Source organism: Streptopelia decaocto, assembly GCF_964273445.1.
Source record: "Streptopelia decaocto genome assembly, chromosome: 2".
Lineage (NCBI taxonomy): Eukaryota > Metazoa > Chordata > Aves > Columbiformes > Columbidae > Streptopelia > Streptopelia decaocto.
Genome location: NC_138655.1, coordinates 35007843 through 35296200, shown reverse-complemented (window position 1 = coordinate 35296200; position 288358 = coordinate 35007843). Strand labels below are relative to the sequence as shown.

Genomic DNA, 288358 nt, shown 5'->3' with positions numbered 1-288358 from the left:
CAGAAGGTATTCACTTGAGCTGTGATAATAAAGGACACAAATAAGCCAGGGACTACATTACCCTGAACCTGCTCTAAAGACACAGAGCACCAAAGTACAAAATAATTCACAGATGTAAGTAACACAGATACAACTGGCAAGTTTCAAATTGTGCGTTTTCTCTGTAACTGAATGTCCTGATAATAGAGACAAAGTAGGTCTGAGAGAGGTTTGCCTGATCAGGTTTGTCTGATTAATTGTGCCCTCTTTTCTGTATGTGATTAAACTCTACAAAATGGGATTTACATTGTGTGGCCATGAGACCTCATGCCCTGCAAGGGCCTGTGTCTACCTCCCATGCTTACTGTTTCTCATCCCTGCTCTGCCAGTTGCTGATTTAGCTTTTCCCCATGCAGACTCCTGTTTCACACCTGTGGATACTCAGCCAGAGTTTCTGTCTCTAACAAACCTGGGGCCCAGGGGCTCGCAGATGCATTTGTGGGGGACATTTTCTGCAAGTCACCCAACTTTATCCTCTTTTTTCTGTGGTCAGGTAACGTAAGTCTTCACTATTATAAAGGAATAGTTCTGCATTTTTAATTATTTGTTAATGTAGTAATCTACCACTCTAGTATCAGTGAAAGTTGTTCCTTAGAACTCTGAGCAGAGTTAGCCCCAATGTATATTCCAAGTCATGTAGCAGCCTTTTGTGGTGCTCTGCCATGTTTCATCAGCTACATTACACAGGGTTGTCTCACTGAAATGGATAAAGCAGGCTGAAATGGGGCATGTTAATAGATCTGCTACAACACTAAAATTCATAGGTTTGCCCTGAGCAATGTAATGCTGCCTAGGGATGCTCAAACCAGATATGGCATCAAATGGTCTTTAAATCCATAGCAAGGCTTTCTACCTGTGCTTGTTTCCTGGTACTCAGAGGAAAAATAACACCCAAATTCCCTCTGAAGTAATATGTGAGGAAGAAAGAGATTCGGGAGGTATTTGTTCAGATTTGGGGAGGCCAGCATGTTACAGCAGTAACAGTTAATACTCCTAGCAGAGACTCCTTAAGGATCACTTATAGGAATAAGACGATGAAGTATCTGAACCTTTGGGCCAGATCTAGCATCATCAGCGCCAACAGAAAGCTCCTGCTCACCTCAATGAACTCTAAATTAAGCCCTCAGGCCCTGAGAGGCAGCTGCTCAGAGAATTATGCTAGGTCATGGCTAGAGACCAAGCACTGCAGTCCTGGGGCTTACTGAATATTTTATAAGTCAGTTATTAGAAAACATGTGTATCAGACATCTATCAGTTTGGGTATGCATAACCTTGGCTGCCCCTGGGGAACTGAGGGAGGACATTAGCAAAAGAGGTATTTCAGGACTGTGGGAGTCTAACTCTGTGCTGGTTTGACTGAAAGTGAGTTAATTTTCTTCATGCAGTTAGAAATCTTTCTTTTTCACAGCTAGCATAGTCATTGTTTATACTTAGTTTGAGACCAAGAAAATAACACCTCGGGACAGAGTTAATGTTCTTAATTGCTCTACTCTGAGAGCCAAGGATGTTCTGAGCACTCTGCCCACAGATGTGAGGCAGCTAGGAAGGGGGGCATGAATGACTGACATCCAGACTGATCAATAAGAATATTCTATGCTATTAGCATCGTGCTTCGTAGTAGAGTTGGGATCTTCTAGCTAGCTTCTCTTTTCAGAGCCAGGATGGAGACCTGTCCAGGGGAGTTCTCTTTGGGACTTTCTTTAGTTCAGCTTTTTGCCATCCTGCTGTTTGTAGAGGCCTCTGGGCCTTTCTGTCTTTTTCTTTCTTTACCCCCAGGGATCAGCTGTTCAGGGCCAGGTGCTGCTTCCTGGGACTGGCTGCTTGGTGAGAACAGAGTTAATGAGGAATTACATTGAGTATCTTTTCTATTCTATTCCTATTTTATATATATTTTTACTACTAGGATATTAGTATTTTGTTATTTTATTAAACCGTGTTTATCTTGAACCACAAGTTTCTCCCTTCCCTTTTGATTCTCACCCATATTTGGGGGTGGAAGGGGAGGGAACAAGCAAGTGGCCATCGTGGTTATATTGATGACTCGGGTTAAACCACGATGACCTCCAATACTTTAGTGTAGCGGGGGACTTAGCTGGATACTCTTGTTGCTGTCAGTCAGGAGTGTGGCTTCCTCATGCTCTGCTGCAGTAAATAGCCATGACAGATTATTCGGGGGTGAGCAGCCCTGTGGACGTCCCTGGCCTCCTGAGGACAGACAAGGGCAGGGCCAGGGCAGGCACCCAAGAACAACTGCCTTCTCCCAGGCTTGTATGTACATGGGGTCGGGGGCTTCTGCATGTGAAGCACAAGGAAAAGCTTCTGGAGAGAGACTGGCTGCAGGGAGGTGGGCACAGTGAGGACAGGTTTTAACAGGCAGCTCAGGGTGCAGCTGTGATTTCAGCAGTCAGTTCATCCAAACTGAATCAAGCTGTTCCAAACACATCCTTGGAGGTATTACCATTAAAGAGCAGCTGGATAACAATCCACTTTAAAATTAGCAGCAACAAGACCACAGTTTCATAACATTTCTTCAAAACAATAGGCAAACAAGCCAAATCACTGTTGATTATTTTTGAATGATTGTTAAAGTCTGCTATGAAATGAAATGCCAATCACTTCATTGTTTCTCAGATTCTTGATGATAATAGCAGTGCCAGCTTGATTAATTCTAGTCGTAACCTAGCTGATCCAAGATGAATAGCAAAGATGATGTGGGAACTGAAGTCTTGCATTTACCAAAAACAGACAAAAAACCCCACGCACATACACACACACACACACATACACACAAAATTACAACAACGACAACAACAAAACAGATGAAAAAAACAACAACAAAACCAAACACACACACAAAACAACCTTTAATTACAACTGCTGGTAATTTTTTACTGTTTCAGTCTTTGTACCCCTTATATCAATGTTCTGTAAGACAATTAAAGATTTCACATGTAGATGGATGTGGTCAAGGACCTTATTTATACAGGACCTGAAAGTATACAAGAGCAGCAGAGTGCCTCTAATTTCTTTCCCAAGCTGACTCACCGAAAATAGAAATCTTTGGGATAAATATCACAAGAACAGCTATGAACTCCACCTTGAGATGGTCTGTAGGAAAACCCACTGTTTCAGAGAAAGGTAATTTAGACCGTAACACAATGGTCTGCAATGTCCACTAAAATAAAAGTGATGGTGACAGTGTTAAAAAGACTTTTTTTATCTGGTAGCATTAGTCTATCCTCTGATTTCCACTTTTTCTCAGGGACAGTTAGAGCAAGCACTGATGCTTTGGACACTGTGGCTAGGACTCAATCAGATTGAGGAGCACTATACCAACAGAAGGAGACGTGGTTTTCTTCAAGTAGTGCTACAAAAGAGAGGAATCTGACACGGTATCTTTACTATAAAACAAATAGTAGCAATGCTATGTACTCTGATTAACACATATCACCACAGCATTGCAGACATCCTTATAACTGCATTGTACTGTCTGCCTGAAGGACAAAAGGCAGAGAAGGAAAATGGGATCGGATTCTGCTTCCAAGTGCCCTATATTGGAATCAGGCTTGGTTCATTATAACTATCAAACTCCAGCCATGCCAGGACTGAGTGCTTTTAACTACAAAAGAAAGTGTTCAGACGACCCCTGTGGTGCCATTGCAGATGTCTGTCCTGTCCACCTTCCATAGAGTCATAGAATGGTTTGGTTTGGAAGGGACCTTAAAGATCATCTAGTTCCAACACCCCTGCTGTGGGCAGGGACACCTTCCACTAAATCAAGTTGCTCAAAGCCCCATCCAACCTGGCCTTGAACTCTTCTGGGGATGGGCCATCCACAACTTCTCTAGGTAACCTGTTACAGTCCCTCACCATCAGCACGGTGAAGAATTTCTTTGTTTTATCTAATCTAAATCTACCTTTTTCAGTTTAAAACCGTTAGCCCATGTTCTGTTACTACGTGGCCTTGTAAAAAGTAACTCTCCAGCTGTCTTGTAGGTCCCCCTTAGGTACTGGAAGGCTGCTAAAAGGTTTTCTCAAAGCCTCATCTTCTCCAGGTTGAACAACCCCTACTCTCTCTTCCTGTCTTCATAAGAGAGGTACTCCAGTCTTCTGACCATCTTTGTGTTCCTCCTCTGGACTCAACTCAACAAACAAGACAAAATAATCTGAAGAGAAACAATGGCAGTCTTAAGTCTTTCTGTACGCAGGTATGTAGGTGGGAGAGAAAATGAAACATCCTTCCTTGTGCATATACCAAACAAGACAGTCCCACATTGCCACCAGACACCATGCTGGCTTCAGACAAGGGCCTTCCCCTGCCACCCCACCATACAGGGTGCTGAGAGCCTCCCTACTTGACCCAACACATGGGAAAAGGGCCTCAGCAAGGGCAGGAAAATCTAAAGGCAGGACCCCGTTAGATCCAGATATGGGAGTGCTGCAGAGGACCAAGGGCTAGTTTCACACCCACCAGCCCAGGGTGAGAACTGATACAGCCGTGGTTGTGTAGTGGTGTGTTTCAGTAACTAAACCTATGGATACAGATATACTGAGTGTCCATCTTAATTAAACTATATTTTAAAGGTCAGACTCTACAGTTCCTATGTGCATGCCCTGGATGTCAAAGCTCATCCCCTAGAAAGCAATCCCTTAATGACCTCCCTTGGTACCGGTTACTGCCCTCACACAAGTTCCCCAGCTGTTCTTGCTGGCTGAGACGAGGCAGATAGCTTATCCATCTGGACACCATCTGCCTCGCAGGAGTACTGAGTCATGCTAGTGAGGGCTGAGGTGACCCCGTACAAGCTGTGATGTGAAGAACCCACACAGGCAAAGAAAATCCCTCTGCAACCCCTGCAAGGACAACACAGACCTTGTCCTAAATCTCTACTGCAACCGGCAGAGTTACACTGACTCAGAGCACCTGTGGGGTCTTGCCCCATGTTTGCAGTGATACAAGGAACTCTGGTTTTTTTGTGTGATTCACTGTGTGCATCTCTGATGGATGGCAGGCTGGTCACTTTGAAGCAGGCCCTGGTCTGCCTCACAGCTGACAGGCAGAAAGGAGATTAGTTCACTTGTCAGATGGAAAAAGCACCGGTGAGCCTCTCTTGTGGTCCCTAAGGAGATAAGGAGGTAGTACATGCTCCTCATTATGGCCTCCAGACTGGATTCATTGCCTGGGAAGCAGAGAGCAGGAGCATGCATATACATCTACTTGTAAGTGACTCTTAAAGTGATTCTGTGTGGGCCTTTGTGGAGACAAAAAACAAGCAAAAAGAATAAACTTGGAAGCATAGAAACCCTGCACATTTTAGTCACTGTAGCCTGCATTTCATTGTGCATCATATATGCAAGAGCCACGTGGAAAGTGTTCCCAGCAAAACATCTCTCAACTGGCATTTGACATCTCATCACTGCGATGCCTCTCACCATATCACATAGGAGGAGGACAGCCCTGGCCACCTTGCCCAACACAAGTACTGTCCTAAAGTGTCAACCTGACCCAGTAAGGGGAGGAGAGGATAAGAGGGAAATCAGAAATTAATGCATCTGGGAAGTCTGGGTATAACTAGTCAATGACTGCAATGACGAAATGTAGTCTTTGTAAATGCTACCAATCATTTAAATCAACATTTAAAAATAACATTATATAATAGCGACACTTCCTACTTCTGGAAATATTAATGAGGAAGGAATTTAAAGTGCAGTTAACTGTCTGCTGGACTATAATCAGAGACCCAGTTCTCCTAGCACAGGAACTGATTGAACTATTGCCAGTAATTTTTGCAAGATTTGCAATCCCTGCAGAAACGATCTGTGCACCACAGTCACTCCTTGGCCTTATTGTACAAAGTGGAGAGGATCCAACTCACCTAATTTAGTCCATCTATGAGTTAGGGCTGCAGTCTGAACTGGTTTTGTGAACTTCTTTGTCAGTCAGTGGAAAGAAATAGGCACTTGAGGAAGGCAGATTAGCTTACTTTAGGGACTCAGTTTAAGAGAGGAAAACAAATCCTGTGGAGATGCTTACCTGCTTTTGACTGTAGGATGTAGATGCTCCATCTGACTTTTAAGGGAAGAGATGAACTAGGTGAGACATGACCCTTCCCTTGATAATCTTGTAAAGTGGAGGGAATCACAGGCAAAACCAAAAAACAACAGTGCCCAGCTAGACATGTTGTACTTCAGCCTTGCTCTGGTCTCTCATGCCAGTTCCAGGGCAAGTACCAAAACTGACTCACCAGCAGTGTTAACCTATGGTGCCTACAGAGCCTTTTCTCCTATGGTTTCTGTCTTCTTGGCTTGCCTCCAACCTTTTTATGAGGGCAATTGTTCTGAAAGCCCCTCACTGATATAGTACCTTGCAGAAGGAAAACTGAGTAGCTGGTTGATTTACTGGTTCTCTTGCCTAAGCCAAAACCTAAATGATTGTTTTGGTGTTTAAAAAGTGCTGGTATATTTTTATTAACAAACTGATTTGCTTTGAATTTGGATCTTACGTGTGAATAACTTTAAATGTAAAAGATGTGAGTGGTGACTGAAGCATCTTCTCATCTTCAACCACCCAGAAGTTCTTTCTGCTTATGGGTTCTCCATGTGAGTACACCGCGTAACTTTCTAATCTTCAGGCTTCCCTAGACAACACCTCTCTTCATAACCTCTGAAATGACTACCTGGCCAAAATTGGGATGGGATGCAAAAGTTGCTAGGGAGAACATGAGGGAAATATGGATATACACCCATATATGTATACATCATTGTTTAAGCCTTGTTTGATCAATTGTAACAGGGTAAAATTTTATTTCAGAAGGCCTAAATGAATTCTGTCTTAACAGAAAAAAATCTGAAATCCTGCTCTGTAAACATGCATTTGAAAAAAATTACTGTTTGTTTAGTTTTTCTGACACCATTGCTTAATGCTCTAAAAAATGTAAATAAAAGTTTGACATGATTTTGTGAGTTGAAATGTGTATTTTCCAGAATGAAAAAAAAAAGGGGGGGAAATATCTGAACAGTCTTCTTCCAGTTCAAGTTTCTATCCTAGTGTTTTGTCTGTATTTCTTTTCCAGATTGAATGCTGTGTTCCTGCACAAGCCACCCAACCCACTCCAAGCAAAAAGGCCACATCCCACAGAGTCATCTCTACAATTATTCTCTAGCTGTTGTCAGTCAAATGCCAACATGGCACAGCAGGGACACAGAAACATGTTTCACCCAGGACTTGTTGTCCAGATTTACAGCAGAACAGACTTATGTTCATGAGCAAAGGCAGCAAGTTAGAAAAAGGATCCTGAACATGCCCCAAGGAACCATGTCTCTTTACAGTGTATTGGTTGCATATATTAATATATCTGATCTCAGAACTGAATGGATATGTCTGCCTCACAGTCGTCATCTTTTGCTGGCTCATACATAGATCCAAAACCCATGACAATGCTTCCATTATACCTACATTACATATGAATGGGCAAATAATTCAATATCATGGTTGTTTATAACTTAAGTTTGTAGCTAGATTGGAAAAATGTTTTTTCCTCATAAAACTTTCCCCTTCCTGCACTTTGACAGTGGATGACTTTCATTATTCTGATCTATAACCAAATCTTAATTACTTTGACACCTGTTTCCTATCAACATATTCTATTATTGTGCCATTATTTCATTTGCTTTAAATCTATACCTCACTGGGTATAGCATGAGCACTTCTGCATGTTTGAATGTGCACTGTGGAGCAGGGCAGGATAAGAGGAGGAGAACAACCCCAATTTTCTGCTCTATTTCAGAAAGTGCTGATGTCCTTTCATCCCCTCTTCCTGCTGACTGGTAAGAAACAATGGTAACCCTCTTTAAATACATTGGAAGGTTGATTGCACTGCATTAAATATGCCCTTCCTAGCCAGCTGCAGTTGTACCTGCAGCTAAATGCTTGAACAAACTGTCCTACGTTGACTAAGAAAATGAAGACATGAAAAGACATGTTGACAAAATCAGCAACTGCTCTTAGTGAGGCCATTTGTTTGCAATTGCTGACTTTTCTTGAAAGATGTGCAAATCCTGGCATTTTCACTAGTTCAAAGGCCACTCAGGAATAAGTACCAGACACATTTCTAGCTATTATTATATTTTGCTATTTATTAGATCTAGAGTGTTGGGCATTTGGTGCAGAATCTGATCTCAGAAGTCTGTAAGTGAAAGAAAAAAAAAAAAAAAGAAAACCCACCCCAATTTTTTTTAGGAAAGATACTGGAAATATTTAATCAAGGAGATTTTGGAGTAATAACTCAAAATCATAATAGCTACATGTTGATCTGGTGTTTGAAGAGCATGAACATTTTTGTGTAGATCTGCTGTCTTACCTAGATCTGCTACCTATACCAGTGACTCAGGCCAAATTTCTGTTGAAGTCGTGCACCAAAGTTGTCCTTGGATCCACACTGCACTGACTGGCTGGAGTGGGAAAATCTTCAGCTGGTTCTGGGGAGAGGATTAGATTCCTAAACTTCAGAAAAAAAAAAAAAAAAAAGAGAACATATAGAGATTTTCAGTGACTCTATCTCACCTGCACAGAGGAGGAGACCATCTGTGATTAATCCATCTTGCAGTCAGCAATAGTTAGTTTGAAACTCTCAGTTTTTGAGACTTTGATGAAACAGATCTTGCAAATAGTAGAACATTTTATGCTATGCCAAATAGGCCAGCTAAGGCTGGATTTTTTTTTTTAAGTGTACACTCTATGAGAATGTCATACATTAAGTTCCTGCTTACAGACTATAGACCCTTAACAGCAAATTTTCACAGCGCTACCAGGCTCTCAGCTATCTTAAAAATGGTATGGTTACTACCAGGTATGGAACACAAGGTGTTCCATGGTTTCAGGATAAACTGAAACTTTTTAAGAAGGAGGGTATTACATACCATTAGTCTTATGATTCTGAGAAAGTTCACAGAATCACAGAATGGTTGAGGTGGGAAGGCACCTCTGGAGGTCATCTGGTCCAACCCCTGTGCTTGAGCAGGGCCATCTAGAGCCAGTTACCCAGGACTGTGTCTAGACAGCTTTTGCTACATCTAAGGATGGAGACTCCACAACCTCACAGTGTCAGTGACCCTCACAGTGAAAAAGTGTTTCCTGATGTCCAGAGGGAACCTTCTGTATCTAAGTTTGTGCCCATTGCCTCTGCTCCTGTCACTGGGCACCGCTGAAAAGAACCTGGCTCCGTCCTCTTTATACCCAGCCTTCAGGTGTGTATATGCATTGATGAGATTCCCCTGAGCCTTCTCTGCTCCAGGCTGAACAGTCCCAGCTCTCTCAGCCTTTCCTCGTAGGAGAGATGCTCCAGTCACTTAATCATCTTCTTGGCCCTTTGTCGGACTCTCCCCAGTATGTCCGTGTCTCTCTTTTACTTTTTAGCCAGTATTCTATGTGTGGTCTCACCAGTGCTGAGTAGAGGGCAGGATCACCTCCCTCCACAACTGGTAACACTGCTCCTAATGCAGCCCAGGATACTGCTAGCCTTCTTTGCTGCTAGGGCACATTTCTGGTTCACATTGAAGACCAGGACCCTCCAGGTCTTTTTCTGCAAAGCTGCTTTCCACATAGGTGGGCCCTAGCCTGTATTAGTGCATGAAGTTGTGCAGGACTTTGCAGTTTACCTTGTTGAACTTCATGAGGATCCTGTGAGCCCATTTCTGCATTCTGTCAAGGTCCATCTGAATGGCAGCATGACCCTCTGATGCTACTGGTTTTCCTTCCATCATAAAGAAGGAGAACTCCATCTCTGTCACCACGTCACTGCACATAGCAGACACCTCTTTAACCTGTATATCCAAGTGTGTGGTAGAATATCTGTGTTCACATGGAGCCTCACAATTGCTGCCAGACTTGGTGCAAAGGTCTTCCCAGACATAGGATTTTAAGATGTGATTCTGTGGGACTTCACCACCCCAGAAAACCTGTGAATATCAGTAGGAATTCTGCCTGCTGTGAGCTTGGATGTCCAGATTCATATAAATAAATATGAGCAAAACGAACGACCTGCATACAGGCCAAGTGTTTTTCTTCTGTACTCTGGTTAGGAGGAGATGGCTAGATGAGTCCTAGCTCTTGCTCTGTTTTGATCCCATGGAAAACAGAATTTGAGAGGAAAGATGTCCAAGTCTTGTCCTAGCTTAATAACAAAAGTGGATATCTGGGCTACAAGTAGATGTTCCTTCAGGTCTTGCTGTTTAGATGTACCTATAGCAACCTCCACACAAACACTGTGATTTAAACCACCAAATAACTTACTAGTTCTGCATTTGGATTACATGCTTGACTCCAATGATGAGAGCTTTATATCTTCTGCCAGCTAATAAGTGAAGCTCCACTACATTTAACTCATTGAGTGGCTCTGAACAAGCAGTTCAGAGCCCCAAAGGATTTGAAAGCTGGCTGGAAGAATGTCCTACCCTGCATGACACAGCCCAGCTTCTGAATTGACACAATGCATGTTTGGCTCCTGCTCCCAACTGCATTATAAATGCCTACAAAAAATCTATCTGTTTGGGGGAAAAATTATTAATAGAATCATGAAGGATGAAACAAGAATACCTCAAAATCTCCTCTTTTTCTCCTGTGTTTTTCTGACTCCAGAGACAACTCTCCCAATCTGTTTCTGTGTTGACATGGAAACCCTACACATGCCTGGGTCACAGCAGCTTCTTCTGGATGAAGGTCTTGCCAGGCCAAAGCCCAGAGGCCCCTCAGCTCTGTCTGCAGGCAGCCCCAATGCTGCCTCCATGGGGTGAGTTTGCAGAGAGGTTCAGGAATGCAGCCTGTCCAGCAGCAGCCACCACCTCTGGGAGACCGGCTTTGTTGGTACCACCCATAGGCCTCCTTCTGGCTGTGGAAATCTCTGCCTGTAAGGCTTCTGTCACTTCTGAGACAGATGCAAGTTTCCTTTTAAAATTATTATCAGCTCTATGTTTCTTCTGGTGTTCATTTTCTTTTCCTAAACAGCATGTTGAACTGTTGATTTCCTTTGCTCCTGAAAAATCAAATGTAATTTGTCATTGACAGACTGCTTGAAGAAATAGTTTCAGATTCATTTTCTGTTTAACAGGGCCTCTGACACATTCTGAACTCTTTAACGGGGATACTCCAGCCTATTGTGTTTTCCAAGACCTGAGCTTTTTTCATTACCTGCAAATAATGTCAGTATATGAGTACACAAGATTTTGAGGGGTGGGTGATATGGCAAGCCAGCACTACCCAGTAGCACACAACAGCTGCAGATCAAGAAATCTGAGTGTATGCAACAATATTATTTGTCATTAACAGTCATCCCAGCACTTCCAAGAACAATGACTTCTGGAGTGTAGGAGGACCTAAGCAGAAGGCAAAGGGATGAGCTATTTGGTTGACACAGCAGTGGCAGGCGACCAGGTAAATCACCAAAGCACTGGCTTCATCACACACATCAGTAGACCTATTACTTGCCTGGTGCATTTGTTGAATCTGTTTTTGTCTATCCGAAACAAACAAACAAACAAACCACACACAAACAAGGACAGCTCTTCTCCTCAAGAGCTAAAACCTGGAAGAACAGTTCAAGAGAGCGTTCCTGAAACCAGAGCCAGAGGAGACCTGGTAGCTAGGGGAGCTGTGGTATATGTAATTACTATGTATTTCTACAAAGCAATCCCTGTTCCAGATGCCATTTATCTGGTGTTTATGATTAAATGAGCAGGTACAGTTGCATAACAATCAGTGAAGAAATCCAAAAAGGGCTGGATTTAAACCCTGTGGGATTTTAGCTGCCACTCACTGGAAGTCATTACTTGTGCAGGACCTGCAGCCCACCTCAGCTGGGTGGTGAAAGTCTTTGCCACTCCATCCTCTGAGCCAAGGAGCTTGTGAAAGGCCTTGGCAACAGCTGGACACCAGCCCTCTGTGAGAGATGGGAGCCTCAGCATGTCTTGGCAGTATCTTCGTGGTGCTGGCTGTCTGCAATACTGGAAGAAAACCTAGACTGGGTCCCTTGCTAGGAGAGGACTGACTCCTTCAGCTACTTGTAGAATGGCTCCAGTCAAATGTCTCTGCTGCACCTGAGCTCTGTTTCCAAGTTTCCTCTGCTACTGGAGAGACAACAACTGGCCTTTTTGTTATCAAACATTTAAATTATGCTATATACCCCAAAAGTGAGACACAAATCAGAAAATCATCTTCTGGACCAGCAGGATCTATAGTATGCAATGGCAAGTATTTTCCATATAATGTTTTCCCATAAACTCAAAAAAAAAAAACCAAAAACCAACAACCAAACAAAAAACAAAAACAAAAAACCCAAACAAACAAACAAAAAAAGAGTAATTTAGTTATGAGCTATAATGGGCTCCACTGCATTTTAGAAATAGCCTCTGTATGGGTTATGCATATTAAATGTAATCATAATCTCGAAAAAGAGAGCACATTTAGCATTCTGCAGTCCAGGGCTAGAGGACAGACAAGGGAATAACCAGGGACAAACCGACCTCAAGTGTAAATGAATAGTTTAGGCTTTTTAATAATGCAGATGATGCTTCAATTTTCCCAATTTTAATGCAAGTCTCAAGATTTTATTTTATTCATAAAGACCCATCTCTTGAAAGCAATTCTAAGCTTCTTTCATTCTTATGGAAGTGGAAGGTCTTTTCCCATAAAAAGTTTAGAAGATTTTTTAATAGATGAGTACCCGAGAAAATTCACTTAAAAAAACAAAAGACACAGGAAGGAAAAAAACGCTCAGTTTAGAACTGTCACTGTCCTGATTTTGTGGAGCTTAACTTAGAATTCGCAGCACTTAGGTCTAGCAATCGTAATTTGTGGTTATTTGCAAGATGTACTTGCCTTTATGCATGGGAAAAGCATTTTGCACTGCATTTGTAGTTATCTAAATCCTGGATTTGCGTGGCTGAAGAAAATCAGCGCCTGGGCTGAGAAGGCACCAGTGCTTGATTCTTTCAGCTGTGGCGAGACGTGGTGACCCGCACTGTTCACCTTTGCAGCCCTGCGACAGGCAGGGTTACAGAGCTCTGGGTGCTGCACTCTGCAGTTACCACAGAGGCGTCTCAAGCCCAGTTTAACATGATTTGCGTTTTGTAGTTACTGTCACACAAGCCGTTCCGTTTTCTCGTGCAGCAAGACTTCACTGTGCTCTTTAACCGCAACCACAAAAAAAAAAAAAAAGAGTTATTTCCATATTTAACCAGAAGAGGGCAATATTATGTCACCTAAACCACCTGAAGGTCATGCTAGCCCCTTACAGGACAAATTCATGCTATAAAATAGAGGTGGGGTGGGGGAATAACGTTTTATATCAATATAACACAGCATTTCTGCTTCATTTTATAACTATATTGTATTCCACTGCTTTATATAGTTCAGGAGCATGTCCTGTTAGAGCACTGCTCACAAGGCATCTCAACCTCCCAACCGCAAGCCTGCTGAAGCCTTCACCTCGAAGTCTGAAGTGCAGTGATTTATCCTCAGAAAGCAGGGGTTAATTTAAAGCAAATGTGCAAATATACTTGAAGAAAGGCAGAATCAAGCAAATATATTTAGTTTAGGTTTTTGGAAGTTCAGAGAAGAGGAAACAGCTGGGTAGGGAAGTTCAGCTCTCCCAGTGCTGCACCGACGTGACAGAGCTGCATGTGTGTGTGTGTGAGGCAGTGGCTGTGTGCGTGCAGTCAGCACAGCATCCCCTTGGATCCTTCCTACTTCTTCTTTCTGCCCCCTCCTCTTTCTGCCCTCCATTTCCAACCAGTGTGTCCTGCTGGTCTTGCCAGCACCGACCCGTGCACACTCCAGGTACGTCTGCAACTGTGTTCCCCTCTGCATCCAGTCTGAGCAGTTTTAGCAGTGCCACTCTCTACTTTTCCACTTTTCCTATGAAATTTAAACCTGCAGACATGGGGGGAGTTTATTGCTCCATGCTTCTCCCTGCACCTTCTTCTGCTTCCCTGCTTCAAATTTTTGGGGGAAATATCTCTCTTATCCACTCAGGACTCAGGCAGTATGCGCTGTGTATAAACCACAGTAACACAAGTAGTGTTACCACTGGCAAGGTTTGCACTACCAGAAAGCTCAAAGTAATCTTGACAAAGCCGAGTCTTATCATCTGCATGTAAGGAGGGGATGAAAGCTCCCAACAGGAACTTGACCGCATTCACAAGGCAACACATCTGCACAGACAGCCCGAGAGGACACCTCACCTGGAAATGGTGTTGGCAGCAGCAGCACAATGGTGTCAAGTGCTGGAGATCACTATTGAAGGTTGAACAGTCGTTCTAGCAGACAAGACCACACAGTTTATATACATTTCATTGTTTCCACTGTACCAAGAGTTGAGGTTTCCTGGATTCATGCTGTTGCTACACAGCCATATAAAAATGTTCAGTCTGCTGGTGAGGAAAAAAAAAAAACACAATCAACAGGCAGAGCTAGTAAGTGGTTCTCTCATTTAGTTTTTTACTTCCTTTTTCTTAGGAGCAGGAGGCATAATACACCTGCAGTGTCTGTCTGTCTGTCAGTTGTCTCACTTCTAGTGATGTTCGAACAACTTGGTCTCATAGACTGAGAGAGGTAAAGGCCTCAAAGATTTTATGTTGCTGCAGTTTGCACAAGAACTGCAGTGTGGTTAGAGAGAGAAGACCCCAGGCAATGCTCAGGCAGAGAAAAGGCAGCACCCAGCAGCTCCCACCAGGCAGAGGCCCTGCTCTTGCCCAGCAAGCATGGACTCAGTGCAGCAACAATGTGGGAGGTGAACAGTAGTGGATATCCATGGAAGACGGACATCACACTTCTATTGGAAAGCAAGCAAGATTAGGGTTATTTATAAAACTTCACTATACTTAAAGGAACTGCCTTTGACTAATATAATTTACAAATTTTTATTGGTTTCTTGGATTTTACTTTCCTTATGTTGACACCCAGCACCTGAAATCTACTATACTGTGTTTTATCTCCTGGTGCAATAAACCTGTATTAAATTTACTGGAGACATTAAAGTTAAGTTTGCCTAAAATATCTGAAGTCGATCTTTCTTAATCTTTTGAGGCTGGTTTGTATAATGAGCTAACCAGCCATATTATCACAACCATGTGTGACTCAGAGGTACACTATTTCCAGGGCTTTGAAAGACAAAGACAGCTTTTTGTATACAGCGCAAATGACTCCTTACCACTGCTAACTGCTGTTCTTCTAGTTGGAGACACCTACATATTCCTATCTGTGTATTTAGAACTGGAAAATCATTAGTTTTCCTCAAGTGGTTCTACAATTTTGAGTCAGTCAAAGCAAACACAAAAACCTGGAATCCTGACCATAGTTCACTGGATGGTGTACGGCCTTGGCTGTAGTTTATTGTGTGGCAATGGGGACCTCCTGTGATTCCCTCTTCTGTACATCATGATTGTTCCTTAAGCCTACGCAGTGTCCACTTGAGGGACCTGCCAAATACTAAATAAGAATGTGAGACAGGGAAGCTACAGTCAGAATCACCATAAAGGGGTGTAGCTGAAATCAAATTGGTTGACAGATAATAGATGGATTATTATACTATAAAATATTCAGGACAAAAAAATATGAAAGGAAAAAAAATTAAAATTCAAGTAGTTTTCTGCAAAGCTGAGATAATATTGCAACTTTAGCAAGTATAGGATTAAATCTTCAAACTAAATTGGCCAAAGTCCTTGTTTTCCTTTTTTTTTTAATATTTTCTGCATATGTATGAATAAAAATGTAAAATTGCTGGTTTATCATGGTATAATAGCCATTACGGCTAATAAATTATTTCACAGATTGAAAAAAAAAAAAAAATTCTGTAAGGTCTTGGTGTAGTGGTTTGCGGGAACCAGGCAAGTGCTAATTCCAATCACACAGACCCATTGACCAATGCTTGCGGTCAGATCACTTGACCTTCTTGTTCTTCAGTCATCCTAGCTGGAAAGTGTATTAAATGCATCACCCCTGGAAAATGACAGTGTGCATTCATGCGTTAATGTGTGTTTTACCGCATATAGGATATTGTACTTCTCCTCCCCCTTCAGTTTGTAGTTTCTGGTTTCCTAAAGTGTTATGCAGAATCCTGTGCAAGTGATGTTTTACATTTCCTGAACCTTTTACATCCTTTAAGTTTGAGAAATTAGATAGTATTAGCTTTCCTCTCTTGGATTTCTAAAGACATTTCAGGCTTGTCTTTTATCCAAATCATTTTATGGTCCATTAATTGAATAGATAATGTTTCTCTGCAAACTCTGAAGGGTCATTTAGTATTTTCAGCATGACTACAACATGAACACAGTGTATTTTCAGCCAGAAGGCTGATATTTTTTTACAGTTTTAATGACCAACAAGTGAGCCATCCTTTGATGTCCGCTCTTCTTCACAAATGTAAATTTTCAACTTAAATTTAGTCAGAAGATATAGGCTTTTTTGTTAGAATGGCATGGCCTCTAGTATCATGCTTGAAAATTCTGACAGGGCAAGGGATGCATGAGCTATTGGTTTTAATAAAGATAGTAAAATCCACCAAAGGCCTAGACATTAGCTCCCATAAAGCTCAGTGAAAGTTTTAATATGCTAAGTAGTAAAATATGTTTTTGAAAATAAAAATCTAGTGCCCAGATACAGTTCAACTGAAAACAGTTTTGTAAGCCAGTTTAATCTCTGCTAAATTGCTAATCATCCAGTTGAAAGTGCTACTCAAGGAATCACCACCAGTAGTGGTTTGGTGGCACAAGAAGCCCCATTGACTTTTGTTACATAGAGTCATAGCAAGTCAAACAGATAAGTCAAACTTCTTATAGTTATTTGTAGTATCCTAAATAAGCTATGTTGAGTTTGCTGAGCCACTATGCTGTATCATGTGCCAAGGAAAAGGGAACATGCATCCTCCTTGGAGTTACTCCTCCACTGCAAACTGGGACACAGTCCTGTAAGGTCTTAGAAGCATGCTGAGTTGCACACACCCCTTCCAGACATGCATGGACAAGAAGGTAAAATCCTATTCACAGATGTTGGATGTTTGTGTTTGGAGTTTGTAAGACTTCTTGGCTTTTGAGAAAACAGAAGGAAAACTAGGCTTAGGGGTCCAAAAAGGTCTGCAGGTCTAGTATTTGACTAATAATCATTCTTTCTAAAGTTAATGAGACTATTTACATTCTATAGTATTGCTTTGGATTACAACCTTTGCACCTGAGTTGGCATAATTTGCAGTGGGTCTTTAACTTCTTACTTGTGTGGAGGATATTTTTTAATGAGGTTGCACTGAGGAGGGAGAAAGGGAGTTGCTCATTCATATATAAATACTGTGACCAAGAGTTAATGCGTACTTTCAGTCTTTAGTGGCCACATTCAACAACTACACCCTAAGATCATGGCAGATTATAGTCCATCATACAATTTTAAGTTGCAAGAACTTCAAGGTGTGTTTTGAAAGACTGTATGTTCTCTTGGTGAATAGTAAGTAACTACACTTCACTTCTAACTAGTGCTTATTGTTGCAATCCAAGTAGAAGAAATCATAATTGTGTACTCGCATTACTCCTCTTTATGGTACAGTTCCTCCAGTGACTACTTCTGAATTCACACTGTTTATTAAACAGATGACTAAGAGCATGCAACTTCTGTTTCAGTTCCTGCCTTACACAAAGAAACAACAGGACAAAACAGGGAAGATGCATAATAACACATGTAATGTTATTTTCTCATTCATGAGTTACAGGTACTAACATACGTTTTAGATTCTCTGTGAAATGAGAACAATAAATCACTGAATTATGCCAAGATTTGCCTGACCTGCCAAAGGAAAATTCTGTAGACTTATGATCTTGTAGAGAGGATGAGGGCACTTAAAAGAACTAATCCGCTTTTAAAGTAATCTCTGATCATCTTCAAGCTACTGCAGACCCAAAAAGGAATTAAAAACAGCATCTCCTGCACATTTGTCTTTGAGAAGCACTGACACAAAAGGAGAACCTCAAAGGAGTATTATTTGCCCCATATGATCAGTGTGTAGTGTATTACTACACATTAGCGTAGTAAAATGGTTTTGAACTGGTACAAAATACTTAGAAGACTACATGTGAATTTGGGCCTTATGTAGTACTTTCTACTCTGAAAATATTACCAAAGAGACTGGAAAGTCTTGTGGTTTCAAAATATTAGTTATACGACTGCCTGCTCAAATTGGAGTCTGTGCAGTCCATCCTCGAACCATGAGCCCACCAAAGGAACTATCTCCTCCTCAGTTCTCACTCCAAGCATAAGAGATTGTCACGGTTTAACTCCAGCTGGCAGCTAGGGACCACACAACCTCTCGCTTATCCCCAAACCCTCCATGGGATGTGGAAGAGAATGAAAATTAAAAAAAAAAGATGTAGTTTGAGATAAAGGCAGTTTAATAGAACAGCAAAGGAAGATTATGATGATTATAATAATAATAATATATAAAACAAGTGAGGCACAATACAATGGCTTACCAGCTGCTGAGCCATGCCCAGTCTGTTCCAGAGCAGTTATCATGGCCCCCTGGCCAATTGCCGCCAGTTTATACACTCAGCATGATGTCATATGATGTGGAATATCCCTTTGGCCAGTTTGGGTCAGCTATCCTGGCTATAATCCCTCCCAGCTTCTTGTGTACCTCCTCACTGGCAAAGCATGAGAAGCTGAAAAGTCTACTACTTTGCAACAACTAAAATCATCAGTGCGTTATCAACGTTACTTTCATACAAGGTCCAAAACACAGCACTATACCAGCTACTAAGAAGAAAAGGAACTATATGCCAGCTAAAATCAGGACAGTGAGCCAAAATCAGGACAGTGAGCCAAAATCAGGACAGAGACCTTAAGTAACAAGTTATAAAAGCGCAATTTGAGTTATTGCAGCCAACAACTGCCTGAGCATGACATGGGACAGATTATTTACAAATGAATGCTCACTAGCCACCTGATTTCACGTAGGATTACTCAGGGAGTGTAAAATTCAGCATGCAACACAAAGTTAGTGCCTATGATAGTTCTTTTAGAAATGTGATTTCAACAGTGTAATCATTGAGAGAACTGAAAGACTGAATATGTCACAGCATTGTAAAACTATCAAATGCTGCAATTTTCTTGCTAAGAATTCCCTGAGCAACTAAACAAACACTGGGCAATAAATAATAGAGACTTCACTTATGATATAACTTGATATAAGAAGAAGAAGAAGTAGCAAAGGTCTCACAAAGATAACACAGGGTGCTGCCTGCATGAGAAGGCATGGCTTTCTGAACACAGGCTGTGAACAAATACCAAGCAGATACATACTCCCTGGGGGGAATATAAAAAGTCAAAAGAAAGACTATTATGGTGGTAGAAGAAGGGTTAAAAAAAGAGCATTCATGGACTCCTACATCCATTGTATAAGCACTAGAAGATGTGGTGCATCTTCCATTACATTGCATGATTTGGGGTGAAACTAAGATTCAGTCAGTAGAAGGAAACACAAAAGCAGCCAAATCAGGAGTCACTGAACATCCAAAGACATCTTAACAGCTGTGCGCATATTTTCACCTCTTTCTGGTCATTTGCTGTCTGTTATAATCCTCTTTCTTTCTCTCTGTTTTGCTTCCCCCAAGCCACTGCAAATAACAATGTTTGCTGTCGTTCCACAGCTCACTGCACTGTCTCATGATTTCCTCTTCCTCCGTGTGCACTTATCTCATCCATTTGCATTGAAAGGTCTCTGGGACAAGGGACGTTCGAATATTGTGTTTTCCCAGCACCTTTAGGCCAACTCTGGTTCCTGAACTGATTTATAAGGTGCTAATCTACTCACTATAAGAAGCCATGGAGTATCTTAACCGATAGCACTTCTAAAATAGATTATAGCCACTCACTGCTGAGTTTGAGACCAAAGTAATGCAATATATCTACTTCTTGTGACATTCATGAGAATACTCGCAATTTACTTTTGAATGCCAAAATAAAACAGATTCTTTCTCATAATTTCTTATGTCCATATGTCTATATCTCAATGGATTTTTTTTCAATGGTCATAGAGGATAGAAGCCCTTGCAGGGGAATGATATTTCTGTTGTGAGATGAAACTCCTCTCTATTTTTCATCAAACACATTAGTAATGTGTCCATGTGCACTTTCTCAAAAATTAAATATATAAATGATTTTTTGGTAATGGGGCGAAGACTTACAACTCAACGTTAAAGGTTTTAGCATGAGAAAAGCTGTGACACAAGTCAAAATCAACCTACTGAGAACTTGCAGGGAGCTTGTGGCCTTCTGGTGAACACCCAGTGAGCTCTTGGTCTGCGTGGAAGCAAGAAGATCCTACTGTAAGTAGGTAGAATTAAATTAGAGATGAGCAACAGATAAAATAGATGAGAGACACAATCTGAGATGATTAAAGAAGAAAACCCAACCCATTAAGAATGTGAAGTAAAAAAATATGAGCTCAAATACATCTTCCTTTCTAAGCATAAGTCTATGCTGCAGTCAGGATTGTGGCTGCAGCATGTGTAGAGCTTCACCTTTAAATGAGCCAGAGCAGATGTTGATATCCATGGAGTCCAGCAGGAGCCACCAAACACCCAGGACAACACTGATTTCACCATTCGTTCATTACACCAGTGGTCTAAGCTAACACAACACTGAGTTCTTCATTGACTTGTTACACAGCAGCCTGAGCTAACACAGTTATCTATAGCCAAGAGATCTGACAAACCGTGGTGACATCCTAGAGACTCCACAGGTTTTTCCATACTGGAAATTCTTCCCCACAAGGCAGAAGGTGACAGCTGAGAAAGAATGGATGGGGAGAGCAGTTGCACAATTTACATGAAACTGTCAATGCAGTTATATTGCCTTTTTTTCTGGGGACAGAAAGGTCTTGAGAAGTTCCTGGTTCTCATTTTTTCACCCCTCTTGCCTTCACACAATTCACTTCCCATGCTGCAAGTTAGAGCCCATTACACACTGTGCTCCTACAGCTCTGTGGGGCGATGCTGCAAACAAAATCCCCATGAGGAGGAATTCCAAAATCAGACAAGAAGAAAACTTATCAAATTGGCTTTGCCAGCAGGGAAACCAGAGTATCTATAGAGAGAAAGCAGAGTACATCTACTGTACATCTAATTTCTCCTACCAGAATTGTTTCATTCATATGAATGTGACTTTGAAGTTAGCTTCTATAGTCTTATTTGTACTTATCTTAACCAAGCTAGCAAGCTCAGGTTTGCCTGTCTCATTTTCCCCAACCTGTAAATGGTAAACATTTACTAGAGAACAGTGTATTAGGATAAATCAGTTAAGACCTTGTGAAGTGCAGTATGCTAGTAAGGCTGCAAAATCCTGGTACAGAATTTTGCATCCTTACTAGCATACTTTTGGTTTATCAGGAAAATGCTAAATAAACAAGATGTCTGTATACACTCTCACCCTCTCCCCTTTATATTTCAAATACATTCCAGTTATTTATAGTTGTATTTCTGCATTATTGTTCGACCATGTCTTCTAACTCCTCGCAGCTAGAATTGCATAAGCTTGTGTGACCAAAAATTTGTCTCACTGATATTTATGTAGCTTTGATAACAAAGATTTTTTAATGCCTGTAAAAAAGTATATTGTGTAAACCTGGACCATACACAAACTTTATGATTAAATCATTTGTGTTTTGTCCTTATTTGAATTTCCAAATTTACTTAACAAAAGGTTTCACTGGGGCTTTTCAGCCCATATTTACATAGATCCATCAAAGATGGCATAGTTAGACGCAGGATGTAGTTGAAACTAGACAATAGCCCAGCGGGGTTAAGGCATTGGGCTGCAGCTAAAGTGTTTTGTTAGGAAGATCTGATAAGTGCTTAGACTTTTTGCTAAAATAAAGACCCTAACAACAGTGGGAATTCAACAGGGTAATCACACTTAATGCAGACTGTTTAGAGCAATTAGAGGTGATTGGCAGTGTCTTAAAGCCCTTAAACAGAAACAACATATAAAAAGAAGTTACCTCAATTGGATTTCAGCTTCTTTGCCAGTTTCAGTCTAATGCATTATATCAACTGGTTTAATGCACATGAGAGTATTTTTTTATTGGTCCTGTGGCTGTAAAGTGTTGTTATCGAGCCTTTCTCTATCACGGAAATATGAAAACGCCTCATGTGATACTCAGCCCTATCAGTAGACAGTGTAAGTAGAGTTTGTACTTGCCAAGGAATAAATCCCTCTTCCGTGATGTCCATGAGGTATTTATCAATTAATGGATCAGGAATGCAGCGAGGAAGGCAGGGAGACAGTGACAGATGATCCAATAGTAGAGTGGACTTTAGAGTATGTTTTCCATGCAAAACCAAACTGCAAAAGCAAATTTTAAAACAACTGGATTTATGCCTATAAATAACACACAGAGAGATATTTAAACTACAGTAGATGCAATACTCTGATTTAAATCTATGCAGACATACTGAAGTCACTGAAATAAGGCTGACTTTTCATTTCCCAAGGATTTAGCTCATAGCTCTAAGTGGAACTAGCTAATGAAATCAGTCATGAGGGCAGTTACACACACCTTGGGAACCTTGCAAGGTGTATTTCAGTAAGAGTGTCTTTGGGCCCAAATTAGTTAGGACACAACATTCACTGAAATTACCAAATGTTGAGTAATAGTCTGTCCCGGGTAGAAGAGCTGTTTGAAATAGTGAGGTCATGCTTATCCAGATAAATTACAGCGATTCAGGTAAAAATTGCCATACTCTCACCTGAAATGCAGGGCTAGAAAAGTTGTGTGCTTCTAAGCTGTCACAGTGCAGAACCTGGGTGGTTTAAAAGTTAAAACCTTCATTTAGGAGGCAGTAACTTCTTAAAACATGCTGTTCTGGTCACTTTTGAATCACTAATGCTACCCAAATTTTGTATGCACTTTTAATAAATATTTCTATTTCTATTATTTTTATTATTTCTATTATTTGTATTTTTCTATATTATTTCTATTATTTCTATTTCTATTTCTACAATGCTTTTGTGTTGGTATTAAGACATTTTGTGTTGTTTTGACTTAATCTGTTCTCAAAAACAATGATCTATATTAGTGTAATATTACTGTTGAAGCAACATATCTGTAACTACAGATATTTTGGTATGGTTGTGAAGAGGTGTGGAGAGGGAACACAGCCACAACCAAGCTGCCACGACAGTCACCCCATCCAGTGCTTTTTTGGCTCCAGGGGGGAGGAGGTAATGCTGAAATCCACAGCTGGATACACTGCTTTGGCAGCAGAATTTATGCAATATAATTAATGTATTTCTACAAGTTCAAAATAATTATGAAAGTGAATAATAATCTCCCACCAGTTTGAATGCACGGTGGGGTGGATGTAGGGCCTAGACCAAGAGCCATTCTCTGGATAAAACCTACATAAAATGAAGTTTTGTTCACAGAGTTTGCATTACGACAGACGGCAAAGAAAGGTGCTGGTTTAGCTTTCTTTATCAGACCCCTAGGTTTATCAGCAGTTGTAATAATCCCATCTACACAAGGGTGGGAATTGTCTCGGTTCAGCCACCCAAGAGATAAAGCTTCTGGTTGACCCACTCACCTGGGCTCCCTCCATGGCCAGTGGAGACAGAATAGACACCTTCACAGAGATATTCCTCCCACCCCAAGAAGGTATGTGAAGCAGATGGGAAAAGAAGTTGTCCATAGTGACTATCTACAAGAAGCATGTACACGATTAACTCATCCCACACACTTAGCTTTCAGTGATTAAAGTCTAGATGGATGTTTGCACAAGGTGTCTAGCACAGTCCAGAGGTCACTACAAGTGTGCTCATCTAAATAAATCCTTAGTGAAAGGATTTGCCTGCCCTTAAGGGCTAGTCAACATCTCACCACACAGATCCCTCTTTCTTCCACTTCAGCTACAGATGCTGAAGAGCCTTTTCTCTGCTTTCAGATCCAATAGGACCAGAGTTTTCTTTCACAGTTATACACAAACCTCCCTGCACACATGGGTAACTCCTCAGCCATTTGCCTGTTCCACTTTGCTCCTTACTGGTCAGAAGTCAGAGGTCTCAAATCTCTGCTTATGTATACTTTTCACCAATAATAGAACAGGTAAACGACATTTTGTATGATTTCTATGTTAGGATAAATAATGTTCCATTATTTTAATACATCAGAAACCAGAAAAAGTGAAATTTAAAAAATTTCCCAAAGGCAAACTCTCAAAAATGAAGAAACATAATAATTTTGGTTGTTTGGCTGGTAGCATAATTTTGAGGCTTTTTGCTACATAAACAACTTTTCTCTAAGTTTTGTTTTAATCTTTTTAAACATTAGCTGGAGGCAGAGGTTTATGGTTACTTAGAATGTTAGTTAATTTAAAAAAAAAACACCTTTAAATTAACATTCTTTCCTTTGTCATGGGGAGAAAACAGCCAGAGGATAATGAGTTTTATTAACTCTCATATTGTCAGTGTTGATTGCATCCAAATATTGAATCAGTTATTTGTCAGTCCCCAAAGAACCGCCAAGAGAAGCAAACGGGTCAAGGATTAATTGATTTTTGCAAGGTTCCCTCCTTCAGGTCATGGTTTTGCTTCTGTGCCTGCATGTATACATGCAGCATAAGAGAGTCAAGGTGTTTTGAGACCAGGTCATTTCTGCACAGCACCTACCAACATGTCACCATCCTTTTGCCTGGTTTCTTGAGTTGCTGCTGTATAGTCAAGTGACATGCCTGCAGCTTTTCAGCAGCTGCCAAATCATAGAATCATAGAATGTCTTGAGTTGGAAGGAACCCACAAGGATCATCGACTTCAACTCGTGTCCCTGCATAGAAAACCCCCACAATTCACATAACCTGTCTGAGGGCATTGTCTAGTCTCTTCTCGAACACTGTCAGACTTGGGGCCATGACTGCCGCCCTGGGGAGCCTGTTCCAGTGCTCCACTACCTGCTGGGTGAAGAAGCTTTACCTGATGTCCAAATGCTGTTACAAAAAGCACTTGTCTCAAGTGGGAACTATTGAGGAATTTTCTAACAAAAGTTTGGGATTTTTTGTTTTGTTTTGTTTTTTAAACCTCATGCTAATTTGTGGAGATGTTACCTGAGAATGTAGCCCCCTCCAGGAAATTCTCACCAGAAAAGGACTCTCTAGCATAGGAATTTGGAGAGACATCCCCACCTCAGACTAAAGAATTAGGACAGTGATTAGGACACTTGGCTGAGACAGTGAAGACCTATTCTTCCTCTGTCCCAGCTTTGCACTAGCCCCGGGCTACTGCAGGAGGAAGAGCATTTTCCTCCAATCTCCTCCAACTTTTGATAAATAAACCATTGCCTGCTGGGTGACAGAAAGTGGTGTTGTTTCATAATATGGCTGAATTTATCAAACATCTGGTTTCTATCCCTATAGCTCCTAGGCAGACTTTTCCACAAATTCCCTCTTGTCTGCATCATCAACTACATTTATCTGGCTCCATGTTCAAGGGTGAGACAGGCAGAATACTAAATTTACAAAAAGGGAGAAAAAAATGAACCAACATAAAAAAAAAACCCTCTGCTTCCTAATTTGCCTCTTTGTGGGGGGATCAAAAAGCACCTGTAGCAGAGAAAAGGGAGCAGAGCACAACCAGGAATGAAGGAACAAAACTGCTGTGTTTGGTAGCAGGTAGCCATTAGTTCCCACTCATTAAGGGATGAAATCACATCTTCATATCTCTCCTGCCCTTGTATGCCTCTTTTATGGGAAAAGGTGGTCAGGTTATAATTTATTTTATTCTTTTAAAAATATTTGGATCCGGCTCACTGAGGAAAAGAAGGTTGGGAATAAATATTGTTTAGCAGTTTTCCAGACAAGAGATTTTGGGGAGTTTTATCCAGTCTTTACTACAGGCAGTCCTGAGCTGGAAAGCAGAGATGAAAATCCCCCTGAAGATCCCATTGGTTTGGTGTCAGAGATATTTTCTAACCTGCAAAGATAAGATAACCCTGCAAACTCTAAAAGTGCCACAAATTTAGAGGAAGCAGGTGAAATCAATTTCATCCACCCTGCATTTCTGTCAGATATGGGTGAATTTTCAAGGAATTTGCTTCATTCCCCACATCAGGCACAGCCATCTCCATTGTTTACATGTTGACTCATCCTTTGACTGGTGAGCCAGCCAGCTCTGCAGCCAGGACATGTAGGTTCACAAAGGGTCTGTCTCACCTTTCTGAAACTAAACAGAAATGTAGTATTTCCTACCCTTTAAACTGCCCATAAAGTGGATTTTGGTTTTGTTTTAGTTCATGTTCAAAGGAAATTTGAGAAGCAGAACTAGTTGAGGGGGGAAGATGGTATTTTTTTTAGATGGTTTAGATGGTATTTTTCAATTACAAACTCACTTATCAGTCAGTCTTTCCTAGTTCTTATACAGAATGCTGGTAAAAATGATGTTGAAGCAGTTCAATGCTTTAGATACAAAGAAATTAGATGCTCAGTTTCAAAATATACTGTGATACTAAAATTAGCAAATAAATGTATGACTATAAAGTATATTTTTAAAATTATGCACAAAATCCCTCAGAGTAAGTTATAGTGCCTTGCACTATGTTCCAATAAAATTAAAGTCTCAGCTCCTGCAAAATTCTGGCAACAAAGAAAAGCGTCTTCCCATGTTTTAAGAACTGAACAACTTGATAATTATATTCCTGAAGTATCTTAAAGGTAAATCTTTGAGGAGCTCATTTCCAAATGTCATTTTTGCCATTTCACCAAACAACTAAAGTTCAATGTTGACAATGTACATGGAACATATACTATGCCAGCTTTGACTTTGAGCTTACTGATCTGACAAAGTAAAACCCTGATAGCAATGGTAAGTTGTGACCTAACAGTGATCAGCACAAACATTCATGGCTACACATCACTGAAAGGCAGGTGATGTGCCAGTATAAGATATTCCCCTCTTCTCCATTCACTCCAACTCCTGCACAATGGTGCACTGCTTCTTTAGCTATATCATGCAGCTGCTTGTAGGCACATCCTCTGCACCACACTGGAAAAATGACCCAACTTAAAAACAAGCAAAGAAACAAAAGCTAAACAAATTTTAAAATGCTTGAAAAAATAATCAAAAAGCACCCATAAAGCAGCACCATGACTTTTATCAGCAACAAGAACACTGTAGAAGGCAAGACAAAGGGGTTTAATGCAGTCAGTACAACAAACTTTGTGCTTGTTTATTCTCAAGAGGCTCAGCAAAGCTTACACTTAGTGCAACAAGTCAAACTCTCCTTAAAATAGGTGATGTTGCTGGATATTAACACTCAGAGCCATCTGCAACTTGGAAAGCTGCATGTATTTTAGACCAAGCAAATCCTCCAGGGTAGCCTTGTTTTGTTAAAATGGATAGAGAAGCAGGTTAAAGGGTCTGAAGATAAATAATAAATGAGTGACAACTCAAGACCACAATTAGGCCAAGGTTAATAAGCATCAACTCCGAAGGATACGGGATTTCTCTTTAGAAGTAACCACCACATGATAAAAGTCCTACTACAGACTTAATGGATAAATTCACTTGGTATTACAGTTGATTACAAAACAGGAAAAAGGTTATACATAGCAAAAGTATAAGTAAAAGTCAGATGGCTAGCTTAACCTTTCATAAAGGCAGGCAGTAGGATTTTGTTTACCTTCTCCACTGTATGCTCTTCCTGTGCACCCAGTGAATGCTAAAAGCAATTGCAAGACACATCTGCAAACATTTTTCTCCCTTACTTTTTCTCCCCCTTGCACTGCCTTAGCAACAGTCTTACAGTCATATCCACGGAGAAAAAATACCATAGCATTTGTCTGTCCTGTCACACACTCCTAATGTTCAAAAAGGGATTTTTCAGGCCTAAGTAGCTTTGATCTGTGTACTAGTACCCTATTCACAACTAACAGGGGAACCTTTCTCTGTGACAATTTAAAATTTGCTAACTAATGCAAACTGTACCAATTTCTGCTGAGTTGTGTGTCATCTGTTCCAGCTAGACCAGTAGGTCTTCTCGAGGTAGCTGAAGCAACCAGAAAAAAATAACATTTCCAAAGCATTTGAGGTTTTTTGGGGGTGGGGTTCGGGTTTGGTTTTGTTTTGCTTTTTTCCCTGTCTTTCTTCTATTCTCACTGTTCATTTGATCAAAATGTACTGAATGGCAAAACATCCCTCTGCTACGTCTGGCTCCTTCTGAGTATATTAGCTTATCTGTCTCTTAATCCCATCTTTTATAAAATTGAGTGCTGTGAGAAATGGCAGCATTTCATATTGTTTTAGGTTCTTCAACTCCAAATGTCTTATTGATATTTTACTTTTCTTACAGGACACAAGTCTTAGAGACAAGATAATGACAATGTGCAAATTTATTACGAGATCAACATAGGACAAATAACTTGTCCTAAGTTCCATAAGTGATTGTAAGACAAAGTCAACATGCTATCAGGAGAGGGAGAAATTGAAACAATGAAATTAAGATGTGGATCACTTGATTAGTCAGGTCTGACTTTATGACTTGTTGAACTTACAGAGGTGGAGGTGTAACTTCTAAGGCTTTAGAGCACTTCAGCCAAGCACAGGTTTTCATTATGCTGACTCCAAAAAAGTCAGTTCCAAGGTCCTGCCACAACCCTGGTTTGCCATAAGTTGATAGAGCTATCCCGCAAAGTCATTCCCTGGGTATAGCAAGTATCAAGCCAAACTTTTGACATGAAGCATTGGAGTTGGGAAGAATGGGAAGTTGGGAAGAATAAGGTGTGAATGACATGGTATCATTTACCTGAGGATCTAGTAGCAGAAGTACCCTCTTTTTCTGATGGAAAATAGCACTTAAGCAACATACATGCTTAAGTAACATACATGTTTTTTCACCTATCAGATAGACAGTAAAAGAGCTGGTATCTAGCCACAAAGATGTATTTGCCTAGGACAGTTAAAGTAAAGAGATAAATAAGAGACTATGTCGTTGTTCTCCAAAGGAAGAGTAGTGTTAGGAGTAACACATATATGTGAGCAGGCACTTTAACAGAAGGATATGATCCCACTATCAAGAATTTAAAAAGAGATGAACATTTTTCTTATGAAAAAAACTCAACATTTACTTCATGAAACTGCATGCTCCATATCACCCCCAGAATATAATACTAATACTAGTTCTAACACTAATCACAATGACAACAAAAATAACTACTTTTCTGCAAGTCATTTAGGCAACCACTCTTACTGCAGTCATTGTTTCTGTTGCTGAAGCAATGAAAGAGATAGTGGAGGAGCTAATACATCTCTTTGAGTGAAAACAGCCTTGTCAAAGACCCAGCACAAAGCTGTTACTCTACTGGCACCTCCAGCCAAGTACCTGGTGATACCAGCTCAGGTAACCAACATACCTCAACTGAGTGATTAAATGGATTATGGCCTCATCTCACAAACAAGAGAGACATTTACCCAGCACTCAATGACTGAAAGATTTAAGTTTCCACCCTGTTAGAAGCCCAGTGACTCTAAAATTCAAATTTAGAAATCTTCCCAAGGCAGTAAGTAATTACAGCATTTGCAGCTGCCCTTTTAAAACGGGGTATGATATTTAATGTATCACTTAAATAATAGCTCTTCCTGTGCAGAAAACTGGGATGAAGAAGCATATACCATCACTAAACTAGGCATGAACAGACAAAAAAAAAAAAAAAACACTATTGCCATGCTATGAGCACTGAATATTCCCAAAGCAAGGCAGATAGCAGTAACTGGATACAATTTTGAAAGGCTAACTAACTCTCAAACTGCTTTGGCAGTGAACGATGGACATGGTCTATTAAAAGTTTGCTTGTCATCAAGCAGCTCTGCTTCCCACTGTTGTTCCAAGTTTCCCGTTTTCCTAGCTCACACCACTGTGCCCTGCCTGGCTGAGACAGAAGACTGCAGTCATTATTGGTGATTACTGTGATAAACTCAGCATTAATGATGTACAAATGTGTCAGCACTTATGTTCATCTATCACCTACCTATAGACCCTGCACACTTCCAGCCATAGTGATTACATTAATGATTGATACCTTCACTTTATAGCCTTTTAGATCAATTCAAAAGGCAAACACCCACTGGCCATCTTTATTTTAAACCTGGCTAATTATAATCTTACTGGTGTTCTCAAAGCTAAATATTTCCTCATGTCATTTTTATTTTCTCAAGGTCTTTGAGCAATGGTTTTGTATTAGGCCATATATCTTACATACCAGGAAGAAAGAATGTGTGGACATTGCTGCTTGGATATATTAACAGCAGGCTGAAATTCAAAACTCCTTCACTCAGTCTCTGTTCAGCTTTTATACTACTGAAATCCTCATTAGATCAGTTGGAGTGTTGCCTCAATGAGGATATGAGCGTGCATGCAAGAATGATTTGGGCCCACTTGAGAGGCCGTTTGGATGAAGATTGTCTATATTAGGGTTACTCATCAATAGGTGAAATAACTGAATAGTTAAGGGATCACTAATGTTTTGTTAAGATTTTCAGTTCTGGATTACTGCTGTCTAGAATATGATTCATGGTGGCATCAGGTGACAGCTGTTCTGCGGCCCATAAACAATGAACTGGCAGTAGATGTTTAAAGTCTCTGGGGGCCAGACGTCCAAGCAGGAAACATGAGTGGTGACAGTAGCAAACCCATCAGAGTCCTGCTGAGTGTGAACTCCCAAAGTGATCACTTCACGAGGCCAGGAGGGCCCTTGCACACCACAAAGAAACTGCCCTACTTGCAGTTAAAACCTTTTCTTTTCCAGTGCTGGTGGAAACCTGTGCTGTTAATTAACCTCTCATTTCTAGCTGATAAAAGGGCCGCTTTGTCACTGTGAGGACATAGGTACAGGCACACTGTCACTTCCTGATATGAAACCTGGTGAAGTAAAGCCAGCCACATAAACCTTGGGCTTACCTCCCTGTAACACACGTGACCTGAAGCAGATTCTTCTGTGTCTTTTAAAATGACATTGTCAGGGACCAGGTTTAAAAAGTAGTAGGGTGTAATTACGCTCCTTGCCGTGTTTTTTGAAGGGTTGACAGCAGTAAAAGTGGCTCTAAAAGAACTTGATAAACTTGTAGTAAAATGTTACTTCAAGGACTGCATCAGCAAAAAGATCTAAATGCAAACTCAGCTCATGAAATCTCTAAAATGCAAGCAGCAGGAAACTTTAAAAGCCTATCAGGAGTAATAGTTTTCTATACCTATCTTATTTTCTATACTATTATTTTCTTTTTTTTTTCTTTTTTTTTTCTTTTTTTCCTAAAAATCACCATTCAGATATAATGTTTTCAACCTTAGATCAGAATCGATACTTATATTCTTTGTATTATGTTTCAAGAAACACAGTCATGGTCTTCTGTCCTGTTTCTGCTTTTGTGTAATGGAGGCCTGAATTATTTCTGTACCTTGCATTTGTTTGAACTTTGAAATCTTCTAAAAATACACATTTTTCTTTCTTTACTTTTCCTGACTTTGCAGGGTATCAAGGACGTTTCATAAAAGATGTAGCATTTCACATAAAAGAGGTATTGATATGTTTCCTGTATTTATTCCAAAATGTTAGCCAGTAGATTTGATGTATTTATTATGGACTTTTTCCAAAATATTTATCACCAGAGCTGGTGTATTTTCCATAGGCTTTCTCCAAAGTGTTAGCTTTGTTATCAATGTTTTACTACATTGTTGTGGAACTTTTTTTGCTAGACACTTGTGAAATCAAAATCCCCTCAGGTAAGAACATAAGATGAGAATGTCAGCTCATGAAAATTCAAATGCTTCGCCTACTCCTTTACTATACTTCGTTCCTTCAGTGACAGTTTCTTTAAATACTTATCTTATTTTTTCTCCAAAAGATTATTTTATTTATTTTTATGATAAAAAATATTAAAATGTGGAAATTTTAGTTTTGAAAAATGTAAATTACTGAACAAAAATCTTCATTTTCTTCTGAAATTTCCAGTAAAATAGCACATAGTTTGACACTGGATGTAAGTAAACTGCTACTTCAGCTCACTGTGGCTAGTTTACATCTAAACATTGGATTCATCGGTGACTATAAATGTGCAAGACAGGTATTAAATGCTGCTTTTAGGCCATCAGTGGTTATTTCTTGGATGGTCTTTGCCAAACAAAACTCACCTGTATTATGTTAATGTGACAGCAATGAGCTGCAAATGACAATCAGATAGACTATAAAATTGCTTCTTAACGAAAGCACTAAGGTTTTTTGCGGTACTTTGATTACTTTCAGGAAAGCAAAATTGAGTAAAAAAGAGTTTGAGATTCAGCCTTCTATAGTAAGCACTCAATAGGCCACTAAATAATGCTTTCACATTTTTGCAATTTTACCTTAACAAACATGTTGGGGTTTTTTTTTAAATTATATTTGTAAGTCATGTTGTTTCATTCTATGTCCAGCAACCTTGGGATAACAGTCCCAGGCTGTAAGAGATGTGCTGTAGGGCTTGGTATTGGAACAAACAAACAAAAAACTCTATGAAGCAAACATAGATTTCTTGGCAATCAGATTAGCTGGACTAAATTTCTCTCTGACGTGATTTATAAATTCATCCAACTTAATTTGCTGATAGGAAGCTGAGCACTGTACCTGGGTCATTTGGTCTGATTTATATCAGAGAAGCATACAAAACAAAATGGAGCTTCTCTATCTTGCTCTTGTCCTCTCCTGGATTACTGTTACTATATAACAGGCTTCCTTTTCCTTTAATTACCTTCTTCATGGCTTGAGAGCTTTGATGACTTGATTAAGCCTTGCAGTGCAGTTCCAGTCCCTACCCACCTGATTAATTAGCCCAAACCTTATTAACTTCCTAATTCCAATCAATAATGCACTGATGCTGAACTGTGCAAGGGCAAACTAAGGATAGCAATTTTATCTGAAGATACAAAGACACTTACATTTTGTTCTTTTACCTATACTTCTTCATAGCAGCAAAATTAAAACTACCTGTTAAGAATGTATTTGTACGGAGATGCATTTTGTCACCAGCTGTTTCCCCTTAACTGCATCTGCAATAAAACTTACAGTGACAGAGGCATATTGATGGCATCTCTGTGTTGAGGTGTCTTTTTTCTGAATATTTAGCTATTGCTGATGGAGGATTGTACCCAGCATGCTGGGATTTTAGTCTCCTACACAAAATGCTAACAGCACTGGGAAGGCATGACAGAGCCCTGCATTCTCCTGCACCCTGTCTGAGGGCAGCAGAGCCAGCTGGTGTATTTCACTTCATTTTAGTGATGCCAACAGAAATATTTTAACATTGAAGTGATATTTCAGTGTCTCCCAGCACAGCCAAAACAGCACCCAGTGAAGTCAATGCAAGTTTAACTACAGGTGGCTAAAACAGGGCAGGGAAGCTGTGCACATCTCCCATGGCCCTCACCTCCTCTGTCTCTAACTCTGTCACTGCACTGGTGCTGGAGGTCTAAAAGCTACCAAATCCTGGCAAAAGGAAATCATCCTTTTTTTTTTTTCTTTTTCTTTTTTTTTTTTCTCCTTCCCTGGCATCACCTGAATTTGCCAGCAGAGAATTCAGCACACCTTGAGCAGCTGCAAAATATGTCAGGCAACTCTGTTTCTCAGGCTGCCACCTTCCCAGTCAATGATGGACCTTTGCCACTATTTCATGTATTTTCATTATGAGTATGTGTTAGACCTAACTTCCACAGTCAGCAGTTGTTTTTTAGTGGTGGTGGTGATTGTGTTGGGTTTTGCTGTGGTTTGGTTGGTTTTTGTTTGTTTGTTTGTTTGTTTTTATTTTCTCACAACAGCAGCAACAGTAGAATGGGATTCAAAGGTCTCCAAAAGTCACAGAATCACAGAATGTTAGGGATTGGAAGGGACCTCAAAAGATCATCTAGTCCAATCACCCTGCCAGAGCAGGAACACCTAGATGAGGTTACACAGGAAGGTGTCCAGGCGGGTTTTGAATGTCTCCAGAATAGGAGACTGCACAACTCCCCTGGGCAGCCTGTTCCAGTGATTTGTTACCCTCACTGAGAAGTTTCTTCTCAAATTTAAGTGGAACCTCTTGTGTTCCAGTTTGAATCCACTACCCCTTGTCTTACTGTTGGTTGTCATCGAGAAGAGCCTGGCTCCATCCTCCTGACACTCACCCTTTATATATTTGTAAACATTAATAAGGTCACCCCTCAGTCTCCTCCAAGCTAAAGAGACCCAGCTCCCTCAGCCTTTCCTCATAAGGGAGATGCTCCACTCCCTTAATCATCTTTGTTGCCCTGTGCTGGACTGTCTCCAGCAGTTCCCTGTCCTTCTTGAACTGAGGGGCCCAGAACTGGACACAATATTCCAGATGTGGTCTCACCAGAGCAGATTAGAGGGGAAGGAGAACCTCCCTTGACCTACTAACCACAGCCCTTCTAATACACCCCAGGATGCCATTGACCTTCTTGGCCACAAGGGCACAGTGCTGGCTCATGGTCATCCTGCTGTCCACCAGGAGCCCCAGGTCCCTTTCCCCTATGCTGCTCTCTAATAGGTCATTCCCCAATTTATACTGGAACCTGGGGTTGTTCCTGCCCAGATGCAAGACTCTACACTTTCCCTTGTTATATTTCATTATTTTTTTCCCCACCCAACTCTCCAGCCTGTCCAGGTCTCACTGAATGGCAGCTCAGCCTTCTGGTGTGTCAGACACTCCTCCCAACTTGCTGATAGTACACTCTGTTCCCTCATCCAAATAACTGATGAATATATTGGACAATACTGGCCCCAGTACTGACCTTTGAGGGACTCCACTAGATACAGGCCTCCAACAAGGCTCTGCCCCATTGACCACAACTCTCTGGCTTCTTTCGTTCAGCCAGTTCACAGTCCACCTTGCTACCCAATTGTCCAGACCGCACTCCCTCAGTTAGCTGTAAGGATGCTGTGGGAGACTGTGTCAAATGCTTTACTGAAGTCAAGGTAGACCACATCCACCACTCTGCCATCATCTATCCACCTTGTCATGTCCTCATAAAAGTCAATGAGATTGGTCAAGCACGACTTCCCCTTGGTGAAGCCATGTTGACTGCCCCTAATGACCCTCTTATCCTTAATATGCCTTGAGATGGCACCAAGGATAAGTTGTTCCATCATTTTCCCGGGGATGGAGGTGAAGCTGAGTTACCCGGGTCCTCCTTCTTGCCCTTTTTGAAGACTGCAGTGACATTTGCTTTCCTCCAGTCCTCAGACACCTCTCCCGTTTCCCAAGACTTGGCAAAGAAGATGAAGAGTGGTCTAGCAATTACCTCAGCCAGCTCCCTCAGTGCCCACAGGTGCATCCCATCCAGACCCATGGATTTATGGATGTCCAGATTGCCTAACTGCTCCCTAACGCAGTCCTCATCAACTGAGACAAACTCCCCCGTTGTCCTGACTTCCTCTGATTCAGCAGAGACTGCACATTAACGTAGCCGTACATGTTGTTATGAAAAGCTTTGCTCCTGTCTTAATTCAGTTCATTTGAGCTGGTCAATCCTTCTTCAACTACTAGGAGGGGAAAAGAGGACCTCTTTTCCATTCTTCAACCTGTGACAGATGGTTGTCCTGGCAATAGCGAAGACAGTAAATGGTACAGCTTACAGTGCACTTCTCAGCAATGCAAACTGCTTCTGGTTTGCATCGCTGGAGTTTAGGATAAGAGTCAATACCTAAGACTGACGTTTGCTGTTAATTATCCACCATTTATTCTCCACACAGAAACACACAACTTCCAGACCAGAAAGGGCCAGAATAACAGACCTCAAAAGCACTGTATTGTGTTAAGAATGTCTGCAAGAGGGGAGCTGCACTGGTAGGATAGCCAGTGGGAGGATACAAGGGCTTGTAATTAAATGCCATTGTTATTTTCACTGGGTTTTCATTTTCTGATCATGAGCAGCTTTTTTCTTCTCATTAATGTCTGCCTTTCTAAACAATCTATAGGACCAAGTACCTCCATTACGCTTTCTGCAGGCCACTGACAACAAACCACAATTCTCTGTACAATACATTGTCTCTGAGGTAGTGGGTATCAAGGACTCTTAATAGTGCTGTGGCCAGGATCAATTGTTCAGCTCTTTAGTGCAGGAGTGTCTCCTGAGTCTTTCAGTTGCCTGCCTTTGTGTACAGTATCACTGATGAGGAGTGACATTTCTTTCTTAGGGAACCTTCCATTAGAGAGGCTGCTTCCAGGCAAACCCCGTGGCTGAGTGTTTGGAAAACAAAGCATGGGCAGAAGTGGGCTTTTATCACATTTAGTCTTGTGACTGATAAGGAATCAGACACTTTTCCCAGTATAGGAAACTCTACAAAAGCATTTTCATTCCTGAAGTATTAATATTTCTCTGAAGTATTAAAACTAAGTACCTGACATCTCACTATCAAGGTAAATTTCCTAATACAGAATTTAAGAAAAATTCCGATAATTCCTTTGTGTCTCTGCATTTGTAATAAGCTTTGCATTAGCAACTGATATTTGGGTATCAATGGCTTCGAGTTAGCTCCTACAGCTTCTTAAAGGTATGAAATCACATTCTCTGTGTGTCTGAGCCAAGTTTTATACAGTAGACAGAGTAAAGCCAGAGCAGTTATTGTGTGAGGGTTATCCTGAAACAAAGCTGCAGATGAAGTTTCAGCCCCATGAAAAGCATATCTAGGCTGCAAGCGGATCTAGTTTTGAACAACTTCTATCATACCTATGTAAAATCCTTCTGAATGTGTGAGTTTTGAGTCCGGCATTATGCTAGGGGTGTGAAGTAAATCATTAAGATTACATCTTTACTGATGATAGGTCTTTACTGAAGAAGTGGAATGTGTTTTTTGTCTTGCATTAACATAGCCCTCCAATGCCATCCCACAAATCCTTGGTTGCTAGCTCCTCTTAGGATATTAGGAGAAATCAAGCTGTAGCTGGGGGCACCAATGGACATGTGAGATACAAACCTGCCCATTTATTAGTATTTTGAGTTACATTGCCCTGGAAGTAACTTATGAGGAGTTTAATATCACAGTCTTGGTGGCTAAGCACCAGGAGTTAGGAGGAAGTATCTGTGTGAGACAACACACAACCTCACCGTACCTCAGCTCCCTGTCTGCAGGCTGGAAAGGAGCAGTAATGTTGATAAACCCTAACAGAGGACTATGAACTCCAAGAAGGAGGTGATCAACATAACCTGTCTTCACCAGCAGAAAGTTCTGCATAGCTAGAGAAGGTGGGAGGCAATTATATTGCAGCAGATTTAAGGTGCAAGTGAAATTCCACATTAGCCCAGGCTGTGAACACTTTCTCCTCCCTGCTAAGGGTTTCCAATCCACCTCACCTGATCATCTCCACCACACTGTCTCCCTTTCTGTTCTCTCAGACACAGTCTTCACTTATCTCTTGCCTCCTCCTCTCCTCTCCTCTCCTCTCCTCTCCTCTCCTCTCCTCTCCTCTCCTCTCCTCTCCTCTCCTCTCCTCTCCTCTCCTCTCCTCTCCTCTCCTCTCCTCTCCTCTCCTCTCCTCTCCTCTCCTCTCCTCTCCTCTCCTCTCCTCTCCTCTCCTCTCCTCTCCTCTCCTCTCCTCTCTCTCCTCTCCTTCTTACATTGTTTCCTCTCCGCTCTCCATTACTTCCCTGACCATTACCTTAGCCTGATAAGATGACTAAAAACCCAGCCCCATTTTCACAGGTATTCAGGTAGGAACTGATACCTTCTACCTGTTCTTTTTTTCTTTACCTGTTCTTCTCCCTTTCCTATTACCCATCACCCCACTCAGAAACATGCAAGCCAGATAACCATCACAGGACACAGACAGCAATCCTCCTGGCAGACAGCACTGAAAGAGCAATCAGCTCCTGCTGCCAAGCCCTTACATACGCTACAAAGTGCTCTGAAGCTGAGCACAACTGGCTACAGCAAGGGAAGAGCTGTGTGTTCAGCACAGGTTTCGCTAGGAGTACAGGGACTGCCATTCCTTCCCCAGAGTCACTCAGTTTCATCATCTCCTTCCCTTCTGAGCAGGCACCAATTTGAGGGGTTCTATCTTTGTCCCAATACTGCCCTGAACATGGTGGCCACCACTTTCTGACATTGGGCCATATTGCTTCTTACTCTCATGGGAGCCATGCCCTCAAGGACTGCGAGACTCTTCCTAATCATTGTCTGAACATACCTCCTGACACCATGAATGGCATTGTCTCATCTGGTATGCATTTCCCTGCAATGCAACCAGACCTACCAGCATCAAGTGATCACAGAAAGCTTAATATGCTAGGTCATGTGGAAGATTTTTATCTAGTGAAATGGGAAAGGAATAGCTCAGCAGAAGCCTTCAAGGACAGGCCATTGCTCCCCAGGCCAGAGGAGCGAGGATGGCAGGAACCACAACATAGGGCTGACTCAGCCAGCCCAGACCTTCCTCCACGCATTCCTAGACTGTACAACAATCTAAACAACTACCAATGGTAAATACCTAGTAGTTACTTAGTAAAATGTGGTGTCACTGTATTACATTTGTTTTCTCAATATTCTTACCACAGACTATATATCCCATTCTAACCCATGTCATCCTGTTTCAATAGTAGCTACTAAAACTCTTTCCTCATATTCCTTCGGACTGTAACAAGATCCTGGTTAAAACCTACCTGGATTTCTTAATACTAAAGCTCCTCCTGGAACTATACATTCTCATATCAGGTGGTTAGTTACCTGCCGAAGCATTCATAGCTTAAACGGGGTGAACCTGCTTATCAAGTGTGGTAGCTCCAACATGTGATAAAATCTTTTCCATTCTTCAGGTTTGCCTGGAGGTGGGGAAACCAACACAACAAAAATCCAGGAAAGTAAGAAAACAGCTGATTATATACAAAAGGAAGCGGGGCAGGGTGGGAAGTCTTCTGATGATTTTCCCTCTATTCTTTCCTTCAAATATGTGGAAATGTTATTTTAAATTACATATAAGGGATGAGATTAAAAAAAAATGCAACAAGAAGAAAAGATTGGGAAAACATGGTATCACCCTAAAGACAAATGTAATATTTCAAGTTAGAATCCATCTTACTCAGCATGTATTTTAACAAATGGATTGCGGTGTATAGAGGACAGTGAAATTCCTTTGTTCCAAATATCCCAAGGGTCCGAGCTAAAGCTTTCATTTTAGGACATTAATGGAAGATTCCTAACCAGGCTGGGTTTACTAAAACAAAAACAACTCAAGGTCACACTTCTTAGGATGAAATATGTTCAATAGAACCACTGAAAAGGGCACATATGCACCATGCAGATGTATTTACAGATGTCAATCACATATGTTCTTACTTTTTGAAACCTGAAATGTAATGGGGGTATATTTATGCTAAAAGGCATTAAAAAAAAAAATCAAGAAATCAATTTCTGGTAAGAGGCCTTCATATTAGGAAAAGCAAATGCTCTTTCCAGCTCTTTGGGTTCCCTTTTGTTTTGTTTTGCTTTTTTAGCTTACAGACATCATAGTAGAGTACTACAAGGGATTTGTAACTGTTTATCGACAAGGAGTAGCCAAGGACATTTATGGTCTTGAAAACCCACTACCAAGGAAAAAAAAAAAAAAAAGGAAAAAAATAAAACAAAATGAAAAAAACCCCACACAACCTCAAAACCATGAAATTAATTTTAATAAGACCACAAAAAGCTTCAGTTCAATACTCCTGAGGTGTTCCATGGGAATCTTTCTAAACGTTGCCCTTTTTTTCCTGTTGAGATTTTCAGTGTCAGTAGGAAACCAGTTGCTCCCCTGGAGTCCCGAAGAATTCTTCCTCAGGTAAAACACGCTGTGATCGGAGGAAGTAAAAACACTCAAGTGCTGTACCTGGAGCACCATACTTTTTCATAAGAAGAGTAATTTTTTTCAGACTTTTTTTCAGTTCTGTTCTAATCCATGAAACTCCCAAAGCAAACTTCACAGACATTGGAAGTCTGATTGGGGAGGACCAGTTTTAGGATTTATTCCATGAAGCTGTGTTTTTCTCCAAAAGAAACGTGCTTTGTCCCGACCGATGCCAGACAGAGACAGTTTTCTTGACTTACTAATTAAAAAAAAAGAAAAAAATCAGAAACTAAAATATTCAGTTAAAATGACAAAGCTTAATAAAGGTCAGAATGGCAATCTGACCTCTGGCTAAAACATAAGACACTTTGATCTCCAAGACTAGCAAAACAGTGATAAAAAAATTAAAATGTATACACATATACACACTCACCCTTCCAGTCTTGTAACTACAGACTCATTATAATGGTGTCACAATAGCTTAAAAAGGCACTGGTATTACAGTTTTGTTAGACTTTATTTCCTACTTCATTAGCAATATAAAATGATGAAAATTAAGTGTTGATATTATCTTTAGTCCTGTGAGTTCACATATATCAAAATATTTATTAAAAGCTGTCAATGTACCTATTTAACAAAGTAAATCCTGTGTACTGCAAAATAGGAAGGAAAGTATGATATCCATTTTACTTCAGATTTCGCCTCAGATTTCAGGCATGTGATTTGTTATTTTGTTATTGCAAGTTTAGGCTTTTAAATCTGGTAACACAAACGTTGTGTATTTTGTGCAGCTCTGGTGAGCTGCAAACATGAAAACCTATTACATTCCCATGGTAGCTTATACATTTTTACTGTCCTTACTTCAACATGCCTTTCTAAATGCACATACATTAATTTACACACAAGAAAATTAAGAAGCGAAATGGTCAGAAGCAAGAACAAAACAATAATTTTAGACTTTACATTCTAGTGTGCAAATATCTAATACAGAAATAAAGCTATGAGATAATGCAGCTTTCTTATTTTAAGGAATGCTGTCTTTTTACCTTATGTCACTGTCCTTAGGCAGGAAAAGAGTACTAACAAGGTTGTTGTGTCACACTACCCCATCCCTAGTTATCATTTTAACCCAATCTCATACTCAAAACATGGCTAAAACTTTGATGATTCATTGGAATGAGAATTATTTGTTTAACTATTCTGTTTAATCTATTTGGATTCTCACAGCACATCCACTGTGATACAACCTCTGCATCCTCTACCATATTTTTTTTCATTTTTAGGAACCTCTCTCCACACCTGTGGAAAGTATTCTTCAAGTGCATTTGTTCAGCACTAAACACCATAGTGAGAAGGTTGAAAGAAATGCCAAATATTAGTTGGAATATCTGAATTCATCTTGGGTTTTCAGGCTTGTGCTGAATTTGTCACTCATCCAAAGGCCCCACCTTATCTTAAATTACTCATGTCCTACTTGTCATCTTTTTATATCTGAAACATATAAAGTAATATGTATAAAACAATAGCAACCAGTTATTATGGTGCGTGCTGGAGCTAAATATTTTAATATTAGCACTCAAAGAAGAGTCTGAATCCCTCTACCCCAGAGCAGCTGAGGCACAAACAACACTTGTGACAGAAGCAAGTGGTTTTGCAATGGATGTTGTTCACCTGTCTGCCTTGCCACCAGGCTCTAGACTGTGAGTAGCATATGAAGACAGTAGCTACTTAATATTATTGAGGAGATAAGAGGTGTAACAGGCTATCAGTATTTCAACATAAATATTACTCTTTTTTTTTTCTTTTTTTTTTAAGAATTGACTAGTAGTGAGCAAATTCTAAGCAGCATAATTGGTGTAGCTGACAGTAGGGTTTTAATCAAGCAATTCAGACATCTGTCCTTCTTTTGAAGACCATGTATGTCTTAGATTTTTTTTCCCACATATGTGCTAATTATAATCTTGAAAGTTTAAATAGGTACAAAGTTCTGACAATTTGTTCATTATTTAAAATAACAAAAGGGCTTCATGTCCAAGTAGAAAGCCTGCACAAAAAGAAATTCAGCCATGCAGGAGAAGGAAATTCCAAGTATACCTAACAGCCTATAACAAATAACTACATAGAAAAGGTGGAGAAATGCAACTGAAAGCAAGCTGCCTGGGATATTCTGAACAGCAACTAGAGTCTCAGCTGCAATGGGGATAGATGCACTCTGATGACCAGTTCCAATGGAGGGTGAATTATTAGCTTAGCAGACTATTAGATGGGCTCCTAAGCAAGGTTATGGAGGCACATATACAGTGATCTATCTGGGCAAAAAGAACTGAACAAATGGGATTAGGAAAAAATAGGCAATAGGACCAAGACGAGGACTTGACCAGATTCGCAGACCAAGATGTTCAAGAGATAGATTTCCCTTGCTTTGGATTTTAACGAAGAGATAATGAACAGTGGTTACAAATGTGTTGATCTGCTGCTTATGACAGTGAGATTTAGAATAGCTCACTTGAACCTTTATTGCTCTTTCTCCCCCATACACTGGGAGAAGCAATGTGTTGTAGAGCACACAAAGCAAAGGCTGGTTCCAGCAGCCCAGAGAGCTAACACATGCTGCAGATCCCTTCTAGGCCATGCACTGAGGCTCCTTCCCTTGGAGAATATGCCTTCAATGGAGAAGGAGGCAAAGCTGGCTGTGAGAAGTACATGCTTTGTGTCTCACTTCTGCATAGTATTTTTTCTGAGCTCCATTAACATGGATTTGGGCTCTATTTTTGGCATCAGTTTCTGTAGTGCAAGGAAAATAGTGTAGCTGATCTGTGATTCTTTTTTTTCCCATTTGCAAAAATAAGAATTGCTATCCTCATCTGTCTTTGCAAAAACCTCTGAAGACCTAAGGGCAAAAAGTATGAACTTTGGGGCATTAAAATATACCTATTCTAGCTCTTCCAAGTTTCTGTGTCCATCAGCTCTGCTCCCACTTTTTGTGCCCTGAGAAGACCCCCTTACAGCAGAGAAATCACTAAGCAACAGAAGGTCACTAAAATAGCCCCAACACCTCCCTCTGTTGCAGAATTCCAACTGGATGCTGTAACAGGGCCTTGGAGAAGGTGGCAGACAGAAGTCAGCAAGAAAAAGGCTTGGAAGAAACCAGCCTGCGCCGGAGCCTGCCCTACACAGCTGGGAGCCAGAGGCGCTGCCAAGACAAGCCCAGCCCCACCAGAAGCTCCAGGATTGTGGTCATTGTGCTGCAAAGGAGCCATTGTAGTGAAATCAATAGGGACGTTTTAAAATACCTTTACATGTCAATTCTAGTGTCAGAACACAACAGGTCAAAGAGGGTTGACCCTCATAGCAGGTTAAACACCTGAGGGTGGAGATAATCTCCCAGCAGGAAGGGAGGAAAGTGCTGTGCCAAACTGGGCCAAGATGCTTTCACACTCCCCATGGCCAGCTTTAGGCTATGGAGCCGGCCATTATCAGAGTCATTGTCATGATTATGTTTAAATCCGCTGCCTTGCATTCAGGCATCTATCAGGAAAAGACCCAAGACCCGATTAGTGCAGGTAATAAGCCCCCAGAAGGAGGGCAGGAGACTTGTTCATAGATAAATTAAGGTTCCTGCTGGCTACATTCCTATCAGCTTTGTTAATTCTGATGTGACATTTATTGATAAATCATATTTTAAAACCCTTACCCATCAATCAGCTGGACAAGTCTCCTACCAGAGGTTTTTTTTTATTGCCATGCACAATAATTTGCCAGGAACAAACACTTGCCACCTGCTGGCCTGGAGAGAGCTGGGCATCAACTGGTAGATGAAGTTACTAAGCCAATATCCATCATATTTGAGAAATCATGGTAATCCAGTGAAGCTCCCACTGGCTGAAAAAGTGGAACATAAACCCCATTTTCCAAAAGGGAAAAAAGGAGAACACAGGGAACAAGAGGCCAGTCAGTCTCGCCTCTGTGCTCAGCAAGATCGTGGAGGTGATCTGCCTGGAAACTGTGCAAAGGCTAAATAAGGATGTGATTGCTGATGGCCAACGTGGCTTCACTAGGGATAAATTGTGCCTGAAAAATTTAGTGGCCTTCTGTGATGGGGTTACAGCGCTAGTGGATGAGGAAAGAGCAGCTGGTGTTATCTACCTGGGCTTGTGCGAAGCAATTGACACTGTCCTGCAGGACATCCTTGTCTCTAACGTGGAGAGACAATTTGACAGATGGACCACCTGGTGGATAAGGAATTGTTTGGATGTCACACTCAAAGAGTTGCGGTCAATGGCTCAGTGTCAGAGTGGAGACCAGTGATGAGTGGCATTAGTCAGGGGTCATGGACAATGGGATTGAGTGCATCCTCAGCACGTTTGCTGATGACATCAAGCTGTGTGGTGCAGTTGACACATTGGAGGGAAGGGATGCCATTCAGAAGCACCTTGACAGGCTTGAGAGCTGGGCTCATGTGGACCTCATGAAGTTCAATAAGGCCAAAGGGAAGGTCCTGCAGGTAGACTGGGGCAATCGCAAGCACAAATACAAGCTGGGCAGAAAATGGATTGAGAGCAGCCCTAAGTAGAAGGACTTGGGATGTTGGTTGATGTGAAGCTCAACATGAGCCAGCAATGTGTGTTTGTAGCCCAGAAAGTCAACCATATCCCAGGCTGCAACAGAAGAAGAGTGGGCATCAGGTTGAGTGAAGTGATTCTACCCCTCTACTCTGCTCTTGCAAGATCCAATTTGTAGTACTGCATCCAGCTCTGGGGTCTCCAACATGGATCTGTTGGAGCAGGTCCAGGGGAAGGCCAAGAGGGTGATCAGAAGGCTGCAGCACCTCTCCTGTAAAGAAAGGGTGAGAGAGTTGGGGTTGTTCAGCCTGGAGAAGGCTCTGGGGAGACTACATAGCAGCCTTCCAGTACCTAAAGGGGACCTACAAGAAAGCTAGACAGGGACTTTTTACAAAGGTATTTAGGGGCAATGGCTTTAAACTGAAAGAGGATAGATTTATATTAGATATAAGGAAGAAATTCTTTACTGTGAGGGTGGTGGTAAGGCACTGGAACAGGCTGTCCAGAGAAGCTGAGATGACCCATCAGTGGAAGGGCTCAAGACCAGGCTGGATGGGGCTTTGAGCAACCTGTTCTAGTGGAAGGTGTCCCTGCCCATGGCAGGGGAGTTGGAACTAAGCGATCTTTAAGGTCCCTTTCAACCCAAACCATTCTATTGTTCTAGAATAATTTTCCTGTTTAACATATTAATAATTTGTGAAAGAATGTCACTTTCCCTCTCAAAATGATGCTTCCAAATAAGCATCATCCAAAAAACTAAGTGCCTAAACAATAGAAAAATCCTTTAAATGGAGGAGAAGCTTCCATTGCAAATGCATGTTAGATATCTGAGAACAGTGATTGGGAAAACTTATGTATTTTACTGACATAAAGACACGTTAGAAAAAACTTATGTGTTTATCCCTCACCTCAGCAAGTAGAGGAGTCAAATTCCTCAAGCTGATTCAGAAATGTTTTGCCCTAGTCTAGATGGTCATTCATAAAAGACAATATCGGACAGGTTTCCTTTCACCCCCTCAGCTATTCTTTTTGGGAAATACTTGATTATGATAGAATCTTTGAAGATCTGGATAGAAAAAGCAATTAATTTATTCATATATCGCCATCCAAGTGAATGGCAATGGGTGGAAGCTTCCAAATAATTCTATAGATTGTTAGAAAGAAAAAATAAGTAATCTAAATCAGATGCAGGTTTAAGCAAAACAATCCAAACTCATGAAATTGAGGGTGAAGAGCACGGTCTTTAAGGTGATTAATAGTACTAAAAGACCTCTTTACCCTTCTGAAGGTAGTTAACTGAGCTGACTGCCTCCAGCTCTGACACTTTGAAATGCCCTGTTTAGCTAGGGAAAGATGGATTTAATTTATAAGGTCTTTGCCCTTTTTCTCCAGACATACATTAATCCATTATTTATTTTTCTTTTATTCTATGCCCCTACAAATGATGATGAAATAAGAGCAGTGAAGAGTCCGATGTTGAAGTATATTAAGTTTAACTCTGTCCCCAGCCAGGTGGGAAGGTGGGGGAGGAAGGGGGCTGATGAATGGCAGCCTGGTATCAGAATAGTTACAAGGTGGGTTAATGTATGTAGCTACATGTAATGCTTCTGAATCCCACTGAATCGCTGGCTGAGGAAGTGGTCTGCCCCCCAAAAAAGGAGAGGTGAGCAACTGCACCATGTTGGACTTTATGTGCAGAATGGTTGAGGAGAGGCAGAGTTGTTGGTCTGGTCTTGCCAATGGCTGTGCTGACCTCAACATGGTGCTTGGGCTCTCGTGGGGCCACCTGGCTGTGGTGGGACTCAACCATGCTGCAGCTACTGTACCTCAGATTAAACACTGGTAGGTTAAACTTCCGATGAGTTTCTAATTACTATAAAAGCTCCCTTTTGGCCTTTGGTGTTATAACTATTTATGAGGTTGACCTTTAATTACACTCTCATGTAGAAATCTTTGAAAATATGTCTTTGAAAGCTTGACAAATACGGACCTACACAGCCAGATCAATACCAATATAGTAATGCTACGAAGTAGAGCGGTTTCCGCAAAAGAAGATGCTAAAATCTATTGCCAGCAAAACTGCTTTGAAGGACTTACTCCTTCAGTTGGGCTCTTGCGCCTCTTTCATATTACAGAAGGGTCTAGGAAATGTAAAGAGAAGTGCAAGGGATGCCAAATATCAATGCAATGTGAAGACTGGAAAGGGCATGAACCACTATCCCACTGGGGCCCATGGGAACCACGGCTGTGATCATCAGTAGGAAAAGAAGAGTAGCTGCCATCTGCTGTGGCTGTAAAGTCTTCTGTTCATCCTCTGTTCAGACTGGGCTGGGAAATAAATAGACGGTGTTGGGTACCTAGTTTGAAAGTCACGGCATTTCTTGCAAAGAAGCTCTAGCAAATTCATTATGTTTTTCAACAGGAATGCCATCCCAAACAGTAATGAAACCGAGAGTGGATAGTTATTAGTTCTATATTCAGTTTACTTTAATATTCAGTGTTGCTTTATTTTTTCAAATTGACATTTTTAGTAGACATTATGCCATTTAATAGACAGTATAGGCATGGCCATACCTACATGCACACAAATACAAATATATGTGCATATGCATACACAGAAATACAAAACAAAGAGATGGTAATGTTCTGTTAAGAATGGTAAATACTGTTGGAAGATACCTATACAGTGTGGAGGAGGGAATTATCAGTACAAACATACAGTTAGATAAAATAGAAGCAAATGGGAATCTCATAATCCAGAATATTTTAATTTTAACTGACCTAGTACTACTCTATTATTATCCTGCAAGTTTAATACTTTGTGTCATAAGTATTATGGAAATAAGTGGTTTTTTTCCTGTGACAATGACTAAAAGCACAAATGTATAAACATGATATACATCATCTTTGGCCATTGCTATACATTATACAGAACTACCATTTGTTCTAACGTAATGAAACTGCTACGAGGAGGATGAGTTCCAAAGGCATAGACTGAGGAAGAAGTAAAGATAAAATTTAAAGGATTTTATAATAATCTTGATTCCTACATTGCTGCTAGAAAAATAAGTGATTCATCTACCAGATAGATTTAATTAAAGTGTCATGGAACAAAAACTTCCATGGATTTTTGAGGAAGTTTTAAAAGCTAGCAGTCACTTTAGTTTTCCTTTTCTTCTGAATTTCCGCCAAACTAAATTATTTTATCTTATTCAGAAGAACAACTGTTCTCCTTTAGCCCCCTCATAGAACCTTTTTTGTCATAACAACATCCCAGCCAGAACAGCTCCCAGGAGACAAAACCAATCAAAGCCATAAAAGAAGAATGTTTTTGTCATGCCAGGCCCTACTGCTCATGTCTTATAATTACAAAATCAACGGCAATTAAACTGGGTTAGGCAGACCATCTGAATAGATTTGGCCAGTTACTCAAACCAAAATCCACATAACTTTTTAATTTTAATATCATACAGTTTAAAAAATACATAGCATATAGAAACGAGCTGTGTTCACATGGTGATGACAGTGTCACAACAGTGCAGAAACATAAAAGGAGCTTAAAAGCCCTAAATCCAGGTGCATTCCCCACACGGAGTGCAGCTTAGAGGGGTTTTCTCTGAGTCTGTCTCCCTGCTAGTCTGCAGATCTGGCACCTGAATATTCTTCTTGATGGAAAGAACCCCCCAAAAAAACAACCTACCTGAAGGGCTGCCTCTCCATCCCTCCTTTCTCAAACCTCACAAATATTAGGCTGAGCACACCCTTGGGAAGGGGTCAGCTGGGGTCAGTTAAAGGACCCTGATGCTTGGACAAACAACCAAATGTCTCTTTCCCAGAAATTTTCCCTTCTGCTGACATGTTTTTTCATGCTGAATTTTGTTTTGCGTAGAGTGACTGCCTGTGGGACCCCTCTAGTTCTGAAACTAAGACGAAAAGGCTTTGAAGAAAAGGCATGAGTTAAATAGAAGCCTACTGTGACAGAGTGATATAGTAATATCTATGCAAGGTTTCACACCACCTTTAACCATGTGTAGACATGTCACAGTCAAGAGAAAATCTCATTTTGACTAGCAAAGGTCTGGATCCACCTTGTTACACTGACAGTCAGCAGAGGTGTCTCAGCTCCACTGGCTTCAGAGTGTGATGCCTTCTTTGCCAGTATGGGGAAGGCAGGTCTAGACACACCAGGAAAACAAGATCCAAGCATTTCTGCCCTCCATGGCAGGACCATCTCTCTTTCAGCATTGCATATGGCTTACAGAGGGAACAAATCCCATCCCACCAGCATCCTTCAGCACTGCCGTCTCCAGCACTCGCTGTTCATGTCTTGCCCATCCCCAGCAGCAGCAAGAGCAGGGTGCTGCCAGCCTGCCTTCCAGCTCACTGATGGGTGCATCACTGGGAAACAGCCACACATCAGGCTGCAGCGGGAGGTTCAAGACAATTAATGGACTCCCCTTTGGTTGTTTCCTTGGGGTTTTCACAGCCCTGGAAAAAAAAAAAAAATCCATTTTTCATTAAAAGAGTCTGTCGGTGAAACTGATACTGCAGAAATACATGCTCCTGTGCGCTGCCTTCCTGCTCTGTAATGGCTCTTGCATTAGGGACTGGGGGCAGGGGCTGTGGGGGTGCAGTTTTCCATTTACTTTAGTAAAGATTGCTATTGAATGAAGCCTTTAATGGGGTGTTTGTGCTCCCACTCAGCTAAGAGCCCTGAGCTTGTGGCAGAGTAGTCTTTCCCTCCACCTTGACAGCTATTAGAGGATCAATATAGGTAATTCCTCAGCTGGTCGTCAGCACCCGCCAGCCCTGCCCGCTGCGGTGGGGTCACCTGTGGGAAAGTTAGACTTCCCCAGGAAGCAGCCTGCCACCACATCCCCACTGCCACTGCACTGGGTCAGCAACCTCCGAACCACACAGAGCCCTGCAGCTCCTGAAGGAACATCACTGGCTTTACTTGGATTAAAGCAAAGGATGGACTCAAGCCTTTCTCTCTAGGGAGGGAGGACTCCACAGCTTGATTTCACTTCAGGGGTCATCTGTGAATTCAATTTTTGGCCAGTATAACCCAAGAATTCATCCTTTTCCCCTTCTTTGATAGATAGAGGACCTTTTCTCTGCTACTTCATTTCTGCTAATGACCAAGATGTCTCCTGCTGGCTCTGCTCAAGCGCCTGCAGTCAAAAGGGGAAATATTGCATTTTCTCCCTGCTACTTTGCAGACTGATGATACCATAGTTTGCAGGACTGTGTGGCATTCTCACACTAAGGCATGCAGCAGTCCTCTCTACACTACTAAATTGCTGGGCTAGGCAGAGGTTAGTCCTGTGGATTTAAACCTGGTTTGCCACTGCTGCAATACATCTAAACTGGGGTTTCCAGGGAGGTCCCTACAGCAAGAGGTGCTGCAGAGTGACCACCTGGGGGTGGAGATGGAGTAAAGCTGCTTGGATCCTGCTGTAGGACAGACAGAGGTTCTGTGATACCGTGCTCCAGTGCTCCCACATACCCCCCATTGCCGACACCCAACCCCAGGCACCTTTGAGGGACTGGCTTTTCAGAAAAGGCATTCACTGCTGGAGACTCTTCCTTTTTAAAGCTTGAGTCAAACACCATAAAAACATAGTTGCTGGTCCAAATGAAAATCTGGACATGTTTTACATGAGGTCAAGAAAGAAGGAAAGCAGAGAGCAAAGCCCGAGTTGCCTGATACCCCTCATGTGCCCTGCACTGTGTATTTTAAGGAGAGCCAGAAGGTAGAAGGTGCAAGGGCACATGTGTGTGCATGAGTGAGAAGAGAAAAGGAAATTAAGGTGACAGTGACTGTGTCCATAGGGGTGAACCAAACTAGTGCTTGCTACAGAAGCATGCAGGAGACGGAGGACCCCAAGAAACGGCTTTCTGAAAGGGGGGATAGCCAGTCAGAGCTCCCTTCGTGAATGATCTCTCATGTTTAATGGGTAGTTTGGCTCTAATCAATATTTGTTTGTGGCATTATCTTCAATTTACTAAGCTCCTTGCTGCTTTTTGCCTTCCCTCGGTGGTTAATCACCTCCCTCTTCTCTGAGTCCCTCAGGGAGTGCAGGGAGACAGTGGCTGGGGTGGCTGGGGGATGGGGACCAGGACTTTTAAGAGCAGGGAGATGCTGGAGGCAGCAGATGTCAGTGGCCAGGCCTTTTGTTCTCTGGCACTCCTCAGCCTGAGCTTTGGGACCACCTTTTTGTTTTTGTCTCATCATTGTCATTCACCAAGGAGAAGCTTTTCAGGAGTTAGCCTCACACATGCTCATCTCTCTCCCCAGCTCCCCAACAAAACAGCCAAGATTGCCCATCCTCTTGTTTCTGTTTAGATCGCTTTGCATTTGACATTTAAAAAATCCTGACACAGTTAATGCAAAGCACTTAAAATCCACAAGTGTCTTAACAGGGTTGATTCATCCCAAAGATGTGACTTGCTGGTCCCCTTGACAGGACCATTTTTAATCCCACTTAGGAGAAAGAAGAGTCAGGGTACATATGTTAGATACAGTTTCTGTAATCCTTTGCCTTGGACAATGCAGTGAGAACGAGCCCCAGCCAGGGAAACCACAGCCATTGCTTGAGCCAAACTGAGTGAAAAACATGGGTACTTATTGCACATGGTGTATCTACTATAGTCACTGCCGTGGAAAATGCTGCTGCCATCCTGTATTCACAGAATCATAGAATCACAGAATCGACTGGGTTGGAAAAGACCTCAGAGATCATCGAGTCCAACCCTTGGTCCAACTCTAGTCCGTTTATTAGATCATGGCACTAAGTGCCATGTCCAATCTCAGTTTAAAAACCTCCAGGGACGGCGAGTCCACCACCTCCCTGGGCAGGCCATTCCAATGCCTGACCACTCTCTCTGTAAAGAATTTCTTTCTAATATCCAGCCTAAATTTCCCCTGGCAGAGTTTAAGCCCATGCCCCCTTGTCCTATTGCTAACTGCCTGGGAGAAGAGACCAATCCCCACCTGGCTATAACTTCCCTTCAGGTAGTTATAGAGAGTGATGAGGTCACCTCTAAGCCTCCTCTTCTCTAGACTAAACAACCCCAGCTCCCTCAGCCTCTCCCCATAGGTCTTATGCTCAAGTCCCTTCACCAGTCTTGTTGCTCTTCTCTGGACTCGCTCCAGCACTTCAATGTCTTTCCTGAACTGAGGGGCCCAGAACTGAACACAATACTCCAGGTGTGGCCTCACCAATGCAGAGTACAGGGGAAGGATCACTTCCCTTGTCCTGCTGACCACGCTATTTTTGATACAGGACAGGATACCATTGGCCTTCTTGGCCACCCGGGCACACTGATGGCTCATGTTGAGCTTCCTGTCAATTAGTACCCCCAGGTCCCTTTCTGTCTGACTGCTCTCCAGCCACTCTGCGCCCAGCCTGTAGCGCTGCAGGGGGTTGTTGTGACCAAAGTGCAGCACCCGGCACTTGGCCTTATTGAACTTCATCCCATTGGAATCAGCCCATTTTTCCAGTCTGTCCAGATCCCTCTGCAGAGCCCTCCTGCCTTCCAGCAGGTCAACACTCCCTCCCAACTTGGTGTCATCAGCAAATTTGCTGATGATGGTCTCAATCCCTTCATCTAAATCGTCAATAAAGATGTTAAATAGGACTGGACCCAACACCGACCCCTGGGGAACACCACTAGTGACTGGCCGCCAGCTAGATGCAGCCCCATTCACCAGCACTCTCTGGGCCCGGCCCTCCAGCCAGTTCTTAACCCAGCGTAGAGTACACTTGTCCAAGCCATGGGCTACCAGCTTTTGCAGGAGTATATTATGGGAGACAGTGTCAAAGGCCTTGCTGAAGTCCAGATAGACCACATCCACAGCTTTCCCCTCATCCACCAGGTGAGTTACCTGATCATAAAAGGAGATCAGGTTGGTCAGACAGGACCTGCCTAGCCTAAACCCAACAATGGCAAGGAGATAACAGGAGAGGTGGATCTAGTACAGAATGCAGAACCACAGCCTGGTCCCTTGGAGAGATGCAGGGATGTTCTGCTTTGTGCATTCTCAGCTCAGAAATGGCCAGCAAGAACACCAAGTACTATGGTGTCTCCTCAGGAGGGACCTAGCAACTGGGGATTCCCAGAGAAAGGATGGAGCCTTGGTCACAAATATTCCCCCTTTAATTGAATTTGCAGTGCAGCCTCCTTCATGTATGTGGCTTTCCTTGCCACATAGTTGTCCTGGAAACATGTCAGATGAAAAAGTGCAGTGTGTACACATGCTTCCCCCTTTTTTATCTGTGTGTATCAATATCTGAAACCCTGCTCTTTGCTGAGCTGACCAGAGCTGCTCATTTACTGGCCTGCTGGCAGCATAGCAACAGAAGGTGCAAGTAAATGTGCAAATCCCTGGGAGGAAAACCTCAGTGGATGCAAACAGGGCACACTTACACTACAGGGGCACTCCCTAATCCAAATTTAATGTCCCAAACCCTGTCTGGCAAGAACAGCAAAATTTGCACTGACAGTCGCTGTGTTTTTCCTTGCAGAAGGATATATGCTGCTGGCTGCCAGTGCAGCTCAGCCTGCCCTCCTGCTGCTTTATTTCTCCCCACCCTGCTGTGAAGTGTGCTGCTGGCCAAGTGCCACCCCCACTGCCCCCAGCCCCAGCACAGCTGGGACTCGCTATTCAGAAAGCAGAGGACATGCTGTAGGGTAGTTAAATGCCTTTTTTAGTGCTCAATCCGGATCCATCATCTTGCTTGCAAGTGGGAGTGAACTCAATCCAGAAGTGAATGGCCTCGGCTTCGATGATTATTGGGACACTTAATGCCCAATCCATCAAGACAGTGGGTGCCTTTGACTTCTAATGCAGTCAGCTGCTACCCAGCAGGACAAGCACAGAAATTCCCAGTAAGACAGTTTGACTCTGTAATGACTCACAAATGACACAGAAAACACCCTTCATCCATTTCCTAGTGTCTCAAATACACAATTCCAATGTATCGGGCAGAAAACCACCTATAGCCCACTAGTGTACACTGCAGCCTCGAATAATTTTCATCCTTTCTATGAATCTCATTGTAATAATCTTAATAATTAACATCCAAATTTACATATACAGGTTTAATGTGCAAGACAACCAATAACTTCAGTCACAAGTTCAAGCAAAACCCTTCACATACTCTTTTACAGACAACTCGTCACAATACTGTGGAAGAGTGCTAATATTTTAGTGCAACATATTTGGGGGCTTCTCAAGCAAAAGAAAACGCACACAGCTAAAAACACTACAGAAGATGCACCACTTACATACCATTCCATTCCCTAACCTGTACTTCAGCAGTTTGGACACTGTGTTTGGATACTGGATACTGTGATAATTTTCTGCACAGGAGTGAATTTTACCTGTTTAGAGCTCACCAGTTCAGCCTTCAATATGTACAAAATTCAGCCTGTTGTATTATAGGAATCCTTCATATTAAAATAAGAAAAAAAAAGAACAAAATGTGATCTTCATTCTAGCGTAAACCCTATGTATATTATGTATAATACTAATGGCTTGCTTATTTCAGATACTGCTTAGTGCTGGGCCTCAATATTTTACTTACAAGTAAGTGGTTTTATAAATATTTTTAAAATATTTTTACAATGAAAACGATGAGGACAGAGCAACTTAAGGTACAATAAACCACATAAAATTAGTGCAAATCAATATAGATATTTGCAGATACAGTATCATCATGTTATAATTAAATGTGCAGGTAGCACTTTTTCTGGTTTTACTCTGTGTTTGAATATTGTTAAGGTTAGCACAAAATAAAAACTTCTATTCTCAACACTTCTGTGCAAAGTCCTTGTTAATCCCAGCTGATCTAGGATTTTAAGAGAATCTCATCACATCCCAGGAACATCAAACTGTGTTAATCAACCAGCTCCAGCAAGGGCTCTTGGATGTGACCCACAGTCCCACTGACACAGGGAGCCCCCGCTTAGTTGCACAGTCCACCTGCCCATGGCACTGGCCACTCCCTGATAAGAGGCTTCTGCACCAGTTACAGCACTCCTTATGCTCAGTGGTCCTTCATGAAGGACTTTTTGCTAAGTGTCCACTGAGCTGAGATTTTACGTTGCCAGAGAATGCTGTTCACTAGGGCTTTTATGACTTTGAAAACAGTTTGCAAAAATCAGGGTCTAAATCACCTAGGATTTTACCCTGAAATTACTTTATCCATTATAATATGCAGTTGAAACCATTTTGATCTGGGCCTAGACAGGCTGTCTAAGATGCTATTCTGAGTCCTTCTCCAACTCGGAGTGCAAAAGAAACAAAACCAGAGCTTTCAAGTAAAAAGGATCCTAGAGTACATCTTTTCACTCATAACTGAAGTAGTAGCTCTTTCTATAGAAAAGAAACCCAAGCATTTTGAGAAAATACTTCCCTTTTGCTAAGAAGAAATAAACAGAAATCCTACACAAATCGTTCCTGACTTGCTTGCAGGGTCAGGGAAAAATGGAGGGTAAAACCTTTCAGTCCTCCCGTGGAGGTTTAGGCATTCCCATAGGCTGCAGAGGGAATTTCACATGCATAGCTTTAGGGGCTGAAAAATCCTGGCATTGTTTCTCCTACACATCAAATCTTAAATTTAGGGTAAGAGAAGGTTCCCCCACTTCCTAAACAGCACAGAGCTCATTTTAAAAGCTTTGTGCCTTGACATATGGTAGAATACTATAAGTATTCAGGAGCGACACTACAGCAGCCATCCTGCACAGAGCCAGCAGGAGGAAGCAAGGGAGCCTCAGCTTTCATGTCAGGACTCACTGCAGATGCTCACCTGGACAGAAGTCCCAATAGTGGCAAGTTTCTAGACAAGAGATGGTCACAGGAGACAACAGCCCAGTGGTGGCATCAGGCCTGCTCCTGGCCTGTGCCAGGACCACAGTGCAACATCTCTATGAGGCCACTTGACTGTTAGCAACCCCTTAAGAGCTCACTGGTGCTTTGGAATATCTTCACATTTGGTTCTCTAAATTGTGAGAAGGCAGGACTAAGCTCCACTGACATCTTGTCTTCACCCTGCCCCACTCCCCCTGGGCTACCTGGGCTCCAGCATCCTCTGGAAGAGTCGGTCTCACTGTCCTGAAGCTCGTCATGTCGCAGCAGCTGAATTGCTTAAGTGCCCCTGTACTGTTCCAGTAGTCAGTATCTCTGAGGCAGTTCACATTTAAATAGTGCATCATTAAAAGGCTTACACATTGAAGGGAAGTAGACCCCATACCTGGTCATGCACCCAAACAAAACACAACAGGTTAAATGGCTTTTGGAAATGCACTTGACAAAAATGTCCTTCACAAGCTTTGGTATGAACTGTTCCAGGCAGTCCATAGATGTGCTGCATTATAGGCACATAAACACTCCTCACAGTGATTTTCATGCACAACAGGTTCATGGGAGGTGAAATTCCCTCCTGCCTGTATTTTCCTTTTCTGGAAATTAGGGTATGGGAGGAGAGGAAGGGAAAGATGAGGTAGCACATGTTGGACTTCACCCCAGTGTGGTATCAGGTTACCTGGGCAAGATAAAACTCCTGTCCCCTGCACTCAGAAATATGCCCAGTGTCCAGGGACTGGCCATTCCCAGAGTCGTTGCAAGGGTAAATCTCACCTCCTGTGGTGTGCACACAACTAAACACAAACACATGCACATAGACCAACACACACATGAGTGAGTCCAGGACACGTCCGTGAGGTTCTTGACTAATGAGCAGCATGAATCTTCAGGTGGAACTGGTAATCCTCCTGCTCAGGGAAGTGCTGGCCACACACCGAGCAGGTGCAGCCCTTCTCCTTGCTGTGCGTGCGGCGCACGTGGCTGTCGTGGGCTGCGTGCGAGGCGAAGGCTTTGCCACAGTGCTTGCACTTGAAGGGCTTCTCCCCTGAGTGCTGGCGGATGTGAGTGCGCAGGATGCTGGATGCTGTGAATGCCTGAAAGGGCAGGGATCAGAAAGTGGGGAGAAGGAGTTGAAAGTAATTATTTTCACACAGACAGGCCCCAAGTTCAGCTAACCCAGACCCCGGCAGTAGCACCGTACCCTGAAAATAAATCCTCAAATAGCTCAAATCCTCACATAGTTGGAGGGAAAAAAACTCAAACCAAACCAAAATAAAACCAAAACAACCCAACCAACCAACCAAAGAAACTCAAACCAAACCAACCAAACAAAAAACCACAAAAACCAACCCCAAAAAAACAGCTCTCAGCAAACCAGAAGCCAACAGCTATCACTATACAGATGTGGCTGAGTCCACAGAGTTAGATAAAGCTGGGAAAGAATTCTAACCAGAGACATCAGTAAATATCTTCTATATGTCAAAGGATAAAAAGTCAATATTGGACTAACTACCTTTACAGCTTCTTTATGTTTGGGAAACATAATGCGGATTTTCCTTTCCATTTTTTATTTCAGAGTTAAACCCTTTTATGTTCAGATAGAGTGGCTTGGGATTCATCCATGCAGTCTAGTATCCATCTTTTGGGGTTTCATTTTTCTCACTCCATCATACTGTGCTCTTCCTTCAGTCAGACCTTCCAGCCTGTTTCCCTCCACACACACACACCTGAGCAGTAAAATGTGCACAATCATGCTTTGCTTTGTCTTCCTCATAAAAACTCCTCCTGCATTTGGGGAGAAAACCCTCTCACCAAGATTTGAGCAGGATTGTTACAAAGTTCCCTGTGTTTTCCCCATTCTTTCTTTTCCAAAGACACTTTCAGGCCCTTGACTATTTGCAGACCATACAAAATAAATCCTCTTTAGTACTGTTATGTACTTATATCACAAGTAATTTTTCACTATTGCAAAGAGCAATACATCTCAGATACCTTTTCACTAGGGACCTTAAAGCACAAACAGCTCTGAGATTCCTACAGGAATGTTCCTGGAGGGGTATATCAAGAGGGCCAGAGTGTGTTTGAGGGCCAGAATGGTGATCTTGGCCCAACACTTTTTCTTTAATCTCATGATGTCACCAAGCTGATAGTGAGCAAAGGAGCGGGGAAAGAAAAGCTGGCCTGGAGTATAGCCATGGTTAAAGGTAGAAGAGGCAAAGAGGAATCATGAAGCATAACTGCGTAGGAAGAACAGGTGAGGATGATTTAAAATAACCCCTGGTTTCCCAGCTGCAGAAATGGCTATGTCACAGGATAGCTGCATCCTGAGGACTGATGGTTTTATCTGATCCAATCTGCAGCAGTCCTACCAAAACGGCTGGGGGCTGGTCAAAGGTCCCATGCATCCTAGAGATCTGTTCACAGAGCAACCTGTGAAGCTCTGTCATCTCTTCCTTTGACTGGAAGATTAAAGGATGGCATTTCATCCTAAGCACTGCCTACAGGTGTTTGGGATATATGGGAGAGAAAAAGAAAATAATAGCTGAAACGAGCTACTTCTAAGGTTCTTTACTACAGGGTACTCAGCTCTGTGTTAGTCCAGCCAGTCATAAGCAAAACATCTCTCTTCAAAATTAGGAGCACTTTAGTACTTGCTGACAGTGCTTCTGCCTTAGATGGACACTCCATAGCACCTGGAGCCCTACTGATATTCAACCAACAGCATCCTGCATATCCACCCTTTGTCTGCTGGGAGACCTGTCGTTTTTCTCACAGGGAGAGCTCACCTGAATCATCGCTCCTGTGGAGAGCAGTAACAGCTGAGCACATTTTTTATCAGCATCACATTATTTATCGGCCATTTTGGTAGCTTTATTTATGTTATTTCTCAAATGCAACCTCCATGCCCAGTTGCACATCAATGGCCCCGTCACTTCAAGGTAGGCACATGCAAAATCAGAACTTGCAGGTTCAGCTTATGGGCCAAATCTGTTCACTGCACTCCAGAAGCAGTGTCAGGAAGATCAAAATCTAAGTATCTGACTAAAAAGGAGAATATTTGATCTAGCTGAGTGCCTTGGATGGTATTTGAAATGCTCTCAAGCTTTCCTAGACCTTATCCCTGCAACAGCTCTTCAAGCTGGAATGGAACACAAATTCCACATCAGATGGGGAGCAGAAGCACCGAGTCCAGACCCTGTTTGCCCTGTCACTTCAATGCACAATGGCACCCAGAATAGATACTCATCTGGATATCCATTTAAACAGTGGATATTTTCTTCAAATAAAATAGACCCACCCTCTCTGAGTGCAGTGAGATGCTGGGCACAGCAGAGGACAGACAGAGGGACGGGTTGGGGTGCAGGCATGAGCCAGAGCTTTGCCTCACCTTGTTGCAGTAGACACATTTGTAGGGGCGCTCCCCAGAGTGAACCCTCATGTGTTTGTTCAGGCTGGAGGACTGAGAAAAGCTCTTCCCACATACCGAGCACTGAGGAAAAAAAGATGGGGGAGAATCAAGTCAAAAAAGCTCAAAACAGCATAGCTAAAAACCCCCTACATATGTGGCTGACACATGCATGCATTTTCCTAATATACACATATTTATGTATTTATGTATATACAAACATGGTAGTAATCCAGGCACTAAGAATTTAAAATGCAGTCAGAACTCTAATCTGGTTTAAAGAACAGATTTTTTTTTTTTTTTTAAAGGTAAATAATGCAAAATTTCAAAGCTTTTTTTGTGTGCATGGTTAAAAATATTTCATTAAAGCTTTTTAAAACATCCTTATTCAGAACATTAATAGAAAATATCTACTTTCAGTAATCCACACCTGAAAGTTTATCTAAAATATTTTTTTTCTTAAAAATGTAAATGAAGCTCTAGTTGTTATTTGGATTTTTTTCTTCAACAAAGAAAAAAAAATTCCTAAAATAATATTTAAAGGGACCTTTTAAAATAGCAATCATTTTTTAGAAATGCTGGGTCAGTCACAAGCAGCATCCTCTGACCCAAGGGCCTGTCATGGTATGTGCTCTGCAGGCAGCAGCAACTGGACAAAACGCAGATCAGAGGGGGCTGAAGTCATTTAACAGGCTTAAACTGATTCAGTGCAATTTGTATGAGCCCCAAAATAATTTTCCACATAAAAATAATTTGAAATAAGTTGTTCATAAGTTCAAAATAAATTAAGCTGTGACCAATCTTGAAAAAAGGTCTTTTTGGTTGTTTTTGTTGTTGTTGTTGTTGTTTGCTTTTGGTTTTGTTTGTTTTTTCCTGACACATTTTCCATCTTTGTTTTTTGAGTTGATCCATTCTCACATAAATGCAATATATCCAGAACAAGTTTATCTTCCTGCTGTTCTAAAGTAATTTTTTTTGTATGCATTTCAAAAGAAATGCTCTAGGAAAGGAAAGAAAATGCAGAAGATATGATAATGATAAGCCTCATATTTAATAGAATATTTTTCATCCATAACTTAAACAATATAATATTCTGACATTGTAATATTGCTGATTTAGTTATGTAAGTTTTTCCTGAAAAAATCACATTATTGCAGGACAATCTGTAAAATAGGTATTTGGAGGATTTTTTAGGACTGATTTAACTGCCATACTGAGCACTGGAACTTGCCCCTTCCAGAACCTTTAGGAAAAGCCTGATTTTCCACTCCTAGTGCTCCTGGTACAGACAGGTATTTGGAGATGAGGCAAGATCTCAGCAAGGATTTGCTTCCATCAGTTGAAAATCTGTTCCATGTTGAATGTAAAACTTTTAACTCTTGTTATATCCAACACAGATGTCTGTGGGTTCTCAGACTGAAGGCGGGGAGTAAGGGACATCAGACATCGTCTCTCATGATCATGGACAAGTGGAACAGCTTTAAACAAATTTAGTCCCACTCTGTGTAATGAAAGTAGCAAAACCTACATGCAAACATTCAAAAAAGCCTAAGGGAAATGTTTCTTTTCAAACTCTTGCTGAGACTGTGGGGTTTATTTTCCCAATGTAAATCTGTTAAATTTCTTCAACTAAGCTCTGCTGCACAAGACAAACTCTTCCTATGCAGACAGAACAGTTCAACCAGAGAAATGCAGGAGGAACATTAACATCCTACCTTAGCCAAAAGACTCCTTAAATTATTCCCCCCAGAAGAGCCAGTAACCGCAGAGAGACCCAGGAGCAGGCTCACCTTGTGAGGTCTATGCTTTTCATGAACGTGGAGAATATGGATCCTCAGCCTGTCTCTTTTTTCAAAGGATCGGCTACAAAGGTGACAAGGAAATTTGCGGTCCCCCTGGTCCACGCAGCGAGTGTACTTGAGGTGCTTGTCTCGGTAGTACTTGTAGGCAAAAACCTTGCCGCAGCGCTCACACTTAAAGCTCTCCCCGGCTTCTGTACAGCAGAAGGGAAAGTGCCACCTCCCGTTACACCACAGCAAAAGGGGCTCATTTCAGATCTGCCTCCTTGTCAGACCCGGTACCCGATGGAGAATTTTAGGTCTCCGGGAAGATAATAATGGTAAATGGATTCTGGCAATATTAACAAAATACATGTCAAATCTCTTAAGCATACACACCGTGCCTTTCTAACGCAGGCGCTCAACCTAGAGTCCGCAACCTGATAAAATGATTGTTTTTAACTACTGACTTCGGCAAAGACAGGATTTTATCTTTGTATCCCCATACAGAGCGAGCGAATGTGAAAAAAAAAAACAAAAACAACAAACAATAAGAGTCCCACATAAAAGCATCTGTGGACAAGGAAACATTGCCGGGTATTTATTATCTATATTGTCCGTAAATTTTACCTCCCATACCTCCCCTCTCCCCCAAAAAATTGCACATATTTTCTATCGTTTTCAGAATACTGCAAAACAAAAACATATTTATTTGGTTTTCTTTTGTATTTCGAACTGTTCTTAAATGCTGAATTTGCGAACACAGGACATTTTTCAAACGTTTACACATCCTTTTCTGCTTTTAATAACAGGAACTTTGACTTAAGCCTTTAAATGAAACGAACAATTCAACAGCTATCATCTGAACCAGGCACCTCAAGGCAACAACTACAAAATTTTCCATGCCAAATTTCCATGCCAATTTGCCAAATGCTTCTCTCTCTTACTGCTGCATCCAGTCCACCCATCCCCTCAACCTCTCCAGCCTTCCCTGCATTGCCACATATCTGTTTTCTTCATATGTAAGCTTTGCTTATAAGAAGATCATACTTTCTGCACATTACAAGCAGAACTACTCGCGGCGTAAGTGCATTTGGCATTTCTTCTGCAACCAATATCAGCATTATCGAATCGCAACGACTTCAGCCTGCCCCATTTACTGAGAGAGTGTTAATTGCAGGGAAAATAATAATTAAGTCAAGAGGATAAAACAGGACCAAAACAAGGAATTCCCCCCCGAAAGTCCCTCCCCTTCCAAAACCAGACCCCCCTTGGAAGAACGGTGCCGCGGAGCCGAAGCAAGCTCAACCCCGCACCGCCAGATGTTTTGCGATCGTCAGCTGAACCCTTTGAATTCCCGGAGGAAAGGCGAGCTGAGAGCAAGCTGCCGGGGTGGAAAGGGGTGCAAGGGGTGCCTCTTGCTCAGACCTGGCAGCAGCCCTCGCTGCAATCCCCAGGCTCCCCGGTGCCGAGGGGAAGTTGCTGCTTTGAGGTGCTACGAGGGAAGGGGAGGACGGCTCCCTATATGGGCGGGAAGACAGACCCCTTGGAGCAGGGCTGTGGGGCCACCGCCACCCTAAAGCATCCCCGCGGGCAGCGCCGCTCACCCTGCCACCGGCTCACCGAGGGTGGTGGGAAGCGTTCAAAGTAAAATATAGCCGTAAAAAAGGTGATACCCGAGTTCTTTTACCCCCTTAACGCGAATCTAATCCCGGCCAGACACGGGTCCATTGGAAGAAGGGGCAGTGGCCCTCGAGGGGTCTCCGGCAGGCTCACCTTCGGGGTGCTGCGGGGGTCTCTTCCCCTCCGGTATGCCCTTCAGGCTGATGGGGATGCCCAGGAACTGCACATAGCAGTCGCCGTACCACACCAGCAGCTCTTGCTTCGGCAAGATTTCCTTGCAGCTCTCGTAGAAGATCTGCCCCTGACACTGGATAGCCGTCAGATTCTGCTCCTCGGGGAACCTGGCACAGTTCACCAGGGACATCCAGTTGCCAGCGGCACCCTTGCCGTCGATGAAGTGGCTCAAGCGCCCGTATTCAAAGATCTGGAAAGTATCCAGAACTGGATCAGGTTTTACCGATCCTTCCCGCGCACGTCCCATTTGCACCAACCCCACCACCCACATCTGGCCGAGCCCCTCTTGCAGGCTACGGGAGAGGGGCAGCCGAAAGCCTCTGCTCGGCCCCGTTAAGGGGTGCAGGCGGAGCCCGCCGGTGCCTTCACTACCTCCCACATCAACGAGTTGTCGTCGTAAGTCTTGATCTCGCTGGTGTTGACCACTTTGCCTTGGAAAGGGCCGAAGCGGACTCCTTTGGGAATGGGGTCCGTGCAGAAGACTCCGAGCTGAGACACGTCCCCGTACACCACCCGCAGCACCGAGAGCCCTGCGGGGGACAGGGCGGGCTAAGCGCGGCGCGGCCGCGGCTGGGCACGGCGCGGGGCGCAGGCAGCGCCGGGCCCCTACCTTCGGGTAGCTGCAGGGAGTCCCTGTCGAGCAGCGGGGCAGAGGAAGAGTCCGCAGCACCTGCAGAAGAGGGACCCCTTCTTCAGCCCGGCGCCGTGCAGTTGCAGGGCAGAGGGAGTGGGTCCTGCCACCCCCGACACTGGCTACAGCCGGAGTACCCCCTGGATCTTCCCCGATGTGGGCTCATAACGCAAGAAAGACGCTGGGAAGGAAAGCCCGACGTGCCCCTGGCGGCGCCTGGTGAGCCTGACTGCCGCGGGACCGCCTGCACCCCATTGAGGACCGTTCCCAAACCCCACCGCACACCCGGCCGCAAGGAGCGACCTTCCGCCCGGTGTCACCCCGTGACCCTCCCGCCGCTGGCAGCAGCCGCTTGCGCACACGCCGGAGATCCCCTTACCCGGGCTGGCGGGGGTCACCCGTAGCCCTGAGATGGCGTGCAGGGTCCCGGCCACCTGGCTGCTCCGGAGCGCCCCGTACAGCACCGCGTTGAGCTCCTCCTCGGTGAAGTGGTACCTGTAGCTCTGCCCCGCCGGCCCGCCAGCCCCGGGGCTGCCGGCAGCCCTGCGCGGCGGGCTCGGGTAGGGCGGCGGGGACGAGCCCGGGGCCCCCGCCTCGAGGGGTGAGACCTCCTTGGGAGGGAAGGGGGCCGGCGGCTTGGCATACAGGGGTAGGGGGAGGCCGGGGAAGGGATCGGCGGGTAAGGGGGGCGGCTGGCTCAGGAAAGCGGGGACCCTGCTGAAGCTGAAGGGGGGCAGAGACGGGGAGGCGGGGACCAGCCCGCCCAGGGATTTCAGGGGCTGGAAGAAGTCGGGAGCCGCCTCGAAGTACTGGGCGGGAGGGAGGAAAGGGGAGTAGTAGGCAGCGAGGCTGGCGGGGCTCATCCCGATCGCGTCTCCGCCGTCTCCGGGGACCGACTCGCTGGCCAGCGACAGAGCCATGCCGGGCCGGGAAGGGAAGGAGGTGCCGGGAAGTGAAGAGGCAGCCACCTGGGTGCCGCCGGCGCGGGGTCCCGCTGCAGAGCAGGATGGAGGCTCGAGAGCCGCCGCTCGTTGCTCTCCGCCGCCCGGCGCCGTCGGGGCAAGCGGGCCTGCCCCCGTCGGCCCCCCGCGGCTATATGCGCCCGGGGAGGGCAGGGAAGGAGCCCGGGCGGAGGCGGCTCGCCCCAGGGATCGCGCAGCCTCGGGGGCGGGCTAGGGGGGCTGCCTCGACGGGCACCCTTACCCTGGGGCGGAGCCGCGGCTACTCCTGGAGGGACTGGGCCGCGCCTCTCCACGTCGAGGCTGGCGGTGTCGGGGGGGAGGTGGGGGCCTAGGCCTCCCAGACCCACCTACCCTGCTGCCGACTCTGCCCTCCGCCTCTCTTAAGGCGCGCCCGATGGGCCGGACCGCAGCCCTGGTGGGCTCTGCCTCTTCCCCGAACAGGAGGCCGGGGTGCAGGAGCAATGCTCCTCACAGATGAGCACCTACTGCAGTGGGCAAGCACCCTGACTGCGTGCCTCCGTGCTCCCCAGCACGACCCACAGCCCCTGAAGAGTGCCTCGGGGGTTGCAGGTGTGCATTTTGGATTTGGAAAGTCTAAAAACACCCCTGACACTCTGATGACCTGAACACACAGCAGCATGCTGTCAGCCACTGTTGTTTCATGGGCATCGCTGAGGTGATTTTGCTTTAGGTTGCCTGTTGTGTGCCTGGCAGGAAACTGGGCTCCTGCTGGGTTTTCACAGGCTCCATGACTGGGCCTATGCCAAGACCTGCCCAGAATGGGACCAGGGGAAAACAGCTGGCCCTTACAGAAGTCATGGGTGATTCCCTTCTGCAAGGTTTAATCCTGTTTTTTGTAGACGTTCTCCTTCTAATATCCTTTCCTCCCTGGTGGCTACATGTTGCAATTGCCACCAAAAAGGAACCTGGAAGGGGCTGCAGGATCCCAGGGGCCCAGGTATGCACCTTGCCATTGCAGGATGTCATACCTGCTCATGCAGGGAGATGGAGAAATCTTAAGTCCAGGACAAAACCTTATGGAAGGCAGGGCATGAGCAGGATGGATTACTGCAGAGCCCTCCCTTGAGTGGGTGACACCGTGCAGTCAGGTGTGGAGGGAGAAGGTGGAGTGAGGGAGCTTGGGGGCTTGCACCCATGGTTCTCTTGCAGAGCACGGCAGCATAGGGCTTCCTGGGGCACAGCACAGCGCGAGCCAGACCGCACACAGACATAGCTGGAGTGGGGAACAAACACAGCCAGGTCTGACTCCTGGAGGTTTAGATGCCCTTTGAGTGGTTATGGTGTGCTAAAAAAAAATCATTAGCATAGCTCCATGTGATCTGTTGTAAAGTATTGCCTTCATCCCAAAGAAGGGATGTATCAGGAATCACTCTAAACAGTCTCAGACAGAGGGACTGTGGCTCCAGACACAGTTGCTGACTGCACTTGACCTGAGGTGAAGTCCTCCTTCCGGTCCTTATTACTTACCTGGCCTGAGTGAAGTGCTCTGAAACAGAGTTTGAGAAAGAATCGCCAGTTGCCTGAGGGAATGAGGGTATTCAGAGCACAGGACCTCAGGCACTGTAATTCCTCCCTACCAAAAGCTTTTATTTGGGACTTCCCCTTATTTTTTTGACTCAGGACAAAAACAATAAGACAGCAAACACAAGCACACATCACTCCCAAGAGAGACCCAGAACTGATCCACGCTGTCCCACCTCGCAAGACTCCTTCCACAGTTAGCCCAGCACAGCTTTAACCCCAAACTTGAGTTTGAACATTTACTTACTTTGTATTAAATGTATTTGGCTAATTCTCCTGCCTACAGCCTCATTCTCCATCCTAACCTCCATTTGCAATACAAAAGTACTGAATACACCAGAGACATCCAATATGCACAGGAGGCTTAGGGAGAAGGTAGGAATGCAGCCTTCTGAAGCTTGCTTGAGAGAGTCCCTTAGCTTAAATGATTTTTTTTTTTTTTTTACTTTCTCAGGGTTGTTCGAAACCTCTGTCATTTGTAAGACAGAACTGATGCTGCATTGCTTTAGGAAACAGTTTCAGGTAGGCAGCTTAACATGGTTTTATTGATGCAGCATCAGTAGCATAAAAGTAGTACCAGATTTACAGGAATAAGCCTTGAAGCCTGAATTGTGTGGAAAAATTTGACTTACCCTTAGAAAGTAAGTGTTGCCAGATAACCAGGAATCTTCTGGCTACCCTGTGCCCAGGTATCACAGCACAGGAAAATGGCTTGTGGAGGAGACATGTTCACATAGGAGGTTTTGGAAAAATGAAGAGAAACAAAAGGTGAGATTTTAAAATTCTCATCATTAGTTAAATTGTAAACATGCCCAGAATAAAAATATCATTTTTTCTAGAAGCCAAATGACACACGGCCCAGGAGAAGCAAAGGGCTTTGAGGAACCGTTGTCATTATATTGCAGATAATCTTTAGAGGCTTTTATGCCCTTAGAGGTTAGAGGCATTTATTACATTAAAAAAATCCTGACCTCGAGGAGAGATGTTGAGGGGAGCAGCCCTTTATTGGGAATGACTGGAAATTCAGCCACCAAAAGAAGCTGGGGGTTGGTTTTGCTCACCATGGCACCTCGGGGAGCTGCTCCATAAAAAATAACCCAGTTTTTACGTGCTAGTCCTGACATATGTTTTCAGCCTGGCCAGGGAAATAGCTTGCTTCTGCTGCCTGGGAAAAAGAAGGGCAAACAGAAATGCTGATTCACTTGGAGAGGAAATCTCTGGCTCACACACACTCGGTTCAGCTGGGCACCCCTTGGTGTGGAGCATCCCTGCTGCCAGCAGTGGGGCAAGTCTTCATGTGAAGTGAAAATTGACTCTGAAATTATGGCTACAAAAAGCAAAGGCTTAAAATGAGCCCTGGGGACTCTGTCACTGCCCAGCAGCCCCTGGGTGCCAGACCAGAAGCAGCTCCCATGGCTGCTGGTATTTAGCACCTTGCTCAGTGGCACCTTACAGATGTCCCCCAGGCCAGAGCCAGCCACCCAGAGTACAGGGCTCTCGACAGCCTCCTGCCTTCATCTCCCCATAAGAGCAGGTAGCCATGACCAGCAGCAATGTTCATGTGCCTATAGCATTCGGCTTTTTGGCTGCTGAAGTACTGCTCTCCTTTTCCTTTGGGATTTTGTTATGATTTTATGGCTTGTTATAAAGTAATCAGCAGTCTATCAGCTTCCCTCCCTCACTGAAGGATTGTAGGGGGTATTCCTTCTCCACAGGGACGTGAGGATGCACATTAAAGGCAAGCAGGGAGGGACATCCCTGCAGCTCGCTGTGTAGCATTCAGTCACCTAAGTGGCCTCAGGTGTCATCTCCTTGGATCAATCTAGATTTTTTGATTTAAAAAACTGCATCCCAAGCCCTCCAATCTGCCTCTTCATCATCACTCTTACTCCCACTCTACATCGTCCTTACTCCAGACTTAAAGTGCTCTGCCTCCTGCACCTTCTCAAACACACAGGTTACACCTACGAGCAGTCCCCTGATCCTCTGAAGACCGCAGTGCCACAGCAGACCCTGATGCTCAGCTTCCCACCTGTGGGCTCTCTGTGCCCGAGCACTTGCACTGACAAACACAGACGTGGGAATCCCAGTCACAGCACCAGATGCTGTTGTCGAAATAATCCAAGTTACAACTTTTATCAGGTCAGAGCAGAAGCAGTTTGTTGCTGTGGCTATAGGAGAGGACAGGGAGCAGTAGAGTAACAGCCTCTGCTAAGGTGGACTACTAAGAAAAGGGAAATCACACACCAAAGTGCTTCAACTTTCTTTTTCCAGCATTAGCCATATCTTTAGATATAGCAGCATTTTAATGATGTCATCATTAGCTCAGTGACCTCACTAAAGCAATCTGTTGCTTTCATTCTATTCCAAATAGATTGAGAATACACAACTTAAGAATATATATGCATGCAAGAAAAAGTTGTAGCGAGCTAATTAAAATTTGGAGCCAACAAATCCTGTTATACAGTCACAATCCTGCTTTGCTGGGGTGGGCCACTGAGTGGGCACATGAACAAGAGCAGGAATATCTGTTCTTCTTCTTGTCTCTCGAAGCCTCTTGCCCTGCAGTTTGCAGGGAGCTAAGTAAATTACTCTGATCAGGTTCACTGTGGGTCATTCCAGCTTCCTGAGTAGCTGTAGTACAATTCACGTGAAGTGACAAAGTGAACTATAGCCTGAAACTGGGGTGGGAGAGACATTGCTGAGAGCAATAGGAGAGTTTCTCCACCTCTCCTGCACTATCTTCTCAGGAACATCCCTAGGGACAAATCCCTGGGTGCATCAGAGGAGCTGGAGCAACTCCACCTCCTCAGCAGCTGTATGGGGATGGGGGTTGTCTCAGTTTTCCCACCTTCTTCATTTTTAAATACTTCAGTGAGTGGTGGCTGAGTAGTTTAGTGTATTCAGTATGAACTGAAGTATTTAAAGCAAAGTTCCTGCAGCCCTAGTGAATAAGCCTGATCCCTGTCTCTCTCTCCAGAGGGTCTGAATGTTATCTCAGCCCTGCACAGACCCCCCTTCACCAGTGAGTGCTGCTGCTCAGTGAGGTGGGGGGAACACCGTGTTGGTTGGCATTGAAGCTGTCACCTGGCCTGTCCCCTGTGCCCAAAATGCTGTTCTTAAAGCTAGAATCTTTTAATGATCCCCAGAAGGGTTCTAGCTCCTCAGGGGAGGAGGAAGTAAAAAACCCACGTATCTATTGGACCAGGGAGTTATCCAAGCATCCTTAGACACATGGACCTCTTGTGCTGCTGACAGTCATACTGGTTGACCCTGGGTTGTCCTGCCCAACCACCTCTTGTGCACAAACAGGATGGTACGCATTTGCCTAATGGCAGGAGCCACAGGAGGTTCACATTTCCTCTAGCTACATTATTTGCAGAGTTAGATGACACTTTTCCCCCATAATTCACTGATTTCCCCTGTACTACTCGGTTCTGCTACTCGGCTTTATCAGGTTTAAATCTCTGTAAGCTCAGGCTGTTCCTTTGCAACTGTGCATTTCCTTTTGTACCCAATTTTTCCCAACTTTGTAAATTCAAATTGTAGAGAGCTCAGCCTTAGCCTGATTCTCTCAGTTTCCCTCCTCCTTTATAGCAAACACCATTTATCTAGTTCATGGTTGGAAGTGATCTGTTACTTACAGGAGGTCTTGTTCATACTCTGGTAGACCTCTTGTTTCATCCCCCACACTACAAATTTGGATCACTAGGCCTTTAGCTTCAGCCATTTACAACTCTTATTGTTCTATAAACATCTATTTTCCAATCCACTTGTTCCAATTAACCTCAGGATTGGCTGTAATAGCACTGGTCCTGTTTGGGTGCCCTCATAATGCTCTAGAAGTTGGCTTATAAACTTAACACTAAAGGCATATTAACGTCAGATTGGTGTCCCATCAAATAAGGATTATATACATTTAATCTCAGGAATACTTACAGCTCATCCAGATCCTGCTGGCTACAAAACGACTAAGGGATGCGCCTCTTCCAGCAGCCCCAGCCCAGGACCCTCCTGCCTGGCTGCTGGAGCTCAGCCCCCAGGGACCTGGGGTTCGTGCCCAGGCTGGGGGATGTGGCCACCTCTTTCCTGTTTGCAGGTTCACCCAGTAGCAAAGCTGAGCACAAATCCCAGAGACACACACAGACACAAGATACCCGCAGAGGACACTGACACTGCTGGGCTTTCGGAGAGGACAGTGTGTGCACAAAACAAGCTGGAGCTGCCTTTGGCGGCAGTGGACCTTCCTCTGACTGGGTCCCATTTTCACTCTTTTGGGGGAAACAAAGTCAAGTCAGAGGGAGCCTGTGTTGTCTGGAGTGCAAAGCTGAGACCTACCTGTGGCAAATGGGTAGGAGAAGAGGTTCAGGCATCCCCAAGAAGACTTAATCCCCTCAAAACAATCACCTGTATATTTTTCACCCCCAAGGCAACAATCCAGAACCAGAGACTAAAGAGAAGGAAACAAAACATGTGAGGGGTCTCTCCAGGTGACAACATCTAGAATGAGCCTACCATGCTGGCCAAGGTTGGGGTCATGAGCAGTGGTACCAAAGGCAGCTCAGATTTGAAACAGAGACAGGGAAGGGTTAATGGAGCTGGTCACACCACCTAAGTCTTTAACTGCTTGGGCAATTTCTTTTGCAGCTGAGAGATGTCCCAAGAGTCTGTCCCTAAGTGACACAGCCTTCAACACCCAGCTCTCAAGCACCACCATTCATACAGGTTCATTCACACTGTAACTCCAACCTGGATGTTTCCTGACCTCCCTCTCCGAAGGACTTGATCAGTTTGTGATCTTTCTTCCCTCTTTTAGCCGGCTAAAGAGTGGGAACTTTTAGTGAACAACCTGCATTAAAACCTGGGACTGAGCCATCCCCACATGCCACAGGAGCCTACCGATGACCATCAGCCGAAGTCCCAGCAGGGATTTTCAAATAGCACCAGGGATTTGGCAGGGAGCAGCTGATGGTCCTCCCGAGCGAAGCAGGACATGTAAATCCCAGTCATGGCAGCAGATGCTGTTGTGGAAATAACCCTAACTGCAATTTAAATCAGGTCAGAGCAGAAGCGGTTTATTGCTGTGGCTATAAGAAAGGACAAGGAGCAGCAGAGCTGCTCTGCTGATGTGGACTGTGTCCCTGTAGAGACAGTGTACATGCACCTAGAAACACTGTAGCACAGACAGACACAAGGACACAAGTTGTATGTACCTGTTACATACCCAAGGCCACAGAACCACCCAAGGCTGCTCGGGGTTCCGCTTTCTTCAGCACAAGAATTCATTTATTGTGAAGGTTTCACCACAACTTTTCTTTCAGGAGATAGGGAGAATTTGGTCAAGAGGCTCACTCAGGCTGTGCTTAGCATCTCTACTTCCACTCGTCGGAGCCCAAGAGGCCAAGGCAGAGGGCAGATCCCCCCAGCTGATCTCTTCCCTTGCCATAGCCTGACCCCAAGCACAGCGTGACATGCAGCCCTCCTCTCGTACTGTGCACAACACATGGAGAATGGGGATATACAGGGAGCAACAAAGCTGGGGAATAATTCAAAGCCTCTGGGCATCCCTGTGAGTGGTCTCTGTCAACAAAGCCTGATCCAGAAAGCTAAAGGCAGCACTTTTCTTTCCTAAAGTCAGGTCATCATTAGCTCATCATTTTTAGGTTGACACCAGGAGTCTTAGCTAAACCAGTTGTCAAGACTTTTAATTTTTAATATTAATAAATAATAAAGGAATACTTGTGCCTAAAGGCAAGGTTCCAATAGGAAACATTTTTCCTTATACTATACTCAGATGTTTTCTCTACTTTTTTCTGAACTTGCATTGGGAAGAAACATTCTCCCTTCCTTGCTTTCCTTAATGGGGCTGTATTATCCTTATATCCAACGATCACCATCATTCTGCTGAAGCCAAGAGAACTGCAGGAGAAGCCTTGTTGTTTTGCTAGAAATGGTGAAAGGGTAAGAGTATTTGGAAGTCTTAAATAAATCCTCTTTGGAGTACTCTTCTAAAATTTTTAACATAAATAGCTTTTCTCCCTCATTCTTTTCCCAGAGGGAGCAGCAGATGATTCTGATAAAAAAACATTGTGGTAGCTGCTTTTATGTTTGTTTGTTTTAAATTGACCAAGCAAACATTTCAAGGTGTTTTAAATGAAAACACTTGGCACAGCAAGGAGAACCAGCCCTTAACTCTACTCCACTTTGCACCATTCAGGGTCTGCGCCTCTGCTGAAACCATCATGGAAGATATCTATTTTGTCCTGATCGCGATATAAAAAGTACTCATAGTGAACTGTTTTCACATTAAGCTATGCAATAAATATGTCTCCATTAATATAGCACTATAAAGATAAAAGGATTTGAGAGCAACAACTAGCTGGAATATATAAGCAGCTTCAACATGGAAAGCCTGCTGTCTTTTTAAAACCTGCTGATTTATCTACCCTCTAATGCTTTAGTACCAGATCTTATACCCTTCTGTGAATAAATGAAGACACAACAGAAACACGTTGAAATCTCTAAAGCCATGTAAAACCCGAAGGCATTAAAATTTATTAAATGATGCAATAACAACAGAATTCTTTATTTACAATAGCATTATTTAACATCAAATAAGCAAATAGCATCAGCAAAGCAATATTAACTTGCATAAATGTATTTAAAATTTCTCTGAATATATCTACCTTTGCATAAACTGCTCACACTAGAAATACAAACATCAATGCAGGTGAACAAAGTGATGTTCAGAGTCAACTCCGTTTTGAAAATAAATCACAACCTGAAACACTGTAAGCTTTCTCCTGAAGAACCATAGTTTATATATTGCTTAATTTTACCCTTGTATAATCTTTTCATATACACACATCTCAGATGCAATTTCATGATGAACTGTACAAATAAAACCCACAAATGACATAAAGGGAAAAAACTGAATGACAGTAAATGCTTGAAGAAATGTGTCCATCATCTCTATTGAACAACATAAAGATTAAGTGATGACGCACTTATTCCAAAATTGTACACAATTCACTATACAAATATAATACATCAGACAGCTATGTAGGAATATACAAGACTTAAAAACAGATCTAAGGCATTATGCTAGATTTTAGCATTTTGAGGTTCTTGCACATAGCTTTTACCTGTAGTAAGAAACTTAAAAGGTTTTGTTTTAGTCTACAAAGAAACACCAGGGAGAAAATTCTAATTAAAATCAAAGCCACTACAGTAAATTTTCTTCTGTGCAGAGAATGCTTTTGCTCTTAGGCAGCATACTACCATACAAATACTAGAAAACTTTTAAATTCACACCAACAATTAATGGCTTAAGTTGCATTTCAAAACTGATTGTGTATCTTTGGGTTCTGCAAGTGGAGCTGTGCCACCCATTTCATCTGTTAAGCTCATATGAATTCCACTTTTAAACAAAGATTAAAAAATGTATTGTATAAACTGCAAAAACATTGCTTTTAATTAATACAGGCCCAAAGGGATACCGGTGTGGGACAATATTTTAAAGATCGAGTACAAATTAATTCATTGTAGCAAAACAGCTCACTTCACTTTTTAAACTTACCACATTACATGAACACTTAACGGGTCGCATGACCATGTATATATGCTTATTTTTCACATTATGCGCCTTTCACATTTAGTAAGTAGAACACTGATTAATTGTTCCGTTAAACAAAATCCAAGTACTTTCTCTGACAAATTTACTGTATACAGGATGAAAAATACTGATAATGAAGGGAATTGATTTGGCTTTTTTTTTTGTTTCCATAGTGATCAATATGATCAGAAGATTCCTTCACTCACTTTTCTCTTTCATTAGTTAGAAGATGACTAAAGTCACAATGAACCCAAATGGAGCCAAAGTGATAGGTACAATCTCCTTCCTTTCCAAATGGCAATGGATGATGAAGTATCATAATCACTACAGATGATAAGGGTTCGCAGGTCTGTCGTGAAATGGGACAAATTTAAACTATTTTGTCCACTGTGAAAAAGAATAATCTATCTGAAGAGGTTACCGTTAAGAACCAAGAGAATGAATAGAAACAAAATTATTTTAAAACTCATTTACGCTTTGAGGTGCATGAAGTTAATTCCTTCAAATTTATATATATCTTATATAAGCCACTTTTTGTCAGATATATAATGCAAGTTTAACAAAAATCTTGCTGTAGGAATGAGGCTGCAGATCTCAGGGCTGATGGTTATTTTGGTTTCCCATCAGCAGGTAAAGAGGATGGCTCAGCTGAATAAATATTCTGTTTGAATTGGTAACAGAACAGTGACAGCTGAAAAATGTTGTTTCTCTAGAATGGTGGCGCTGCCCTCCTTAGGGACAAACACAACTGTACATTTCCTGGGCTTTCATCAAAAGCCTTCTACAGAAACAGCCTATTTGGAACCATCTTTATCATAGTTTCCTCAGCCTTAATATAGCAAGGCTGCTATTTTAGTTGAACTCCTACCTGAAAACCAAAGCACATTAAATGGCAACAGAATAAACCTTTCACTCCTAAAAGGCATGGCTGATGAGATATTACAAAATGCATTGCATTTTACATGACATCAAAAAGAGTTTGTGGATCAGGGGTCAGCGGAAAGAAAACAGAGGTCAAAACCATCAACTTCTTAGTATTTAAAGTCCTCAAAAACTGGTGTCAGTTTACTAAAAGATTATTCCAACCACAGTGGGCAAGGAAAAACCCTGCCCCCTAACAGTGGCCTGCTTAGTAACAGTTTTTCTAAGATTTGTTACGAAAGGATATAAACATACAAAAATCAAGAACTGGTTCCTACAGTGGCTGCATATAATATAGGTTAGTTAAATGACATTATGAGCAGAATCACAACGTTTAGAAAATGAGAAGTCTCAAGCCTACAAATTAGGTCTAATCAAGGCTTTGTGATCCTCTACAAAACACTTTTCCAGGAGACACACACGGCTAAGAAGATATCTAATTTAATACTGAAGTACCTCATTTGGAATCAACTTCACAACATGTATATCTCACAAAAATTATACAAGTAAAACACTTAAGTTTCCAACTTAAATTATTGCTTGTTTACATATAAACTGCATTGTGTGTACCTTACAAAACGTCCTTGTAGTTCACACTGCTTTAAAATAATCAGAAACACACGATAGTGGTGAAGTCTGTAGTGATATCTGCTATAGGTATTACAGGAACTGTTATTTTTCCAGTCAAGGGGATGGGACCCATAAATTATCATGCTTTAAAGCAGGTATCTTGAGCTATTTGATATTATGCACCAATTCTGCCACTACCATAATCAGTACATGCATTACCATTGAACTTTGCTGTTCAGCACCCAGTAACTGGCCATCCAGATTGCTGGAAACACATCCAGGGAAATAAAGGGGTAACCTTTTTTTCTTTTTTTTTTTTTTTTTTTTTTTAAATTCTATTAGAAAGAAGAGGAAGATGACAGATGTCAGGAGGGCCAGATTACAAAAATCAGGTTCTGCTGATTGCCAGGAATTTAATCAGAAACGAATGTAACCAACTTGTATTTTTGGATTCATGACTTGCATTATAAACATTACCACAAAACCCAACCAAAACACCCCTTATAAACAGCCCTCTCACAGGGTAATTTTCATCTGTTTTACAACTTTAACCCCATTCAAAATTGGTCTGTGTAGTTTTCTACATTGGTTCATCTTCTCTGACTTGTTGTCAGTGGAACGTGCTCGTTGGAGGTCTCTAGGTGCACCAGACGTTGCTTCTACACCCTCCTCCACGCCTCCTCTCCGCCCCAAAATGCAGGCCTTAGTCTAAAACACCAGTTTTCAGACGGAACTGAATCCTTTGCACCAGACTGAGTAAGCCAGGGAAAACAAAGCAAAAAAAAAAAAAAACAAAAACAAAACCCAACCAAACCAAAGTCTAGAACTAAACAGAAACAGAACGAGAGCATGGTTGTTTTTCCTTAAATACATACATTTAAATACATTCAATCTGACATGGTTTATGAAAACTGCCTGTCAACATTTACTTCGCAGGAGAGATCTAAGTTGCACTAAGGTGAATGCAGTGAACAGACTGAGCAACTGTCTGTCCGCGAGCTTCAGACTGTCAAAGAAGAGGCTGCTCTTGGGCCAGGACCGCCCGGCTCCCTGGGGCAGGCGGGGCCGAGTCCTGCGGCAGCAGCGGCTGCCACCAGCGCTGGCAGCTCGGCTGGGTCACGACAAACAGACACAGCTCTTCAAACCGGTAAGGATTTGGGGCTGTAAGCCCAGTCAGCTGAAGAAAGGAGCAATCAAACCATCCTCAGGGTCAGCAATATTTCTGAAAAAGAAAAAAGAAAAAAAAAAAAAAAAGGAGAAATTGGAGAAAAGCAAATGAATTGCTCCTTCTGGGACAGTGAAGATGGATAGGTCAACAACAGCTGGATGCAGCATCCACCGTTGATCATCTGTTAGTGTATTTATTTTAAACCTGAAAATTAAGTTGAATTTATAAAGCTAGGCTTTTCTTTATGTACACTGATACAACTGACCTGCAATTTCATTCCAAGCTAGACATGAGGAAGAAATTTTCTACAATGAGGGTGGTCAAACACTGGCCCAGGTTGCCCAGAGAGCTGGTAGATGCCCCATCCCTGGAGACATTCCAGGCCAGGTTGCAACCTGATCTAGCTGAAGATGTCCCTGCTCATTGCAGGGGGGTTGGACTGGATGAGCTGTGAAAGTTCCTTCCAACCCAAACTATTCTATGATTCTTTATCAGCAGGGGTTTAATTTCACTGCCTCTTAGGTCCTTAATTCATTCCAATTATCATGGACATTTTAACAACTCAGGATCATCTGCCTCCTGTAGACACCAGCTAAAGGTACAGCAATATGGTTTAAGAGGAGTCTCATACTTCAGGTATGTGCAAAATCTCCCTGTCTTACTGCTGTATCAATCTCAAAGGAAACAACTGCCTTATTCACTTTCCCCTCCAAGAATCATAAAAAAGGAATAAAGAAGAAGATGTTCTTTATTTCTTACTTAGTACCTTTGCAGTATCTTTAGACATAGTACAAACTAGTTTCAGCTGAGCTGATTAGCTTGAACTTTCTTATTTAGGAAAACCTCAGGATGTGGCTTTCACAGTTGTTTTAAGACTGTCCCTTCCAGTGACTGCAGCCTGCACCTCTCTGCCTTCCTCCCCTTGCAAACCCCTGGTCCCATGGGGTGCTGTGGTCAGTCAGGGCAGAGAGTCAGTCCAGCCAAAACCCATTTTTCTTCTCCCACGGGGTTGCTTTTCACTCGTATCCTGTGGCTCTGGCAGTGGAGCAGCTCTTTGCTCGCAGCCTCCTGCCAGGACACGGAAGGCCCTGTTTGCTCGAGGGCGGTATGGGCAGCAGGAGCTTCCTCACCGGACCACGTGCATGCTGCTAGGCTGCCTTCTGGAAGCTGTCTGCACTATGGTCTGGACTTTACCACACCTTCCGCTGCAATCACAGAAGGCCTAGAAATGTATCTCTATTGTTAAATAAAGCCAGCGTCAGTTTGAGGAAGCAACGTCCTCTGTTCTGTACACCTGCTATTCCCAGTGCAGCTCTTTAGGGGTGAGCAGCCATAAGCACAGTCTGGAGGCCAACACAGTGAGTCCTGCTCCTGCTCTTCCTCTGTTTATCACAGTGCAGAGACAACACACTTGCGTCCATCAAAATCCCAACTAATATGGACAAGCTAAACTTTGGCTCTTCTCCCAGACACGTTAGGAGGCAGTTTGGGGACCCTGCTAGTGGTTTTTTGACCATAAAATGTGGAACAGAAGTAAAAATCCAAATATGTCCTTATCTTCAGAGTGGATATTTAGCAAACAGTATCTCTACAGAGATGCTAAATAAATGCCTCCACTATACCAGTGACTTGAAAAAAATAATTTAACAAATATTTGAGTTGCAGGGTGATAAAATATGTAAAGGAGGGAAGAAGACAAAGAAGGCACAAGCGTACTCCTACAAAAACATTCCTCCACCTCTTTTTATCTCGATGCAACCAAAGCAAACAGGACTTTAAAGAAATACGTCAAATTACTATTTCCAGACTGATAGAGAATGTGGGAAAAACTGCTCAGAATAACTTCCATGGCCAATGTATGCAACTTCAGAGTAGAGAAGTAACCTGAAAATCCCAGAGATCATTGACTGTAAGATTACTGCTATACTGTAGTAAGTTAAACTGGATGCCCCTCAAAAACCTCAGCTACAAGCAGTATTCTTCAGACATTTACTTTTAAGTAGGAGCAGGTTCAAAATTTGCTTTTACCATGTGAAATTAGTTAATACAAATTTTTTTCCAATAATTGCAAAATAATATATTAAACTGTTGCAGCTGCATCTATTTTCAGCTCCACAAATGAAGGGTGCCTTGAAACAGACAGAAAATTCTGTGTCCTCTGGTTAACTGCAAAACAGCTTCTCTGTTAAACACTAGTATCCTTGCAAGTCTTATGCTGTAGAAGCTCCTTAACATGTTAAAGTGAAACAGTATTAAGCAAACAAACTAAAACAGTAACTGTAGAGATCTGACATCCATAGTTGTACTGATTTCAGCAACAGCATATTATTTCCTGGTTACTCGAGTCTAAACAGAACTGATCCCTCTAAACGATACAGATGTTGAGATCAACTTTGCAAAACATTGAAAAAACCCTCAAATTTGTCAGATGAGTTTCTCAGTTTCTTATTTGTCAGATGAATTTCTCAGCTTTCATATGTTAAAGCCACAACTGCCAAGGGACGAAGCACATTAATCCTCTCCTCAGCTTTCTAATTACACAGCTTGAGCTTTAAAAAAAACTTGTTACATAGCAGTAGTTTATATCACAGACACATGAAAATAGTACCTACTTAACCTCTACTGCAGTTCAAAGTTCAGTAAAAAGTATTTATAGTGCATATAAACCATCTACATTTTCCCTGATGGTCAGAGCTACATTAGTAGAGTATAAAATCACAAAGTGCAGGCTGATGTACTCTTACAAAATAATTCAAGAGATTTTAAGGAGTCACTTTTCTCCAGGTGAGACAAAACTGCTCTCCTGCATGGCCACTGTCTGTCTCACTGCCATGGCACTGACTCCACTACTTTAATTCGAAACCCCACAGATCCCCTGCCCAAAGCCCTGCCACTCATTTCCTTCTACCTGCACCCTCTTCCCTGACTTCTCTCCACCCTCTTGCCTACCCTTTCTGTCACATCCACTCTCTTTTCCTTATCTCTTCAACCATTCTTTAAAATCTATCTCCTCCTTCCTCCTCTTTAGCCAGCTTCCCCCTCATAAGCCTCAATTTCCCTTTCTTTCCTCAGTGATACCTGGTATTTTGTTCTCTGACAGTCTGGCTTCTCTTAGCACATGAAATGTAACTGGTTAGGGAATGTGCTAAGTAGCAATATAACACCTTAGTATCTGACAACTTCTACTAAAGCAGAACATACTGCACCTTTTTATTAAAGTGATCAAGAAATGGCTGCAGAAGAGACTCTCTATGCAGATTCTCCACTCGCAAAGACAGGCACCTGTATTTTGATATGAACCATGAGGTGTGAAAAGAATTGGCCTCCAGGAACTTTTGAACACACACACACACACACACACACACACACACAGGGATACAATAAAGTGGATGTACAGTTACTTCTTCCTCAATACTTTCACATTCTTCATTTTCACTACTCTTGCTACACTTGCAGTCAACTTATTTTAGTTTCTCCTATTATTGAATTTTTTTTCTCTAACAGTAGAAAACGTTAAATTTTGCTATTGGATTCAGCATAAGAGGGAAATTCATTTATTTAATTCCATCTTTCTGATGTCAACACCGCACCCAAGGAGATCACAGGAAACACTGGTGCAAGGGAGGGACCTCCAGCAGGTTACACAAAAATGACTCCTGCGGGAACGACGGCCCCGACCTGTCTGTCCCGGTCGCCACACGGAGCTCAGGAAATGGCCAATTTTAAAGCCTTCCCGCCCAAAACTCGGCACCGGGAGCGCTGGGCGGGAGCGGCGGGCGGTAGCCGCTAGGTGGCGCCCCCGGCACGGCGGGAGCGGGGAGCGGGGGCAGGGGCGGACACGGGTGTCGGTGCGCGGCCGCCTCGCTCTGCGGAGAGGTTTTGGGGGGTCTGCACAGCCGCGATGCTCGGGTCACGCGGGGAAAATACCACGCTCCACTTGCAAGCCGCATCAGGGCTCGGAATGCCGCGTTTGCTGTAACAAACCTATGTTAAATGCCGGTTGTTTCTATAAAAACTCCTTCCGCTGAGGATGGGGCACGTTACCTCATTGACTTGGTCCCACGCCAAGAAGTCCACAATGTCTTTCCTTTAGTACTGTTACCGTCCGGAATACAAATCGGTTTTGACCTAAGCAAACGCTAATTACCCTGTCAGCTGGAAATTTGTGTGAAAATTAGTTCAGTTCTCCTACTCTTCTCAGATGAAGCACTGTATAGAAAGTAATAAATTAAATAATTCATGAGATTTTTGCCCTAAGTATATATAATGCAATGAGCAGTGGAAAAAAACACTTAGGCAGGATGAAACATGAAGTGGGTTAAGCGTGCAGCAGTGCAAATATAAATCAACAGTAAGTCTTTCCCATCATCAGCAAAGAGTCATGTAATTGCTCTGTAAAAAGCAAATACAACTATACATAAGTCTGCTGAATGTGACTGTGTGTTAATTCAATAATGTACTGTATTCTGTTAATGTAAATGTATTCTGTATTATTCACTTTGGTAATGCTAGTGGGATCTAAACAAGGAACTTAATATAGATGTCACCCAAAGTGGAATTAAAAAAAATTAATTGCAAAAAGCTTAATTACTGTTACCCTGGGGACTTTCAACTTTGTAAGTAAGTAAAAAGATACTGCATCCATTCCAGACCACAGTGTGTTTACAGTGCCGCTGCCTCCGCACGCCTATGTTTGCCATTTCTTACCCGTGTTGCATCTCCGTCCTGCTTTATCATATCCATTCCAGGCAGCTGGTTTGGAAAAAGATTGCCTCCTCTCATAGCAGGATCATTAACCTATTGGTAACAAGATATTAAGGAGAATTAATTAAAAAATACGTTGGGAAGAGGGCTGGGAATGATAAACCACTATGCTACTTGCATATACCAACATCCACTTTAGAGATGATGTTGCAGTTGGGGAAGTGACTATAGAGCTAGAGCACCCTTCTTGCACAGCATGTGTTTGACTCATATTATTCTGCTTCACAGTCAACAACAAAGATTTCATTCTTGATACTATGACCCTTGTGCACATTTTACAAAGCAGGCTCCACAAATTAGGTCAGTATTATTTGAAGAGGACATGCCTGCTACGAAAGTTCTGAAAGCAGAAACACATAACTACTTTTCTAACCTCAATAACACACAACTTTTCTGCTTGCAAACCACCACACTTTTTTTCGAAGCCTGATGAGACAACATGCAGGCTGAATTATACCAACTATTGAGCTAGTTTTAATGACACTTATTTTTCTGCTCATAAACAGCAGAAGAAAGATAGCATTAAATGGGAAAACCTGCAGCTGCATGCTTTCCTAAAGGGATAGTCTCAACCGTTTTCTGAACACAGCCACAGGAAAAGTATCGAAACTGTGTGTTTGTGCACAACCAAGGGGTCTGTCATGCTTAGTTATGTGGAAAGAGTAGCTTGCTAAATTTACAGCATTGCTTTCTCAATCAAAGGATTAATCTCACTTTGTAGGAAATACAAAACACAACTTTTGGCACAGTTCTGAAATACTAGAAAATCCAGTTTTCCTTAGAAGTTTTACAGGGAGAGAAACCTCTTCCTAGGGAGTCTTTCTTGGATTGGTTCTCTCTGTTACTTCCCTCAGACTAGACGGATGTGATAATAGCAAAGATATGCCCCTCCAGATTTTGCTGGAAGGAAAAAAGATGTTTTCTGTGTCACCTGCCCTTTAGAAGACTTGTGTTGCCAAGGAGAGGAGATTCTGCTGCTGCATCACCTCACTTCAGCTACAGCAACCTGCTGCAGCAATGGGGTAAGACTGTCTTGAATTTACCACACTAAAATCTCATTTCAGGTCCTCCTGACTCTTGTTTCTGTTGCTATTCACCGATTTTGCAAAACATCGCAAAGATAAATGCAGTCCCATCCAAGCACCAAAAGAGGCAATTTCAAACACTGCCAGAGACAAGACTACAGTTCAACAGGAAAGATTAAAAACTTAAATATCTTTGCCATATGAATTTCAGCTCTGAAGAAATTGGTTGTTTGGTGCCGCAAGCCTTCAGGTGATGCTTTCTATTTCTTAATACAAAAGCGCAGACTGTTAAACCCGAATCTGAAAATTTAAGTCAGAAAGGAAAAGAGCAACACTGTTTTGTTTGGAAAGAAAGCAGACAGCTTTGCAGCTTTATCTATACGCATTTGACTCAGTAACACAATCCACGTTTGAAAAGTGTTTACAGCCATTGATCAACATTCATCAGAATGCACAGGCTTCTTTTCTGAAGATAGGTGAAGTGGTGTTATACCTGATATGAAATCTGACTAAAACAAGATAAAAGATGTTTTACAATTCCTTTGCAATTATGCACATTAATACAGCCTCCTGCTAATAAAGCAGAATTATATACAAGGTGTCTAATCAGAAAAGTTTTCTAGAACTCCAGAGCTCCTTTCATCCAGTATGCTGAACAAAACCAAAATACTGTTTCAAGATAACAGTTCATAGATGCCATGATAATCCTGGTCTGGGGAGTACTGCACCTGTGCAGATTAATAAATATCTGCTCCAAGTGGATGTCTAAATAGTGGTTTATTTCATATACTGAAAAGTCTCTTCTCTTGCATAGGTTTCATATTGCTCCTCTGACAACTCAGTAAATAACATGGATCTGTGATGCAAAGTAAGTAACAGGCAAAACCATACCAACAGTCCACTGTGCAAGCAAGGTGACATTGATTACCAGGAGACAGCAAGTTGTGTGAACAGGGCAACACTGTGAAGGTTGAGACTTTGTCTGTGCCTAGGCAAGCTGTTTTGGGCAGAAGGAACCTGCAGAGCTGGCAGCCAGCATTTCAGCATTCCTGCTATCAGCCTCCTAGAAGACACTAGTAAGAATAGCCTAGAGAGCTTTAAGGTAATTATAAGGGAGAAGACGATAATGAGACAAGGCTTGATCCCTCAAGTACATGAAATAGTCTCTAAGCATCAGAAACAGCAAGCCCAGGGGAACACAACATTTGGGGCAAAATCTTCATCTTCTGCTTGGTGATGCTGGGAGCCTAGGTTGTAAACAAGAGAAGCTGGAGATACACCAGTATGAGCAGATAAAACACCAAACTTAGCTTTTCTGAGCTCTGGATATGCCTGTATGATAGAATATAGTGTCACAAAGAGGGACAGGAGACAGAGCCAAACAAACTTGTTTGGTACCAGAAGTACTATATGTGCTTCTCACCAGGTAAATAAGCACAGGCACGGCTTTTTACTAACAAGTAAAAAAATATTACTTCCAAAACCATCCAATAACATATGAAGTGTTTTTTTTTTTTTTTTCTTTCAGCAGCCTGAACACATGCGTAGCATAACCGCTGTTATTCACTGTGGTTAGAAAGAGATGAATGTGTGAAGTTAAAATTATGTATTCTAGAACAACAAAAAAAGCAATGAATAAGTAAGTAAAAGTGTAGGTGATATTGTTAAAAAAGCCAAAAGAATGAATGAAATGGCAACTGTCAGCAGAATTACAGAAAATATAGTCATTTTGAAAACCACCAGTTACAAGAAAAAGTTTAGCACAGCCTAGGTCAACTGCTAAATAAAGACGCCAAATCGTAAAACACTATGCCCTGAACACAGAAAAAAATAAACCAATTCAATATTAATATTTTTATTTATTCCTGACTCTCAGCAAAGAAAATGTGAAGCAGCACAGCAAACATTCCCGAGGACTAAAAAGTACTGTCTTGTGGCCCAGAAATGGCCCCTCAGCTGCCAGTTGGCCACCTCTGACCTAGATGAAACATAAAACATTTGCTTGCAGAGTTTGCAGATGACACAGTGCTGGGGTGATAAATCAGGAGGAAAACAGGTTACTGTTACAGAATGAGGCAGAGCACTTAAGGCAGGCAATACATTTGGGAACAAAGAATGCAGGTTTCATCTATGCAGAACATGCTGTGGAAAATTTGGGGACCATCGTAAGGGTTTTAGTATGTGCTCTCTAGTGTGACATTGTCACCAACAGAGCAAGACAACCCATGGATTGAAAGAGAAATTACAAGAACTTGACTCTACCCAGCTTTGGTGCAGTCGCTGTTAAATCACCATCTCCGGTTACTCTGTTCATACTTGGAGGTTACAACAACAGGGTTTAAAGCAGACCCGCAAAAGGGACTATGGGCTGAAAAACAAATGTTGAGATGGATAAAGAACCTCAGCCTATTCAGCTTGCTGGAAGTTAGATGCATGCTATCTTGAAACAAGATCTTGCAGTCTAAGAGGAAGAAAAGCAGTGCAACAACTGTGCTAGTGGAAACAGTAGTCTGCATGGAAATCTTTGAAATAAACCCAGATCTCTTTCTGTAATGCTGGTTTCTCAATTCAGGTTCCTGGGGAAAGTTATGTAGCTGAGAAATCAGACTAGGCTGTTGTGTTCAAATCCCCACTCTCTTCTTTTTTGCTTTTACTATTGTTTTATTACATTAAATATGTGCAACAGTATGCTGTTGGGAACTAATAACAAAAAAAAGTCTGCTATAGCTGGGTGTAGCAACTAGGAATATCAGAGAAGGTGACACATTTGGGAGTATCCAGATTACTTCAGGTCACTAGTATGTGGCAGCTGTAGAAGACAAATGTGATCTGGGGCTATATCTGTCAAGAGTATTCCAAGAAAAATGGGGAAGAACTAGTGTTACACACATGGCTCTGGTGCTTAGGAAATACTGATTCAAACTGGAACAGGTGCAGAAAAGGAAAGGGAATTTAAAGCCTACAAGAACAGACTGAAATGCTGCGGCTTGTTGAACTTGCAAGAAAAAGCCTGAGAAACCCAAACCAAAGCAATCCAACAACATCAAAACAACAACAACAAAACATATTGATAGAATATTGATAGAATGGCTCTTTTAGAAACGTGATAAAATAGCTATTTAAGCTGAAAGACAGTATGAAAAAAGTAAATAGTCTGTTACTCAGTTTAGGCTAGAAAATAGGGTATTATGAATATTTTTTTCACTGGAAAGGTTATCAAGCACTGGGACAGGCTACCCAGGGAAGTGGTTGAGTCACCATCACTGAACTTGTTTAAAAGACATGTAGACGTGGTACCTGGGCACACAGGTTAGTGGTGGACTTGACAGTGTTAGGTTAACAGTTGGACTTGATCTTAAAGGTCTTTCCCAACCGAAATGATTCTATCACTTCATGGTGTCAGAAGTAAGGTTTATGATATTGTCTACCACAGGAGATACTGTCTGAAGACACAAGAGGTACTTTTCTGCCAATATTTCTAAGAAAAGCTATAATTTCAAGTCTATGTGTTGAACAACAGGAGCACAGCTTTGGAACAAACATATGAACCTGTCAATTAAGAGAACTTGTTTGTGTGGACCTTGTGAAGGTGCCAGACTCATAGTTCTTGAAGCTGACTGCTTATTGTCTGATACTACAAACACAGGGGCAGTAGCATCTTCCACACTGTCCACGCCAGCATCTGTCACTCTTACCTCTAGGAAACAGCTGCCTGCCATTCAGTCCTGGCCTCCCCTGCTGAGAAAATCGGCAAGGAACCTGGTGACCTGCAACTGTGCTATGGAAACTTACCTGCTGAGAACAGGAGCTAGATCCACACGTGCTTCCACGGGAGTTCAGGACCAACTACACATGCTAGCTACAGTGGTGCTAGGCCACAACAGGAAATTTAGATGCAAAAGGTGCTCTCTACCTCATCAGTCACCTTGGTTATCTGAGTGCAGAGCTAAAAACAAAGCCTTTTTAAGATTATCATTTCTCAAGAAAACTAGTAAAAGAAACATAATGGCTTAGAGCAGTTACAAGCCCAACACAGCGGACCTGAAGAACTACTGAAAGTCAAAGAAAATCCTCTAGCTGTCATCTCAAGTCCTTAAATTCTCACCTGCTCAGGACCCATGGAGGACAACCCTGATGTAGGCACAGAGGTCGCTGAGGTCATGCTGATCTGCCCTGTCATCTGGTTCATGTTGTTCATACCACTTGTGTTGGTTGCCATGGATACACTGATGTTCATGTTATTATTGTACATGCTGGTGCTTGCTTGCTGCCCAAAATGTGGTGGGGACTGTTGTGAAAACATGCTACAGCAAGGAATGGAAAAAGCAATGTGTCAGACTTAGAATGCTGAAGCCACTAAGAAGCTACTCTCTTTTTAATATACCTTAAACTAGAATTTGTACATACTGTCATTTATGAAAACTTCAAAGGAAATACTAGTTTTCAGCTACATTAATGCCTAAGGAATAGATTTTCAACATTTAAGGTCCCACGTCTGTGCACAAAAATACATGCCTTTGCGTGTGAAACTATGGCAGAGTACAAATCTGCTATGTGTGTGCAGTAACAGCCAATTAGGTGTCTAAAAGGATTCTGTATATATTTTAAATATGTTTGGGAAAGTTAATTTTTGGAAGGAAAGGAAAACCACTTTTTCTCCTTTCAGTGTTAGCACAGCACAGGACTGTTGAGTTGGTATTGGATCTGGTCTAACACACCTTTTTGCAAAAGAGGCTATTTGCACATATGAATACCAGATTTGCACATTCAAATATGGCAAGTGGGCTCACAAATATAGACATGCAATTGTGCAGAAGTTCATTTACTAAATCTTAGCATCAGGTTTTGAAAATGTGGCACTGTAAGAACCAACATAAAGTCTAAGACAATTACCCTTTATGTTCCCTTAAGGCCAGAACAACTTAAGGAGGACTAACTGTGGAAGATCTCATCCCGGATTTTATTCCATGTCCAGAGCTTTCTGGATAGTATCTTCCTACTCGTTATTTTGAAAGTCACATGACAGACTTTTTTATATTTCCCGAAAGGCACATCACTGTTTACATATCAGTCTTTTTGACTCTTGGAGTGTAATCCAACAGTCAATGAGGGAATTATTGCTGACAACGTGTCTGTTCGGAGGATCTGCACTAGACTGAAATCCCATGGAAGGGCTGCTGCGTGTCAGGTGGCACACAGTAATCGCCTCCGTATCAGTGGCTGACTTCCCTGCAAAGCGCTGCTCCCACAGCTGAGGAAATCTCTCAGGGTTAGCGCTCAACCTTGCACTTGGGTACTCTTCTATGCGACTGCTGCGCACTGTAAGACTTGGTGGAGTGCAACAGCACTCTGGGCACAGGACCAAACTCAGAAAATCCCACCATTCTCTTCCTTCCAACTCCACGTCTTTTCAGGCCACCTAACCCCATTTTTCAGTTGTTATTTGGATGACTGAAACAGTACACTACAGATCATTGTGAATATTCAGTGGCTTGTGTAAATGCATTTGACATGTCTCCATGTCCATCGAGCTGCAGTTTAGCAAGCCAACCATTAATCTTATCGAGCTACCCTTGCTGCCATCCCAGCAGAAGCCACGTCAGCAGTAGCTATGGCTCCTGAAGGTGCTTCAGGAAGACCGTGAGGAAGAGGCATGGGCAAGGACGAGGATGAGAGACAAATCAGTTGCTTTAAGGGGAACTTGGGTCAGCTTCATCACAGAAATACTGTTTTTCTGGGTTTATTAAATCTTCGTCAACCAGTTGATGTGTTGCTGGGCTGGGATAGTAGGAACAGCCTGAGAACTTCAGAATGACAAAAGCACTGTGCTAGTGACAACTGTGTGCATCCCAGCATCAAGTGTTACAGGCTGTAGGCCAACCTGATAGTTCTTCCTGTCTTCCACTGAAAAGCACAGATCATTGCCATCTGGAAGCTCGTTGCTGCCTGACAAATGTTCAATACCCAACCTATTCAATGTGGACAATATTTTGATAGTGGAGCTCTACTGACTGGGAGATGGGCCTTAGCTGAAAAGGTGACAGCATGCATGAGGCATGCTACAATGCTCTCGGAGAATGACAGGTATATGCTGACCACCAGAATGTGCAAGCACTAATGGACTGAACCTGGCTGCACTCCAGCCTTTAAAGTGGGAGGTGATATCCAGTCACTGCAATCCCAGAACAGTAGGGAATGCACAGGCTCTGGTTCAGCTGATCCAGCCACGTGGAAAGCAGTGTGGGAGCACATGGAAATTGTATGCAGAAGAAGTGCATCCACACAAATGTTATGGGCTAGAGCTCACTGTGCAGCAGAGGTGCTTCTTAAGGACATATAGTGTTTTATCAGTTATCACAGACAAAGCAATGCATTGTGTGGATGCAGGTCTTTTAGCTATGCACTCACTTTGCCTTGTATGAAGTCAGAATTTAAACCAACTCGTCAAGCCAAATTGAAAAGAAATCTCTTTTAGGATAGAGAGTTACCAACAAAAAAAAACAAGCAAAGAATTACACATAAACAACTCCATAAATAAGTGTAGACCATAAACAACCCCATTACTTTGCACGTTCATTTTGGTTTTGTTCTGGATTTACCTGTTTCCACCCATATTCCCTTGTGCCCACCCGTTCATTTCCGTAGAGGACTGATAGGCAGGATTAGCCTGAGACTGCTGAATCATGGGGCTTTGCGTATGAGCCAGTCTTGGGGACATCAGTGGACTCTGAGGAGTGGTGGCCCCTGTGAAGCCTGGATCGGGCTGCTGACTAATACCTGAAGAAGAAAACCAGCAATTTAGCCACTGTACATTCGAAGTTAAAACAAATCAAGAGCTCATACCTGCAGACAAGTCTTTACACAGTCCTACTTATGGCATGTGGAACCTATAACTTTGTGTCTTAGTGTGGGATCTAGATTAAAAGCAAGACATCATCAACTAATACTTATGTATAACCTTCAAAAAATCATTTTGCTAAGTATGTTGGCTACCTGTGTGTCCTAATCACACAAGCAGTCTCTCCTCTCTACAGACCAAAAGAAAAACACTGTTAAGTGAATTTATTTTTTTTCGTCCAGAAACTGCATTCAAAACAACAAATAAAACATTTTGCTTCTGTCTATAAATCCTTTCCGGTGAAAGTTACGCATGACCCATTTACTGCATAGCACCACCTTTCTAACTTTTACGCTATAATTTTCAATTTTTTCTGAAGTTCCTAGAACCTTAGTATCTCTATTTCTGTGTCCCTGCAAAAACAGACAACATTTTGTGCAAGCACTTAACGACTTTGTAAAACCAAAAAAATATCTAGATGCAAAGAAAATGTAATTTAAGTTGATATACGCCAATTGTGTGCAGAAATTTTGTTTTAAACCAAGTAATTTTGGTCTTGTTTAAGTTCATCACAAACAGCATATTCAACAGAAACAAGCCACCCCTAATGCTGGTATAAGACTTAGGTGGTATGAAATATATTGCTATATTCACTGTCTGCATGACTTCTTACTGATGTGAAGGATAACAGATCAATAAGAGTAGACAGCAAATTTTGAATTAGATGGACATAATCTGTCATATCAGCAGAACCGCACATTACATATTATTTAATATGATTGTAATATAACTTATACAATACTTATAAAGAAGCTGTATTACAAAAACTGCATGGAGGTAACTGCACCATGTATCCCCAGAACAAAGCAGTATACAGCTTCGTAAAATATATTAAAAAATAGCTATAATATTACACATACGTTTAAGGACAGGGAAGGAAATACCTAATCTGAAATGAATTTGTATTATTTGAACTCAATAGTTAGTTGCTAATTTTACATTATAATGCACACAGGAAGAATCACCTTTTTGGGGAAAGAATCTACCTGATACTTACAACAATATCTCATTACCAAAACGCGAAAAATCCCCATCAATATAAAAATAATTTTAAAGGACTATGTACAGCTTTTCTTCTGATGAAGCTTCTTGTCACCTTATGCCATTGGCCAGCATTAATATATATCTTCTTCTTCACTGGCACTCTTTACTATATATATTGGTTTGCTGAGTGTAGTCAAAATTCAGAGTCTGTCAAGGTGATACATACACATATACATGTTTATGTGTGCATACATATTTGTATGTGTTTATATATATAGATATATGCAAACACACACATCACACTTCTGCTCAAAAAAAAACAGAGCCGTGCTCAGAGAATACACCGTACTAGAGCCAGGAAAGTGGAAGGTACCATGTTGCCCATGGGCCTGAAGCTCCATGTTTCCCATTGTTCCCAGAGAGGTAAGCAAGGGGCTGTGGGAGAAGGGATTGGACCCAGCACAGGGGAGGATACTGGGGAGTTAGGATTGCCAGAACACACTGCAAGGGTGGGTGGAACCAGTACCGTAGTTTGGAGGAAACGGAAACTGCTGTGCGTTCGCTTGCGGGATCCGTGGATTGCTCATGGTTGCTGGAATGCCACCAGCAGCCACCATGCTGGGGGTCATGTTCAAGCCCTGTCCTCGCATCATCAGCGTGCGCTGCTGCACCTGCTGCTGCTGTTGCTGCATCTGTCGCTGCCGCAGGTGCTGGCTCAGGATCTCCCGCTGCCTCTGCGCCAGCATCTGCGCGTTGATAGGGCCCTGCAGGGAGAACCACCGCCACATATCAACAACCCCTTCTAAGGCAACCTGACCAGTGGAGGCATCTTCACCAGGGCAATCAGGAAGATTCTAGCTCTTTTCTTCCCCCCAACACACAATTAACAATAATATTAAATGGGAGAAAATAATCTAATTAATGCTTCTGCTGGGAAAGACTTCCAACAGTGCAAGAGTCAGTAACTGAAATAATAGCAGTGTTTAATGTTGCAGTGATTTGTAATGGCAAATAGAGCAGCTCATTAAAAAAATGCATCTTTTGGAAATGAGAAGCTTGGTTAAAAATGCAGTTACATCATATCTCTGGTAAACAACCATCCACCACATGTAAATATAGGGAAGACTCTCAGGAATAAAACAGTAAAATACTTCTTATCATACAGACTGCATTATTTGTATTCAAGCTTTAGAATGTAATGTATGTATTTACCACATAGCACTACTACTGTATTTAACTGGAGGGAGAAACAAAAAAACAAAATTATTTTTTTTTAAAGTACTGCTTTGCTCACCTGTGTTGGCACGCCAGGTCTCAAAGACAGATTCATATTGGAGACACTGCTGATCTGATTTATCAGTGGCTGCCGATTCTAAAGGAAAAAAAACCAACAACCCAACACCAAAACACGGAAGTGTTAGGAAGGAAAAACAGAAAAGGGTAATTCTATATATACAGAGGTATATATTAATACATCTACTTCCTGATCACATGGTTTGAGGACCTAGTTTTACATATTCAATCAGAGACCAGTTTTTCTGCTCAAGTCCTATTATCATTTGTAGAATCCTGTTTCTTAAGGAGATAATATACCATAAAATAACAACACAGGCCTGTTTATCAAATATGCTGCCTTTATAGTCCCTGTTCTTTTTGAGTTTGGGACTAGACTGCTGATGTTTCCTCTGCATTAGACCCTAGCCCTGTGTTTTAAGACAGAAATGATCCTAGAATCATAGAATAGTTTCAGTTGGAATGGATCTTCCAAGGACATCTAGTCCAAGCCCCCTGCAATGGGCAGGGACGTCTTCAACTAGATGAGATTGCTCAGAGCCCCATCCAGCCTGGCCTTGAATGTCTCCAGGGATGGGGCATCTACCACCTCTCTGGGCAACCTGTGTTAGTGTTAAGGTATCACAGCTTCAAAGTAGAAGCTCATGGTTCCTAATCCTATGATGTTTCCTCCTCCACTAGAAAAGCATTAGTATCTTACTTATAGTACTATGAACCTATATATTTAAAAATGAATAAAAACCAACAAATTAAAATGATCCTCAAAAGTAGACCTAAGCCAAGGGAAATAAAAGGATGTAAGTAACAAGCAGGAGAAGACTTCGGGGAGACCTTATTGCAGCCTTTCAGTACTTAAAAAGGGCCTATAAGAAAGATCGGGACAGGCTTTAGCAGGGCCTGTTGCAACAGGACAAGGGGTAATGGTTTTAAACTAAAAGAGTGGAGTTCAGGCCAGACATGAGGAAGAAATTTTTTACAATGAGGGTGGTGAAACACTGGCCCAGGTTGCCCAGAGAGGTGGTAGATGCCCCATCCCTGGAGACATTCCAGGCCAGGCTGGATGGGGCTCTGAGCAACCTGATCTAGTTGAAGATGTCCCTGCTCATTGCAGGGGGGTTGGACTAGATGACCTTTGGAGATCTCTTCTAACCCATACTTCTCTATGATTCTACAAAACCATTTAGACTACTGTAAGGGTCAAGATATTATAAACAGAAAAAGACTTATATAACAAAAAGGACCACTGCAGCCTTGCCCAGAGAAGTATTGCCTAGGCTTAAAGTATTGCCTAGGCTTAAATACCAGGCACACTCTTGCACAGTATTATAGAAAGAATAGTACAAAGATGCCAAAAAGAAAAACAAAGAGAATGCACAAGTTGCTGTCTCAGCAACACTCACTGCGGTTAGTGTTTCTGGTTTAAAAATGGAATTAGACTATGATAAAGCACGGTACACAATTAAGACTGGGTCCATTTGGAGCAAGCTGGCAGTCAGTGGGCGCCGCTGGGGCTGTACCTGCTGTGCCTGGAGCCTGTGCTGCAGCTGGAGCCGCAGCTGGTTGGGCTGGTTCTGGACGATGCCGGTGGGGCGCAGGCCGGGCCGGGGCTGCATGCGCAGGGCCGCGTAGCCCGGGCGCTGCCCCAGCGGGTGGAAGTTGGGGTCCTGCATGGGCGCGTAGCTGCCCTGTGCCATCTGAGCCTGCGCCGCGTACTGCTGCGAGAAGACCGGAGCCTTCTGCTCCATCAGGATGCTCGAGTCCTGGCTGGAGAAGGTCTCTGGGTCGACAGCTTGGCTCTGCAGAGAGAAGTGAAACAACAGAAATAGTTGGCGGGATGCGGCTTTTCACAGGATTATGCGAGACTAATACAGCCACCCTGCAAAACCATCCTTCTAAGATGTGAACATTTTTCAAAAGAAAATGACATAAATTTTCTTAATTATATACAAAACTGAAAAAAGAAGATGTGTATTCTGAGGGTAGAAACAATCATCGAGACAAATTCCTCCTTTCCTTTTTCCTTTCCTCTCTCCTTCTCCCCCTTTTTCAAGACCCACAATCTTTGTCATGTTCTTAACATAGCCATTGTATCATTCTGCTAACGAATAAAAACTTGAAATAACAAATGCTACATGAAAGTCTGTAAATGAAGTGATGCCAGCATATTTTTGCCATTGAATCCAAGATAAATTCAAAGATGTTACAAATGAATAAGGATAAGAAAGTAGATTTTTATCAGTATCTTTGAACAAAATAATGACTTCAAATAAAGTTGCCTGAAACTATTACAGAAGCTAACGTGAACAGAGTGCCTAATTCTTTCAGGACACTTTCACAGAAACTGATTATCCATTAGCATAAAAAAGCTAACACAATTCTAAACTCCGTTCTAGATACTCCTCCAGTATTTGCTCTAGCCAGAATAATTTTATAGCTTATTCCACACTGACCTTGGAAATCAAGTTAATCTAAATTTCAGTGCCCTCATGAAAAAAAGATTTTAGGCTCCTATAAAATGTTTGATGGCTATTTTAAAGCATGTTCTAAAATTCAATAGTTCTCTTATTTGCAAAGTTCTTTAACTGTTTCCACTGAGATATGAATTAAATAGAAAGGTATTTACCACTTTGCCTGAAATAAAACATTATGCATTTATTTTTGGTGGTGGCATCCCAAAAGTTGTGTCATATTGCATGAAAGTTTCACACTGTGAAATTAAAGTTCACCAATAAATTCTGTCTCTGGATTAACACCTCACTGAGTTCTGTGTTGTACTAAATAGGCTTGGAGATAGTTTTCTCATGTCCAAAGCAGGATTTCATTGGTCCTATTTTATATTTAAAATGCAGAGCTAGTTGAGAAGTTACGCTCAGGACACTGATAAGTGCTGGGAAATGCAATATGGATTCTAGGCTTGTCTGAGAATACTAAATCGTTATAGAGACATGTATAACTGGTTTTGGAAATGAAATTTTGATGCCAGAAACATCAAGCACTAACTTCCATCCCCTCATTTTTTTTTTTAAGCACACTTGGTGCTTGGAATGAAATCAGCTGTTTCAGGTGAAACTTGTCCCTTGACACACACTGATCAACTAAGAGAAAAACTATGGGTGAAATTACACATTACAGGTTTGCTCATGCAAAATTTTGTTGCCCCCATCCCACAAAGGTCTTGATCTGGCTCCTCTATTCTAGGTCTTCATATTCTTTTATCTTCTTTCCTATAACCTGTTGCTGGCTGTGATCTTACTTTTCTCCCATACAGCTGTTCCTCTGACCACCAGATAAACAGAAGCTTGTTAATTTTTTAGTTTAGCTCAGGTTAGTTGCATAAAATGAAGTGTCTCAGCACAGGTCAGAAAAAGGAGAGTTAAGTGAGGGTGGCAGGGGAGAGGGAGGAAGATTAAACCTGGGGCTGAAGGAAGGTTTTCTGGTGACACTGAGCCGTTAGATGGACTCCCACCAAAATAAGTAATTCCATCCTAGCTTGCAAGAAGTGTTTTATAATCCCCTTCTTCAACACACATTTCACCTCCACCTTGACAATATATCTTTTAAATGCAGCAATCAAAACACACAATGCAATACCTGGCTAACTAGTTCTGGTATTCCCAGAGCTCTGTCGATTTCTTCTAAACCATCAAAATTCCTTAATGCCATGTAAAGCTGATCCAGGAGAGCACCCTCATCACTTGGTGACTCTGCTGAAGGATGATTACACAAGAGATCATCTGGTGAGCTGCCAAACGGTTGCCTGTGAAAACAAGAACACAGCGTTGGTAAACAGCTGCTGAAACCCAAGAAATAATATCAGAGGATTAGTACTCAAATTGAACTAGCAAGAGGAGACAGAAATTATTTTAATCGCTGCCAATTTGGTTTAGAAAATTATTCTGGATGAAAGTTATGCTACCCAAAGAAAACTAAAGAGCATGATTAATGCCTGTTAAGATCTTACAGGTGACGTGTATCCAACAAGTAGGCAAGCACAACAAAGGTACACTTGAGTGCTGGTTTCTTATTACAGGGTTAACAGAGGAGCAGAGAATTCAGTATAGAATATAGTCACTGAACACAGAAGACTACATATTTTTTTAACCAATCGCAACTTTGAATTTTAGGTGAAAGGCTGAGTATGCTATCACAAGTAGAAAAAGAACTGATTTCCACAGACACTCCTTTTAACTGGTTTTCTATCAGACTAAGTGAGCCGAGGAGGTCACAGAGGGGTCCGAGGACTGTCTGAGCTTGCACAAACCAAATATCTGGAAGAGCTCACCAGAAGCATGAGGGAGCAGGAAGAAAAGGACATTTGCCTTTTGGTTTGCAGCAAAACACTGCATCAGCTCAGCCCATCTTATGGAATTGCACACTTGGGTACCAGTTTATGCACTTGGTTATGTGCCTCAGAAGGGTGTCAGCAAGAACTTGGATACTGTCAGGCAGAGCGTTGTGGCTCTATAAATCCTGTGTACCGCACCCCTGAATTTGTATGCAAAGCATGCTTACAGTTACAAAGGCAGAATAAAGGTTTATTCCAAACCCAAAGGACAAAACTTACCGAGAAACAAACTAAATCTGAAGTGACACCTTTTCTGAAGCCAAATGACAGATTTTTGTTTTGCAGAGTCCACACACAAGCCCTACTTCACACACAATGCTACAACATTACAATAGAAAATCGAAAGAGCAAAGCATTCTGCAAGGGCAGCTACAATATGCACATCATGGCTGAATCTCATCCCAGATAATTACTCAGAGACAACAAAAGCTGTCACACATGGAGGGAGGAAACAGCACTACATGTGAACCCTTTTTACATGTCTGTTTGGAAAAACAAAGAAACATGTTTGTGTAGTTAGTTTCCATAATGAGATATATGGTTGCCATGGAAGTCTAATCTCTATGTCAAAGCAAAGCAGAAGGAAAGAGCTGCATCGTCAGGTGACACACAGGAAAAATCAAAGGATGGCAAGCAGGAAAACTAACAAAAACATATTCTTTTTAATTAGATCCTGTATTGTAAAAATAAAAATAAGTATACATATGATGCACCTTTAAAACATCGCAAAGTGTTAATCAATCTCGCATCTATAGAAGTCTCTAGAACTCTCACAGATGGAATTATAAATCAGTAAAAGGGAAGAGCAAAATTTAAAAAAATCCTTTGAACCAAATAGCTTGCAAACTTTAAAGATGACTTATAAGAATGGATCTATGATTTGGAAAAAAGCCAAAAAACCTCCCTCGAATTGTAAATGGGTATGAATACATAAGAAAAATTTTAAAACATTTATCAAATTCTGCATGTTAAACAATGACAATTACTTTTTTTGTGTTTGTGGTTTTTTGTGTGTTTTCATTGTTGTTTGGGTTTTTTTCCCTATTTCTTTTACGTGCCACAACGAAAATGTTTAATTTTTCTCTAAAAGAATTACTGACATTTAACTTTTATAAAATTTAATATTCATGACAATAATCAGATTATAAAAATACAAATCCCAGGGACTAAACGACAGGATCAAACAATTCATCATCTCAGATTGGGTGTAAATGATCAAAATATGATTACTTTCAGACTCATTGCAATGGGAATTTTTTTTCACCATCTTCAGCTACAAGAAAATTATAAGAAATGTTAAGGGAACAGAATGGAAGAATTCTCTGCCTGGCTTGCTGACCAAACATAGTCTTGCATTTTATTTTACAGAGCTATTTTTAAAGTGAATAATTAAGTTATGCAAACAGTGTTTCTGGTATATGGACATGGGGACAATTAGCACCAGGAAATTTTGAAAAGCTTGAAAAAGTTAGAAAAGTAACAGAGAAAATTACACACTTAAATTTACTGATAATAGTTTCAGACAACCTTTGATAATGAAAATTAAAAGAATGCAGTCTGAAGATAAACCTTTCTTCAAACACACTTTTTTTCCCACTGCTTTATCTTCATTTTCTTTTCAATGGTCCTCTCATTTACTACTGAAAAATAACCCAGCTTATACAATTCAAAAGATTTCAATTTTTCCCCTTTATCTGTCCATTTTATATCACTTATACAGCCCACACACATAACAATTTCCCTAATTTAAGCTGCAAACTTTCTGAAGAAGATTTGGCTCTTTTTTAAGTGTAAGCTGCTTTTCATAGTTATGGCATTATTTAAATGTCTTAATAATGAGTAAAGTTAATATATTACACATCAATTAATAAGTTGTGATCAGACTGTGGTTCTGGTTACTTGAGAGGGAGATAACTTTAGGGAAGAGACAGGCTTCCTTCTACTTCACCACTCCTTCCTTGACTTTAGAATTTAGGTCAATTAAAAAATCCCCCGAAAACCAGAAGTTAACTGTGTCCTGCACTACTTAAAACACTACCTCGCTGCACAAAAAGACACCTATAACTACAACGGCCCTGATATTTTTCCACACTTCATGTTAAGTGTAGTTATTAATAATAAGAACAGCGAAACCAGACAGAATCATGCCCACATTAATGTTTGAGAGGCGAAAATGGTGCAAATACCTGAAGCATTGGCAGCACTCACAGTAATACTGAACTTCCAATACTTCCAACACATTAAATGGCAAAGAGAGCATTTAGAAGTAGTACTGGAACATGTACACATTTAATGAATATAAAACACTACAAGAATTAAATTGATATACCTTTGGTGAATATTTTATGTAGAACTTTGTTTCTGTGAGGTGTTATAAAATATAGGCCTGTAAAATCTCTCCATGTTTTGATGTGACATTAAGACTCACCTGTTCTGATTACCAAAAGTTGCCTGATCTATAGGCAAGATGCTGTCTGGCCATGGTGCAGTCTGATTTGGAGGTGCCTGTTGTTGGCTGTACTGTGGTCCTCCTATGTTCATCTCCAGTTCAGATGGCCCTAATCAAGGAAAAATAACCATGTAACTTTTGGGAAAAGAATCTGCTTCCATACCATTTTTTTCCATTGAATTATCTATGTTGCAGTAAAAGCAAACAAAAACATTATGTCTCCAGTAACATTACATTTAAAAGCCTTATTTTTTTTTGTTAATAAATTGCTATTAAAATTTGATAAAATAACATGAACTCTGGGAGGGGTTCAAAATCATAAAATGGCAGATATGACAGTATATAGAGTCAATATCATAAGGTACTTGCTTTAACAGGGACCAAACCCAGTGACTGTGTTGCCAGCATTCCCTTTTAAAGAACCCTGCAGTTTTTAATGAGCAAGAGCAACTCCATACTCTCTTTGGCCATGCCACTGTGGAGCTACAGAGTAGCAGGAGTTGTTCATATCAATACATGCATTATTTATAAAAGTTATAAAAGTCAGTGTATTACACCTTTTTTCCCACTTCCACAGGAAACTTTCACTGTGGAATACAGTTCTCATCAAATCTCTAATTGAAACGATTCTTTTATTTGTTTGTTTGCTTTCTGCTTAATTTTTTTTTGTCTTCCTGCTTCATCTTTGACAATCCAGCATATGCCACAAGGCGCAACTCCATACTTGTCAGGACTTACCCATATTCATGACCTGAGATGGAAGCATCTGCCTGGGGCCAGGCTGGTTGCTGGGTCTCAAGGGGATGCTGGCCGTGGGGTTGCGGATCATGCCCGCTTGCACCGGCCTGTTCATGGCAGTCGCGGTGGGCGCGCAGGTCACCCTCACAGCAGGAGCCTGGCTTCCCCAGTCTCCAGATGTCATGGCAGGTCGAGGGGCATTGCCACCCATCATTCCTGCACAAAAAGGCAAACAGACTCAGGCACCGGCACATGATTCAGAACAGCTTTAGCATCACAACTGCCTGATGAGCTGCATTTTTAGCAACGAAAATGCAGCGGTTTCACTCAAAGTACATTGTACCACAGCTGCCCGTCCAGATGTGCAAAGCTACAGAACGATGCCTTACACTGCTTAGTCAAGGGACTGGAGATTATTATACATTTAACATGAGGAAGATCCTTTTATCATTTCCGAAACGCTGTTCAGAGTAAGTGTTCCCACATGCAGTCTGCAACAGGTGCCGCGGGTGTGTGGATAGCCCTGACTTCCTTCCTCAGGAAATGAATCACGTTTGCTGATGTGTGTGTCAGTGCTTTACTCTCCAAGTGCTAAGTCAGAATGAAGACTTGAGTAACAACACGTTATCGCTACACACACTTAAAAATTAGAAGGATTGAATTTAAATTCACAATCTGCAAACATCTTTTGGTGAGTCCTTTCATTCAGAACCTGGAGCATTCTTAGCTTCAAGGCTCACCCAGATAATTTCAAACCATTATACAGTGCAGGGAAATTACTCACAGGAACTTTCCGATAGATGGTGAAGTTCATTACCGTTATTTTAGGGGAAGTCCTCCTACATCTACTGTAAACAACTGATGCAGTTTATTTACACTTGGAATATATAGGGTACTACACTCTTAAGGACACCAAAAAAACCCCAACCAACCCCCAACACAAAACCCCTGATGTACAGTCACAGTATTTATACGTTTCCATTTTATACAGTCAAGAGAGCAGACAAAACACTGATTTCAGATTGGACTACTGGTCTCTCCAGATGCATTTTGCAAGACACTTGAACGAATACTAAAAGCCACACAAAAATTTATTACTCCTCAGGGCAACTTTTGGTGATATACAACCAAGGAGAAAAGCCCCTTGAGGAGGGCCACTGTTTCAGCTGCTGTACAAAATTAGCTTCAGTGTTACATCCTCAGGTTTGTCCTGTTTGTGTACATATTCTATCAGCTGAAATATGTGGTGTGCTAGAGCAAATGGCAGGAACACAGATAATACTCTCTAAATTGTATACATAAGATGAATAACATCCTCTAATATGTATACAGAACATGAAAGTAACAGGACACTTGAAAGACTACAAGTTGACCTCTAAACTGCTTAAATAGGATATTTCAGTGTCTGGCAGTAAGTCTTTTTTAATACTGATGCAAACTAAATATAAAATTTTAACAGTGAATAGCTAACTGAAAGGACTTACAATACCCATTTGTTTACTCAGAGTTTTTAGCAGTTGTTGCACACTTGGACTGTCTCAGACTATGTACTAGTTGAAATAAGTCAATCAGCCAAGCTTTTCTTGTGAAAACTCCTATGGCATCTTTGCCTAACAGGGAAAAATGAAGAAATCAGTGCACCTCAGATCAGGCATAATCCATGAGAAGAGGCAACACTACTGCAACATCTGATGGTTCCCAAAACTTTTTTTGGGAACATGATGAAAACATCAGCATTTCTTTAATTTAAAATGAGAACTAAGGCTAATAAATAAAGGATAACTAAGGGCAAAACCAATGTCTGTAGAGATACACATCATAAGGACAACAGTATTGCCCACAATTTTGTTTTGAAAGAACTACCTCTACAGAGAAGTGATTCATTCATTTGCTTTTTTGAGGCAGAGAGATTGAATCTTTACCCAACTAAGCCTCAGCTGAATCTGGAACATTGATGTGAAACAGACTCTAACTGCCAGTACAATGTGTTCATCTAGAAGTTTTCAGGTAGGTGAAAAGCAGCACATAAAGAGCAGAAACAGAAGTTCAAAATAAATATGCCAATACCTAACAGCCCCTGAAACACAATTATTTCCAGACTTTTAGGAAAGTACTTATAACAACCTGTACTTGTAGTAACCCCGACATTAAGTTACACATGCTATAGTCTGTCACTAAAGTGTGTTTTAAAAACATGGAAAGTCATCTTACCTGTGCTACTGTTGCCTAAGGTTCCTTGACTTCCTATCATGCCTTCATTCCTGCCCATCAGTCCTGGCTGAGGTATCACTGAATAGGGGCTGCTTGTTCTTATGGGTGGGAAAGTTCCTGCACCTGTTGGGTTCTGCAGTGTGATGTCAAGTGGTAAATTCTGGTTTGGTAATAACCTGCCCAGTTGCCCTGCTCGTGGGTTATTAAAAGCTAGACAGGAGGAGCAAAGAAAAAAAGCAAAGTTACAAGAATGGAAACTTTACTTGTTAAAAAAAAAAAAAAAAAAAAAGAATGAACCTAAACACACTTTAAGCTCTGGGGCTGAGCTATTTAATGCTGCATCATATCTGTCTGAGAAACATCCCCTCTCGATATTTTTATGTAAATTTCAAAATGGAACATTCTGACACTAAAAGAGAGATGCTATATATTTTTAAAACTTTAAATGGTGCCATTTAACTGACAGAAGAGCCACTACAGCAATATGTACCACTATGTGATGTGAATACTACTGCCAGTTAATCTTATACCTAGTAGGACTGTAATTGCATGCAGATGTCATCCTGAGGCAGATTGTTAGGAATTAACTCAGTTTTGAAAGTTTTTCAGCATAAGCTGTGCCCCTGAAGGAGTCACCAAAATTAAGGACAGGTTGAGTCCATATCAGATCCTGTAGCCCCATTTCTACATCTCCCTCTTAAATTATTTTTTTTTTTTACATTTTTTGTCATTAATAAAAATGAATACTTCCATGATTCAGCAACAGCAAATAAGCAGTCCAGAATTAGAGCTGTGCCACCGTAATATTCTGGGAAACAGAACCATGCTTCATGGTTACTGTCACCCTTATATAACTATTTTCTTTTGTTGGGGTGTTTTGTGCTCTTAAAATCAACCTCTACAAAGAAAACTGCAGACTGACTCAGAAAAGTGAGCTGCAGGTCATAATGGGCGAGCATCTGGCTCAGCTGGTCCCTGGGCAATGTTCCAAGGCATGAAAGCATCCCCTATGTGCACAACTAGTTCTCAAATATGAATCAAGCACTGACCTTGTGCCTATGATTCCATTTCCAATCATACCAACAAAATACATACAAATAAATTAAACATTTTTGTGAAATTATTTGCAATACTTCCTGATAGCTTCCCCTAGGAGAGGCTCTGACATAACGGTATCCTTAGAGTGACTTCTGCATTTTTATGTTCGCCACATTATAAAGAAGTTAAAGAACTTCCATCTTATTTTAGATCAAAGTAGTGATACTTTTGAATTTGAGAACATAGATGAGGTTTATGGAGCTTGTTAAAAAGTACAGAAACATATTACACAGGTCTCTGACTTTTCTTCTTATTTTATAAAACCAGACTACAGGAACTCATTGTATTTATTTATTTTTTAATATAAGTTCTTTGCCTGGTGAATTTGCTTATATGTGTGTGTACAAAACACATCACATACACCTAATTCCTAACCATGAGATCAAAATTTTGTCTTGACTGTCCATTCAAACAAGCAAATAAAACTTAATTATGAGACAAAAATGACCTTGCCAAGCTTAGGGGCATCATAAAGTCTAAGGATTTAACCAAAGCCGAATTTTAGTGACAATTTCTGAACAGTTTGTCCCAGAAGTTTGAAAAATCACACAGATGAGTAAGTTACTACATGGGTAGATTTGCCAGCACTCACAGATCCTACAAAAAGGAAAGCTGGAAATGCAGCACAAAATAGTAACACAGTTGAGATGTGATGCTGCTCAAATCACATACTCTACTTTTGGTCAGGACAGGGCTGAAGGAGGCTCCCTGTTCCCCTCACAACAAACTCTAGCAATCTGGCAAATCCAGCAGCTTTCAAGTATTTTTTTTTCCTGTTAAACAGATAAAAATATTTAAAGTGTTTTCATGTAAAATCTGTAAAATGAAAGCTGCTTATTTCTTCAGAAGAAACAAAAAAACAACCCCACAAACTTCTTTCGGAATTGTATATGATTTGACATTCATTCTACATTGCTTTTCTATGAGCATATGAGAAGCCACCCACTATTTCTGTGCACCTGTTTTCTGTAAGCTTTTCTACTGAAAACAAGGCAGAAGTTCCCTAGGGGAATCAGTCACAGACACAAGACTGAGCTGGGCAAAAAAAGTTTTAAGGGCTTTAATTTACATGGGAAACAGGATGCTCCTGTGACAGAACTGCTGCTAACCACCAAGAAACTCTCATTTACAATCATACTGCTACTGTACTGCCAGTAGCTTTCAAAGCAGATTTAAAGCCGGGTTAACTCTGGAAAGCCAAAAGGCTGCAGTGGAAGGAACCAAAAGACATTTCTTCAGAAAGAATATGCTAAAGATTTCAGACGCACAGAGACTTCCTTCTGACTTACGTGCTGCTGCTGGTAGTATCCCCATATTTACAAAAATGACTACAATTAAATACAAGCACCTTTCTCTGAGCAACATTGATAACAACTGGTAATTTAAGGATCTTTAGTGGTTTTAATATGAATTTAAACATTAATATTATTAATATTAATATTCATTTAAATGTTCCTAAGTAATAATTTGAGTTCATTTGAAAGTGTCACACTATTATTTTAATAACATCACAATGGCTAAAAAGATTATCTAAGCCCTATGTTTTATTAAAAAAAACCACTAGTGTATGTTTAAGGAGTAAACAGATGATGCCATCCTGGACAACAGGATTAAAAAATGAAGCAGTGGCTTTTTATACTATTTCTAGCTGATAAGACTCCTGTCTTGCTCACTTTCTGGTATTCTATGGTGGCAGACCAACATTTCAGAGCTGATTTCTAAGTTAATTAATTAAGTTAAGCAACACTGTCAGCTAGAAGTGACTCAATTAAAAGCCACAATTTCAAATTAAACTCAGGCACTCCTCTTAATCATATGTCTTTCTATTAATCTTGTGGTTTTAGAAGAGGACTCTCCTTCACGCTTAGAAAAGCCTCTCTCACCCCTTTTACTGAAAGAGCTGCCGCAAAGGACCTATCTGCATCACAACAAAATGCTCAAGCTCTCCATGCCCAAGTCCCTGCAACAGCAGTAACTCCTATAGCCACAGCAGGGGATATGCAATTTATTTTGAGAGCATCCCTTAAAACTCCTCAGAGGGTGCAGACTTGCAGGGTGCTGAGTGAGTTAGGACATAATCTCCGCATGCGTTTGGAAACGGGACGACCGCAGATGGCGCTCCGTCACCACGCAAGGCCAGACCATGACCAGGGGCTGCCCGGTTCCTCCCCTGCCCACCCGGGGGTATCGCCACCGCTTTGGGGGTTCGCAAGCTTGGTCAACACGCGTGCAGAAGGCAGACTCACTGCTCTGTGAAATCCTCATTGCTGGTTTCTGGGCGGCCACGGCCGAGCCGGGGCTGCTGTCACTGGTGAGCTGCATGAGGTCATTGATGATGGCTTGCTTGTCCACCGAGCCCGCTGGCGCTCCGGGGCGGCTATCCGGGAAAAGCTGCGGTAACTGGCTGTTCTGCAGGTCATCCAGAATCTCCTCCAAGTTATCCAATTCACTGCCTGGCTGCAATTAAAAAAAAAAGCACAAACCCACAGTGCAGGTCGCTGTTCTCCTGCGGTCGGCGTCCTCACGCCGAGCCAGGCAGCCCACAACCTTTCCTGCAAGAAGCTTGATGTGGAAGAAGCTCACAAAGTTGGTGAAAAGGGACCGTGAGGGCTTGTCTGCCTTGCATTTGGGCAGCCCAGTGTGGCACCGGCACCCCTTCAAAACCCCAGCATTGGAACATATGAATCTGCACAGTCTGTACCTCGGGCCAAGAGGAGATTCTCCCAGTGTGCTCTGTGGCCGGTGCAAACAGCAGGGAAAATTGGGCAGGGGAAGAGATCCAACAGTGATAAAGATAGGGCTTCATGTAGGTATAACCAATATTCCTTTCAGCGCAACCATATTTCTAGTCTCTTTATGACTTGATTAAAAGCATATGATGGAAAAGTTGCTTCATGGCTAAGACAATTCCCCACATGCATTTTCTTTGTTACATTCAAAACCTTAACAATGAATAACTACATAAGTTAACTGGCAAGAAATATACATTTCAATGAAGTCCTAGGAATAAAAAACTGTCAGCTATTTACTAGATTTAGGCATTTATTTTGCTCACAACTTCCAAAATCAGTGAAAATAACTTCTCTACAGTAAGAAAAAAGAGGCGAAATCTAGTGGCAATCAATTTAGCAAAGACTTACCATGAAATAAAGATGGGAAAAAAATAAGTTCATCCCATACTAACATAAATACTGACCTGCAAGTTTTTCTAAAAAAAAACCCTGATTTTCACCAGTATTTTTGTCAGTTTCTCTGTCTACAAACACTCAGAAATACATCCTTTTCTCACTGAAATCTGGAAATTAATACAAGTATATTCTTCAATCTTAAACTTTTAAATAGGTAAGACTTTGAGAGTTCTTCTGGGTAATAACTGCAAACAGGCAGTCCAGTCTCAGTTACCACCAAGATGCACAAGAAACATTTCATGACAGTATTTGTAACAAAGATCTACTCAAAACCAGTGCCTTTGCTAGAAAATGTGCAATGACAGAAGAGAGGCAGAGAGTGAGCAGCGAGCCGTGAAGGATGGGGAACTGAGAAAAACCACCACAAACATGCACACAACTGAAATACAATTCTTCCTGTTCTTTTTTGTCCTGCCACCACATTGTGAACTTGTTACTTGTTAAGTGCAAGCTTACACCGCAGATCCCAGGATAATGTAGAAATACCTGAGAAGGCTTTAAACTACTTACCCAGGCTCTCCCAGACTAGCCAGGAAGCTCTGCAGATTGGTCTGGACTAAACTCCTGCTGCCACCGCTAACCTGCTCCTGGGAAGCCCAGCTATTTTATTCACAGGAAGCTGAGATGCCTAGAGGTTACATCTCTACATACCTTTTTTTGGATGACTAACTGCAGATAGACACGGTATTACTCTTTACTCCTTCCACATCACCTCTTAATCTTACAGATCAGAATATATGGTGCAAAAGAGGAAGGAGTTTACTCAGTTAAAAAGCAGCATGTGGGTGATCTGAAGTCTGGTGTTACTGGCAAAATGGTAGGAAATCATAGAATCATAGGACTGGAAGGAATTTAAAGCCTCAAGGTAAAATCAGAGTATGCCATTCCCCTCAGAAGTTCACATACCCTCTTCTTAAAGGCATCCAGTGACAGCAAATCCACAGCTTCCCCAGGGAATTAGTTTCAGCACTCTGCCATCCTTACTATTTGAGCTTTTCTCCTCAGTGTAAATGCAAAATCTCCCCCACTGAAGTTTAGGCCCTTCCTTCCTCTTGTACTTTGAATCTGGCGAACAAATTGTGTTCTCCTGTCTTTTTCTAACCTTTTCTGTATTTGAAAACATGTGTCTCTTTGTCCTTTAAGCCGAAGTTACTCAGCTATCTCAACTTGTTGAATTTTCTTCAGCATATAAGCTGCTTTCTAGACCTCTCATTACTCTTGCTGTTGCTGTGGATTGTCTTCAGTTGATCCACACTTTTGCTGAAGTGCCAGGTGCAGAACAGAACTCAAGATAAAACCTTACAACTGCTGAGAATAGGAAAAAATGTACACAGAGTACACACACTGATGGTATATTCCAGAAGAGGCTGTGATTTTTTTTTTTACTTACATGACATTATGGATTCTCACTCACCTTGTGCTCACTATGATCCCTAGATACAGCTCTGAAAAAGTCCTATCTAGCCAGTGGTCTCCTGATGTTATTCTCAACTAAATAATTTGTTCATTCTAAATGTTCTCCTAAGATTTCTTCCTCCATATCTCCTGGTTGCAGCTGAATTTTACTTCCATCCTCCAGTATATTTGCAGACGTGTGCGTGTCACATGCAGCTTTACCACAGGTAACCTCTCTTCTCTCATCAGGTCAAACGCTGAGCAGGCTCTAGATGCCATGTGAGCTCCTGCAGCACCTCTGTTTTGACAAGGAATCCTTAAGTAACTACTTTCTGTGTAAGGATTTCCAAAGGGCTTCCTACCCACTCAGAGAAGTTTTGTCTTGACCATGCATCTCTAATCTGTTTACGAGAATGCCACGCGTCAGAGCACCGAAGAGCCTTACTCAAACCAAGACACACAGCATATACTGCTTTTCTTGTGCTGAAAATCCCGCTACCCTCTTGCAGGAGGAAAACAGGTTGGTCTGACATTACCTGCTCTTGACAAATCCCCCTGCTGACTCGTTGCCTTCCAGGCACTTATGAGCAGTTGGGTGGACACAGCACATCAACAGAAAATGTAAAGCCATGAGGAAGCAAGTGTGCTTATAGGAAGCATAAGTCATTGTGTGGACAGGTGATAAGCAGATTCAAAAAGGTGCTCCAAGAGACAGTTGTGAGCGATGTTTATTGGAGACGTATTTTGAGCACTGGCAGATCTGGTACAAGAAGAGTGCAAGATCCAGTGGAGGAAACTGATGTAGAGCACCATAAATTATAGAAGGATGATTCAATACTCTTTGGGGGAATTAAGACATGTGGCCTTCATTAAGCATATTGCAGACAACAGTGAAGGGAAGTTTTATATGCTGCAGGGTTTTCTTTTTCGGTTTTGTGTGGGACTTTATGTCTCTTTTTCTCCCCCCCTACTTTTTTTTAAACATTCTGGCTACTGTGAGTCTTTGTTTAAACATCAGATGTATTAAAAACAAACACCCCCCCCGCCCCCCGAAAAAAAAACCAAACCCACACCAAAAAAAACCAAAAAGCAAGCAAGCAAGCAAACAAAAACAAAAAAACAGAACAAAACAAACAAACAAAACAAACACAAAAAAAGCACCCCAAAACAAAGCCAGAGAATAACATATTGATCTAAATGTGTCAGAAAACTGCACTCCCCAAGGTGCTTTTAATTCTTCTAAGGAAGTGGCAAAGAAAGGCCAGATACAACAGATGTATTATAACAACACAAATACATAACCTTCCTTTTTTTTTGTGTAACATAATAAACATCAAATATTTAATCTTTGTTTTTTGATGAGGGTTCTCAACTGCTCCAAAATTTCTAGGACGGATTTAGGATTAACATCAAGCTAAGATCTTACCCTAAGTCTTTCCAGACTCACCCTCAAATGGCACCATATGCACAGAAACTAGCATTAAAATATCTACTTGGTTAGTTTCATGGGGTTTTTCTTTTATGTTCTGTATTTATTTTGTTAATTGTCTAAACTTAACTTTATGTAAATAGAAGGGACATCTCTCACCTCCCTGTAACACAATTATTTATCATGAATTAAAAAAAAGTGCTTGATAAAGTGCTAAGGATCAGGAGAAAGTTCTCGTGCACATATTTTCACTATCTCTAAGCAATGCAATTACAACAATCTCCGTATAACTGGGACACTAAGCACCAGAAAACATAAGACAAATTGTGCTTAGAAATATTTTTGCACTTGAAAAACTCACATGCTTTCGAAGTACTTATCACCATCATGTAAGGAAACATAGATAAAAGTGTTAATTGCTTACTGAAAGGCAGTTACACCTCAACATGAAGTCTGGTTTACAAAAATTGCTATGTCAAGTCCACCTTCCATGGATTGCAAAGGACTGTATAAGATCCTAAACTCTCCGGAGATCTCTCTTCCAGCACTGGCAATGCCCACAGCTTGCACTGAGACCCTGTATTCCAAATTTCATAGAAATCTACATTTCCTTTAAGATCACATGTGTTAAAGGCATCTGAGGCTTTTTCCTTACAACAGGATGTCATTTGGTGGGGACACAACTTGAAACTATACCTGCCTTATATAAACTCCAAGTTAGCTCATTAGCTACCCCTGTAGCGTGGGCAGAACATTTGGTCATACAAGGTAAACAAAACCAAATCCCTGCTCTAAAGTGGCCATAAATTAAAGGATTATTTTAAAAAAAAAAAAAAAAAAGAAGGAAAAAGTAAATCAGAAGTGGAACCAATGCCATCTTTTTCTCCTTGGTAACTGCATTAAACAAACAATTGGCTAGAAATCCCATTATATTATCAGCCTAATCTACTACTAACTTCTGGAAACAGAACCCTAATAGAAAGACACTCAGAAAATTGAATCCTCATTCTAAGGTTTTGATCAAGAAGAAACCAATGTCCTTGATGAATTTAATGGTTCTGGACATCAAGAAATAGATTTTTGGAAGATGAGAGGCATGAGTACAGAAAAATATTTTAGCATTGGGAAGATACTGGTTTCCACATAAATCAAGAAGAGAGCAGAATAGATGAAGTGTGTGAGGAACACCAGAATGGTTTCTAAGTTTTAGGAAAAAAACACTTCAGATGATTTCTGGAACAACACTGGGAGAGACTGTGGCATAGCAAAGTCCCTGTCAGACAAACGGGTTGTCTATATTGTCTACTGGCTAAAAAAGAGAAAAGTACACTTACAGACGGAAGTATTTTATTCAACATTAGGCCAAGCATTTTCTCAGAGAGCAAGCTATTTCAAAATTCTATGTCTTGGTTTCTTCATCTGTTATATGAATATAAGAATCCATACCAAATTTTACAGAAGAGTTTTGCAGTGCAAAACAATAGGGCTAAACAGAATGTTTCTTTAGCAAGGCAAAACCCAACACGGTTCAGTGCATGACGTTTCTCTGACATAGCCCTACAGTTTCACTCTCCTCCCCTCAAGCTGTTAGCCCGTCCTGGGCAGATCTGACCAGCTGCTGACCACCACATGGGGTGCTCCTCACCAGCAGCAGCGTGTGCTGGCTGCAGCCAGGAGCACAACAAGAGGTATTTTTTTTGCGAGACAGCACAAGCAGCAGTGAACAGGGAAGGAATGTGCAGAATGAAGTCCCACCACACAGCCCCACAAGGGACAAGGAGAGTGGAAGAAGGCAGTTTTACTGCAGAGGGACACCCTATGAAACACACCTGTAGCTAATCAGGACTCATGTTTCCACTGCCTTCCCCTTCTAACAGTGGAGAACAGCATGAACCCTCGCGGTGCTTGACAGCAAGTCCTACTACTGTTGGTGCTGTAGGAAAAGCCCTGCTGAGCCTCCCCAGCAGGTCCCTCTTTCATCATCTCCCCCACGGCTGCCTTAACTGGAACAGCAATCAGCCTAATACAGCTTGATAACCATCATCCCACCAAGGAAGGGAAAAAGGTACGGCAGCGCTGGAAATATTCTCTGCCATTTGAGAAAGGCTTCCTGTCAGTTGCTGCTCTCTGCAGAAGTGTATGTTTAAACACTCTACCTAGAAGACCGCTATTTTTAGTGCAGTGGTGCACTTCAAAGCATTTCCTGCTCAGAAAGTCACACCAAAAGTAAAAGGAGCAAACGCAATGGCTCTGCTGCCTCCCAGCTCCCCGATCCCCATTGCAGAGGCCATCACGCCGCTGCTCCGCTACACTTTCCAGAGAAACTGCACATTCCGGTGACTACTTAAAAATACAACATTCCCCAGGGAGAAGTTGTTTTAAATAAACCTGCAAAACAGGTAACACAAGCAGACGGCTAATTTTTACATATGGGAGGAAGAAGAGGGGGGTAAGTATGCAGGGGGATGGAAGAATTTAGCACAAGAATCTGTGTTCTGGTCTTGTACTAAATAGTTCCAGCTTTGATCTAAATTTAGGCAATGAGCACTTCCTGTGGGAGACCATCTTCCAAAGCTGAAGAGTTTCTGATGCTAAATATTTTCAGTGATTTTTATAATTGGGGTAAAGTGGTTATTTGTTTAAAGGCCTGGCCTTCAGCTAGCTAAATGGTTACACTATTTTATATTCCCCGCTATTTCCTCTCCTACTCCACACTGGACTTCTGTTTATTCAGCTCCAGGTTTCACGGCATTTTAAGTAGGTTTTAAAACTATTTACAACCAGCGGGAGCAAGAAAAGCCCTTCTGTCATTATCCAGCAGCCTTCCATCCAGCTGCAGGACTGGCTTCTCCTCACCTCGGTGCAGAGAAAGGCTCAGCATTTCAGCCCTCACCACTTCAACGTGACTCCTGCACTGCTTCGTGGTTTTCTGAACAGCCCCAACTCCTGAACCTTCCTATACCTCCAGTTCCCTCTCTCCTGGGAGACAATCTCTGTCTTCAAATTTTAAGAAAAGGCAACACATCCACAGTTTATATTCCAAACCCCTCAAACCCCTCCCCTGACCTCAGAAACATGAAGCCTAAAAATAAAAAATGAATATTCACTTTACAAAGTTCATAGTACTGGGGACCTGATTTTCTAATGCTTGAGGCTGGCAATGCTCATATACACTGAAGTCTCTTTAAAGTTATATTTATAAGTTATTTGTTTACATTTAGGGTGAGATGCAACTTAGCTATCTTTAGTCATGAAAAAGGCACCTAGTCTAAACTAGCCATCCAGGCTACCACTAGTCAATGAGAACATCACTAAGGAGCAGCTTACCTTCCCAATTTGGGCACACATTAAAGGAGTATTTTTCTATTTTTCCATCAACGATAAAAGGAGCTCATAGGACTACCTGGACTAAACAGCTAAATTCCAGAGGAATTTAATTCTTGGGGAGTAAACTATCTGAAAGCCACGGTTTTGATCTACTCGGACACAATTTTTTTTGTGATTACCAAATTCTATGTTTTTGTCCAGTATCAAATACGGAGGACTGAAGGATCTCTGCCTTCAATCCAGTATTTACTTCAGTATATAGGATCTGAACTAAGAATTGAAATCCATTAAATATTTTTACTATAGTTTATTCTTGGCAGTTTAGCTGTGAATTTCTTGATAGCTGTGTTTTTCTAGCCTAACAAAGCATAAGTTCTCATAGAGAATCTAAACCCTCCCTCTACAGGCACTACAAAGTAGTAGCTGTATTCAGAACTAAACTAATATCCACGTTTGAGTATTAATCCCTGTACAAATTAGTCTAATTTGGCTCAGTCTCCCTCTAGAAGGGCTGAAAAAACACAACTGCTCCTACATAATAGCAATAGCTGTCAAATTCCGTTGAAAGACAAGAAGTGAAGTAACCTTAGGAGATGTCTGGATAACTGAGATTTTAACAATGCTGTGTCCACACTGTAGTGGCATGTTTGGCCTCTATGTTCTGTGGTTATAACCACCATTGAAAGAACTGTCTACTGGTTAGAAACTGCCAAAAGGGCAAAGTAAAAAAAAAAAAAAATCCAGTGCTGTGACTCAGGGCTAAAAAAAGTGTTTTCTGCCCTCCCTCAGCCTCAAAATACAATATAGAAAATATAACAATTATGTATTTATACACATAGAATAATAAAAATAAAATAGATCCACAAAAAAAAACAAGTTCAAACCCAGTCTGCACATTAAAAATACACAATATTTTAAAAGTGAAGGATATGGCTGTGAGTGAGAGAGTCATGAACATTTAGAGTGTATGATCTGATCATGATTTACAAATTAAGGCTTCAAGCACAGGGCACTGTCTAGGAATTAATGACCAGCTGGGGGAGTTGATAGTGTAGGACAAAGCTAAGGATCATTAACTCCAACTAGTTATTAACTCCCCAGAAAATGCCTTATAGTGAAATTGACATTGTAATTCCCTATTTTATAAATAAAATAAACAGTAATATTGCAGCGGCAAATTGCTTCTGCTGTGTCCCTTTTTCTTGCAAACCTCTGAAAACTGGAGCGTTCTGGGTCATGTGAACCCGGTGCTTTTTGAAATAATAATTTTTAGCATAGGTCCTAAGAACATACAGTTTATTAGTATGTTGTGCAGCACGGCAACAATCACATGCACAACACAGAGAAATTCTGAATGCCAAATTCAATGCAGATAACCTCTGCACTGAACAATTAATCCTCCAGAGGAACTTGGGGTTGAATATAAAAACTTTCAAGTAAAAAAAAAAAAAACAAACAAACAAAAAAACAAACACCAAACCAAAACAACTCAAAACAACAAACTCCCTAATCGGCACAGAAACAATGAAATTCTGGTTGCCTTGATTTTAATTTGCAGATCAAGTACAGCACAAAGACCAGCAATGCAAAGTTGGTATCAGTCCTTTTAAACAGCTCCTGCCCTTGAGCATGAACCTGCTCTAGATGGGAGAAGTGTAGTTGCTATGCTGGGCTGGGTCAAGAGCCCATCCAGCCCACAGCAGTTCCACAACAGCCTATGGGAGAAGCTGTCAATAAGTTATTAATAGCATTAACCAACACTGGTATTTTCTCTTCATCTGACTGCCAGCTGGGAAAGGCTCCCCAGCATTCAGTCCCTGTGTTATCCATCTCCTCCCAGGCAGAGTCTGTTTTTTTCAAAACAGAGCAATGATCACAACTCAGCAACCCCAACGGAAAATTTGAGTGAAGACTGGATTTCAAGAAACAGGTAACAGCCTCTTGAAGTGTCAAGAAATTATTCTTAGAGGAAGTCTGGAAGAAAGTCAGATGGCAGGAATGCAAGCCTAGAACATCTCATTCACATGTAACGCAAAGATTCGCTTACCTGTTCGTTAGGCTCAAAGCTTATCTCTTCTTTCTCCGTCCTCATAGCTAATAATTTTGTGCTACCAGAAGGGTCTGTCTTACTGTCCAACCGCTCCAGTTTTGGGGGTATGTCTGGTAAACCAATATCTTTAGTATCATCTTTATCTAGCAAGTAGCGAAGTAGTGCATTATTATTCTTCTTAGGACTCGCTGGCTCCTGTTTAACAGTCACCTCTGAACCAGGAGCTGTGCTACTGGACTCCTGGCTCAGTTCTTTGCCTGTGGCCTCTGCTGTGAGCTTGGCCAAATCTACAGGAGAACTACTGTCCTGCAATAGTCTGTGCAAAATTTTATGCTTCTCCTTGAGCGAGGTTCCGTGTGATGAACCAGACCCAGGCAACGCTCCCGTGGAGTCCTTGCTAACATCTCCCATGGTACTGGACAAAGGTGAAGGCTCCATCTGATCTGATTTGGTGGTCAGCAATTGTAAGAGCTTTGTCTGGCTTTTTCCGTCATGCAGTTTATTCTGTCCATCAGGTCTCTCGCCACTGACAACCGGTGGCATGCTGCTATCGCCACTGTCTTTCTGTTCTCCTGAATGGCAGCTGCTCTCTGCTTGTCCAGTTGTACCTTCTGATTGCTCCCCGTATAGTCCAAAGCAGTCTTTAGAGTCCAGACTTCCCATCTTGCTTAGCTGGGGAGGATTCATATTCACAGGGGAATTCTGTAAGTTTCCCATTTTTAGGTCAGGTGAAGCCAACGAGGATCCCAGAGAAACGCCATGGCCCTCGCTGAGGGCCTGCAGCGCGTTCAGGGAACTGTTGGTGTAGTTATGGCTATTTCCTGTGCTGCTGCAGACTCCCACGGGGGAATGCAGGCTTCCTGCGGGGGAGAACTGGCTGGGTGGGATGCGAGGGCTTCCTGCCACTCCAGGGCTCACACGATGCCGCGGGGAAAGCATAGAGTTTGGCTGCCCTGGGTTCATGCCAGGGCTGCTTTGTGAGGGGCTGTTCATTTTTAGTGCATAGTTACTACCCTGAGGAGTGGATGCTTGTATGCTTGACACATGGTTCATTCCCCCTGAACCACCAAACCTGCCTGCTGGCATGCCCATTTGTTCCTTTGGGCCATTTATGGCAAAATTTATATTGCTACTGATGGTCATATCCTGACCTGGGTTCCCACTGCACATGGCCTGATGGGCAGGGCTGCTGGAGCTAATTGGGTTCAGTATCTTCCCCATTCCTTGTCCAGTCAAATCCTGATTCATTCCACAGACATTCTGCTCTCTGTGTGGCAACGGGAGGAAAAAGAACTCATTAGCTAAAATTACAGTGGCCAGCTTGCAATTACATTACAGAAAAAGAAGCAAAACCCCAAACCTTGCTTTACAATAACACAAAAAACTTACAATTACAAACAAATTGACAATTTGAGAAAAGTGATATGCAACTCTCAACATGGCTGCACATTAACAGTATGGTTTTTCAGTATCTCACTAACAAATCAGCGGAAGAGAAGAAAAACAAAATTATACCTCATTTAAATGACAGTCATTAGAAACGCAGAGAGGTTACAATTTCAGACTTTCTTCCCTTTAATGTATGTCTCTCCTCTACAATTTGGCAAGAGCTAACTTCTAGAACTGACAGAAATCTCATCTGAAACATATGACCCAAACAAATACATGTTTTAAGAGACAGCTGTGGACAGCTGTTTGCTGGAGTTTTGAATTTCTGTGAGTTAGCCCCACCACAAGGCTGGAGTGGGCTATCTGCCCAACGAGTTCATAGTGAAAAGATAGTTGAAAAAGTCACATTTCTACACTGCCAGAGTATTTTGATACTTCTCCAAAACAGCATGTGAGCCAAGAGAACTACTGGATACAACTTCAGAATGGGAACAGTCTGTTTGCAATTCAGTCCTGCATGGGCATTCAGGAAAAGAGGAGAAGAGAAAAAACACACACATAGGAGCTGAAACTCATATTTTGGAGATGTAGGCTGTAAGATGGAGGAAACAGAAGAGACACACACACACACAAACAGAAAAAAGCTCTTGTGAGAGCACCTGAAGGTCACTTCTCTTTTCCTCAGCAGATTTTAATTAGTTTATGGGAGGACATAATATACTTTTTACTTCTGTGCTAAACTTAAATCAGAAAAATCAGACATATTCCCAAATGCTAAAAGCTATAAAAGAGACAGAGTCACGTAGATTAGGAAGAAAAAAAAAATGAGGTTCTGTGAAAAATCACATCAACTCTGGACTTCCAAAAACAAATACTAATGGAACCTTCCTAGTATGTCTTTTTGATAAGACAAAAAAATTCCTGCTTGCACAGGGTAAGTGCAGATAAACCTTCGCATTTTCCTAAAGCCGCGAAGAACTGAAACACACAGAGCAGTGGAGCTTGTTACTTTGTATTTGTTACATTAGGTATAAAGGCAAAGGTGATCAACATTGACTGTAGAAGGACAGGTAGGTTTGTAGAACCTTATTAAAAATACAATAGTACCAGTGTTCTACTTAAAAAAGCAAGTATATTTCCAAGTACCATTTTAAAATTAACGGTGTTTTTTAAAATTTAAAATCTAGCACTTCATGAAATACCAAGTGTACTCAGCAAAGCCAAAGAAAACAAATTTCAGGCAGCTTTTCATCAGGTCAGTTTCCAAATCTACCATCTCTGTAAAATGGTTTCAGTTTTAATAACATTCAGAGCTGTTTTCTTCCTCTCAAAAAAGTGATACTGTGGATATGGGGAAACAACGTTGCAATTATAATCAGCAAATAAAACCTAAAAAAAACCTGACGCAAATATAGTAGGCCATGCAATGACTTAATTTCAATTTTACGTTGAAGTTCTGAGGTCAGTGATTACTTATCCCTGACTTTATCATATTCTTGAAAAAAACTAACAGTGGTGGCATTTCTCAGGACTGGGCATGTGAAAGCTACCAGAAAAGAATGAAGAGAGACAAAGGGTTAAAATATGTGGTTTGTCTAACATGCAGTTCTAATAATTGTAACACATTACTTAAAGAAGAGCCAGGCCCAATCTATGACTGACTGTGAACGACAGGAATTTCATCCTTCAAAGTTTTCTAGATTTAATTACATTTGGAAAGTTTCTTGTGTCTACTATGCAAAATACAGGAAATTAAAATATTGAAATGAAGAACATGAGATTAAAGGAAATTTTGGATGTTTAATGGAAAATTTTGATGTGAAACTCCAGCATGTCATTTTTAAATTCTGAAACTGTATTACAATCTTTTCCTGCTCTAAGCACTGATTTCAAAAACTTAATTTTGTTTTCATGCTATCAGTTCCAGGTCAAATGAAGGTCTGTCAGCCTTGAACAATCTATTAGCTTGAGAAACTTTGTACTTTCCCTGTCTCTCTACAGAGTGTGGATGTACTAAACCAGTCAGGATTACCTGTGAAGCATATGCAAGGAGATTACAAGCTGAGGTTCGCTAGTCGTCTGAGAACGGATGAGCTTACTCTTCGTTTGGGCAGAAACGATAGTGCCATCAGACAAGGAAAACCGATAAACAGGACTAAACGCTAGTCCCTGCCTCAGCACTGCAAGCAAGCAAAATAACAATTAAATTAATGAGAAACTATAGTATTAGTAGTTTAGTCACTCAACATTTGATGTTCTAAATCCATCAGCATTGATATCAAAGACACTGTTTCAAAAACAAACAAAACCAAAACAAAACAACAAAAACCAAACCAAACAAAACAGCAAAACCCCAAACAAACAACAAAACCCCCACAAACAAACAGAAACAAAACAAACAAAAACACAGAAGAAAATTTTGAAAATAAATAGATGGGATGCATATAACATAAAGGATCCCACATACTGATCAAAAGAAAACCTACACGGAGTGATAGCAACAACAGGGCAGATACTATGAAATAGAGAGTATTTCAGGAGTGGACCAAGAAGTCCTTGATGTCCATTTCACTTTTTATTAACTACAAGTCTAACTCCTTTTGTTCCTCATAAATGTTTTCATCTGTATCATCTACATGGCGATGATTAATATAAATGCCTTTAGTTTCTAGATCATCTGTTTCCATTAGACTGTAACTTTTCCTTCTTATTGCCTGCTTAAATTGTCTTGCAACAGTCACTCTCCCTACTTCTTTAATTTAAGAAGTACATAAATCTCTTACGTAGGAACAATTAGAAAGAAGAAGAACTGGAACAAGAAATTATTACTTTTTAAAGAACAAATACAAAAATACACAGTTTAAACAAATTACAAATACAATTACCTAAACCAAAACTGGGGCTGTGCTACCATTCCCCACTGTTAGATATCACTGCACTTCAGGTTTAGGGTGTATTTCACTGCACATATTCTGCAGCCCTTAAGTTTTCAATGTAAATCTGAACTTCAACAAATTCAATTCTCTAGCTTCTGTAGACCCCTGTGACATTTCTTTAATTAAAAATGAAAATCAAGTTGCGGTAAAGCAAATCGCCAAATGTTGATTCTACTGTTCACTCTTTGCCATCAATGAAACAAACCTGGTCATTTTCTAATTTTACTCCAAAAACTATTACACTAGGATTGCAGATAGGGCACGAATGAAATACTTAACTTCCGAATTGTCATGTAATTGTTTAGGAAGAAAATAGGAATGAAGTAATACAAATACTTTTAATTTCCTATTTTTTTTTCATACATACACATTTTCTGTTGTTTTGTTTTTCTTTTTTTTTTTGTTTTTAATTTTAATTAACAGTATAATCTGATCTTCATTTAACTGCTTGTCTTTTAATATTTCCTGTTGTAATGAAATGAGCGAGTTTTCTGAGTGTGGCTTTATTAAATAGTCTCCTCTACAGAGCTACCAGATTTTCAGCCTTGCAGGACTGGTTACAATTGCTTTCCTTCCCTGTCCCCCCCACTGTTATATATTGTTCTGCAAGGTTTCAAAGTATTATTTAGGCAGTGAGAAAACAGGAAGCACAAGTTAAACAACCAGAAGGGGGTTTTCAGTGTAAAAATGTAAAGAAAAACAAAAACCTACAACTGTGAAACAATACAAAGCAAAATTTCACTGTTAGGTATGTCATTGTTTCAGTTTAACCTTTGGGCACCAGAAGGTCCAAAGCTCTTAACTTAAGCATATACCACATCCGGAAATTCCAGTACTCAATGCCAACAGGATACAAGTGAAATCTCTACTTAAATCATTTTCCAAACTAATTCTTTAAGCAAACAAGAATGTTTCCGTATTCCTCTTGAGGAAATGCTATTTTTCTGACTGTGGCCAATAAAAACTTACCGTATATTTTGCATTTAGTATACTGAGAGTTAATTCAAAAACTTTGCAGTTTTTATTGTTTATCAAGCTAACTCTGATCTCCACCCCCCTGCACTGTAACGCTGAATTACATGTAGGAGACTGTTACTTTCTTTACTTCTATTCTCAAACCATAATGACTTAAAAGAAACACAAGAGGTTCCTGAGTCAAGTGCAAAGATGCTACTACCCAAGAGATGCCTTGTTTTTCTTCTCCGCACTACTGGCCATTATTTCAGCCATTATTCCTCTGCAGTGCTGGATCAGTGCAGTAAAGCAATTACAGAGGTTCTTCCTCCACTTCTTATCACTTAAGAGTCTTCACTTCCACAAGACGTAAAGAGCCCCCTCATTTAGGCTAATTCTACAGTTTATACAACGATCCTAAGCCTTTTCTGCAAAACTATACCGTGTAAACTCCAAAACATGCGTGTTTTTTATCACTTCACAGATAGCTTAGAGAGGGCCCACTCAAGTCTCGGCACCGAATTTAGGAGCTGCTAATTTGGTCAGGAATCATTTGAAGGAGACAGAAGTAACAAGTGGCTGCGTGCCATAACAGAAACTCGTAAGTCACTTTTGGCACAGACAGGTCCTTACCTGAAACTGCTCCGTAAACCCCTACTGTAACTTTAATCACACACCACCTTCTTCAATTCTGTCTGAAATCACAGCATACGACTATGAACTTTTAGCACTCCTACTGTATATACCCCAAAAACTGTTACATGAAATATCACAGTATTTCTGTGCTCCCACATTCCCAACATGAAGCCTGAAGGGTTCATGAAAACAGAACATATTAAAGAACATGTAACTAACACTGTATGACAAAAGCTTTTTTCTTTTTTTTCTTTCTTTTTTAAATACATTTGGTGGAATAATTTGAGGTTCCAGTTACAACTTAGTTTCCAAGTCAGCGTGCCAGTTCCCTAATGACCATGGCAACTATTTGCTACAGGCCAGCTGTAAACTCTGTTCTACAAACATGAATCCAAAGAATGATGCTCCTGCACTGGAAACGATCCAGTTATTCCCCAATGGCTTTGAAAGGACTTTCCTGTGGACTATAAAAGGCTGTTTTTAGTTATTTCAATCTTTGTTACTAGAATTAGCAGTATCACGGTTTTAGGAAAATAAAAACCACCACCCAGTCACTACCACAGAAATAGTGCAGCACTCTCCTACACCTTACCTACCATGATCTTGACTGAGTAGAGATATGCTTGTGGTGTATCCTACACCACTTATCAGCTAGATACAGTACAACAATGGAGGTTTCCAGATAGCACAAGTGCTGCATCTTTGGTAATTCATGCTGAATGTTTCTCACAGGAAATGTGACAGTAAAAATCCATTTTTGTAGAGAAAAGGAATACAGGTCAATGAACTGCAATGTGTGAGCTGAGGTTCTGAAGAATAACGAGTAGTGAGTAATTTAGTGGGCAACACACAATGGTCTTTCTTCCTAAAACAACTGAGACAATTTGAAGATTTAAAGCGCCCTCCAACATGGTACAGTTATAAAAAGCAGGCTAAAACAAAAAGGGAGAAAGGTTCAAAACCTCTCTAGAGAGAGCCATCAGTGCACTGGGCAAATCAGCTTGAAAAAAGGACTGTCAGTAGCCCTGGATTGCTCCATGTAAACATAACAAAGAAATCACAAACAACAGATACAAATTACAAACAGTTTAAATATAGAAAGTACTAAAAATATGAAACCTAACCTTCCTGGTGATGCCTCTTGGCAAAAGATATTTCTCCCTCATGCTGCGAATGGAACCTCTGAATGCATCTTCTCACCAAATCCTCCCAGCCAGGTTTCATAGCTGCTCGCATGGTACTTGTGTCCAATGAAGTTATTTTGCCTGATATTAGATAAGATATTTGTTACAGCAATTTCCCTTTTGAGGGGAAGGAAAGAAAAGGACACGAAAAAAACCTATTTCACAATACCTTGTAGATCCTGGCGAGTAGTAAAGCTCTCTGATGAAGGAAGAAGTGGTCTTTCCTTCATTGGAGCTCTTCTTGCAACACAAATCAAGCAAGACTGCAAATCTTAAAAAAAACACACGTTACTTCAGTAATTTGTATACAAGAGGAAGATTTTGTTTCCACAATGAATTCAGAAACCCCTTGTAAAATTTCCACAAATCTTTTTGGATCAAAAGAATAGATTCAGTATCAATACGAGGACAGATAGAACTCAGTGGTTTTACATCTTCACTATTATCTACAACCTTAAACAACACAGGAGAGGTTGGTTTGTTTTTCTTTTCAAGAAGAAAAACTATCAAGGACTCTACCACAGCCCGTAATTATTGGCACCTGTTTATGTATACACCTGTAGCAGCTCCACCAGCCAGGAGACAATTAATAAAAAAGAATATACTGCATGCACAGAGAGCACACTTCTTCAACACTCACTGTTTTGTACCTTCTAAGCCACATTTCTTAAACATGCCCCAAATGCTTGCAGTCCCTGAGAAAGCAGCTTCACAATAAGCCTCTTTTACTTATCTGAATACTCAAAATATAATCTGAGGAAATTTACCTGATGAACTAGTAAATGGTAAAGGAAATGGTGAACCACAGTTGTCTTCAAATTCTAAGAATTCAAAAAACTGCCCATTGAAACTTTCCTCCCAGTCAGCTACATTCTTAAAATTGCAGTGATACAAACCCAAGATATCTCTTTAATGTAAACAGCGTTACTGTCAACTTCAATTATACTGGCTTAAACAAATAGGTGCATGCAAGTGTATACACTCAATCCAAATGAAGGTTCTATAGTTAAATGAAAAAGAAAAAACTTAACATTTTTCAATTTTTCAGGATTCAGAAGCTACTTCATCAATTTCCCCTCACTTTATCAACTGCACAGAAACTGCTGTACCGCAACAGCATGGAAAGAGAAAATACTAACACAAATTGAAAGTGGTAATTACCTTCACCGTCCTCCTTGAAGGAATTTGGTTGAGAAACAGCAAAGCACTGCATAGTTTCGTATTTCTGATGTGCTTCCTGGTTATCATGGCATTCTTCGGGATCAGCAAGAGGTTTTACCAGCATCCGACAATTAAAGGTATGGCTATTACGCCTAGGAGAGTCGCCAGACCAAGATCCACCGTTCACTAAGCAAAGCAAAGATCATATAGTGAGATAAATCTGGTAGCAGTCATTTCTGCTGCTTATCCACAGGAAACTAATCAAGGTGTTTTGCAAACTGGTCGGGAAACAAGCTTGTTTAACAGCAACAATCTATTTTTAATATTAGAGCACATAACACGGTAATTTATAAAATTCTTGTATTTAAGAGCACTGCTAACTTGTTCAGCTATTTTTTTTTTCAAGTGACTTACAACAGCACAGCAGAAAAACAGGATGAAAGTCTAAATATTGGTGCATGTGAAAGTTATGCAGCACAGTGAAAAGCCTACTAGGTAGATCAAGTTTATCTATATGCCTGGAAGAAATAAGGCAGTATGTAGGATCTGTCCACTGTATTTAAGTGATTAATACACAAGAGATGGCAGCATTGTATAAAAATCTGTGTCCAGTTTAGAAATAGAAAGAAAATAAACTAATAGATATGAAAAAACCCAGGAAGCAGTACAATCGGGAATATATTGAAACACATAGTCTCAGCTACAATGGGAAAGGCTGAAGGGATGAGAATGACCTGGGTGCAGTGATGGATAAAACTAAAGCCTAACACAGTGCTTAAGAGAAGTATAAAAGGAAACAAAATCCCGAGACGCACAAATATAGGTACTGGACATCAGTCAGAGTGAATCAATGTAACAGCACACAAGGAAATTGCAGGGTTGTATTTAAAGTACTTGTCACTTGCCCTCTTCAGTCATAAAATGCAATAAAGGCAGTAATTTATGGGATTTAGCCATTTACATTTTTGATTCTTCAGGGGTTTATAAGTGAAGTCATAAAATGCTGAAGTGAATTGCATAATACTTTTTAAACTGCTGTGAGTAAATGAGATGCCCAGTATTGACTTTCTCTTTCTTTTCACCTCCTCCAAAACCCAATGCCATTAAAACCAATATTAATATGAATCTAAAAATGGCTGCGACTAACGAAAACAGTTTTTTAAATATAAGGGTAAATATTGGTGAGGCTGAAAACACTGCAATAAAAATTCTACTATAAGGAGTTTTCTGATTTTTCTTTTATATTCCCTCTTTCTTGGGCCATTCTTAGAATAACCAGCCTAGATAGAGAACTAACAGAGAGTTCACATAACTAATGCTGTCTTTTAGTGATTCACTCTGGAGATCCATTAAAAGTATCAACTAACAAGAGTTACTAAGAGTAATTTTAACAAAGAGGAATCTGGAAGGAGTGGAAGATGCTTTTGAGAACAATATTAATCATTCATACAGCCTATACATACATTAAAAATAAATAGAGCGTATATGATGAAACTGTAAGTAGGGGAAGGACATTAACTTAAGTTATTGAAACACTGATTCACGAAATCAAAGTTAAATAAGTAATGGCATACCATATGAGGAAAAGAAACATACCTAAGGACTTTGGCAGCAGGATTTTGACAAATTCATTGTGGTCCCCTACATGCAGGATGCTATATATGCTTGTGTTCATCAGCTCTTCTTGGTTGTACCTTAGGTACTGCGTCACATTCTCAGAAACAAACACGACATTACCTTCTGGGTTCACTACAAAGAAGAACCCATCAAGGGCCTAAAGGGAGAAAAAATTAAAGTAGAGAGAGAGACACACAACAGCAAATAATCAGATTAACAAGATAACCAGAGAATAAATATTCCCTTCAGAAGACTTAGATGAATCTTTCTGCATCCCAGTTCTTATACTCTTGTCTGTAACAGCAAAGGACACATTTCAGATTGTGCGACTGATCTCACTTAAATCAAACCAGTGTAAAAGCACAGAAATGTGAAGAAGTTGCAAACCAGTGAAATCCATACTTGGAAATAAACTACCACCACCCTGCCCCAAACACACAAACCAAAATAGTGGAAGAGGTTGCTACCTATCCGCCTGACTATGAAGTAAGAAAACTAGACCAGAAGCTGCTTTTGCTAAACCTAGAGCCTGTGCACTCCACCATGCAGCACATGGAGACTGATCCCAGGAAAACTTCATAAGATGTGCTGGCACAAGGCAAGGAAAACACTGGCAGAAAGAAAAAGGCTCTGTCCGCATGCCCAGCAACTCATCTTCATGGATGTGAGGCCCCACACAGCCAGGAATGCAAGAGGTTAAGAGCATAGAAGGGCAAAGGGAGCAGAGAGCAGGCAGTGAGCAGCTTTAGTCCCTACTCCCAGGACTGCCTTTGTGGTTTGTTTTTTTTTTGTTTTGGTTTGGGTTTCTTTGTGTTTGGTTTGTTTTGTTTTTATTTGACACCAGTTTAATTCAGTGCACACATGATCCAGGGAACAGGAATTAGACTTTCACCTCTTCAATTCAGCTCCATGGTATTCCAAAGGACTTGAAAGTTTCTCCAAGGAAGTGTCTAAATCAGTCACTTCTGATTGGTTTCCCACCTTGTCTCCTGTGATGGTGACAACCTAGCTGCAGCATTCTTTCCAGCATATCTGCTCTATGTTATCTGAAGCCTAAGCCAAATATTATACCACATCACTTCTACCTGATGAGGATCAAGTAAAAATTTGACTATCGGTATGAAGTTCTCATGCAAACTTTATTTTCCTGAAGATGGAAGCATGACTGTGGATGGTAGAAATATTTCAGAATACATCCCTCTAACTTCATGTCATATGAGCAGATAAAGGGGTATAAATTGAAATTTAAAGCTTTTGGTCTAAGCATTCAATTAAAAATTAACCCATACAGACTTCTGCAGCTTTGCCTGATTTATTCACCTCTCTAACGATTGGTGGGAAATCATTAGAACAGTTGTTAGTTATGCCATCTCCAGGGACAGAAACAAGTCAGAAAACCAGGCAACCCATGATTCATTATGGGTTAATTAAAAGCGTGTGGATCCATACTAAACCAGAACATAGCTGCTGCAAAAGTCTAACAAGGAGGAGCTGCCATAGCAAGTGTATACAGGCATGTGGCATTTTTTGATATGATCAAACTTGTATACTGTACAACTTGTGTGTTGGTCTTAGCAGGCAGTTCTCATGTACACGGGTTGCAGATACATACTAAAATATTGTACACTACCAAGCAGCCAGCAAATCCAGACAGTACAAAAGAGAAGGAATCTTACTTCTGTCTTCAGCCACCTAGCAGAACGCTAAAGAGAAGACAGCACCAGGTTGTATTCAGAGGTTCACAGGGGAAGCACAAGATGCTACAAACCCAGGCTGCAACACAGGGAACTTAATGGAAATACAAGAAAAGAAACAATTCACCATGAAGGTGGTCAGGTACGGGAACAGGCTGCCCAAAGAGGCTGTGAAATCACCTTCCTCAGAGATATTCAAACCTCAGCTGGACTTGAACCCAAGCCACCTGCTCTAGTCGGACCTGCTCGCAGCAGGAGATGGGACTACACAAGCTCCACAGGCCCTTCCCACACAAAGTGAGTTAATGATTCTGCTAAAGGGGAGGGATAGTGAAAACATAACACACCAGCAGACTGGCTGAGCTAATGGTTGCCAAATGCTTTGTTTGTTCTATTTTTAAATTACAAAATAATAAAACCCACAAACAATGCAGAGGCACGTACTTTTCGTGACTGCCTCTAAAATAAGATAAATAGGTCTTTTTTTCTCTCCTGTTAATTGTCACAAATTCTCATCTCTGACTTTGTTTTTTATCATTGCTTTCTTTATGTTTCTGATCATTCTTGCTTCCTCTTGGTAATTCGTGGTCTTTGGAGAGCTCCCTCCTTTCTACGTGCTTTTGTAACATTTATGACATTTTCTTGCTGACTAGTATTTAGTTTAACTAACAATTACTTACAAGATTTAATTAATTGAGGCTCTAATACAGTTTTCTATCAGCATCTCTTGTTGTGGATTAGTGACTTAAGACTGCAATTCATCACTGCATGAAGCCAATGTAAGCATGGCCTCTTTGGTTCAGTGCTCTCTACACCACAACAGCTGCCTGTACTGACTGAGGATATGAAGAGCTGAACTAGAGAGCAGAGTCGGCTGAAAACTAATGCAAGAAAAAAACAAAACAAACCAAAACAAACCCAGATGCTAGTGACATCAGTCCCCTGAACTGGTCCACCATGAAACCACATGGTGTTTAGAGCTGGCAGAAATGTGTGGGTTTGGCTGAACCATTCTGCTCGGCAGTGGTCCATACTCACATTAATTCAAAGGGATTGCAAAACCAAAGCCGTAGCAGATGTTTATTGGAGTCCTAAGGAGAAAACTTTCAAAGACAGAGATGGCAAGCAAGAGATTATGAATGTTGCATTCAGTTTTCCCTACTATTTCCTACTATAGCAACTTCTTTGGCAAGAAAGTGCTCTGTGCTATTTCCTCACAGCTGCTCCTTACAGATGACCACAGAAGTGGTCAACTGAACCTATAGTAACGCAGGGCCTCATATGCCAGTCTCTCATTGCTTTCTGTTCTAGTAATAAATTAATCTTGTAGGTAAGGAGCAGCAGGCTTTTGAGCAAGTTAATGCATCAAGCCAGTTAAATCATTTAGAAGCTTTCACTTCTGCAATCATTTCTTAATTCTGTCTCCAGATGTATGTGATCACAATAAACAACTTTTCTTCAGGGCTACTGGTAAAATGGAGGAACAAATAATGGACAGCATGCTAGAAGAGAAAACAGGAGAACAGATATTATTTTAGGTGACATACTGGAAGGGAAAATATATTTGTGTTCTTTGAGATGCTGTCAGCTCTCTCGTGACTTTTTTTTTCACCCTCTCCTATCTGCTTTCTGCTTTAACCAAGAAATATGTTAAAATATTCCTCAGAGGCAGCTGCATGATGAATTTTACTCTCTTCAGCTGGAAACACTCACTATTTTGAGGATTCTTCAGTTTTATTCTTTAATAAAAACAGACAATTACATTTCTAAACCAAATCAACTAATAAACTGTACATCAGCATTGCCATTTTTATTACTATTTGGCACTAGAAAACGGTAGGTTTTTGAAGAGGTTGCATAAAGGGGTTCTGTAAAGATGAAATAACTTAATTCATTTCCTTAAGGAGACAAAGACACAAAGACAGTATCTGTAGTGTTTTCACAGCAAATGTATAACAACTTTCAGTCCTTTTAAGTTTCTTGGTGCAAAAGGACCACGATATATTAATTTGGTTCCACAATCATTCACTGTTAATATGCAATGAATTTACTGCAAAGGAAAACTAAATTAAATGGAATAATGGAACAGACGGGTGATTTTACATGTCATGTTTGCCGCAATAGCCAATCATGCAAGATAAGCCAGGAAAAAAAATCATCTTATCCTTTTTTTTCCCTGTGATTAAAAGAGATTAAAATAATAGGAAATTAAAGACAAATTTTAACATAGCAATGTAAGAGACGGATGTTTAACCGTGTTTGATAGCAAGAACAACAGCAGTGAGCACGCATAATATGATATTAAATCAATTAATTTGTTACCCCCACTTTTCAAAGAAGAATGTTTTCACTCCAACCTGTCTAATCTTCCTTATGTTTACTATGGTGATTTTGGAGCCTTTATTTTGTACGTCATAAAAAAAAAATGCAATACTTAAAACTGTTATAACATGCATCTGCAACATTCAGAAATGATGGAATAATTATGCTGCTGCCAAAGCTGGTTCCTTTAGCTTGATTCAGAGTTTGTGTTTTGTTTTATCTAAACTAACATTTATTTGTCCATGAAGATAAAGCCCACAGTCAGAACAGGAATAAACAGTTTGCAAGTGAGCTTAAGCAGATAAAGGAGTTGTGTCAAAGGACAGCAGCATATGATGTTAGGATCCCAGATAACATACCTACCCAACATTACCATTAATGCATTTAGAAGCTAGGTTTTAGGCAGCCTATGCATGCAGTGCTTTGGGATATCAAAATAACAACTAAAATCAGACAGGAATCCTAACAGACCAAACTGAAATGCATGGCTTGAAAAACTCTCCTAGATTACTTTCATATTCTAGAGGGAAGAGTCATGCTGTGAGTGCTGAAGTGATAAACCATTAAACAGTATAGCAATGACATGCAATTTCAGAGGAATTAGTTATTCACATGCATACTATTGCATATGCAAGTCAATTTTTAGGTACATCAGGTCTTCCAAATCTGTCGTGGTTTAGAACAATGCAGACACCCAAGACTTGCTATCAACTGAAGCCCCTCAAGTTGCCTGTGTTACAAAGCAGCTGAATCATCTCTTTCTCTGCCTCTCCCCACTCCAAGTTAAAGAGAGTTTCATCACTGAACCCAACAGAAATATGCTGCCTGCTCTTAAGTGACGTAATCCTAAGTAGCCAGGATGGCTTGTCTCTCTTGACAGTTCTTCTATAGCAACCTCCAACCGCACTTTGTCATTTTATTACACTGGTCTTCATCCTAGGGGGAGTAGAATTGGCTTAAATGAAGGAATTTTGTGCTCTTCACCTCAAGCATCATTGGTCCAAGTGCATCCTTGTCGATGACACTCTGACCCGTAGATGATACATCTGCTTTTTGCACTTCATCTTCATTAGCTGCTGCTGCTTTCTCTGCAATAAAGAAAACTATGTATTAAATGACAGAGCAGTACTCTTTAAGTGAGACAGTAAGAGCCCACAGAGTATTGAAACTAGCTATGAGATGGTTACAGTGCAACAGTTCTGAAAATGAGATCAAAGAGTCTCCCATCATGATTCAACAGAAGCATAACTAGTATATTTGCTACTCAGTTTTCAAGTTTTGTGACACAAACAAAATAACTCCTGCTGTTTTGCTCCTAGATATTTTACTAAACTACAAAACATAACACTGGGCAAAGACAAGGGCTCCTTATGAAGGTGCAATGAGCAAGAACGAGGATCAAGGTGTATTAAGAGACTGATCTAAAAGAGCATGCGAAGCTCGCAGCTGCACAACTTTTCCACAATCGCTATATTTAGAAGAAAAAACATAAGTCCACAATCTACTGTTTCAGTACCGAGAACCAGCAGTCTCATTTCTGTTCCCATGCCTCCACCCACATTTTCACTATCACATAATTTTCATACTGCCTTATTTACCAATATGTTACTAAAACTCCCTACAATTTCAAGTGCTGTATTTGAAAATTACAGGCAAGAAAATAATGATTTAAGGTTTCTGGAGCATAATGCCACATATGTTATATATAGTATCACAGATCACACCCAACTCCAAATGTAAGAGATATTCAGACATACTGGAACTTTCAAATCAAGAGGTTTTATAATTCCTATCAAGTAATGGACTGTATTAATTTTTCTATTCCAAGAAAGATAGTGGTGTTTAAGGGAGAAGTAATAAAAGTAATAAAAACACTGTATAAAATACATATTCTACATTGTAAGTTAATGAAACAAGTATTTATTTGATGCTAGTTCTACACTCAAAACATTCTTTTATTATTTTTCAAGCAATTATGTAAAAGCTAGGTCTATACTGCAATCTAAAATATTAAAAATAATTAAAGAAATTATGATAACAAGAATTTATGCCTTCTACAACAACAAACCAGAAGATGATTAATTACAGGAATTACTGAAAGTACCGCATGCAGATGGAGCAAAGGGTCTTTGGAAAAATCAACCTTACTGGAAATTAAAGCATCAGTCATACAAACTGAAATGTATCTGAATGTACACACGGTATTTTGCACTATCTGTATATCTACAGTACTGCAGCCAAAGTTCCTCTGAACTCTTTCCTTGGCAGAGGTTATAAGGTCAATGTGAATATACGCTGCTTAGACAGACAGTAAAGGAACCGCTTCTGAGAACCCCTGAGTGTTCTCCTATGAGAGATCACCCGTTGGCAACAAGGCTTTGGTCACTCGGGTAGTCTCTCATCCTAGATTTCTACCGTTTCTTGCTTTCATGAAAAGAAGAGTCACAAAAATCTTAGCTGTCTTCTCAGGGTATGTTCATATACGATATAACACCATTGTGAATAATGATGAAACACAATTGTTCTGAAGATGGACTGTTGCAACTAACCGAATAATTTTAAATCAATTTGATTAGCAAAATTTGATAGAAATAAATACACTTGATATAACTATTAACACTTCCTCTATCCCTTAAACTCACTAGGATACAAAATTACTATTTCTGGTTAGGACCAAGGACTGCAGTGGGATTTTTTCTTTTTTTCTTTTTGCTCTCTTTTTTTTTTTTTATTGGCAAAAAGCAGAGATCAAGTGTAATGGAAAAAAATTGAACAATCCTTCCCATACTACAATATAGCAGAGGTGGCACCATATGTTGGTACAATACTGAAAACATGTTTTAAAAATTGTGAAAGAATTCTACAAGATTCTAAAAATAGGGTTGAGCTTTTAATAAAGTCGGTGATTATATTTGTTTCCCATCTGTTCCTGGTAGCATAAAGTGATCCCTGGTTTCATGCTGCAAAATGTTATAATGGATATGGATACCAGCTTCCTGCTTTCATCCCCTCACTGCTTCAGCCATTGATACCATCTCAAGTATCGGAGAACATGGGATTATTCTCTATGTGCTAGAAATGGAGGGGCTGCCGATAGGGTATGGCAATGGAGTGCAAGCACGTTCACTACCCGGTATGTATATAACATCAGATTTCACTGATTTACAAAAACTACTTTTACTGATTGTTTTTCAGGGAATATAAAATACTGGCTGTGGATTCTTTTCTCTCTTACAACCATGGAGATCATACAAACCACCAATAAAATACCTGTAAAAACAACTGTTCTCTTTTAGGCACACAGGTGAGGCTTTATACAAAGAAAAAGAAGAAAGTTTTAAACTACTGTAACAGTAACTAACATAGAAGCTGCGATACCAGGTCAGACCAAGGATCTCTCAAGCCTCACATCCAGTCCCTGAGAGTGGATGCTTTCTCCTCTGCCTCCCCGTTTCTCCATTTCAGCCCTTTGATCCCTGATCGCTTCCATTCCGTCATCAGCTGTCCCTCACAACCATTCAACCTCACAATTTTCCCTTAGATACCCTTTTCCACAGAGGGCCAAACACCATTGTGGAAGCAATAAACACAGTGTTTGCTCAGGGAGAAAAGTGAAATGAACAGAGAAAATACGAAAAGGCTATTTAGACACAAAATTTGCCTGCCAGCCTCTCGCAGTGATGGCGACAACGTTCACTACACTACTCCTGACATTTAGTTAGGCATTCTGAAAAGCTCTACAAATCACAAGCACTCCAAAATTATGGACTTCATAATTGGATCTGTAACTTAATTGTGTAAGAAGTTAAGTGGCTGGAGAGCTTAGAAGAGGTTATGCATTCAGGCCACAGGTCCCTACACACTTATTTAAGCAGCACTGTATAGGAAACCACGGCCTCAGACAGCCTCTGAGTAGGAGCAGCAGTAACTTATGTCAATGCCATAAACTGCAGCTACTGATAATGCTGAGCTGTGCAGTAAATTATCCATTTTTGACTGAACTACAAAGCCCCTCATGAAGGCTATATCAGCACATACAGGAAAAGTAAGTGCAAACCCTGTCAGCAGTGTCGTTCCGACAGGCAGGCATGGGGAGCATCATGAAATGCAAATCTTTTCTTCAGCGATACAGCACGTGGGGCTAATTGAGAACAAAAATTTGTTGCAGGAAGGTTGGAAAAAGCCAACTGATACATGAATTTCTGCTGCTGACAACACTCATGCATTTATCACAAGTCAGTATTTTTTGTTTTTCTTAACAGTTTCACCTTCTGGTGTTAAGTAGTGGTGCAAAAATGTAAAGTCTGCTTTTCCTTTTTCTACTTCTCCCATCTTTTTTAGGTTCACTGGGGGCCCTACAAGCAAATCAAAAGCACAGAGAGTTTATTTTTTCTACACTAGATTAATGATTTTTGAATGTTAGGGGTTAGGAAAATAGCTGCAGAGGCCCAACCTTGCAAAGCCTCTCAGAAGCCTTTTTTTCCAGCCCCGTGGGAATTGCTTGGTATTATCCTGTGACTAACCACAGCCGCTACATTTTTCCACATTGGCCACTAATGCGGAGAGCGGGAGCCGGTTCCCTGATCTCGCACCTTCCAGCGGTGCTGCCTCCTAGAACAGCCACGTCCCTGTGCAAGTAAATGTACAACGCCGGGAAAGTGTCACCAGGCACCCTACGGGCGCAGCAGCAAAGCCAGAGCGGAGGTTTAGGATGGAAAGAGAAATACAGCCTTGTGCTGGCAGATGAAGTTAGTGGGTGGAAAGGGACTTCCCATGGCTTCACCTCCATGCAAGGAATTCTCCACTGAAGAGGGAGCATTAAATTAGAAACTGACCCCATGCTTAGGAATATGGCTACTAGGGATCAAGCATATTGTATCTAAATTACAGCAGAATAAACTTCATGCATATCAAGTAATGATTAACTCCACTCAATTAGGAGTTTAGCCTAGAGAGAGAGAGAAAAAAATTTAAATAAAATATAAGTACTGCTGAGAGAGATACTATAAGGAATATATACATCCAGTTATGCAGCATTTTAGTGATGTGTGTAATTTAGACTTTAAACTGTGGGTAAGTTTACAATTGCATTAGCAATTGCATATGCTAAAATACATATGAATATTTTCAATTGAGCATCTCCTCGGTGATCATAAATTGTATTTACTTTTCTATGTTAATATGCAGAAGAAATAAGAAAAAAAAGCCCTCACAAATATTTTCAGACAAATTTATCAGTGGGAAAGCCTCAAGCTTTATTTGAAGCTCATTCTAGATTCTGAAAGCAAACCTTTGTGAAATCACATTAGTTTAACAGAAATTAGTAAGTCAGAGAAAGAGAAGTCAAATGCAACAGTTTTAAGCCTCCCTGCTACATTTTAACTTAGGAGACCTTCCTCCCAACTCAAGCTGTGTCGGTTTCTTTTTGGATTTCTGACAGCAGACTCATAAGCACTACTGACAGCCATTGCCTTCTCTTGGTTGTTTCAAACCCTCCTTTTCTAGAGGTAGGTAGGTAGGCAGGACCAGCCGAACCACCTGAAAAGCTCTCTTTGTATTTGAGGTCTACTCCAGCTCCCTTAATGAAACTAGCTACAGAAATATTTCCCCCTTGATGCTCTCTGCAAAACTAAAATGCATTCTTGAAGAACAAACCCATAGCCTCTGTAGGGATTGCAAAAACATGAAGCATAATCTGAAAGAGAAAATTTACACCAACACACATTTAGTTTAGTTGTCATAGGAGAAACACTTAAAGTCCTTCATAGAACAAGAGGAGCAAAAAAGAGATGCTGGTGGAATGCTGGACATTTTTTTATATGCATTAGACAGTTACTTTTGTCTTGCCTCATTCATATCTGTAAGTTTAGCCTGTGTGGTCCTTCTGATCTCTCCTGAATTGCCATGCAAAAATAAAATCCAAACAATCAAGGAAACAGCAGAAGCATGTAACTAGCCAAAGATGAGGGTAGATAAAGTATTAAAAACTAACGTTAATATGTAATAGAAAGTATACTTAGCAAACTGCTATATTTTAGCTGACATTACAGTTTTAAGTATTACATTTAATAATAACATTTGAAATATTAGATTTAATAACATCTCTGTATGACTATTGCTAAGTATTGATATTGACTGTGGTTACGGACAGTCAATAGACGTGGAGATTTTCAACATGAACAGGGTTATACAAAAGGTACCTTCAAATGTATTGACTTGAATAAAAAACAGAAAACCAAACCAAAAAAACAACAACAAAACCAAAACAAAACAATAAAAGAAAGCTTGTATTCGGTAATATGAGTAGTTTTGGATCACTACACACGATGAAGCAAAGCAGTGAGAACGTGTAAGTTATTTTGATGCTTGGTTAACCACAGGGAAAGCAGCTCTGCCTTGTAGCCGCGTAATTCAAAGCACTACGATCCACAGCCCACATGGAACTTGATATCCACACGCACGTTTCTTACCCAGTTCCCACTGCCTCACCACAAGTTGTTTTTTTCTCCCTGAAAGTCAGTAATCTTTCAAAAGACCAGTGCCTAAGAAACAGCAACTATTTCAGCAATCAATTTTAAGACCAGTTTATCCCATCCCTGTGAATAAAGTTAGCTACTATTTTAGGGAAGTGATTATGTAGTGAGGTTGCTCTTTCATCATACAGCATACAGCTGTCCGGAGCAAAGCAGCTATTGGACTCTCAAATACATTTTTTCCCGCAGAAACTATAGATCAAGTCTTACAGGAAAAACTATGCAACATCTCAGGAAGGTTTTAGGAGGTAAAACAAGGGAGAATTATGCATCTGCACTGAACTAAAATTAGAAAAGCTGCCATATGGCTCTGTGAAGCCAGCAGCACGTTCTTATTCATTAGGAAGCATTCTGCTAACATAAAAACACAAGGCCTTCCTGTGCTCTCCAAATGTGTTTATCTTTTCAACATTAATGCACGATATATCATCAGCCTGCTGAAATCTCCTGCAGTGCATATTAAAAAAGCACAGCTGCACTTTTTCTCAGCACGTTTACTCACTGCGAGCAAGCTAAGAGCACGGCTTTGCCCACCTCCCCGACACACAACCCTCTTGTTAGCACAGCTCCGCTCCTCTTTGGCTGGAAAAGCCCATGCTCCCACCCACCAGCCCACTCGCCCAGCCCAGCTCAGCCAGGCCCGGCCTAGCACTGCCCCACGCCTCCCCATGCCCCACTCCGCTCATCAACACCCATATTGTTTAGCTTCATATTTACCACGGGTAATGGAAGCACACTTAAATGGTACATGACGCCAGGGCTTAAGCTAAAAGCCCTTGGAAAGCTGTAAGGTTGACTACTTTCCCAGTAGTAACGGCACTTAAAATGCCGCCTTTCCTTCTTTGCGGTGTTTCCAACTTGTAATTGATGCGGTCCCTCTCCTGTCCTGCACCCACCTGTCCCACCTTCCTGCCAAAGCAGCAGTAAGACATCAGCTCTGCGAAAAGCTTTGCATTCTCACAAAAACACACCACATATAAGTAAACATTCACGGAGTTTTCAAGCTTTGAGTGATGTCTGCGCTTAGAAAAATTCAGTAACAGTAGCCAGTGTATAAAATTTTCTTAGACACTGAAAGTAAAATAAGCACTGAAAAACCATGATTGATTTAGTAATAGCAACAAATGGAACTAATAATATATAAAACTAAAGCTCGTTTCATTTCTCTTAATAATTTTGACATTTCTCAATCGTTCTTCTTTTGTGCAAGTCAGCAGTTTTGTCACCCCATACAACTACCGTTGGAAGTACTGTCTGAGAAATAATTGCCTCCAGCTCAGTTAAACCGGAAAAGAATTAGACCATCAAGGGCAAAAAAACATGAAATTCAACTCACCAAGAATAATATTTACCTACCAGACAAAAAGAAACATAGTATCTCTGTATGTATTTTTTTGCTAAATACTTTAATACACATTTTACTACCTTTTCCTTAGTTTCTCTTCCCCATTCTCATTTTGCCTGTCTTTTCTGTCGTCACATCTATGATCCTTTTTTTCTCTCATTATTACAAAACTCGATGGTGTGTTTCTTGGAAGAGAGGAAGGAGAAAGGCAGCAGGGGTGGAAGTGCCCCTTCCTTCCTCCCCTCGCCCCAGGACGCCATTCAGAGCACTGAGGCAGAGTCTCACCCTCTATGAATAACCACGTTATTTACACATACAGCATTATTTGCAGAAATATGCACCTTCCACTCCAACATTTATCTGTTTAGGGCAGCAGCAGGGATTAGGCACGTCTGGGACAACCTCAGGAGGTCACCAGTTTCTGACAGGTTAAGGACTGGGGACTGAAGTAAACCCCAGAATTATAACCCCCCCCCAAATCCTCAACAGCTTGATCCATCCCTGTCACACAATAAAAGTACAAAACAACTTAGCAAGTAAAATAATTTCTCCGCTGAGATTATTTCTAGTCTTTTTATTTACCAGTAAAGATGCAGGACAACCACCATCCTACCATTTAAGTTAAATCTGAGATAAGACTAAAAGCAATCCTGGATCCAGAAACGATTTCTCACTCCATGTCTCATTTTAAACCATGAGGATATGTTGAACTACCACATTGGGAGTGGAAAGTTGTTGCTTTTCTCTCGAACATGGAAGTAAGTTTCCATCACAACCTTCAGCTGTTGACCCCTGGACACTCTGCAACACAAACTTTTCCCACTAATTTTTTTTTTAAAGTGGAAAGAAATACAACTGGGTGTAGTTTCACTCCTGCAGAATTTTTAAACAGGTCGTAGCTTATTAAAATATTTGAGTTCTTTTAACATACATTTTTATACAAAATGGAAGGGTGTGCTTAACTTCCGATCTGACAAATCAAATGCGTGTTTATATTCCCATGTTTTTAAGCTACATTGTTTCTCTTTTCTCCAAAAAGATCACTAACAATATGGTTACAGTGTATACTGACTGATGAGAGAAAGAGCATAAATAAATTAATCACCAAAGATGCTGCCTGTCCAGGGGACTTCCCTATCAAAAGGACAAAATCCAGGATGGTGCTGAGAATTCGTAATTCTCAGTAGCTTAAAACACATTTTTAAATGCTAGAGGTTTGGGGTTGTTTTGCATTAACACTTCCTAGGAACGTGCAGTAAATGGTATAACCTCAGATCTCTGACTGGTTGTTGTGCAATTTACAATATTTTATAAGTACCTAATATACAGTACTTGGACAACACAGGAGTACAGATGGTTTATCAAGTATATTGGCTGTCAGTGCCTTACCCAAAAATACCCTCAATTTAATCAGTCACTTATCATTCTAGTCTCGAATCAAGTAAGCAGATTCAAATATATGTATCTGTAGCTGTACACACAAACATTTCCACATTCAGGAAACATTTTCCTCTGTTGGTGTTTAGATGGTGTTTAGACTTGAAAACACTCACACTGAACTACTCAGCTGTACACGATAACGAATGGCACACATCCATCAGCATTGACTTAAAATCTGTTACATTAATATGGCTGAATTTCAAAGGAAAGAGCCAAGCTAACTGACCTCTGCACTGAAATATCTGATACAAATATCTGGCATCACTCTCTTTAACAAAGTAATTATTTTCTTTGGTATGTACTGAATTAGGACAGAAAATTTTACTGTATTTTTTGGCATTTACAATTTTGTAAGTGTTAGATATTTACTTAATGAGTAACCTCATCTTGTTTTGATGATTCATCTCCAAAAACGGTATTAATATGAATGTCTAGATGGTGGGAGCCTGATGTTCTTTAATTTTTTGGCTGAACTGATGTTTTTGAAGACAAGAAAAATGGTAGGATGTGATAATTTTGTTCAAAACAGGGTTTCATCACTGTCTCAGAAATAAAGTATTGCTTTCACAAAAGTTAACAGCTCTCCAGTTGGTTCTTCGATGCATAAAAACAAAGGCGAGATTTTGAAAATAAAGATACAAGGGTTAACAATTTAGACTAGAATCTGCAGATGCAATTGCCAAGCTAATTAAACCTATAGGTTTCCAAAACTTAGGCCAAAATAACATACTGCAAAGGAATATGAATCTAGCCAGACTCCATTTCTTGAAGCCTCACTCTTATGTACTTAACCAACTGTTAAAAGGAAACAGATGACTCCCTTTCTTCAAATGCCACATTGCCATGATTACAAAATAGCTTCTTTATTTTAGGATGCTGATGATAAATCTTTGTGACACACCAGATCATTCACAACAACAGGCAAAAATCTTTTTGCTTTTATAAACTGCCATTGACGACTGTTAAGAGTTTTTAGGAGACCTAATATGGCGCACCAAAAAGAAATATGATGGATCATGGTCTCCCTGTGAGCCTAGGAAAGAAAAAAATTTCCATAGTGAAGCCCAGGCCAAAATGGAGCACAGATAATTGAAGACAGCTAAGGAAGAACAGAAACAAGTTTAATTTAATGTGTCCATGCTAACATGGATAACAGGGCTCCTACTGCTTCCAGATTACAGTCGATAAATCTTTTACGAAAAAGCTCTAAATCATTAAGGACAAGTAAAGTTTTCTTCCTACAATAGCTTAGTGTTCAGAAATAGAAGCTGGGGCCCCTCTTCTTGCTTGGCTAACCCACCATCACAGGCCTCAGCCAAACATTTAAGTCAATTTAGAAACAGAAATGCTCCTATTACTGCAATGAAAGCTGAAGGGGGAAAAAAAAAAAAAAAAAGCACACTTCTTAAAAGAACCCGTTTAGTTCTGCACGTTAGTTACTTAAAGGAATTTTTTAATTCAAATCCTTTACAAAACTGTGTTTAAGATTCATTTCATATATTTCAGCAGTGGCTATACATACATCTCGAACACAGCATGGCTATCAGAAGGATGGTAATGACTGGTAACACATATCATTTAACGTATTCTCTAAAATTAAAAGATCTTTTTTTCATTACCCTAGAAAAGTTTGGTTTATCTTGTGGCTAAGATTTACATCCAGACAAAGCCGCTTTTAATCTCAACTACATTAATTTGTTCTGTCACATTTTAAAATGCCTACTAATAGAACTGATAGGTACAAATGGGCTCCCTTGAATAGACTGATCCATACTTAAAACTTAATTAATTAGGCATTATCATTTCTTGTTCTCTATTTCAGAGTCATGAAGTAGGGATCAGCACCTAGTTTTAAATGTCAGTATAATCCATAAAGAGAAAAATAATTAAACACAAACAATATTGTTTTCTCTGTTTTCTTAGTGAGCTTTATGAGTTCTCCTCTGAGGAGAAACTTTGACCTGCCTTAACATCAGTTCCCTTAACTGTGGGCGAAGTGATAATCCAGAACCTTTTCCTCCAGTCTGCAATTTACTTATGCACTTGCAAAAAGGAACGTGGGTGCCTGCTCCTCACTTCGTACATTAGAGCACCAACAGATAAGACCTTTAAATAAGAATTATCTCCACAGTATTATGGGTCCACCTCAGCCTAACCATTTAAGGATACTGGGTTTTGAGATAAAGTATCTGAATTCTAAGCCATTCGTAGATCTGAGCCAAAGTCCTTCTTAAAACAAAATGAAACAAACCGAAACCACAAACAAGCAAACCACACAACAACAAAAAACCCAACACAAACACCCCAAAAAAACCCAGCCTACAAAAACCAACAAAAAAACCCCACAAACCCCCACTTTTGAAAGGGGTTTAAGCTGTTGAGATAAATGACATATGCTCCTTGTTTGAGCTTCTCCGAAAGAAAGAATGACGATGCCCAAAACCATCACAGAGCTCAGGGAAAGGAAGAATATTCTTACACAGTAACTCATGATGACCCTGAGAAAGCCAATATTCTCCCTCAGTTATATCTAATAAAGGTTTTATGGACTGGCTTCTCTGCCTGTATCACTGATACAAAAAAGCAAGATAAAAAAGCTCACTGGGCATCTTCACATTTTGAATTGCCAACTGCAAATACATAATTATATTTTGAACATTAAGTATAATGACCTGACAAGCTGCATTATGATGTCCAGTTAAAATCAGAATCTCAAGCAGATAGACAGATGGTGACTTAACTTTTAAACTTAATAGTAACCACAATAGTCATTGATATCAATCGGTGTAACACTCAAGGAGTCATTAGTAAGTTTTGACAGATTCCCTAAAACTATTTGCTGATTTCTTACTGCAGCACTAAGAGAAAAAACAGTATGTGAGAGTTAACAGTGAATGGAATAAAACTGTCCCAGGTATGGTGATTCTGATCCCAAAACTATGGCTAAAGCAACACTGAAGGCAAGAGAGAAGATAACTGGGGGAAAAGTGACAAAACACAGGATAATTAAAAGGAGAGAAAAGAAAACAGCAAAGGCTGAAAAATAAAGCCCTTCAAGAGAAAAGAGAGAAATAGGTTAATACAAATAAAATCCGCTCTACATAAAATATCACTTTTGACAGCTAGTCACAGGGAGTATTGCATTCAGAAAAGTCAAGGGGGATATTAAGAAATAACTAAGAACAGAAAAATAAACTCAAACATTCAAATATTTCCTCCAAGTTAGCAGGTAAAAGGTTTTGCAGAGAATAAGTGAGACAGGAAGAATTTTATGTTATTGGCACAAAATACCTCGATATTTTCCCACCCAACACTAAACCAAACCAAGAACAGTCTAAATAAGGGTCTCTCTGAGTTTTACAACCTATATTTAGAACTTTGACATCTCTTCCTCTTTTTTTTTTTTTTTTTTTTTGTTCCCCGCCCCCCCCCATTTCCAGGTGAATCAATTGTTACACTTAAAACACTTCCTCTTCAATGCTGAACATAGGCCCAGACCTAATTTGACAAAGAATAACTTGTCTCTGGAAGACACCTCCCCCAGAAAGATCACGGGAACCACAGGCTGTTCCAAGTCTTTCTAGGAAATTGTGCCTCAGAAGAAAAAGTACCAGCAAAAGGCCAACACTCTTCATGCTCACAAATCTTAAGGTGACAAGGGACCACTCTAACCACCTAGCTGCACCTCTGTAAAGGATCCCAAAGTGTTTCAGCAAGTGACTCCTGCATCATGCCAATAACCTCACTGAATACCTATTTTGAAGGACACTGAAATCTGACTGGGAGGGCTATCTATAACACCCACCAATTTCTTCATGAGGTTGCTTCAAATTTCAATTAATTTTCCACTAAGAATCTGCACCTTACATGTGAATTGGCTTTGGTTACATATTCCAGGTGTTAGGCCACATCCTGCCCTTGCCTGTTGAAGAGTGCTCTGGGGCAGGACACTGCGTTGCTCCACGTCGCTGTGTGTCAATAAGTGAAGCAAGGTCTGCAGAGATGGGCCTTTCTGCTTCGGGATGAACAGAGCCTCCATGAACAGCAGTACCACACTGCTGCTTCTTCCAAAGGGGCACATGGATGCTGTATCAGATAACACAGCAATATCTGGAGCATCTCCAGTTATGGAGTATCTCCTCTGAAAGTTTCCTACTTTAGCAGAACTTAATTTTATGTACTTTTTTGTCTCTGTCTTGTGACATTTGCTCCGATCTTCTGTGAGCTAAAGAGAGGTTTGCTTTCAGAGGGAAGAGGGAGGGTATGGGTGTGTTTAAGTGTGTTGTGCACAGACTAGAGTACCCATTGTCTTGTAACATACATAGAAATGTGCCAACACTCTTCAATGATGAAAGGGAAGAGAAGGCATATATGTCTCAGCTCTCTAACCATCTGCCTGAGGACGTTCATGAGGAGCTCAAATGTGTACATGACAGAGCAAATAACTGACCATTTGCCACGTCATCCTTCAAACTTCAGTTGCACAGTGTGGGTTTTCATAAAGGAACTGAAAAGCTGAAGTAGTAATTGTTTTTCATATCCTCAGTCATTTCACATTTGAGGACCCCTATTTCTAACTAACTGTGCAGTTGTCCGTATGCAGAATATTTTACAGAAATAACAAAATGCATGATTAAGAACAGATGCAATTATCTTGGTTCTAGTTTAAAGACAGAGTCTTTGATCAATACCTCTTTAATGTCCTGTAAATCCACAGGTTTTCAGGATTCAAGCACAGTATGAAAAGCATTGCACCCTATTGTGAGTAAATATTGTATCATCACTTTCAGGCCGCAGTCTTTAAAAAGCAAAGATAAAAGCTGTGTAACAAAAGCTAGGTTCCTTATAATAGATGATCTTATTTTTTTGACTGAAGTATCGTCACTACTCTCAGTAAATTGATTTGCTATTCCATAAATTAAGCTCCACAGAGACAGTCAAGTTAACATGAATTCTCCTTCAATTACTTGCTTTACGTGCTGTTGAGATTAGTACATTTCATTCACTAATCTAAAGGACACAGCAAGCCCTGGTGTTCTACAGTCAGCACCTTTTACACTGCATACCTAACAGCAACAAGAGACTACATACAAGCATGAATATTCAAATCAGAAGCCCCCAATCTTCTTTACCACCTAAACTCAGTATTATTGGCCAGACACCTCTAGAGACAGAGCAGCTGGTGAGAAACGCTAGACTCAAAAGTTGTGGAAGGCTGGATGTGTACATATATTTTTGTATTTTTTTTTTCTCAAATTTAAAATGCTAAATGCATTTATGCTTACAGTTCATAAGAGATTACATGATAAACTGCAAAGAAAAACCTGTAAAGTTTTGAAGTTTAAAGTGCTCAGTGACAGTTTAAATACAGCCTGAGAACAACGCACTATCTGCAAGGAGGTAGCTTCCAAAATCCTAAATTTCAGGAAGAGATGTCTCGTTCTTTCTTACACATGACATTTTTACTACACTCCCAGAAGTAAAAAATACATAGGCCATGCTATGAGTGTTAAATATTAAACTAACAAAACTTTAGTGAAAATAATCCTGCAAAGAACAAAGAGGGAACACTTGAAACATATTCCCCACAGCACGTTAAATACAGGAGAAACAGCTCAATCCTTCATAGCAGAGGTCTCAAGCTCCTACATTTATACAGTCCTAAATTACATTTGTCCCTTTGAAGGCAACCATGAGGCTGATGTGGCCCCCAGTGAAAATGAGTTTCACACCTCCGCTTTATAGCATTCCCCAACATTGGTATTATAGATCTCTTAGATCGCAACCATATCTGCAGCTACAGAACATAAAATAGATAACCATGCTCCACTAATTTGAATTATCTTCTCTCTTGGTCATTTAGAAGTTATAAAATAATAATAAAATTTAAAAAAAAATCTAAGAAATGCAAAATACAAATAGGATAAAAAACAAACAAGCAAGTTTTCCTGTAACACCTGCCAATAATTACTGTATCTACCTGAAAAAGACCACTGAACAGTCAGGAGTAAACATTTAGTTTCTCTTCAACTTTAAGCCAAAGCTTAGGTTTCTGGTCTAAAACGTCAAGAAAATTATCTCTAGAACTGAAGCTATCCATCACCAACAAAGTAGAAGCTCATGGAGAAGAGACATGTCACAGAAGGTCCCACTTAAATATAAGAAGAATCTTCTTCACAGTGAGAGTAACAGAGCACTGGAACAGGCTGCCCAGGGTGGTTGTGGAGTCTCCTACTCTGGAGACATTCAAAACCTGCCTGGACACCTTCCTGTGTAACCTCATCTGGGTGTTCCTGCTCCAGCAGGGGAATTGGACTAGATGATCTTGTGAGGTCCCTTCCAGCACCTAACATTCTGTGATTCTGTGAAGTGACAGTCATGACCTGACACCCTGCAATGTCCAACAGCTGCAAGAAAGCTGTGGGCATTAGCCCATGGCTCAGTCATTGTTGACACACTTAGACCTGTGTTGGAGGTGGCCCCACCAAGGACCGCTGGGGAGACAGATCCTCTCCTCCCAGTCAAATCAAAGATACTGCTCAGGCTCACCACACAACTGCACAAATGCTACTGTCAGAGTAAGGGAGGGAAAGGAAACTCCTGGCCAAGAGGAGAGCAGGGTTGGTGGGATCAGGGCTTTTAACAGCTGCCTCATTTCCCATGAATTCATCTGCAGCCTGTACATCAACATCCTTAGGACCACTCTAATATTGCTTTTAGTCAAAAGAAATAATAACTAAAGAAATATAACTAATAATAACCTAAATCTCCTAATCAGATGATCAGTAAGCAGACTCATTAACTGGGGGGAATAAGGCTATATTTACTCTAAAACAGCACACAGGATTTTAACCGTTATTAGGAAGCAAAAAATTACTACAATCCACTAAAGCCTATTAAGTGCATAGGTTTTACCCTGGTTTCACAATTTTGAGTACAAGTTTTATTATTATTTTTGTCTGTTTTCTTGAAGCAAGAGAATCTGAGAAGCACAGACTGGTTCAGTTTGGATGGGAACTTTAAAGATCACCTAGTCCACCCCCCACTGACATGGGCAGAGACATCTTTCACTAGGGTCAGGTTACTTAAAGCCCCATCCAACCTGACCTTGAACACTTTCAATGATGAGGCATCCACAGCTTCTCTGTTCCAATGTCTCACTATCCTCATCATAAAATATTTCTTCCTTACATTCAATCTAAATCTGTCCTAAAAGGTCTCCCTTCGTCTTTCCTATAAGCCCTCTTTATATATTGAAAAGCCACAAGAAAGTTTTCCCTAGAGCCTTCCCCTCTCCAGGCTGAATAATCCCAACTCTCTCAATAGTTTGAGCCCAGTGTGGACACAGGTATATGTCATAAAAGCATATTCAGCTACTCCTCAGATCAATCATTCATTAAATTATAACACTGTTTCCACAGAAAACTATTAGTATAGCTGAAGTTTCATAACTTATGTGTAGATAAGACCTAAGCCAACTAGTCTGCATGATATGCAACTCCAGTAAAAGAAGCAAACCCTAGGAAATTTCCCACTTGATGGGTCTGTTGGCTAATGACTACTTTTCATCAGAGCCAGAAAAGAAACTGATGGTCTGCATTACCTAAAACCAGTTTCAATCCTTCAGTGAATCAGTAGCTCTCTGGAGGCATGCAAGTAATAAAGTCAACATAACCGGATATTTAGCCAAAGAGCTTTACAAGGTACAAAGGAAGATCGAAGCCATTTTCAGTGCATCACTCTCGGCTGTAGGTAGAGGAGACAGCAAAGCAAATACAGTAATAGATTTTTTTTGTAGACGTTCTGCATAAATTTCTCAACTTCACAGCACAAATTCCTCTGACACTTAATTCAGTCTTAAAATCCTATCAGGCTGAAAGTACAGCACATATAAATAATAATAGCCATGCAGAACTCCTTCAAAAAAAAGACTGAAAAGTTGCTATAAATTTTAAATCTCCTGCCATCCCAAATATGATTAGCATAAAAAAATATAACTACAGTAAAATTCACCAACTGAAATATTTGCGAAACAAACACCAACAAACAAAATCCAAGTCTGAATACACCCTCTTGTCTTAATATCCTGATTTGGTAAGATATTTATGCACATAACTTTAAACCTTTAAGCAGTTCCACTGACTTAACAGGGATTACTCATCTGCTTAAAGTTAGGCAGTTGCTTAAATACCTTGGGAAATATGAATCTAAATTCAGATCTGATAAATTCAAAGTAGCAGCAGCCAAAGTAACGCCTCATTAGAGCTTTAAGACCATGCTGCTTTGCTTCTGCAAGCAATTTTACTTGCATACTGGTGCTGGAGGCAACAATAGAATATTTGCAGGAGTGACCCTGTGATTACAAAGTTGTACTGCTACAGGGAAGCAAAAACTGGTTTTGCTATCGAATATAAACCCATAAAAAGAAGATACATATGATTAACAACAAGCCTTCTTTTTTTATTTCATACAGGTTCCATTGCTCTAGCATGTCTCTCTTCACCAAGTACTACTTCTCCCAACGTCGCTGAGCTTTCACATGGTGATTCATTCTGCCCAAGGTCTGTCTTTTAAGGCTATTCTAAAAACAAGATCTGACAACTCAAAAGTGTACATTAACAGCTAGACTGGTAATTACCAGCCTTATATCCCTTTCCCTGTACTACTGAAAAGCTGATCTACAGAGCACAAAACCTCTTCTGAAACTGGTGACACATATAAGTTGAACTCCGCAGGAAAACGGAACTGAGACACAAAATCACATTTGGGGATACTTCGGCACAGTAAGTTATATCCCACCACATATGAATCTACATAAGACAGGTGGATGCCATCCAAAAAAAAAGGCTCCAGAAAACAGAAAGGCATGGAGAGTAGAAGGAGAACAGTAAGAGGTACAGACCTGGAGTTTAATAAAAGGCACTCAGAGGACCTGAGGGAAACACCAACCAACCAACATGTCTTGTATTTGATGTCAGGACACATTCTTCAGCACTCCAACTGAAGGGGTCAGAGGAGACAGCTTAGCTAGAGAAACTGCTGAAGAAGCTTAAGGTGATCTTCAGCATTCTCTGTACCTACTGCATTGCTAATATCCACAGAAGAGGGGAAAAGCACAACTAGGTAATGAAGAAAAGGAGCTTTCAAAGCCTGAACCAGGAGATGTTCAAGCAGTGAAATGTAACAAATAATATTTGCTTTAAAATGTGAACTATTTACCTGCTGAGACTGAGATTAGTATGATGGATAAAAAGAGCTTAAAATTAAGGGCAAAGATTTAATTTTTATATCATAGTTAATAGCTAGAATAAAAAAAAAAAAAACGAATCAGCTAAAGGAGTACAGATCAACCAAAACAATAATGAAAAAGAAAAATGCTAACATAACAAGAGGAGTCAGGCAGATGACAGTATTCAGGGAAAAGGTCTACTGTATGTATGAAGTCAAATCAGATTGACGTGAAACAGAACACCTCACTGGAAACTAAGGAAGAAGAAAATCCAGACTCCTTTTATTTGCTGTCAGAATTTTGTTGCCTTCAGATATTAGAAAACACTTTCAGCTGAATGAAATTGTCCTAAGTGCTTAAGTTGTTTCTTAAAAATAAGGTAGGATCCTAAAATCAATCATACATTATTTTACTAACTGTATTTCTCAAGTACAATCAAATGGCTTTATAGTTTCCTGGCTGTCTGGCACATAAAGTACCATTTCTCCCCAGTGGTCTTTACACTCACCCAAACCAAGCTTTTTTAATTAAGCACACGCAAATTGGAACTTACTGTGCTTGTACACATCTGTGTACATTATGAACACATCTGCCACATATATGACTATTATTCTTTCAAAGTAACAACACAGACTGCAAATAAAGGAGAAATTGCTTTCAGTACCATGTAACACAACCATAAAACCACCATTTCATACCACTTTTATGCTATAAATAAAAAACTGTATGAAATTTTTGCCAAGTGCTTGAAACACAGGTCTCAAATCCCCAGTAGAAATATCCACTTAAGATTTACATGAATATAACTCCTGTTTCATCTTCATGCTAAAATCACAATTTTTCATCTCCTCTGGACATCCAACAAATCTCTATCTAATCACTGTAAGATAATACTGTAGAAGTCCTCAGTAGAAAATTAAGCTTTCTATAAAGAAACTTGCCTTAATTTTCCCAAGTACTGAAAACATTTCAAACCCCAGATTAAAACTACATGCAAGGGTTACATCTTCCAAATATCTTTAATTCTTCTAATGAAATTCAGCTACATGCATACATTTATAACTTGCTTACAAATTGTAATAAACTGAATCTCGAACATACCACAACTAACAATCTTTGAAGTATATACTGTGAGAAACGATATAAAGATAACAGATATAGTATTGCAAATATATATTTGCATGTAAAATAGATCAGGGTAACATTATGCTAAATTATACAGTATTACTACAGCAAAATATCTACTACCTTTTTCAGCTACCAGCCCAGCAAGCTTGACATGGGAAATGAATATCAATGTGTATTTCTTCCTCCCTCATTTTCATTCCTAGAACCTAGAATAAAGTCTCCTTGTCAAATTCCAGTAGCAGCTACAAAACCTATTGCTTTCAGTAGCTTTACAAGGTAGTTATAACTGACTGCACTTTTACGAGTAGCGAGACCTTAATGTGCAATTCTATTTATAGACAAAGAAGAAAATTTGTGAAGAATTTTTAGTATTTCAAAAATCCAAACTCTTCACTAAAACTTCTAGATAATGAAATTGTAAAATAAATTTTCACTAATTTAATCTAATCTGTCTTTGAGGAAATGCAGAGCAGACCCACTGCACAAAACCTGAGCAGTGCAGAATCACTCAGAAATTTCAGGACAGTAATTCAGTTTTCTCCTACAGGTACTTAGTGTAACATTAAAAATCAAAAAACACCTTAACTGTAAGAAAATATGATTTTTAAACTGAGTCTTCTGGTGCTTTACACAAGTACAGTATTATTTTCACAACTTTGTTTTAGAAACAGACATCTTTAAGATAATGCAAGTGTTTCACCACTGCAAAGATTTTCTAACACGTCTTGGCAGTGGAAAGGCAATCAGAAAGATTTGGGACAACCTAAAAGTTAATGCTTTTAAATGTTGAATATATATATAAGCACAGGATTCCCAGTGTGAGGTGATAAACTACCTAAAAAGCATGATACATGCAACAGTATAGGCCTCCAACCTGTTTGCCTTGCTTAGGTCAGGGGTTTTTGTGACACTCAACAGTAGTATAGATGTCCTGTATTCAGACAGTTTGAGAGTTTATTATATGTGAACGCTATTTGTTAATGAAATGCCTGATCCAAAACAATGTTGCATTTCAGAATATGCTGTCATTTGAACTTTTTTAAAATGGAAAAAGCCTTTTAAATTTGCTATTAGAACAAGCAGATGTAGCTTCTACGTAGCCATTGGCATAAACTTTTAAATTAGTTTAAAAGAATAATTTCAAATGCTCTAATATTTGTTTCTAGATCCTGAGACACTATTAATGACCACTTTGAAGGTCTCCATGTCTTGTAATGCCCCTTAGAGAGGCTTAAAGTCTAGTCTGTACCTGCTATGAGTTTTATGTAAAGGCCCAGTTATCAGACACTCTTAATTGTTCTCAGTTGAAGAACCTTGTGCAACAAATTAACATCATAAAAGGTAATTTAGTATCTGTATTGCTCAAGGGTTCCAAACTACTTCTACTTGTTGAAATAGTAAGTATTCATAGCACTTTAGTCTGTCTTTAGAATTGTATTTTCAGTTGGTTTTGCACTAAAACTTTATGAGCTTAGAAAGTCAAGTGCACATTCAGATCTGGTACAATTCTGGCCCACGATGACTTAAAGAATTTACATGTAACCTGGTCTGATGAGTGTGAACACTTTATAACAACATGAAAACTGTTTTTATGTTATTGGTCCTGAACAACAAAACCCTGCATTAGCCACAGTTGCCACTAGTTAGAGACAGATTTTCAGTCTGGAGGTTCTAGAACTGCTGAGAGAATTACCAAGTGGGCTAACAGATTTTTCTCTGTGTACCCACTTCCCAGGGAAACACAATTTTTTCTCCTTATCCATTCTTAGGAAAGGATACAAAGAATGTATTTCTTGGTGACAGCAAAACAAAAATCCAAAAGTGAAAGTGAGAAAAGGAAGGAGAAAAGAAAATAAGGGGGGGTGGGGGTGATTATCTCGAAAGCCAGCAAGGTGCAAAACTATGATGGACACTGTGCCAGGTTAAGAGCTATACTTCTAACATGGAGCACAGTAACTTCACTAAAATACCCATTTTAAAAATTACTCCAACGTAACAGCAATTAGACAAGAACAAGCTGAAAAACAGGAGCATTACCAAAGATTAATCCATTAGAACCATTTTGAAAGCAGCTGACACAATTTGACACTTTCCATTTAGCTTTGAATAGGCTGTTGTCTGAAACTGCAGACCTACTTTTCTATTTGTTTTAGAAATAAATCTGTATCTAAATTATGCAACACGTAATCTGCATTTTTATAACTTCACAGGTACAGTATGGAAAAGGAAGCATTATTTTCCCACAGACATCACAGAACACCGAAAAAGTGAAAGATACTAATTAAAGTGTTTGAAAGCAAATGCAATTGCTCTAAACACAGTTTATAAAGAGATTGCAATCTTCTACGTTAAAACGATATACACCTACCTCAACAATTTAAATGTGCCCCAATGACCTGCAGTGCTATTCATGCCTGCTCAGACACACCTGTGCCACAAAACCCACTTCCAAAAATGTCAAGTTTCTAAAAGATTTGTTTATGTGTTTGTTTTTCTTTAAATAGGAAATATATCAAAAGAAAAGAAATACAAAACTAATCTTCTATACAAAGAACCGGAAGAAAACTGTCACGTTCTCTGGTTTACATTTATAACAGGACCCTATCTAGAGATTAGAATAGTTTCAAATCTATTGTAGTTGAGGATATGATGTCATCATTTAAGGGACGCAGATAATTTAGTCCACAACATCTATTCATATCAACAAAAGAAAGCAAAAAGGGGGATGCAGAACACTTTCATACCCCACTCTCCTGGTTTATTCCTTTTTTACATGGATTCATCATCCATGTAAGCATGTATAAGCAGTCTTTTTATTTTTCCCCCAAGACCTTTTGCTAGTTTAACTTCTGTAAAAGCATAACTAATTGCAATTCCATTAGATGCACACATTGGACTAACTCAATGTTCCTCTCCCTGGGCAGTTTCTGAATTTTCTGTGAAGCTTATTTTTAAAATTCTGAACACGATACTTAACACACTCCATTTACATAACATCACAGAATTTTTCATTACTGATTAAAAAAAACTGGGAATTTGCTAAAGAAAAGCTGAAGAGACTATCAAGTTTGCCAAAAATAAAGTAAGAATCAACACAGAAAATATTCAAAGTCAACTAATTAGTCTTCTTACCTTGTTCTTTTATCTGACGAATTTGCTTCACAGTTTCTTTCAAGATTGCACATTTGTCAGGTTTAAAGTTAAAGTTGTCAATATCATTAAAATTTGCAAAAATCAGTTCTGCAAGTTCTTCTATGTATTTATTCTCTTGCTCACGATTGCGTTTCTCGGTGCTTCTTTTAGGGCTGAAAGAAGAATTTATGAAAATGTATTTAATGTCAGCTTGTTTGCCTTCCAGCCAGTTCAAAGATAATTTCAAATGGTTTGAGAGTACTTTAACAAACAGAACTGCCCTCTCTCACTACGAAAAATATAACTTACAAGCTTCTCAAGCAGAAAGGTTTCCTCTGGAACAAGCAAAGAAGCATTTTAAAAAAATCACTTATTTTTGCCCAGCAGTTATGTGTTTGTTTCAAAAGAGTTTTGGGATATTAAGTTCAAAATAGAAGATTAACTGGTGGGAGGTGGGATTTGAATATTTACAAGTCTCCTTCCTCATCACATTGAGAATCCAAGGAGCATCAAATAGTGACAAGAAGTAAAAAAAAATAAAACAGCTTAGAAAGTTAAACCAAACAATCCGTACTCCCTGCATCCATGTGATGATATGAGAGACAGCCATAAGAAAAAATGCTGAATGAGTGGTTATGCTTTAAAAATTATTTGTGTTGCTAAGGCAAATGCTATAACACTGCAAAATATTTTTCAAGTCCCTGATTAGGATGCACAAGCAAGATGGTAAAAAAATCCTAGATGGCAGACAAGTAACTGAACACTCTCTGCAATAATTAGCAAAAAAATATTTTTACATAGCTCCTATATTGTCACCTAAATGGTATATTTTGGCACCAGACTGGATTTAAAACAAGCAAGACTAAGAAAAGACAATAGCTCCCCACTCCCCATCCCAAATCCCACAACAACACAGAATTACTAAATCAGAGTAGTTTGGTACTGACTTCTCTTTGCAAGAATGGCTAGTTTGTCATTTTCTAATGACTAAGAAAAATATGTGCACGTGTAACATTTTTTCTAAGTCTTTCTCCTTCAGCATTTTCAGACATAAATGGTCTAACCTGGGTCCAAGCTGATCGGGATCCTTGCGCTTTCTTGACTCTGTCCTGGATGGGTCAGAGGTATTTTCTCCCATCCCACTCATCTTGAACACATATCAGCAACTAAAATGAAGAAAGTGCAAGAAAGGTTTATGGTGGAAAAGTCATGAGTTCTGTGTTCATATTTCTAAATTTCTTCTTCCACGCTCAGTTCATTTTTTACTCAGCAAATCTATCATTTGAAATTGTTTGAAAGTTACCAATAAAAATAGTGTTTGTGACCCCAAGAAATGCTACACAAAACTCCTTCGGAAGAAAATTTGTGGTGGGAAAGTAAAGCATTATCATCTCTTTGATTGTTACCGTTTATGTAAGAAAAGATAAGTATGTTTTATGCCTGAGTTGCTGAATTTTCGTGGTAATTTTGCAAGGCTGAGTGAGGAAAGACAAAGGAAAAGACACAGTGACACAACCAGAAAAACACAACAGAATTGAAATACATGAAATGAAACATGTATCCCCGCTACATGAAAAGGTAGCACATGCAGCTTTAGTCAAAAATCAGAAGATAATGCTTGCAACAAGTACACATACAATATCATAGAAACAGAACATCTGTCAACACCAGAGATCACTGAGGAACTAACTGATAAAATATTTTGTACATATAATCTACCTCATAAAGAAAACATCTTGTCAAGCCATGGTGTTGAGACAACAGCAGCTGCTTATAATTTGTGCAATAAACAGCCTGAGGAAATCCTGGCTCACTCCTGGTCATCTGTTGTCCTGCACACCATCAGAGCATCGTCTGCCCCTGATTACAAGCCCCTCAATAAGTATCAATATTCTGGAGACAGAAAACACTACTACAAAGGACATGGGGAGATGATGTAAATGATTAAAAAGCTCACGCAACACAGGGCATGTATATTTACATATACATACATACTGTCAACATTTCAAGAACAACCCACTTCAAGAGCAGCAAGAAGGCCCAGGTTCTGCAGCAGAGCAGAGCTGAGCTCTCCAACGGAAGATCCAACATCACAAACTCCATCATTCTGTACTTGCTGGGGCACTCCCAGTGACCCCAGTCAGGGCATTCATGTTCCACATCAACGCTGACATTACTGCAGGGCATGAAACATCTATCACAGCCTCCAGTGGGGCCTGTGGCACTGGCTGCTCCTTTACAACTACATATTTTACACCGATACCTAGTCCCAGCAGTTATGCCCTAATTTATCTAAACACAAAAGCAGAAATATACATTTGTCTAACTGGTTAGGAGCTAAGCACCTTATTGAAAATACGCAGTTTCACAAGTATGCAGCAGCATTGCTCCACAGAAGGAGCTGTATACTGTAAAGAAAATAATTTAAAGAGAATTTGTGGGGACACAGCAATTCCAGGTCTCTGTCACTGGAGAGCTGGAACCATCCTTGGGGCTCTGTTCCAATGACTAAATTTTTCACTGACTGGGGTGAGAAAAAAAAAACACATCAGCATGATGAAAGCCATACATTTCTGAGATCATCTTGGACTCTGAGCCAAACTCAGATGGTGACAAAGTTCGGAAGAAAAATCAGGCTGGGGAATCCCTTCATTTCTTATGCTTCCCAAGTAATACCAGAGAAATATAAATTGGTTAACTATTTTTCTTCAGAAAAGCAAGCACAATCATTTATGAAAACCTGTCAAACATTCAACAGTCGTCATCTCCCTCAAGAGGAGTGAGAATTAAAGTCAGAGTAAGAGGGAACACCCTCCTCCACTCCCCCTTCCTCCCTAAGAAAAGAAATCCGAACAGTTATTGACAGTTCCCCCACCTACTCCGTCAGCCTTACTTTGAAGGGAAGATTATTCTTACAGGAACCAAAGTTTCACCTGTGGCTTCACTAATGCATAGCTCAATTCTTCTTGCATTCACACTGATGCTATTCTGTAGGAACTCCACTAGGTCTATGATACCAACCTCCGGAGGACACATTAACAACTAAACTCCCATCACAAACATCTGGAATTCATCCTTCTGCATTTAAGGGAACAAAAGTGGTATAATTATTATGAAACTAGTACCTTCTTCTCCCCATATTAAACATAATGTCTGTGCCGAAACAAACATTTTCTTTATCATTAGTATTATTTCATTTGCACTTACAGCCCATTATGCCTTTTTCTCAGCAGAGAAATGAGCTACCCTTTTATTTTTACTCAAAGTTTTTCTGGAAATTTACCAGCTACTACCATGTTTGCTTTCTGTTCTCCCTGTATCTTAACTAAAAATCACATTCTATACCTCAAAGATGTGTATAGGCTCAGCAGCTCCTGTGCTGTAGGTGCCAGTGTTCCAGAGCAGAATGCAAAATCCAGAACTGGGTGCCTTGGAAAGTAGGGAGCTGGACAGACGACACTAAGTCAATCTAAAAAATCTCACAGGCCAAAATGAAAATAACTCAGCAGTATCCAGTACACAGTAGTAAATTCAAAATGTTGTGTCCCCAGACCCTTCTTCCTCTCTAGGTATTTAGGGGCTGACCAGGACTGATAAAGTTCTGCTATTCTCTTGGGATTCAGAAATTCCCTCCTGAGTTAGGAGACATGAGAAAGAATCACCTTTGAGAAGCTATGGATAGATAACCTGCTGCCCTGCTTTTCCAAAATACTACATACCAACAAAAACAGCCAGAAACTGGGCAGCAGAGATTCAGTTCCCACTTTGCAGAGGGGTTTCAAGTCCGTATTTTTCTCCATGCAGGACAACCTCCTAGGTGACAGGCTATGGGCCTGCCAAAACTGGACATTTACAAAGCAAAGAGGGCAACATTAATTAACTCTTGCAGTGCCGTGGGAATTTTTAGGTGTGTGGTCCATACCAACTAAACTCATAAGTAAGTACTTCAAACACAGTCTTAAGACACAGGGGATTAAGGTCTGAACCCCTTAGGCTGAGAAGGAGAGCAAATATGGATCTCCCATTGCTCAGCAATGACCCTAACAAGTCAAGTCAAAGAGGTGAGCACCCTCCCACTTTACTCATCTTTTAAAAAGAAAGCAGCTATTTCATTTTTTTTTCCGATGAGCAAATTCACAGGCAAAATCTACATATACTACTAGATAAAGATCTCTGGAAGGTCTAGGAATCTCTACAAATTTAATGTGACATAAGCAAGGAACTAAACCCACGTTTTTCAGAAGAAAGTAGTTCGGAGCACATGTAGTACCAAAGAACAGGTACCTAGGAAACTTTCAAGCAAAAAGGTAAAAAACTCACGAATTTAGATTGGAATGGATAGATTAATTTAAGATATACAAACGTCTGTGGGTCAGGAGCAGCTGAATTGCCTATAGTGGTTTCTAGTTCAGCCCTAACTCCCTCCATAGACATTATTTTATCCATCTCAAAATTTCTTGGTTATTCATTATTATGAATAGTTTTATAATGCACAAAATTTCATAACATTCAATAAATTAATATTTTAAAGAAGATAATTTAGAAACTTTTAAAGTTGTTCTAAATATTCTTTGGCTACTGAACCACACAGCTTCTCAGACTTGAAGTCTGATTTCTTTCAGGAAACATAACAATTCAAAACGGAAGTGACTGCAAGTAGAATGACAAGTTACAGGCTCAAAGTTTTACTCCAGTAAACCTCCCCTATAGGGAACTACCTTAGATTAGAAAGCAGCATTCACCCTGCTCCTCTGATCTTTCTATACATCTCGGCAGGAATTTGCAGAAAAAAAAAGAAAGATAATGAAATTGAACAGTTCAGTTCATTCAGTGCTTTAGAATAAACAGAAATGTAGTATCAGCTCTTCTATATGTCTCTGAAACAAAAATCAAGAAAAAGTGCATAAGGTTTATTTAGAGTGGTATAGAATATGAAAAGGATTAACCAAATTAGGAATTAGTAAAAGCAAAACTAGCAGTAATTAGTAAAAGCAAAACTAGCAGTAATCACTGCATTGAGGAGCGAGAGAGACATGTTTGTTAATGAAAAAAATAGCATCACGATATGTCAGATGCTGAACTAAACCAATTTTTATTTGAAAGCAAATGTCTTACGAAGCTGAATTTGAATGCATGTCTTGCAGAATGAGCTGTCATGCAAGACCAGGCACTCCCTTTTGTATTGTCTAAGTTGTCTGGGAGCTGTACTGCACTCCAAAATACAAACATAATATTCCACTATGCGATTAGTATTTTGCCTCCAGTGGTGGTAGCAGATTTTTCTTCTCAATACATATTAAAGTTTTCTCCATTTTTCCTACCAAACCCCCCTACAAAAATAAGTAAGGGCTGAACTTCAAATGCTTCCTCAGATGCCCCTCAAGCTTCAGTTCCACTGGGCATCAGTGAGAAGCAATGGAAAGATAAATACACTTACTGGCAGCATTTTCATTCGAGGAAGGAGATAATTAGAGAATCAGAATTATTATTACTAAAAATACCTAAAGAACTAATTTTAGTCTCCCACAGATGACCTGTACCAACAGGATATCTCAGGTCAGTATATACTTTCTTTGTATTTACATTTAACATCAGAGGCATATTTTCCTGCTCTGTTTTGCTGACACAGGCCTAAGCATCCAAAATACTTGTAGACAAAATCCCGGTCTAATTTTTCCAATTGCTAAATGCAAATCACAAATGCTGAAAATTTAAATTAATAAACTCTTGGATAGTATACATTAGTAATTAGACGCATTGAGACCTAACCGGCTTCTACCAGATGTGAAGAGATTAGAAAAGACAAAGCATGAAAGAGGCTTCAATTAATTTTTTTTCTTGCTATCAGTAACAAAACAATAGTTTCTACTCTCATCATGACAGCACATCCTCCTTCACATCCTCCATCAGCAACCACTCAGAGTACACAGAGAGACTTAACCTAATTATAAAGCAACAGTAAACATATTTTTACATGACATTCATCTTTCAAAAGGGAAAAAAAAACCAACAATGTAAACCCAAAAATAAAACACATGAGAGAAGAAAAGAAAAATAGAAGCCTCTTGAAGGAGGACACAAAGAAATATTAGCACAAATCAGCTGTGTGAATTTACAACGTCTCCTCTACTTCTCATGTGCCACAAAGGAACATGGCATACAGACTAAACCTTCCAGCACTGATCCTCGGCATCAGTGAATCCAGTTAATCATCCAGAGTCAATGTAGAAGAAGATAATGTGCATTTTATCTCTTATCAGGGCAGGCTATCTTCCAAACAAGGCCTGTTAAACTGTCAGATTTATTATAAGCCTAACAAATGCAGTTAAAGAATAAATGAGGATTACACCTTCAAAGCTGTTATTTCAATCTGAAAAGTAGCAAACAAAAAGTAAAGTACCATACAGCCGACAATCAGGTAGCAGTACTATACTACCACTCTTCCAGTACATAATGCATGCATTTAGTGTAGATACAACTGATAAATATAGTAGTGGCTTATTAAAGTCACTGTTTTATTGAGTAACAAACAGCAAAAACACTGTTTACTGACAGAAAATACTACATGTCAGTGAAAAGTTTGGCAAAAATTTTCTCTTACCAGCCCAACTTAAAAAATATAAACAGCTCATACTCCTGTGGTTAATTATAAACTCTAACATACACCATTATAATTCATATTTTTTTCCTGTGAAGTTCTCATGACTAGAAGCTTTCAGTCTCAGTTTCAAAATTACTGATGTACTCTGTGTAGCATTAATTCCGGTAGAGGCCAGAGGAAAGTTGGAAGTCACATGCAACTTCTGATTCTTCACTTTTTTCCCAGCTTAGACACTCTTTTTTTTCACTGGCTGCATTTCTGAATCAGAAAATATTTAGTATTGATACACACTTCAATCATCAACCCTTTTGAAGAAGGCAATACTTACTAGCCACTTTCCCAGGCCTCCAAAGGAAACGGCTGTCAGAGACAGGATAAGATGCCAGATCAGAGACTGGAGCCACTGGAGGCCGAGGTTTTACTGGTGAGCCACGGCAGGGCAGGAGGAAGGGCTGCTCACACTCCCAGCACTTTGCATCGTAGCACCCGTCAGAGTCCCAACCAGCTAACTGAGCCCCACGCACCGCCCTGCACTCGGACAAGCTCAGCCTCCTCACCTGCAAACTTTGTCTTGCCATGGGTATTTTGAGAAATCCAGAAAGACATGAATTAGAGTTTGGAAGTGAGTAAAAAAATAGAGGTGAAAGTCAAGGGAAATAAAAGGAACGGTGTAAAAAAAAGAAAACAAACAAACTCAAATCCTGTATTGTCTGGTAAAATTAAATTAAAGCAAGAGATCCAATGCTAAAAAGTTTGACAGAAAATAAAGTTAAAGATATGTTAAACTATCCTCCTGCATCCCCGGTATAACTAAGTCATATATTCTACAACCAACTACTATACCCATCCTTCATCACTGAACACCAGGAATTGGGATATACCCTGAAAGAAACAATGCCAGTCTGTCAAAATAAGCAAGATGTCCAGTACGTCAGTTGGTGATGGTAACTTCATATTAAAAACACAAATTAACTTATTCAATGGTATGTTTTTTTCCTGAAGCAGTCCTACCACTTTCACTATAGATGAAACTGCCTAAAATCTTTGCCACCCTACAGCAGTCATGCAGTATAAAGCAAAAACAGAAAACAGTTTCTACAAGGAAGGTGGTAGCAGCAAACTGAAAAACTCTAGTTTTGTACTGAAGTCTGATGTGCACCCATAGCCTTTTATATCTGAAAATAACACTTGTAACTTAGAAGATATACCTTCATTTTGAAGGAGAGACTATTACAAATAACATTAAAACAAGGTTTGTGGTAATATTTACTATCTTCTACTTTGTTCTTGAACCCCACAAACTAGAACTAAGAGAAGGAACATAATTTACTAGCAAATGTCATTGAGCCTCTGTATAAAAGAACAGAAAACTGGCTCCAACACTTAGTACCCACATTTTTGCTCAGTCTACAAAAAGCTGTAACAGACTATAAACGAATGTTTAAGCCAAAGGCTCCTTCCTCAGCAATATCTTTTCCCTTACTCCTGTGTAATGGCTTTAGAGTGGTGTATTAGACAGTAAGAAGAAGACATACTCCATTTGCAGCCTGAAAGCCAATAACGCTCATGAATTTTTTAGCTGAAAGACACTTCAAGATGCCACTGGGAAGCTCGTCTAATAAACACATTAGGCTGCAAATGGGCGGCAGCAGCACTTTTAACACATGCTGTAACAATCAAATAAATGGCTAATGTTAATGTTCAGTGTTACAGCCTGGTATTTAATAGGACTTTCCTTAAAATCCACCTAAATCTTGAAGGAGAAACAGTTTTTTCTCAGCTACTCAAAACCACAGGTTTGAGAAGACCCTGGTTCTGCTGGAGACTTTGCAAAAACCCCTCCAGGCTGAGCCCAGCACGGTGAGACGGCTCCTACCTCTGTATTCCCATAGACTAAGGCTCTTACCAGAGCCACTCACTCAGCTGCTCACGGATTAGCCTACGTCAGCCACCTCTAATATGCCCAGGAATAGCAAGACTAGGCTTTCATAAGACAACAGAGGAAAAAATATCAGAGGAAGAAAGCACCATTTTTAAGACAACATATACGAGGTTTGCTCCATTTCCACTTTTAAAAAGGGAAAGGTCTGTTTTCACCAAAACCTTGTCAAAAAGGAGGAAGGGGGTACTACTGCAAAACATTGTTCAAGATTCTGTATCATAATTTCAGCTTTGGGATTCCACCTCTCTTCTGTTATCAAGAATTGTTTCTGATTCTTAATACACAACGACAAGAGAAATGTAGCTTAATACAACTAAATGTCCCCTTAAAACACCAGATTAAAAACCAAAATCCAATGACAGAACATTATTTGTATATATGCCAGTCACTCTTGCATAATTTTGTTTGTGGTGGTTACCTAAATAAAAGGAAAAAATAAAAAAAAAAATAAAAAAAAGACATTCCAAAACTATTTAATCTTTGAGTTGCATTTGACAAGTATCAAACTACGGCTGAAAAAATAAAAAAATTAAGCCTGCAAGCATTTTCATTAGAAGAGTCCAAATTCCCATTTAGGATGTTTATTTAATCTAGATTTTTTCCTTACATTCACAATTATTAACAACCTCACTTACAAGGCTGATTTAGAAGCGTAGTATTTCAAATGTACTGTGATTTAATATAAAACTTTGTGAACAGCATGGCTGACAAATGAAGCAAATCTAACAAGATAGAAAAGGATAATATTATAGGAAACTTTGTATTTCAATAGCTTTCATTTCCAGTTGATGGTACTTCTGGAACAGTGAGTTAAGCACATTTTAACTCCTACTGAAACCTCTTTGTCAATCTCAGTTTCAAAACTGTTACTTGTCCACTTAAATCCCACACCAACTTTCCCCCCCCAGAAACCACCAAAGAGAAAGGGAAAAACCAGAACAGGGAGAGGGGAAATGAAACAACTGCTCTCACAAGTGTAAGGCACCATGGAAAAATTCAAATCCAGCAACATTTTCTAATCTCCTTAAATATATCTGATACAAATGTACACATTACTCACAACACCAGTAAGCTTATACAGTTCACTATGATTTTCAAGATGCCTCTTTCATCAGTGAGAAAAATATGACCAATCAGAATTGACAAAGGAATTTAACACATCTCTGTGGTGTGGGCATGACTACATTAGAATTTAACTCCAGTTAACTGCCTGTCAAATACCAGTCTATTTACTTTAGATAAAGCATATTCCATTAGTAAAAAGCTCAGGAAACTGGGTTCTGTAAGGGTAAAAAGTAAAAAGCAGAGGGTGAGCCAGAGAGCTCAGCATCATGCTTCCGTATCAGTTGCATACAGTTAAGCAATAGATAGAGTTATTAAACACAAGGTATCAATCCGATCAAATTTGAATTTGAGCTCCATCACTTATCAACCCGTTTCAATGACTTCACACAGCTGAAGAGGTGTTGGTCCTCCTGGTCACTAGGATCAACTTAGCATCTCTACACACTCAGGTGCTCTGTGATGTACAACCCAGGCTTGCACTGGAGCCTCAGCAAGAGCTGCTTATGTTGCACGCCACCTTTTGTGGCTCTAACCTGCCATCAGAATAATCGTCGTTCAGTCCCAGAGTAGATACTGTTACTGAAAACACATGATCTCTCTTTTGCTGCAGTTCAGAAAATCCAGCTCTATGTGTATTCTCTGGTGTCTAACCAAAAATTGAACTCACATTTCTGATTTTCACACAGCTGCAGCAGTAAGAGGTTTTGTTATTCTCTTCTACCCAATCACCTGTAACTAGGAAGCATGTTGAAACTTCAGGCCACTATTTTGAACACACTAAATTAAAACTCTGATTTGCAGGAAGTGTACCTAAACATTATCTAAAGCATTTCTACACATTTTCACATTGTTATCATGGTGAATGAATAACCTCCTCCACACATACCTACAAGATACGCTTATATACTCCACATTTCCTTCTAAAATATTGAGATGCTCTCATAAGCATGCATTTCTTTTAACAGTGCAAAAAAATGAATTTTCAATTTAATAATTAAGAATTCAAGCTTCTTTGTTGCAGCTTTCAAGTTAACAACAGATCGAACCCAAACATACCTAGATGCAAGTAAAATAAATGCCAGTACTCAGCTCTACAAATGGCTGTGGCCATAGAGTAAAGTTAACAGCTGGCTATGAGGTGAATTAGACTTCATGTTGACATCCTCTGTCATTCAGGGATGCGCTGGTGCCCACATGAGGTTCATAACCCTGTACCACTTCTTGAAATCATATACCCAAGTCATCTTCTTCTATATGGTACCTGGTTTACCCATCCTCTCTGCCTCTGGAATGCATTTAGAGCATCTCTCCCAGAAAACTCAGCATCTTTCTCAGCCTATAAGGTGGCTTGCCTCAGCCCTGGTCACAGAGGGTGGCCTGGTGACAACGACGTGGTCCAAGATGTTATGGGAGAGACCAGACAGGGTTTGGCCCCTATTCCTACACCGTATTTGCATGAGCAAGTAGTTCTCCTCAGCAGTGCTTTCTGATGATACTGGTACCCACACCTGTATCACCCATTTATACTGGAGCAGCAGCATAAGACTTGAGAATAAAAATTTAAAAAAAAATTACTCTTTTCTTATTAAAGTTTGAAGAACCAAATTAATACTTGCTTTTTGAGAGAATACAGCAATATGCATAAAAGATAGCACTTGTATCATCTCTCACCATGCAGAATTACAGTTTTGTACTTAATACAGATGTGTGTTAGATGTAGGTCAAACTCTCGGCAAAGACAGAGTACTAAGTACATTGTTACTAAGCACAGAAATAAAAATTAATAGAACAAATGTCAAAGCCACACACAAGTGCCTTGCAAGCACTCAGGAAGTACGATTAACTTGATAAAAATTATACCTCTGTAGCAGCCTGTACACCCTAATCAAACATGTTCTTAACACATACCTGAGTTTAAATACTGATCTGTGAACACAACTAACAATTACTAATGACTTCAAATTTCACGTCGGGTCTTCATTCACCCTCTTCTATTTGCTTTAGTAATATACTGCAACCAGTGATAACTAAAGAAGACAAAAGTTTAATTGCCATTTTAAAGCACAGCTTATAAATATCTTGTTAGTTTAGTTAGTCAACTGCCAAGGAATAAAACCTTGTGGACGAAAGCTTTGTACACGCAACTGTGTGTGTGTACATATATGTGTGTATATATGTGTATATATATATGAATACAGACTGTGACCAAATAAAACATACAGGGGAACAGCTGTAAGAGTCAAATGAAAGAGGCAGTTAGTGATTACTCTGTCATGGAAGCTATTAGCAGATGCCTCTGGAAAAAGTACATGGCAGATGCAGAATCATCCTTCCCTGATACCTCATCTCTCTGTCTCTGACAATCAGTAGCTCAGGCTTAGCTGTGGTGTTGCCATCCCTCCGCCTCCCTCTGAACCTAGCTTCAGTTGTGCCTAATTCCTTCTTAAATCCATATATACCTTTGGCCTCCACAATGCTTACAGGCAACACCCTATAAGCCCTACCACAGCTCCCTTAACAGCTGAAATGACATCCTGGAAAAAACTGAAGAGTTCTAAGGGGAAGTTACGACTCAAATCAGAGTTTTATCACTGACTTCACTGAAGCTTGGATTTTCCTCCTAGTCTACTAGAGGAAGATGTCAAACTGTTATTTCTCTCTTCTGTAGGACATAAATCCCTCTGTGGGCCTGACACAACTATGCTTGTATCCTGCAGCCCAAGGAAAACAGCATTACTCTATTATTAAAGCTGAATGTTCATTATCAGCCATTTTATTCTCTTTGTAAAAATAAACTGAAACTAATTTGTGTTAATAATGAAACCATTTAACGGTAAAGAAGAATCACAAGAGCTAAGAAAGAATTAGCATATATTCCAAGAATTTTTAATTTTGGAATATAATGAAATGTAATTACTAAAGACGGTAAGAAACACCCACTACATTCATATAAGGACTTGACCAGAAGCCTGCAAACCACAGCCCAAAGTTAAAAATAACACATATTTTAAAGTAGTTGGAACAAACACCTGGAAAAACTTCAGGAAAAGCAGCAAAAATAATTTTATTACCATGCAGTTGTAACTGAAGTTTCTACATGAGAATCTTTTCTTAGATGGTTGCTAAATCACAATAGCCCATGCTGTCAGGAATGGAAAATCAGAGCACTACAGTATCCTGACGAAGTCTGTTTAGGGACAGCGTGCATAGGAAAAAATGAAATGGGAACAGCAAAGAGGAGATTCGGGTACACCACACATGGAAAATTAACTACATTTACGACAAACTTTTGGTTTGATTCTTCATTTAGGATTTTCACCAAATTCCTGTGATTGTCGGGTACAGAGAGCAGCCCACTTCTGAAACACACAGGCTTTCAAGTCTTACCCTTCACCTTCAGAGACTAAAGCTTTACCTGTTAATAATAACTTTTAGTCCAATTCAGGCACCCTTCTAGGCCTGCCACAGCTGAATGTAAGCAAGTAAGAAAAGCAGAGGAGGAATGCAGGCAGCAAGATTATTCCATCGGGATTTCCTCACAGGTACAGTGATTATCAACTTAGAAACAGTCTTCTCATTCACTCCACTAAGACAGCTTGGCTTGTAGACCCAGTCCTCAGTCCTGAACTCAGCTTTCTTATTACAATTATGGGGCTGCTTTAAAGTAGTGCGCAAACAAATTTATTAATGAAGTAGATTCTGAGACATGTTTGCTCATTTTTCCCTGTCACTGGTCTAAGTAAATAAATAAATTGGGACTGCAAAAATATGACCAGCTAGCTGACTTTCTAATTACATTTGCTATTAAATATCATGCTGAGAACTCTGGAGTAAAATTAAATACTCGAAAGTGCTCTTCTAGCTTAGACTTTCCAATAAGGGTTTTGTTCTTATAACATGGTATATTTTGCAATGCCGTCATGTCTTCCGTCCTTCCTTGCACAAGAAATTTACCTTACAGAGAAGACAACAACAACAACAACAGGAGAGCAACACCTTTTGAACAGTACCAGTGTAACCTTGTTGACTACAGTAGCACACAGAAATTTGGAGAGTGGGCAAACAAAATAACCCTGGTCAAAGATAGTGCTTGAAGTTTTACGTATGCTACATACCGTACCTTCTGTAACAAATTGCTTATGAAAGAAAACACCCCAACTTGAGTTTTGTGAGAGCACGGAGCCACCTGAAGAGCAGTCTATATAAAAGGCTGACTTTGTTGAAATTTCCCCCCTTAATACGTTCTAAAAGGCATCAGGCAAATCAAAGTGACCTACAAGCAGCAAAAAATCTATTTTTCTACAAAACATAGGTACTAACATTTCAGTAAGCACTACTTGGCCCCCACTATCTTGTTAGATCTTCCGTAATGAAATAAAGGAAGAAAACACAAGAAGCAGAGAGGAAGTTTCATTGTTCTTGCGGCTTCAACATCTGTTGCCACGAACGTGACGGGCTCTCAAGCCTGTCTTCAACGGCACCGCCTGCCCCAGGCCTCTGTATCAAAATGTAGGTATACTGCAATTAAAATAATCAAACCAAGACAAGAGAGAACAAGCAAATAAATATTGCTAACTTGTTTATGTTTCTGGCTCTGCCCTCCCAGTATGAAATAAAGTGTCTTCAAACACATACTACATTAATTTGAAAAACAACAATATTTTCCTTCCCCCCTCCTATCTCAAAGTAGCATGAGTTTTTCGAAGTTCTAAATAAAATAAACTAAGGCATTTCCTGCATGCATTTAGTTAATTATTAAACGGGTTTTAAACATGATAGTCACCACCACTATTTCAGTATGAACTGGGAAAACACACTTTTAGCAAACGGCCAGTGCACTGCAGTAATGACCTGTTACATGCCTCTCCGCAATCCTGCCCTTAAGTTCGGAGGCAAAATTCTAGAGAAGTGACCATCAGCACTCCTATGTAAATACAAACACTTCACGTGATTCGTGTGTGTTTGCATGTGTGTGTGTTTAGTCCAGGATTAGTATTATTTCTGTGAGGTAAAGAGCAGTGCTGGGCTTAATGCTGTGTACGACAGGAAAATAAAGCCAACAAGCCTGCAATAACTTCCCAGGCAGGGGAGACAGCATACTACCTTCGCTTAACACAAGAAACTATCTAGATCTATCTATATGCTTTTTCAAGGCATATTATTATTAATTAATCTGCAATATTAAATGTTGCCCTCCCAAGGTTAAAAGAAAGGTAAATACTGCAAAGATATTTAATGACATCAGCATGCATAACCATGAGATAAATACAAGGTCTGAAGATTAACTGAATGTCATTCTGCTCATGGGATCGCATACTTGTAAAGAAAACTATTAAGATTAGAGAATAGAGAAAGTTATATAATGACTATGAATGTTGCAATGTGTTTTGTCTACTTAAGCTTTTGGTCAGAAAGAGAAAGCTTTATTGCAAAAATGTCTCAGTCTGACTTACTCTGTACTTTTTCATGGGCATAGAAATTACTGAATATTGAACAGTAATTACTGCAATGAAAAAGACACTCTCGAGCTCCACCTCCTCTTGACAATGGGAAAAAATAGACGGGTCTGTGTATTATTCTGGATGCCAGAAAACTTGCTTACAAAAATATTTCCTGTGCACTGACTAAGATATATTTAGCCTCATAAAGCCATAAAACTGTCACAGGCAACCACAAGCACACCTGTAGCCATTAAAAAGGGGGGAACTACAGAACCTGGAGAATAAAATTTACATTATTTCTTTGCATTTGTTATTCAGAACCATTATCTTTAAACGCTCTTGCAGAAAAAGAAATAAGCTCTCTTCCTCTCACTCCTCCAAACCAATATCGCCCTCACCTCCCCCCACAACACCCAGACACCTCCGATGCACACACGGGAGCACACGTACGTGCAAAAAGCGAGCGTTAACAATGAAGTCACGGCACTTCAGAAACACACCTTGTCGTCTTCCAGCTTTTGCAGTTGAAGGCAGATCTCACTAGTTTTTCTGCGTCTTCAGATCAAGATGTAGATAAATTCCCCATCCATCACACTAGCTTTTTATTAAAAACAGGAGGAGAGAAAAAAAAAAAAGGAATAATAATAATAATAAAAAAGGAGACAATTACCACCAAATTTACAGCCTTAAAAATATCAGCTCTCCATTATCCCAAACGTGTGTTATGTCTTGATGTAAACCAAAGCACATGCTGAGTGAGGACGTGCGCACACAGCAGCTTATCATCTCTGTCATCTGCTTCTAATGACAGCTGACAAACTGGCCACGCTAATCCTTCCCTAACTGCTGATCAGAGAGATCCCCCTTTGACAATCCAGCATGGTGGAGTACTCGAAAATTCCTCCTGCTTCTGTTCTGTTGCTGCTCTAAAAAGCAGTTTCCTTTTCATTGAGATAATAGCCTTTTCTGCAGTCACGTGGCACCCGGGCTACATTAGCAGAGCTTGATGATAATAGACAGAGTAACTCCCCTCCCTCTCTTCTGCTGATTTTAAGGGTACCACTCCAGGAGAAACCCAAACCTGGCACGCTTGAAATAATTTTGCATCCTCCTCTGTCGAAAGGCAAACTGTGCTGTCGGTGGAGAAGAGGAAGACGTGTGCTCTTTCTACTTCTTGCACCAAAACTAATTAACAAATACATTTTTAGGCAGTGCCTTCATAGGGGCACACACACTGATCATAAACATGTCATATGAGACTAAACTGAATATTAAGGATGCTTAATACAGAATATCTAGAATGCTAGAATTACTTTTCCCCCTAGAGTACTTTTTTTTCCCCTGTAATTTTAGTTCTACTGCAATAAATATTCTTCTCTCAGCAACATCGTATGGTTCAACTCCTCCCAGCACCCAACTCTCTGGCAAATACAAAAAAGCACAAATAACAAATGATTCGCACTACAACATCCAGCATGAATGTTGCTTTTTTTTTTTCCTTTAAAAAAAAAAAAAAAGGAACATCATTTATCTTCCTTTAACTCAGTATCCTGACAAACATCTTGAGCATTTTTCAAATATACTGCCAAGTGGGGAAACCTAAGCTCTAGTTTCAGAGTTCCCATCCCTCCTGAGTGCCAAGCCCCGGGCAGGTTTGCACCTCACCATTCACAAGTTTTCCTGCTTGCAAAAAGCAAAGTATACACACAACCACACTGCTCTGTCCTACCTTCACTGAAGCATTTCACAGACTGCAAGCAGAACAAAACTTTCCTCTTCTGCACTGGCACACTGTTTCCCTGTTACCTAGGCGAATAGCACAAAGACATCCAAATTGTTCCCCAGGGTCTGTCCGCCTCTGACAGCGCTGGGCGGTGCAGGATGGCACAGACCAGAGCCGTCATTCACCTGACATCTCAGTATCGGGGTTTGTTAAACTGTTTAAGAAAGTTGGGATGAAGCATCTTAAGGTAATTTTCAAGCCTGCAAAACAACTTCTGCAGCTTTGTACCTTGCTCTTTTTACAATCTGAACTAGGAAACAGAATTATCTCCTTTTCTCCTTCTACTGCCATCTTTTCCCATTACACTAGACCATTCACCTCAAAGACAACACTGACCATAAACTTAGAGTTTCTCCAGAAACTGAGAAGGTCAGTGTGAGAGACAGTTGTTGTACTTATAGGAAAATAAGGTGGAAATTCTGAGGAAATAGTGTCTATCCTGTATGAACCATCTTTGCCAGTGTTGCCCTGCCACCTTTTCTGTTTATTCCTTTCCCTCGGGACAGCCTGACTCAGGTGCCCAGGGCCCTGGGGGCAGGGGAGGTCCCTGCTCCAAGGTCACCATCAAAGCTGAGGCACAACCCTTCTGCAGTGGAGAAGCTGGAAACAGAATGGGAACAGGGCCCCTTCTGCAGGAACGTGAACCCTTCACTTCCTCATACTTTAGAAAGAGCCTATATCCAGGAGGAAATAATCTGGTTCCATAAGGCAACTGTATAATACTCTATATTCAGCAGAAAAACATATAAACATATACACTAAATTGAATATTTTATTTTGCTGGTTCTTTCTAATTATGTCCCTCCATCTCAAAGTGCAACACTATATAAGGTAAGCAAAATTAATATTATTCGGAGCTACATATAACTTTAAGACCAACAGAACAAGAACTGCTTTGCAATCTTAGCTTCCTTTCATTAAAACAAATTGCCACTTGCATTTTCCATATTAATTCCTTAGCTGAAGAAAGGTGCACCAAGCATACTGGTTAAATTGGAAAATCATACAAATGTGGGAAAAACTGTGAAGATTACAGGGAACACCTCTGATATTCAAGAAAATATATTAACAGACAAGAACCAGAAGGAAAATTGTACTTGTGAAGTACAAATCTAAAGAAAATATAAAAAATTGGAGCATACCAGTCATATATCACAACTAAAACTGTACTGTTGATATTAATGGGAATCATAAAATGAGAAATTCAAAGACAACACAATATGGTGAGCACAAACACAATAATAATGTTGTTAGGGAAGGAATTATTTGTAAATAAAAAGGAGGTAACAAAAAAGCATCGTTGTAGCAATAAAATACGAATTTAAGACTGAAAGGAGTGAAAGAATACAGATGACATTAAAAAGATTGCTTAGTGAAGAACAGAGTACAGATAAAGCAAACCGAGAAGAGGGAACATACCACTGCTGTGCTATGTTCTAGACAAAAGGGAAAGAAACTAGTGAAAAAAAATTCCTGTTAGAAAACACCTGTCTGAATATAAATAAGGAAACATGCAACTACAAAGGAGGAAAGGTCTTTGGTTTTATCAGGCAGCAAATACATACAGAATTGTTGCCTCCCTTTAGTTTCACAAGAATCGTACACATAATTTGGGGATGAGCAATGAGGGAGTGACCTTTAAAACTAATTCTGGCACTACAGATTTTTTTGTATTAGGATAAGACACACATCTTACACAGCTGAAGAGGTTCATCTAAGTTTTCTCTAAGAAATACATTTCATCGATACTTCATTTGGTTTGCCCAGCCACAGCTGGATTTGCAGTAGACATAAGGAAGCTCTACCTTCACTACAAGATTTACAATCTATGTTTTCATATGATCAAACAATTAAAATGGATAAACAGAAAACTGCTTTTATTGCATGCATTTCACAGTTCTCTTGAGTTTGCATTTTCTTTTTCTTCCTTTATTTTCTCTTAAGAAAGAGTGAATTGGGCAGACACAAGGACATGCCATGACACAATCTGGCATTGTCTGCCCTTCTTCTAACATACCTGCACCTGAGGCAAAGACTGGTAAAGCAATCCCAAAACATCTTTTCAACCTTTTTAGTCCCAAACCATGATTTCTTTAGCCCTTGTTCTCATCCTTTAAGCCATATCCAGGAGAATACATTTCCACCTTCATAATCCCTTTAGCCCTCTCAGTTCAGAGTACCCAAAGGGGAACCATAATTGCCAGCTATAGTGACAGCCCTTGTTTATCCTGCAGAACAGTAAGACACTTCAAAATGTGTCTGAAAGATTACAAAGGTGACTCTCTAGGCTTCATTCAAGGCAAGTGGCCACTGACTTTTAGAAAAGCTGACTAGGCAGCATTAAGTACTGCTCATGGGAAAGCCTGGAAGGGCAAAGCCCTCCACCGGCATGGAGAACAAGCAGCAGGGACTGATTGGGACTGATTTCCAAGGAGCACAATAAGTGTATTAATGCTGAAGTCAGAAACAAAGACAGAAGGATGGTTTTTCATGTGTTACATTTAAATAAACGTAGGAGCAAGCATACAAGTTTCAAATATTAGGTAAAATTTTAAAACTCTTCTATTTGAACACTAACAAAAATGTTAGAGATTTCAAGCCAAAACTGGAAACTCATTGATTTACATATCAATGACATTAACATTTTACCCCTTCAGAAACTCCTAATCCACCATTACTTGAAAGCTAAGTAGATTTTTCTTTCTCCTTTTAACAGCTGAGGAAAAATAAATAGGATACTGTAAATAAATCTAGTTCTTCTGACCTTTGCATCTCCTACTGAGAGACACAAGAATCATATCAAATGTATTTCCACTGGAATTTGGAGTACTTGGCATTTCTCAGTGTCAGTCTCTGTATTAGCAGTATATATACCTACAGTGCTAAGTACCTTGTGACTTCTCTCTATACAAGGGCAATGAAAAGACACTCCTTCCTTTCTCAGTGTCTCAGATATTACTGTTGACTTCTCTTTGTAGTATGAAAATGCCCATGCTTCTTGAACACAGCTTACCAAGGCTCTCATAACGTCTTAAGTGTGTACCCAGCCATCCACTCGGAGTATTCTGTGTGCAAGTTTCTGCAATATCTAGCTGGAGAACTCAATACTGCAGTGTGACTATATATAGCGATTAAGTTTTGTACGGGCATATCCATTGACAATTGTGCGGCTTTCTTTATTGTTTTTTAATATGACTTTGAGTTTACTGAGATTTTTGAGTAATGGTGAGGATTTCTTTTTAAAAATCTGTACTGCTTCACTCTCTTACCTTTAATTAAGAAGGCAGATAAAAGAAGAAAAAAGGTATCTTTCAGAGTGATCTCGAAATGGTCAGTTCCTGCCTCAGCTCCTTCTCCTCATGCAAACTAAAAAAGGGTCAGATCCTCTGCTCTCTGCCTCAGGGTGCTTGCTGGTGCTCTCTACAGGTTGCACACAGCAAGGTGCATTCTGGTGGAGATGGGCCCCAACCCACAGAGATACAAGTTCAAGAGCGTGGGTTCCTTCCATCCGCACTGACGGCACATGAGAGGAACCCAGCACCGGAAGCTGAGCAAGCACAGAAAACCAGAACCAGAGTGGAAATACTACAGCATAGAAATAAATGTTGTATTAACACGATACGTTACATAAATGTAATAAAATCTAGTGCTGCCATCCGTGTTTAATGGAATGTAGCTAAATTATGAAGAGCCCAGGATTTCTTTTTAAATAAATGACTTTTAGCTCTACAGGATGTGCCCTTCAGTGAATACATTTTTAAAATCTGCTCAAACTCTTTATTTCACCTCAGAAGTACTTACATGGGAAAAGTTTTCTGATAATAAAAGGTTCCTGAAATCTGTGGACCAACAGCTGGCAAGATTCAATGGCTGAGACTTAGGCAAAAGTTTAAATAAGACAGAAGTCAGACTAGAAAATGTTTATTATTAATAGCAGAACAAAATAATATGAATTAATCCAAGGGCAAGGTAGGTTTTCTCAGCTAAAACAGATATATTTCTAAATGACATCATATGACTCAAGCAAGCTAGAGGGTTAAGGAACAAATCAGTTGGGGAAATTTCATGGTCTCTGATAACCAGGCAGAGCAGCACAGTGTAATATTCCATCTGGCCATAACAGCAATGCCGTGTAAACTTGGCAAGATCTGATACACTGCCCGTGGCTTTCCTTGAAACAGAAAGTTGCTGTTGTGTTTAATGCAAGTAGGACCTCTACCTTTAGTCTGGGATACAGCAAATTACCATACCTGATGATGAATACATGGGTTTCTGCACCTTGACCTCTCCCCAAAGAGAAAGTTAACACCTCCCAATAAGTTATAAAAGTCTCAAGTCTCGTCTATGTTCAGTAGTTATCTTCTAACTGCTAGTGGGGCTTGCAGGCATCATTGCAGGCATTTGAAAAGCCATTTCCCAAGAACAGCAAGAAGGAGCCACACAGACTGTTATCTTGCAGACCCTGAAATTCTGGGCTTTCACATCCCTCCAAGAGGATGATTAAAAGAAGCTTCACATGGGAGAAACTGGAACACAGGAACAGCTGCTCCTTACAAATTTGGGAATAAATAATAAGCTAATTTAATGCTGCATCATCCACTCTAGCTAAATCTTACAAACACAACAAACAGCACCGAGTCAGTGTAAATGCTGAACGGTAAACAGTGATGAACAGTAAACAGTGAGGACTGACTGCATGCCTTAACCATGAGGAATTTAGAGCTCAGTAAAGCAGGGTCATGCCCCATATTTCGGTATTACTAAACATCCAGAATATCAGTGGATGATACAAGGTAGAGAAGAGAAACTAAAGAAAGTTAGCTTTTCTGTTAAGAGCTTTAAAGTGTTCTGATAATAATTTCTATCAGAATCAGACAGAATAATGAAAAACAAAACAAAACAAACCCCAAAACTGTTTAACTGAGCCCAAGCACAAGGGCTGTCAGAGATAACACTATCTGATGAGAAAACCAAGAGCCAGAGAATGCAGCCGACCAAGTAAAACAGAAGTGAAAGGAAAAGTATCAGCAGCTGGAATTCATTTGATTTACCAGAAAATAATTACTCTGATATGAAACAAAATCAACGTTAGGAGAATTGGTCTGTGCTCCTTTTAATAATGAGGCTGATGCAACAAAATTGAAATTTAACTGAAAGATTGTGAAAATTCAAGAACTTCAAATTTTACTTTGTGAGGGTAAAAGAGAAAAAAACCCCAAACTTGTGGTAATACAATGGCAATCACTGAATGTAGGAATATTTAAAACAATGAGTTATTTGTTCAGCAGAAACTGAACTTGTTCACATCTCATCCAACAGAAGTGCAGGTTTGCTATTAGTGCCAGTAATAACAAATGACAGCTCTAAAACACAGAAGGCAATACTCATTTCATCTAAATAAAGAAGCAGCAAAAAATTAGGCATGCAGATAATTATTCGCAGTAGAAACAAGAAATAACATTCTAACAGGGACCTAAAGCTGAGCAGAAATGCTGCACAATTTCAAATAAGCCCCAGTGCATTTAGTGTAAAGTCTATGATTAGAGAGGAAACGTGCCAGGACTTGGGTCTATTGCTAACTCTTAAGAGAGAAGTTCACCACACTGAATTCCAAAATAGAAATCTACTTTTCAACTTCAGTTTGTTGTAGGTTTTTCCTTAAAACGAACTGCAAGGTAGGTGCATATGTATGGCTGAAGGGAAAGGCTAAGAAACATAATAGAGTTCAATCATTTTAATTTGAAATATTTAGATCATATAGAAAATCCTGTCCCATCCTGAGAGCTCCTACACACACATATCAATGTTATATTTTATAATATATCAATATGAAAAGTTGAAGTCAGACGTAATCTTTGAAAATTGATGGCAGGTACATTACAACTGCTTCCAACTGCAAATAGCAGGGCTGACAAATCTTCCCTCAGTGTGAAATTAGTGGCCCCTGCCATGCTTACACATTTTGAATTTTCCACAAAAGCAATCTCAAAAGCATTACCATACTCTAATCTAACAAAAAAATCAACAATATCGATGGCACATTTCATTTTCTGTGCTTAAGCATGTTGTACTGAATTACAAGATGATAACAAGGTCACTTAAATGGGGAGAAAAGTCAAGTTTGGAACAATATATGGCTATTACATTGCTTTGCTTTTGGCAAAGAGACTCCTGTCTTTACCTTTCAAACACACAGTTGTCATGACTCTCATCTTGAAACTGCAATACTTTACAGTTCACAGGACTATTTCTTAAAACCCTTAGCAAATCACCCTTAATAAGAGATTTATGAGTTATTTAGATTTTTACAAATTGCCTGTCCCAGGTTCTTAAGAACCCACATCTTCTAAGCTTCAAGTTAATAAGGTAATAATAAATAACATTGCATAAGCCATTTACCTTGAGTGAAGTATCCTTCTGAGAAGAGATCAGCCAAGTCCCTGAAATTAATTGTCCCTTCTCCCGTGCAATTTCTTTCCCAAAACTACAGAGAGAAGTGGCAGGGCATGCAACACATCAAGACAAAAAGGCCTCAAAGAACATTTTGCTGGCAGTTTTAACAGCAGTATGGCAAAAGAAGACGGAGATGATCTGTGAAATAATCTGGACGTAAAGTCATATATGGGTTTCAAAAGTCAGAAATTCAACCACAAGCCAACAGAGCAGCAAAGCAACTGTGAGAAAACTGATGCGCTCTGTGCTTCCAAACTACGCCTCTATCTGAGAAACACGATGCCCCGTGGGATCATCACCTTCAACACCAAGTGTACGGCCACTGCTGCTGTCCAAGGGCAACCCAGCCTCCCTCGCTTGCTGAGCAACATTTCAAGACCATCTCGCACTTTTGTTCCATGACGTGCATTTGTATCAACTGATTTACAGATGATGCTGTGGTGCTAATTTTGACTGATAAGGCCATGTAGGGTCCTGAACACTGGAAAGTTGATTTGTTCTTTATTACATATGTGGAGCGTTGTGGGTTTGAGATGCTGTTGTTCTGGAACATCTGCACAGACTCTCTGATAAGCTGCTCAGATTTTGGAAATCATTGCTAACTTAGCTCAGCAGAGCCAAGGTTCTCCCAGACAACTGCCCAATAGGGGTGGATACAATGTAATTTACATAAACTAAGGCTATTAATGAATATTAAAGGAAGCTTCACTCTCAAACTGGAGCGATTCTCTTGATACGCATATTTGACACTGCATGTGTTTGTTGATATTATTATTCAAAGAAATTTAAGGTATTATAGGGCAGCTGAAGGATTTTTCTTCTTGAAAAACTTCTGAAAAAACCCAACTTTTTCATTTTTTTAATCTTAATGGAAGTGGGTGCAACACACAGCAATGAGCACCCATAAATCTAAGCCCTTACAGACCAATAGGCAAAGATGTTGAAAGTAAAATTAAAAAAAAAAAAAAGAAACAAAACATGGAAAAAAGCCAGTACAGAATGGCAAATGTATGTCCCTATTAGCCGAGAGAGATGCAGATTTTAAATCACCTCCTCTGAAGACTTTGGATTTAACATAATTCTGAATATGCTAGCTGCACATACTATAAATATACAGGCATATACTAGTTGGCACTGAGGAGGGGTCATATCTGAAAACAATTTTTGAGTGGCGCAATAAGGGAGAGCCCCTAGTGCAACTAATGAGTGATGCATTGGGAAGTAATTAACAGGGTCAATTAAAATGTCTCCATTTTAGAAAACCAGGCAATATAAGATTACAGCTCCTGGCTGCAATGTTGTTCTTCTCTACTAAAGCAGGGTTTTAAAAAAACTTCTGTGGTGGCAATATTATTTTATGAGTTTAAATATTTCATAATACAAGGAGAAAAAACGCCAAAGGGAATACTGAGCCGGGTATAGCCCAACGTAACGCTAATACTAACATTTGTATTTGCAATGGAGATTACCGAGAAGGATAAGGAGAAAGAAAGAAAGAAGAGGAAGTGATAAAGTAGCCATTTAGGTTTTAGGTACTTAGGAGGTTTCCATGACACAGGATCCCTGCAATCTTTAATGCATCACACTCATTTAATATCTGTGTTATATGTAAATTTATATAGATGAATTACCTTTATTAATATATAGCCCGCAGTACCTAAGCCACTCTCAGAGTCAGAGCAGTGGGCAAATAAGGAAAATCAGAGCAGCAAAGTCCTCAGACTCTACAGCTGTGAAGAGGGCTAGATTAAAGTATCAAATAAATACAAAGAACAAGCAAAACGATGCCTAAAGCATAATGGAAGAGGACCAAGATGGAAGGCAACATGAAGGGAAATATTTCCGAGCAGATGGCTCCTTTTAACCAGACAATTTACTACGGCCTACAAGTACAGTCTTCTAAACAAACTGTATTAAGACATGTAGAAGTGACTTTTCTTTGAACAGTGGTCTCAAAAATCTCTTACGTGGGTATAGCACTGCTTCCCTCTCCATCTCCTTAATCTTTCCAACTGGACGTGAACTCAGCTGTAAAACTGCACTTCACCCAATAGTGCAGTAGAGAAGCAAAGTTACTCAAGAGTTTGTTATCCCCAGGGGAGTTTTAAAATCCGAGCAAGAACCCTCTTGCCTCTATTGTCTGTATTAGAAAGGCTGGGCCTATACCAAATAGTTAAAGACTTTTGGATTTAGCTGGATACAATTCTGACCTAATATTTGGAGTTGGATTAAAGACCAAGCAAGTTTATGCTAATGTCATGGATATCAATGCTAGATAATTTAAGTGTGCTATGCTGAAGACCATTCCTTAAACTCTTTCAGAGGCCAAAACTGATACAGAGAAATGCAATTATTAAAGCAGCATATCTCAGCAGGAACTTGTATAACAGTTCTTCAAAATCTGTGCTAGTTGCCTACTGATTTCCCAAGCACAAATGAAGATGTTCTCATTGAAGTGTAAAGTCCTGACTTGCCTATCTTGGATAACACAAACCTAAATTAATAAAATACATTCTGTAAATAGTATGCGCAGAAAATGCCTTTTGTCCCCTTCTGTACTTTGATGACAAGTAAGGCCTACAACAAACACTACAAAACATACTAAAAGAAAAATCAGTTTCTTTCAAAGTATACTGCTGGCATTTCAAATACTGGGAAATGGATAATGGCTATAAGTATTAGTAATCACCTACAAGTCAAGTGATCTGTTACCCTAACACGATTTTGATGCCACGAAATTCTTATGCCTTTACTTCAAAAGCCAACCTTCCCCCTGCCTCGGACTATTCTTTATGATCTTCTCGTATTCATTCTTTATTTTTAAAATGCTTATATTTTGAAAACTGCATTTGCACTTGTCAGAAGAAGCTGGGTATTAACACTTGAAACCAATTCCTCAGAGATACCAAAGTCTCCATATTATCACATACTCATACACACAAAGATTATATTAGATTTCATACGACAAATACTTCTTCTCTAAGTAGAGCTCTGAAGGTATGACTTCTGTTCTCCAGGGAAAAAGGAACAGACAGGATTTCTATAACTCTACAGTCTGCATGCTGTGCATGTCATGTAGCAATAAATAATTCATATTTTGACCTTATGGGATACCTTTTACTCATGGACTTCAAAGAGCTTTTGCAAAGGTGGGTATATGTTTTATTATCTGCAGTTTATAGATCTCAGGATGAACAGAGAAATAAAATGACCTATGCAAGGTCATTCAGTAAGCCAGGTGCATTTAAGTGGGTAATACCAGGCCTGCTGCCTTTTTAGTCAGGTTGCAACTTACAGCAATACAATGAAAACAGTCAGATACTACCTTGAACTCCAACAATACCCATGAGAAAGCACAATGGATGTTGGCTCTTTTACAAATATAGAAGCCTAAACATATTCATGAGAGGAAAGGAGAAATCACAGGACAGTACAGAGATGCCCCAGAAGCATCTTGTACAAACATTCTGGCTCCATGGGCAGAGCTGTCAGGATCTGCTGAAGAGGGATCAACAAAGCTGTCTTCTTCCACATTAAGGATTTCTTGGAGACCACATCAGATACCAGACTGAACTTGAAGGAAGTAGTCATAGTTGTAGTATACTATTATATGAATTGTACAGAGAGGTACTTCAGCAGATTATTCTCTGATATTGATTTTATGACACCTTGTGAACAGTCCAACCAGAAAATAATTACTTTTAGAAAGGCTGATTCTACCTACAGCAACATTACCAAAAGAAGGTACACTACTAGGACTTAAGTTACGTTAAAAAAACCTGAGGCACATTTAAAATTCCAGGAAATCTGAGATACTCACTTATATTTTCATGAGCTAAAAAGTGGTGTTTTCCATAGTGTTAATATTTCACTTCAACTTCCGAAAAATACTTTAAATAAAAAATAAATGTGCAAAAAGCTTTCTATAGAAAACTGTTTAACTGCAACTCCAAACTGATACATAAATATGAGAATATTTATGAGAACGTACCACTGTGGGGAGACAGTTTATTTAGTTAACACCACAGTAATAATGCTTTGTATTAAATACTTAATCTTGCAATTCTCTGAACTGTCTTACCTAATACTAAGTCCAAGGCTCCATTCATGTTCTTAACTGTAAAGATTATGTGTAAATGCTTTCTTGGAGTAAGATCAGAATGTTCTTTACTTTTCAGGATGGAGTCCTTACATTGTCCCAGACTGCTGAGGACTTAGAAGCATCTAACACACATAAATGATCTGTACAGCTGCCCCCTGAAGTGCAGCAGCAGCAGGACCCAGGGTTCTTATCTGTTAGCCAAGAAAGATAACAAAACAATACGCCTTGGGTTGTTTCTTTGTTTTGCTTGTGTTTGTTTCTTTCTTTTTCCCCAAAGAAAGAACATACAATAATATGCTATAGAGAGAGCTTACTCTGTTCAAATAGCATGATGTTTAAACAAACCAAAGATTTATATTTTACAGGAGGGAAAAATTATCACCCCTGTTATCACCACTGGCATATAACAATTGGTAGTAAAACACTATTTCATAAAAGGTCAGCACTTCAAAGCTGGATTTAACTAATGCCACCATTGGAATGCTTCCTTTACAGAAAACAAGCTTTTAAAAATAAATTAAAAAAAAAAAAAAAATCGCAAACCACACACACTCCTTATTCTGCATGTGCTAAAATGAGGTAAACCCAAAACCTGGTTATTGACAAACCAAAGTATCACTGAGGAAAAAAGAAAACATACCAAACAAAACTGATTTTTGACTATGTGATCAGAATGAAATGGAGTTAAAAGACATACAGCATGCACTAAGATAAGACAGATTTGCCAGAATTTTCCTGGGATTAATTAAAGGGGAATCATTTTAAATCCTTCTCTTCTTCCCAAGCCTCTCCAAGCTGAATTTACTCCATGTAGGTAACAAATGCAAAGTAGGCAGGGAGGCATGTGCTATTTTCCAATCAAGTCATCCACAGCAAAGCAATCTGGTTTAGAGAAAAGCATTTTTTAAGCTTTCACAATACAAAATCATTTGTAAGACCAAATGAAATATATTCTTCTGTGCAAACGGAGTCCTTCAGACAGTGAAACGAAATGTCTGTATGTCATAAAAAAATCCCTGCACAGGATTTACAAGAAGCCTTCGAAAGTCTTGAAATTTATGCCCAACTGCAAAAAATTCCAATATGGAGTGATAAGTAACACTTCTGGGTGGACTTTAGTCTCCTATTCCCCTACAGCTGATGTGTAAAGAAGAACATCAGCATCGAGGACCGGGACAAACACAAGCCCCCGTGTGAATGGAACCAGACAATTCTAATTACCTCTCAAAGCACATGTTTCACCACTATTTGTCCCCCATACCTTCCCCTTATTTAAGCTCCTTACCTTTTTTTTTCCACTACTACTTTCACCACCTCTGCTTAAGCAGAAATTATTATAAGCTTACTAGCTGTAAGTGGTCACATCTACAAACACGGGAAGGGCTGGTGCTTGGTGCCAAGCAGCTTTTGCTCACTTGCACCCTACCAATGCTCCTGCTGCGCCACAGGATTGACCGTCAGGAGGTCAAAACCACCCCCCGAGCCAATGCGGGGCACAAAAATCACGTTCCTGTCACCCTCTCTTCTGCTAAGGGCCATTATCAATCTAATTCCCACATCTGTGGAAAACAAGCATGTTGAGTTACTTCAATTTTTTCATTTTCAAGGTATTTGTTATGTCATGTACATCATGCAAAGCCAGTGATCTCGACAGCTTAGGTGGGGAGCTGTTTGTAAAGAAAATCTCTCTCAGAAGATCACACAACTTGGGAGCAGGGATCTTGTTGAGGTCCTATCTCATTTACAAGTTAGAAGAGCCAAATTCAGTCCTTTCATGTAATAAATATTTCACCTTAATTTCGGTGAGGGAGGGGGGGAGTCTAAATTTGTACCTTGTCTACTATTCCAGTAGCAAAATAAATGTATCAGGACAAACAGTTCTTTTAGCTAGATCTATATGGGGAAATTGCTACTTTTATTCTCCAGTTAAACAGCCAGCACTTAGCTTTGTGAGCAGCATGCAAATAACTATGCGTTATAGCACATACTATAACTATAATCTATGTATTCATTTATTTGTAATGATTATACAATGGTTTAATGACTGGTTAAAAACATCTCAATATCCAGAATATTCCTGTGACAATAATTCACTTGTAGTAACCTAAATATTACCAGCATAGCAGTGATGGTGCTCTTTTGCCATACTTATTTCAAACCTGAGTAAGATCAGGTAAGTATGGACACGGGGGAGCAACGTTTAAATACAGGACAACAAGGGAATATTCCAGCATGTTTAGAAAGTTGTCTTCTGGGGGCAGAAAAAGCCCATCATGCTTTACTTGTATCTGTATGCGAGACACAGTCTAAGAAATTATAGCTTTTGTCAGTTACTCTCTCAGAGTACATAGAAAGAAAAACTAAATTAGATATTTAGACAACACTGAAAGGAAACTAAGCTTACATGTACTGTGCACAGGCATTTCACCTACTTACCAAGGGGTAGATAAGAACTTTTTGTGCAACTCATAATGGAAACCTTCGTACTTAGCTTTGAGTGATACTAGGAGAGTAATTTTAACTATTTTATTTCCGGCAATGATTAGGAATTATAAGCAGCTCTGTTATACTGCGGCAAGAAATAATGATCAGAACCTAAAAGAAGAAAATGCAGGCACCGTAAAGCATGTGTCACTGGTAAATACTACATAGACAGTATATAGTATATTAAAAGCTTAATACATCCCTTCTTTTGGTCAATGTGTTAACATGTTTTACATTTTACAGAAGCACATAGCATATTTATTAAGTAGAAGTAATTGTTGGAGATATTTCAGTTACGGGATTACAAAACTAGTTAGGCTATTATTTGCAAAATACCTGTGAAAGGTACACGTCCTTCAATTAGGTTTCTACTTTAATCAGTGAAACTACAGGAATAATCCCATAATATTTCAAATAATGTTTCAATAATAACATTTCAGTAATAACATTTCAATACCTTTTTATACTTCAAAAGGAACATGAAAGAACATAACTAGATAAAATCGCTTCCTTTCTGAAGTACGAAACCCATCTCTTTAATTAGTTTTCCTTTCTACTCCATATATTAAGAACATTTTTTCTTTACTGAGTTGCTCTTGGTTTTTGCAACTCCCAAGTATAATACAACAAACCCAGAACACCTATGTGAAGTTGGTACTTAGGAGGCAGAAAGCTGGCAAGAACTGCCCCCGTTTTCAGGTAGAACAGCTGCCATCAGACAGCACTAATTCATGGAAGCCGTTAACACAACAGACACAACCACCTCACATTGAGGAACCATGCTGCTATTACACCTTTAGATCAAGGTTACCCCACGATGTTTTAAGGAGGTCTGTGGGTCACTCTGCCAAACCCCTATCTCTGGCCACTGCTGGGAGAGAGGGGCAGCACTCGGGGGACTCAGAAGCCTCCAAGGAAGAGCTGGGGCTTCAAGGAGTCCAGGCAAATTTTGACTGTGGCTCAAACCTGGATATCTGAGGCTGCTCATCAGTAAAAGAGAGGAATGCATGGGTGGTATTCATAAACAACCTAAGGCTTGTTTTGGTGATGGTTCTTTTTTTGGTGGGATGGGGGTTAGAAAACGGTAGAAGGCATTAGTCTACAATAGTGTGTGCTGTCTGGCATTTGAGAAAGGTAGTTTTCATTTCACTGTATTTAACAACCAGGAAAGTTTAAAAATCTTATGTGACCAGATCAAACTCATGAGGTAGCAAACACTGAGCTGTGCTTAAGTGCCTTAAAGCTTCCAGCAGCAGCTCTTTGCTGCAGGTACAGGCATGGCTAAAATGAATACAATTTGTCTCCAAAAAAAGGGAATTAAACCCAGCAGCCCAAGTACAGTGCAAGCTTCAGCATGATTTTAAAAGAAAAAAAAAAATCCTTTTCTTAATCCATATTTGAAAACTCTCTCTTCCTCCAAAAAGCATTTTTCAGTATCTTACTTTGCTTATTACCATATGCTTGCAATTTCTACTCTCCATAGAAGTCATTCTGGAAAACCAAAGGAAAATTTTTGTGAACCACAGATATAATAAAATAACCCCCTCCATGAAATAGTCTAAAAGCTTGGATTGCTTCTGCTCCACCTCCCCACATCTGGCACACGCATCAGATTACAGGCCAGAAGGCAAAGCAGAGAGACAGAAAGGGAGAAGATAGTGGCTGGATCACAACTAGAAGGAAGCATGCCTTCTATAATTCAGACTTTTTTCCCCAAATGCTGATACGTCAAAGTGTGATAAATAAAACCAAACCTGGGAGAAGTCCACACACATGCAGGGACAGACACACAAAAAACCTGCCCCTCAACCCCTGCTTCAATCAGTTCCCCGAAAAGCAGTGAATTACACAAAATATGCTTGGACGACTTCAGAACCATCACTCTGTGCCAAAAGTGCAACTAGGCTTCTGATTTTGTTAACCAACAAGTTCAAGGGAAAGCATTTCATCTCTAATTCACAAGACTCACTTTTTCTAATTTGTGAAGTATTTCATAGGTACAAAAAAACCTGAAAGCCCCTGAATTGTCTAAATGCCACAATATTGTCAAATAAACACAGTTCATCATCTGGTCTTTTTGCTGTTCAAGCTTTGCAAACTTACAACTCAAACAGGAAGATCTACACAAGGATGCAAGAAGCTAGTTTGAGGGTGTTGCTTCCCAGACCTCTCTCTGTGGCCACATTCTCCTCGTCCCTTCAACCCCACATCAGCAGCGCAACAGCATAAAACTTCCACCGAGTCTTTCAAGCTTAGCAATAAATCCGCTGCAGTCTGAATTATCAACATTATTCAGACTGTTCAAATGATTTTTTTGTTCCAAATGGACTTGGCACGCTGGTCAGGAACTCGTCGAGTCAAACACAAGCAACAAAAGTGGAATTCTTCTGGCTAAGCTAATTGATGGTCCTACAAAAACGAAACACGCAACTGCATATTCAAAACTTTCAAAGACGCACTGTATTACAGTTACGGAGCACCTTCCCCTCTGTGCCTGGTGTAATATGATCGTAATTGCTGTGAAAGGGCGAGAGACCGACTATATGTTTAAATCCTGCCATCTGTAGGTGCTTTACACAGTTCCATTTGCTGCTGTCGGGTCAAAAGTTTACCCTATTTTCGCTTGTTCATAACCAATCACACAAGTCTCTGCTATGTGTAATCTTTGACCCACTCTCAAAGCAATTTTTGTATTATACAGTCACATGATTATACTGAAAAAACCCACACATTTTATTAAGAATACATTTCTTGTTGGTTAGCTTAATAATTATTATTATTTCCATATTCAGTAAGCATACTGTACCAACCTTGTTCTTCCCAGTTAACTCCCTTGGAGCACAATCATACTGCTATGAATTCCCCCTGAAAAATGCTCCAGCATTTCTGGCTAGTTGCAATCCAGAACCACATGCAAATCAGGGCTGCAAAGCATTTATAGTACTTGTGGTTTTAAAAGTAGGGGGAAGTAACTACCCAGCTTATTCTAATAGGGAAATTAAATGAATGCTCACAGTGAAAACAAAAATTGCCCCTGAAAATTAGGATTGTCATAATAATATTCTTACATATTTACCTTAAAAATTAAATATGCAAAAATATATTGCATGGAAGTTATTTATGCTATTGACATCACTATTATTATTGTTATTAAAATATCTATGGAACAAGTAGTCCCTCCCAGGAACAACCGAATTAATTAAGCCTCATCACCCACAGATTTTCCCCTCCTGGTTGGATGACTTTGGTGTCTAGAAAGGTGAAAGCTTTGAATGAAACTTTTCCCACACTTGGGACATTTGTTTAAAGTCTCTTTTCCCATCACTTAGATTCCCAGGCAACTAATAAGATTATTTCATGCTGTAACCTTTCCCCTCTGTCGGGCACCTTTAGGTGCTCTCATCTATATTCAACTGTGAAAATAATCACAAAACTTGTGGGATCTGAATTTCAAGATCTTCACTGTGCCAAAAAAATGTGATCAAAATCACCAATAGGTTCAAAAGCTACTGAGGGGAGATGAAGGGACATGTAGGCATGTACACAAGCACACAGTGTGACCTCATGAGCCTTGTTTTCATAGGAAATGAGGCTAAAAATAAAGCAGAATGTTTGACCTTATTACAGCTTCACAGAAAGCTAGTTCAGATGGACCACACTAAACAGCTGGCTATATCAACAGATCACCTAAAAGTAGCACCACAATATTTAAATCTATCTCATAGCTTTTCGTAGGCAGTTTTCAAAGCAGAACAGACACACGCACAGGGGAAGGCTGAAGGTAGCCAAAAGTGTCTCCATGTCTGAACACAGGGAAAATTTTCACCTTGGCAGAAAAGTTTGACCAAGTATAGAGCTCAAACAACTGCAAAAGAAGAGAAGACTGAAGGAGTGAAGCTGAGAACTTGGGAAACCTGACTCAAACCCCAACATGAACCAGTAGCATAGCAATGCTAAAAAGCCATTTGCTATTTTGTCGGAGTATCTCCTCTCATTTTTCTACAATGCAAAAAGTGAGTTTAGAAAGTTTGCAACAGAGTTATGAATTTGTACCACTCTTTGTATTACTGAGGCAATTTGGAGAGTTCAACATTTATCTGAGCAGTTTGGTTAGCTGACTCATGTGGGCCCCATTCCTGATAAAGAGAAACAATCTGTGCCCAGCAAACAGATCTTTCATGCCAGAGCCTGAAACCTTACAGAAGCCTGATGAGGCTTAGGAGAATTTACAAGTACCTGGATTTCATGTAGGTCCATAGACCAAGGACACAAAGGAACTGTGATGCAGGAGAATTGCTTTCATTCGTTTTTATTTAAGAACAACTATTCTGCCAGGCTAATTGCAATGACTCTTTAGAACAATGCATATATTTCTCTGATTGACTGTATTTTAATTAAGTAATCCAGATTATTTATATAAATACATACACACAAAAGTAACTTAAAGTATTTTCTACCATCAGCTGATAGAAAAATATAGTAAGTTGAGATCTTAAAGCTAGCACCTTCTTCGTACATTATTTTTCTACTATTTCATTTTTACCTGAACCATCATCATTATTACAAGAGCATAATGGTTTCCTAAGAGCGAAAATTCTTAAAACAGTGAATCTGAAAAAATGCAAAAGTTAAAAAATACAAATTTATAAAAATCTAAACCTTCATTTAATATTTAACCTCACGAGGAAGAAAACACACTACCGAGTGTGGTGATAATTGTTAGAGGCATTTGTTTTGAATGACCTGCAGAGACTGATAAGGTATTCAGCGCTCTCAAGTAGTGGGTATGTGTACTATCTCAGGATAATGGAAACTTTATAGGCTACCATTGCATGCCCATGAAGAGTATATGTATAATTTTTTAAAAAAATTTTGGTTTATATATATTCAGAACTTCCTAGCTTCCCATGCTTTTTTTCAGGTTTAGTAGTTATGGTTTGAAATTAATTTAGAAATTCTCCTAGAAGGCAATATAAAACTAAAATATCAAAATCCACTGAAAAATTAGTATTAGACTTTTCAAATGGCAATTTAAAGTTTGAATCTGAATTACTTCATATGCAAATACGATGTTTTTTAAATGGCATGGTAGCTTGTAATTGATAAAGGCATTTTTAATGAACTGTTTTAAAGGATGTAGGTTTCTATTAAAAGAGGTCACCTATTACAAGGAGTTTGCAATTAGATTTTGCTGGCAGGCTGCAGATCCTCCCACCAGCTAATTCTCACAGACCTCACTTGCTAGTCCTCAGAGCAGCCACCAACCCGACCAGCCTGCACATGCCACAAGAGAAATACTGTCCAGATGTCATCATGGAAATAGGACGAGACCGCTAGAGAAAGGAGGCTCTTCTACCTGGCCCCTTCCACTCCACCCTTCTCCACTCCCTCAGGGGCAGCCCTCTAAATTGAATTGTGGCAAGTCTCCAACACTGTCCAGTTGCTGGGCAGCATTTGCTGCTGCAAAGCTGCTCTCCAGCCCCTTTGGTAAAAAGCAGAGCAGATGGAAATTTCCTGTAGGCTGGTCTTGGCCCACAGACCACTGTTTAGACCATATTCCTCTATGAATAAAAGCAATCTATTCATGGCATGGAAGTGACTGGCCCTACTGTCCTCTTTACAACACAACCCCATCCAGTCCCTTAACTCGGTGATAAAACACAGTGCCATATGAGCACATTTCGTCGACTGTGCTTGGGCTAGGAACTAAGCTGCAGAGGAAAACATGGCCATGTCATGCTAAGCAAAGACAGACATGAGTAACTCTGGCAAGCACCTAAGATAAAGCTCTTCAGAATGACTGCAGGTAATGTTATATTGATGTTACAATGAATTATTACCCATACAGACACAGAGTAAGCAGAAGCAGTGCAACCATCCTCTTCAGAGCGGCAGCTCTACATTCTCTTAAAACATTGGAAGACAAGAATAGGAAGGAATTCTTTACACAATTAAATGTGTTGGAAACCTTGCTGTGTTCTGAAAGTTTCAAAATTTTATTTAGAATGAAAGAAACACCTCAATATATCTAACGACCATCATTTTTCACAGGACACAAAGGAGTTCTCACTTTCATTGGTCTTCCCTTGTCTCCCCTGCTAAAGTACAGCTAAAAACACTAGGGACCTTGAGGCAGAACTCTGTCCTGATTTCTGTTCCCTTCACAACTGCTATTGGATGTATCTTGGTTTTTACATGAAGGCTGTTAAGACTGCTTTGTTTTTTAAAATTCCATTCAGAAAGATGAGTCAAAGTTCTGGTAGTGCTGTAGTGCTTCTGGTTGTTCCAGGGACAACAAAACTGATTACCCAGCTTTTCCTCAAGAACAGAAAACAGTGGGCAGCACATGATGAAACAGTCCTCTAAGGACTAAGAACCTTCTTGCCTCAAGTCAAAAGATGGTCACTATGACTGTATGATATTTCATAAGGTCTTGAGTAAGTATTCTCCACTAGTTATCTGATAGTTGAACAGGAAATCTAGGAAAGGGAAATTTTTCATATTACTTTTAGGACAGAGTAATGTTTGTTGAGCTCTGCCTAAAGGTTTCTCACAGGGCTTTACAAAACGCAGTGCTGTCACATGTAGAAAAACCTTTCTCCAAGAATCCGTCACAAGAAGAAAAGGTCCACTGTCGATTACCGCATGCAGCAAGTGCTGCAGCTTCAGTAACCAAGCAGAGCTTCCCTGAAGAATCTCTCCTGGGAGAGCTCCTTTCCCTGGAAAGGCTCCTCACCAGCTCTTCCCAGCAAGCACAGTACATGGGGAATATTCAGAAGGTAGTAGGTATTTGCCACTCAAGGGCCTGATGCCAGCAGAGACAGAGAAGTGACGACAGGCCATTTCCGGATGAAACGTTAGGGCTCTCCTCAAAGGCCCCAAGCAGCCTAAAACATATTTGAACCAACCCGAGAGGGTACAGGAGCAGAAGATGAACTTTTTTTTTATCCTTTGGTACTTATGCTTTTCTGTTCTACTACGTGCATGAGCAGATCCAAAGGCAGGATGGGTGAATTAACTCAGAAAAAAAGCTGTCAAAAAAAGCTGAGCAATCAGTCCTCAAAAAATTAATGATAAAAGAGTTTGAATAAAGCCAATTTGTAATGGAATGTAAGAAGGGAAGTCCCTAAAGAGAAAAAACTGTCTACCAGCTCTGCAGCAGGTTTTGCTGCCCCATGCAGTTTACCATGGCAAGAAGCCAACTTGGCAAGGCTCGTTCTTCTCCAAGGAGCCTGGCCGCCCGCCAGCCACGCTCACAGGTCTCAGTGCTGCTGCCAAGCTCGAGGGGCAATCGAAGATCCTATTTTGTGAATCCACAGATTCGGTTCTGACCGAGAATATTTGTGTTATTTTAAAATGTTGTTAAGTAAGTCAAGTTCCCTCTATTTCTAAAGCAACTGTACAGGCGAAACAGAACACTTCACCCAGCTAGAGAAAATGAGGCACAGATTGTTAATTATATGGCTATTTGCACTTTGACTGAAAGAGGAAGTAAGCTGGTTATAACTACTTTGGGCTTTACTCCTGCAACTGCATTGAAACCACATTTATGACAGCTGAAACTATGCAATTTTATACAAATGTGGGCACTTCCTGTTTTCGAAGCAAGTTCTCAGCTGCTCGCTCTTACCTCATGGTAACGTTGCTGGAAGCAGAATGTATTAAATGTGCTCAGTTTTGAACACTGGTCTTAAGATCTTATTTTACTAACTGTTTTTAAGCATGTGGATAAAATGCATATATTGGACTACTGCTGTCAAGCACCTCTATTTCTGGGACCTAACTGTACTTCTTAGGCATCAGGAAACACATATGTTTTCCACGTGTGAGTCTGAAACGCCCAGCTGTCACCCGGGGCGTGCTCAGTCCCCGGTGACATGGTCACGATCACTCTCGGATGGGGAGGCAGGTGTGGCGCGTTCCCCCAAGCAGGCAGGCTACGCTCTGAATTACGCATGCTGGCAGATCTATCTTTTTCCACTCAATACGCAGTATTTCAAGTAATTTGTAATAGCAGCTTTGTTATTTTGGACATTAGTAATTCTTCACTGTGGCAAATATATGGTCAATTTTATAGACACTTAGTATGGGGAGTAATACAGTTCTTGCAGCATGGATCAAAGAAAATCATTATTTCACTACAAGATAGTTTTGAAAATACCATTTAACAACCCTAATAAGGTGCAGTACATTTCCTGTGGCTTTTCTCTTACTTCACTTATTTGTGTTAATTAGATCTCACAAACCAAACTTCTGCAATGAGTACAATTACATAAATCAGCATTCTGCTTTTCCATTGACAGTCATTTTCCTAGGAGATTATAGCAGGAAGACTGATCACATTGTTCAACTGAAAAGCAAATGCATATCCAGTAATTCCTGATGATAAAATGTGATAATTCTTACTCACAAAAAAAGAACCCACTCATTTAATTTACAAGATTTTCAGATTTCCAGATTTAGTTTGTGACATACTGCTTGAGAATGAAATACTCCCTATAAATGCAAGATATTTATAGTCAAGATCACCAAAATCCTTAACACAGAGGAGTGTCAGAACTTCTACTAGCTTTGTTTTGCTCTCCAAGACCACAATCTCTTATTTCTGACCATTAGATCCCACCCCCTTAACTATGAGAACCTGCCAGCTTTGCAGTGCTAAGTGTGAAAAATTACAGACCTCTTAGTCTCAAACCTGAAGAATTAAATTTCAGTTTAAAAGTCCTTATGCAAAAATCCCCAATGAAGAGAAATACTAGAGCTAAAATTTCAAATTCAATTATACCTGATTTATTGATTTCTCTTTGCTTACATTTCAAACTAAACACAGCATATGGTCTAACTCATGCATTTCTTTAAAAACACTTCCCTCGGTTGCCTTTTCCTGCCTCAAGTCAAGGCGATTTCAAAGTGTCAGACAAGCCAATTTGCAACTGGAAGAGGCTGGTCCTGCCCTCCCTCTTCCAGGTCATCTTCAGCTCTGCTGTTTATCCAGCTCTGCAGTCAGCAAGTTCGAACAGTTAAAGAGCCAGCCCAGGAACCCAACCAAAAACGCGGCTATAACTGACCACTGCTTTGGCTCCCTGAACCAACGCACCCTGGAGCCGCAGCAACGCTGGCACGAGGGAGACAGGATAACGCCTCAGCAGGGAAGGTGCAGACCATGCTTCTGGAAGCCGTCAGACCAAGGTTAGCTGCAATTATGCCACATTTGTGACATCTCCACAAAACCTGGCCCCATGTTCAGCCCTTGTCCTCCGAACAAGGGAGGACACAGAAAAATCCAGTTCACACAGTGCAGTCTAAAACTGCCAGATTACCTTCAGAGCCTCAGTGAGCTACAAAATCTCAACTCCTCTTTTGACCTTCTGTTTTTGATTGAAACAGACTGTTTCTACATAGAAGCACTCAAATCCAGATCTTTGCAAACTTATCCCCAAAAGTAATGTGAGTATTTCTAATAAGGTGAAAAACACAAAACAAAAATACAGCACCTTAATTAAGGCAGCCCGGATTAGCTGTATGATACATCATGGTGGAAGAATTCTGCTGTTAAAGATCATGCAGATGTTACGATGGAGGCAAAGAAAGCCTTTCTTTAGCTACAGCACAGCTGCTGCATGCAACTTCAAAAAGACTTGGCACAGGACTTAAGCCACAAAACTTCCCCCTCGCTTCATCTCATATACGTCATCTGCAACTTCAGCGAGCTGTGCCACGGACAAAACTGACACAAGGTGGTTTGGAACATCTTACCAACAGTGGGGCAGCTTCTTGTGTTGCAAATACTCATGTGCACCTTCACAAAACTCAACTGTACATCTCCATTCCTCCTCAACCCAGCAATCCCTCAAAAGCAATGACATCCCGTGCTGCTGTCCCTCTTTATTTATACTTGCATTATCTTCTACTTTAAACACAACAGAATTACAACATAATTAACATACTAAAACTTCACAAATGGCCATAATAAGAAGGAAATAATCTGCTAAAGTAACATTTGAAAGTATTATCAACTTCTGTTCACATCCCTCATTACCTACACACTGAACTACTATGAACAGCCAGACACCCTGACCACAAAGCTGAAAAGGCCACATCTTACAATCACATTGAATGTACATGCTTAATACCAGTCTTGTATTTTCCACATGTGCATTACAAAGAATATATATATATATATATATTCAGTGTCTAAATTCAAAGTTCAGGTTTTCCCTTTAAATGTAGCAAATATTACAGCTAGTTACAAGTCATACACAAGAAGTACTTGCATTGATTTTATATATTTACTAGTAAAGCATAGAACTTAATCTGATCTGCATAATAACATTACTTGTGATATCTTTTCAGTGATTAAATTGATAAGAGAAGTATCTGAGAAACCTAAACTACTTTAAGATACATATATGTATATGAGATTAGAGCATTCCTGATAAATGGGAACAGAATCCTGCAAACGGTTTGATATCTCTCCCTTTTTCTTCTTTTACTAATTCATATGACATCAGCCTGTTAACTCTTATGGCATTCTTAGCTTCTACCATGTGAAGCCATAAACTAATTTGTCACCTACAATATTCCTCCCACAACTGTGAAGTTACAGACACAGAATAATTAGTCCAAACAAGAAAACAGCAGTAGGAGCAACTAAAATTTCATTAACATTCAAACCTTGTAAGTAAAACAGAGTAGAAAAAAACTGCAGAAACAAAGAAATACGAGTAGAAATGCACCAAAAGAGGTTTTTTAAAAAAATTATATACAATGACTTCATTACTTAGAACTTGATAAAAAGCTGGAAACCCACGACTTTAAAGAATATTAGTAATCTTGATTAGAAACAGTGAAGAAAACTCATTAAAGCAAAGGTAAAGCTTTAAATACTAGAAATATTAACCACAGTATTACTGTATTCATTATAACATAACCTTTCAAAATGACCTACTTTAATAATAGTCAAAAAATGAAAGAATAGGGGCACTAACCCCCTGACTCTACTGGTTTTATAAAACACCATTTACTTCTCTGAATTAGTAACAGACTCATGAAACTGAACCAATTTGTTCAACAGATGTTGCAGTTAACCCAAAGGAATTTTACTTTTCTATTGTAGAAATAGAGTGTGCTGAATAAAATTCCACTATTATTAGCAGTTTTCAAAACATATTAGCTCAAAACCAGCTTCCATTCCCATCCTTTCTTTCCTTCGCACAACAGAAAACACTTTCCATAATGGAATAGACGTGCCACCGAAATGAAGTAGGCATATTGATAAAACAAGTCACCTTCCTCAACCCCTGCCCCCATTTTATGGGATACGCAACAAGGGCAGAGTTTTTATTTTTTTTGGCACTCCTCTCCCCATATCAGCCGATAACCCTCCCCACGTCACCCTGCCAGCAAGCTGCCCTGCAGGCCCACAATTGCTCCCCCATCCAGTACCCTGCTTTTCTCCAGCGGGCTCTGCAAATTGTGCCATCCTTTCGTAATGTGTGCTATTACATCAGTCCAATTACAACATGATTTTCAATACTCTAAGTAAAGCAAATAATTTCATTTTTACCCTCTGCTCATAAAATACAGATTGTCATGAGGTGTCGTCTGTCGTCGTCCACCACCACCCCCCCCACTTCTGTTTATGTTTAAAGCACCATTTGCACTGCATGGCAGTAGTCAAACAAAAGTACCTCGGGTTTTCTTAGAAAGCAGCAGTTAAAAATACTGCTTGGCGCCTGCAGCATTACTGCAGCCTTTCACAGAGCCATATGTAGTAGATCCCCCATGAGCAGGCTGGAAGGGGAACGTGCATTCTTACTCTGTGTATTTAATATAATATCTAGCCATTATCAAAGCTTCATAGCTTTTACTGTCTCTCTCTCTCTCCTGCAACAGCAAGTAACAGCTTATCTGGCAAACACACTCACTATGTTTCTGGGCACCAAAGACACGCTCTTGGTTAATTCATAAAATCTGATCCAATGTTAGATATTTTGCATTCACGTTAGCTAAGTTAAAACAATATTTAGCTTAACCATGCCTCAGCCAAAACATTCTCTGTTATCTACTGATTACAACAGCATTGTAGCGAGCTATGGACATCGCACTGGGACTACACAAATCCTGAGCCTGAAGAAATGCAGATGAAATTCTGACCTCAAGCCATTCTGATAGTGGGCATTACAAACACTGCCTACTTTGTATCCGATACAATAACCAGGCACATGAGGCATGTGCCTGTGATGAATGATGAATTTACGTGTCGTTTTGGTTTTATGTACATGTATTATCCGAGTTGACAGTATGAAAAAATGCTGTACTTCTTGCACCCTAAATCATATTACATGACACAAGCATCTACAGTAAAGTAAGTTTTAGAGAAACCTAAGCTTTGCCTTTGTTTTTTTCTATGGCATGATATACACCGCAGTCATGTCATACCATTTCCACAGCACCTCTGCTTCATTCAGCATACAGAATTACCACTAATCAAAACAGTAATCTGTTTTACTCTTGGTATTTGGCATGTGGTCCTATACCTTATTTACTGCATGCTGCGCAAATTTTTTTTGGAAAATGGAACAAGTAATTTCTTTGTGAATTCAGTGGTGCAGCTGAGTGCTTCATCAACATAATGGTTAGTTCTACTGTTAATCTGTTACTCCTAACTTAGAATAACTGTGTTATTCCTAACTTCCTACCTAAAGCGGTGGCAGCTTTAAGGTCAAAATGATTCTCCAGTTCTGAAGATAACTTTGTCTCCAGTTTGGCACAACTCGGAGCTAATTTTTTCACAGCACTTAGCATTACATTGTGCTTTATATAGCACTTTCAAACCTCAACCCCCACTGCCTCACTTGCAGTTATCAGTGCTCAGCACTTTGCCACATCAGATCCAAAGATCTCAAGTAATCCGCAACAAAGCAAGACACATACAGGTTAGCGAAGGCAGGAGAAAAGACAGGACTAAGCAACTTACCTAGCATCACCTGGGAAGTTTGCAGCACAGCTGGGAAGAGAGTCCCGTTCCCCAGGGCAGCATGCAGCTGCACAGAGCATCAGCACGGCCTCCGCCTCCTGCGGTCCCCTGCCTCGCCCGCCACGTGCGTCCCGGCTTCTGCTGGAAGTGAGGCAGGGGTACGACAGAGAACAGCCTTCTCCACTGCATCAACCAGATTCATTCCCGCAGCAGGTCCATCCTGTGCATGGAATGAAGCAGGAGTTCTGTGGAAAAGAAAAAAAACACACCACGTCAGCGCGTGGTTAAACGTTGCTAATTTGTGACACTTCCTCAGGAGGGGCCAAATGAAAGAGCTTTGCAAAGACAATCTGTTTTGACGTTCCTTGACTTCAACACTGCCTCACTGCAAAAACGTTTGCATCTGCCACTTTTGGGAAAAAGAAACAGAGAAATCAGACCCTGTGTGACGCGGTCACACACGCACCTACTCAAACCAGCAATGGGGTTGAAATCTTTAATATATCATGCAGCTCTTGTGGCAAAAGAGTAAAATTGTCACAAAAGCAAGCCAATCCTACGCATGGTGACCAGCCATAGGTGGTGGTTAAACACAGTCTCAAAAAGCTTCTACTGGAATCAAAGAGTGTTCATTTATATTCAAAGATCTCTACAGAAAAGAACCTCCAAAGTAAACTCCTCTGCCTGTTTTCATCAAGACTGAACCATGTTGATTCAAGCTCTGGTCCTTCATTCCCACCTTCAGTGCCCTTGCCAAGCCTATCCTCAGCCCTGCTCTCCAAGGCTTTTCATCTCTCCTGGCTTGGTTGGCAGTGCCACACTCTCTCCTTGACTCCACCTCACCTCCCTCTGTCCTTTCTTCCTCAAAAGGATGTCATATTAACTCCCACTCTCACCTTATGTCTGTCTCCCCTGTTCACACCCTCCAGTATTTCAGGGCTGGGACCACACCAGGATGTGCCAGTGCCCTACGAGTCCACCTCTGACTCTCAGGTACTGGGGTACGAGGCAGCAATTTTGTCTCCCAGCCCAGCCTCCCCTCCCTTTCCAGGCCATACAGCTCTCACACAATCTGTGATTTCTTTAAAAGGTTGCAGTTCGGTTGGAACTGAGATTTTCACAGCACTGACAAAGGAAAAGCTGTGACTCATATGCCACTCTTCTTCCCCAGTGCCTCTCACCAGTGCTTCCCGTGCTGCCTCTAACTCCTGCTCTCTACTTCAAAAGGAAGGACATGAAAAAAAAGAAAGTTCTTTGGGGTTTTTTTAAGGAAACTCTATAATGAGAGATAACTTCTTCCACACATTCTTACAGATAGCTGAATAATTTTGTCAGGGGGAAAAAAAAAAAAAAGCTAGAGGCAACTGGCTAGCCCCAAAGGGTAATGTTTTGCAAAGTTATAAAGAGCTCCAACCAGCATCCTATACTGGGAAGCATCAGGCGGCCTTTCTTATTGCAATTCCTGGCACTCCCCTTACAGCCCTTAACAGCCCAAGTCACGCAGCTTGCTGAAACGAGAACTGCGCAAAGATTAACAACCGAGACCGGTGGTCAAACTGAGGAGCAGCGGCTGAGGGTGGACAGTGCCAGAGCAAACGCCACGCCAGACACCTTTCTCTTCACCACCAGTTTTGTTGTGTGCCTGCAAGCCACGTTCAAGCCACACCGCCAGAAAACAGCAGGCGGTCCAGCTAGCCATTTCTTCTGATGCCAGTGTTGACATCCTAGAAGTACCAATGCTTGCCTGAAACACTACAGCTGCTCAGGAAATACTTCTAGGCCACAAAAAAAATGAAGTAAAATGGGTTAGCTTCATTCCCGATGAAGGTCACACAGCTAACAGAGAGAATTTAAGCAAATCCACTTTACTTCACGTTTGCACTAAATTAGGAGCAGTTGTGTATCAGTTACCACAAGGAAGAGTAACTTCATGCAATACTGTTGCCTGTGATCATCTGCCTCTGCCTGAAGGGGAAACGACCTTCTCCTATGAAACTCTGGGAAACTTTTTCTTTCCTTTTCTTTATTTAGCACTTACCTCAGCATGAAAAACAAATGCAGCGCATTGTCTTTACATGTATAGCCAGATAATATACAGAAAGAAGAAATCGTCTCAAAACAGACAATGCTTTCTTTTAGAGCAAAATCCAATTTACGGATTTTTTTAACCGAGGTCTTAATAGCAAACAAGACAACAACTTTTCAATGGCTCTTGTAAATACTTCTGTATTTATACAAACACAATCCAGAAGAGCAGGCCAAGAAAACAGAGACAAACTGTCACATGCTCACAGAGGGATGCAAATTATAATATGGATTAAACACACTACAACATTTATTTTTCAATTAGAAATAAGAATTTTCAAGGAATGACTTGACTATTCTTGTGAGATCGTATTTAGTGTAGAGACATCTGATCTACCTAATTTTCAAAAAGCACTTATTAACTATGGCAAAAAAATATGCAACCCACGTGCATACTCCTAGCACATCCATGTTTATTACAAAAATAAACTGAAAAGCTTTAACACCAGTGTGTAAAACATAATGAGGCATTAAAAGCTCGTTTCCATTTTCAAAAATTACGAAGAAATAATTTTATTATATCTTGAATTCAATTTAAGTAATGAAACTGGCTATCCAGCATCTGTAATAGCTAGATTTCTCCTTCTTTTTAAGACCAGAATAATTATCTGATCACTAGTTACAGTTAAGATGCAAAATACAATTAGGTTGAATGAAACTTCATTCCTTCAATGTACAATAATGGAAACTACACTAAACTTCTTCCTTAAAAAAGAGAGCAGAATTTCACGCACCATTTCATTTGGCAGACTATAACATATTTGCTGTCAGCAAAGGACTTTTTTTCAATGAACTAAAAGGAGAAGAAAGTATTTCCATTCATGCAGCATTGCCCAACTGATTAGAAATATCAGGCTCTGGTAGTTGTCTCTCAACTGTAAGAAACGGCAATAGACTTAGTTCCTACAGACCACTATACAGTGTTCCTAAAAACTCATCTGAAATCCAGCAGAACTCTAAAAATGTTGGTTTTTTAACATGAACTAACCTAATTGTTTAGTCATCAAAATCAATATTTATGGGCTAAAACACTACACCAAGTAGGAAAGATTTAATGTACAACAAATCATAAAAATCTGATAATGGAAATGCTTGAAAAGGCTCTAGGACTGCATGTGTTTATATAAGATTTGTGAATATATAAACCCTCTGCTATATGCGTCAAGAAAAAGGTGAGGTTCAGTGCAGCAAACTAATCATCAGAACGACTAATCTTTAGGACAAGTGTATCCTCACAAGGACTTGAGCCAGCTGGCTGAAGTGTATTGAACATCTTACCCAACAACAAAGATTCATCCAAGACCATTAATTCATGGTAAGATTGCCTTTTTTTTCCCCCGTTGTTTTCCTTTTTCTTTTTCACCCTTTTTTTTCTTTTTTTTTTTAAAGTAGTTTGCAGCATTTCTGAAGTATGAGTTATTCCCTGAAAACCCTCAGCAGATTTTTCTTACTACTACAATTATCACAAAAGCCACACTACAATGCAAATAGCATATTTGCTGCGATCAATATAATGGCATCATTTGACGAGGGATTCTCCTCTATGTCGTAAAATTAATTCTCTTATTAAGTTTGTTTAGGAAAGCTGTTCTCTGAATCATCATAACGAACATAATTTCCTACAATATTAGAACTTTCAATCATCAAAAATCCCCAAATCATGCTTCCCTTCTTAATTTCAAGAAATATCTCAAAGAAATGTAATATCCTATATAACTAGCATCAACACAAAAACTACTTCTTGCATTGATCATCATGTATAGTGTAGTTTACTCTTTTACTTCAATCTGTTCAAATAACATGATCCAATGATCTCAGTATAAAACATTATGGTTCTTATGCAAATAAACAGGCTCTCACATTCAGGTTACTGCTCCACAATACATTGTACACAGCTGCTCACAGCTTGTCCTCACACTGAAAAGAAGATTAAAATGAAATAGCAACCTTATATGTGTATTCCATTGATTATATTGACTTAGGGCGCATTATTTAAAGAAAAATAAAATCTGAAGAAATAAAAGTTACCAATACTGACTTGCCACTGCTATGGCACAGCATCTGTAATTTTATGGCTCATCATCATATGAGAAGAAGCCCGTATCTGTCTGACACACGAAGCATCCACAACACCCACCCTCTCCTGCCAACCCCATCCCAGCATCCTTGCGAGTTCAAGGGAATTCAGCTTCAAAGGGACACTGGGTGCAAAGTGAGTCAAAGTATCACAACTGTAGGGAGATCAACTCACTTCTCCCATTGACTTTCTTAGGATCTACAGCAATTTCAAGCACCTCAGGCAATATTGTGGCTGACTAGATGTTTTAGTTGATCATTTCATAAGCGCTTATTTTAGACTAATACTTAAACTCACCTCACACTTCGTGTAGAGAGTTTTTCTTCATCTGTGAATGACAGTGCCAAAACCAGCTACAGTGCAAGCAGTAAATCTACACAGTAGTATGTTATCCATATGGTATAAACAAAAATAAATTTACTTATAGTCTGTTAAGTTTTCAAAATAATACCCTGGAATCTTAGATTTGCTAAAATTGGAAGTAACATACTTATGTGTGATTTTATTTTTTTCTTTTAATCAGTTATAAAAGTAAAACTGAGTAACAGCACACATAGAAGGGTATCTTGAATAGAAAGCTAACAGAAGGGGCTTAGATTAAATGCAAATACACCTATAGGATTCTCTGGCCACCAAACTGGGTCTTAGGACATATCTCAGCGTTAAGACAACTCCTGGCACACATTTGGCAGCACTGTAACAAAGCGAAACTTTTAAGTTATTGCCTTTCTCATTATCATGGCTTAGCACAGGAACACACCGTGACCATTTCTTTTGGTGAGCAGAAACTCGTTTTTGCTACAGCATTTTTTGACTAGTTTTAGACTAGACTTTAGTTTTCACCTAGATAAATTTCAGAAATTCAAAAATATGTTCTAAAATTCATACATTTGCCAAAGACACAAGAAATTATCCACAGAGCAGAGAATAACGAATAGGAGAACTGAGACATTTGATTGCTCCTAAACATACAAAAACACATGTCACACACAGGTTCCTTAATAAAACAATGTTCATTAAACTCTATTATACTGTTTGTGCCTAATGTGTGAGATTCTTTGAACAAAATGTCCTTTTTTACACCATCTTGCTACTTCAGTAGTGTGCTTAGCTCCACAAATTGTAGGTTTTGAGCCTGAAACCTATGATGAGACAGAGCACAGAGAGTTTTCTAACAGACACCCTGTGAACAAATGTGGTTTTGGTGCCTCAAAGTTTAACGGTTCTGATGTAATACACTGATTTCTTTTCAGCTCCCTGGGCTAGATTTGTAATACTTAATCATCTCCTTTTTGAGATCACTTATTTGAACCCACAAATCCTTCCTCTCGTGGAAATACCCCAAACACCACTACATTATTCTGGACAGAAATGTTCAAAGTGTGCTGTTACACCAGGGTGCTGAGCCAACCTAACAGCTAACTATTAATACTATTAAAAACTTCTTGTGATCCTGTTCCTTTCCTTGCATTCATCTTGTCCTTTAATAAACCTGTTCAACTCACTGATCTGGTATTGAACTTTTTTTTGGTAGAGTAATGAATTAAATCGGTTCACCAAAGGCTGAGAGAAGTTTTACAGTCAGCAAGACAGGCGGACAACATGACAACCTGGCCAAGACTGTGGAGAAGACGACAGCGAAACGGAAAAAAAGACTCCTTTCCAGAAGTCACCAGTTTTTTGCCCCTACCAGATTAGATCAATTTATCCTGCCATACCAAACCTTCTCACTCACCTGCTGATGCTTCTCCACTTTGCATACAGAGATTAACACTTCCTAGCCCAAAGACTAGAAATCAGGCATGGCTGCTGTCAGGCGAGTATATTTGTCTAAACTAGACAACTCTTCTCTGAACCACGTACATCTGCAGCCCCATGACTATTGCCATCTCCTGTCTCTCTCCTCCTGAGGCTGAAGAATCTCTAAATACCCCAACAGCAGTTTCCAAACTGTAATCCATGGCCGACAGCCATGGTAACTGGTCTACAGCTAGTATGGCAGAACTGTATCATACATCTTAATTATAAATGACTAAATTTCACACGGTTATAGCAGTAGCCAGTGAGAAAAAGTACTAACAGGGGGGAAAACCCTCAAAAACCTAGGGAAGCATCAAGTGATCAAGCCTGACTGGCATGGTCCCTTGTGCTAGGACAGAAGAAAGACCCCAGTACAGTTGATGGCCGGATCAAGCCCCATTCTTCATCCAGTGGGACGTCCCTCATCTTCAGTCAGTGCAGCTGGACACCATGAACACCACACACTTAATACACTTCAAACTGGACAGTGCAGCAGCTATGAAAGTTTTCGTAAATATTTCAGCAAAGAGGAAAAAAAACAACAGTAACTTCAATATTTTGGTTCAAATTGAGCTGCCTGGTTTCTATTATTTCTGGATTTCTTGCCAAAAAACCTTCTCCCCAGCCCCTTAAGCCAACTCATTGGCAACTCACTATGGAACCCGGATAAAGAAACAGCTTCTTTATCGCATAATCTCCCAAATGTGAAATGGTTTTAGTACATACCTCCGGTGGCAGTTATAACACAGAAAGAAAAAATATATATATATATATATATAAATCCTATTAATTTCTACTTAAAAAAGAATGTACAGCGCTTAAATACAAGTTTTAAATTAGATAATTCTACTCAATTTACTAAAACATCAGGTAGCATGTACTACACACATGTATTTATATAGATACACACATGTATGTATAAAACTATAAACCATATATAATTTCTAACACTGGTTAAAAAAACCTGCCCCAAAAATGCTCCTCAGTTCTTCTAAAAATCAAAACAGCTCCAATTTTATGACTAAATTTGATGAATCATTTTCTTTTTTGGTTCCAGGATCTTTCTGCAGACACCTCCAAAAATGAGGAAACTGCTTTTGTTCCTGCTGAATATAAACGGAATAAGTTGCATCTCTTACAAGAGAAAGAAATATTTTAATTGTTTCAAGTGTTCCTGAAGTCTAAGTAGAAGCAAAAGTAAATGGATTCCTGCTGTATCTACAGCTCAGTGCAACTTCAGTCCACAGATTTCACCAAGTTAAAGTAATGCTTCCATGCAAGATAGGGTGCAAAGCAATTCTGACTACAGATAAATTAAAGAAGGTAAAGAGAGCTTCACAATTTGCTATGACTTGTCAGTCTCGCTCATCACACCTCTTTGGAGCATCCTGAACACCCCTGTGTCACGTTTCCAGTTTCCACCCTCCTCTATTTTAGACTACTGACCCACCTCATCCACCCCTTGAGTCACACAAGCACTACTCCTCCCTTCAGCCACTTTTTTAGGAAGCTAAGGGCCTTTTATATGTTTGCTACCCGACTGGTTTCTAACCAGGCAGGCCAGTTTTACTGCTGTCTTAATGACTGCAAATGAGACAACTGAAATTTCCAGTTTTCTGAGTCGCCACTCCACCCAGGGATGTGTGGAGAGGCCGGTGCACAGGCCTGGCCATGGCCCTGCAGACTCCTGTTCTGTACCCTTGGTGTGGCTGGTACTGCTGCACACACACAGGGCATCTGAGTGTGCCAACCAATCATCTAGAGATGCCACATTGCTTGTTTTTTTAATAACTGGCCAGCTGGCATGCCCAACCCTCTGTTTTTCTCCTCTTGCTTGTCAGCAGGATAGCTAGCCTCCCATTCTTATCAATGGCCTGCAAAAGGTTTTGTAAATCATCCTTTGGGACGACCAGGGCTTCCCACCTCACATTTCTTCTGCCTCCTCTTTCATCCCACCTATCTTCCTTCCGTTCAGGAGGTAAGTCTTTCAGAGTGCCAACTTTTTGAGCAGCACTAGGAGGATGGGCAGGGAGGGAGCTGGGGATATTATGCTGGAAGGTGTTAACGGCCACCATCAAATGGTTCTTTGATCTCCAGACAATTACAGAGCTGGATCTGCTAACCAGATGCAAGGGGCTCCCCTCCTTCCTCCATTTCTGCATCCCAGACGGGCAGAAATGCCATCAACTTGAGTGCAAGGTCCTATAAACCAATTATAGGTTTATTTTGAATTTAAAAAGAAGAAAAGGAGGACTATTTTGCTTTCATAGGGGGAGGTGTCAGAAAGAGTTTGAAAAGCAACAGTTTAACCCTGAAAGAGACTCTTGTAACAACCCCTCTGCTTAAGAGCTGTCTGAAAATACTAGCTGAAGTTTAACACTTGAAGTTCTCAAAAGTTCTTATCACAACCATACATAAAAAAGATTTTTTTTCTTAAGGCTTGAAATACTGGACAAAAAGCATATGAGATTGTTTTTCTGCTTTCTACTAATTATTACTGCTTTTATTATACAAGGCAAGAAAATGACATTTTTTTCTTCCTAAACTGGCAGTGAACAGCCAATTCAGTAAGCTGTGTTTTTGTTTTCTGTGACCGGGCAGTGGAAAAATCTCTTTCATTTATTAGGTCTACAGAGACCAAAACTGGCTGGGTGTCAAACCTGCTCTGTAAAAGCCCAAATGCATTGAGCCATGTGCAGATTCCATAATCCTTTACAACCTGTTATCAGTATCAACTTCACAAAAGACAAACCTTTGGTGTCTTCCAAAGAGTGTTACTGCAACCCTTTATAAAAGGAAGCAAAAACCTGAACTGACAGTTCAACACACACACAAAACCCAAGAACCAACACCTAATGGCAGTGCCAAATTAAATTCTCATTAAAATCTAAGATCTCTTCGTTTTGTTTTGGGTTTTTTTTTTGCTAGATAAGTTTGCATAAAATATAAAACAAGATCTCCTATAATGGTGGATAAGCAAGCTGGGTAACTATTTAAATTTTAATAACTCTGATTGCTCCACTGCATGCACCTATGCTACTTGAAGTCCCAGTTTCATCACCTCACTCGTGATTGCAGAGTAGCCAGAATTTGTCACGGGACTGACAGGCACGGCCTTAAGCTGAATGGGTGCTGACCGCAACCTGAGATAGCAAAAAGAACTTTTCTTCAGAAGGATGGGGCTTTCAGGAAGGAGGAAAACTACCAGGGTGGAGTGATCGACTTGCTTTTAACTACAAGGACAGATTCCTAGATGGCCTTGATGAACTGATTAAAATGTGTTGCCTTGTGCAGGTGCATGCTATATTACATCCAGGGAAAAATATTAAACTTCAATTTTCAGTAAACACACCCAGCATCATATTCTTACATTTTCTGTAGCAGAAACTTACATTTTCTATAGCAGAAGTTTATGAATAATAGCACGCACAACACTTTTTCATCTCAGACTTTAAAACTGAAAGAATTAATTATTTTATTCAACTGAAATATTCTCACTATGCCAAGACTGCTCTGTATCTGTCTATACTGACAACATTTGCTTGAATCATCCCTTTTTTTAGCAACAGATTCTATTGTGTTCTTTAAGATAAAAGGAACTGAAAACTAATGCACGAATGTTTCGCACATTATTAAGTACTGTAAACAAATAATTATTGTGAAACATTCGGTATGCTTCACATAACCTAGAAGTCCAGTATCCTCATCCAGTATCAAGTTCGCAATGCTGCAGATCTGCATCTGATGCAAATGCAAACATTAGCAGTCTTAACAACACCTCTCCATGCCAGTTATAAATATTTATCGATACAGATAAACATGCAAACACAGATGTGATTTTCTTCCAAGTTTAATAAAACCTGCAGGGTCTCTGGGTCTCCTGAAAGTACGTGTGATTTTTATCACCACCACATAAACAGCCCTCTTTAATACTCCTCTCCTCACAATGCAGTCTGCAGATCACAGGAGCGCAGAGATTCTGAATTTTGTTTCATTTGTGCAGGAGCGCAGGGAACATTACACACCACCATTTCTCATATGGAGAAGAAGCGAATCTGTACTCCTTACACACAGATTCGCCACAATTCAAACTTCAGCCGCAATTTGCTGATAGCCTGAGGGTAAGGAGTGAAATTTTTTAGAGGTAAACAAACGCAGCACTCATGAATACAATGTAGAAACAATTTAGACCGATTGTAGGAGTAAAATGTGCAAACATAGCTCATCTGCTTGCTAGAAATCTGCTGCAAAACGTTAAAACTCTCCTAATCTTTGTCCCCCCCGCTTGAAGCAAAACAGCTTTGTGTTGTCTCTAAAAATAGGGAGGGAGCAGTGGGGGATGGATAGGAAGGGGAGCGAATAAGAGGATAAGTGGGAGTGAGAACTGATACACCATACTGGCATTAATTTAGAAAAAGACCAGTGGATTGTATTCTTAGACTATAGCTTTCCTAACAACATCAGGCACATTCTTAATTATCAAATAAAAAAGGTCATCCTGTACTTTTTATTTTGTACATGCACATGCAAAGGAAAAAAGGAAAAGTTTTGTTTCATCTCTTACCAAACCATCATTCTGCAGTCAACACTTTTAATGAAATACAGGCCAAAGGATTAGTCAGAGCAGATTCATGGAAAAACAAAGGAAATCTGTATGCAAATACAAGCCTATCATGGTAACAAAACCCAAGAACAAATCCTGCTCAACCAAGCATCTCCCAATAGGGCCCTGCAAGGCTCCCTGCAATGGTTTCCACTCACCCCAGCTCTACAGCCATTAGTAGCAACTTTAGTGCAAGTCACTGGCCCGAAGAAGGCAAATTATACGAATATCCTAACCAAAGCACTAACCAAAGTATTCTAAATGCGTGAGAACTGTAGTCCATATCTTGAAAGTTCTAAGAAGATTCTGTTGTGGTGTTCTGTTCTTTTTTTAAGGGAAGGAACAAACAGGGACCTGGCATGGAAGGCTATAGGGAAGGCTGGCACAGAGCAATTGCCCAGCTGGGATGCTGAAGAGACACTACATGAAAGCTCGGGCATTGCAAACAAGCAAAGGAAGTCGACCAGTCATGCTTGTCGCAGGAAAACTTGGCTATTGCGACAAGTCAGGGGCTGGCTGAGGGACGGGTAGGAGCACGTGGCAGCACCAACGCGGTGCTGCAGGCCTGGCCCCAGAGAGGTGGGAGCAGCAACCCAGAGCTTTCCGTGGCTTAACGTGAGGACAACCTCAGCTGGGGCTTTGCACAAGTAAACATGACTCCAGGAGTTCTTCTCAGAGGGTTATTTTTAAATACCTGACCAAACAAGCTTCCTTGGAATAGGAAAAAAGGGGAGGCAAAACTAAACTGTAATTACATATATGTTTAAATATAACATTAAAAAAACCCACAAGATATTTAAACTGACTAGAAATGTTCACTTTCATTTTAATTTTAAAGTTGGCAGTGGACACAGACCAAAAAAAGGTTATATTCTGACCAAGATGCAGCAGCTTGGAGTTTCTAAAACCAGTCTTCAAAACAGTTCAGAAGGCTGGGGGAAGGAGGGAAGAACTTGCTGAAAATCTCTTACTTGGAAAAGTAATTGGGTTTGAGTCCTTATTCAGAGATGTGCTAAAATCACTCAGAGATCGAAGAGAAAGCTCAAGTAGGAAAGGCAAGAGCATCAAGTTCACAAGGGTGTATAGGACTGTACAGAGTTCAGTTAACAGCAGCAACATCAACAAATAAGGTTGCGAGGTCTGACCCTGAGTTTTCTCACTACAACTTTCACTGCAGGAAGCATCTGCATTAATGCCAAAAAGGCACCTGTAAATCTTTATCTATTTCTGTTGCAAAATATATGCAGTGGGATGCTCAGAGAACACACAGTCACAAGCATCAAGCATTATCAAGAGAAAAGGCTGAAGCCCAGAAAGAAAACCCTTATAACCAATGGCACATTTTGGGACCACTAATACTATTTGACTGCTGGAAATCTAACAACTGTATTTTTCCAGCAGTACATGTTAATACATTTAGAATCAAATTCCATAACACTACCTAAAATTCAAAAGCAAGCAACTGCTTGAAAACGTGCTTTCAGCACTTAAGAATCGTATTTTTCTTTACAGGTAAAAGCATCTGTGTATCAATTGATCTCAAAATCAACTGTCCCCTTCTGTTTCCTTGGGATTTTTTGGCTGTCACTATCAATAATGCAAGCAAAAATTTGCAGAGCTCTGCTACAGTGCTGATTAATTATCCATTTGCTGTAGTTCTTCTGAGCAAAATCGTTTTGTCTAATAAAACTGTCTTTTTTATCGGGTGTTTTGACAATGGAACAGCAAAATTTTAATATTAAAATTACATTATATGATCTCAATTGATGACAGTGTTAGCCATTGAAAAAACGCACTTCTTCCGGTGTGCACATTACCTTTCACAGTTCCTGTAATTGCTTACTCCTTCATCTTCTATCACTTTCTAGCTTTGTACTTTTACATCATCAGAAGAAACTGATTTCTTGGTTTCAAGAAAAATATACTTGCCCCTCATCTCAGGGTGGACAACAGAGGGATACTAAGCCTTAATCTGAGTAGTACCATCCTCCTGGCAAAAAAAACACCCACACAACAACAACAACCACCACCAACCACACAAGTCCTTCTTCCTTCAAATTCACGAACAGAAGAAAAACAACAGAAAGACACAATCCCAAGCAATACTGGTTATTCTTACAGGTTTACTCATTTGAATGTTTGGATCTTCAATGCATTTTAATTTACTATGTGTACATCTGGATTTCTTGAACTGCAGAGTCTCCCTTCACATGGCAGAGCACAAAAAGTACTCTGCATTATCTGTCCCAGCCTGGTTTCCTTTCTGCTACATATGCACCAGATATTTGAGATCATCTGATAACTCACTTGTGGCTGCTCACAAGTACAGCAGCTAATGAAGATTTGGTTGTTTATTAGATGGGGGAGGAAGAGGTACATCAAGTTTTAACCAAACTCTGTGATATGGTACGGATGTTTCCTATATTGGCCATTCTTAAATGTTTATTTCAGTTCCAAAGCAGCAATTTTCTTTCTGAGCTTTTAAGATGTCTCTTAAAGTACACAACTTCAAAAAACGTGTGCACTAATCATCCACAGAGACAGAATAAACCCCTCCATTACACACACTTTTGAGTATCAGCAAGTTCTGTACTTACTTGTATTTGCAATACCCCTATGGGTCCCAGTTTTGTCCCAGGAGCTTTCATCTCGGGCAGTGCATTTTGGCTTCCCTCACCCCAAACACCTGACAAATGGCTGAAGGCAATGAACTGAGGAATGAAATACAACATTTAATACGTACGAGAGAAGATCTGGAGTTCCAACCATAAATTAACTTTCTTCAGAGTTGTTTTATCCCTTGGTATTTATAACCAGTTACCAGATAATAGGTAATTTGGCGTGAGTGCAACTGAGTATCTGCAGGAGACTAAAGCCATTAAAACCATCTGCAGACAGCAAGTGGAAGTGATTCCAGGGCTACTTCTTTCTGGTATCTGGAAGAGACACTGCTTTCTTTCCATCCACATAAAACTTTTCAGTGTTCAACAGAGTTAAGTTATAAAACCACAAGAGGAAAAAGCATGAAAAAACCCTCACAAAATCCCTTTGCACCACCCAAAACAGGTTTCACATGACAACATGAGTTACCATCGCATTCACTTTGTTTCCACGTTAATGTACCCCAAAACCACCCAAACAAATAGAGCAGAGGAACAGAAAAATCAAGCTCTTGAATTAGGACCTAACTTAGCTTGCCTGAGCAAATCAGTCTCCTCACATGGATGAATTATAATGCATTTAACCACATACATGCCTTTTTCAAATTGTGCTGACCTCTATACTTCAGTACAATATTCATTATATTCAACATTTTGTCTTTCGTTTCTTTCATTGCCCGCTGCATGACTGCACGCATCATTTATTGCACTATTCAGAACAGTCCGGTGGCAACGATTATTTTCCTGAGAAAACTTTGTCTGAAGTTCATCAGTAAGTTGACCTGCTTCACTTACAGCATCATTTGTGTGTAGGATCAGCATTATGCCTGCTTCTAGCATGAGCAACAGGCAGCATATACACATAGGTGGCTTTTATAGAAAGTTAGGCTCTTATTTTCCAGACTACTCAGGAAATATATTTATTTAAATATTCAAAGCACATCATCTCCTGACTCGAAGTACAGCTTCTCCTTGACAATCCTGAGCACTCAGCATTTTTGCAAATCAGTCCAAAGCTGAGCACATGCAAGCAAGACACCTATTTAGTGCCGACCTCCTAAAAAGCTGAGTGGCAAGCGAGCATCACACAGGAAGTGGGTGGCAGAGCCTGGGGCAGAATTCAGTTCTTTACAGTTGCCTTGGTCCAGAGACTGCATTTTTCTGACTGCAATCCTTGCCCAGTTCTATTCTCAACATCCATTTTCTTCTATCATTAAGACAGCAATCCAATAGCACCCCTACAAAGAACAGGTCCATCATATGTGCTAAATAAAACAGAAATCCAGCAGTAAAATAGTACACAGTGGCAAAGCCAAAGCCTGCGGCCTGTGACGTTACGCATATGAAGCCAAGGAACTCAACTACACTTGCACAAACAATGTGAATTTTGGCATTTCTAACTTCTGTGCCAGACTTTTGGTATGTCATTTCTTGGGTTTTGGAAAAAAGCAACAGCAACAATAACAAATTGTCATTTGGCATCATGACTGCAAGCACGATGAAGTCACGATGAGCGAATACCTCACAGTTCCAGAATAGATCTCCAGCACCTCAAGCTCACAAGGCAAGCAACAAGCCATGTTCTCACATGGGTTACTTTTACATAAATTATGAAGAGCAGAAAGACAGTAAGTCTCTAATTTTTGCTTTCATTCCTAAATAAGACTATTTTCTGAAAACATATGTTACCCCACCTCCTCTTTGGCACACACAGCATGCAGTACCACTGGATGGAACTGCCTCTCCATCTGCAGCTCGATCCAATGTGGTTCTCCCTTCCTTCACAGCCCTCAGACCCATCCGCCGTCCCCCTGTTCCATGTTCCCCACCTGGAATAAGAAACGTCAAGAAAAGAGGGCAGAGCTAGTCCATGCAGATAATGCACTTATTTTGCAAAAGAAGCTGAGCAAAGCACAAGTTTACTTGTTACAGACAACATCTCCCAATGTTTCAACTACTGATATTGAAGTATCTTAAAGCTTACACCCTGACCAAGTTTGCTTGTTTTTTTCCTGGGGACAGAAAAAAATGCATTGCAAAATGTATCTTTTCATCCAAAAAAATAACCTAAATTTTCACTCCAAAGCATACAGTCTACAGAACTGCTAAAAAAGGACACAATACAGCTTTAGCCAGTCTCATTCAAAAAAACAGCTAGAAATTTTCCACTAAAAAATACAGAACAAGTATCTATTAATTCAGCTGTAGGTAGACACCTACCACAAAAAAACTTGGTAAAGATGGAAGCAACTGAAAATCAGATTTCATATTCATGCAAAGATCTGTCAACACAAATTATAGACATTATACTAACAGTTTGGCTTAAAATATAACCTTCTCCAATCTTTGCCCCTTTTATGTGGGCTGTCAGCTTTACAGGCCACAATTTTTAATGTGACTTTTATTTTTATATAAATGCATAAATATATGCTTCTACTTGTTTACATATTTTGTATATAAATAGGTTTCTATGTCATATAAATAAAAGGTTATAGCCAAAATTATATTTAAATATTAATAGATCAGGCTTTAGAGAGATAGAATAGAGAAGATAATGTTTCTTAATTTAAGTAAATCATGTTTGAAAGAGTAAAGCATCCATTTTGTAAACAGGGGCATTTGATGAAAAACTTCTCAACTAAATGTGAAAAATATTAAAAATATACTGCAGAGGCAACTCTGGTTCTTTGGCATCGTCTTTATTGCTGAACTGTTCATTTATGGACTACTAGCACAAGTTTTAATACAAATATAATGTGTAAATTACACAGCCCCACTTCAAGATGTCTGTGAACTGAAAATGATGAACTAATTCAAGACTCGTACAAAGAACCAGATGTTTATCATGCTGGGGAAGTAGGGATTTCATATGATGATGTTCTCTACCTTCTCTTTTGGGTTCCCTTTGAAGGAGACTCACACTATTAACATGTAGTAAGGAAACACCTGATCACATTAGAGAGCACAGATTAGTAAACCAGAAAATCTACTGTGATCCAAAAACCTTACTGTATGTAACAAAACTAAAGTATTTTTTAAATTAATCTTTGAAGTAGTGCTTTACTTCACAAAAAAAAATCTGATCTTGATTAAAAATAGCTGTGAAATCCACTCCCGTATACGGCAATATAATGTTCTGCTGTTGTTATCTTTCCAATAAAAACATGCACCTTTCGTTTTGAATTAAATTTATTTAGACTTCCTGCCCCTGGATCTGCTTATAGATTTGTTTGCTTAACTTATTGGCCCACTATAGCAGAACTGTTCCTTGTGTAGGAATGCAGAGGCAGATGACAGCCATCTCTTCCAACTTCAGCCTTGTCTTTTCAAAGGGAAGCATGTCCAGGTTCTCAGCTACTTCTGCTCTTTTCTGATTCTTTCATCAAAAGATATGACTTGGAGGAGTTCAAATTTATGAACCAAGCTTGTGGGTGACAGCAATTTAAATTACCATAGCATAATACAGAAATTATACAACATCCCGACTACTGCAATCATCTTTCCCCTGCTCTATGCTGTCTACACACCCACATTTGTATTAGTCCTTTTCACTGGGCTTATTTAGGAACTCCTGGGTTCAGCTGATTATTCACCTTCACCCTTCTAACCTTTGTAATTTAGTTTCTGCATGTAGGACTCATATTTGACTATTCAAATGCACATTTTGTTACCTTGCTACCACTTGTCAAGCGATCCATAGGGCTCTCTAGTAGTTGCTTGTTCTCCCCACTATTCATGATTTTTAAAATTTTTGTATCATTTGCAGACATTTTTCATAACAAAGATCTATTTCTAACACAAATATCTAAGGGCATATGACAAAATCAGTCACTTAGTTTTCTGCTAAACGATTCCTTATTCAGAACATCTTCATTAGCCAATATTAACATAGCAGGTATGTATCCCTTTGATTTTGCCTTATTCTAATTTCTTAAAATTCTGTGCAACATCAACTCAAACTGTATGGTCCACACAGCCATCTAAAAATGTATCCAGAATGAATGGCAACTATGGATCTAATTATACCTTAAATCCTTAAAGTATCCAAATCCTCATCATTTGCGCTCTCTTTATATGTATTTCACTGTGCAGAATGACTGGAGGAAATATGGGCAAAATGTAATCACATACACAACCTCTTTTTTTTTTAGACTGAAGTTAGAGAGCTCTTTTAAAGAGAAGAAAGTCTTGATTCCTACTCTTTGTTCCAAGGCTACTTCTGTTTTGTTTTTCAATGGCTCCGGACTAAAAGAACAAAACAAAATATATTTTTTAAAACGCATAAGGGAACACTGTACTGTCCTTGCACAGCTACCGCTGAGGAAAGGAAGGAGCTGGGCAGCAATCTCTGCACTTAGTCACCTAAACTTTATCTGAGCTCTTTTTGTATTGTACTGTAGCATATTACATTATAACTACTAATTGTTGGTCCAGATAAAATCAGAGATGATCTTGTCACATAAACTATATTGGCTGCCATTAATTAAGTTGCTCTGTTTTAATTCCTGGTTAATCAAGTACTTGGTCAGCCTTTTCGATTTTATCTAAGGTTGGAGTTAGGCTAGAATAGGCAGCTCATCCTGCCCAAGACAATATTAAACTTCTTCCAAATATATCTAAATTTTCCACATGTAATGAGTTGGGAGGTGTGTGTGGAATGAAAAAGAAAAACCAACATCTTCAGTACAGATAGCTCTGCAGATAATCTCACAAAGGAATGGCCAGAAATTGGCAAACTAACTGCTCTGCTGTTTCGTTGCCTCCTCAGCCAGGACAGGAAAGGTGTTTTATCATTAGTTCACAACACTACAACATATTGCGGGTTTTGATTGGTTTGGGTTTTTTATTTGTTTTAGGTTTTGGTGGGTTTTTTTGTTTTAAATACAAGAGAGATACATTCTTCATTTTCTCTATTGTTAATTGCTAAGTTACAGTTTTTTTCCTTGGCTTGCTTTGCTTTTTCTTTTGTTATTTTCTGCAATCACAAGCTTCTGATTTAGATTCAATCTTCTTCCCCCCGCACACACCTTGATTTGTGACACTCCATTCCCAAATTGCCTTCATTCTCTTCCTAATACTGAGGGGTTTTATACTATCATTTTTCATCTGCAGAGTGTTGGTTTGCTGTTGTGTTTTTTTTAAAGGAATTCTTTTTCAAATCATGTGGCTTGTCATTTGTGTATTTCACACTTTCTTCAGTGTGAAATACACAAATATACACAAATTTATGTGCACCTAGCTTTATAATGTATTTTTTCCCCAACTAGTTCAGACTTGATCATGCCTTGAAACTCACAGCAATTTTTTCAGTTGTGTATTCAGTCCTTCTCTGTTTCACACAGTGGGATGTAATGCCCTTTTTTCAGAGCAGGGTGTAAAATGTCTTCCATAAGGAAGCTGCCATCTCTATAATGCTCAGAGTTATGGTACTACCAGCACTTGGTATTTACCCCTCAGGTGGAGATCTCCCACAACATCCTCCTCTCCTCTTCCTCATCTCCTGGAGGGTCAACTGTTCTCATTTGTAGTGTGACTTTAGCAGATCTTAATCTTATGCTCTGTCATTAACACTTAAAATAATTTCCCTGAGGGCTGCCTAAAAATCACAGATAATTAGTGACACCATTTCTGACAATCAGATGTCCTCAATACGCTTAGATCTGTTTCAGTTTCCCAATCAGAAATTGGCATGTGATGTGGGGTTTTTCTGCTGGTGGCATTTTGAGACTTTTGTTTAGTTTGTTTTTTCAAACAAAGGGAAAGATTTCCTTATGGAAGTAAATATTCCCCACAGTAGGTTTCTCTGGATCAAACATTAGTATATTTTCACTCACATTTCTTCATACAAAAATATTAATCCAATTTGCAGTATTGCTCTTCCTTCACATGCTACTTTCCAATTTCCTTATACCAAAAAGTGAATTTTAAAAGACTCCTTTCACCAAGGAATTGAAAAGAATGAGACAATCCCTAATGACCATACATTTCTAACTCCTGGAGCTTCCCCACATAAAGGAATATCAGTCAATAATCTAAAAAATAAATTTAAAAAAAAATCAAAACAAAATTATTCTGTAATTTTTGATATTTGCTTTTCTTTTTTGAGTTATGTAAGTTGTTCACTTTCCTAACATTAAAAAAAAAAAAATCATCAGTATTTGTATACATACTTTTTTCTTCTTTACCATAAAGTTCACTTCCTTCACCACCATCTTCGTTCTATTGGAATGGAAAGTGAACAGAATCTTCAAACGAGAAGCAGAAAGGGGCAAAACTGGGGACTACTTCACTATTTTACAGCACAAGTTAATCCCAGCTGCACTCGAGTTAACGCAGCTACAGAACTGCCATGTGCATACCAGCACACAGGGCAGGAGAACTCCAGCACTTTCCTCTAATAAAAGCCCAGCATCACTAAAACCCTCCAAAATAATTTTACTTGGGCTTCAAAGATGCATTAAATCCCTAAATTTTGTCAACATTACCCGTGGAATGTGGTCGTAATTCCATAAAAAATTGGCTGGTTTGGTTTGCTGATGGCATCAGTTAGGAACAAAAGTGCTTTGGCTTGGAATTGCTGGCACCCTGCACCTCTGCCTAAGAACTCCAGTTTATCTTACCCGCCCCAGTAAAAGCCCACACCACAATGACTTCATTTTCCTTATGTATATAGTGAATAAAACAGCAAAGCAGGACAATGAAATAATTTCAGGCCGCAGAGATGTAAACAGAAGCCATAGTGATCCCTTTAATTAATTAAGCAGAGAGAAGAGACGAGGAAAAATGAAGCCATGTTCTCAAAATATAAAAAGACTAATTTTAAAAAGATGTTTTATTATAGCAGTTCTAAAACATTTAATACATTTTAAATTTTATTAAAACTTTAACAAAATTGTAGCTAAAAGCAATAAATATCAGTTTAGCACTTTTACATTTCTGACTTATGTAAGAAATGCTTTAAATTAAAATCTTTCCAAGGCAGTGACCATGTTAGAAACAGATATCAGACAGTTCTGAGATTTGCCAAAGATGCTTCATCCCATCACACAATAAATGAGCTCTGAATGAACAGAAAAGACAACACATTTGCAGGCAAAAAAAACCCACTTCTTCCCAATTAGCTAAACAAATAACATTACAAACATGAAACAGTATTCTTATGGGAAAAAGAAAATAAATTCCTCATTAAAAAATGTCCTTTGCTAAGCACTTCTACATACATCAGAAAAGTGACCAGCCTACCGATGCCATTATGCAACCATTATGTACAGATACATGTTGACTTTCACACACAGTGAAGAGTGATAAGATATAATCAATTATCTAATCGGTGTCAATATTCAAAGAAAAGCCTTATATGTGTTCCCACAGAGAATCAAGACATCAAGTCACTCAGCAAAGTGTGATATGAAAGATTCAGATTAGCCCATCTCTATTATACTAACTGGGATGACAGACTGACACTTACCAGAAAGCTGCAGAATCTTTCCCCTACAATTGCACCTAAATTTTTTTTTCACTTTTGTATATGGAAAGAAAACCTCTCTGATCTGACACCTCAACACAACTTACTTGAAAAGACTTATTAGCAAAAAAATAAAATCATTTACATGGAGGATTACACCCAAGAGATGTTTCACTCTTCCTACAGAATGGCTTTTTAAAGAGCCTACAGAACAGCATTAACAAATAAATGAATTTGTGAAACTGTCAGCTTTTGTTCTGAATCAACTTCAGTTCATCATCCCAGACTAAGCTTTGACTTTACTCATGACAATGTAATGTATCTTGCATGCATCTTTGAAATCTGAAGTAAAATTATCAGTTAATTCACCATGCACGCAAATTGCTGACGTCCAATAGCCATCTTGTTTGATACAGATTGCTTAATGTAAAGCTATCTGTAAATTAAGTATGTGCTTGCTAAACAAAGTCATTCAACAAGCACTGTGACTAACAAAGCTTACTCTCCTACAGAACTGTGTCACGTGGTTGACTTGACTTGGGTCAAATTAAAGCTCTTCCCATGCATGAGACATTTATGAAATCACCCTAACCTATATCATTTTCTTTTGGGTCTAACACCTCAGTTCAGGCACTAATGAAGTCTCTTTCCTTTACTTGACTTTGTGTTGTTATAAATGCCTTTGAGACATTTATTCCTCCTCCTTTTGAGGTATTTGCCAGTATTTATTGAAAAGGGCTAATAATTCAAAACTAAGCGATGAAACCCTGAGACAGGCAGACAGCCTAATCATAATCACTGCTTTTAATGCAAAACAAGTTTAAACATTGAACTTCTGAGTTTCAAATGGTCATTAAGTCCTTGCTAAAAGCAGGATATCTTTGTATTTAGGGAAAGCATAGCACGTTTCATGACAACACCCACAACTCTAGGAAGCTGAACAGAGAAACTGTCCTGAATCACAGAAAGCCTGAAATTCTGGAAGCATAGTTAAGGCACTACCTTGCCTGGAAATTAAGAGTGATGTTGGATCCGTTACCTGTTTTGATCTAATTAACTCCTTACTAGAACTCTAGCAAAGACAAAGCAATTGTTCTACAAAAAGTGCTAAATTTCACAAGTTAGTGCTTAAGCTTTCCTCTAGGCTTTAACTCCATTAACTAGAGGTGTTAATTAGATGGAGCTAGGTAAATCAATCAGGGTCACACCTCTAAAGCCTGGACTAGGCAAGGCCTAACCCTAATATATATTAAATGGATAGATTTATTAGCATAACTGCCTAGCAAATATCCCACTAGGCTTGTAAGCATTAATGTCTATAAGGTGCAATAATATAAACAGATCAAAGGTTTATTGTAACAAAGAAAAGTGGTGACATGTTGGGCTAAGTGAATACATGCCAGTTAAACCCGACATACACTTTTCCTTTAATTGGATACAGGTTACCATCTCCCAGGGTTACTTAAATGATAAAGGTCTAGCTCTAATATCTCTAGCTGAAGCCTTCAGCAAGGCATCATCTGTAACTGGGTTTGGTTCTGAACTGATGATGACAATTCTGTAGTGGATGCAAGGTCCTTGGGGCCGGCACGAACGTGATCCTGGTGTATGGTATTACACCCACAGCACCTTGCATTCATTGTAAAATAGTCCAGCTTTTCACTAAGGGATAATCTATGCTGTACAGCTACCAAAAATAACGGCGAATGGAAATACATTTAACAAGGTAAGAGCACGCACAGAAAACTGAGATTTAGCTGACAAACAGTAACTTGCTCGTGCAGTACCAGTACCTTACTTGAGGCTAAGTAAAACTTTAAAAGTAATTCTAACTGAGAAAGAAGGGCAGCTCATTAGTCCGTGAACATTTCAGCAACATGAGTGAGTAGTTCTGGAGAGGGGCTGAGTATGTACCATGCAGGCACAACCTATATTTCCTTTTTATTATGGCTTCAGGTGCAAATATCCCAGAACAGCAGGATGTAAGATCATCCACAGTGTATAGGCTACTTCAGAGATTATTACAAGAGGGATATATCAACTTCATATTTCTATTTTTTAAAAGCTAGAAAGAACAATTCCAGATTTCTTTCTGAACCACGAGTTCTACAGCTTTTTGAAGTTGAACAGTTTTATTCGAGGTTATCACACAACTGGGAAATCCTGCTGCCCGAAACTTCAGGCAGATTAAAATGCTGTGATTTTTCTAGAGCTATCTTGTTGGAAACAGTCCTTACATTCATAGCCCTCCGACCATGTTAAGCATGTGCCAAGTCTCCTATTTTAGGTTCATCTTCCAATCACCTCCCTTATAAGGGCAAAGTTTTCCAAGTTTGACTCAATCCAAAGCCCTGATTATATATTAAAAATGTCATGCTAAAATACCAATTAAATTATCAAACAATTTTTCCATTATTTCCCCTTAACTTTTGCAAAATAATGTAGATTATTTTTTTAAATTAAAAAAGGGGTGGAGAAAGATCCTAATTTCAGTCTCTCTCAACCAGCACTACTGACTTTCAGAGTCTGAAACCAGGACTAAACGCAACAACTATACTACACAAAGGTCAAACACATGCTTTAACAGTTTTCTGATTTTTCTCATCCAACAAGTAGTTCAAATACACTACAGATTTTATATAAGGTTAGTTTTCAATGGACTATGGTAAAATTATGTCCTGATAGTTCTAAACTACATTTTAGAACGTTCAGTATATATAAAAATTTTCCTTCGAATTTGCTTCAGCATTGCACACATTACACAATAAACAGAAAAGCCAGCAGTATTCTAGCCAAAAGCAGGGGGGAGGGCAGGAAGGAAGAAAGAAAGAAAAACATTAGTATTTCTACAGACTGGTCTTCTTTTAGGTGAGTTAGGGCAAGATACCCATTGTATGCAGGTAGCTCCTCATGAATGATCTAACCAACAAAAGAATTCCAGTGTTATCAGAGACTTGAATGCTTTCCTGAAGGCAATGTACTCAGTTTCTCTTACTACTGAGTCTGTCTTGCCTTGGCAAGTCATGGAACTTTGGCTCCAACCTCATAAATGTCTGCATTTGGTAACACTTGAAAATAGCCAGATTTTCTAACATTGGCTATAAATTCATGATTCTTATTCATGAAGCAAAAAATAAAACAAGATAAAAAGTAATGGAAAGAAGTGGAAAACAAAACCTTTAAAAGTCACTGTATTCACCACCTTGTTATTTCTTCGCAGATTTAATATCATTCTAGAAAACGTAAGAGATGCTGGATTTGCATATCTCATTCTGTTACCAGGAGGCACCTGTTTGGAACTCCAAGTTATAACTGGAAGCCTAGCAGAGTTTTGGGGTTGGTATTTTGGTTTGGTTTTCAGCGGTGATGTTTGTGTGTGTGTTTTAATATATTGGTCTACAAAGTAAAACACAAACCAAAACACCACACCCCAGGCCCCCCAAAGACAACTCAAAACAAGATCCTAAAACAGTAACCATTTTCCATCCCTGCCTACAGATGAAATAGCCCATCCTTGTACTCTCCTCATCTTCAACATACAGAAATTGTGGTTGTAGCTAAAAAAATGCTTTAGTCAACTGAAAACAAAATAAGTATTCTGCTATATTTTTTATTTGGTCACATCTTTATGGTCAAATGTTGCTTACAACCTTTAAAGTCAACTGTTTCAAGCAGATGGGGAAACCAACACAGTATTCAGTAGAAGACAAAAGAATAGTTTTTAAAGCAAAAAAATGAAGCAAGCATTACTCTACTGAATCACAATTACACTAGCAAGCACTTTCTAAAAGGTCATATAAAAGATAACTAAAAGACTTAAAACCTGAATAAACAGATACAGACTAGAAGGACAGGCATCTTGCCATTTTGTAGACCAATTAGGAATATTAATTTCCCAGTCTACTTACAAAAATCCATCTCTTATATTCTAATTCACCCACTTCTTAGTTCTTATCTGTGATGAGTTCACCCTTTCAATAGTTGCAGCCTTCTTGCCAAATAATAAGTCTACTTAACTATTTAATGTACTGCTTTCATATGCAAAATGTTGTTACTTGTCTTATTGAAGGAAAAGTTTGAGTTAAGATACTGCGAGTTTCACTCTTTCCACAGGTAAACAAAAATGGGAGAGCTATAAAAACAAGGGGGGGGAGGGGGGGGGAAGAGACTAAAGAAATACCAGATTCCTTCTCATATTAAAAGTTTATTTGAAAGATTATTTTAGAACCACTATATAATTCCTCAAACCTCATTACTGTCCAGGAAACCTACAGGAAATGATGAAATTTTGCCATGTATCCCAAAAGCAGACCAAAAGTACACATTTCTAGCCAGTTCTCAGTTCTTTGCAGGAGATTCCCTACCTCCAGGCAGGCCAGAGAGGATAAATACAAGGGGATGTCACTGCTCATCACACTCCTCAGTGAATTCTCTCTATATTTCAGTCTTCATGAAAGCTAAAATCACCAGGCTTTCTCAATGAGTTAATCCCACTAAAATGAGGTCACGTTTCCTTGTGAATAAATAAGGAATGCACAAGAGGCAGCCCATAGAACTGACTGTACACACCATAACAATGATAATCTGTCCAGGCATGCTTGAAAACCTATAGGTTTTGATCTTTCCATTTACATTTTTGCATGAAAGGACATGGCATAGAAGATGGAAGTGCACAACTACTTAGAAGTCAACACAGAGAGGCAGGAGTTAAACTGCAACATCTACCATGCGAATAACCACTGTGTTCTCAATCGGATGAAATTTGTTTCTGCAGAAGTGAACTATCCACATTATCCTTTGTGATCATCGTTGAGTAGCTGGTCCTTAATGCAGCTAAATATAATGAGTCAATACATAATAGTTTCCAAGGGATGCAGTGTTCAGTAGGGAGACCAGACGTTGAGAAGGAGAATGTTAAGCTCTCAACCCAACCAGCAACCCCAAGAGATAGTTTGAGGCTGTACTTCCACAGATAGAAAACAAGTAATCTAAGACCTTCCATAAACATCCAGCATACAGCCCAGGTATTTAATTTAGGAAGACGTGTCAACATAATTTCAGTAAGATCATCTTGCTTTTTATCAAATGTACTCAAAAGGAAATTTCTAAGAAGCACAAGCATCCTAACATTTCAGTAAAATTAATTGCAAATCCAGAAATCTTTCTCTAATCTCCAATGCCAATTCTGCCCCACCCACACTTCACTGAAAACTTAGAAAAACAAGCAAACAGGCAAGAAAGTCCCACAGCAAAAACATTTGAGCTTGGCATACATCAACTGCACTTCATGGCATTCTATTATGTAAACATTTATGAATAATTTCTTTGTATTTAAATTAAAAATTCAAATGGAACTATAAAGCTGCATACCACAAGGGCTGTTTAAATTAATATACGGAAATTAATTAATCTTAAATATCAGCCCATTTAACAAACCAGAACCTGTGTGACCAATAGATTTTGAATGAAAATGCCATCAGACAGCACTGGTGACAGAAGCCAGATGCCCATACCCAAACACCCTAAGAAATATGGCAAAGTCTTATTATTAGAAAGGTATTTTTTATTTTTAGAAGTAGTATTTTGGCATGGATGGAAATGAAGTAGCACTACAGAGAGTAAACTAATCTGAAAAGCAAAAGCTACAGACATGTTACATACCAAGTTGCTCCAGCAAGACCTTGCCATTTAAGACATAATATTTTCATACTCCAGCCACACAGATCCCAGAGGCTCAACCCACATTTCCTGATTTCTACAACAAAGCGTGTCATTAGCTACCAGCATCAGCAGGAATGCAGTAGTACAGTAACCATACTTAAAGGAACCTTTCATCTAGTTTGAGGAAAAACAAAAGTATGGTGAGACTGGTATGACAAGTTAATCAACTTCTAAGCTATTAACCATTAGCTTCAAACAAAACAGCTCAACTAGTAAGCACAAAATCTTACATGTACCGAACCTGTGCTGAACTCAAGTTCATGCGAGTATTAAATGTTCAGTTTAGTCTGCTTATTCCGATTCTTGACTTCAGTTTAGTCTGCTTATTCTAAATCTCTACTTTCTTTTGTTTTCATTTGATTCATATATCAAGTAATGCATAATTTTATAAGAATTAGCTGCTAAACGAAAATCTCAAAGGAGGTTTTCCTTGCTATCATAAATCTACCACTGCATTCTTATTAAGAGCATGGATTCAAAATTTATTTTACTAATATGCTGCTGCCCATAAAAAACTGTGCTTTGGGGTTGGGGTTATGACTTTTCTAGGTCTTTTCTGCAAGTTGTGTTTAACTGTCCAGTTTAATAAAGTGTTAAAATATTCTTATATACTTAGACTCAGTCAAGTCTTACAACTCCTGGTAATCTTATGACTTAATTCCTTACATTCCTATATGTAATTTTGCTATGCCACAGCCAGTCTAGTTGCAATGGGAGCCAAGACCTCTGTATATAGACCCACCAACTATGCCTCTTATTGTTACAACCTTTGCCATCTTAGTATGTTCTACTAAAACAACACTACTGATACATTTTTACTTTAGCTGTCCTTAAATTTCCATCTTCGTAAGGTACTTACCAAGAATAATATGCACAGATGAGGAACACATCAATATAAACAAATCAGGACCCTTAAGCTTCTCAGGTAAAACATACACAAACTGTACAAGATTAAAAAAAAAAAAAAAGCACAAAACAAAAAAACACCACAAAACAAAAACAAACAAACAAACAAACAAAAAGAAAATAAAAGAAAAAAAAAAGGGTCGGCTGTGGTACTGCCACCAACTTGTTGACAACACGTGTGCACTCAGCTTCCAGAGATCCCAGGTTAAATATTAGAGAGAATTCTGTTGCAGTTATCTATAATTTGTTCACATTGATGTTGATTATATTGGCCTGGCTGGAAGAATAAAACCACTTGCTACTTCACCGTGTAACTGCAGAGCCCTGTGTGGGGTTCTGCCAAAAAAAACACCAAAACAAACAAACAAACAAACAAACCCAAAACCAAAAAAACCCCACACAATGAAGGTGGTATTGCCAGCAATTAACTATTTTCTTTACCTGCAATTCCTTCTGTTATTTGTTTACCAGTGGCACTGATATGAAGGGCTACAACAGCCTTCAGGAATTTTACCTTCTGAAAAGCTTTTAAGTAGTTAAGACTGATTACAAACATTTTTACCTTCGCTTATTTAACTTCAGAGAAACATAAAAGAAACAAATTACCCAAAGGATGATTTATCTGAACTATAATTTCCAGAAATTCTGATTTTTTTAAAAAATATACTTCTACATGAGAACTGGAAAACCCCTCAGTCTTCAATGGCACTCTTCTCATCACATTGCTTTTCATTAACTCTTTGATTCTTAGATTAGATCTTAGAACAGCAGCTCCAGAAAGTCAAGCTACAATTAGTCACTGAAGGTGCTTGCTAGATGAGATTAAGGCAGTTCCAGTCATATCCTGATTAAATCTACATTATATAATTATCAACTGTATTTGCCTTCTACAATTTTAATAAATTTTTGTATACCTAGGGAAGCAACACTTCCAAAACTGCAACATACCTGCCAGTTCTCTCTTACAATCTTTAACTGAACGGGCCAGTGTCGCAAAATGGGGAGCTGGCGACTCAGATATCCTTAAACTTTCTATTTTTTTTTTTCTTTTCTTAGAAAACATTTTGGTTGTTCTCAAAGACCTATTTAGAATTAAAGCCTCACTGTTCTGCGAGCTGCACAAACATAAGGTGACAGCCTCTGTCTTGCAAGGTTTACTAGGAAAGTTAATGGCACCCTGCAGGGGTTTCCTATTAATCTCAAGACTGCTGTTTGCTGGGTAATAAGAATCTGGTTAGGACTTCTGTAGATTTGGAAAACACCATGATCTTCTAGAACACATCAAAATAATTCTTTGTCCAATAGTTAACTGTATAATACACACACTACAATGCATACATCTAACTACATTACGCCAAACAACTTCAGAATCGTGATATATAACTCCTGTAATTTCACAACTCACTTTTAAAAGAATTAAGTTTCTAGTAATTTCAGGACATTTGTTTGCCAAAGTTGAATTTGGCCCAGCATGAGCCAGGCCCTGAGATAAAAACGCCAGACATACCCAAAAACATCAAATCGCAGTATCTTTCAACACAGTCTCAATGTCAAAGAGCAACAATGAAAAAAGAAATAAAACAAAGACCTACTGAGGTCAATGGGACATTTCAAATAACACTGCTATGTAGTTTCTAATGAGACTTGTTAGTAACCCTTATACTTGAACCGCTTAACTCCTTTCATTATAAAAGACCTTGAAACTGTTTCAAGCAGCAGTGCCTACACCTTAACAGTTTACTGTATACCTCTGATACTCAGCAGAGGAAATCCCCGTGGGCTACATAAATGTTTTCATTTTGTCCCATGAAATTCCATTCACTTTTGGATTATGTATAAGCTGTTACAAGTTGAAATTTTTCTCTTCTCTTGCATTCCTACAAAATTTTTGGCAGCACATCATGGTCATAACCAGCACTTATAAAGCTGGGTTCACTTCACCACCAAAGCAGAAATGGCACTGCCAGAATCACTTTAACTGGTCAGCAGAAAACTGTCTCCTCCCATGTCCTCTCGATTTACCTTCCAAAAGTCACCATGCAGGTTAGGAGATCCCTTACCTCCCAGCCATGTCACAGTGATGCTAAAAAAAGCATGGATTCAGCATGCAGCCACAGTGGCCAATATTCCACAAAGGGGTAACAAAGAGGATCATTTTCTTACGTCTTGGCCAAGGGAAAAGACTGCATGACCAGTCTTGACCAGAATTTTTCTTGACCATCCAAACAACTTAAAACCTAAATCAAACTATTCATCCTACTGAAGGACTGATGGCAGACAATTTTGTAGTTCAGTCACATATGTTAAAACATCGATGCTGCAGTTCAAAATTAAAACCTTATTGTTTCCCACTAATGAAACCCAGGAATGTTCCTGCACAAATTATTAGATAATGTAGTTTACATTACACACTCGAGACTTTGAAACATGGGAAATGGTAGCTTGACAGTCATCAATCACTGCTGCTTTGGATATTCTACAGTGTCATGAAAATGCATTATGACTGAGTTTTTTACTTATGTAACACAATTCTTTCATTATCTTCTTTTCTGTGAAGAAAAATAATATACAAATGTCTGAAAAAGGCAAATGAGTACAGCAACCAAAAATACAAGTAGACCAAGACCCTCCCACCGCAGCAACTTCCAGATGAAGAACATACTCTCAAATCACCGCCGCAGGACGATTTCTTCTGGTAATATGTTATTCTTCCTCAAGATGCCAAATAGTTTTTCAGTATTAATGAGAAAAAGCAGCTTTCATCTAGTGATCCTTGAACTCTGCTTTGTTTTCTCCCCTCCCACTTCAGAATAGAGAAGAACAGAACAAAGGTTTATGCTACAAGAGAGTTCACAAATTACAGTACCACTAGGGCAGAATGCAAACTGCATTCCTCTGCCTCAGAAATAAGGACTTACACAGGTTCATCACACTTTGGGTTAAGAACCATTGCTCATTTCATTTAGTGTCCTTAGTTCTTGGATTGGGGAGTTGGGGTGTGGAATTAATTGACAACTGTCCCCCTTTTAATATCTCCACGTCATTCTTGATCTTATCAACCTCTATCGTATTTTTGGACATAGGACAGACAACTATTTCTTTTCCAGACAGAAGAGGTCCATTTTCAGACCCAAAAGAACAGCTGATCACACTGAGTGAAATAAGAGGGGTATATGGTAGGAAGCAGCCCCAGCCTTCATCCACAGCTCCAGATTTCAACTGATCCTGCCTCAGGAAGGCTCAGAGCTGCTGCTCTGTCACCCAACCAGAGAGAGAATCTCAGAGATACTGCCTGAAGTTTTCTTCTTGTTGCTTTGAAGTGCATGGAATTATCCCTGTCTTCCCATCCTCATGCCCAAACTGGTGAAAGTTACTCTGGAATCACTATGACACCATCACAGAATCACAGAGCGGGTGAGATTAGAGGGAACCTCTGGAGATCATCTTGTCCAACTTTCTGCTCAAAGCAGAGTCAGCTAGAGAGGGCTGCACAGGACCATGTCCAAACGGGTCTTGATTATCTCCAAGGATGGAGACTCCACAACTTCTCTGGGCAACCTCTCAAGGCAACAACCAAAGTCTGTAGTTTTCCATAGACGATGGACCCATCCAGACACTATACTTGGGCATTCCTGCCCTGCTGCACTTTGGAATATGAACTATTCATCCAGCTTTGGGATTATACATGCCTCAAAGCCACCTGAAAGAAACAGGCTTTCCTGAGCACAGGCACAAGACTCTCCAAGCAAAACTTCTTCTCATCTCTATTTATATTCACGTAATCTATGTACAGGCTAGAGCTCAGTGGCTCTGTATGGTTTGATTAAAACATTCAAAGTAGTATTTACATGTTTTAAAGAAAAACTGATAACTGCTATCTGCCCTTCTATGCAATTCTAGAAGGGAGACAGAGACCTACTACAGTGCAGACTATGCACTTAAATGAGAATAGCTGAACAAGACCAAGTAGCTCACTTGTGGAATATCAAAGAAAACTGAGATCTTCCCATATGATACCCATGATATCTCAACAAGAACTTCTAGAAAGCTTGAGGAAGTCTTGGCTACAGCAGAGACAGAGCCTCAGCAAACAAGATATTGCAATCTTCCCAGGCCTTTCAAAGACAACTCATTTTGCTTTGGATGGAACTGTCCAAGAAGCCAAGGGTGATCATTTTGCAAGGCAAACCAATTCAGACCTGTGTTCTATCAGCACTTCTTACACAATGAGAGAGGAAAGTGGGAAGACTTCTCAAGGTAAAGAATCTTTGAGGAAATTTCTGCAAGGGTGCCTAAGTGAAGAAAGAAATCCTCTAAGAGGAAAAAGCAGCACTTTTTTATTGCTATGGAGAGTTGAAATACATGGAGAATGAAACTACGTAGGTGGAAGATTTCAGACCTGCATTGGACACCAAGCAGTCTTGGTAGAAGAAAACGTCTTTACCAAGAAGTACCTATATGACAACATTAACATTGCAGAAAGAGTCATACTTGGATTCACTTGAGGATGAAGGATGCAGTGCTGACTCCAAGGTATGTAATCCTCCAGCCTTAACAACCTCACAGAACTGACATCATTTTGACACAGGAGGTGTGCCTGCTTAGAGTAACCCTCATGAAATCTCTTACCCCCTGTTTAGCCAGCTCTGTGAAAAGCAAATGATGCTGGGCCACACCTGGGAATGTTTGATCTCTGTTGCTCCAGGAATGAGTAACCACCATGCCAGACAGATGGATGAAGTGGGTCAGAGCATTTCTTCATGGCATGAAGTTTCTTTCAATCATCATGTCTCCTGGAGCTGGCTCTTGAAGCCAGAACATGTGACAGAGCCAATTACTGAGACAGCATCTCAGAGTCACACCAGCTCTTCATTAACTTTTCCATTAAGAATCACTTTAGACAAGTATCACAAACCTCCCAGAAAGCCTCACAGACTTCCCATATAGCCTCCATTAAGAGTTTAGTAAAGAGGACGGGTGGAATGCAAGAAAACAGGCCCTCTGAACAACTCTCGTACAGCAAGAGGCATCTCAACAACCAAATACTTCGGCTGTAACTATCTTGCTTCTTTAGGGCTGCCCCAAGGCCACCAACAAGACCGGCCCTGCTCGCTCTGCTGATAATGAGATACAAAAATCAGGTGCAGTCAAAGAGCAGCCTCCAGCACACACACAACCTCAGGCATTTCAACAACCTCCACTTGCTTGGCACAGCAAGACCTACAGACTGGGCAGCTCACAAGACAGCGGTGTGCTAGGAAAGGGGAGTCTGCAGGGGAAACTGTAGGCGTGGACATTCTTAGGCTAAGCACCTATTGATTGCCATCAGACACAGACCCTGGTCCCAAGAAACAAAGATAAAGCCAAATGATGTATGCCTTACATCATGGTAAAAACCAAAAAGCTTAACTAGAACTGCCCTAGCAGAAGTAACTGGTAAGTACCTGCAAGTAAAGAGGAGAGCGCAGCTACCCTGACAGAGCGATGGCTGATGCTGCTTCATCTGCTGCATCTTCCTTGGAAGGCAAAGCCCATGCACCAGCCCTGGGCAGCAGCCGCACAGCTCTGGTGTCCTGCACACACAGCTACCGTGGGCAATCTGGGCACACAGCCCAGGTGCCAGGTTTCGACTCTATGCGGACACAATCACAGAACCACAGAAATAATTACGAAGCAAGAAATTACCTCTAAAAATGAAAGCCAAAAGCCACAAGATTTAAGAGGTCTGCTAATGCCACAGAAACAGCACTATGGTTAGACTGAAGAAACCTTGCTTAATTCACTGCTGCTGTTTTCAAGTATTTATAGTCTTCTTGATGAAATACATGTGAGAAACCATCAACCAAAATCTGAAAGCTTTTGGCATAAAAGCAACTCAGATTTTATTCAACCCCTTTTCAGTCTGAACATGAGAATAAATTTAACCACATTAACTTTTTTATTTTACTGTTTGAAATTCTGCAATTGCGCTTTGATAATATCCAAGTTGATATGTCCTTACTAAGTTACGAAAGCCGGACTTGTTCACATTTCATAAAAACTGAATAAAGAAAAAAAATTAGCAAGGTTAATTTCCAGCTCAGGAGATATCTCTGTTTAACAAACTGTATGTGACTCAGTTAAATGTTATGTAAATGTTTTCTTAAAAAAAGAGCGTTTATTTAATCACTGTTCTGAAAATCAGGGCCCATGAAAAGTCCATATGTGGAAGTGTATTTATTGTTATTTTAAATGATTCCACATGTACAGTTACTCAAGTGTGAAAACTTACATTTTCCAATACAGCAGGTCAAATATGGAAAAGCTGGAAAAAAGTAGTAATAGTAGAAGATTTATCTAAGAAGAAAATCATGACAGTCAGTGTTATCATTTTTACAGAAGTAACACTATTAAAATGCACGTTCATGCTGTCGCCAAGAGTTATACTATAGGCTTACAAATATATATTAAAAAGCAGCAGTTTCCAAATGGTGGTCCAAAAGGCCTTGGTTGGCACATGGTCCTATTTAGAGTATTTTCCCTGTAAGTCTCTATTAGAAGGGCACAGTGGTCTTGAATATACTGAAGAAGAGCTGTTCCATTACTAAAATATTCTGGAAAACTCTGGCTCAGTTTAAGTTAAAAAAGAAAAAAAATGTGTTTAAGAAGTCAAGCAGTTAACCTTTCCTTTCATAACTATTCAATACCCATTAGAGGTTCTATAGAAATAGTATCTAAGTCAAAACTAGTAATTATTTAATAATGTTTTCAAACATATCCAAGCTATTTTGCCAAATTGGTGTCTTTGGAGCTATGTTCCTTATTTATAGTCTGAAAGACTGAGGCTGGTCATATTAATCAATTATACAACCCTTTTTCACATCTGAAAAGCAAATACAAACTCTCAGGGTTTTTCAAGACCCAAAGGCCCTCTCATTAATTAGCTTTCTAAGCCAATTTAAAAAAAAATGTTTTTTGAACATCGCTCAGACAATGTTTTGTTTAAGAAACTTCTCAGGAAACACCATTTTAATTCAATACTTACATGTATAGTTTCAATGACTCACTGGAATTCTATAGCAGAATTTACTATCCTTGGCAAAGAAATCAGAAACATCATTTTATTTCTGAAGTAACCCTTAAACTCTACACCAAAGTGAAAGTATAAAGTAAGCGATTCATCAGATATAGACTGGCTTTCATTGAACAAAAGTCAAACATGACACACGAGTACATGAACCAAGCAGGCACTTACCCCTAAACTTGAGAAGCGCCCAAGCACAGGAACAATTTCTGCCCACTGCAAAATTGAGGAAACACCTCAGTCTGTACTGTAAGATGTATTTTTGTGCTGGGCTGGCACACAAGCCTTTCAGGTTGACACAACCCTCACTTAAATGTGGCATGGATGCATATATAGTCTAGAGCATGTAGTGGACCACAATTTTATGCATGGCCAACAAACAAACCCACGTCTAAGGGTCCATCTTCAGATAGTAAAACAAAAATATCTAAAATGCAACATGCTCCACTAGTATTTCACAGTCAAACCTAATGAATGGCTAAAGCCAACTCAGTCACCCATAAGGCAAGCTTGTTGCAAAAATACTTGCAGAGCTGTAAGGAGAAAAGGGTGCTGTTCCTATAGTCTCACCCACCTCCAGATGGGCTTAAGGGATTTCAAATTGCTAACAATTTCGCTATTATTATTAAACTTACTCTGGCCTCATAATACCTACATCCTGGCAGTAATTTACTGCTCCAGAACTGAGCTTCTAGTCTCCCTGATACCTACAAAGTTTACTTTTTACTTTGCCCACCTGATAAAAAGCCAATGCACTTTGCCAAGACACACTCGTAAGACTGGCAATAAACGGGTATGTACGTTCCAAACTGTATTTTGTCCAGAATAGTCAGATTTACATTGCACTGTGAAAAACTGATTTTTCTTCCTCAGTTGTATTTTAAGCTACCTTTTATTGTCTTTTCATAACTAGATTAGTATTTACGTAGTTGTACTAGATATAAAATGCTGCTGCTACCACCACCCTGTATGGCCACCATGATAAACTGTTCTAATAAAGAAAAGGCAAAACCTTTCTACATGTGCACAGTCTACCCGGAAACAAAACCAGAAAATAAGAATAAAAATGTATTTTTTTTCCTAACAAGTTCCAGAAAGTGTTTATTTAAGGTTAAATGATTATTTTCTCCCTGTAATAGCAACTTTTTCAAAGTTAGTTAAAATATTTGGTGTTGTAATCTCTACAGGTTGCTAAACACTTTCAGGGTACAAAGTCACAAGTTCTGTGGAATGCTGCTCTGTGTACTCTGCCACCGCCAGCACAACTTCCCAGGGTAACACAGGCTCCGTACAAACACCAGCTATAACTGGAGACCTACACGGCTGTGCTTTTCAGTTTTGTTAACAACAAAGCACACAGCAGGTTCCACTTCACTATGCAAAGCAGCTTCTTCTGGATCTCCTATGACCATGCCATTGTATCCTCACCATGCAGCCAGAAAGGTTTAAAAGATAACCAGGGAAGTCAAGAAATCACAGGATTTGCGCAGAAGAAAAAATATAACACGTTTCCCTGCTCTGTGGTACAGTGAAAAGGCACATCAGCAATCCCTCAGTTTTAGGTTTTAATGGGTTTGGTTGGGTGGGGTTTTTGTGTTTGGTGGTTTGGTTTTTTTTAAACAATAAAGATTTTGTTTCCCCCAAACGTTCTTCCAAGAAGTATTGTTCTACATAAACATTGCACTTCCATCAATTTATGCTATTAGTAACTAAATCTACATGATAGCATATTTATTTCTATTCCACGTCACACAAATACAATATATTTCAGTTCTTGGAACAAGTGTCCTTCTGAACTAGGATTTCAAATAACAGCTGGAAACATTCAGGTTTGTCTCATGTGTTAACAAGCTAATACAACATACGTTAAAACTTAGACGACAGAGATTACGGGGCTAAGCGTTCCTGCAAAACTTAAATCGTGCTTCATAACATTCAGAAAAGCCCCAAATGGGAGAACACGCAGCCTCCTAATAAATGAGCCACCTTCCAGGGCAACATACACCGTGTCTGACAAACTCTGCAACATACAAAGGGGCAACTGGCACAGATTGCTGAACGTCCTTAAAGATTAGTATCTCTGCACAAGCAGCATGACCTGGGGAACTACAGGTGGAACTGGTATCCAGCAAGTCTTCAGTTTAATACTGGTGCACAAACAAACATGTATCTTCCTGGTTCCTTAAATGAAAATCTGATGGTACAGTAGTGCACTAAAGTTCTCTGAAGAGATACATACAACTCAGTGCAGTACAAACGTTTCTCAGGTAACAAAACATTACTGCCTCCATTTGTAGGAACATTGGCAGTAAAAAATTAAAACAAATTAAAATGTGACACTATCTCTTGCAAAAAAAAAAAAAAAAGCAAGCTTCTCTCCAGTGCTTCTATTATATCTTAAAATAACAACACACACACACAAAATCTCCAAAGGGAAATTCTTCAAAGAAAAAAAAGGCCATAAATGAGTAAGCCAAAATAAATAAAAAGCTCACACAAAACCGAATAGCATGATAGGGACCTTAGAAACCTGGACAAGTGGAAGAACTGCTCCAACTGTCAAACTTACCACCTTTATTTAAAAGATGGCAGAATTTTGTTCTGCTTCTGTGAAACAATATAAGACATATACTTGAGTCCTCTGAACAGCTAACTCCATAAAGCAAAAATTAAGAACTTACAAGCCATTATCACAATATTTTTTTTCTCTGGCTTATCTAAAAACAGCTAATGAGAGGTTTTAGGAAACACCATAAGAGAAGAACAATACAAACAAATTTTAAGAACATTTCTCCCTGCGGCCATTCAGAACACGGAAATCACAGATTACTAAATCAGGTCTAAAAAGGTCTTGCATATACACATGAGATGCCCTTGGAAATCATTGTTTCTTCTAATTTCCTCATTAATTTCAACAGGATTGAAAAAATCTTCATTGGCTGATGAGCTTCAATTTTTGTTTTCTAGCCATAGTACAATTTTAGTGTCACAAAAATGTCAAATAACTTAAAAAATTAAAAACCCACAAGCATATCCTTATACCAGTAGATCTGCTCAAAATGCCACCAAAATCAAACACAAACGCACCTACAATTTATAATTAAAGAAAATACTCTTCATATCTAATTTACATAAAACTGATAAACTACATAGTTCTACTGCAAAGTTGAGGAGCACCCGGACCCCTCAACTCTAGAAGCTTCTGTGATTAAGGTTTTCTGCACGAACATACAAAAATAATAGTAATTTTAAAACACAGGGGAGGGGGAAGGAAAACAAGTAAATTTTTAAAAGGGCAGGCATGCAAGGCTGTAGCCTTGAATCTAGTTTTAATGTGAAAACAAGGTGATATAGTTTTGAAGTACTTCTGACAGTAAGTAGAAAACCCCAAGAGCTGGAATATACACCTGGTTTGGCTGGGTCTTTCCCTCTCAGAATCGTTGATTTCTGCCCAGGAGTTAATTAAAATAAGCAAGTCACATCTACCAAAAGTACAAAATACATAAAAACTACAGTTTCAGCTGAAGATAGGTAAATTTGTATTGATTTACAGAGGTAGGTCCTTTTTAACCCTTCAAAGAAATTAAATGTTCTAATCAGCAAGTGAAGGTAGATAATTCTCAAATCTGCAGGCACCCAAACACACTAAAGGAAAGAAAGATGCAGTAAAACCTGTTCCAACACGCTGTACGTTAGAAATCTGACTCTCACATTTCATAGGATCCAAACTAAAAGCAAGACGCAATGAAAAGCAGGTTTCGAACAAGGTAGAACAAAAACTATACAAAGCTTCCATACACCATGGTATTGAGGAAACCCATTAAAACACATTTTTGTAGTTTTAAAAGGTCAAAAAGAAAAAACCCATAAAATGTATTCTTAATTCTGTCTTTGAACACACATGTGTGTGCCTTTCTCAAGTGTCCTTGGATCTGAAATTAAGCATACCTTCCCTACAGATCATGGAATTGGCAGTATCAAACAAAAATGTTTGGCTAAAGCAAGACAACTAAATGAAACATCCATAATTCAGCAGAAAAATGATAAAATGTTAGAAAATACATGGACTTAAAAGTACTAACAGGTTACCCTGAGGATTTGAACTTCATGTATGGTAGCCTTCTGAAATTACAGAGCTGAAGAATGACAGCACAATGAAAAATTCCAACAAAAAGCAATTTCAAACACAAACAAATGCATAGAAAAACTACTTGTCCTTTTGTGTACAGCCCATTCCAAGCTGGCTTTGCAGTCACAGCTCTGTTGTGCTATTTGTAGGATGACAGGTAATTATTTACGCATAACTTTAAGGAGCAAAGATGGACATAACATACAGTTAAGGCAGGCAAATGAAAGGCAGCTGAAGCCTGAGCTGATACTCTCCAAAGCACTCCCCATGTGGAAAGCTTCTTTCGCGAGACTTGCCACTAATTTACAACAGCAGAGTAATCATCCCCGGACAGCTGGGCTGAGATTTTACTCTTCTATTGGTTATACTACATTCCTAGTGACAAAATTTGTTGACATTAAAGTTGAATAGTACAACTGGAGCTAGAATAAAACCTGTCTTGCATACCCTTCCAACATTTTTTCACTACTGACAGCACTTGAATGGCCAGAGAACTTAAAAGTTTAAGTACAAGACAAATTTCATAAAAAGTGATCGAGGAAATAAATGGTATACTCTGCCTTACAAAAGTCTGATGCTTTCTTTGCTTTGTATTGGTATAGGCCAGTGGTAATTTGTCATTGTCTTTGAAATTGTCCACCCATTTCTTCTTTACTTTCCAGTGCATAGCGAATACATAAACTCCAGGCCCTAATGTTTCAGGACCCATTTTCCCCAAAGGCTGTTCCTCAACAGGACAAGCTCACGTATGTGGCCAATGGCTACATTAAGGAACAGGATTAGTATCTGAAAACCAATCAACATGTACATCACCATTGAATGAAGTAATTGAAATCACTGCATCACCATTCATTGATAGGCCTGCAATCAGCTCCAAGTATCACTAACGTGGTGCAGCAGAACTAGAACACGGCTTTAAAAACTCAGTTGTTTTCCTAACAGTGTTGTCACTGTTGCAAGACGTGACTTGGAATGCTTATGAAGGGCAACTGAGTACTTACTCAGCTGGAAGTAATAGAGTGATACTTTCACAAGAGCATTTAAAAACCAAGTGTGCAAGTGATGTAACACCAGTAGATATAAAAGGACAGGAAAACTACGTGTAGAGGAGACGAATAAAACACATTTATGTGAAAAGTAAAATTGTTGCTCTAAAGTTTTTTTTCTCATAAGTCTTTTGCCTGGTAATAACAGTGCATATTTTAGTACCATCTATTTGTGTATTACACTTGAGAGATAGCTAAACACTCATTTAATTTGTAGAACAGTGCTGGATGCAATACCCCAATCTTTCCACTTCTGCCAGACTTTATGACAATTTATTTATTTACTTGGTTGTTTGAATCCCGAGAGGCTGGACTTTTAACTTCTTCTATTGACCAAATCCCGAGGTATACAGAAAGTACCTAAACACTTAATTCACATAATTATGTTGAAACAATGCTACACATGTTGTCCATACTAAAACAAACACAGAAATTTATGACTATTGAAGTCACCATTTGAGCTCTTGATTTAGGAGATTTGAGACCAGAAGCCTTAGAATATACTTGTGCATGAAAAATGCACAAGTACGTCTCAATTTAGAATTTCCTGGATCTTACTGATGTAAACAGTGCAACAGAAATTTATGTACTTTTTGGAGACTGCAATATTTTAAAATAAAATATGTCCTTAAAGGATGGTTATAAAAATATCTATCATAGTATTTGTAGTCAAATACACAAATTAATATATTTACAATTGAACTAACATGCCATAACAGTTTCTTTGCCAAAAACATTTGTCACTTGAGTAGAATAAACAAGTATCTTAAGTTTCCAAAGCCTTCTGCAGTTGAAATTCTCATTTTATTGCCCTTCCACATGCACATGCTTTTGTTCATTTATCTCTATGACTATGTTATATTAAAATGCACATAAATTCTGCATTTAGTAAAGGGAGATGAGAAAAGATTTTTCATAAAACTAAAATTCTGAATTGTGTCCAAATGTATGCAGATAACATTGGATTTGTAATGCCAGCACAAATTAGGTCCTATTCATTTTTATGGTTTCTGTTACCAAAGGTAAAACAAAGAATGAGAGAGCTCCATTTGTTCTCTTAAATGCAGAAAACCAAAAAGTATCAGAGGTACAACTCAAAGTGGTGCTCATTTGAAAGCTGAGGAAAAATGTTTTTGAAAAAGAAGTATTAACATTTCAAACCATTATTTGAAAGCTCTTAAGGGAGAAGTGTAGAGAGGGAAGAACAGGATTACAGCAACGATACTACACACAAACACAGAGAGTCTTGTAAAGTACAGTGGAGCAAAACAAGTGTGTGGGTGGGACATTATGTAAAAGGAAATACATAAATGAGTCAACAATTATATTTATTGTTTTAAAAATACCCATGAAATTTTGTTCCATCATGTTCAGCAGACTTTACTGGATTACCTCACCATCTTATTACTGCAACCATGGGTCTTTTTCCCACCATTTTTCACCTTCTCCAGAATCAAATCTCATTTGGAAGAAAAGCATAAACTTGTTAGGGCAAAAGCCATGGTACCCAGTTTCTGTTCCTTTCCACATACCTTCCCACTGCAGGGAAGCAGGTGGCACTGCTGCAACTGCAGGCTGTTCAGATTAGCAGCACTCAGATTTTTCTAAAAGACAGTTCATTAAAAACCACTAACTTACCAAAACCAGTTCCTCTGCAAGAAAATTCCAGTTTTAGGACAGTCCTGTCGTAAGAAGATTCAGGATGAACTTCTGAATGAGGATAAGCATGCCACCCCAAGACAACCCACTTGAACAGCCCTGGTTCTTACTACAGATACTTAAAACCTTTACTTGAATCAGAACAGTTGGAAATTTTACAACTCAAGTCCCTGTCACCACGGTAAAACGCCATAACATTACCTATTCATTATTTCAGATTCTCTCATTTGTCCACATAGTCTGTGAAAAACTTCTGAAACCATAATCTCATCCTCATATATAACCAGCATATATCAGATATCTCCGTATTTTTGAAAAAAGGAAAATAAACATCTGGCTTAGTCCTACCCTGATTAACTTCTGACACTTGTTAAAGCCTTAAACTGTGTTTCTTACCCTTCACTCCCATCTCCTAAGATACTCTCATGAAAAGGGGCTGACAGCTGGTGTGAACATACAGCAGGAGCTATGGGACCATGGAAGGATTCCATTATGTTTAGGTCCTCCTTGGGAGACAATTCTCAGATGCGTTAGGAAACCAAGTGGCACAAGGGCCCAACCCAAAAGACAACTCAAGCTTCAAGCAGCACTGGTTTGTCAAGGATTCGGAGACCACCATAAAATAATATGTATCATCAGAATCTAGCTAAGTCAGTGCAAAAATTTAAATTATACACTTGATTATGGCTAACAGGACCCTGTCTACTCCTTAAAGTAGCATCACAAGAGTTTCGCAAGGGCCACCATAAGGCAATAAAAGGAAAAATACAGCATCAAGCTCCTCAGGTGGTCCAAAGCTTCTCTATGAGAATAAGATGCTTTCAACTAATTTTTCTAAAAGCCTGGTCAGAACTTTTTAGGTCATCTTTTCGGTAAGCTTTTACTTTCTGCACAGCAATTTAAATTACAAGTACATTTTGTGGTAAAATTTTAATCTACTAAAATCTACTAAAATGTAAGTGTGCATAAAAGACAATTAAGCTTCATGTGCAAAAAGTATTAAAGCTGCCAATATAAAGTGCACACATGAAAAATTAAGGCTATAAAATCTATAATGAAAGACATCTGGCACAAATGTCAGTCTTCACATGCTTGTTTTCTCAGCTGTCAAATCATGGTAATATACGATGCTAAAAGGCACACTGACAGCAACACTCCTGGTATTTTAAAGAACAATCATAAAATACATGCAGCTATGGAGCGAGCCCAGAGGAGGGCTATGAAGATGATCAGGGGGCTGAAACATCTCTCCTATGAAGACAGGGTGAGAGAGTTGGGGTTGTTCAGCCTGGAGAAGGCTCCAGTGAGACCTTGTAGCTGCCTTCCAGTACTTAAAGGGGATCTACAAGAAAGCTGGAGAGGGACTTTTTACAAGGGCATGTAGTGACATGACAAGGGGTAATGGCTTTAAACTGAAAGAAGGAAGATTTAGATTAGATACAAGGAACAAATTCTTCACCATGAGGGTGGTCAGGCACTGGAATAGGCTGCCTGGAGAAGTTGTGGATACCTCATCCCCAGAAGGGTTCAAGGTCAGGCTGGATGGGGCTTTGAGCAACCTGGTCTAGTGGAAGGTGTCCCTGCCCATGGCAGGCAGGTTGGAACTAGATGATCTTTAAGGTACCTTCTAACCCAAATTGTTCTATGAATCTATAAGAAAATACCTGCATTGCTACCAAAATAACCAAATAGGGTTAGTAGTCTTCAGAAAATTATTAATGCTTAATGCTTCTGACTCTCAAGTGGAAGTCTGTACAGGACAAGTCTTGAATTATTTCTTTCCCACACAAACCTTTTTGGAAAAGTTACTTGGAGTTCTGAGCAATTACACATGCCACCCTTTATAGAGTTATTGTAGGTAAGTACTGTTCCTATGCAGCAAATAACGTAGGGTTGAGAAATGCTATTAATTATATACTTACCTTTGTCAATAAAAAAGCCTTTTAAAAATATATGTAAGAGGATAAAAAATTCTTCACAATAATTCCCTGTTTGATTTCATCTCAAAAAGAGATTTCTTTTGGTATGTTTTACTGATTTAAAACCCCAATATTTTTCCTCCATATAAAACACAAGTTCCAGATAAACTTTGTACTTCTGCATATGAAGCACTACAAAACAAACAAAACCTTCAGGATGTGGTCCCATTATGATCCTGCTACGGTCCACCCAGACCAACAACAAGCAGTTATAAGGAAAACAAAAATATCTCATTAATACAGGTTTTGAATGTAATACCTTGCTTTACAAAATCATGATTGAGCAGTAATACCATAGGACAAAAAAGATGATGCTACATACCTGAAGAGTTTATATAGCATTATAGTCATCATCTCCTGGAAACTGAGGGAGCACTAGTAATAAGAGTTAGTCATAAAGATTGCAGCCTAGTTTCCTGTTAAATATATAATCATGCTGCAACAAAAACACATTACTTTTAAATAACCATTCCTTAAAAAGCATCCCTGCATTTTTTCTGCTGTAGTCAGGAAGCTAATTCAGGCTTGCATTTATGCACATACCAGGCACATTGTGCTATTTTACTTTTAATGCTGAGAAAGGTGAATGAAGAAAGTTTTCACTAGAAAGTAAGTTTATTTAAAGTTTGATTGTTTTGTTTCATTTTTCCTCTGTGAAGGTAATTTCTGCCTTGATGTTATGGAGTTGAAAAGTTTTAGCCTTTCTTACACTGACAGGTGAGATGAGAGGGATGAAACCAAGACTCCTGGATACTAGAGATACTGCAGCGGGCACTGGACTTGGTGAGTCCCAGGGGGAGCTGACAAGTGATGGGCTTTTCTGGGGAAATCCCAGTACAAAAATTTTAAAAGGTGTCATTTTGCAAGATAAACTGAAACAAAGCCAACCAACCACTGAAGTGAGGGATGCAATCATGCTGAAGAACCTCTGTCCAGGGCAAGTAAGAAGACATTGCATTTTCCAGTTTTCCTGAAGTCCATCTGCCCTCACCAGGGTCATAAGACCTGTCCAAGGGCACCTTCTACCTCACAGAAATCTCTGATAAACATTAAGCTGGCCAGTAACAGCTTGAATTTGTGACACTTGTCTATACCATGTTACCATTCAGATACATTTTTCCTCAACCTTTTTATTGAGTAACATTTAAAATCAACTAATACATAAATCTCACTGCTTTCACTCATCCAAACAGGAACTAGGCACACAAGATAAAGTTCTCACAGTGGTTTATGTCTACAATCACTTGTGCTAAAGACATACATGTACATATATATACACATATATATCTCTCCACCTCACTCTTTTCAGTTTTTGTTTTCAACAAGACTATTAAAATGAAGCTTTACACATGAGCAGTAGCTCAGTGAAATAGCACTGCCATTTCAAATGCGTTCTGTATAATATCAAATACTGCCAAGATACTTAATCAGATTGATTATCTGAGGCTGAAACAACTCGCAGCATTGACAGCCAAAATCATTATGTTAGATGTGGGGAAGGACAAATGAAGGCCTGCACTGCCCCACTGCCAAAGAACACTCTATATTTTCCTCCTGCCTCCACCTTGAAAAATCAATGGAGATTTATATGAAAAAAAAATAATGGTTGTTAAGACGTGGCGCTATGGCTAACCCACAGATGAAAAATAAGACTACAACTATCACAATAACTTTAGGAGAACGAAACGATCTCCAATCTGCATGCTCAACCTGAATTTTTCAGTGTATAGAAAGCTTTTCACACTTTTATTTAAAGAAAGGGAGTTCTAAATTTTAATCACCCACATATATCTCAGAAGATTATATTAATATCATACATGACTTCCATCAGTAGATTTTGAAGCACATGAAACAGCATCTTGATATAACATACATTCTGATTTTTAACACTGAAGTCAAACCTCACAATTCTTCTGCATCAAAAAATGTTTCAATCTCCAGCTGACAAGCAAAAAGAGAAAGGTGCATGGAAATTTAGTTTGACAAACACGCCAACACCTCTGCACTTGACCGACTTTGTGCCCTCAGCCATCCATAATTTTGCTCTCCCATGATGATTTTCTGATACTGAACCAGGGTTGTCAACAGGTAAGGTCCTTTTTTTTCCACTAACAGGATTGCAGTCATCTATCTGATCACATATTTTCTTGCAACCTGTGGAAGCATAGTTTCTTTGGGGCAAAGGAAGGAAATAGCAAACACACACACACACACACACACACACACACACACACACACACACACACACACAACCCCACAAAGGCACATAAACATGTTTTGTCTCAGTCATGATCATGAGTTTCATTTCCTTTAGAAACCAGACTAAAAATGAGGAGGCTATGGAAGACACACAGCTACACAGCCATCTGGTTCATTTCTCACATCTTTTTCTCTCTCTCCCCTACCCACTTCCTCAGTCATTTTTTGTCAGTCTTCCCTCTTACATTGTACCGATCATCAAAGAGAAGCCTGGGAAAAAATTTGGCATCCATGTAATTCTTGTAAAAACACCAGGAAGTGTAATCCTCTCAAAACAAGGATCCTAGGGAACTAGGGAAGCAGTATTTTGGCTTTTTACCAACCATTTTGCAGTAGAGGTAATTAGTAAGTTACATACCACTGTAAGCAACACCAGCACAAACCCAGCTTCCCCCACCACTTGCTCTCTCTTCTAACAATGCCAAGATCCTGACAGGCTTACTTAGCATGGTTATTGTTTCCAATTTCAACCCCTTATACCTAATTAAGTCTCAGCTCTAGATGATCTATCTAAAACAGCCAAATAAACCAAAAATACTCCAGCCTCGTTACTTCACCTTTTTTTAACACTTCACAATAGCATCAGAAAGACTTCAGGAGGATTTTGTTTGTGTTGAATGTCTAAGGTTTTAAATTAATTACACAGAATAACATACGTTTCAGTAACAGTAAGTATCCCAATCCCAGTCAGTCTTTTCATATTGAGAGAATTCTATATTACAGGACCAGAAGTCTATGTCAGAAGTCATATTTAAAAAAAAAAAAAAAAAAGGAAATATGACTAATCAGTTGTGTTTCATGCATATTAGGTACAGTCTTCCATCACCTGACAAACTGGAAGGGATGACCCTCTTTCTCTTGTACAAATACCTATTGCCTTTCCGTATTGAAAAGTGTCAAACATTTGCAACTGCTTTAAGTTTTATATAATACATAATTACACATGCATGCGCACACACACCACCACACCATTCCTCCCCCACACACATGGAATTCCAAGATTTCCATTCAAATGCAGAAAGTAGAGCTGAAAAGATTGGGACAGTGATCAGCATTTCAATACTCCTTTCAAGAACCAACAGGAAATGATAACTAATGAAAAATTCCAAATATTATTAATACAGGAAAATATGTCCAGCTTTGACAACCAACGCAGTCATGGAATAAATACTTCCATCTTCAGTAGCTGCTAAAACAAACACTTTTTTACAAGCTTTGACAGAGAACAGAATTCATTTCCCCTTTACAGCTGCACTGCTTCAAAGTCAGTTAAACATCAATGTGACAGCCTTACTTGCAAGAGCTCAGACATTTACTATATTATCTTAGCCGGACACGAGCAGAAAGCAGAGACTGTGAAGGCAGAGAAGTAGAGGGGGGAGAGAGGGAAATCAAGGTTGTTTTTCTTAAACACCTTATGAAGTGTTCCTCTTAGTTGTTGCCAGAGAGTTATTTTTCTTGTTCATTTATTCTGTATTTAAAAACCCAGCTAATACAAACACGGCACCAGGTCTGAAGGCAAAAAGTTCACTAGCATAGAGCTTATTTACACAGAGGCTACTTGGTTACCAGCTTCTCATTCTGCAATACAGTGTGCTTCTACAAAAGGAACTCAGTTGACTGAGCTGTTAGCAATGCTTACAAATTAGACTATCTTATTTGCAACTAGTCATCGCCCTATTGATTTTCTCATTAATATCCAGAAGACACACAGTTTAGGTTCTTAGACTACTTTCTGTCACCAACTTTCCTGTACAAACCCCACCACAAGACCATCATGAAGCTTAATACGTATTAATTTTGCACAGAGCAAAAAGCACGATAGTAAGTTATTTAATGGTAAGCAGAAATGAATATTGGCCAGATGTCAAACTAACCCTAACAATGTGTACAGGCAACTAAATTGAGTGTCTTGAACAAAAAATAGACACCAGATAACTATAGCAGCCATTTACAAAAAGCGGTCAAGAGTATTTCCTGAGATTCTGTAGCAAGCTGCCTGCTCACATGATGAAGGCTCTGCCATCTTCCAGATGTTTAATTGCATTAAAGAAAACTAAAAATACCTCAATCCATACTCTTACTACAAGTTTCCCATGGAAGCAGTTTTTGTTGCCATTGGAGGAAACAATGTAAAACAAAGAGAAAATGTCTTATGCATTACTTTCCAAAATACAACCCAAACTACTAGCAGATGATTTGCTGAGTGACAACTTCCATGGCAAAGAATCCCCCAGAAATACGACTTAAAAAAGATACCTTACAATACTGAAGTTTTCCATTAGGACCTGGAACATATTCATCATTTTTCTATGCATGCTATAAACAAGCTTGAAATAAAAAAATCTGTATCTCTTTCTTTATTCTTAGTGGGTATTGTATATAAATACAGAAGAGAAGACATACCTGAAATACAGCCTAAACTACCAATCTACTAATAAACAAACAACAAACAAATAAAGAAAAATAGTAGCTAGTAAAAACAAAATGTTGTCACATTAAACAGTCTGTGTAAATTATGTCATAAAGTGCTAGTCTTTTTTTCTTATTTGAACTCTACCTTTAGGGCAAGTTGAAATTCTAAAAAAAAGTCTGATGATTTGTGGCCATATCATTTGGTGAAACACATAAGTTTATATCCAGGAAATCTCCAGATCTCAGCTAATAAGAGTTTGAGCCACCTTTCACCTTCTGGAGGGTCACAACAGTGTTAAAGGAAAGACAAATATGATGCATTTAATCTACCAATAATAAAGTCTCTCTTCTTCACGCTTGATAGCAGCCCCAATCTGAAGATTTCTATTTCATAATAATACTTCGTATTTGGGGTTACTTGTCTGTAAGTTGTCTGTGTGAACTCCCACACACCCCCACTACAGCTGGAGTCAGAAAAGGCACTTCGGTTTGCATTTCCCCTCTAGGAAAAAGAAGAGAAGCAAATTAAGCATTCCCTACAAAAGCTTTTTTACTTCTGCAGCTTGAATCCACCCTTTTTCCAAACAGCTCAGACAAGCTCCAAGCACACTCCAGAACTCGGGGTGAGCTGGCCTGCGCCTCTGCCTGCCATGGGGAGATGCTGTGTTTTGTTTTAAGCATTTACTTGTTAAAATCTTAGTTTGGAGGCCTGGGGAGGACTTCTTGTGCTGTGCTGCTGTACAATCCTTACTCCAGCACCCCTATTTTTAGTAACCAGAAAACGAGTAGCTATAGGACCTCTCCTGTCACCAGAAAGCTATCTTGAAGTAGCGAGGCAGCCCAGCTCGGGCATGCTAGCAGTTCTAATAGAGCCTTGCAGGCCCAGCCCTGCTGGCCTCTGTGACAACCAGCACTCAGTTACGTGCACTTCAATGCAGTAGACAGAAATCTTTTTGTAAACAAACCTTTGATGGAAACATTGTAAAATAAATCTGCCTATTTCCTATTTTTATGACCCTTATTGTGTTATGTTATTTACATCTGTCAGCTCCTAGAAAGCATGGAAAAACTTTCATATCCTAAAAAGTTGCCCTCCCCTGGATGTGTACAAAACTGATGACTCTCGTGGTTTTACCCAGTATTTTATTCCAGAATCACAAGTCCTCAGACCTGGTCAAAACTTACATTCCCATAGCTATCATCAACTTCAAAAGCATGTCACAACATGTTGATATACAAATTAAAAACTGATTACAAATTTATATACATGGAACTGTATAGGAGTAAATATACTTGTGTTCAAAAAAAAAAAAAAGCGCAAAATAAAATTCTCGGAAGCAAGAGTAAGTAAATTATGTTAAAAATTCAATTCAAACAGTGTATAGCCACGGTTATTCAAATCTTAGGTGAAATACAAGCATGTGGTATGTGACACATTGGCACCAGAAAGCTCTGCAGGCCGGGGCTACGCTTGGAGCAGCCCTGGAGCTGAGCCCACAACTCATTTCAAAACCCATGTCAAAGAGTCTTGTGAAATTTCTCAGTATATGCAATGCACACTGCACAGCTTGTCTCCATTCAATACTCCTGAAGAGACACTAAGTGCCGTTAAAATGATATATTATGCTAAGCTTTTCATTGAATTAATTTATACTCTATGACATCACAAACTATAGATGTTTAAAAATTTAATTTCATATGTAAGATTGGGAAATATGTAACTTGCTAAAAATACGACTAGGTATGTTATATGACTTTTAAAGGTGAACCGCAGCTGAAAAAATTGTAACAGCAGTATGCACAGAATATTTAATATAAAATAGAGTGCAAAGTAAAATGCTGAATTCATTTTTAACTGAAATCCTGCCTTCCCCTCCCCCCCCAAATTCAAGTTACTAATTAACTGCCGAATACTTCCTTTATGTAGGATACAACATAAAACATTTGAGTACTTGTATTTCAATACTTTGCAAATTAATTTTAAAGGTTTTGGCAGGACAAACATTACATGCATAAACTTGCAAAATATTCAAGCTGCTTCTTTGTCTACTTATAAAAAGCAGAACTTCTCCCTTCAGTTCCACAGTCACATGAATGCCATTTAATAATAAATTTTATTATGATAAAAATATTCTTCTTGTTGGGGCACAAAACGTTTATGCAAATAAAAGAAACACAAAAGAAAAACTTCTCCATGCATAAATAACATTGAAGACAAAAGATATACCAAAATCCTAAGTCCATCTCCCCTCAGGTAAAGACAACATTTTCCCCTTATCCCTCAGGTATATCAATCTCCAATTATATAGTTGATAGTAATTAAAAAAAAAAAGGCAACTTTCAAGCTCAAGGTACATCTTAAAAATAAATCGAATTCATATAATCCTTTAGTCACCAGGTGACAATCCTAATTTAAAACAACAAATTCTCCCATGTGGCTCCATGATAAGGTGATAGCTAGCACCTCTAGTAATTTAAAGACATCCCATTTTCCTTGAGGTTAACCCGATAGCAAATCAAATAATCCCACAGAGGATTCAGAGCAGGCTCAACCCATTACTGAAATGTTAAATTAGAATTTCAAACAGTAACTCCACAGTCACCCTTCACAGAGATAATTTTTAATTGTTCCTCTGTCAAATGTGAAGTCAATACTCAATGTTTTATCTTACAGCATAGTAGACAAAAATACTGCTAAATCAAAACAATCTAGGTTGATTGTTTAATAAAATAGCAAAAAGCCATTACTTCGACATTTTAGTAGGTAAGTACTCTCTGGCAATTTCAGTATTAATTCACGACATAGGTAGATAGAAGCAGGCATTTGATTTACATTTGAGGAAATGAAATACATAAACATCTGTTTATTTTCCCTACACAACCCACAAACACCAATGAATCTGAATTCTGCATACGGAGAAAATTATGAAGGTTAACCCGATTTTACAGCTAAGAAAGTGAGGGCCTTGCAGCTCTAGTGACTTGTTTAGTCCAGCTCTGGCAAATCTGGCACCCAAGAGTAAGCTCCCAGTTCTCCCGCACAAGGACAAGCTCCATCGCTGTTGCTACCCATGTAAAATCATTCCCATAGGCATAATTACAGAGACATTTCCATCACATGCAGGGGCATGTAAGTCCCCAGATTCTACAAATGGTTCCTGTCACCATAACTAAATTATTTGTTGATTAAACAAAAAGAAAAAAGTTGTCCAAGGTAACAATATGTTCAATTTTTGCAGCTGACCCTCAGCCAGCCTGAATAAATAGTTTTAACTGCCTGTTCAGCACAACACAAGAACAGCAAAAGCTTGGCACAGCAAGAGCCACAGAGCACAGCACCAGCACAGTCTAAGAGCAGCTGGTATTACCCAGTACCCTGAACAAAGCAACAGGACAGAACTAAAAACTGACATTACAATCGCAGTACTAATTACAACCTAGAAACAAACATACACACAGAGGAAAGAAAAACACTCTCAATTATTAAAATAAATGAAAAATTCTCATGTCGTTGCAGGTATGCGCAGAAAACCATGTTGCTTTAATTTATTCTGCTCCTCAAGACATTGTCTGTGTAAGAAAATACTAGTTCATCTTATAGACTTCCTTCCCTGCCAGTGGTAACCAAAATCAGCTAAAAACCAGTAAAACACAGTGTTGTCTTTATATTCAGCTAATGCAAGTGAGAAATATTTTCAATTAGCAGAAGAAGGTTTGACCCAATATTGGATTTTACATTTTCACCTTTTCTGTATTGCTAGTTAGCTCAATCTTTCTGCAAGAAACCCTCCTACTTCCCTTCCCAGAATCTCGTCTCTCTAAAAAAGTCCCTCCTCCCCCTAGGAAATTCTGAGGGTAGACTCACCATCTTCCTTTCTCAGCTTCTGCAATACAACTTGAATAAAAAATATTTACACAAGCATAACAGAACAGAGTACAGCTCATTATGAAAAAGTTACCACTACGCTTATACAATGATATTTCCAAAAAATGAGAACAGTAAGGACAGTCCCCAAATCACGAGAACAGAAAGAAAAGTTATAGCATATGACCCTTCCCACCGTAACACTAAATAGTTTTAAAACACCAGTGGTTTGAAATGTTTAAGGGTTTATTTCTACCTTTGCCAGACACAGTATATACTGTTCACATTTTTACTTTTCCTTTGCTCTGGGAGATCTAAATACATCTCATTTTGATCTTTTCAGGTTTTCAAGAATTCATCAGTTTTACACAGTAAAACACATCACACTGACCTTATCAAAGAATTTGGAAAAAACGACGGCATACACAGTGGCAACCATGTGAAACTTTAATTTGTATTATACCTTTGTAGTTAAATGTATCCATTTAATTATGGACAATGATACCTCTGATAGGAGGAACAGAGCTGTGCCTATAATAGATTTTTCGTTTCAGCCACTGAACTGGGAAAAAAAACAAAAAAACACAAAAAAACAAAACATATTTTAAAACTGTTTCAAGTTGTGCAAATATTCAGTTCACCATGAAAAATGCCCTTGTTTCAGACAGCCTACCCTACTTTGACATGAAGTAAGCTATCTCAAAGCATTAAGAGCATCCACAAGGGGATTTAATTGCTAAATATATCTGCGAATGTATACCTTATAGCTTCCTTTGCAGTACCTTGTCTGAGAAGACAACCTTATGGGTAGCATATAAATAAATTAAATCTATAAAAGTGGGCAAGTGAAGAAACTACTGTCCTCTACTGTAGGGCACACACAATAGATAGAGTGCTCACCGCCCCTGTAGGAAAATCAGTTATCCGACAAAGTATTTACACACCAATAAAAAAAAGCAGAGTTCTTTCAGGAGCAGCAAAGCTCTGCTCAAAAACATTGAGCAGCCCAGAGACAGCAGCAATCTCCTAAGAAGTAGGAGACCCAAATTCAAACCTCTGCTCTGAATCAGGAACACTATGATTTCCTCCTCCATCCATCTCACTGTGCACCCACATCCTGGTGTTCAGAAGGGTGCGGCACACAGCAATCTGTCCTGCTGTTTCCCCCCTCTGTGGCAAAGACGGGCATCCCCCTATTTCCAGGCATGCCAGTGCCCCTGTGGGTACAGGAAAGGGCTCCCCAGCCCTTGCAGTCACCCCAGGTGAAGCAGGAGACGCTCTTTGCCACAGTTGTAAACCACTGGCGACCTGCCTGCCCCCAGTGCAGTGGAGGCCAGGGGCAGCAGATCGAACTGCAGCTCCTGTGGAGTGAGATGGGGCACCAGGCAGCAGAGTCACATCTGCCCCATCACAAGATGTCCCTCTGCCTTCTGCCCAGCAAAAGCCCTCACCTCACACACCCACAGCAGCTCCCTGCTCAGAGCCATACCCCACAGCGAGGGCATCTCCTCACAGCTTATTTACCACTCTCTTTCTATGAATCTGGCCTCACAATTCAAAACTTTTAAATTTCAGAATTTCCTATGTGAGCCATTCCAGCATTTCTGATCGAAAGAGAATTTTCCTCCTTCCTCATCAACGAAGCTACTTAGGAAATTCAAACCAACTCGTTGATAGCCTCAAGCTAGCCAAAAATACATTTTCAGCAAGTAATTCCCACTCAAAATACACATATACGCACAAACACGTCCAACTCTCATTGCAGAGTCTCACAACTATGGATTAAGCTGTCCTGACCCAAAGCATCACATCTCCTATGTTGCTGCCTGAGGGCTCTGACTGACAGCAAAGGTGGAGGAGAATGGACCATCCCAAAACTTTATCAGACTGTACCAGAAGACCATGACACACAAAACACTTCTCCTGGAAGCTGGGGGTGGAAGGAAATAGCTCATAAATGGAGAGATGAAGCGAATAAGAGGAAGACCAAGTAGGAGGCAACTTTGACAACTACTGTTACTGGAAACAAGTTCAGCAGCAGCAGGCTGATACTTTTCGTTTTCTTTTAAGAAGTGCCCACAGTATCTAAAACAGGACCAGAGCACCATATGCATGGTTCCATGTTGATATTAAAAAATAAATGCATACTATTGTGATTCAGATGTGCTATACACACAGTATATTTGACACTAACCAATAAAAGCAGAAAATTAATAAACAAATCTATTTAACCCTTTAGAGGTTAAACCCTTTAGCCTGTAGTATACAGCAGGGGTTGCAGTGTGATAGTGGTAGAATAATATGTGATATTTCATAAAAAATGGCCTAATTTGGGGTGGTTTGGGTTTTTCTGTGGATTTGTGTCAAGTATGCTTTAAGTTCGGTATAATATTATATAACAGACTCACGTGTTGATTCCTCAAAGATTCCAGTGTTGATCAGGAGCTCAGAACTTGGATAATGACAAAAGGAGTGAGCTCATGAGGAAGGAAAGACTAAAAATCACAGTCAGGAACAAGGAATATTTTCAACATCAGCAGTCATGCACCAAGCTTCATGTACCATCAGCCACACATAAACCCTGCTCAACTGCAGGATACATTATGTAACTTTCAGAAAGTAACTCCAGACAGAAAGAGTTTTACATGAGTCTGTTCAGCAGGACTCAGCAATAAAAACACGGTTAACCAGGATTTGTGAAGAGAAGCCAAGGAAAAAACCACAACTGAAAACTGAAAGGCCATAAAAATTAACCCAAGTGAAATTTCAGATGTGTTGGCCACCTACTTTTAGAAAAATGTAGATGGTTTTATCCCATTTTAAAATACTGCTAAACTGTGGCACCACACAGTAGAATTTCAAGCTTACAACCGGAACAAAGACACACAGAAGGCATTGCACTCTTTATAGCTGTAAAACAGGTACCTGGAGACTGAAGGACAAAGGCATCCAACATAAAAAGGGATGTTGAATTCCATGTGTTAGTTGTAAGGATGATGATTCAACATTTAAGTGAGACTATCCAAATATAAGCGAGAGAAAACATGCTGAAAAACCATGAATGGAAGCATTTTAACTCCGACACTACTATAGTTTCTCTCAAGGATGAACTGATTTGTAATACCTACAATACCCACTATAAATTCTAATTCTAATTCTGTTCTCAATTCTAAATTTAAATATTCCTAGATTGCCTGTTGCTGTCATTTGGAAAGATACAGAGTGTGCTGTATACAGAACACAGTAATTTATTGAACTGAGGTTACTGAAGGAACAAAACCACTGATAATGGAAAAAGGGAAGAATCAGGACCACAAAAACAGAGATGTCAGAACAGAAGAGAGCACATTCTTCATTTATCATGGCCACTGTTCTAAATAATGTTCACCAATGAATTTACACTCTGACGGATAATGTGTACATAGGAGTGTCAGTACCCCTTTTTGTTTGTGGCAAGATGACTAAAAGATGATTTTGTAAAACATTTTGAATAGTTACAGCCCTTCACAATGATAACTGCAAAACTCACTGATATTTCCAAATATTTTAATAATACTTCTTAACATCTGTAACTCATCTAAGACCATTTTTCTACGTCCCAAGTTTATTTCAAAAAGAAAACCTGTAATTTCTTGCCAGTCCAGTTATATAAAGGTAAATTAATCAGATGGAAACATACTGTGCCACACTTTACATTAATCAGCTGCAAATTCACTTACTATTCTGTTCACATAAGTCTTCTGAGCCTAACATCCCAGCATTGTGACAATATGAAAATTCACCCACTTTAATGTACAGAAATATCCATGGACCTCAAATTATTGTACTATAATGCTGTCAAATAAACAGACTCCTGGAATTCAATTTCCGGAAAGCCAAGGCAAAATGTAGCTGCCTTAATCTGAAATACCAGTGTCATTTTCAGGCCCTGTATTTAATTAATACTATTTACTGTCAAGAGCCAAGCCAGGTAAATATTTCACTCTTCCGATTCAGGGACTAAAGGCAGGCCCAGAGGAAAATCTGCCCAAGTAAATGCATCTCATCTTCTTTGATGATGCAAGTGCTCAATTGTCCTGTTCTTGACCCCTCTAGAATTCCCAGGCTCCAATACTGGTGGTACAATGTCATCAATCTATATTGAAAATATATATTGATTTTCCACGGATGATAATGACAGCTATTTCTTCTGCAAATGCATATATACTATACCTTTCCCCATATAAAAAGCTTCCTATCAAGCTAAGAAATGAAAAACTCTTAGCAAAGCCCATTGCTAAGTCAAAACCAATATTTAAGAAGTGAATAAAACCAAGTTAGCAATCTCATTTCCTAAATATTTTTTATTTATCTCACTGAAACTGAAGTGTTAAAAATACTCTTCCAGGATATAGCTACATACAGAAGGCAAGTTCCAATCAATTGAATTACAGTGTTTCCAACAGTCCTGGGTATATATGAAGTCTGATTCCACCAATTCTGTAAAGTTCACTGAAAGAGCACTCCACTAAAATCCAGTCACAGTAATTAATGAGGTTTACATATTTTAGAATGGTTTACTCTGTAATGAATTTGAACATTGTGGCCTCAAAACTATGAAAGTACTTTAAAACTGCTTTCATTATTATGAAACATAGTTCTGCTAGTTGCAAGCATGATGAGTTTTCCCGCTACAATACTCTCAATTTTCATCAGTTTTAAAGGAAATGCAATATATTACATTTGCATCAATTTCAGCTTTTCTACAAAATAAAAATCAAATATCTCCATAATCTCCCATTTTCAATTTTAGGGAAAAAAAAACAACCCTGTGGGGTGCAATTTCATAAATCTTAATAGATGTTCATTTCTCAACACTTCCGTTCTCATTGTACCACCCACACAGAACTTCACTCTCAGATTAGGAGTATCATTTTAACACTGATTGCTTTAAATCCACTATAATCAAGCATCCACTTTTTCAGGCAATTCATGTTAACTAACGTTGCTACTGAACAGGACTGACTGAAAACTGAAAAATCTGATTTTATTTCATACAAAACACAAGTCCCCAGTTTCGAGGTCGAGGAATGGGAATACATTCCCTTTATTGATCACAAACCAATGCAACATAGATTGAATATCCCTCACAGATCCCTCTGCAAATGAGAAGACCCGATTCCATAAAGATTATCTATACCTGTGATAAGTATCTGTATTTTATTTCAGTTGTTTCAGAAATGCAGCTCATCTGGGAATTAAGGTGCTCTGAACTTACTCCAGAGCTCTAGGTAGGAACCAGCCCAGCCCAGCTTTGCATGCTGATAGGAATAAGCTCTCATTCAGATTTGGTACTTGGAACCTTCAGTAGGTTCCTCACTTGAATCCTTACACTAATCCTGAAGGTTCTTAGAACTCATTCCAATGTAAGGCACTCTATTTTCAGTATTGCACTTTGTTTTCTGACAGCATTCCCTTCACACACACATGCAATAGGAGGACACAGTCAAAAATGAGACATCTGTCAGAATTTTCTTCATCTACTACTGCTGTAAACAACAATAAGTAGTACTATAACTCAGAAGGAAAAGACACACAAATATTTTCTATCTATCACGCTTGACACTAACTACAACACAAATGCCAATGCAATCACTACAAAGTTAGATTGAAACAGACTCTCCAGATTGAGAGTGACAGAAAACTGAGATTTCTCTAATCTATGTTCTTTTTGCTGAGAAATGTTCCTTAAAAAGCAAGCCATTTCATGGAAAAAGGAGAAAGAGAAAAAAAAAATGCTTTTTGCCTGGAAACTTTTACACTAGGAACTAAAGTTCATATTTTTTATCTGAGTTTTTTAAAGTCTAAACTTCTCACCATCCTAATTGCACAGGTTCTTGGTGGGACACAGCAGCTACATCCCACCACCCCAACTAACAACATTCCAAGAGAGCAGCAACAAATTCTGTCATTAATGTCATTTCATACCAGTTCATATACATATATTCTAAAGCCATTTAACCAGTCAAGATTCACACTCTTAGCCATTATATCATATAAAAATAGATCCAACAAGTATTTAGCAGAAGTGTCACCTTCCAAAAAACTTAATACAGTGGTAGACAGGCTGAATGTGCACGATTTCAGTCACAGTGGTGGTGCAGTCTCAAAACACACAGTCAAACTCAACATCTATTCCACAAGCAGCTCCCGTCAAAAGCCGTGACCAGGATTTCTTAAATGAAATTCCAATCAATACATCCTTCAGGCACCAGTATAATTTCAGATGGGTGTACTGGTTAAAGCAAACAGCTACAGCTCTCTGATTTTGTGACGGAGGTGAACATCTGAGTATGTCTAAGATAGGACTGAAATCCTGGACATTCAGAAATCAATGGAAGAATTCCTAAGGATTTAAAGGAATAAAAATTTGAAACTATTCCTTGTGTTACACAATTTACTTTTGCTGAACTGTCTGTCACTTGAACACATGGATAACTAACCACTTCAGAGTAAAAGGATACTTTGAGTGGAGGATTGCCTCTCTACTTCATCCTTGCCCTCTAAACCCTTTCATTACATCCATTTTTTACAGTGGTATTTTACTCACTGTCATCACCATAAACTTCATACACAAATATTTATCTACTTGCTCTTATTAAAGGTTTTGAACTTTTCAAACACAGCAATTACGTTTTAGTCAGTATCTGTACAGGTATCAGATTGCGTTTTGGCATGTTGAAAACCAAATTTATAATTTTGGTGCAGAATGCAGCAATACTAAACAAAAGAGAGGGATTTTTTTTTTTTTTAGCCCACATATATTAGGGAAAACAAACAAACAAAAAAAAAGCCACCACACAACTAATTATAAGCAATTTGGTTTTTATTTTAATATTTACCTTTTTCAGTCTTTACCTACTGCCTTCCTTTTTTAATGGAAAGTTACAACGGAGACAACTGAAAACAAACATGCTATCAGCTTGACAACAAAATTTCAAGTTGTCTTTTGAGAATTTTGGTGGTGACATTTTTCTCTTTTTTTTTTTATTATACATATCTAACTCATTCTGTGTCCTTTTCACTAGAAAAAAAATAGATTCTTACTATTTCCTTTTGAGAAGACCTTCACGTGCACATTATGATCATTATGCAGCCCAGATAAATAGTGTAAATAAATAATAAGTAATATAGTGTAAGTAATAGGTGTAAATAAGTAATAACATCTATGTGGCTGAGCATTTTCAAGTTAACATAATACACAAACAAACTATTAAATAGTATTATAAATGTCACTGAATGCAATGAACTACAAATTGTTTTATCAGAACAGTCCAGGGAAAAAGCAGAAAAAACAGAAGCACTGGAAAGTTTCTTAATCTGCTTTCATTCACAGATTCTAGAAAATTCAATTAATTTATGAAAAACATTATTAGTTTGCAAAAATTGCTCAACATAATTAACAAGAGGAAATGATACTTGATGTGGACATTCATAATTTTACCCATAAACAGTCAGTATTTTATAAAGTTATCCCCTAAACAACTGAAAACCTTTTCAGCAGGCTCATTTCCCACCTCTATATTTAGTGTGCGAACCTCAAAAATACATATTTCTGACCTTAATAAGTCACTCTATGTGTTAAAAGACATTTATTCATGAGTACCCTGAAAAGGTTCTCACATAAAATCTCAAATGCATATTTGTAAAAGATTTATACCAAGTGAGTCTACTGATATATTAAACATACCTAAAATAAAAACATGGCATTTATATTCTACTTTCTTTCACTGCACTACCAAGCTATTACTAGTCTGTGTTTAAACAATCCGCAGGGGTCCCTTTTTCTAATTCTCAGCAGTATTATCCCTTCTTATGAGCGGAGTTAAACAGGCACAGCACTGCCCGATGGAGTCATCAGACAGTAATTCTTGAGCAACAAGCAGTTTAAGTCATCAGTGTCATTATACCAATTTCAACCCTCAATTTAAGTAATTTATTAGTGCAGATAGGTGGATGAAAAAGCTTGTATTATTTCATACTCAACCTTTGCCATAAGACAGACCATAATCAGCACATTTGAAAAATGCCAATTCTGTAGTTAAGTATAAAATATCAAACAAACTTAATGCAGAAGAACATCACATGTTGATCCCTTCAGCCTTTCTCAGCAGAGTCCCATCTCTGGTCCTGGCACTAAAGCAAGGTCCCTGCTCCATAACCAGCCTGGGCACTATTTTTTAAAGTCTCTAAAACCAAGGCTTGTTCTGCTGTATCCACACAATCAGTTTAAGACATCTCACATCAAACTCCCCAGTGAAGAAGATAAAACTGTAACACAGTCCAATTAAACGCAATAGGATATAGTCAACTCACCAAGACTCAGTGAGGCAGGCAATGATTTCTAGGGGCTGTGCGTGCACTACCCACGACTCAGATACTTCTCAGGCATACTAGGAACAAAATTGAGAGAAAAATATTAGTCTTTTTTTGGAGACAGGCATAGGAAAACTAAAATACAACGCTTAGCACACCGCAGTTTTAAGCAAAACACAAGGAGGGAAACATAAACTTTGCAGAGCATTATCTGTTTTTTCCAGACATAACTACAACCCCCTTCCAGTTGCACAATCACTCCAGGCACACGACTTCCTCTCTACCTCTGCTGCCTACTGCAAATTCACAGTGATAGCAACTAAGATGTTTACATTAACTTACATGGTAGGTACACAGCCTTTATTTTCACAAAAGAATCTGTGGGAACTCTGTGAAAGGGGCTGGTTCCTTTTTTGGTTGACTGCTTGGCTGGTTGACTTTATAACACACGAGTTTCAAATCTCTAAAAAGGAGAAATTGGTGTTCTTTTAAAATGTCTTTCAACCATATTTAGAGCTGCACATACAGAAGTATGTTTCTTCTCTGAATCGCCACTTCAAATACTCCTGGCCCAAGTGACAATTATCAGTGGACAAATAAACAGAAATTTCTTCATTAGTATAGTCCTTAAGACTCCAGAAAAGCAGATGACGTACATCGCACAGCAATATGCAGTTCTTCATGGAAGAGGAGCATGTCACTACCCACATAAATATTATACCTGCACTCCTGTTTGTAGGTCAAACAGTACTTTATGTCAAATGTACCCAAGCAAGCTACCAAAGAAGAGCTTTCTACTTACTTATTCTGACAAACAAAAAGGCAGAACATAAAGAAAATGAAAGATACACCACAAGAGTCACCAACAGAAAAAAGCACACTAATTATGCCTCAAGAGAAATGGAATTTAGAAACAACTTCTTTCTTAAGTAAAACACTACTAGACTTTTTTGGCGATTTTGTGAGATTTACAGTGTCTGTTATGCACCTGCAGTTCAGAGAGACACACCAAAGAGAAGCCGCTGTCTCATCCGCAGATGCAGCCCCGGCCCGCGGTGGGGAGACCTCTTCCACAGAGGAACAGTGACAATGAGAGTGCCCATGCAGACAATAGTATTTCCCACTCATCTCCAGTCTTTCAGCTGCCACATGCCAGTGAATGAAAATTACTATTCTGCTACCATTTTGTTTCTTGACAACTAGCATGGCTGCTCACTGGTATTTTCCTATCACTGATTTATTTTTGGGTCTCTCCTCTTGACCTGCATGGCCTCCAGCACTGCAGCTCCAAGAGCCAGCACACGGGTAATGTGGCTCCTGACCATTACACTGGGGCCCAGGGGGCTCCGTGTAAGCAACAGTGGAAATGACAAGTTTTGCCAATTTCCATTTCTTCTATTCATAAAACACTTAACAATATACTGACTGAAAAACCAAGACAATACATGATAGTTTTGCAGTAGAAGCACTACCTTTGAAATATTATGAATGAGATCTTTCTTCCCAAGTAAATCTTGAATTATGCACCAACTAGCAATAAACTCACATACCCAACAGATGTATAATCTGGTATATTCCAGATTTAGTCCTCTATCTAGACTAGACTGTCAGTGAAGTAATGAACAGTGAAATTAGTCCTCTGCCTTCCCTTCTCAAGCCCTTTCTGAAGCTTGAAACAAAAGAAAGCCAACGCTGCAGCAAAAGGCAATGCTAGTAACCTATTCCCATGCAAATTCCCACAAGAATTGAGAGGTTCTTGGGATGCTCCTCAAATCTCAAGAGAAACCACTCTTGCATAAAGCCAGCTTTCACAGCAACATAATGCTGTTAATGGTGCTGCTCAAGGGCCTATAAATAGGCCCTGCACAAAGGCCTACGTGAAAAACGGGTCTCTCCCTCAAACAGTACACAATTATCAGCATTAGTTACAATATGAGACAACACCATACCCACCATTCTCCACACTTGCCATTTTCCAACATCGCCATTCAATCCCCCATCTCCCAAAGGGTAAAAGAAAACCTTTTAAAGGTCAACGTAATAACTAACTAAACACAAGTGATATGGCCCAGAGTAACACACAGTTCTCTGACTTCAGAATGCTTTAGTCTTTCCATTCATGCAGAGTCAATTATTTCTTTTCCAGTGCAAATGGACATCTATATTCCAGGTACCTAAAATGTGATACCTCCTCACCCCACAAAAACTCTAAGTTGTGAACAAAACACAAAATATCAACTCCACAGCTTAGCTAGAAGTGAGTGAATGACCACCACTGTCAGACGTACTTCGAAGAGACCATCATCTACAGTGTGCAAGCTTAGTGAACATGTTTTTCAGCTACATACAGTCTTCAGGTTCCCTCATTCTTACACAAAGAAGATGTCACAAATCATCTCACCATCGTGCAGTTAATACTATTTTCATACAGAACTGTGGCATGAAAACAGTTTGAGGCCTCGTTAAAAATTCAATAACTTTATATCAAAGTGAGCCATGATTCTAAAAAAATACAGCAAAAGCAGCAGAAGTATGTATGCACTGCAAATGCCAACGCAAATTGCCGAGCAATTTAAAAAAAAATAATTTTAAAAAAAGCCTTAAACTATGTTATTGGAGCTACATTTTATAGCCAGTAAAGTATCAACAGGTTGACTTTTGTTTTTAAGATAAAGGCAACAAGTATTCTGGCCATACTGAAAGAAAACAGTATGTTTCTTGTTGTAAGTTTTTATTTCAGAAAAAAAGTATGAAGATTTAGACTTGAAGATGAGCTTTTCTCCTTGCAAATATAATTGAAATAGGCTAAAATAAATAATGTATTTATCTGTATATATTCATAACCTTCCTCCACAAATAATCTATTTTAGGAAAATTATAGAAAAGGAGGAAGTCATTGCTCATATCTCTGGAAACCAAAGTTCAAATTTATGTAAGGGTAGCAAGTAAAATTAGTTGATGATAACTGCATTTACTTCTGGAAGTAACATAAGGGGCTGGTCAGCAAGTCCTAACATTAGTTTTGAAACTATAAAGACTAAGGAGTGAAGAACTACCTTGTGAGCTCAAAGCATAGTGGGAGAAGTCCACCTCCACTGTAGACTGGGTGATATTTGAACTCTCACATGCACAAGTATTAAAACATATAACCTTGGGGTTTGGGTTTCTTTGTAGTGTTTTGTTGTTTGTTGTTTTGTGTGTGTGTGGTTTTTGTTTGTTTTAGATTTTATTCTGTCACACAGACATATGATGAATTTGTAAGTACATAAAAATACCTGTAATAAAAGTGGCAGTACATATACTATCAAATTTATTCATAGGCAGACTTTCCTACATCCTAATAAAGTTCTTTTTTAAATGCAATTTAGTACCTCCTACATAATCTGTGAGGCACAAATAGGTGACATACTGCATTGTTTTTAATTGGAGTGATTTTCTTCAAAATCCATAGGCAAGGCTCATTAGAGATCAATATTGACAGCAATGAAAAACTAAACCCACTCACACACAGATGAATTACAACATGGGCAGAGTAAGAATAAAATTCCATAGTAATTCTGACCTAACAAGCCAAATGTTATTTTACTTTCCATGCCTATTCTTCAGTCTCAGACTTTTCCACTGAGGCAGCCAATAAAGCAGCAAATTGTGATATGCCCACTATAAATCCTACCAGAGAACAACAATACATCTTACATAGCTCACTAAAAAAAAGCATCAAAAGAGCAACTCTCAGTCACTGCTACATCAGATATTTGTTGTTGCTATGTCCAAGGATTGCCCCCCAGAAGCTCATGTGATCCATGCTACCTAAGATTTATGGATAAATCAACACATTCAGTAGATATTTTAATTAATTTCTCACCTATACTCTCTGACTTCTCATTAATACATTAATGGTTTCCATATAGTGTGGGGTACTTTAGCAAAATATAAGTTATCCTTTCCAAACAGCAATAACTTCTTGAAGTTTAAAAACAAACGGAAAAGTGTAATTAGGTTTTTTACAAAGGACATAGTATCTTAACTGCAAAAAGCAAAGGCACGTTACAAAGAGGCTTCTGAATACTGAAGTAATGGCAGCACAGTCACAGAAAGAGTGAGATTTACTATCAGTTATAACTGCTAAAATGAGAGCAAAGCAAGAATCATATCTGCCAGTAACTGTATTAATGGGAGATTGTTATGGAAGCCATTTAAGGAAATGCAAGACTTGGAATGGTATAATATGCAGCTGCAGAAGAAAAAAATGTCTGTATTGTTAATAAGTCATTGTACAGCTTCAGACATCTAAATTAATGAACTAATTTCAAACTTCAAAATGCCAAGCACCTCAGTGACCATACACTTTCCATAGGAGTTATGTGTATTTCCATAGAACTCTTAGGGAAAATTTAAATCAGTCTGTAACTTGAATAATGTGCAATTTCCATAGAACAAGACTGAAAAATCATAAACAGTAACATAACACAATGCAGTAAATCTACCACATTCAAGATCTCTTTCTCAAGCTACTTATCAACTCAAAAATAATTGTATAAATTCAGAAGTATTCCAAATGCTCAGGAGAGGAAATGCTATGCTAGGTCATAGGTAAATGCAAGACTGAATAAAATAAAATTAATTTATTCCACTCAGTTTTTTTAATCATGTAAATACTATTTCTGAATACTCACAATACGGAAAAAAATAGCTTTATTTACAAACACTGCTTTAAAACAATCCGTATGTGGTGGTTTGTTTTGTTTCGTTTTTGTTGTCTGTGGGTTTTTTTTTTTTGTTTTAATTCTGTATCCTAAATTGATTAAACTATACAAGCTGGCATTTTTCATGTCACATTTCTGCTTCGTATGTTTTGAAAAGACTAAGCTACTGAATCATTAAAAAAAAAAAAAAGGGAGTGTTTGCATAATGTAAATACTGCTGACAAACTAACTATAGAACTGGTAAGATATCTTAGTAATATGTAGCCACTGATGTAATATTACAAATTATTCTTACTACTCAAAGTTGCCATTTCACCAATATGTATATCTATTCAAAAATATATTCCAACACAGAGCAGGAGTCCTGGCAACTGTATTTATTCACTGAAATGTTAAAATATTATCAAATTATTTATAGTAAATATGTGACATATATGTTATCTAAGCTTGATTATCCTGACTGGTAAAAGCCAAAGAATACTTCTGTAAGGTTTAAATTCCCAAGAGAAGAGGAGCTCGGATCCCGTCTGCAAGCACACAATGGAATCACAGCTGACGATGCACATCTTTTTCTGGATGTCTCCATATGCTCAGGAGGGTTTTTTCTCCCCCCCCCCCCTCACCCTCCCTGTTTCTTCCTCTCTGCCTCCCTTGCTCCCAGCATTACATTGAAGAATTTGACATTATCTGCCACCAGGAGTACGAGAATGTTTTAACAACTAATTAAAAAAACAAAAACAAAAACACAAGTACTGCAGTGAACTTCACCTCATTTAACAATAAAAATAAGAGATCTTGCCAGGGCAGCTGCCTGTAACTAAATTAACTAATAGCAGAAAAACATGAATGAAGGGATGCTGTAATATGCCTTCCATAAAGTAAACAATGTTACTGTTCTTAGTTTAAAATGTTGTGTCACACAGAAGAGTATATACTGTAGCAACACATCTGACCTCTGACCTCTGACCTCCAAAGCCAAACACAGAAATAAATGAATACTCAGCATTTTAATGCCTATAATACTGCAGAAATGTGTGGAATCTGTTAAATATTTTACACCTATTTGTATACAAACTGCCTTGTTTAGAGACGTCAACCATAGCAAACATACAGAAAATGAACACAGCGAGAACAGTTTTAGTTCAGTATTCCCTTCCTCCAACGCACAATCTATGAGCACTCGCCAGACAAAGAGAGTTACATTTATACATGAATTCGGTACCAGTCTTTAGTTCGGCTTTTTCTTTCAAATGAACTGACAGCATCCTCCACGCTCAGACCTCATGAGCCTCTGCCATTTCTGCAATTCTGGTGTCAGGTGCTAAAGAAACTCCAGCTGAGCGCAGAAGCCCAGATTTTGCAGCAAGGCAGTGACATCGGCAACAAAGGCAAGGAGCAGAAGACAGTGGGCATTGTAGCAGCAGCTGGCTCGCTCGCTGACTTTGTTCTTCCTGCTGCAAAACCTGAGCTCCCTGCAGATGGGCCAGCTCTGACTGGGTTTGTTTCAGGACAGAGGGAAAAGTTGGCAATGTCAACATTACAGCCTGCTTACGAGCCTCTTTCGACAGAGCCTTTCAACCTTATAATGAGCAAGCTACATCCTAAATGATTATAAAAACAAAAACATTACTCTTAATTAACTTTTACTTCAGAGCTTCTGTTTAATGCAATACATCACATGCAAGTAAATTCCCAGTATTTTGTAATTTTTCCACCACAATCTTTGACTATTTTCTCTCCCAAATAGCACAGCTCCAGTTTAAAAACTTAAATTGAACTGTCTTATTCCAAAAGTATAATTCCTGATAGCAGTAAAGCATTCCTTCCTCATATGTCTCAAGTTTCAAATTTAGCACTGACACCACCAGAACGCACAACAAGGAACACAAGGAGATTTACACATTTAGTGAAGAAGTGTCTTCAGGCATTGCAGAGATACTGCACGTCATATGTGGATCCTTTCCCTAGTAAAGACCAGAAGCTTGAGAAAAAACAAAGTTGAGAAATCTTCAGTTTTTATACAAAATAACAGTATGGTGGCTGAAAAAAATGAGATGATGACACCACCTTTGTCAGGCATTTATTGCATAAGGCTCACCAACCAAGATGTATTAAAAATTACATGATTCTTCAAATACTTGCACGATCAACCTTTTTAAAGTTGTTCTTAATATTTCTGAAGGTTGAGTACATGCAAAGTATTTTGTTCAAAACTGTAGACGACCAAGACTGGCTATGAACATTAAACTTACCACAGCACTTCTCATAAACTTGGGGATTAACCATTTGGGAGCAATTTTTATCTTTATCTCACATGACACAACGGAGCTGACTTCTGTGTTCCAGTCCCCAAGTAGCAAATGCCAAAAGAAGGGACACAAATGTATGAGCATCCATACGTGCCTGCATACGCAACTGTACATGCAAATATGCACAAACCTGGTATATGCTATTTGTGACACCTATGCTGACGTAAACAAGCAAGCGTCCTGAAAACTATGTAGGAGGTGCCAACTGCAATAAAACAATCAGTTTCCATTCACAGGGGTCTTAAGCTGCATGTAAGCAAATAAGCGCCCTGCCTTAGGGAATTATAGTTTTTATATGACATTAACGACGGTGTGCAACACTGTCATTTCTCCAAGAGCATCCCACACAGAGGACCAGCAGCCCCCTCCCTTCAAACACTCACAGAGGCTTCCCCCATGAGAGGAGCCCACCAGGTGGCCCAACACTGCTATCTGGTTGTACAGAGCCAGGAAATTAACTGGCTAGAGTTGACTTTATAGTTCGGTACATAAAAACCCAAAGGGATAAAAAAGAAATGACTGCTTTTAGCCACAATGGCCGCAAACTAAGAACAACAAAACAGCTTTAAGTAAAAAGCCTGGCAGTCTGCAACTGCTTACTTATTTACAGTAGCAACAGAGCTCTGCTGTAACTGTCATAGCCAGATACTATATGCTTAGCTCAAACTCTACTTAAATACCATAAAAATACTATCTGTTCTAAAGTCTATTCACCTGCTCCCTACTGCTCTGAAAGATAAAAAAGAGAAATACAAAACCAATCCATTATTACTGAAGAAACAAGCTGTTCTCCTTTCACAAGGAGACCCTCTTCCTGCTAAATTACAAGTGTATTTGGACAGTGGGCTCCCACCTATGCACACTTCAAACAGAAGTGTACAGGCTAACACAAAACTACGATTCAGGTATCATTATTTCCCGGTGACTACCAGCAACCTCCTTACCTTCCTCCCCCCACCCCACCCCATTTTTTTGCCAGGCTCTCGGGCAGGTTTCCTGCAGACGAACTACACGGCCTGAACGCCCCTCTCTGGAAGGAGAAACATGTGACTCCCGGGCTGAGGGGGGTGGAGGGGGGGGGGGGGGGGAGGAACGCCCGGGCGCAGGCAAAGGAGCGAGGGGTAGCGAGGAAAAGGGACGAGGCTCCAGTTACACCTCGCCCGGGAGCCTCCGACGAGCGCGGCGGCAGCGCGCTCCCCGCGGAGGCGGCAGCGCACACACCGCCCCCCGCGGAGGCGGGAAGGGATTGAGCACCCGCCCTCCGCCGGGGCGGGGGACATCTCCTCACCCCTCCCCCGCTCCCCACACGCGTGGGGGCCCACTCCCGGCGTAGGCGGTCGTGGAGCTGCCCGCCTGCAACTGTCGCCGCCACCTTATGCGCAGCCTTGCGGCCGCCGCCCCCGGCAGGGAAGCGGGAGCGAGCGGCGCCGCCCGCCCCGCCAGCCGCCCAGGGACCCCGGCCCCGCGCCCAGCCGGCTGCCATCCCCTCCTCCTCCTGCTGCTGCTGCTCCCCGCCCCGCGCACACACACGCAGACACACGGCACTGCGGCGGCCGGGCCCCCACCCCTCCCCGGGCCGCGGGGAGGCGGCGGCCGGGCGCCCCGGGCTGCGCTCGCACGCAGCTGTGCGGTCGCGGCCTGGCTGCGCGGCTGCGGCGCCCCGCCGCCCGCCCCCGCGGCACAGCCCGGCCCGGCGCTGCGCTGCGCACACACACAGACGCAACCCCCGCGCAGAAAGTTACAGAAGTTGCCCGCTTTGGCCCCTCCAGCCCCGCGCGTCTCCTGCGGGCGCGGAGCAACGGCGGGGCGCCTCGGCGAAAGGGGAGAGGGCACCGGGCAGCGCGGCTCCTACCCGGCGCGGGGAACGGGACGGCCAGCTCGGCCCCTCTGAGGGAAAACGAAGCGGCCCGCACCCTTGCACGCCAAGTCGTTGTCACCCGGGGAATGGGTGAACACCGCCCTGTTCCCCAAATCACCCCTTTTGTCCCCGGGGAGAGACCCTCCCTCCAAGTTTCCCCGTCGGTGTGTGCTTGGGAAAGAGAGGGGGGGAATGTCCTAACCAATCCCTTGAAAATTGCGTTCCGCACCCCAGCTGCCCCATCCTCTCTCAGCACGGGCAGGGCAGCTCCCTGCCCCCCCAGATCAGCCGCAGCACCCGTCGCCTCCCCGGCTCCTCGCACTTTCTCCCTCTACTGCCCCAAGCCAGGGGCGCGGAGAGGCGGCACCCGACCTCCGCCTGGCCTGGGAGCAGGAAACCAGCCCCCTCCACAGGGTGGGGTGCCGTATCCCTCCCTCCCCCGCTCAGCCGAAATGGGGGACGTCCCGACGAAGTAAGCCTGTGCCCCCCCCCAATCCGCTCCCGCCGGGCCCCCGAGGTGCGAGCACTATGCCCTGACGAGGGGCATCTCCGCGAACCCCTACCCCCGGTTCCCCACGGAGGGGGCCGCGGCTCCTGCCCCACTCCCCCCCGCCGCCGGCGCAGGGGAAGCCGCCTCACCGCGGCCGCGGTGCCGCCCGCCAACGCCGCCCCTCCGCGCACCGGCGCGGCCCCGGGCGTCCCCCCGACATTACACAAGGCGGCCGGGGAGGCGCGGGGGGCTCGGGCACACCCCCAGCCGCGCCGGGGCCGAGGGGGCGTGCGGGAGCCGTTACCGAGGTCAGTACCGTCTCCCGCCGCTGCCGCCAGCGCTGACCTTCGCTTTGTAAGATGAAGCTGAAGCTGGGGCTGCGGCCGCCATGTTCCCGTTTTAATAACTGCCTGCTTGTTTATTTCAATGGAGACCCTCCCACAACTCGCCCTCCTCCCCTTCTACCCAGAGGAGGGCTGGACGGGGAGGAGGCGGAGGGAGGCACAAGTCACTCCCCCCTGCCCCCGGGCACGACGGCAGCGGCCGGGCCCCGCGCTGGGGGAGGCCGGGCCGTGCTGTGCTGTGCTGTGCTGCGCTGGGCGGGCGGCACCGCGGCGCGGCCGGGGCCGTCGCCGATGCCGCTCGGCGGAGCGCGGGGCTGCCCCGCTCCCCGCCCGCAGGGACAATGGCAGCCGCCCCGCTGGCTCGCAGCGCTGCGCAGCGATCCCGGGAGCCTCCTCCCCGGTACCCGAACGGGAGAGAAAGGGGAAGGGAAAAATGAAAAAAGTCCTTCGCCCTCGGAGGGCCAGACTTTAAATGTGGCCCTTTGCGGTCCGCTCTCGGAGGAACCTCGCTCGCAAGCGAGACTGGAGCAATCAGCCTTAATAGGGCGTTCAGTGGCTCATATACACAAAAGCCAGGGGGCAGCGGGGACGTTCTTATTTCCTTTCTTTGCCCCTGGAAAAACAAAAAATAGAAAAGAAAAAATTAAGGAAAACACACACATGCTGGAAATCGTGTCACAAATACACAGCATCAACTGTATCTCACTCCCAGGAACTGGGGGATGAAGATACAGGCTTTTCCGAGGTTGGAGGAGTGCATATGTGAGTTAAAAATTATTAAGGGCTGGAGGATGTTTGTTAAACATTGCCCTTTAGTTCAAGAAGCGTTCCACGCTGCAGAAATCCTATCTTAAAAGAAAAGCTTTACATTTTTGTGTGTGTCGAAAATGGCGAGCTGTACTCTACACATGGTAACAATTGTTATTTTTTACATTTTCTTACATGGGTGTGCGGCCTCAAGTTTTTCTGCAGCTATCCACAGATTATACATTGATACTGGTGGTATGTCTAACTCTGCTTGCAATTAGGCTTGTCCAATACTTTTTCGATCATAACTCTTATTTTTCAGATGGTTATATTTTGTCCTACCGCGCTGCATACAATTTCCCACACTTGTGTTTGACTCATTTTTTTAAGCTTTTTTTTTCATTGGGCAAAAATAGTTCAATTGTTTCTCCAAACAAATTAAAATAAAACTGTCTTTCCCTCCCTCCTCTCCCATTTGAAAAAAAAGTCTTTGCAACCAAATTGCTGAAAACTTCTAATATTTTCCTCTTCTTGAGAAAGAGCTCGGGTATGGGAAGGATGACCATTGGAAATCTATTTGAATTCAGTTCCATTAGGAAATGGGGGTGGAGGGATTGTAGTTTGCATATGCTCAGTTAGAGCTTTGCTGCTAAATTAACCAGAGATCCTACCTACATTAAATGTGACTGTTTTAGGGGGAGTACTTTTGGCATCATGTCCAGAAGACATGTCCAGAAGAGCATGTTCCAGCACTGGGCTGCAGCAGCTGGAGAGGACAACCTTTCTGAATGTTCCTCCACATCAGCCATAATTGGCAGAGAAATTACTCTGTCTTCATGAAGCTCTTCTACCCTGCCTATACACAGGCAGGCAGCAAAGTTATTGAAGGTTAATTCTGTCTGGAGCGCAGAGAATTCAGAATATTACTTTGAAATGACATGGCAAATAAGAGTTGCTTGTATGAGAAAAAAACCTGGGGCAAAGAGTTCTGGAGAGACAGAGCTTTTCCTCTGGCCTCATTTGTTATATCTGTGCAAATCTCTGTAGCAAATAAACTAGCAGTTATTCAGGCAATAATCTCATTTACCTCACGGTCGTGATTCATTGGTTCTCCTATGCTAAATGAAACAGTGGTCTGCTGGAAGAAAAGAAGGAAAGGAAAGAAGGGAAGAATGGAAGAAGGGAAGAAGGATGTTTTTAATTCTATGACCATAAGCCATTCCATTGCACAGGTACTTTTAATTCCAGCATTTCTCGTTTAGGAAAGCTTGACTTTTTTCCAACTCCACACTTCCTTTAACATAACCAAAAGTCATTATTAAACTAGCACCTAAACGCACCTTTAAGAGTAAGGAAGACCTTTTAACTTGCTGCAGTACACGCAGAAAAGACAGTGCACATAGCACAAAGTTTATGGTCTCAACATAGACAAAAACCCACGAATCTGATGCGGCTGAGTGTCCTTATCAAACTGGCTGAGAGAGGGGATGTAACTACACACATATGCTCAGATCCACTGAAATTCATTATAAGCTTCTAACTCTTGAGCAAATACATTTTGTCATCTAAGGACAAAACCGAAACCCCCTGGTTGCAAATATCACTGTGTGTGAAGACCAGTAATTTTGTTATTGTTAACTGCTGTTCTTTAAAGGGAAAACACCATCTTGCAGCTGGGAAACAGATTCGATAAAAACAATTCTGTGCCGGGTTTTATTCAGCATTACAGCTCTTCTCTGAACCTCCTCCTGTGTCACCATTGCTGCATTGTGCTGACTAGAGCTGAGCTCAGTTTTGCAAAAGAAGCTTCATCTGTTCTAAACAAGAGTAATATAAACTTTATGCCATGAGCTCATATTCATCCTCCTCCCATTTATACTTCTGCTGTTCACTTTATATGTTCACTCCATTATTCACTGAAATCTACAAACCTTTCAGTGAAGCTTGGTTGCATTTTCTGTCATAACTTTTTTTTTTTTTCCTTAATCAGCAGGAAAAAATCAGAACCTGAATGCAAACTACGTTTTTCTGATCAGTATAAACATATATTGTCAATGTTCTTTTTTCTTACTTACTTTTTCTACATATTTCTTAAAATATTGATACGCAGCGTACTGTGAGTAAAACTACCATTTGCAGGTGTGTTTCTAACTGATTTTCAAATAAGTTGTTCTTCCATAGGATTATGGACAAATTGTGGAATGCTTATGAACTTGGTGGGCCACTCAGGTATGGCTGCTGTCTCTATCTGCAGCTTTAACACATAAGGGCTTATGTGGTCTGCTGGAAGAAAAGAAGGAAAGGAAAGAAGGGAAGAATGGAGGAAGGGAAGAAGAAAGTCTTTAATTCTATAACCATAAGCAGTTCCATTGAACAGGTACAGCTCTGCTGGCACCAGAGCTACATGTAACACAGCTGTTGGCGCACAGTCTTTTTCAGGAGCAGCTACATTTACCCTGTAGGTTCACTCTGCCCAACTTTATGGAGAATTGAGTCCCCACTTATTAACTTTCCCAAGTGGATTTAAATATGGTCTTTATGAAACCAATCAGACTTCTGTTGTCACAGTATACACATTACTCAAACCCACAAAGAAAACAAAATGAAATTTAAAGCCATTTAAACCTACTGTATCATCTTCAACCTCTTCGGGGTGAGGGGCACCTGTTAAGGTCTTCTGGTTGAGCTTTCAGCTCAAAGGAGGGCCAATTTTGAAGTTATGCCCCATTTCCAAGGGTCACATCCAGCTGAACTTTTACTGTCTTCAAGGACAGAGAGTCCACAGCCTCTCTGGGCAACTTATTCCAGTGTTTGACCATATTTGTGATTTTTTCTTTTCCCCTGATATCTAACAGGTCTGTTCCAGCTTGTGTTCATTGCCTCTCACAGTGAAAAGGCCACTGTGAACCTCAAAGAAGGCTCCGTCTTCTCTATAACTGCCCATTAGGCAGCTGAAGAGAATGATAACATTCATGCCAGCTTCTCTTCTCAAGACTAACAGCCTGACCTCAGCCTCTTCTTGAATGTGCTCCAGCACACTCACCATCGTGGCAGCCCTCCTCTGGATACGCTTTTTTATGTCCATGTCTTTCATGGACTGGGGAGCTCACAGTAGTCCAGATGCAATCTCACAAATACTCCATGGATGGGAATAACCATTTTTCTTGATCTGCTGGCTTTTCTTTTGGTATTATGGCCAGGGATTCTATTGGCCTTTTTTTTGTTGCCAGGGCACACTGCTAGCTAACTTGTTGCTCACCAAGAGCTCCAAATCCTATTTTGCAAAGCTCTTTTCTATCCACATGTCCCCCAGATGATAAAGTAAATGGCTATTCTGTCCCAGATGCAGGACGCTGCACCTCCATTCATTGAACTTCATGAGATTCCTGCTGGCCCATTTCTCAGGCCTCCTGAGGTCTCTCCAGTGCGCTGACCACTCCTTCCCAACATGCTGTCACCTGCACTTCATCTCATCACTGGGTTCACTGACAAAGGTTTTTACACAGTATCAACTTCAGTATTCAACCTTGAAGCATACTGGCCACCAGCTGGACCTGCTACTGCTGATCACATCCCTTGAGCCCAATGGTCCAGCCAATTTTCCATCTAACTTATCTTCCGCTTGCCTAGCTTATACCTCTCCAATGTGGTTAAAGGAGGTCTATGGGTGATTGTGTCAAAAGCTTTGCTAAAGTCAGGGCTAAATGACATCTGCTGCTCTCCCCTTCTCTGCAGACTCAGTTATCTTGTTATAAAAAGTAGTTAGGTTGGTCAGGCAGAATTTGCCCTTTGCAAACCCTTACTGCCTGTCCCCAGTCACCTTCTTGTCTTTCAAATGCCTGGACATGGTATCCAGGAGGATTTACTTCTTAATCCTCCCACAGACTGAGGTCAGGCTGGCTGGCCTGTGGTTCTCTGGATCTCCCTCCTTTTTCCAGCCACCAAGTGCTTCCTCCAGTCACCACCACCCTTACACCATACGCACCCAAACCTGTCAGGATACACATACCCTATTGTTACTAGAATTATGCTGCCCCTCTGACCTCACATCGCATCTCCAAAGTATCACTATCTCCTTCCATTAGCACTTTACCAAGTTCTCCTCTCAAAATAACACATTGACTTACCTGGCACTATGCTCTTTCAAATAATCTAGGATCTGGCTCAGCTTCTTAACAGCACTTTGTCTTTTTTGTATTTTTGAAATACACTGCTACACCAGATTAATTAAGAGCTTGCAGTGATGAAGATGTCCTAGGCATATAGTGTTTATGCGAAAATTAAAAATTAAATTTTTTTTTGTCCTAGAAAAACTTGACATCAAAAAATATTTTTTGCACCTCAAATAACAAACCTGTAAATAAAATGCGGCTAACTAAACATCTTATTGTACAATGATGTCTTATTAATTCAGTAATTTACTTCATACTTTTTTAAAACCTGATAACCTTGAAAAGCTCCAAACTTTTCTAATACAAGAAATTGATCAAGATCAGTTTCACCTTATAAAAATGTTTATTTGTGGAAATATTTTTTATACTAGAATAAATCACTTATTTTTCTCATGCTACTTTGGTAGCAGTTCATACTAAGACAAAATAATGTTTAACTGAGGGAACTACACCTGTAGAGCTAAAGCACAACTGCTATACAGGTACCAAAAAATGTATGTATTTTTCTTGCATTTTAATATCATACCAAAAATCTCGCATTTTTACCTTGCTGGACCTGTATCTCCATTTACCCAGCCCACTTGTTTCTGCCACTTTCCTTCAGCTACATATAGCAATCGTGACCACAAGAAGTGCTGGGTGAGACAAACGAAATCTGCCCCTGAAGTTCTTCTCGCACAGTGATGGGGCTGCTGAGGAAGTGGCACCAAATTCCAGCCATGAGAAAAGGGGCAGTGCCTGCTGGGCACTCCTGGGCATCCTGCTGGAGATGGCCCTGCTCAAGCAGGGGACCTGGACCAGGTGACCTCCAGAGGTCCCTTCCAGCCTCAGGAATCCTGTGGCTCTCTGATACTCTTTTGTGGAAAACAAAAATAATTCTGTTACTTGACATTATTTCCTACTGCTCTCCCAAATCTCCAATTGTTTTTCTCTTTCACCGTATTTTTTTTCCCCTTTTGCCTGTATTTCCTCTTTTATCTTTATTTTTGCCTGTCTTTTAGTCTCCGCCATATTCTCATCCTTCAGCATGTTCTCCACAATAGTTATGCTATGACATATTCTGTATATTCATGCAGTCTAGTCAAAAAGACATAGCTGTTCCCCTGAGGAAGATGAACACAGTCCAGCTCACCCCTATGTTCTGACTTTAACCAAAAGTGTTAACAGCCCTCAAGCATACATGTTAAGGGGTATAACCGAGCGACATACAAGAAATAGAGCTACAAGTGTTTCATTATGCTTTTGCTGTTTAAAGAGCAATGTTCTTTTCCCCTGGTGTTTACACTGTTGAATACGTTAACTTACCTTTTGTTTAGAATTGTGCAACACTGTGTTCTTCCCTTGATTTCCTGCACTTGAATGCATACATTTTTGTACTTTGACAGGAATTTGATAATAAAAAGCATTGCTAAGGAAAGGCAGAATTAAAAGCCACTCCACCTTTAGCAAGGGGAGATGTACACTTCACCAAGCCCCCTAGACACACCCTTTGTGCTGTTGTCTTTGGGATGTCCTAAAAGTTATTCTAAGGCAGCTTTATTAATTCATATTTAAGGATTACTTCTCATCACTGACCACCCACATTAGAAAGCTTTCCTCCTAAATCATAATGATTGTGCAACTCTCAGCCTTAGTGGCCCTACATCTTCTGTGTATAATGTACTTTTAAAATTCGCTATTAAGCTGATTACACCTTGAGGATAGCCAATCTGTGTTCTTCACTGGCCACTTCTATGTAAATCTAGAGTTATGTACATACATAAATTTACTAGATTATGTAATCAGAGCACAGAAGATATAAAAAAAATAAAAATCAGAGTGGTGGTGAAGCATGTTTTTAACCAGCAAAAACTCAGCATGTCTGTACAAGCAGCACATTTCACACAGCAGACTTAAGATCTGCCTCTCTGTGTTGAAGTTCTTAATGCGTTATGAAAGAGATGAAATCAAGATGGAAGGATGACAGTGATTTAGTCACAGAACCAGTTAAATGGCTTTCCAAACTTGAGGCCATAGATTTTTGATTTACAGGTAGCACCGAAGCTTGATCTTACACATTTTTAACTGAAGTAAATAAAGTCCAGACAGTATGAAAAAAGGAAATATAAGAAGCCTGGCTTCCCTTCAGGACAGAGTGAAGAGTTTTGTGTATGTGCAAGTTCAGTAAATCCAGACATTTAGTTTCTTGCTGTTTTTTGCCTTTTTTTTTTTTTAATCTATTTTTATGTTTATTGTTACAATTGCATTTTCATCAGAGCTTATTAAGCTCATGTTTGTGGTTCTACTTCCACCTCTAAACTCCAGAATAACCCAATTTATATACGGAACTATTTTAATAAAACAAATATTAAAAAAAAATTATTGTCCCTGAGCTTTTTGGACTACATAGTAGAACAGAAATTTTCCATCCCCTCAGAATACCTCCATTTCACCATGCCCTCTGAAAGCACCTTAGCAATCAACCTCATCTGACTCACCAGAGGAAGGCATCAGGGATAGGGAACAGTCATTCTAAAAGAGTGAGCCAGAGAGTGCAGAATAACCAGAAGAGGTGAAGATTTCCCTGATCAACTTCAGACATCTGTCCTTTCCTCCTCCAAGCAGCTCCTTGGATTTGCAGGCTCTGGAGGTCAGGGTTCCACCACTTCTGGGCTTTAGAAGAAGATACTGTTACCACATGAATCTCCATATGCAGGATCAAGATGACACATTGCTCACAATACAGCAATCAATTATCTGGTTTTCTTTCTCCTTTCTTGTATCAGGAAAGGTAACAGTGTTGACTTAAATAATCACTGGGCATCAGAACTAGCGCCTGAGCCTCAGCCTCCTCACATATTCACGGAAACAGCTCTATACCAGTAAAAGATAGTTCATGTTTCTGAAGTTGTGATCCTACCTACCATAGTACCTTCTCACATCTCTGGATTTGTAGACAGAGATATTGCTTTTGGTTTTACTACATGTGCCTGTTATATAGCCATTAAATATGGGTCATCAGGAAATAGCAATGTTAGCAAAGCCAAGGCTGAAGGAAGAAGACGCTACAATTGTATTACATTTTGGTACTTTTTCTTATGCCATACCATCCCAGCCATTCCACTGAAGTTCTCACATACGTTTGTAATAATTATCATAATAAGTGCAAACCCAAATATTGAACAGTAAAGTTGTTCCATAAAAAAAAAAAACAACCAAACAAAAAAAGAACTAAGAGAGAAATGGATACACTAACTTAGGTCTTGTATTTGCAGTAAGATAATACATGCTTGAATGGGTGCTTTAAAGATGATGCAAATGCACTGAATGGTTTGGAAAAGAGCAATTTGTAACCATGTGTGCACTTACACATAACTTAACCAGCTCAACCTTACCATTATCTGGTGACTCCAACCTGACAGCTGAGGTAATCGGCTCTGTCAATAGTTCTGCTTGCACTGTTTAAATCAACAAGTGTTTTGCAAGAGCTGCTGTGGCCCAAACATTGTGAAGAAAAGCGACATGAAGCTCTCTTGCCCCCACTACCTCTACAGTCCTTTCTCTGCTGTCCCTCTCAGAAGACAAGTTGCAGCCTAAGCTTTCCCCTCCTCACATTGACTCCTCTAATTAAGACAGACCTGCATTAGACAATTCAAGTATATTTGAGGAGATGGTTACAGATACTGTGCTTGCCGAAATTCAGGCTTCTAAAACAAATTGTCCTTTGTATACTTCTCTATCCAGTCTCAGTCTTATGCTTACCAAAGGGAAAAATAGTCCCATGAAGGACAGAGAGAGCTGAGACAGAGGTGTTTATTTTCACATGAAAGAGTGACAAAGTACGAGGAAGAATTTAATGTCTATATAGAAAACTGTCACATTCCCTCTTAGTTTGAATTCAGCTGAGTTGGTAAATACATACCCTGAATCCAGAAAAAAGGAAACAAGATCATGAGACTGAAAGAGGTCAAGAGGCCATCTGTGTCCACCCCCTCCTTTAAGGCAGGATGATCAACACCCATCTCACTCCTAATAGATTGGTCTAACCTGTTCTTAATGACCTGTGATGAAGACAGCTCAGCCTCCCAGGCTACTGCATTGCTCTATTCTCCTCACCATTAGTTTTCCTAACGCTTAAACATGGTTTCTTTTGCTGCATTTTAGGCCTTTATCTTCCCAAATCTGCCAAAGAATTGGAGACTTTTCTTCCCCCTTCTCTCTTTGCCAGTTCTCACCCTCATGCAGAGCTGCTGCAGTGTTTCTCAGTCTTCTTCCAGCCTGAGAGATTCCATGCCTTCCAGCTCTCCTTTTAGGGCATGTTATGCTGGTCCCTTTCCCATTCAAACTGCTATGGTGCAAAGAAAGGGATGCATTTTTGATGCTGAGCATACTGCTTAGTTTGGGGCCTTACTGATGTCGGAAGCATTACTTCATCTGCCACTTGGGTTGTATATGCCTTTCCACATCTTAATAAACATTTTATTTCTCCCTCACCCCTCTAACAACATGGCATTGTTCATTGCTATTCAGAGATCAGATCTACCATCCTGACTTTAGGACCTTCAAATTTGAAAATGCAGTTTATTATCACAGATATTATGTTGATGTAAATACATACACCCCTTCAACTGAAGACCTCATCCAGTCATTATTTTTCAAACATATTAAAGAAATAAGTCTAACAGGGGTGTTTAGAACGCTATTTTTTGTACATTTTGGAAAAATCAAAATTCTAAATCAACACATAATAAACAAAGAATAGTGCTACTTCTTATGTATAGATCTGCCTGAATTTTTCAAAGACAATGGCACATTTTCTGTACTGGTTGTATTTCAACCAATCAGGATCAGGAATACTCTGGTGAACCTTCTTTAGCAGGTGTGTTGGACCAGGTGATCTCCAGAGGTCCCTTCCAACCCCAACTGTTCTGTGATTCTGTAGTATCAGAGAACCACTCTTTTAACTACAGGAAAGTCTTAACGATGTCTCGTTATAGTCTTAAGCCAAACAGTCTGATTTGTAGAAAAATACCTCCAAGGGTGGAGAAAGATACTATTTCTGTCTATGAAACTGAGATGGTCACGTTTGCTCAGCTATTCTGTCCATATCTATATATTTTTTGAAACAGACCACATAACTATAGGTTCAAGGAGGGAACCACACTGCTGCTGTTTCGGTGAGTAATTGTTGAATGGGATCCCATTTTGCTAAGGACTGTTTGAGTTTATTGCAAAAAGATTTTTCCTGGCCAAACATTACAAGCTTAATACCAGATAAGGAATGGGTGGATTGAAAATAAAAAATAAATAAAATCCCAACCTGCAATCCCCATCCCCACCCTGCATCTAGTGACTGGAGTTAAAAGGAACAATGAAAAACTGGCCAAGTACAGGGCTTGGTATCATAGACAGGTGTCCTACACTGAGAGGCTGCTTAACTGTTGTTGAGTCACTCTTGGTAGAAACTAGAGCAGGGTAAACAATGCAACAATTCAAAAAATCCAGGAGACACCCTTAGGTAAGTGATTCGGCAAATATATTTAGCTTTGCTGGGGATACTCAGTGAGACTACTTACATGCCTAAGTACCTTGCTAATCAGGAGGCTATTTAAGCTATTTGGAGTCCAAAATTGAAATGTGTGTGTTTGTGTGAAGCCGGTGGGCCTGGTTTTAGCCAGTTCCTGCAAAACTGAATCATGTATAATACAGTATGCTTTCCAAACGTGCCTTTAGTTGAATTCATTTTCTACCTATGTATTTTTTGAAGATACTTTTTTCATACTCATTTTTGTAGATCCATGTATTATTTTTTCTCTGTTAAAATTAAAGCAATAAAAGAAATTAATCAGTCCAACACTTCAATATTCATAAAATACTTACAATTTTGAGGCAAACCATGTTTGCAAACATAAAAAAGCTTTTTTAGAAATTACTTACATCTCATCCCCTACTGCTTTGATAAAATCTTTCATTTTCTTTTAATAACGATGATAAAGAAAACCCTGGATTGTGACATGCAGAATGAATGTTATTCAAGGAAACCAATATATAATTGTGTATAACTTGAATGTAATTATGAATATGTCAATATTAGTAAATATAATACATTTTGTTTTGTTGTATAACAAAACACATAGTTTGGTTTTCCATGCTGACTGTCTTACATGCAATTTTGTGACAAGATGCATTATAAGAACCGAGTAAAGTATTACATATTCCTATTAAATGGATTACATCCTTTTTCTCTGGAGGAGCTGTTCATGATATTATTCAATAATTTTATTTGATTCATTACTTCAAAGTGTGTGAAATACCTCAGTGTCTGTTTCTTAGCATCCTCTTCACTGACATGTTGTTTGTGAATACTTGCCAATTTTTGGTGGTGTGAGAAAACATGTTGGTTAGAGAAGTCATGTATTGTATGTCTATGTAACCATCAGATGGCCTATGCAAATATGTAGTAACAAATTGCAGTTTACTCACTGTGTGAGCTTATTTCCTGAGTACTTTCTCACTATTCTTTCAAAAAGTAGAAAAAGTAGATGATAACCACGGATACCAAGGAGAGCACGAGCAAGGAGTTTCTTGGCTACATCGAGTAAGTCTTCCTAATTCACATGACTCAAACAAGAAAATCAAGTAAGCTGGCAAACCCCAAACAATGGAATGAAGAAGTAATGCAAGAATAATTCCTAATTAATGCTGTTTATTTTGTAGAAGCAGAGTATTTAAACATTTGGAATTTTATCTGAACACCACCATTCAGAATATGTTGTTTTTAAAAAACGTATTTATAATTTGTAATATAATGGTTTATATCTCAAAATGTAATTAAACATGCTGAAGTCAAAGCAAAGAGACAAAGTAACAGAAGCTAAAAGAGGAAAAGATCAAACTATGTCTATTTCTGGGCAGATAAAATTCTAATAAACAAGAATACTTTCAAGAGATAATTTCTCCTCTTTACATGCAAAATGCCAGTTTGGTGACTTGAGTAAGAAATCCTGGAAATTAAATGCAAATGAAAGTGAAACTGAAAATCAAGTTGTTTCTTAAACGAGGAAATGTACATACATATTAGATATTCCATAATCCATAACCAAATCATGACTGAATTGCTACTTCAGATTAAGTAAAGTGTTTTTTTGAAAAAAACAAACAACAACAAAAACCCACCAAACAAACAAACAAAAAACAACAAACAAAAACCCCTGAATATCCAAGGTTTGGTAATGTATTTATTTATACCTGCAGCAATGGGATCTCAGACTTCCTATATTCCTCTAAGACCTACCTACCTATAATCCAGAAAGAAAAACATGAGAAAACACTGTACAGATTGCAATAAGGATAGAATTTACACCAAAATACAGCATGGCTTTATTGAAAAAAACTGCCAAGAGAGATAATGTGATCCAACCTTATACCATGTTTTGTAAATGCAAGTATTATTCTAGATACAAGCAGAAAAGAAATCTTGCCCTACCTCAAATCATAGTGTCTGCAACTACCACTTACTTAAAAAAAAAAAAAAAAAGGAGCTCTTTGTAGTTCTTGTGTAACAGGTTCACACACAGGTAGGTAGAAATCTGCATCAAAACCCTGCATCAGCTTTTTTATATGAATGTCAAATGTTACCTTTACCTCATCCCATGCAGTAGGATGGAACTGCAGCACTGACATCACTCACATAAAGCAAAATAAGTTGTACAGCATTAAAACCAGACCACAGACAACCTTTCCCTCCCTATACCCTGAGCTTTTTTCCAGCCAGCAGCAGTCCTCTCTCTGCATTGCAAGCTGTTCCTATTAATACTGCTACTTATTGCCTGTTTGAAGTATAAATAATACCCTGGAGAAAATGCTCCTATGAGCAGGGCAATGGAAGCTGAACAGCTTGCAGTGTGTCAGCTCCAAATTGAAGGCTTAAAATTCCCTAAACATACTATGCTTTTAACTCTATTAAAAGGCATGGTACATCTGTACTATTTCACAGCCAATTGCATAGTGTGTTTTATACATCAGAAATTAAGCCCTCCCCTCACATCCAAACCCCTGTGCATTTGGGGTTCCAGATGCAGGAGGGGCTCAGACATTGGAAGTCAGGCAAATCTTTAAAAACTTCTTTTAAAACTTCTGAAAAAAACATGATGTAAGCTGAACTTTCAAAGTTGACATAAACTAGCAGTCCCAGTATGGTTTTAATGGTGAAAAAAAGCAATGCAAGCATTTGGCTTTTAGAAAACAAATCAACTACTTTGGACTTCTCAGCCAGAATAATGAGTTACGAATTACCACTTGGGCAAATGGGCCTGTTTAGTATAAGCCAGGACTGAGACACAAATTTATACCTCTTGGATTTGCACACATGAGGTTTCTAGCTGTGTCCTCCTTTTGCCTCCATCCTCCCTTCTCTTGGTCTTTACTTCTTCTTTCACCAACAGTGTTAAAAAGGCTCCCAGGCTCCCTTTACCATGGAGTAGCTGCTTTTTCTCCCATATTGAGCAGTGTGTGTGGAGGGGAGGGTTTGGGGGAGAAGGACATGCTGCATGGGGTGGCTGGGGGCTCCTGCCCTGCTGGCCTTTGGCAAGTGCAATGTGGCCACACACAGCCCTCCAAAGCCAGGCCTCCACATCATTGCACTACTGGCAATTGGAAGCAATAGTCAGGTGAAGAAACAATACAAAAACAATAAAAATTCTGAGGTTGGTTTGTTTCTTTCCTTTTTTTTTCCTTTTTCTTTTTAATCCGAGCATCAGGCAGAGGTGGGGAAAATAAAAAAATAAAACAAAACAAAATCCCTACATGATAGTAACAAAAGGGCAACCCCCTGCTGCTTCTCCCAGGCTGTGCATCTCATCAGAAGCAGCACGGCTTTAGGTACCACGCAGCACCCCCAAGAGCAGCCTCAGGAGTCAGTACCAACAGGCTCCCACTTTGACTTTTCATACAGAAAGAGAACAGGCTTAAAATGAGCATAAAGAAAATGGGTCTGATGCTGACAGGCCTGGGGCACAGGGGCGGGGCTTGCAGCTGCAAAGCCCATCTTGTAATTTCCTTGTATCTCAATAGAATAGCTTCCATAAGCAATTAATTCACCTACAAACTAATTAGAAGAGGTTCAGCACCTTTAAAAAGTAGGCCCTCATTATTCTAAAAAATTAACAAAATAGTAGTTCTGTTTGTAGAAGTGAATTTACCACAAAGGAATAACTGTTTTATCTGGATTTCAATTCCTTAGTTGGTTGCATGAATTAAGGCAGAGAAGCTTCACCAAGAATATAGTTAGTTGAAGTCTCTTCAGGTTTTTTAAAGGATACAAAAATTTGTGTTTATGTAGCTTTCGCTGGGAACCTAACATTTACTAAGATAAATGGTAAGGTAATTATATTCAATGTTACTGAAAGAAAATGACAGAGAACCTTATGTAATCATTCTATTTCTGCAAATTCACATTTTTTAGCTGCTAGTCTGAAATCTGTATTTTACCCAGTCATATCCCAATTTCCTCTCTAAGACAAGCTGCAAATTGAGTTTATAGTTTATTTTAATATTTCCTGCCATCAAATTATATGGATAAGAAATCCTGTATCCTCGTTCCATAATCCCATTTCTGATGAAGAAAAGAATATACAGGCCCATAGTATAATGTTGTCATGCAAGCAGATTTGTTTGCCTATCTTAGCTTGCCCAGACTTTGAAATCTTTTAAAGTAAACAACAGCTTTTTCTTAGGTTAGCTGGAGAAGGAACATAGCAACTTCACATGGGAAACTGAGATATCATCTTTCAAAATGAACAAAATAATGGACAGTAAAAAGACCCTGTGTAACATGGGTTTGCTTACAGTTCCATGAAGAAACAAAGAACAGTTCTCCAAGGCCTTCACTGAAATACTACAATATAACTTGAGACACAAAACAGATCTTTGTTTTTTCACTGAGAGCAAGTTTTGTGACATCCATGTTTAATTTCATTAGAAATTAAACAAGAAGCCACATGTCTGAGGATGAAAGTCAAATAAAGAATTATACCTGCATTAAATACCTTTCAAAAGGAAAAACAAAACACACACACACACACACACAAAACCCCACAACAAACAAACAACCAACAACAATACCCCAAACAAATAGTCACTGTGCAGAAAGCAGAGTATTGTACAGGAGAGCAAGGTATCTTTAGGATATCAATGAAAGAACTTTGGTCTCCTAAGAAAAAAAAGTTGATATGAACAGTGAATATAAGGAGAAACAGAGGGATACCATCATAACTCCAGATTCTCCACAGGAATACCAAGCAAAATATATAAGCAAAGTGAAAAATATTTGATTACATGATAAATAGGCAAGATAAAATCAATTGAAGAGGAAATTTTAAGCTGGTATTTACACACTTTAACATAGTTGAAATCATTAGTATGAATCCAGTAAAGCACAGGAATTATACATCCATTGAAGTTCCTTAAATTAGATGCTTTCTACAGCAAATATGTAACAAGAGAAAATACTCCTTATTTTTATGCTAGATCATATGCAAAGTACAGAGTACAATCTGGGGAAATGAATGCAGTAATGGCCAAGATTCAACACTTGGCAATTTCAGGGTACTTGAAACTTTAATGTGGTCTGTTCTCATGTCCTCAATGCTTTCTGAAAATCAGGTCCCCTCTGATGTTTCCACAAAAACTGGGGCACAGAGAGTAACTAGCAATTTGTTAAAACTGTGGCCTGAAAATACCTTCAGGAAATAGATAACCTCACAAAGTTCAATGAATATTCTGACTGTCTTCTGTGAAAATTTTGGGCAAACACAGAATATAGTGGAATGTCCAAAAATGAGTATTAACACATAAGTCACACCTCCTAAAAAGAAAAACTAAGATGCAGCATCCCATCTAATGAACTTATACAGAAAAAAAAAAATAATCCTACTTATTTACAAGAAGGAGAAGCAACCTCCCCAGCACATCAGCTGGCAGAATAATCACTAACAAGCAAAACCAATATCAGATGTATAAAATGTTTTGGGAAAGTACCAAACTAAAAGCCAGAAATGCCCAACACCTCTACATCTGACAATCTAACCACATCACTGTGTGACGCTGAGGAAATTCACTCTTACCACATCACCACGATAAGGTGGTGCAATTAATACTAATAGTAAAGGAAGCAGTGGGCCTTTAATTTCCGTAGAACACTATAAAAACTGTAAAGTGCTACATGTTGTATTTCTATTACCATTAATACAAAACTCTTTATTTTTCAGCCAGAAAACTGTAGGTAAGTCTTTGAGAAGGTTTTAACATAGCAGAGCATATAGGATATCAACAAAAAGAAAACAGTTCAAGCGTGATGATACAACAAAAAATACTAATGCATTTCAAGACTGTTGTCCAGAAAAAATAAGATACAATTGTTCAAAGGTATTTCAATATGTACTGTAGAAAGTTAAAATCAGACAAAAAAAATAGATAAAGCCATATATTTGGGTGTGCTTAAAATCTTCCTTTTTCCTCATCCTCACATCCAGCAGATTTTACAGCCCGCAGTCTGGACCCATAGTCACATGGGTGGGTGCCTATTTTCTAAATTGAAAGTCAGGAATTGCTGAAGAGGATTCTGGTGAACATGTAACCCTCAGCATACCTTTTCAATACTTGTCACAGATAACCTCACAAAGAAAATTCTGGAGTGCTTTCACTTTATTGCAGGGCAGCAGATCAGAAGAGAAAAAGCTTGTTCCAAATAAGGTGCAGCAAGAAGTCCACCTGAAAGAAATAGCAACTGCTTAAATAAAATTGATGATGCAATCTTATTTTAAATGCTTTAAAAATGGAAGTAACACCTGTAGTCCCCAACCAGGTTGTTTTCATGAAATAGCAGGGCCTGTTTCACAGGTTTGCATGTTGCTTGGTGCTGTGTCTTGTTAATCTCCCATAAAGAGAGACTTCAAGCTGACTTATGTGTCTTGAAAGCCATTTAAAGCCACCTTTAAAAAACAGAAAGGTAAGCAGTGAGTATTTGAGTTTATTTAGCTCTCCATGGGCTTAAGGAGCTTTGCAAATTGGTTTCGTCTCATTTAGCATTTTCATTAATAAAATGGCAGAGCGTGTTGTAAACAACATGCTAATCACATCGCATAATGCTAAAATAAGAGGGTCTGATGGCATTAGTGAGAATTAAGATAATACAAAAACCAGAGAGGATGCAAACACTCTAAGAAAATACAATAACAAGCTTTGAAAATTATTTCAGGGAGGGCGCAGGCGAAGTCAGCGAAGGGAAGGCTGAGCTGGTGAGAGCAGACATGCCAGAGCAGCCCTGCAGGTGACACCAGCCAGCAATTTGGAGGAGGTTTCACAAGGTGATGTAGTAGCACAAAGAAGTATGTAAAATTCAGGCTGCTGCTGTGATGCTTCTCTTCTAATAGAGCAGAGAAGGCCACTTTCACTAGTTAAATCTGGTTCAGATTTAATTCCCAGAAGACAGGCAGCACACTGGCATAGATTGGAATGAACTGAAACAAAGGGTAGAAAGAGATAAAAGGTCTTAAAGGTTGTAAGGAAAACATTAAACTGTTAAGAGGCTTTGAATTTTCCACTTCACAAATGTTAGGAAAGTTTGGAAACATTAAATAAAACAGGATGGAGGAAAATGGAGGAGGGGGCTGGCAATGGATATATATATTTTTTTTATTGAGTCAATTCACTCCAGCCAGAAACCATTCAAAGCCTCTTACAGACGAATGGTGGCAAATTAGAAATGAGTTGCGGTTCTTTCTGCTAGTCCCAGGGAGAAGGACTTAATTTTGCAAAGGCCAAACTGTATCTCCATCAGTCACAACAAAAGAGTTGAGGACTAAAAGGAGAAGACAGACCCCTTTCATAAGTACATACTCTCAATAATTCTTAAATTATTTCATGAACAGTACTCATCATGAGGACTAGGGGCTCACTATCTGCATTTTTTACAAGAATTCTGACCAATGTTTTAAAAACATGTCAGTCTGAAAGCTGGTACTCAAATAATGATAAATCATCTGAAGTGGAAAGCCACAAACTTCACTGTTTAGCGGAGAGCAGTGCTACCATTAGACCGGTACTTCCTCATCCCACCAAAGCTTCCTTTGAATCAAGTCTCGATTTCAAGGCTTTCCAGCTCTTCTCTCCCAAACAGTGCTTCAAGTAATGGCTGCTACTGACAACTGCCTTGATCATGGATAATTTCTGGCCTAGTTTGTAATAAATATAACCAGAACTACTAAAGCCCCAGTAGGGTCTGTGTGCAGTTTTTGCTCACAAGAGCTATCACTGCTGCTGTTATTCTCTCAGACTTTGGAGTAGTCATATTGTAATACAAACCATTCTGCTTTCTGCAGAGCGAGAAATACTAAACTTCATCAATAACTAGGTTTGTGTTTATTTGTTTGTTTTGTTTTTTTTCTGAAGTACTAAAACCAAAACAACATGCTTTTCATCCTTAATTTTATGCACTCAGATTTGAAAATGGTGAATCACAAGAATTAAAAGGCAATGCAACTCTGTCTTATGAGCCAAGACAGAAAGCCTGGTACGGTCCATAAATCTTGGGATCCAACCAGAAAACAAAGTGAATGCGGGACTGGGTGTGCTTAATCCAGCCAACACAGAAAACACTATCAGAGAACGTTTGCCATCACATATTCAGGATCCTCCACTCCTTAAAGCCTCTTCCACTGGCAGTACCCATTATATTTGAAATAAGCACATTAAGTTGGCTCATCCCTGCATTGCAACCAGACTGCCTCCTGCATGGCAGCACCTCCCGCTTCTCCTCAGTGCTGAATGGCACCTCCAGGCCTCTACCCTGCCAGGTTGTAGCCCACACAGTTTCTTCTGTGCTCTATTTTTGGACTGTATCTAGTAAGTACAGCCCAAATACAGCAGTAAAGCAACCAGAGGTCCGGTACTGTGAGCAACGGCGTGGTCCTCTGGGCCTGCAAGAGTGAGAGGGCGATGAGCCATGGGGCCCACCTTCAGTTGACTTCCTGATGTCTGAGCACACACCCGCATGTTCACGTACCCACATGCATCCACACACAGTATGTTGGATGTTCAAAGCCACTAAAAAAAGGTGACGGATGGGTGTTGTTGGTTCTGATCACTCTTCTCTCAAAAAAAGACCATTTTGTGCATTTAAAGGTACCATATTAATAGAATCAATGGTAAGATTCATCCTGTTCATAAATGGAAACAAGATTGTTTCTGCAATTACACTCACATCACTTTATTTTTTAAACTACCATCACAAACAGGGCACACATTCTGGAATGACAGCAAGGACTCTGATAACACAGAAAATAGGCAGATATCTTTGCAGCAGTATTGAACCTCTATTGTTGGTGTGCAAGAGAAAAAAAAAAAGCTTTTTTCATCATGACTCTGAACACAGAAGATTCCAAAACACCACAAGAAGCAACTAGAAATTGTTTATGAACTATAACTGTATATCCATAATAATACAAAATGCAGAAAAGTAAATACATGATTTTTAATTAATCATCTTTACTTTTCTTCTAAGCTTTTCTGCCACTCGCTCAGCCTCCCCCACTCTGCCTTTCCTTACACTGAATGCTGTCTAGTTACATGGCCACAAGTCAAAATGAGACCAAATGACACAGAAAACTAAAACTGAACTTTAACCCCATCTCCTCCCCCCAGTTATGCCCCCCTGCACTGACAGGGGAAAAAAAAATTCAAATGCAAAGCAAAAGTCATTCTCCCAAAAATGCTGAAGTCAAACAAACAAGCAAGCAAAAAAATAGTAGGTTTAATTTGACATAAAGACTTTTCTTTCTGCATAGTTCTGCCAGGCAGATTATCTGCAACTAGAAGTAGAGCGTTTAGAATGAAGAGCAGAAATAGAAATCTAGGGGTGGGGACTGCTAGCTCAGAAGAGCCTTTTGTCTAGAGATACTGTGACTAAAGATAATCTTTGTTTATCTTGTATGTTTAACTTGTGTCTTGTATATCCAAAGTGTTGGAAAAAAATGTGGAATTACAAGTGACTAACTGAACAAACCCATAACACAGGGTATAATTTTGAGGCATGGTGAAGGCAGGAAAAACAAACTCAGCAGTTATTATACTATTTTTTTTTCTTATAATCTCTCCGAGACCTGTGGTACAATAACGTTACAAGTAAAATACACTTTGACTAACAATTTTACAGCAGAATGAAATGAAATTATGTCACATTACTAACATAGAAAGGCAGAGCTGCAGTGCACCCTGGCTATGCAAGTACAGCTTAAAGGTAAAACTTTACAGAGAAGGAGTAAGCTCAGGGCTGCCGACAACTGAATAGGATTTAAGTATTTAGTGTCACCCAATCAGTGAAATATGATTAATGAGTATGGAGGAGTACACTGCTTTTTAGCCTCCAAAGCAAGGCGGGCATGGGGGGAAATGTAATTGAGCTCTTTGGCGATAAAAGCCACAGCAAAATTCTGCACAGCTAAACTACACGTTCAATCGCAGCTGCTTATTTCTCCTCTGTGTGATTAGAGCCTCCCATTTCCCTCATTACAGGCTTGATATTATTGAAGCAAAGCCAACAGCAAGTTAGCAAGCCAGCAGGGGAGCAAATTGATTATACAGTTAGCTGTGGAAAAACTGAAATTCTTTATTAAGGGGAAATGAAAACCAGTTAATTTATGCTTCAGCTGAACCCCTCCCACACTACACTTACTCTGCTGGTACTCTGAATTTTCTCTGAAGCTACAAGACAGTCAAGAAATTACAGAAGCTTTATTGATATAAAAATAAGTCAGGCCTTCAGGATTATTTTAAAGGATTTTTCTAGTACTAATTACCACAACTCACTATATAGGACAACATGGCATTAAAGCTGAAAAGAAAGAACGGTGGAAAGCATTAGGTTTTATGTAGACTTGAAGACTTTGCTAGCTGTCTTTAAATGGTACTAAGGCAGGAGTCCACAAATAAATGTAAACATCACCTTATCTATAAAGCAGTAACTCAAATTTTGTGGTATTTCAATTATAAATCTCTTTCCCAAAATGAAGAAAATAATCCTTTGGGACCAGACGTCATTTTTTGGAGAATAACAGCAGGCCTGTTACTTTATTTCTGAGAAGAACAGTAGGTTAAGCAGACCGTGAGATAAAGGTTATTCCTAAAATGAGACCTTGCAGAAGACATCACCCAGCATCACACTTGCCCTGTCCAAAGTGTTGTATCCTAGCAGTTAAGATCTTCCCTGCAGAGCTGAAAAGCACTGGGAGTTCCCAAGCAGAAAATTCCTCATGGCTCGCAGCCCTTTGCTCTCCAGCCCCAAATGCTTGTCCTTGTTGAAGCCCTGACCAACAGGGCTCTTGATGGGACCCCACCGAGGAACGTCCCCTCTCCAAATGACTGTCACCTCGCATTTCTCTCAGCAGGTCCCAGGCCACTGGCTGCCCTTCCCAACGATGGTCACTGCTTCTCTTAACCTATTTTTCATCATCTCTTTCCATCCCCTGGGAGGGCAAGGGACACTTTCTCTTGAGAGGGCACCCTGACATCTGTCCCCCAAGGCACGAAGGATGTGGTAAGTGATGGAAGATCAGCATCCCCACACCACAGAACCCACACAGGAGTCCCATGGCAGGAAACACTTAATGAGACTGCTCTACAGGAAGGGAAAACACCATACAATAAGTCTTTAATAAAAAGTGTGACTTAACCAGGATTCACAGCCTTAATCAAGCTGCAAGGAGGAACAGCCCTCTAATTGCTGGTAAGTCTCAAGCAGACCTTCCTGAGTTTCATTACTCTTTCTTCTGCCTTCTCTGCATTTCTGATACTTTGTTCATGATGCAACATCCCTGTAATATAATTTTTTTCCTCCCAATTACTGATGAGTGCTTTGAGATTTTGGCCTGGTTTTCAGACAAAACTTCTATCAAGTTTCTATACCTGTCAGTGTCTCTTTGGCTGAAAACATTAAATGATCTCATTAGAATAAAAGCAATCAGGCTTGATTTGCACTACCCACTTTAGCAATATTAGTACTAAAAGAGAAGTAAAAAGACACGTTATGCTTATGTGTCCTGTTACCCTCCTCCCCCAAGAACTGGAGAAAATAAACATATTTTTTACTTCTTGTTATAATCTCCACTGGCTAATCCAAGGATGTGATAATAGATGCAAGTAAAAGTTTGCACACAACTTAAAATGCAGAATAGCTTATTTCACTTACTTCACTGTATGTTTACCAGGAAATGAGTTGGGCTCAAATTGCCTTTGTGACTGCTTGAGACATATACTCATTAAAAATACAACTGAAGTAATATGGAGGAGGAAAAAAAAATTGTTTAGGAGGATATTGTCAAGACTGGCAAATCTAAAATTTACTACATAGTCATACTGCAACTATTTCGGGAGCCACAATCACCTCTTGGAAAAATAAACACATTTCCACAGAGTGGTAATTCTGTGTGTTGCACTTGGCCATCTTGACTGAAGCCAATGGGATAATGACTTTTACAAGTGGCAAAAACCAGTCCCTTGGCAAAAGTGATCCCTAACCTCATGAAACAGGGAACCGTTTTGTTAAAAGAAAAACAAAATTGAAGTATGTTTTACCTGAATATATACCTCAACATATATATACATATGGTTGTTGCTTATGAAAAAGTTTCTAGAAGGAAGATGACAGTAAATCTACAGTACACAAACTCTGATATAAATAATCATGTAAAAATGGCACTTTTGTGCTGACAGGTGGTTTTCAAAAAGAAACTAAACTGAACTACTTCACAAAAAAATTGAGACAGACTTCCAAGAAATTCTCAGTGTCATTCTGAACAAGTTGTTTCCTGAGAAGAGCTATCTATTTTAAATAGTATTATTCACATATGATGCAAAGGCACCATAAAGAAACCAATCAACCTAAACACACATAGTACATCATAGTAGTGAGATGGAATGTATCCAGAAATCACCCAGAAAGCTCTCTGTGTGTGTGTGTATACACATACAGAGTCTTGGTAGGCTTTTCTCCTACATTTTATGTTCCGTTTTGCTTTTGTTATGTGGCTGTTTTTAACATTTTATATATATATATATATATATACATATATATACGCACATACATATAACAACCTCAAAAAAATTCTATTTTGCAAAGAGAGCATGTAAAAACACTGCAGAAGAGCTATGGCTCTTCTCAATAACCTAAGGTAAGAGCCATGGAAAATTCCTGTTGTGAAAATTAGTCCTCACACGGGTATGTAGGCTCTTTAGCTAAGCAGTGCCATGTAAAGGAGAGGCCTTAGTGGAATCTAGAGCCTGACCACTGATTTGGAGAGGCCCCATGATTCACAATAGAGCTACCAGCCATAGTAAATACTATGTGATTTCATAGTATATGACCAGAAAAAAAAAACATGGCACACAAAAACACAGAGGACAGAGCTTTCCTATTAGAAGCAGGTTGCTTTCCTGGGCATAGGGCTGGATATATCTAAGCAAATTGCGTTGCTAAATGGATCTGTCCATGTGCAACAAATCTGACACCAGACTCCCTGTGAACAGGATGGACCTTTACCTTTGGCGTGATGAAGCCAACCTCTTCCACTCATGGTGCGTGTGCCATTTAACCATCAGGGGTCTTAGATACCCCCAGACCACAGCCAAGAACTTGGAGATCCAAGGTCTCTGAATTCCTCTAGGTGACCCTATTACTGATCTTAAATATGAAATAAAATACAATTCTTGTACCTTGAAGGTGAGAAAAAACTCTTTTGTAAAGTAGGCAACAAAGAAAAGTGTCTGACAGCATATACTGAGTGAATGGCACAGCTAGAGTCTCTGTGCTAGCCAAGTGCTTTATTGTGTTACACAATATTGTTTCCTAATGCATTCGCTGTTACTTCTAACGAGCTCCAAATGCTCCACAAAGATGCGGATATTTCAAAAATCATTACTGATTTTGAGAGTATTTTCCTGTGAAGCCAAGTTGAAATCCTAAAAGGAGCATTGAAGAAGTTAGTGCAACAGACAGGCATCTCAAAGGCAGCTGGCATCAAGAAGAGTGACCAAAATTAAGGCATTTAAAGTCCCCAGCAAGTTTCAGAAATCTGTGGCTTGTGAGTCCCATTTCCTGCATCTTTAAGACATAACATGTCATCGTTCCACATCAGAGACCATCTGACAGCAGCTAGGAGCAATAGCTTTGTCAGGTATGAACCTGTAGTTAAATAAATTTATCCCTAGGTCATTCTTCGACTTAGTTGCAGTGAAGAGGAGAGGTGCCTTTCCATCATCTTGCTGACAGCTGGACCCTCAACAGATGCCAAGCACTCATCTTGCTCTCCACCAAAAATGAAAACAGCCTTGAACATGGGATTTCCTTACTCTGACAAAACTGGACCATTTTTTTTTTCCAGTTTACTGCAGTCTGAAAAGTCCTATCAGTCAACTTTTACCAATATTTTTAACAATTTCAGATGAAAGTTGATCAACACAAATTAAAAGGACTTAGAGTCTTTTTAGAAAATAGAAACAAGAAATAATGTTTTACTATTGTAGCAGTATTTTGTTACCATCCACTCTTGAGTGAGGCTGATGCACTGCACAGGAATCTGGGCTGTTTTGCTATAAGTGGAAAGTTACCTAAATAGGATGTCACTGCAGAGATAAAGGATGCAGCAAAGAGGTGGAGATTTAAAAAGCCAGATCTGGCTGTCAGAAAGAATACAGCAATGTAAGAACAGGTACAGGAATTCTGAGACATTTTTTTAGCTTCACACTAAGTGCTTTCAGCTGCTATGTTTTTTGTAGATTTTTTTACCATGTATAGAATCAAGTTGTCAGCATTTAGAGCACTACGAGACCTGGGAAACCTTAGACACCGGAAAACTACAAAACAAATAAACAAACAACAACAAAATAAAAACCCCAAGAACCATCTGAAGCTGTACAGCTATGTTGATTCACTTGGAATCCTAGGTAACAAATCCCATCAAATCTAAAATCTTTTATGGGGACCCAAAATGGGACCCAACAGGGAAGGAAATAGATGTAAAAGAAAAGAGGAAGAAGGAAGTTTGAAAACACAGGTCTTTGTTCCCAGAGCTGCTCTGAGCAAGTGGGATTTTGAGACACTGTAGGTCCCTTATGTGTGGAAGAGGTGTAATCTCCATGGGGACATTTATGAGGCTTCACATCGGCTGTTTGTTCCACTAATGTAACCATACAATGTAAGATTATTTACTTGGGAACACCGAAGACTGGAACAAGAATAAAACAAGTAAAACTATCAAACATCATACAAATTCTGTAAGCTTTTGCTCACCTAGGACTAGAGCTGAGGGCAACTCTGTTCTGTGTGCTTTTGAACACCAACTGGACACCGGCTAGGATAGTCACAGTATTAAAGCAGATAAATAATGAAGTGGGCAAAGCATTCAACTGATGCTTGAACAACATGTCTCAAATGAGTATATCCAGAGGTACCTAGCAGCTGGGGAAAAAAAAATCTCTGGCTTTGCATCATAAGTCCTATTTTTAGATCACTGGTATTTTAAAAAAGGTTTTCAAGAGAGTTTTTTTTAAAAAAAAAGAAACAAAAAAACAAAACAAACAAAAAAACCACCAAACCAAACCAAAAAAACCCACCAAAAACTGGCAGAATTTATAGAACGAGACCAAAACGTGAGGTGCTAGATGACCTTGGATGAAGGGAAAGGTTTTGGCAGAGGCATCTCGGCAAGACAGCCTAGCCCAGACTCCTGGCCAGGCTCCAGCCTTGGAAGCCATTCTCAGCCTCTTCTGAGATGATTCTCGGCTCCTCTTCCTGCTCGAAGCTGTTGAGCAATAAAGCTCTGAGTTGTCAAACTGATACTGCTCTTTCAAGCAGAAGTGGCTGTGATTCAGTCATTGGTGAAATAACCCTCCTGATACTAAAACTCCCTGAGCTCTACTGGAATTAAAAGGACAACTATAGATGCAAATAATTTGTTTTGCTAAGCTTTCTGGTGAATATTGGTTTGTTATTCACTTTATGTTTGTGTTGTCTCATTAGTAATGACTGACCACACACTACAAACAGGAATAAGGTTGTGCACATCACAGCTGCATTTTAGTAGCATGAAGCAAC

The 288358-nt window shown here is 39.9% G+C and overlaps 2 protein-coding genes across 5 annotated transcripts; both read right to left on the bottom strand.

Moving 5' to 3' along the window:
- Nucleotides 1-56193: 56193 nt before the first annotated feature.
- PRDM14 (PR/SET domain 14) lies at nt 56194-63919 on the bottom strand (the record flags this gene model as incomplete). Its single annotated transcript, XM_082044697.1, has 7 exons — nt 56194-56421; nt 58716-58817; nt 60524-60726; nt 62288-62558; nt 62741-62898; nt 62979-63038; nt 63379-63919. The coding sequence occupies 7 exons, from the start codon at nt 63917-63919 to the stop codon at nt 56194-56196; spliced, it is 1563 nt and encodes a 520-aa protein (XP_081900823.1).
- An 8751-nt stretch (nt 63920-72670) lies between these two features.
- Nucleotides 72671-262409, bottom strand: NCOA2 (nuclear receptor coactivator 2). Of its 4 annotated transcripts, none has more exons than XM_082044207.1 (25): nt 262317-262409; nt 252609-252685; nt 192522-192766; nt 165221-165318; nt 150736-150837; nt 149672-149844; nt 127849-127952; nt 122828-123005; nt 121232-121417; nt 120240-120341; nt 120011-120151; nt 116393-116540; nt 112969-114238; nt 103829-104039; nt 100485-100694; nt 98274-98489; nt 97515-97644; nt 94333-94498; nt 92259-92537; nt 90743-90820; nt 89975-90212; nt 88166-88343; nt 85672-85870; nt 80485-80574; nt 72671-75831 (listed from the first exon to the last, which is right to left on the bottom strand). In XM_082044207.1, exons 5-25 carry the CDS (start codon nt 150816-150818, stop codon nt 75820-75822), a joined length of 4392 nt encoding a protein of 1463 aa, XP_081900333.1. In that variant the 5' UTR covers nt 150819-150837; nt 165221-165318; nt 192522-192766; nt 252609-252685; nt 262317-262409; the 3' UTR covers nt 72671-75819. The 4 variants fall into 4 exon arrangements, with proteins under 4 accessions (XP_081900333.1, XP_081900334.1, XP_081900335.1 ...); XM_082044208.1 differs by having other exon boundaries at nt 165221-165314; XM_082044209.1 differs by having other exon boundaries at nt 262276-262359.
- Between the last annotated feature and the right edge of the window lie 25949 nt (nt 262410-288358).

What these genes read in the sequence shown, in the direction of transcription:
- NCOA2 (XM_082044207.1), bottom strand. Translation starts at nt 150,818, where the DNA reads ATGAGTGGGATGGGAGAAAATACCTCTGACCCATCCAGGACAGAGTCA. An exon ending in TTGGACCAATGATGCTTGAG is followed by an intron (nt 123,006 to 127,848) that starts GTGAAGAGCACA and finishes TTCTCCCTTTAG; the next exon opens with GCCCTTGATGGGTTCTTCTT. An exon ending in AATGAGGATTTCACAGAGCA is followed by an intron (nt 100,695 to 103,828) that starts GTGAGTCTGCCT and finishes CCTCCTGTCTAG; the next exon opens with CTTTTAATAACCCACGAGCA.